The sequence below is a fragment of the Gavia stellata genome, chromosome 9 (assembly GCF_030936135.1).
Source record: "Gavia stellata isolate bGavSte3 chromosome 9, bGavSte3.hap2, whole genome shotgun sequence".
In the NCBI taxonomy this organism is placed as follows: domain Eukaryota; kingdom Metazoa; phylum Chordata; class Aves; order Gaviiformes; family Gaviidae; genus Gavia; species Gavia stellata.
The window spans coordinates 23,634,070-23,854,794 of NC_082602.1; the positions used below are offsets into that span (position 1 = coordinate 23,634,070).

Sequence of the window (220,725 nt, forward strand, 5' to 3'; positions counted from 1 at the left end):
AGTAATCTTTTGATACACATAAGAATAAAATAGTTTTATGTTCTTTAAAACAAAAAGCAACACCCTACAACCTCCCCCAAAACTCAATTTGAAGCTGAAAGATTATGACATAGTTCCATGTAGAAAGGCAAGTCTTAACTAAATCCATTTGATGTGTGCAGGAAAACAGTTCTTCAGTACCTGATCATGCCTTCAATGAGGCATGATCAGCTTAACCAAGCAACTATGCATACAGAAGTTTTCTGTGAGAGTAGTCTTGTTTATTCTCTTTGCTGAAGTGCTGTCTGAACCACCTGTGCAGTTTATTCTGAGAGAATTGGGGGCAGCTGTTCCGTGGTATTTCATCACTTGACTTTGTGCACTACAATTTCATGATATTGTAGCAGTTGGCTCACAAGCACCCTGAAGCATTCACTATAGAGTGGAGTTGGCCATAGGGTGCCTTCTCTGCTTCTATAGAAAAGTGTGATGTAGGAAAATGGATTCAACTGTTTCTGTGAAGACGTTTGTGTTGTAACTGCACTGCAAAAAAGTAGTGTACTGAAGAGGTTATTGACTCTCTATCTACTAAGAGTAAAATGGTGTTTTCTAGAAAATTAAATTGGCATTGTACCTTTTATTTAGTTGGAGAGTTTGTTGTGTAAAGCATTTGTTTGTTAGAGATAACTATGATTAGCATGCCTACCACAACACAATTGTGGAAAAGTTTACTGTTGTGAAATCTAACCACAGGAGTACGAGAGGTTTTCTTCTTAAGTTATTTGTTTGTATTTTTGAGTATAGAACTTACTTACAGTCTGAGAATAGTAAAATGCAGACTGTATCTTGGGTTTTCTTCAGGCTTGTGAGTGTTGTGAAAGTTACTCATATTTTAGCCATCCAGTATAACATAGCCATTGATGTTTCATAGCAGTATTTTCTAGAGTTTATGCAAGGATAGTGCTATGCTGTCTTTTTCACTTCCAGAAACGGACAAAAAAAAATAATCTGTGTCTTCAAAAAAGAAAACATAAAACCTGTAGTTCTAAAAAATTTAATCTGAGGGAAAGCCAAAGACCACAGTGTAATTCACAATTGTTTAGAAGAATCTTGTGGAATCATAAGGTGCTCTTGTTGAGAGAGGGCCATAAATTCTTGAAATTCTCGTAACACTTCATCTTTGAAGAATAGTTGAATTTGACTTTCTTACACTTCACTATAAAGTATTTCTTTTGAAAGCTAATACTTTAAATGATAACTTGTGTCAGTTGTTTAGTGTCCTCTTTATTTTGCTAGAAAACATGCTTATCAGTAAGGTCCTTCTAAGCAAGGTGTGATGTAGTGAATGCAATCACTTCATTGCCTAATAAGTTACAAAGCCAACATAAGAGGAAGAAGTTTTAGAACTGATAGTAAGATTTAAGTAAAATAATCTTAATAGCCCTAGAGTAAGAAGGCTAATATATTTGGTCTGATATGTAATTTCTGACAAAGAAAATGCCTGTTTTCTCATTTCTGTCTCTTCTGAATATTTTGTGTAGGATACTTCCAGAGGTTGCCACATCAAGTTACAGAGAGTACAGCAAGCAAACAGGTAATTAGCAGTCAGTCAGCAAGGTAGTGCAAACAAGGAAAAGCAGACAGTAATCAACTCCTCAGCTCCACAGTTTAAGTAGGATGTTAAGGCACTAATTGATTTCAGGGACTTCTGAGCTGTTGCCTTGTGTGTTGTAGCAATTTATTATTGACTTTACTGTAGTTTTCTACTAGTGATGTGTATTCTATAAACAGTAAACATATAATCTATCTCTACAACACTATTCTTAATTAGCCAGAAAGAATAAAGAATCTTGAAAAAAAAATTTATAATTTAAGGACAGTTAAAAAAAGTGCTTTGTTAATGTTACCTTTTAATATAGTATAATTGAATGTCACTGTACTGAAAGGCAAAAATACTTCATCATTTTAATTTCTCAGGTAATTAAGATGCTGTGATTCCTGTATGCAGTTTTGGAATGCCTTACTATGTGTCAGTATAAATGACAGCAGTTACATAAACAGTACAAATAACCAGTGATATTCTTTTCTAGTAGTTATGCAGTTTTAACACATCTGGAGAAAAAAATTATCTATTAGGGGTCTTATAATTCAAAGTTGTCGTTATGTATAATTTACTAAGACAATAATATGGCTATTTTCTCAACAAAATGTATTTATTACTGTTAGCAGAACTATCCTCTAAGGAACCGAAGTTTTAAAAATTATATTTTGTAAAAAAAAAAAAGCCTTTGTACCATTTTAAAATAACTTTTTCTTCAAAGTGAAGTTCATTGGATTCTTGTTTTGAACAAGCTTTGTTTAGTTGTTAATAATAAATTTTCTGTTTCTTCTGAATTTGAGTCTTATTTGGATTATAGTAACATTTTTTTGTTTGGAAATTTGTAAAATGGCATTATTTTAGACAACAACAAGAATATTTTTAGTCCAAACTTTGAACAGCTTTGATTACTGTCTGAACATGGAGAAATGGTTGCTAAACTCTGTTGTGTTGAATTATTTTTCAGTTTATTTCATAGGTGCCTGCAGTGAGGTGGGGAAAAAGCATGTTATTTTTCACCGTGAGTCCCTTTATGTCTCAGGTTGCTCAATTGAAATTATTTACATCTATATTAAAAGTTACAATACGAGCAAGCATCCTGCTTTATTTGCATCTCTCTAGAGATGGAGAATCCACTTCCTTCTCTTAGTTTATACGCATATTTAATCACTAACATATTTTACTTACAGTTTCTTGGCTCTTATTTCTCTTTCTCTACGAGAGTAGTCATTGTGGACATGGTAAGTTCTTTCTGTGTGCTTAAGACGATTGAAATATGATTTGAATACTACATAATTTATTACAATTCTCATATCCCTCTATAAGAAGCTTTTCCAGCCTTCTAATAATTATTTTGCAGCTTTTTACTGTATTGTTTTTTGTTTTCCTCTGTCGTGTTTTAAAATATGGACCCCTAAGTTGTGTTAGTGTTGGCTAGGTCAATACTGTATAGATGTGCAATTCCTCTGTACTCTTACATTGTTACTGTTCCTACAACCAAAGATGATACGTGCTCTTTTTGCTTTATGTTTACATGGAATTTTATCTGCAGTTTGATTTTTTTTTTTGCTAACTTCTGGTTAATTTTTTACAGTGATTGCTTTTTCATGATACCTTTTGTAGGTGTAATGTACATTCCTTGCATAGTGCAGCTTTGTGATTAAAACATACCTTGTATGAGTGTACATGGCTTGAAGAATATGCATTGCTTTAGCTCTGTCAGAATTTACTATTCTTTCATCAGTTTTGTTCAGTCATCTGTACAGTTTTCTTTGAGATTTTATATTTTCTCTATTTGATTGAAAAAAGTAAAAGGTGCTGGTCTGTGCAGTAAGCCTTTTCATCTGTAGCTCACAAGGGATTCTAGGTTCAAGTCAAGCTCTCATTATCACTCAACCCTATTTAGACACAGTTTTCTGGTAGTAGCACTAAATGTCCTTTGAAATTATGGCACTTTTCCAAAGCTTGTGCTTTTCTTCACTGTCACTTGAGTGTAGTGTCAGATGCAATAGCGGCATGGATTAAATAGTGTATCTCCTTCACAGCTAGAGCTAATGCCAAATTCTTTTCTAACTAGACATTTCAAAATAGACCATCTCCTTAGTCAAGGATGTGCAAGTAAGGCAGATTCAAAAAACAGCTAATCATCTTCCTTAAGCAACTTTATTTTTTGTTTTGGTATCCTTGAAATTTCATTGGGTGGTGCTGTTTGGTTTGCTTAATTATTGCCATGTACTCCCACAACGCTGGTCTGAGTTGTCATCAGTGGATGACAGCCAGAACAGCTGTCAGGGCTGGAAGCATGTTCTGAAAATTTAAACCATGATTTGCAGCGAAACAGCCGTTGTAATGTTGGTCCTCATAATTTATTAATGCGTTTTAACATCTACCTGATACTGTGTCATTTAACATGGATCATGGAGCATATACATTAAATATTTTCCGCAAATATTTTGAGTTTGTTCTTTTCTCTGTTGTATCTTATTTCATCAAAGCCTTTCTTCATTCTTATCCTAGAGTAAGTGCTTTCATACAGCAGTTTTGAGATGCCTCATTTATGAAACTTACAAATATACTTTCTATATACTGTTTCTGATGCTTTTCATACTGGATTATTCCTCTTGGCTTTCAATACAAACTGATAATTCATACCTGCTCATTTTATTTTGCATATTTCTTTTAGTATAACGTCACTTTTTTGATCTTCTGTATAGTTACTAAACATCAGACAGGCACTTAAATTTTTAAGTGAATCATTCTTTGAATTTGTGGAGTCTTTATTCTTTTTAATCACAGAAGAGTCTTTGGTATGTAAATGGAAATTGAAAAGTACAAAATACAAAATTGTGTTAATAGCAATGCTGGTATAAATCTGTAACAGCTTTTGTTTTGCTTCTTGAGTAAGTAGTGTGCATTTGCATCAGTGTAGCTGATGAGACTGGAGTCCCTTTTGAAATGGGAAAGCTTGCATCCAGTGATTTGGCTTGGATTTTTTCAAAGAAATATTTGTGCATTTTTGAGGGATGTTTGTATGCAGTTTGATTATGTTGTTAGATTGAGGGAAGATCACCTACTCACAGCTGAGCTATGCTGTAACCCAAATATCTTCAAGAGGTAGCTTTGACATTCCGAAAAAATTTAAAACAGCCCTCTGAACAATAGCTGTGTTCTCTTTTTAATGGTGCAGTGTGATACTACCTAATATTCCTGATTAATTTCATGTTAAATACTAGTCTGAATGCGATAGGTTCTTTATAGCAGTTTACTGTTTATTACTTTCTCTTCCTTTCCTGTATTATGACACAAGAAGCCTGCACTTCAGTCTGAAATTTTTTTAGGATATAATAATAAATCGGAAACAATGCAGATCAAAAAAAGTAATTATTTTTATTTTCAATGTGTAAAGTGCTAGTCTCGATTCGGAAACACCCTACCCCACCCCTCCACCCTCCCCCTTGCAATCTTCTCTGAAACACGGATTTGAGCTGTAACCACCAGAGGGAGTAAATTGCTTTTCACTAAAAGTGTCTTCAGTTCTCAAGAATCGTAAGGCTAGGAACTAGCCCATGACTAATGCACACTCCTGATTTTTGCGTCAGAAAATAATCCATTTGGAAATTAACAATAACTGTTACATCTCAAATACCAGAAACATTGGGCATTTTTAGTTTATTAATATTTATACTCACTAATAAAAATGCGACAGCTGTTGGTCAAATAGTTAACATGTAGGGAAAAATTATATGGGATTTACATTTTATTTAAAACATTGAAAGCTTTTCCTGATCTGTTTTTCATAGTTTACTGAAGACATTGAGTATGTTGGTAGATGACAAATAGAAAAACTTGTAAGTCAGAACCTACAGGAAGGTAGTACAATAAAAATATTTATTTACATATTTCCTGCTATTGTGCAGCAAAACTTAGCCAGTCAACTAGAAGTCTATCAATTTTTATTTTTACATTTTTACATTGAATAGTCCCATTGAACTTGGTGGCAATTCCCATGGTTTAAGGCTGACGTTTCTGAATTTAATTTCCTCTTATTCGGTCGTCAGCAGTAATACCAGCTCCAGAGGGTGTATGTGGCCTAATTTCTGAGGAGGGATGCCCCCAAACCTCTGTAAATACTTTCTGTCCCTTAAATGAGAAACCCATGCTCCTGTCTTTCCCATCCCCATCACCTCAGCCTCAACTTTGCACCAGCTGAACAGTGTCAGTACAGTGGCTGGAAAATAGAGGGTGTACACAAGGTCTATTACCATGTACAGAAGGAAGCTGCCATGAAGCATGATGAACATGACATTCTTAGTCATATGATTTTAGTTTTAGGTAGTCCTGTGAGGAGCAGGGATTTGGACTTGGTGATCCTTATGGGTCCCTTCCAACTTGAGATATTCTGTGAACAGAAGTGGCCCATGTGGAGATACTCTTTGGGTTAAGTTTGTATCTTCCTACAAGCAGGGTTATGAGCTGCACAGGCATGCCACTTTGAAATGGTTTGTATGTCATACATGCAACTGTTGCAGAAAGACTAAAAATGATTTCTTTCTGTACTGTGTGGCCAGCAGTTCTGAGTACATGCGTACAGAGGCCAGTAGCACTTGCTTGGAGAGACACTAAAACCACGTACTGCTTTAAGGATGCATTGATTTAGTATACATTATTGTCGTTTAAAAAGGGCTACTAATTTGGCATTTCTAAGTGTACTTTTGTGTTTCAAGAATTCTTGAGATACAACATTGACCAGAGGGAACTGGAAAAAACTTGGGAGGGTGAGGGGGAAGGGAAGTATTTATATACACTGCAGATATCTTCACTGTCGAAGCACAGAACAAAATACTGGTTTAAATTAAAAAAATTGAGATACAGCTGTTGTTTTTTCATCGCAATTCACCTAGCATCAGTTCTGTGAATATAATAGGTTTGAGGATGTGTATTGTTCTGCTTCTTTAGTCTTGCTTCAGTATGAAATTATTTGAAAAGTGTAACCTCAATATCTGTGGTTGTTCAACACTAGCTCGTGTAAAAAGTATTTAAGTCTTGTCAAACCTGAATTCCAAACTATGTTGTAGATATTTAAGATTTATATTGGCCTTGCTAGTTAACAGGCCGTGCTTTTTAGACATTTGAAAGTTGTTAATTGTGAATTTCATTCAAATCTGAAGTTCACACTATAGAATCTAAACTGGAGAGGTGTTTCAGTGATACAAATCCTGCTTGCTTTGAAGTGGATGATTCTTCCAGATGTATGAAAATCATATGTTAATTTAGCTGCTTTAAATGGTATCTCCTTGTTTAGATTATAGCAGGTTATAATAAAAGAAGGGCAAGAAAGATACCTTTTTGACTAGTGCTTGAAACCAACTGATCAGCCCTGCAGCTGTCTATTTCTCCCCCAGATAGAGTATTTTGTAAGCAGTAGTACAATGATAGAGAATAATTGATGTCATGTTGGACAGAGTGGTTTTTAAGTTATTAAACAGGGGAGGACTCCCTGTTTTGTAAAGGAAAGTTTAAGGTAACTTTTCTAATACTTTCTGATGTTGTGTTGAATTTTGTGTGAATGTGGTGAGGGGGAGTTGCTCCTTCCCTTTTCTTATAGTTATAAATCTATCAGACAAGGTCTGCCAAATTGAAATCTCAGCAGGAGGAATAGAGAACATCTTCCACTGCACTGAGTTCCATGCTGTCATGGTTAGACTTCTGTCTTTTGGCAGTTTAAAACTGATAAAGCATTTATGCTACTGTCTAGCCCCTACTGTGACTGCATTTAAACATACTTAATAGATTTGTCATTAAAAAAAAATATATCTAAATGACAGATGTGCTCCGTTGTCTTACAGCTGTCTTAAATGAAAGTAATTTTTCAAGGTGAATGGTCTAACAAAACCTGACCCGATGTATGCTAAACCTTAAGAAAAAAGTTAAAACTGCAGTTAAAAAAAATACGAGGTTTTACTTGGATTGTGTAATGTACTTTAAGTTAGAGTTCTCTAGAGTCGTCTTGTCAGTTACTTCATAGTATTTGTATTCCAGGTTAAAACACTGAGTGCTACAAAAAATAGGAGATTTGGAAACAAGCAGAGTAAGCAGAAAAAATCTAGATGACTACAAATGGAAAATAGGATAGTATATCTTTGAAAATAATCAAGCTTACCATTTCTAAATATATTACTTTTAGCTTCAATTTTTCTTTTAAGACCATATGTACATTTTCAGTCTGGTTTTTGTAAACACTTAACGGATAAAAACACTGAGAGGTTATAAAAGATTGCAGATTTTCTTTGCCTAATTTAAAATAAAAAATAATTCTTTATGAAATTGCTAAACTTTGTGTGACATTCTCCATGTATCTCTCCTTTCATTTTACAAGCATTTACTGTACGTACAGTATAGTACTACTTTTTTCCCCAGTAAAGGAAGAGGGCAAGGGGGAGTAAGGACTCCCACAATTGCCTGACCATTTTGCTTGGATATTGTACCTCATAGTGTAATGGATTATTTGTTTTAATTTCTTGCTGGATGCTGATAATTTGCTCAGTATGAAACTGGAGAAAATATTCAACCACCCCAAAAAAGTAATTTCTTAACTGATCAAATGGTACAATTCAAACATATACAGCTATACAACAGATAATCATGTGAGTTTGCAGAGAAGTGTTCTAGCATGGAAGCAATCTCTTTCAAGTATGTATTTCAGAAATATACACTCAAAGCACAAATCTTCTATGAAATGGAAATTCATTGTACAATATACATTTATTAAAACAGTTATTTGCATGAGCATCTATAGATGCTTATGACAGATCAGAATCAATGTCTTTTGCAAATGGACTTCTGAGAAGTGTTATCACGTGTTCAAATATTTGTAGTTTCAGGTGCATGTGTTTATATAACTTCGAGTACAGATGTATCACTTCTAAAAAGTAAAAGTAGTTGATATGTGTATTGATTAGAAATGTTTCTTTTCTTTGGAATGTTTTTTCCCTCAGATGAATTTGAAATTCAGAAGAAGCATCATTCCTATCATTGTTACTACAGCTGGTGAGTGCGAGCTGGGGAATATTGCAGTGACTGGTGAGAAGGTGAATAAGAACACGAAGCAAAGTTTGTGTACAGTCTAAGCTATGCAGAGTGATAAAAGTCAAAAAACAAATGTGAAGATCGCAGAAGATGTATGTGACTAAGCAAGAAAATTGCAGATGGCATAGACAAATGCATGTGAGGAAACTGCAATTCCAGCTCCTTGTGCACAGTGATAGCTTATGACCTAGTAAAAGTTTCTCAAGTTTTGAAACTTCACAGTAAAGTTAGATGTGACATCATGAGATCAGTGCTCAGCGGTGGTCAGAAAAATGAATTACTAGGAACGGAATAGGGAATAGAAGAGGATATTGTTATGCCACTTTATAAACCTAGATTGCCCTGCCTTTTCAAATAGTATTGGAGTTCTGCCCCCCATCTCAAAGATGGAAAACTTTCCTCAAAAATGAAAGAGAAGGGTGGTGAGATGAATTTAAAGGTATGCTCTTATATAAGGAATTAGTTGAATGTGCCAGTATATACTAACATGGAAAGGAGATGGCTTAGGAGGGGAAAGACATGATGAATGTCTACAAAATCGTGAATTGACTGCAGAAGATGAACAGTGTACAACTGTTCCCTTTCTTTTCAAACAGAAAGATTAGACAGGCATTGTCAGATGAACTGTCAGGGCCTAGTTAGTACCAAACAAAAAGAGAGTCCTTCCTGGATTAGAAGACCATATTCCAGAATATTGTTAGGGCTAAAAATGTATACAGGTTCAAAAGGGGGCAGGATAAACTAATGGAAGAAATCTGTTACGAACTGTTGCACGTAAAGGTACTAAACTTTAACAGATGTGTGAAATAGAGACTACCTAATGCTGAAAGAGTACCTAAAGTATCGTTTACTTGCTCTGCAGATGTATTTTATTGTCTTTATTGGACATCGAATAGGGCCCAGATCTGTAGTCTGACCCATTATAGTTTTTATTAATTTTTTTTTGCACCTACTCTGCCCCTTATGCTGTGTTGTAAGACACAAAATGTCACTGCTATTAACTGGAAAATCTAGTCTAGCATACATGATGTGCATTTAGAGTGACATTTCTATACATCACTGTATACTTACTGATACCACTCTGACTGTAACATCTGGAAGAACAAGTTTTCCTTAGGATATATAAATATTTATTTTACCGAGATCAGTAAGGAAACTTGTCTGTTTAGGTGTATTGTCAAATATATTATGGAAAAAAAAGTACATGAATGGTTACTCACTTGTATTGTGCCAGTAGTTGAAGTAAGTTTGTGGAATCTACTAGGACAACTAGATGTCCTGGTCCTGCTGTAGCTGCACTGTGACCCCGTTTTAGTTTCTCTAAGTGCATGTTAACATACAATCTCTTGTCTTCACAATTCCTTTACTCTTAGAGCAAGTCAGGGATTACAGTGCTCCCTATGGCAACTGTGCTTTTTTTAACCAGGTCAAGCTAGGTACAGATACTTACCAAGTATCCTACCTGAAAGCTGAGACCAATAATAAACAGTGGTTCAGAAAAGCTTCTAAAGATGGTGGGCTTCTAGGTAGGCCTACTTCTAAATTCAGTCTTCAGCAATTTCTAGCTGACTTTCTTCCCTGCTTCTCAGATACTCTTCGTCCGTCCTGCAGCTATTTGTTTCTGTTTCCTGACTAAATCTCTTCTTCTGTCTTCCAGCATTTGGGTACCAAATTGACCTGAATCTTAAGATACAGTTATCTAATTTACTTTCACTGTGAATATCTCTGCCATGCATGGTCCCGATATAACTCTCTTCAAGGTTCAGAGAAATGCTGTTGCTTTTAGGGAGGCTGACATCAATCCTTAAGAATTGAAAACATTAGAGATTCTATCAATAACTGAATGACAAGAGTGTGATTAGTTCAACTGATATAAATCACTTAAAAAAAAAAATCACTTGAAAAAAATCACTTAAATTACAAACCTAATTGTTAAAATTCATTAGGTATATTTTTAAGAATACTAATGTGTTAGATAATAGTTTGGTAAAAATTATCATGTACAGTATCAGTAATCATATATTAAATTTATTAAGATTTGGATAAAAATTAGACCTTAAAATAACTGTCACTAAATGGATAAATTGTTATCACACAGAAGCACTCTTATTAAAATCAATAATAAGCCTGAATATTTTTCAATAATCTGAAAATTCAGGTTTTTTTCTCAGTTAATCTGAAAGTGATCTAAAATCATTGCTGAGAAAAAACTGCTGCTGGGTAATGGCACTCATACATAATGGTGCAGCTCTTTTCATGATTCAGTTATGAAAATGTGTATTTGCAGACATTGAAAAGTCATTAATGCTTAAAAAACGGGAGGTATATCTACAAAAGATAACTGTGTTCTGGACAGTGACTTTGAAAAGAATTTAGAGGTCAAATAACTATAATGCCAGAGTAAAATGCTGTTACAGGTATGTCCTTCTGCTCTTTTGTACTGAAATGGTTTAGTACTATGTTGTTAACTTACGAGGTATTATTGGAAGAATCACATGTAAGGTTGTGAAGTGCCCAGATACTATGAAAATTGACACCAGACAAGGTGGGCCATAATTCTTAGTCCTTACCAATAATGATGTTAAAAGCCTAGATGCATGGAAACAGGCAGAGTTTAGCTGTGATCTGCTAGTTAAAACTACAAACTGAGACATGGAAAGTATTAAGTTACTAATAGGCGTGTTGTGCAAATTCATGGTGTTTGCTTATGTCGTAATTTAAAGATATAATCTGCAGTTTAGATAGGCCTATTAAACTATTTTTGAACTTCATAGCCCCAGTATTGAAAGCAGTATCATTTGCAGTATCGGATGCCATGAATGTTATCTGCCTCAGTGTTTACTAGGTGACTTTATCCTTTGAGATCATGCTGAAGCCCAAGTTAATAGGACTACACTTTTATAAGTATCCAATGGAATTATGTTAAGTTAGCTTGTCTGTATTCCTACAAATCACTTCATAGCTTTGGATTGCATTGTAGACAGGAAAGACTTGATGGATTCATTTGTAATACATGTGTAGCCTTGTTTGATTTACTTCTTACAAACTTCTGAACCAAATCCAAGGGAATACTAAATGTTATCCAGCCCTGTGTTAGGAACAGTTAGATATTTAGACCACTAATCTGTATTAGTGTAAGGATTTTGCTTGGAAATTCCTTTTCGTTAGCTCAGTCTATTAGAATCACAGACACTTTGTGGTTTCTCTTGTTTGTTCAGGCCATAGAGGATTTTTCTCCTCTTGAGTTTCTTCAATTGTAACGGGGGTAGATAAGGCTTCCCCACCCCCCCCTGCTGTTTCCCCTTTTCTCTCCATTATGAGAGATGCCATTTGAGAACCCCTCTGGAATAATGTGTACAATTCCAGTTGCCTGTGTTCAAGAAAGATGAGCACAGAATAGAACTGGTGCACCAGAACACTGGGAATTGCTGGTTGTGAGAACAGATAGCTCTTCTGAGCAGAAACTAAGATCTTGGAGCAGTTGTGGTTAGAGAAAGATTTACTGAGGAGGTTGAGGAGGCTGCAACTTCCCCTTCCCATCTTTAGTATTGCTTATTGAAGCACATGCTCCTAGACATGTGATGGGGGGAACAGCTATGTAGCTCTTCTATAGTTGCTTTATTTAAGTGGAGCAGGAAGAGAAACCCAGAAAGGGAAAGACTGATCTAAATTAAAAGACAGCATTGGTGTAAGAACAACTGTCCATGAATATGTTTAAATTCACAGACACGACTTGTGGGCTTTAAACCTTGTCAGACCAAGGTTTCAGAGTGATTTGATGAAAGGGTTTATATGACATATTTGCTTATGATAATAAGGTATCGGACTCAATGACCTGGGGAACTCCTCCATCACAATGTTTTTATGAAAGCTTCCATCTATGAGAAGTTGTTTCAAGATTTTTATAACAGATTTTAGTCCAAGTCATTTCCCTTGCCACATAGAGTTCTGTAGTAGTCCATGGTTGTTAAGGCTCTGCTTTTTCCCCTGGGGATTCTTACAAAGATGTGGGAGGACTGTGGAGATTGCTATTTTTTTTTCTTAACGTTTTTAAGAAAATTATTGAAGTGAAAGTAGAAGTGCCCAAGTCTGTAACTGTACCATTTCTGTAGTAAGTTTTGTTACAACTATAATAGGTGGTGGCTTAAAAGAAGCAGATGAAGTCTGAGGTGGATTCTGAACGCCTCTCTCTTTATCCTGAGACACCAAGGGCTATGTCTTTTTCCTAAAAAAAAAATCCTCCCTAAACTCTGATCTGACAGGCTGCCAATACTGGCCTCCACCTGTTCTTGTTAAGTATTTGTTTGTGAATTAAATGTTTTCTGGAGGTTTTAGAGAATTGAGTTTTCCCCCCTCCATTAACTCTAAATTCAAGAAAGCACCCTCCTTCAGGAAAATACTTAAGCACATACTTATCATTCAAATGTTAAAATGCAGGTGAGGTGCTATGCTTGTGAGGTAATGAAGTATAAATTTTGTTTGAAAGTCATGTAGTTGCTATGGTCAATTAAAATTAAGTGGAAGTTTCTCTTCATTGGGGGGGTTGTGACCTTTCAAATATATTAAAAATATATATACATGCACAGTTTTATTGAATGGCTTTTTCTCGTCTGTCAACAAATTTTGACTTAGATGTACCTTTCTTTCGAGATGAAAAAGAGAAACTACATCCTTTGATGTCAGGCAGACTCATGCATGCTTTATCATGGGCATGAGTTTGATGAAGGAAGTGCTTTCCTGTAGCACCTGTTTCTCAGCTGATAAATTCTGCTTGATGCAGGTGGTAATGAATCATACATTTTTAAGTTTTATCAGGATTCTCATCTGTTAGGATTTCATGTTCAGAACTGTGGGAAGTGTTTGTATGATGGTTTAGGGTTTATTTGTGCTTCCTAGTTAATTTTTTAATAGCTATAACATTAAGTCGGATAACCTGATCAATATGTCAGAATTGGAAATGTGTTCTTAAAATTGTATACATTGTAAGAAATTTCTTATGCAATAAACACTTGTTTCTTTAAATGTTCTGCAACCATCTGCTAGAGGGTTTTATTTTAATGTGCCAAGAAATACAAATGCAGAAATAGCTACTGGAATTTGATGGCTGAGTAACACACAAATTTATCGAATGGGCCAAAGCAGTTCAGCTAATCCCAAATATCCTGAGTATTCGTGTATGATGGAATTGATTATGGTAATGTTTAGCAGATCTTGATAGCACATTTTCACATGTTTTCTAGAAGAAAATACATATTGTCTGTATTGTGTTAGGACATGGGGCATTTGTAGATACTATTGCGTTAGGACATGGGGTACTTGTAGGTACTATTAATATTTTTCATGCAAGTTCTTTGGCTTCAAGATTACATATGACAGGGACTGAGTTAAGGCTAATTATGTTTTTAAAAAGTTTAATAGGGAAGAGCAAAGCATGGGAACAAACTTAAGTAGATATCATAGTTATTTAAAACCCCAGTGCAGAACTGTTGCCTGAGATAAGGTCTTGTACCAGAATAATAAAACCAAATTGAGAGGGCTGTATCTTTTGCTGCAGTTACACAAAGGTCACTTCTGTGACTGGGATAAAGGTCCTGTCCTTTCCAGGATGCACAGATGTCTTTTGCATGCTCAGTAACTCTGGGATTTTCTGGACGAATTAGATTTATTACGAGTACACATTAACTCTGGAGAATACAGGCTGTAATTCTGATGTGGAGGCGTTGTGTTGGATTTACGCTGCATATCCTGTATGGTTCATCTAATTGTGCTCCATACATCTGATGCATCTAGTAACTCTAACGGGGACAGCAGGTATCTGATAATCCAGTGAAAAGAAAAAAAAGTGACATTATTTTGCAAGAAACATATTTAATTTACAGTACTACTCATTAAAAAAGGGCAGCTGGTAATTTCTTGGATGATTTTGTGATGCAGAAAAAAATATGTATGTACATTTTAAAGTAAAACTACAACAAAGGAACTAGAACAAGCATTAATGAATCCCTTTACTTTTAAATATTCACTCCAGAAAAAGAAGTGAGGATTTGTTCACAAGCAAAAGCCATTACAGTTTGGCCTGACAAGTGACTTCTGCTCAGATAAGCCACAAAATAGCATATGCTTATGCTATTGGTGCTAGTCAGAAAGATAATACTGTCAGAAATCTTGAGGAAATTTGTGTAAAGGCTGTGAAGGTTAATTTAAAAAAAGAAAGTAATTTTTAAGTTGGGACAACTTGTAAAGTCCTCCAGCCTTGCTCTTGCATTCTCTCACAGTATGCAGCATCCAAGGAATAAACTATTCCAAAGTCCTTTTGTCTTGAACAGCTGCAAGAGGAATTTAACTTCATTACTGAAGAAGAGATTAAAAACTGTAAATGCTTCCAGCTGTTGCAATTTACAACTTTAAGTAGTTAAACTATTTTCAACAAGTACCTCTGTTTGTAGGGATACACCACATAAAATATTTCAGGATTTTAGTATTTCAGATACAGTCTTTGTTTTAACTTGTATGTGACAAATTGTATTAACTTTAATCTCTGACTTTGTTTTCTGAATCCAGCTTTCCTGTTCCTTTATATGGTTATGTAGCAGAGAATTTAGTTAATTATCAACTTAGGTCCTGATTCATATCTATGTATGCTTTATTTCCTATTTTTAACACACTTGAATTAACTGTAATTAGAAGCATATTAGAAATATTAGTTAACAGTACAAATAATGTGATCCAAATCCAGTACAAAATTTATTATAGCTTGCAAAATTTTGCTCACAGGTTTTAGGGCTAGAGATTATGATACTTTGAACAAAATAAACTGGTTTTCCCTCAACTTAAATGTCCTCAAAGTGAAGCTCTGGGGAAAAACTTTAAAATGTAGTTGAAAACTAACATTTTGATTAGATACTGCATCTAGCATGCTGATTTTTGTGGACTGGAAGCCTTCTCTCACATTCTTTATGGATGGGACGGTATATCCCATGAAACATTGTGAGCCCTCACACTGAGCTGCTACAATTTATCATGAGATGAAGTTCTGAGGAAGATAGAGAGTCAGAAAAGGCAATGGCACTGCAGAAGTACGGACATTATTCCATTTAAATGTTGCTGGTTTTGGAAAAATTCTGGGTTCTTCAAAGTGTTCAACTTTTCAGGTACAATCAGAAATTTCCCAAGTAACCTGACATTCTCTGAAATACTTTTGCTGTTGAAATTCTGGGTTGACTTTTTTCAACAAGCCAACTGATACGAACTTCTGTCTTTTCCTTTGTTAAAAAGTCTTATAGCTGCTCTTTCAGTTAGTCATTTTAAGAATTGGATAGCATGATGGAGTATCTATCACACCCCTAGAAGAGCTGTCCTAATATTTAGTTATTCACAGTGTTTTATTTCTGCCATGTACGTCCAGTTTAAATTTATCAAGATTCAACTTCCTGGAATTGTTTTTTGTTAGGCCCATATCTGCTAGTTTAGGACCCCATACCAGATACGTTCTTGTTGTGCAGACACTGATAGGCTGTTGTTAACTCTCTCTGTACTTATAATGTTAAATTGAGTTCCTAGAGTCTGTCTCTAGAATGCAAGTTTTCTTGTTAATTTTTCTTGCAAATTTTTCTTGCAACGCTTTCTGAAGCTTTCCCATTCATTAAATTCATAAATTAGGGATTTTTTTGTAATAAATATTTTCATAGCACTCTGTATTTATGCCAAGATGAAATTCTTGGTTCTTAAACTCTTTCATGCAGGGAATGGGTGTATTCTGGGAGTGATTAGCTTTTGAGGTCCATTTTTATGGAGATTTTCTGTAGAGTTTCCTGCCAGTGTTTGTTTTTCTTTATTGTTGCCCTTAGGGTCAGAAAAAAATTGTGTGGATTCCTGAGTCATACAGTGAATGTATATGGAAATAGAGCCTGTGATAATGATTGGTATAAACAACTGACATAAATATTGATAATGAGGTATAAACAACTGACATAAAATATATTGATAATATGAACTGTCTGCTATCTCAGTTCTCAAAACCTTGAATAGCATGGTGACCTTTTGAAAAATCACTTCCTGAGTAACTACTTCCAGCTATTATCATTACAGGCATTATAAAATTATTTTAGACCTTTCTTGTAAGCATATGTATCAACATATGTGCTGTACTATCAGTGACAGCTGTGCCCAGGGCTAGTCATTGGATGTTTACTTGAAGAGCTGTAGATTTATAAAATTTTGGTAATTTCAGTGAAATACGTAAGTCCATGTGCAGATGCCAGAAGAAGCAGCTAGCTAAGTTGCCTACTCATCTATTGAATATCTTAGGAGTAAACTGCCAGGTAAAAGAGGGAGCTGAAAGGTATGAGCAAGTGGCAGAAAAACACTAGTATCATAATGAAGAAAAGTGTTGCTTTACCTGTGTAACCAGAACCTGACATGTCTGCCTTTATAATATTATAGAGTTTTGAGCTTCTTTCTTTTCTTTGAGCTCTAGACCCCTTGTCAAGACTTTTGTCTTGATGTTTTCTGTCTTGACAACAACCTTTTCCTATATTGCCTTATTACTGTTCTCTAGTTAGTTCAAAATCTGCCATCAGAGGGGAACTTCTCAGATGCTTTGATGCAAAGGAGACAGCTTCTCTTTTCCCGTTGCTCAGGGAAAGATTGAGATCTGGTGAAATGAGAGAGTGTTCACAACACTGAGAACCCTTCATCTGATACAGGAGTTCCTCTAGGATACTGCAACTAGAATTTGGAGTAGTTGTTTTGCTGTTCTGTGGAGTTTTTCGCTAGAGGTAATTTTTGTATCAGTTTGAAAAGGTGAACTCTGAGCTTGGGACTCTTGGGTCTTTGATCTGCACAGCATCGTCTTGCATCCAGCAGCACTTACTAGTTCAAAGCACAGTCCTGTATGAAAATGATGTGTCTGACTTCCATGGGCTTTGGAAATGATATGATTGCATTGACACTGTGCTGCATCTTGAGCTAAGAAAACTGGCTAGAGCCAAGCTAGCACATGAGGAACCAGTTCTGGTATCTATACCTGCAGCATTGTTAGCTGTTACTTGTTTCATCTGCCAACAAACAGTTTTAGCTTTGTGTTCTCAATTATGTCATCTTTGCATTTTGATAGGATGTGTTGTTAAGTGTTGCAATGGCCACTCAGATGAGAAAGAGCTGGCTTGGATCAGTTACAATTCTGTTCTCAGCTCCTCTGGAGCAATTGAAAGTGATATAAAATTAAATATGAAATATTCCTATGGTATTCACAAAACTCCGTAGGAGGTTTGGTTGTTACAAAAGCAAGGTGATAAGATTTTAAAGTTTTCAGAGTGATGATATTCTACAGTGTCCAGTAGTACATATTACAACTACTGCAGTGGGTATTATTGTGAGTATTCTTTGTGTCTCTGTACGTCTTGGAGCTGATGTGAAGACAACCCCCTACTTTGCTACTGTGTTTCCAAAATAGCCTTTTCCCAAAACCTTTTAAGGAAGCTTTTTTGTTTTTGTCTGATTTGTGACCACAATGAAAGGCGGGGGCATGTTTCCCTCATGGTGAGGAGAGCATGAAGGCCTGAAGGAGGAACTGAAATGAAGTTTGTCTGAGCAACACAAAGAGTTCAGAGAAGAATAGAAAGTTCAGTCACAATATTTGGATTATTCTATTCAAGCTCCAGACTCTGTATTCAGCCATAGCTGATGCCTCTCATGAGAGCATACACAGTAGGAAGTTTGGGAGAAAAGAGTGAATTAAGGGGTATTTAGAATATAGCTATGTTTGCAATAAAATTTTTAATTGGCTATTTTAACAGATTCCTTTTATTTAAATTACCTTTGTCAATTTGAATAGGATCATGGAAAGTGAATTGCAGGATATTGGAGGTCTTAACATCATAGAATAGAATAGAATCATAGAATCATTTAGGTTGGAATTAAGATCGAGTCCAACCGTAAACCTAACGCTGCCAAGTCAATTTCATTTTACAAGTTCCTTAGATTTTAATGTTTAAGTGCATCATTCCAAGATTTCTCTTCCCATTCTCTGAGACTAGAAGAAGAGCAAAAGACTGTTTCCCAAGAGAATGTGTCACAGGATGTGTCCTCCTGGGAGAAGCCCACTACTGTTCTCTTCAAGTGTTGGTGTCTTTTCCGGAACTTAGTGAGTAGAATCCTTTGAGGAAGATATAAACAATTATTATTTCCTTTTATTTCATATTATATAATTCGAATCAAATAGATTTAATACCTTAAATACCATCTCTTCTACTGTATTAAAGTGATTTTATGTAATACAGACCTATGAGCAAAAATACATAATTGTAGTGCATTTCATGTGACTGTACCACAAGTTTTAGTTGGATACACCTTGAATAAGACATTTCCTACAGAAGGGTGTGATGGGCAGAATTTTAAAGATAATACAATTTTTAGCCATTGTTGCAACAATCAAACCTCAACTATCATCCACTGAAAATAGTTCAAAATAATTTGAATATCAGTTTAGTAGGTATGTTTATTCATTAAGAGTTACAAAATAGGATGTATTAATGCCTTGGAGCACACAATATTATTTACTTACATGATTTTCCTCTGTAGTCAGGCTTTGAAGTTACAAATCAAGGTAATTTGTATGCTCTAGTTTGTAGGAACTATAAAGGAACAGTTCTAAAAAGGAACAGTTCTTCAAAGAGCATGTATTTTTAAAAGAAATGTAAAGCACAATTTCCAAACAGAAGAAATAGTAACTTGTGGTTTTTAACAGCAAAGGAAGAAGAGTTTTAGTAATGAACTGTATTAAAGGTGCTGAATCTGCCACAAGAGCTATTGGATGTTTATCCTAACTTACGTAAGTATGAGTTTATTTTTTAGCATCCAGTAAAAAAACTCCAGAACTTGTGAAATTAGTCTTTGACTCACAATTTAACACTGTAATTGATAACTTGCTGGTAGTGGCTATGGAAACTAATCCAGTAGTGTGTAATTTTTATCATAATTCCTATAGATGTTTTTTTTAAATAATGTGAATTGTGGTTCATTCACTACTATTTATTACCTGCATACTCTGTTTACATATATTTTAATTTTTGTAGTTCCTTTTTTCTTGACTTGTATCTTTAATACCTTATGGATCAAACACACTGGATGAAAATGGTGTTGATATTTAGAGGACATGAGAAGTAAAAATTGCATAATAAATAATAAATGTAAATGAGGTGGGAGATTACTGAAATAATCTGTTTTAAGTTCATTTAAATTATAAAGCAAATAATTATTCTGCAAGAGAGAGGAAAAAAGTAAAATCTTTAATTGCTAGCTAAATACAGACTATATGATTTGCTATGATAGTCAAACCTGTGTATGGAAATAATCATATAACGATACCAGTTCCAGGAGAGTTTTCAAGCTGAATTACGCAAATCCTGGCAACTTTTTCCTCAGAGAGCTCTAGAGGTGTGTGGGGCAGAGGAATAAAAGGATTCTCTTAAAAACATATACATTTTTTGTATCTAGGAGAGAAACAGTATTATGGAGAGGGGACACAATTTCTGCTAAGGTTTATTCCTTATACTTTTGCATATATTATTGCATCGGTTTGGCTGTGGGAAATAAGAACTACATGCAGTACTCTTGTGTAAATACTTGCTGTATTTTTTGGGGAAAAAGCATGGGTGCTTTTGGCAACATCTGTTTTAGAAGCAAGTCTTTAATTCAAGAAATGTTTGCACATTTTTACTTCTGTGCCTAAGAAAAGCATACAGCATATGAAGTGCTTAGCAAAACCAAATATATCTATTATACCACAAAAATTTATTTAAAAGTAACTGCTTTACTGTATCAAGTCTAGGAAAGTTCTCTGCCGTCTGCAGTTAGTCAGATCTGTTAAGTGGAAGGTGCAAGAAATCCTGTCATAGACACTTAGTGACTAATTTGCATTAAGAGATATTTCTTCCTTACCTCCATTAGTATTTGGTTAAATCCTGAATGATTTTGTTAGCTACGTAAATGCTTAATCTCTTGAAAATCCTGCTGAGCTCTTGCCCTCATTGAAAGCTGTGATAATTTGTTCTGGCTAATTTTGTATTTAAATACATTGTCTTTCAGATCCACTAAATGTTCCTTGTTTTGTTTTTTTTCTTTCGATAATGGAGAGATGACCAAGAACACCAACTTTACCCTGTCTGTCCTATTATTTTGCACCCCTCTGCTGTTTGCTCTTACCAGATTCTTCTTTAAGCAGTATCAATTTTTTCAGTTTGTCAGTACAGTCACTGCAATTGTATGTGAGGTAAAATTAAATACTTACGGAAGTTGATGTCTTTAATCCTGTTTTTTTCAACATACAGTAGTATTTATGAGACAGCTGTAATTTGTGCTGTAATTATTCTTTTGATATATGAAAGACTTTGATGTATTCAGAGTTGTCCTGCACCTTTTTCAGAGGAAAGAGAACAATTTGTAAAAGGTCGCAGAAGAAAGTGCTGCTTTATGTGTTATAGTTTTACTGCAAGTGTGTAAGAAAGCTAAATAGCCTTTTTAATTTCTTTTCCACTGGAAGTATACATCATTGCTGATACCTATTTTGGTTTGATATAGGGGAAAAAATGGCATTTGTAGTAAGTCTGGAAAAATTATTTTGGAATCTCTTAATGGGGCTGTATTGCAAGGGGATATGTTACAAGCAGTTCAATACATTTTTATCCCCTCCAGAATGTTGACTGCTTTGTCAATGGGGAGAATGTAAGAATGTGGAGTTACATCAGCAGGGAGATAGAATGGTTTCCTGTTAAATATAAACCAATGCATATACTAACCTAAGTGTAAACAGGAATATATAAACAGGGAATGGCTTATGGAAACAAACAAAACAGGCAGCATTCTCAAAGAGAAAGTGGTGATGGCAGTGCTTCCAAAATGTTCTCAAAATCTAGATGATTGAGGAAGTGGAAAAAATTCTTGATGTATCTTAGCCTTTGTGGTCTCTTCTAGGTGTAGTGCTGCATGCTTGCTGCCTTTTTACCAACTAGTTCTCTAAGTCTTAGGAGACTTTAAAAGAAATTCTCAAAATGGACTTACAACCATCTCTGTGTCGAGGGAGGATCCCTTTAGAGCACGTAATCTGAACCTGGGTATAGAAGCCTGATAGGGACTTCTCTACTAGCAGAGAACTTGTTTCCCAGTAGGATCTTATCCTATTTTCACATCTGTCATTCAACAGTCTTTTGGATGCATGGCTACACACCCACTCCTTCATCTGTCAATGAAGATAGTGTTCTAGGTATTCATAATCTCTGCTAGAAGGGTATGGAATATCCAAGTCTTTGGAGATTGTCCTTATTGTGCCACAGTGAACAACCACTAAGATAAGATACGAGCCCTGAGATGCGATGTAAGGCCAGAAGCATAGAACTGCTTTCCAAAATACAGGCATTTTCCCTGGAAACTCAGTCTCTGTGGCATTTCTGAAGAGTTTCTCCATCTCTGGAGATCTGCAGCGATGCCATTTATCCTCCTGCAAAACCTATGCATCTGAACGTATTGCAACACTTAGCAAAACACTACTGTCCTCAGTGTTTTAAAAACAAACAAAACAACTAGAAAACTCTTCTCTAGGTAACGTAGTTGATAGGTGGTTGGAATGCAAATGTGCATATAGTTGACCTCTGTAGAAAAGGGTGAATCAGAACACCATTTGGCAAAATCTTTCATAACCGTTGTGCTGACAATAGGCAGATTCACGATCTGCCCTTCTCTTCTGCTGTGGAGTTGCATTAATAAATCTGTAGGTCAAACTGAAAGGAGGGTAAGTCTTAAAAGTACCCGGTCTGATGGGCTCGAGTATTGGAACATCCATAGCGTAACTGTGCCAGTCTGTCAGTACACATACAATAAATTTCAGTTACTTCTGTTCAATTTTCTGTTTTAATTTTCTGAAGATTTCTAAGTAATGGTTTACATATCTTTCTTTGTTTTCTTAAAGATACCTAGATACCTGAAGATGCATAGAAAAAGGTGTTTAAGGAGAAGATAATTCTTGACAAGTCAGAGCTTGGTTACCAGATAAACTGATTGGAGTCCATAAAAAGTAACTGTAAAATGCTTCATTTAAACTACAAGCATTGCACATATAATAGAGCATTTTTTATATATTAGAAGGTTTTAGCTAGAGAGAGGTTATTCATAAAGATATGTAACAATTCTTTTTTTTCTTAAATAATCCTTCCAAGCTGCAGTTTCAGCTGTAGTATTTTTTTTTTCCTCCCCAGTTACCACATATCATATCCAGATGCCATAACTGCATTTGCAGTTAGTAACTGAAGCTGTATATCAAACCGGCACTCGTTTTTCAGAAATTCCCAGCAAAGAATTTTCTTTTGACATGTATTTTCACCCATATCTAAACACTGTTTTGTTTTTGTGGGTCTGCTTAGTTTCTCTCATCAATCATGAATAAGTATCCTTTAGTTAAATTACAATGTTTAAAACCAAAGTTACTGTTGCTTACCTCTCATGGAATAAGATAATAGACTAGAATATTTCAGTTGGAAGTGACCTACAACAACCACCTAGGTAAGGAATGAAAACTAGGAAATGAACCTTTTTTTGCAGACTGTAGCAAGACCATAACATGTCTCTTCAGTACCACAAGAAATAAGCCAGTGTGTTATGTTATAGGAAGATACTAACTATACATTACCTGTGCAATAAACTATAAATTAGCATTCTAATGGCTGTAAATCTCCTAGTAATTAATGACTGATTAGCATGAAAAAATTCCTACAGAATATATAGCCTTAGAGTGGTCTTTTAAATGATTCATAGAAATGGAAAATGCATACTTTCTTTTAAGAGAGCTTTAATGGGTTGTTCTATGGAAGTGTTCTTTTATCTTGCTGTACCAGGAGAGTAAATTCAAGTGTTTAAAGAATAGCAAGTAGTATTTCTAAACAGTTTTAGAATGCATATTCCAGTGGTAACAATTTAACTGACTTGCATTGGTGAACATGAGCATTATATACTGAATCTCAGGTTTATGGTTTTAACACCTGTAAGTCTTCCTTAAGTCTCCCTTCTTCTCTTGGTAGGACTAGCAGCAGAAGCCCACATCCTTGGTTGTATGGAGAATTTTTAAAACCTGGAGCTACTTTCTATACAGTTACTCTTTAATTATTCAGTTATAAGTAAGTTGAGGGGTTTTTTTGAATGTTCAGTAGCAAATGCATTCTGACAAAGAAAAGCATGTCTTGTTTATTGAAGTTATATAAATTTACTACATAACATTTAATTACAGGGAAAGAGCAAAATGTGTAATGCACACTTCACAACTATGTGCTTGTGCCATAACTTCTAAAATATCATTGTAATGGGAACTAAAAATAACAGTGTGTATTTTGTCATTGCTGCTTTACTTGGTGTTTTAAAAAAATTGCTGTTGACAACCTTGTAAAAAATAAGACTAATTGGGCATTTGTGTTCAGTCAGATAAGGCCTTATCTACTTAAGAGACTTGTTCCTGTGAACATTCAGAATGTAGAGCTAATAAATTTTTAAAGGAGGATGCTACATTACATTCTTCACAGCAGTATTACAGTTGCAAAAAATCTTTATTTCTGGTGATGTGCTAGTCACTAAAATGTTAACTTGAAATGTCATCTTTTAAGCTAAATTTGCAATTCTGGAAGAATATAAATATCTTCATATTTAATGTAGATAATGAACCTGGGTCATGGGAAGCAGAGATAAAGCTTTTTTTGTTATGTACAAACACAAAATGCCTCAGACTTGCAATTTAAAATCTGAAGTTGAGACTTCTACTGAAATATTGAAGTGAAAAGTAGTTGGCAGTCCTTTTACTTGTTAAGAGACTCATGAAGGTCATGGGTAGTTCCTATTTTGCAATTATACTAAAAAATATAAAAATTTAAGATTTTAAGGATATAGTCTAGGGTGAAGACTAAACTTTCCAGATTGAAGTATCCATGTAATATGCATGCCACCCACCTTAGTGGGACAGTAGAGCTTGCTCTCCCTCTGTCTCTAGGCCCTCTAGAAGGGTTTTCACAATCAGAGTTTATTCCTAAATGGATGGGTGCAAGCTAACAGAGACATCACAATTTCATTTTCTAACTTTAAAGGAATTAAATTCAATGCAACCTACTTAATTTTTGGAGCTCTAGCCATAATCACATAGCCTTGTTACAAATGTGAAATGTGTACATTATTAGGAAGAACTAGAATTTCTTTTAGTAAGGAGAAGTTATCAGAAATTGTATGCATCCAAAAAATATTTCTGCTAGGCTGCATCATGATTTTATGCTGCCTTTGCCACTATTGAGCCTTCACAGTTATGGTAAATAACTTAAGCAGTTGTTGTTCTTGACAAAAGGCTATTCCTGCATCTTCTCCTAAATGATTTCTAGTATTAGAAGTATGAGAGTGCCAGAATCACTGCTTTTTTTTTTTAAGAGAACAAAATGAATTCACCCCCCTGCTCTTGAACTACTGCAGTTCTTTTGTTCTTGATTTCTTTGTTACAGCTGTGCACTAGACACACTGTTGAAGTGTACAATGTTTAGCATATGCTGTGGGTGCAATTAGTTTTAAAGCCCCTTCCTGTGTGATTTCCTTCCTGGTTTTTTTTAATTGTAAAGTCAGTGTTCCTGAAGCTTATTATAGTGTCACAGAAAGAGTAGTGAGAAAGAAAGTCCTTACATCTTCAGCCTGTACACAGGGATGATATAAGACAGATTAGGGTCAGTTTACATATTAAAAAAAAAACAACCCACACACAAAAGTATAATACACACTGAAGCCTTCTTACACAAAACTAGTTTTATTTTTAAAAATAAGTTGAATGCATAGCACTCACAAAGATTCCATTGTTTTGGACATTTTGCATTTAGGAGCACCATTCTTATTTATGCCATAAAAAACACATTTGGTTCTAATAGTAAGAACAGTGTATTTTTAATGTACACTGGTAAAGCCCTTTTAAATAATGTATTGAAACTGTTCAGTGTACATTTTCTCTGTACTCATTATGCAGCTGTAGTGTCAGAAAAAATTCAGACTAAGTAATAAATTAAAAACAAACAGCATGTAGTGGATCTTTTTACAGTTTACCTAATGTCTTAAAATAGTCAAATAAAAAATACCCTATTAAATGTAAATTTGCAGTATTAACTAACTGAATAAGCCCCCCGCCCATTATAATTCCAGTGTTAAGTATTAGTTAAATTTTTATATATCAAATGCCTATGGGATAAATTTACTAATACCCCCAAAAAGAAGAGTCTATACTGCTGTGTCACAAATAAAGATGACAAGTTAGCTGACTTAAAGATTTTACAGAAAAAATTGCTACAGGCATCTGCTGTTACTTCAAGTCATGGTCTATTACAAGACTGTACATTCATAGCATCAGAGGTAGTTAGAGCACTGAGGACTTAGATATAGCATTGCAACAAAATGAAACCAGCAGAAGGAAGTCCATTTCCATCTTAAAATGGGTAACAATGCTGAATAAAAAGCATGGCATGGAAAGTCTCTACTTAACACTACTCTCAAACGTGGGGAAATATTCATTAAGACATGAAGAGAGGAGGGGTAAAAACAAAAAACAAAACCAAATCAACTTGCACTTTAAGAATTGACCACACTATGCCTATTTCAAAGTTGATTCTCTAGCATAAAGCAAAGAGGGTCATCTCTTTCATTCACCCTCCTATCCCTCTTGACTTGCACATATATGCTACAAAAGCCCACCAAAGAAAAAAAGGGATTTACCCAAAGAAACAAAACAAGAGAAACAGGATTTCTTCTCCTCAACAATAAATAGTTTTTTGTAGCATGTTACCATTCAGCCCCAGAAAGACTGAACATAGCTGTCCTCCCTCCATTCTGAACATAAGGCCCCCTCTCCTTGATAATATACCTTAATTGCCCGTACTTTCAAAACAGTCTCTGTAAGATTCACAATTCTTCAGTGTCATTAGATGGTACACAATTTTAAAGTGCTGCCACTAAGACAGACAGGGGAGAAGAAGGTGGTAAAAGAACAAATAAACAACCAAAGCCTTAAGCCCACATACTATAAAGGTATTTTAAAGTAGTAAGAATCCTGTCACCCATGCCTCTTCCTCCCATACTCTACCACAGGAGAAAGTCAGGTATCTTCTTGTATTAAAAAAAAAATATCCTCCATTAATATCTCTACCACCATTTTCATCCAAGAGTTGGATTAGTGAAGCTTTCTACCCTCAGACTATCCACTCCACAGGAGATAGTGTAATTCCATAAAGTTATGTAATTAGCACCTTAATTGTGATAAAGCAGTTCACTCTGCAATATATTTTTGATCCACCCATTTAGAAGAGTAAATCTCTGCCTTTTCTTCTGGAACTCCCAAATAGTAGAAGAAAAAGTTGCCCCACTATTACCTGAGAATTTCCCTCCACTATAGGCCTGACAGAACTGGATTTCTATAAGCATTTAACTGTACTTTTTTTGTACAAGTGATACTGTCAGTACAACTGGAGGATGCTTTCTGTTGATTAATAATACCTGTGTGTTTGTGTGTGTGTACACAGAGGAATCACAGCCACAGTGGTAGTTCTGGTACAGTACAAGTTCAACTGAAACCTTCTCTTTTCTTCCGTTACTCAATACCACACTGCTGGGCAGAAGTTCATATCTACATGCTGTGAACACTTAACATATCCCTTTGGTACTCTGCATATAGATGCCCTGAAGAAAAGCCAGTCCACTTTCTATAGTCTCTTCCCTCTCTACCTTCCTCCCTCAAGTTACACCCAATGAAGCATACAAACCAGCAGCACAGAGTAACAAGTAGGAAATTCCCTGAGTTAGTATGAAAGAGTTACTTTAAACATAAAAAGGATAGGGAGAAAAAAGAAGCAAAATCATAGTGTCTAGCCTGTGAGGTATAAAACTTAAAAACTAGCCAAAATACCAGTTAACTCAAATGCCTTAGCCTAAAGCAAATACCCAACACAAGTGCTGAAAAAGGGGCAAGAGTATGGAGTTAGCCAGATGAGATTTGTTTCTTCCTGTGGTCCCCATGTATCTGGAGAAGTCTGGCATTCAATGGATTCTTAAGTTTCAGTAAATTTAAAGTTAGTGTTAATACTGTATGGTGGTATTACATAAATGTTTTCAAAATAATACTGCATATCTCCTTCATTAAAAGGTAAGTCTGTAGTTAGTCCACAGCTATTTTTCTTTTGACTAGTATTTCAAAGATGTGCATTAGAAGCACAGAGTATTCCGAGTGTCAGAGTAAGAACTTACTATCCCCAGGTATACACATTCTTTTTACAGGGTGTTCTGTATGCTTATTTCTTGCAGTCTGTATTTGAGCTATGGTACTAGTTGCCAATCCAGTTGCTTTTTTCTGGAGAGACACTTTTTTTATTCAATTTGTTGCCCTCAAACTTATTTGAGGTTTAACAAAAAACCAAAACAGTTCCCCTCAACACAACTTCCCACCCCAAACAAACAAGCACAAAACCATTTTATACTTATCACCTCTCAAAGCAGGGAGTAATACAGGAATATCGTCCATTCACTTGGTAACTCCGGTTGTAGGAGACACTTATGCATGGCTTCACTTCTAGCGGAACAGCCAGTGACATTGCAGCACCAGTCTGTACATGGCCTCGAGCCTGAACGCTAGACTGTAAGGCAGCAGGGCAAGTCTGAAGTGGGTAAGATGCTGTATGATTAGATGATAATATCTGCTGACAGTTTTGCTGCTGTGATGTCTGATGGTGATACTGTAATGAAGACTGATGAGCTTGGAGATAGTGTGGTATGTGCTGTTGAGCATTAGCCTGCTGGGGAGTTGAAGCTGGGGTCTGAAATACAGTATGTTGAGCAGACTGAGCATGTTGTCCTTTTTGTTTGTTTGCTTCCTTCACATCATTATCATGCGCACTAAAACAAATTGAGAAGATAGAATACATAAAAATAGGTATCAAAATAATTTAAACTCTTTTGGGTTAACTTTTAAGAGCACTTTAACAAATGGTGCAATTATCTGAAAGCTTCCAAAGCTTTTAAAAAAAGAGAAAATAATTTTAGCCTACTGTTCAAAATCATCTGAGGTTTTAAATTTTTTCTTTAGGATACAGTTTCTTTTCAGCATTTCACTTCATAGGAATATGAAATGCAGATAAAAGCCAAGTACAATACAAATAATACAGCAGTATCTAAAATTACCAGTGCAATAAGGTCTACTAGTCTACTGCAATAAAGTGCCACATTACTAGAACCTGAAATTAAAACTTCCTTGCTGCTTCTGCCTCATTTAAATTGGGTAATAGAGTGTATGGTTTTTAAAAACATGGTATCGGAGGGCTTTTAAAGATCTGCATTGCAGTACTTAAAAGATCATGTGTATATATATTTATATTGAAACCTGCTTTGAGGAGTGGAAATGCATTTTTTTTTTTCTTCCTCTCACCTTTTTTCTAGCCCACCTAGTACTTAAGTTAGACAGCTCAGTTCACCTGAATTGCCTTTGATTTATACCTGTCTCAAATGTATTTAGACATACTCTTGCTCTTATGCTGAGGTTAAGCAGGTGCCACCTATATGCTTCAGTCAGGCCTAAAATCATGTAAGTTTTCTGGTACTGCCTATACAGGGCAGATCTCTTGAAGACAGTTGGAGTTCAACCCCTCACTAGTCTTTCCTAAAAGATTGCTAACTTTTTATGGTGCACTGCAAAGATGACTGAAAGGCTTTGCCCCTACCCCGAGTGTTCCAGAGCAATATTGAAAACACTTCTGCAATAGCACTTGCATACTTTAGGTACTATCCCTTTCATGACACATACTAGCGAAGCCAAAAGAGGCCATCAGGGGTGATAATGTCACACTTATAAGGAAGACATGATTCTTCCAGGTACAGCTGTTTCTGTGCTTCTACAGACAACAACTATAATTAGATCTGGGCAACAGCAAACTTTTGTAGGAGGAAAGCAATTATGGTAGGCATAGGTTTTGATCGTAAGGTTTAGAATGAAAGAACCGATTGTGTAACATCCCTTCCCAGTAAGGTTCACTTGGCATTCGTTGGCATTTTTATCTCATGTCAGCTGTATTTCTCTACTGCAGTGAAAAATGGATACAGCAAAAATGGATACAACCTCCTGGTCATTTCCTCCCCCCAAAGCTGGCCACTCAAACAGTCTGTATGTTTGATTCATAACCTGTTTGGAGCATCCTTTGAACTTCCAAGGCATAGAGCCTTCAGTATCTTTTTCCTCTCTGAGGAGACTACAGAGATTGGGAATAAGTTATTTAACAGATTCACAAAGGATGCCCAAAGATGTTCAGTGGAAATGCAAGCCTGAGGTTTGTTTGTTGAAAGAACAGGAAAGAGGTTAGATCTGATAACTGTTTTGTTCTTTCCAAAAAAGAAAACCTTATTACCTAATGATACTAGCTAGTACCTAAGTATTTTTAGAATAGAAAAATTGAAATTCAAAAATAAATTTACTTTTAGTGCTAACAGCAACTAAGCATACCAACAGATGCGGAAATGGGCTTAAAAAAAGCTGCTGCTGTTAACTTACATTAATAGTCGCTCAATACACGGCACTAGGAAATCCCAGGAGTATGCAGTAAGGTGATGCAGTCGGGTAGGCCATGTTGGTGAGAGACGCAAAATAATCCTCGAAGAAGCTACACAAGCAGTAGCAACTAAAGAAGGGGCATAATTTAAAAATGCATGATCTAGAAAAAAGGAATAAGAAAAAGATTCATTTAAGTTGGACATTGTTTGTCAAGACAACAAAGGAATCATTACCTGAAATATGTAACTCACCTTGCAGTGATACTTCCAGAAAGTAATCAGCATATTTTGCCATATATAACTTAGTCTTCTCTAAGCAAACCATTGGCCAGCCATCATGAAGATCAGTCTCATGGACAGCAATAGAAAGATAATAGTCGATGAAATGAGCAGCAGTTGGGAGGCACAAATTCCACTGAAATGTTTCTAGCAACAACAACTCCATATGAAGCAAATTCTGTTTTGTTAGTACCAAATTCATGTTAGTCATACAACCCAAGCTGTTCAACTGTTCAAGTTTGGGAACACTGTCTTCCTTTTCTTCAAATTTACCTTCAGGTGAACAGAAAGAGGAGGGAAAAAAAAACGTTCAGCACAAGCGAACTATAAAAGATTGTATCTAACTTCTGCATTGGTCATATTTCAGTTCTATTATGTCAAAAAAGCTTGAGACTTACCTACAGATGCAAAGCTCAAATGGAAGATTTCAGAGACAAAAAGGGGTATGTACTATAAAGGGCTAAATTTCAGCATATAATGTCAAACACCATGTAGGGTACTGTGCAGTGCCATGTTCCTGTTGGTTTTCCCACCCCGTCACACAGAAGGCAGTTGCCAAGAGCAGAAGTAAGCTGTATTAGGACATCGTTGGCACTGCAGACGCAAGTTTTTGTCACCAAATTATTGTATAACGTGCCCCCATCATCAATGAAATACCACTGTGATGTGACTTGGCATACACAACACCACAGCGTTTGGCTTTAATCACCCTCCCACCCCCACATACCCTTTTTGTTTCTAAAACTCATTAGAGTATAGCTAGAGCTCTAGCCAACGTGGCTGCTTTTAATGCCTATTATGGTAGGTACATTTGTGTATTTGATAGCTGACAAGATGCTCCAGCATTTCAAACAAGTGGATTTCAGCAATTTGTATCTGAAAACCCACACTGCCATATATACTGTTACAACTTTAATACTGCTGGTAGCTTCAGCTTTCCTTGGACTTCAGCTTGTCAGGCCTGTATGTTTTTAGCCTAAAGCAAAATTGTGTATGTAGAAAACCCATTAATAAGAGAAACAAGTGTCACATTTCCATACAGTTTGCCATATGGCTGTGCTATTTCAATTTCATTGCAAATTCTTTCCATCTTACAACTCTCTATTCAGTACTACACAATATGTTGTAAATGCACATTTTTAGAGAGTTTTGCAGGACTGAACATACTGATCGTTTGCCCCCGCCCCCAACAGTGGAGGTACTTATACAGGACTTAATCCAACACCAGTCCCAGTCTGATAGTTTGTTTCCCATACTCTAGTAAGTACAGAATTAAAAGCTTCAGGAGTCACATCATAATTTCTCTTACTACTTCTATAACCTTACTGGATATATCACAGTGTGACTTGTCCGACTTATTGCACTGCTGATTAAACTGCTTGTTTAAGCCACACAGGGCAAAAGTTTAAAATAGCATTCTGGTTTGTGCTTTCTGAACCAATTCATACACTGCTTCTCAGAAGAGTGAGTACTCCAAGCTTCCAGAGCTCTACTTGCAGCTTGTTATGAAAGATGGCAGAGGTGATTTAAAAAAAAAAAAAAAAAAAAATCGTAATTCTCTTCAGAACATGAATTTCATTTGAAAATCTGGCATTAGTTCAAAGCCAATCCATTTTCCTAAATGGATTATGCTGGTTTCTGAGGCAAGGTTTTCATACTCAGCAGCTCGTCCTTTGCCAAGGGAAGATGGCTGGCTGGTGGCATCCAGTCAAAGTTTACCTCCAGAAGAATCTGAAATAACCCTTTTCTTGTTTAATTGTTCTGCTGATCGCTGTATTGGTGGAGACAGGGGATGCAATGAAAGCAAGCAGTATACCAAAAATAGCCAACACCTCAGTGCTCTGGTTTTCTAGCGAAGCAGGCCTAGAGCCACAGTGCTATGTATCTTATTTGAGAAAGTGAAAATAGATTCAGAGAAACAGATCAGCAGAAACTGAACCAACAGTTAGTTCTGCTGCCAGGACCTGCTTCTCTGAATCTATTGGTTTATGAACAAGTGCCAGCAGGTATCCCAGCAAACTACACCCATATCTCTTTGAGGACATCTAAAAGGGGTCCACAAATGTCAAAAGATGGATACACACCGCAAGAATCTAGCCGAGGTCAATATAAGCAGCACTGTTCATAGGAGTGTTTGTAATTAATTCTGTCTTGAGAGTACTGTCCATTCACCAATGTACTTCACCAGTATTACATTTTATATATGACAATACAGGCTGTATGTTAGCCTTAGCTTGCTTAAAGAACATCGCAGTTTATGAAATCTGAAGTATTCCAGAACCACACAGCACCATCAGCAAGGTGCAGTGGAGTCTACATATGGTTTATTTAATTTCTTCCTTTATCACTGGTACGCAAATTTCTCATTTCCAGCACTGGATCTGCCTATTTTGAGATGTCCTCAGAAAGACAGTCTTTCTATTCCTACAATGCAGGTCTGAAACTTCACCTTAGAACAATTTGTTTCCAAGCATAAACATTGGGTTTTAATGTTTTTTCTCTCCTCAATTCCATCAGGTGCCACAGAAGTCAAAACAAGAGTCTAAGGACAGGCTCCACCAATTGGGCCAAATTGATATACACAAATCTGCCTGTCATTATAACCACTGTGTTTCCCCTGCCTGCTATATCCCATCAAGACACGCCTTGTATTTGGCAGTAGAACCTATATTGCTCTAATTAAAGTTTGGTGCTACATACTTACTTGCTAAAAGTAAACAGGAAAGAGCAACCACATGCAGCTGCTGTATAGATATGTCATAACGATCCATAAAGAGGTCCAACAGATAGACAGCTAGATGTCGTGCAGCAGGACAGAGTCTGAACCGATTGCTCACAATGGCTATCAGATCTGCAAAGTATCTTCTCAGATGTAACTGGGGAGATTGACCTTTGTAGGAGGGCAGCTTCAGCTCCTAGATGGACAGCAGCATGTAATTTTATTAAAACCATCATTTAGTTTGAATTGGTATCAGATTAATATAGCTGATATTCTCAAATTTATCATGGAATTTTCAAAGGATTTCTCCCCTCTTCCTTCTGTTCCCATCATTTCAGCATCCCTTTTCACAGAACAAAATCTATTTGTTGTATTACAGAAGAACTAAGAAATAATTTGGTTCTGCATTAGGATAATAATTTAAAATTTAACATATTTTCATTGGGCAATTGGCTAGAGTGACTTTAGCTTTTACCACTTCTGTTGTATTACCTCTACTGCAAAGGCTGTACCTCCCAGCAGGGAAACAGCAAGGGTACGCGAGTACTCCTCAGCTGCTTCAATGCAAAGTCCAATAGCTTAACTCAACCCCCTCCTCCTACAGCTCGATCTGAGCAATCAGACTTTGTACTGAAGTGTTTGCATGTTCCAATGCTGCCAGTTCTCCTGCAGGTCCCTCCAGGAGAAGGGCACTAACAGCTAGCTGAAGGTAGCAACATTAGGAAGAGGAATGGGGTGCGCATGTGTCAATGTTTGCTGCATGCACGTTTAAACCCTGACTTAATCTGATCTGATTGATGTTGCACTGACACTGATTACAGTGTGCTCTCAGGCATTTAGTTAAGCATCCAGAAACTTCACATGGTCTCAGATTTGGGGGGGTGACCCCACATAACAAAAGTCCTACCAACACCACAGATGAGAAAAAAAATCTATGGCACGATCTATTTTGAATAGATAATTTGGACTGGTAGAAAGAACGTTCCTGAGGCTCCTGCCTAGTAGCTGGTATCTCCTCTTGTATACAGCAGAACAGCAGTGCTATCTTCTGTTACCATGAATAAATTTATGAGTTAGACTGTGCAGCCCAGATTAAGTAGGATTTTGAGTACAATTAAACTTCCAGAAGGACAATCTGATGACATCAAGTTGGAATGGAGTCGCCCAAAATTTTCAAAGTTTTATGGTCAATTCAAAGTTCTGAAACATGCTATTGAAGTGAAAAAAGAAACCAAACAAACCAATAAAAAACCCACCCATACCTACTAAGCTTTAGAATTCACCTTTCACAAGACTAACTTAGTTTTAGTAATGGGAACTTTGGTAGCAAATATATTATCCTGTCCTTATGTTCCCCCCCACCCCTGCGAACAAAAAAGTTGCTTTAGCAGTCACACCTTCAAGAAGGATAATCCACTCATCAAGCACTATCAGGCAGCAAAAGCACATTTTTAGCAGGTTCAGTCACTGTAAACTAATTTTCAAGTCTGAGCATAAGGTGTGCTTTATTATGAAAGTAGCCCCGAAGAGCAACTTTGAGTCAGTCGAAGCAACTTCAAAGCAGTATTGCCTAAACCCTCTACTATTCTTAGTGCACCTAGTGTTTGGTTGGTGGTTTTTTTGTGTTGTTTTTTTTTTTTGTTACAATAGCATCATAATGCTTTCTGCAGAGTTTAAACTTGGACCCACTTACACATCCAAACCGAAGAACCAAGCGCACCGTGACCCCTTTGCTTTTTTAAAGTGCAGAGCGAGAACAGTCCGGTCAGTCAGATAAAGTGTCAAGACTGCGGACAGTCTGAGCATGAACTGAGGGGAAGACACCGTGTTTTCCAAGGTTTAGAAAAGCCAACTCCACCAAAACCCCGGCGGGCCGAGCCCGCCGAGCGGCGGCCGCCTCACAGGCGCTTTCCACCCCGCTTCAAGCCGCCGCGCTGGCTCCTCTCCGGAGAGCCGGCTCCGATTGTTGAGCCCTCACAAAGGCGCCGAGGCCGCCAGCCCTCCGCTTGCCCCGCGGCGCGGGGCCGGGAGCGCCCTCCACCCGCCGCCGCCCCCCCAGGCTCCCCGCCGCCCCCCGCAGACCAACCACCGCCGCCGCGACGGGCTACCTTGTAGCGAAGCGCTTGGTGGATGTCGGCAGCCAGTTGTCCTGTCCACCACTGCGCCTCCAGCTCCATCGGCGGGGCGGCGCGGCAGCCGGGGCCTGGGCAAAGCGGAGGAAGCGGCGCTCGCTGAGCGCGAGCGGGGCGGGACGGGACGGGCAGCACCACCCTCGCCCCTTCCTCGCTCCCTCCCGGTTAAACGCGATCAGCTGCCGCCCGCGCCGCGGGGCGCCCCCGGCCCCAAGGCCCAGCTGACCGCCATGCGGGGCACAAGTGAGGCTCGTTAAGCGCCCCCCTCCCGCCGCAGGGCACAGCCGGGCGAGGCGGGCGTGGAGGAGCCGGCGGCCGCGGCCCCGGAGGAGGGCGATCGCGCCCCGACAAAGGCCGGCAGCGCTTCCCCTGCTGAAGCCACCACTCACCCTACGCAGCGGCGCGGCTGGCGGCCGCGGTGGGGCCTGGCCCAGGGCACCTGAGGGCGGCGCGGCGTCCCGAGGGCTCCCCCGCCATCACGCGGCGCCGCCCGCCTCGCCCATTGTTAAAGGGCCGAACGGGCCGGTGTGTGTACAAAGCCAAGCAGCGCCCGCACGCGGCCGCCCGCCCGCCAATCGCCTGCCGCCTTACAGCACAGCCCGCCCGCCGGGCGCCAATCAGGGCGCAGCGCTCACAGAGCACGCCGAACCCCGCGCTCCATGGCCACGCGCGGGACGGCTTTGGGCCCGCGGAGCTGCCGTAGCCGCCCCGATAAAGGCCTGGGGAGGAGGGGGTGGGGCGCCGCGGGAGGGGGCGGTGTCGCCTGGACACGCCGCTGGAAGCGGCCCCACGCACCCGGAGAGGGCTCGGGGCCTTGGCCTCACCCTTTCGCAGGGACCCTTGGCGTGGTGTAACCCTTACTGGGGGCTGCGGGGCCCTTGGGGCCTTCCCGCTGGGTGTCTCGGGAGAGCCGGGTTAGCGGGGCTCTCCCCGGCCGGAGCATGGTGGTGCCTAGGTCCCTGAGCACCTGATAGCATCTTTTTCCTTTCTGTTTTCTCTTTTCCCCTGGCTCTTTCCCTTTTCGATTCAGCTGTGAGGTTTTTAACACGTGGAGTGATTGTGTCAGGAGCTGCGTCTCATTTAGCTCTCTTACACTTGAGATGCGTTTTCCCTTCAGCAGTAAAGGACATACACCTCTTGGGCTGCAAAAGCTGTGTGGCTCAAGTGTGCGATTTAGTTGTGGGTGAGCTCTTGTTCACTGCTAGTTAAGTTCCAGGGAGCATGTTTGTAATAGCACGCATCCTCCTTTTAAATAGCCTGTGCTATTCACCTGAGTGAAGGGGCCTCCGCGCCCTGACAGGCGATTACCAAAAGGAGCTCCCACTTGTGCTGCTGGTTTAGCAGTAGGTGCTGGGCACCTGTTTTGTATTCAGGAGGCCTTTTTCTAGATGCTCTCCACTTGTTCGGAACTCCCTGCTACACAGATGTTACGAAATACTTGGTGCTTTATAGTGGTTTACATCTTTGAATTCCCAAATACTCAACCAACTAGCTAATGAGAATGTAAAATCTAGTACAACAAGCAATGCAAAGTGATGAAGAAGAAATGCTTTGGATGCAATTTATGTTGAGGGAGTATATTTAATTTTTCATTTCTGTCCATGCTCAGGCATGATTTTTTTTTTAATTAAGAAAATGGAAATCAACTTTTTGATATAACCAGTTTAATGACTCTGTAGCCAGGGCTATAAAAGCCTGTTACTTTAAACATGCATGTCTAACTTCAGCCCTATGGACTGCAATGGTCCGTTTCATCTGAGGAGGTGTGCTTGTAGGCAGAAACCCTTGTTTTTGAGGACACATTTCTTGGGCAGTTTGCATTTATGACAGATTTAATTATATAATGCTACATAGTTTTCTGAAGAAGAAAACAAGTGGAAAAATGTTAGTATTTTTTGTGCATGAATACATAATTGAGAAAATACTTCAACTATTTAGATCAGCTATCTGAGATCTGTGGACTATTGACAAGCATTTTGCTGTTCTGGTGGCTTTTTGTCTCATTTCTATACATTGTTTTATAGGCAAGTGCATGCTCAAGCTATTTTTGATTTTAAAATTATTTGTTCTTGAAGAAAGGTAATACCAAATTTTGTATTTCAAGGGTAGGATAAATCACAAACGCAGATTCTTAATGGAGTCATGCACAACACTTTTATGGCTTTCAAAAATGTGTTGCCTGCTTGAAGAGGAGAAAGCTAATTAACACCAACATGCTAAAAACCTGTTACAGTGGGCCCAAACAGGGAAGTGACGTTTCTACTCTTACATATTGGGAGAAATTACTATTATCGCTGCTGCATCCCCCTAGAACTTTTTAACCACCATGTGGATTAGCCTGTTGCTGAACTGTTAAGTGAGGAAAAAAGAAAAAAAAGAGTAGATACTTGCTGGCTTATTTCTCAGATGTGTTTATCTGACTTGGATAGGAAGCATCATCCTGATAAAGCTGTGTACTCTGAGAGCTATTTAATTTGTACATAATAATGGAGAAGAACAATGATGCCGTAGTTACTTGCCACACTACAAAGACAACTGAGCTGTGGAACTATCTATTTCAGATCCTTGTAATCCTTCTTCGTTGCCTTTTTCTAAGTCGCTACGCACCCATTACAGCCTGTTTTAACTGAGCTGTTAATCTTGTGAACAGTTACATCTCTGTCTGCTTTTCATGCAATCAACAGATAGGTTTGGAAAAAGCCTCATCTTCCTGCCCAAGGCCAGGATTGCTCCTGGCATGTGTTTTTCTGATCTTGGAGCCACCCAGAAAATCATCCTATTGAAAAAGCCAAAGCACTTCTCTACAGCCATGTTGTTATCTGCAGGAAGCACACATCTCTGTTTGCACCTTAACCCTGACTGGAAGAATTGACAATCTTGAAGCCTTCAAACTGAGGCCAATTTCTTTCAGAGTCCAGAGTTTCCAAGATCAGAGTTTAGGGGTTTAAATGGGAATGGGAATAGCGCAACTGTAATGAAAATAGGTTAATGCAGATTCTTTGCATGTCTTATAATCGCTCCTAAAAGTAATAAGCAGTGGTATTTTTCTAACCAATGCAGATTTTATCTACTTTTGGTGGTCAAGGATGTGTACAGTGCTCTAAGTATTTCCACCTTTGTCCCCTGTGTGTAAGTCAGGGCAGAATCGAAACGAATCCAGTAAGTCCTTAGAAGAAACAGAGGATATTAAAGATTACTTTCAGTGGCAGTAGTTAGGTTTTCATTAGCAAGAAACTGGCAGTGTGAAGTTTTCCACTTACGTGTAGTATATGGAACCTGAGAGAACAGAAAGCAGAACTAAATGTTATGAAACCATTTTGAAATGGGTATCCTCTTTCTGTGGATGGCCGTGAATCACCTAACCAAATACGTGTGTCTCAAGGGGGAAGTGAGATTGGCTGTGAGAGCTGCTGTCTGTGCTTTGAAAAGGTGCCAGATAGCAAGAAGCACCGTTATTCTTGGAATTCCCCAAGAAAAATTATGACCCTGAACTACATCCAAAACAGGCTAGAAGGTAACCTGTGAAATCTGGACTAAAATGCTTGTGACATTTTTGTGGAATCTTCTAAAGAGGATGCTGCCGAAGTCTTACAATTTATGGACCTGTAACTCACAGGTTATAGTCCTAACACAATTTCAGACATGGTGGGTGAGCTGACTTCTCTTTGTAGTTACTGGGAGGTTAGATCTGTATCTCAGGAGTTGATGCATGTATTTATGTGTTTAAGCTGCTGTTTCCTCCCCTAATTTTTTGGTGGTTCTTCTTGGCCTCTGAAAAAAGAAGTGTGGCTTTTAAAATACAAATGAAGAACTTGCAGGTAATTGCCAAGTACAGCAAATACTCTGATCTTGAGAACCGCCATCTCTCTACATTAGAAACCTTTTCCTCCTCCTATACCATTTCTGGTATATTGTTTTAGTGTTAATGGTACATTGACCACAGAGTACAACAGTTCCTGAAGACTGACACATTGTTTTACTTTTGTGCCTATTGTTATAAGATACATCTTTGAAGTTTGGATTTGTCTTGACTGGCAGAATTAGATGAACCAATCACTTCAGCTACGTAAGCAGAGTCCAGGACAGAAACTTAATTCTGGGGTGACATAGCACTGAAAGAAATATTTAAGTAACGACTAAATCCTGTGTTAATTGTTGTTTTGTTTATTGGTTCTTGCTTTTGTTTTGATGCTCCTTGGTCGTTCTCATCTGAATAAAGAGACAGTAGTTCTGTAAAAGGCATTTTTGAAGGACTGCATTTTTTGAGTTATAAGAGAATCTCAGTTTTGTAAACTATTATTTTAAAAAAATCCTTCAAACTGAATTCCTGTGTTTCTTAGGGCTGAGAAAGTTAGCTCTGCTTTTGTTACTGTACTTGTTGATCTTATTTTCAAACAAAGGCTGCATTTGATGACATTCATAGCAGTAATATTTCAAGGGCGTTTAATTAAAGGGAATGAATCACTCTAAAGACAGGACTATAACTGCTCACAGAGCTCTTTTGCAGCATGGTGGTAGATAAAATGCGGTATGTCGGTAAAAATAGTCGTAACACTTCAGAAGCATGAGTGAGGATGGTCTACTGAAAGTACTCCGGGTTGTATTTGTAAATGCCTGTATTGTATGTTAAAGGTACTCTGTTGGTAAGTTTTTCAAAGTTGTCTGGGGATTTGGATTCCCAGAATAGCTACTAAAATGTGATTATTAGTTTTGAACTTAGTTGGTAAATATCCTTTGTAACTGTTGATTTAGTTGTTAATATGGCTATTAAGAGAGAAAGCATCCGAGAATGCTTTGGCCTGAACAATACATGTTTTTCACGAATCATTTTGATAAACAATTTGGCTTTAAGTGTTTTCCCATCCTCTGGGAAGCTATTATAAAAATGTGTGCCCATGAATGTTTTATTTGGCATTAGGATAAATGTATATGTTTTTGATAATGTGTTGGATGAAGGGAACGTTCATATAAGTGGAATAGTGTTGATGGATATAATTTGTACTGAGGGGTTCTTCTTTTCTGTAAGTCACACTCTCAGTTTAGGAAAAAACTTTGTCAGTAACTAAAAAGACTAGAGGAATTTTGCATCTAAAGCATATATACTTCCTGCTTGGAAAGCTTCAGTTCATTTGACTGGAATTTAGGAAAGGTTACTTGTCATGCAGTTAGCTCAGGGATGGAGGGGTAGAGTAGTTAGTGATATGTTGTTCCTGTCAAACATGTTTTATTTTAGTTATATCCACAGAATTTAAGTGGGGAGAAGTGGCCTGTTCCTTTTCATTTCAAATTTAAGGTCCAACAAAGAAGATTTATTTTTTTTAATATAATATCCAGGGCTGCCAAATTAGGAGCCAGCCCAGGCAGGATACTACAAAGTTAATGCTTTTGTCTGCTAATGGTTGCCATGGAGGAGAGCTGCATGCAGACGTGGGCTCACATCCACGCGGGGACTTGGTCTTTGTGGTGCTTCTTGTTGAAGTATTTGGCTAGTAGCTTTTCAGCTCTGTAGCCAGGCAAAAGTGGAAAACTTCACACTTCCAGTTTCTTGCTAATGAAAACCCAACTGCTACTACTGAAAGTAAGCATTAATATCCTCGGTTTGTTCAGAGAACTTACTGAGCTTGTTTCGAGTCTGTCCTGATTTACATGCACAGGGGTAAAGCAGGGATGTGTAGAGCACTGTACTTCCTTTTAGGTAAGGGAAGGCTGCTGTTAAGTCCTTCTGGAGCTGTCTCTTCTCTGGGCTGAGCAAGCCCAGATCACTCAGCCTCTTTTCAAAGGGCAAGTGCTACAGTCCCTAACCATCTTAGTGGCCATCTGATGAATTTGCTCCAGTTAGTCAATGTCTTTGTTGTACTGGGGGGGAGGAGGGGATCCCAAAGCTGGATGCAGCATTCTAGATGTGGTCCAACGAGTGCTAAGTAGAGGGTAATAATCACTTCTTTTGATTCTTTTGCCATGGTCCTATTAATGCAGGCCAGATGCTGTTAGCCTTCTTCAGTGCCAGGGCATACTGTTGGTTCATGTTCACCTTGGTACCGTGGGAGTCTTCAGCTTCCCTGTAGCTCTGGCTGGTCTATGTTGCACTCTCTTCCAGGATGTTTGCCAGGGTCACAGCATGGTTTACTCTGAGTCCACAAGACAAAAAACCAAAAACGAAGAATGATAAATTGCAGCAGACTTGGGGCTGGGGCAAATCCTGCCAAATCCCACAGGGTTTATGGGTGTTTCAAGTACTGTGCTCCTTGATCCATTATTTAGAAGTGACGCACCTTGTTCGGTTGTGTTGGTGGGGATGAGCTTGTGGTTTGGTGTTGCAGTATGTAGGAACAGTGTATCCTAATCTGATCATAGATCACAATGAGATCTGGGACTTGGTTCTGCAACAGTGTCTGATGGATGTGGACAATTCTGCATCTGATGGTCAGAGCCCAGGGGCTCCTAATGTAATCTTTGTCTCCCTATGCTGACAGAATATAAGATTTTTGTATGTCTGGGACATATTTTACTGCCAGGCACATGGTCATGTGTTGAAGGAGTAGATTAACTATATCATATCTGGTTAGTGTGTGGATGTACCTTTCTCAAGCTTTATGGACAAATAGACTCTTCACTTCTGCTTCCTAATATCTTCTTACATGATTCAGTGCATAATTATCTAGTCACAACACATCTAGTTGAGACATGTTTTATTAGACGTGAGTCAGTACTCTATTTTCACTCATTCCATTGTGACTCATTACACCCACTACATTATTAAAAATGCAGAAACATACCTCCATTTGGATATCGTTAAAAGCACTGTGATGACTGGTTTAAAAAGAGTGTTAAATGAACAATCCAGTTGAAAGGATATCTGGATGGAAGTGTAAAATGAACCCAAACTGTTTGGTTTCACAGCTTATTGCCAGTGGTATTCCCATCTGAAACCGTGACCCCCATTTTGTATTAGGGTCTCCACTTGGGACTGTTTGATGAACACATATGCAGACTTGTATAAAGGCTGTGCCCCAAAATGGTAGTTAACACCTCGTGGCAGGAAGGGTTCAGTAGTAAGTATTTTTTTGTTCAAATTAATCAGTACAAACTGTTTCTCTAACAGTAAGGAAAGAAACAGTATTAAGATAGGTTCTGCTCTAGGAAGAAAAGGGCAATCTCCACCAGACTTTGTAAAAGACAAGAGGAACTGGTGACACATTGCTCATTCTGCACCTTAACCAACCTCAGACTTGGAGGAAAAGTGCTGTCAAGAGTCAGTGTGCATCTGTAATCGGACTCTATTTAGTGGCTTTGCATGTTGCATTGCTGTGATCGTGTGTGTAGTTTCTAATAAAGCCGTATGTTTGTTTTCCTGTCCCATTTGGGATTACCTTGAGGACAATGTGGAAGAACCATCTTTTTTGTGCTGTTGGCAAAATGGAGTCACATTTGCTTAGCATTTTGAGTGAGAAATGCTGCGTATGAAGAAACTATATAAATCTCAGTCTGAAATTAGAGATATCAATATGGTAAATAAACAGTATCTGTGAAACACTCATACATTACCATATTTTACATTTGTACAAGATTCTCTTTGGCAAGAAAGCAAACTAGCACTTCATGTTTCTCCTCTCACTAATGGCCTCAGTCTTAGGAAATGCCAGCTTGTGTTTTTTATGTAAGTGGTGGTCCAACAATTTCAAAACAGATGGCAAAAGTCAATCTTTGTGTTTGAGCCATTGCTTTGCTTAGTATGTGACTGTGATTAGAGTAGGTATGGCTTGTAAGAAATAATTTGATTGATACTGCTGGGTGTTTGTTTTGTGGAAGTTTGTTACGTTTCGTAAATTACTCTTTGCTTGAAAATGCCTGTAGAATTCTTTTGAGTTTACCATCTGAAGTTTGCAATTTGCTGTGTTACTTAGCTATAAAAGCCAAGTGGTATTATTTTTGGTTCCTGATTGTTTTTAGTAAATAACCACCAGAATTGAATTGAACTGGGTTCTGATCCTCTCTTACAAGTTTTATGGACATAAACAGTCCCATTTAAAGTTATCCTGTTGCATGCGTCAGTGTGTTTACATGCTCAAGACTGGCTTTTTGTGAGTCTACATAGTGCTGTAGTGGAGCAAGAGCTCTGGACTGCAGAAGGTGAAGGAAAATGCATCTCAGCAATTTTGGGGTGAATGTGTGGCTGCAGGTGATTGATCAGGGATGGAGGCATATGGTGAGATGGGGTTAGAGAAGAGCAGAAGCAGATGATTAATAGGAGTCACCATGAACTGTTAAGTCCTCAGAGACTGACATTCAGAGCAATGCTCAAAACACTGATATACTGGTTTGGGGTCACCATGGAAAAGTTGGCTTTTCAAACAACATCAGATGTTCGTTGCTAGATCAACCTGTGTGTTAGATCACAGGGGCTAAATATGGAAAAAAGCATGTCAGATTAGACTGACTTTTCCAACAGTTAGGTTTTACTGCCTGACCATGTTTATTAAAGATTTCAGATAAGCATTTCCATGGTGATGATCTAGAAGTGAAATGAAAAAAAACCAAAAAACCCACCACATTTTACTTAGATTTAAATTATTAATTTTGTTATGAAAATCAGAGGTATAATGCTACAGATACAGAGACACTGATGCTGGAACCAATTTGGGTTGTGGTTTAATGAAATATCAAGTTCGACTTTGGGACTCCTACAAGTGGTTTAAAAATGTGTTGCTGAATGACCCAAAGCTTTGATCTGGCATAAAGTTTCTCTGATAGTTCAGCTTTGTTTAAAACATTTGATTGGGTTATGCTTGTGCTGGTTATATCAACAATTGTCTCTTAGTGCTGCAGTTACTTTATACAAGAACAGGAATCACCCGTGCTCTGACAGCCAACCTAAGCTCACATAAAATTATAAAGTCAGTATAAGCTCTCTAGTTTATACTCTGTTTTAATCACATCAAAATGTGTTCTGTATCGATCCTGATATAGATCAAATTTCTACTGATGGTTGATCCAACAGCACATAGATCTGGTATTAGTGCCTGTGGAAGTCTGGTCTTACCTATGGATAAGAACATTTGCATCCTCTGTGTTTCTGAGTTTCATTTCCTTGTTCTGTGAAGAAGTTAGCTGTGGCCCAAGTAACTGAGTGACAGTCATGCCATGCAATCACTGGATGTGAATGATCCTGCAAATCTAACTCATCTAAATGCTTCCATTGAGATCAGATGAGTAACATGAAATGAGGTGGCAGACTTTGTCTTAAAGAGTACGTAAAGTGGAGCAACTGTTAACGTAGTTACAAAAAGACAATGAAGGCTTTGATTTTTTACCATCAATGGAAAAGGCTGAAAGCTGAAATTATTTTAAAAAGATAGAATGATGTCCTTCTTGCTCAACTTTGTGGAACTGTAATACAGATTGACTGAATTCAGAGAAAAAACACAGGAAAAGTAATAAAAGAATCTGCTGGTTTTGCTTCTGAGTTCAGATTAGGTCATACTGAATATTAGATCATGGCCTTTCTCTAGTGGTTTGTGAGTACTTCCCAAAGCCAAAATACACGTTTTTGGCTGATTAATGGTCTGCAGTTAGATGAGGGCAAGCAGTGAAATATTCTGAGGTTGCAGGACACAAAGTGGATCAACAGAACTCTCCAGCACAGCTACAACATCCTCCTCATGACAAGAGAAACATTATTTCACTGTCCCCATCCCCTTTGACTAGGATTTTGCATTTCCCATGAGACTACTTCAGTCATGATGTAAAATGTAATAATAGCAATATACATTTCACTTAAGACATACTTTAGGCAAAGAAAATGAGGGAGCAAGCTAGCAACATATGATCAGAGAAACCTCCATGGATCTGTAATACTCCATGGATCATGAAGTAGGGAAAGTGGATACATGGATGTAGGGAAAGTTATACGCAGTGCCTGCATCTGTTTTCAAGTATTTTCAAAGTTGGATTATTTGCAACATAAATCTATATAAGTGTATTGAGGTTAATTTTATAGTGTCATGGAATAATCACTGTTTTATTTAACGGTATCATGAGGAACAGGTAAATGAGCTGAGCAGTACTGCAGAAGAACACAGCGTTTGTCCTTCCTATTTTTAGCTTCTTCCTGAAATAGAGGAATAAATGGCATAATTCTGAACCAGGATTTTCTCGTGAACACCTAAACTACTTAACTAAGAGCCTGACACGGAGAGAAAAAGTCAATTTGAAAAATGCAGTGTAACGTGGGTTATTTTTCAAGTTATTTAAGAAGCGTTCTCAGGAGTAAGATTCCAGGGTAATTACTCATGTCTGTCAGGGGCCTGCCCTGGAAGCATTGCCTAACTTTGACCTGCTTCCAACGGGCTGGGAAGCAGCCAGGTTGCTCAGTGGAATTAATAAAACATTAAAAGGCTGTATTAGCATAATTGAAACATGTATAAGCATATCATCGCCAAGGTTTAATTGAGGGCTCCCCATAATCCAGATGTTTAAATCTGATGCTAGTTAGTGCGACAGCTCGGTTCTGTTCCCACTGAAATCAGTTGGAGTTTTGATACTGAGAAAATATAGTTCTTAAGTTGTCAAAATCTGTACAATCTTTACTGAATAATTTTTTACTTTCAGTGCCACGTGCACCAGAAACAGTTCTGGTACCATTCCTGTTCCCAGCCTTAAGAATAGCTGTAATCTGAGTGAGTAGCTCTCTATCTCACAGAACCTATTTACCTGGGATATTAACAATATAATTGAGGAAAATAAATTCCTTCAGAAGCTGAAGACTGAATGGTTATGTATGTATGCCATTTTGAGGGTCTAGAGACTGTATTAATTGCCGAACAATCGTTGCCCCACCTGACGCAGGAATAGAAGCTATCTTTGGAAGCTCAAAAGGATGCTGCGTGCCTCTGTGGCTTATGGTTTAGCATGGCTTTAGTGCATCTTACATTCTCAGTATGTTCCCAAACACCGTCATACTGTCTGTCTGCAGGCTTTTTGCAATATGAAGCAAAGAGATTTTGGAGAACGTCATGCTCCAGGGTACTCTGAGGAACAGGTAGAGCATAGATATGGCCTGCTGTGAGAACTGCTGTGATTTCTACTTGTGAAACCCTGGCTGAGAATGATGGAGGCACTGGGCTGAAATTTGCTGAACTTGCCATGGCCCTTTTCCTGATAATGAAATGTTTCTGTTTATAGAGCTGTCAGATCTTGTACTGCCACTTGCCTTCTAATTCTCCAATAGTATCTAGTGATGTTGCTCTTTCAGTAGTATTCACAGAACATCCTGGTTTAAACAGAAGAAGAAAACCATTTACTGAAAACAAAAAACAAAACCCAAGCCCTCTTCCTAACTCTCCTTATCCATTGCTACAGGTTTATTCCTACTAACAGAACCTTTTGAGGTCTGTATCTAGAATTATATTCTGTCTCAAAGTCTAGCCATGTTCACATATTTTAAAAGAAGGCATTGAATACTGTTAGCAAAAATATCTGGGTAAATGAATATGTGCATGTAATAGTTTCGAATAAGTAAAGATGTTACATGCAGAAACCAAAGTCACTTGGTGTTAGAGTAATTTTATAATGAGAATAAGGAGAGAGCAGCAAAAGCAGGCAGGTTTTACTTCCAGCAATTTGATGTGACTACCACATGCCCACAAATTGAAGACATAATTTTTGTATGCTTCTTAGGGATTTAAGTTTCAAGTCTTAGCTTGGAGTTGCTGAATAGGAAGCTATGACAGATAACAGATCGTTTGCAATAACAGTCTGTGCAGGCTTTTGATAATACAATGTAATTTGAAACTGCTTGCCCCAGTGTAAAAGAAAAGCCAGGTACCTTCTATGCGCTGTGGACAAAAATATAACGGGGCGGTTGCTGTGAGGACGCCTGTCAGGTTTGCTTGTGTGCAAAGTATTTTGAAGTGCCTCACTTGAAACAGGGTTACAATACACACAGTGCTGTTTTAAAAGAAATGGAAGTGATTAAGTATTCCCAAGGTGAAAGTAATTTCAACTCTGAGAATGCATGAGAGTGCCTTAAATTGAGGATCTCTTCATTTATGAGTGAATTGGTAGATTCTTGAATCTTGTGTCATTCTGGCTACAGAACCTTCCTGACATTCGTGGACATCTTGAGTGTGCCATTGTGATTAATCACTTCAGCTGAAGGGCACTGGAGAATTTCCTATTTTTTTGTCAATTTATCTAGTAGATGCATTCGCCATCTGTAGTCTTGATGCTCCTTCGCCTGTGTTGAAATTGTATCCTGTGTGCATCTTTTAATCCGTGGAAGCCAGGAATACTTTACTGAAGATACCTTTTACAAGTTGTCGGGATTATTTTGAAGTCTTGTTTATTTGGGATTCTTCAAAGCAAATTGAAGGAAGGCAAGAATATATATTCATTGCTGTTATTCTAATATCAAATACTATCCAGAATACCCAGAGCAGTTTTCATCTCCAGGCATTTTAAAGACATGTTTTTTCCTTATTGACAAATTATCATCTTCAATTCCTAGATAAATTAAACCAAGGCAGAAAGTTGAGGCAGCTGCCTGAGACCAGGGAGAACTGGTACCATATTTAGTGTTAGCACTTAGAAATTTCAGTTCTTTTTTTTTTTTTTTTTCCCCAAAAATTATGGGTGACTCAGATACCCACTAAAATAAAAATTGCTGACTCCTGGTCTCAATGGTTTGGCCTCTCCCCAAATAATTGAATGGGCTGGATGAGGATCACTGAATCATGTCTAGTCTGGCAGGAATGACTGTGTAAGAACTGCCAGCATGTAAATGGAGAGGTCATGGGATGCTCTGGAGGCTAACATCTCAGTCACGTTAAAGATTTAATGGTCGCTGGTCAGGGAGATTCCTTTGGAGTTGGGTGAGCCTATTATCAGACCTGAAGGCATGGGGCTGCCACTGAAAACTTGTATTTGGACTCCAGGCAATGTGCAGGGAGCCACCATACTGAACCAGAGAAAGCTGGCAGGCTAGATAAAGAGGCTTTTTTTTTTTTTTTAATGCTTAAGCTATGTGCACAAATATTTGATTTTGCTAGCTAATGAATAATTTCTTGGCTTGAGAAGGCCGGTATCACTGTAAACCTCTGTTGGCTCCAGAACACTTCTTGAAAGTCTCCTGTGATGCTTAGATTGATTGGGATCTAGTGAAGGGCCTTGGTGAGAAACTAGTGCTGATACCAGTGACTCGGGTTTGGAGTGATGCAGCCTGTGACTAAGTAGCTGCATTCCCAGATAGATTGCCGCAACCTTGGGAAACACAGTGCAAGGCACTGCTCTCAGGCTTGCGTCAACTCTGGCTTCCACGTTTGTACATGTATATCTTTTTCTGTACTCTTCACCAAGGATCCAGCTCAGTTCCCCTGAAATGCAATGGCAAAATCCTTTGCAACTCCCCTGGGTGCCCAGCTCATTTGAACCACACAGTTCATCTGGTAACAGTAAGTGACAAGCTGGTGGCTTAGAGCTCCATTGACTGTGTGCATCTGCGGAGCAGAAGGCATACGTATTTATGTGTGTATGTGTGTGTAAAATTGGGTATGTGAAATGTGAAATGCTGCCAATCGGCAGCGGAGCAATTGGACAAAGAGCTTTTGTTGCTATCTCTTCTTTCAAGGATCTTGTGATCAATATATAATCGCCATGAGAAAGAAGCAGAAGATCCAATGCTCCTCGAACATATATATATATATACACACACACATATTTTCATGATTAACAGAGCTGGATATCTTTCCTGAGTGTAATTAAACTTAAGTTGGATGATACATAAAAAATAATTCAATAAACATTGATAACATCAAGTTTTGTTTATTCAGATAACAGTACTTATTTAAGTGGTTTTAGTTTTCCCTTCAGTGCCTGAAAATGAAGACATCAGTTCTGGGGGAGAAAGGGATTAATATATGGAAAAAGAAAAAGGAACCTGTCAAGTATAAGCTTTCTTAGCATACTGAAGTCCTCAGCCTCGGGGCTTAGGGAGCTGGAAACGAGTCAGAGCGGAGTTCAGCACCAGAGCCTATGCTCAGCCGATGGGTATGTTAAATTGGTACAACTCGATGCATACTACAACCTGGTAATTTGTAGTAGATGAATCTCTGCCTGAGACCTGCTTGGATACGTGCCAGCATCTCAGAACTCGCACTCCTATCCTACTTTGCCAACTCGGCAGGGATGTCTGGGAATAAATAGATTTGGAAACAGCACTGCTTTTTTACCTCTAGAGGGACCACCAGGATCAGAGATGAAGCCTGCTACAAGCTGGCAGTCAGCTCAGCACACTCCTTTCTCTTCCTTACCTGCTCTGCCCGAAGACAGAGCGCTCCAGGCTTTACCAGATCAATAATAATGAGATAGTGAAAGGAGAGGAACCGTGGGAAGCGAAATTTTGGCAGGAATGACACCGGCAGTGTGCTGCCTGCAAGTGCTGGGCTGCGTTCAGGGCGGTGAGAAATCTCTCCCTGCACTGCTCGGATGTCTCCTGCAACTGTCCCCTCTTCTTCTGTCTCCTGAGAGGACAGTGTAGACAGAGGATTGTACTCATGCGTTAGGGTTACTACTTTTTATCGTTTGTAGCTGCGGTTCAAACCACTTTAAACCAGTGTCACTCTCCAGTCTGACCTCTTCCACCGCAGCCAGGGCAGAATGAGCCCTCAGAAAATTGTGGGTTACATGATGTCTGAACATCCCTGTAGCGTTTTTGTCTCTGTGTCTCTGCATTAAGCAATCGCACTGTGAAATTTCTGCTATGACCAGTTAGGGTAGGAAACTTAGCACTTTCACTAAAAATGAGAAATCACTCACTGGCTTCTTGTTCAGCATAACTCAAGGGTGAACATGGTCTCCCTGTTTCATATCTCCAAACTAGTCTGAACTTGCTCGTCAGCATGACTACACTCTTTCAAGCAAAATTCTGCATGGTTTCCTCCTACTCATTGCCAAATGCGTCTCCAAGATCTGATTTATTTACTTTTGATAAATACTTAAGTGAAATGCTTTGACTACATTTTCAGCTTTTTGATCTTAAAGCTCCATAAGTGGGGGAAAAAAGCTTTAGGTGTCCAAATATAGTTATATAGATAAATAGAAAACATCCATATGAAAACACTGTGTAGCCAGTTAAAAGATTAAGTTGAATGAATTTGTGATAAGCAGAGTCATTCCTCTTCAGCTCAGAGCTCCCGGTCATGGTTGGATGACCACGCAATGCACATTTTTCTTATGTTGCTCTGTCCTGACTGTTGACATAGCTGCGTTCTACCTAAGATTACAGTGTTGTAGTTACTGGTATTTGGAGAGTTGAAACTTCTATTTTTATATGGAAAGCCTGGACTAGGTATCTTTCTTTAAGTTTACACTGAAATATGTATCTGCAAGCACTCATGATAGTCTGTTGACTGTAGCCTCTCTGCAGCAGACTGGAAAAAAGTAAGGGACGCTCTGGAAAAAATGGAAGAAAAATTTTACAGTTCTTCTACACCAGCTCTTGGGGACAAACTCTTGAAAGAGCTGAAGAAGAATGGCCTTGTTTTTAAGGTGTTAGACTGGTAAGTTGATGATTTGGATATATGTGTAAGCTTTGCAAGATATCACTTATCTGACCATGGGCAGGTCATTTAATCTCTCTGAGGCTCGATTTACCATCACTGCAATGAAAACAGTAATATTTTCTGCTGTCTACTTAGGCAGGCTTTCAGGGTACTGATTATCTAATGCTTTGTAGAGCTCTGAGCACCACTAAACCTTGAGCCGGTGTAACACCGCGGGCACTGCTGTGCTCACTGGTCAGCCCTGGTCTGCTTTATGTGCTATGCCTCTGGTGGAGAATGGAGAGACAGGAGGGAAGGTGACTTTCTGGCATGTTTTTATTCCCATCTCCCCTCACTGGATGTCTAAGTTTGTGGAGCAACAGCCTAATGTAGCAAGTGAGCAGCTGCCTGCAGGGAACCGAATACCACTTGGTGATTGCAAAATGGATGATCAGAAACAAACCAACTGCAAAATATGCCAGACCCATATTAAATTCCGGAGAATTCCCAGCCATAGATTTTGTTGTGTAAGTAACAAGACCAACAGGTGCTCCAACACCTGCGGGTCTAGATAGTGAAGTTCATGTGCGTTCACTGGCTTGGCTCACATCCCTGGGAAAACCCTCTCTTGGGGGTCTTTTAGGGGAATGGGCTGTGTCTACCTGGGGCTTGATCGGACACTTCTCAGCTGTTCTCTAGTGGAAAGTGGCAAAGAGGGAGAGAGGGGACAGTTACATGAAGTAAGGGGATGGCTGCGGTTGCAGAAGAGAGTTGGCATCACCACTGGTTTGCCTACTTTGAGATTTCTGTTTGAGCAAAAAACCTGAACCCTGAAAGAGAGTACTGAATCCAGACTGGCCACAGTGGCAGTTCTTTTTGAGCAAGGAACCTTGCAAGCACTTCACAGGTACCAAAGACCTTCTTTTTCAGAGTGCTAACAGTAGTTATTCTGTGTTCAGGAAAATGAGGCTAATAGTTCATTCCTTCCTTCTCCAATCACCTCATTTAACAGCCATTTTGTTTTTATATGGGTCTTAGGTAATAACAAGGCAGTTTTGTCTCCTTTGCTCCTTCTGCTTGTTGGAGCTCTTCTTGCAGTGGCTACCATGATCATGAAGCACCTGCTTTTCTTCCAGGCAGAAGCTGGAGACCAAAAACCCCTCTCAATGATTATTTGGTGATGGTGGGAGGATTTCATGCAATCCTCTAAGAACAGGAGACTTTAATCTGCAAACAACAACCCACCAAGAATTAAAATATTGCGCTTAGATCTCTGTGTGTTTATCATAATTCACTACAAGATTTTAAAAGTTTCACCTAAATAAAGACACAGGGAGAACTGAAGAAATTAGTCTGTTTTAGAAGTACAGAACAGTAATTGTCTTGCAACAATAAGCCAGTTTCAATCGATAGGGATTATTTATCACAATTTCCTGGGTGTTCAGTAAACAGGAAGAAAAAGGCCATGATGCTTAAGGAAAACATAATAGGTGCATAGATGATTGAAGAGCAGTTAAAGCTTTTTTCTGATAGTGAACTCAGATTATAGGATGAAATACAAAGACTCCAGGAAAGCAAGTGTAAAGCTTCCTTGCACTTCAGGAAGTCTTGGTATTTGTTGTGGTTTAACCCCAGCCGGCGACTAAGCACCACACAGCCACTCACTCGCTCACCCCGCAGGTGGGATGGGGGCAAGAATCAGAAGGATAAAAGTGAGAAAACTCGTGGGTTGAGATAAAGACAGTTTAATAGGTAAAGCAAAACCCACACACACAAGCAAAGCAAAACAAGGAATTCATTCACCACTTCCCATCAGCAGGCAGGTGTTCAGCCATCTCCAGGAAAGCAGGGCTCCATCACGCGTAATGGTTACTTGGGAAAACAAATGCCATCACTCCGAAAGTCCCCCCCTTCCTTCTTCTTCCCCCAGCTTTATATGCTGAGCCTGACATCATATAGTATGGAATATCCCTTTGGTCATTTGTGGTCAGCTGTCTCAGCTGTGTCCGATTCCAACTTCTTGTGCACCCCCAGCCTACTCACTGGTGGGGCGGTGTGAGAAGCAGAAAAGGCTTTAACTCTGTGTAAGCACTGCTCAGCAGTAACTAAAATATCACTGTATTATCAACACTGTTTCCAGCACAAATCCAAAACATAGCCCCATACTACCTACTATGAAGAAAATTAACTCTACCCCAGCCAAAACCAGCACAGTATTGAAGCCCATTGAAAGCTCCATTTGTAGCCCATTTCATAGGGTGCTCATTTTTATTGCTTTTCACAAAAGGGTATTAACGTTTCCATAGTTACTTTCTTCCAATGATTGGCTTTCATCTCCTTCAGTACTGGCTGCTTTCAGTTCATAGTTCCAATGCAAGGTATGCTTCATGGCAAAGTATTTTCTCTAAAAGAGTTATGGTCTCTGTTCATCTGTAAATCCAAACCCTATGTGCAGCAATGAATTGGTCTGCTGTCAGTTAATCTTTAGTATCTCTACTGAATGGGAATCTACCCAGGGTAAAAGCTTGTTTGTCCCCTGCCCATTTGGAGAGAGCCTCCTCTTTCCCACTCTCACCTTGGCTCACTCAGACTGACAGATGCCATTAAAAAAGGATCTGGGGAACAGTCCTTTCTTCTGGCAACATGTTTTGCAGCACTAACAAAGAACAGGAGGTTTAACAAAAGAATCTCTCCTATTTCGTCTCTCTCCAAAACCATTCATTTGGACTCTAGTATTGAATTGCCTGAAATAGTCTTGCAAGGCAACTTGAAGAAAAAGAATTGCACTTAAAGAAATGGGCTCTTGTGTCATGGCACAGGTCTGGTCTTGACCCTCTGGGTATCTGTGCATTACACATGGGGCAGAGAAATACTGAACTCCTGATGTTTTCTGGTTGGTATAGCTGCGTATCCAGTTAGTGGAGAACGGCTAGGAAGTTTCAAGCTGGCCAAAACTTTTTTTGACTTTCCTTTTTTAATAGAAATTCCTCCACAGGACATAGTTTGATTACTCGCCACCCTGCTGGTCTGTCTTGCTGTTTCCAACAGTGAGTGATGCAACTCGGCTTTTCTGTGTGGCCGGGTGCTTGCAGTTGCTTTCCAGCGAGCAATGCCATCATGGAATGAGATTTGTTTTCCAGGAAATCATTGAAATTGGTTAATTCCTTCTGTGAAGTATTCAGCTCTCACTTTAATTTCTTCAGATCATAATGCCCAAGGGACTTATTTTTGCAAGCATCTATGGTCTTCCCCCTGCTAATTTGTAAGAACAGCTCAAGGTTTTCTTTCTTGAAAACTGCCTCATCCCTTCCCCACACTACCTTTTTATGTTCTTACAGCTTGCTTAGTCAGGGTATTGCAGGTTGTCACTCTTAAGAGAAGATAGTGGTGACGAAGGTCGCTGTTTTTTTTTTTCTGGTGCCATCCTGTTCTTGCATCCTGTAGATATATAGTAACCAAACAGCAGGAAGCAGTTTCATGGTAACCATGCTCTCTTTCTGTCTCTTTTTTGAAGATTATACAAAAAGAAAGTAGCAGAAACATTGCAGACAGCCCTGTGTAATGGCTTTGCTGTTCTCTTGGAGTACTCCTTGGGTATTTTTCCTGTTTTTATTGCTCAATCATATCCTGCTATATAACCCAGTCTTTCACCTCTCCCGCCTTTATCAGACCCTTGGAAAACCCCACAGCCAGCATTACTGTCCATTTTCCCTGTGACCTCTTCTGGGGCCAGTGGTTTTCCATTGTTTCAACTATTTTTAAACAAAGGGACGTTACACTCATTTAGCTGAGAGCAATGTGGGTATCACAACCAGCAGCTTCAGCAAGGTGCTGCGACTCCGTCGTTGGCAACACATCAAAATAGAATGGGTTTTAGGGATGCCAAAATAACCTGTTCTACTGCCCAAAAGAGTTGAAGTCTTCATTATCATGCACTGGATTTGTTACCTGCATTGCTGAACATGCAACTCATGCAAGCTTTTACGTGTGTGAGCCAGCTTCTACACTCTTGGAAGCTTCTGCAGAATTATGTTCTAAATCAGTTATATGCTCACAAGATGTAATTTCTCATTGCTGCTGCAAAGGAAAAACATGTAGGCACTTTTAATTGCTTTGAATTTTATTTGCTCTCATATTTAATGTCATAGTCTTGTAATCTTTCAGGCAGCATGCCCAGACAATTTTTTTTTTTTTTTTAAATTTCCTTGTTACAGAACACTGCATAGAGGTTAATTTTCCTGCAATGGTTTCTGAACTCTAAAATGCCAAAATCACTGCTCACAAGAACTGCCTATTTTATATTGATCTTCCTTCTTTAGTGCTTCTGCCACTCTGCTTTGGATACACAGGCCTCTTTAGAGGGAATAGAGAATCCTTAATGAATGCAGTTTTTTGCTATATCTCCTTTTTTTTAATGGTTCACTTAATTTTCCTGTACGTTGAAGTGCTTCTGTTTTTTTTCTCGTTTTTCGTGGGGGGTTTTTTTGTGGTTTTTTTTTTTTTTTTTTTAATTTATAGTACAAATACAAAGGTACCTGAAAAGCTGGTTCCCCCATCCAAGGTAAGAAAACCTGTTACTGCTGTGGAGAAGTCTCGCTGTGTTACATGGGATGAGGTAGCCCATAATTTATTCTTTGTCTAAGAAGGTTGACTTTAACTTCTTGGATAAGGAATGTGATGAACCTTCTACCCACAGGTTGTGTTATAGCTACTTTTTTAACCTTCCAAAAGGATCCTTATTCCCTCTGCCTCTGACACTGGAAGCAACCTCGATCTGGCCGCCCCGTATGTCACATCACCATCCTCAGACCCCTTTTTCTTCTTCCTCTGCAGAGATGTTACAAGAATTAGCATACTTACCTCAACTGTTCCTTGGCTTCTGCTCATAGAAATGTCCATCAGATGTTTAAGCTTATCTGAATGTTGCAAGTCTCAAACACCTGATATACCTATTGCTGATATGCTCTGTTTTCTTAGTGTCTTCCTTTACTTCTGCTCTTCCTGTCCCATCAAACTCAGAGAAGGAAGCAAGACTGATTTCTAGAGGGTTTAGCTGGCAGATTGAGAAATGCAGTACAGACTGCTCCAGAGTGAAGGAAAAATGGTTCTCATGGTTTTGAAGCAGTTTAAGGGGAATGGTAAATATCAATCTCAGCCAACCTGCAGAGCTGTAGTGGCTTGTCTCAGGGATTTGTAGGGCTGAAAGCTATCTGTCTGAGATTCTGAACCACACTCGTAACTCATAAAAATCCACTGTTATGAGCAGTGTTTTGTCTATGGTAAATATGTTTCTGTAATCCTGAGTTTTCACTGCCTTTCACCTTCTACAGTCATTAACACTGGTAATAAAAATGCATGCATCTACATCAACACCCTTAAATTATTTTATACTCTTTATACTTGCTCCAGGATGAATTTAATCCAGTATGTCTATTATCCTGTAAATCAAATGTCTGCTTGATATTAGATTACATTATGGTTTGCTGGTTTTCCTTTTCACAAAAAGGAGATAATTTAGGGGAAGTTACTGTAATTTCATGTCCATTTTTGTCCAGTATGCAAAAGTAGACTGGGACTTAAAACTAGCCCCAGTGACTGTGGCACTGAGATCTTTAGCTGTTAAAGGTATGTAATTGCTTTATTTCCAGTAAAATTAATGTGTCACAGTCTAAAGCACTCTGATAATATTTAATATTCAGACTTCAGGCATAGATACACCTTCACTTATTGCTGTTAACCCTTGGTTACTGCTTCTTCCCTGGAGGGTTTCACCTCCAGAACTGAGGTGCCAGAACGCACTAATACAAATGAGTGTCAATGGTTGGGTCTAGTGGTTCATCCACATGGACAGTAACCCCAGCGGGAGGGGGAGCCTAAAGGCTTCCAGTTAACTTTTCAAGAGGACATCTAACTATACTCCTGAGGTATTTGCTTGCACTGTAAAATTTCACCCTACTTTTTAAATTTAGATTTTGGACAGGTTCACAAGTCACTTTTTTGTTATTTATTGTTTGTGACATGGGAAGCTACATCAAGTCACAGACAAGGACGCTGTTATGCTGGGTACTGTATAGATACAGGCTGAGGAGAGGGTTTGAAGAGTTATAGTACATTTAATTTTCCATTTGTTTGCCATCGATGTAAATTATATAGTTACAAAATGCCTTAAATCTGTATAAGCCAACTTTTCAAGGGAAAGGAAAAGGAACCCTGCAGCCTAAAGATTGCCCTTTCTCTTATACAAGGTTAATGAAGTCAGTGCAAATATATTTTCCATAGAGGAAGCTACGTTTACTTGATGTTTCCTGATGACCCTGTTTTCACATTGTTCCTAGTGCTCTGTGCTTGTTTTCCTTACTGCCTGTAGACTCCCCACTTTACTTAGGTTCCTGGGTCCGCTTTTTTTTCTGCTCTTTTTTTTTTTTTTTTTTTTTTAATTTAACAATTACACTGAAAGCAGTGGTCAAAACTTGAAAGTGAAATCATGTGTTGGGGGATAAAAATGGAAGAAGTGAGCTGTAGTCTGGCTGAGAAACTCCAGAGGCCCAGGTATCTGGATGACAAAGTAACTGGGATAAGGAGAGAATCTTAGTTGTAATTAAAAAGTCTGTTTTCCAGGTTTGAGGGCAGATTTAATATCAGGGGACAACACCCATTTCCATAATAAGTCCTAAAGGCAGCTGGGAACACATCTCCAAGGAGTAACATGTATGCCCCTTTTCTCCAATTATATCAGAGTAAGTGGGGGCTAGGTGGGAATGCCATCAAGCCGATATGGTAGCTTTGACCTGTCCAAGAGTTACACTTCTGAAGCATAAATTCCCACTTTACTAAGTCAGTTTTCTTGTTCTTTTGTGAAACATATCATGGCCCCTCGGAAAACGTATGAGAATTTTTAGAGTAGCTAGGTGGTATTTCCAGTGCTGGAGAAACAGGGTAGAAGAAACGTGGCTGGAAACATGGATCTGGAGAAGGAAAGTCATAATTTGATTATCCTGTTTCTTCCTCCTTTCTCACAGTATCAAGCATAGATCAACCATCACTGATTCGATCTGTATGCCTCACCACTGCCCACTGCTGTCACCCATCAACTATCACTCTCCATTTCTCTTATGATTTTTTTATTTATTCAGTAACTGATTTTCTACAAGTACTTTTTTCCCCTCAGTGTCCTTTATATACTGGTGGAGCCTCTAACAACCCCCTGAAATTCCCACATTGCCTTTCAAACAATGTCTCTGTACCATCTCCAGTCAACAGAGCCAAGCAACTGGCATGTTCTGATTTCAGCTTACTCCCCTTGACTCTTTCACTGTCACATTGCGCTTCCACATACACTATTTTTCCCTGTTACGTTTTGTCACTGACTTAGGCTACATGTTCAGGGACAGGGACCAGCTTTTTGTAAGGTCCACAAGGGCTTATAGGAATGCTTATTGATTCAGTACTGCAATAAAAATAATAAGCATTAAATGACAGAATGGTTGTAATCATAATGGAAAAGTACAGAACTGGACAGCATCCTACAAAACGAGCAAAAAAAAAGTGGAAACTCAAGAAGCAGAATAAATAAAAAAGGACACTGAAACAAAGAAAAAAATCCAAGAGAAAAATGTAAACAGGAACAGATGGGAAGCAGCAAAATAAAAAGGTAGAGAAATTTTGCAGAAAAAGATATGAGAGGGGGAGAAAGAGCAAGAGAAATGCTTGAAGATGGAAACAACAAAAAATACAGAGTTCTGGCACTTCTTATTCAGACAAAATTTTCTGCTACTTTTCCTGTGAAAGGTTAGGAATCTGGCTTTGAACTCTTCACACAGATGAAAATAATGAACTTCAGCTGAAGAAGATAAATGCATGTCATAAGCACTGCTAATCTTTGGGAAACTTTTAGCATTATTATTAGAAAAAAAATCTATTTGTATTAGTATGTGTTTATAGACAGCATATTAATTACTTCAAAATGTATTTGAGGCTGCAAAGTCAAGTTTGCTGGTGATACTGAGTGAAAAACAAATTAATAAAGACCAGAGGTTCTTTTGAAGAGTTGCAGAAGGATCTCATGCTATTATCAGATGATTAAATGGTGAATGAAATTCCTGTAAATATGGGTAAAGGTATTGCACATGGCAAAAAACAATATCTCAGCTTTAAATTCATGCTGATGGATACTGAACTAGCTGGTACTGTGCAGGAACTTCAACAGGCAAGCCCATAAAAATGTAAACTCAATGCTGAATAGCCACTAAAAAGAAGACAGAATTTAGGAATTATTAGGAAAATACTAAAAAAACAAATGAGATAATGTAGTTTTGCTGGTAGATTTTCTTAGTGTGCTTGCATCTTGAATACTGGATGCAGTTCAGTTCTCCCCTCTCAAAGAAGAGCAGAGAATAGTGGTAAGTATGGTTGAATATATGGGATGGTTTGAATATGAAGAACAATTAAATAGACCATGATTTTTCTGCATAGATAAAAGACAGATAGGTGAAGAATATTATAAAAACATGAGTGGTGCAGGAGAAGAACAGAAAATGATTGCTCACTGTGTCTTCTCATCCAACAGCTAGGTGACATCAAGTAAAACTAAAAATAAAACTTTGTTCCATTCAAAACTAGTACATTCAAAACAGACAAAAGGAGTCACTTTTTTCCATAACCCACAGTCAGGCTGGGAAACATGATGTCATGTGAGATGCAAAAAAGTTATCCAGTTTCAAACAGCAACTGGAGAAATTAATGGAATAAAAAAGTTGCCGAGAGTTATAACATGCAAGGATGCCACCATTAGCTAGTGGTAAGCTACAAATCCTTAGATGTTGGAATTTTTGGGGGAAGCATCTTGCTTTGGTCTCCCTGTGAACTTAGCCAGTGTTGGAGATACTGGGTTGGATGATCCTTTAATCTGACTCATTATTACTGTTTTTGTATTCTCGCATTTCCAGCATAGCCTTTAGGATACAGCCTTTACTTATTTACATCATCTCTGTCAAGGGTGTGCAGGCAGATGGACAGTGGTTTGCACTAAGTGATTGGGTGCATTGGGAAGGTAAAGTGAATCAGCTGGAAAAACAACATACCAATGGCCCCAGGAGTGTATAACCCAGAGGGATGTTACAAGATTTGATGGTCAATATAGACCTGCCCGAGGAACAGGTGGTGGAGAGGGACCAGATCTAGTGTCTCCAGCCAGCGAGAGGATTGTATTCCACCTTGCTGCAAACATCCCTATATATTGTGGTAAGGGAAATGTGGCATATGTCACTAGTGCCAAAGCCACCTCTCTACAGGGCTGATTACTGCTGCAGAGCAGCTCGTTGTGTGCAGGCTGTATTGCCTCTCAAGGCTCACAGTGGTGCTGGCAACAGCAGGACTTTGGGCTGCAGCTACGCTCACTCCTCAACTGTAACAGGAAAGTGCTGGCGTTGCAGATGGGGAAAGGGGAAAGCCGTGGGCCAACCCACGGCTAAACTAGCAATACAGTAACAGGAGGAACTATCAGAGAAAAGATGTGAACAAGGAGTGTGGGGAACTCCCCACAGGTGAAAATTTCCAAAGACAGTGGCAGGGATGTGCTGGCTGAGGCTGCAATTCTCAAGTAAGGATGTAGTCAGCAAAATGGAGGCTAGTGGGGAAAGAGTAAAACAGGCTGAGTTGCTTCTTTAGGGTGGTGGTGGGAAGGAATACAAAATAACGCAGACAGGGCTCTTGCGGTGTCCCTGTTGAGGAGCCTTGTGCCTGATCAATGCAGCCTGGAGCAGGATAGAGCACACATCCCCAACAGGTTTGCTCTTTCCCTGCAGGATTCTTGCCTCCCTCAATGCACAGGAGAACAGTGCTTACTTACTGAATAGCTATTCATTATGTTGTTTCTTTCTCATTGTTTTGCGTGAAGCTTGTACCTATACCTTGTTCACTGCAGTCTAGTTAGACCACTTTTGAAAAGGTAAGTAAGTATGAATTTTCTCATGGGTGTGTGTGGTGGTTACAAGGATATCTGTTTCTTCATTAATACTCATCTTCACAAAATCTCTAAGGTAAGTTCTGTCTTCCCCTTACAGAAGCGGTTCTAGGGCACGAGGAGAATAAAATTTGAATTAGTGTTGGGTGCTGGATTTAAGAAAACTGGAAGGTAATACTTCAGAGTATTCAGCATGATACCTCACTGTGCATGATGACAGTGTTGTCCACTGGTGTGGGTAGCAGATCCAACTGCTGTGTACTTCTGCCCATTGGGACCGTAAGTAGTTTTTATTCAGAAAAAGAGGCACTGAAATTCTGAACAGATGTAAAATGGTGTTTCAGTGGCCTGGTCAGCATACCAGGGGACCTCTGGAAAAGGCAGGGATAGAACTGTATTCTCCAGCATACCATGCAGCTACATTAACTGTGAAAAGCTCTTCTTACTATTGCCGTAATCCCTTGTCCTGCCCACTTCACGTTTCCTGGCTCACAGACAATGTTGTCCCTCACTACACAGCCAAACTGAAATCCACAGTGAGTTGTTCTCTGAAACTGGAGCAAGGGCTGCATCACTGGGCATATGCACAGAGAAGCTAAATTAAAGGTTTCAGGGACAATGTTAGTTCTGTTATTCTTTACGTGTTTGACTTAGCAAGTCTTTTAAAAATGTAATTTCCCAGTTTTATTAAAAATTCCCCAGCTGAGTGATTCTGTCAGATAGCAACACACTGACTCACTCGTGTCATCAGCTTATAGTTTCAGTTTCACGCACAAACTCTTGCCTGTGTCTCATACTCCCCCCTCTCCTCATTCCCTCAGTTTGTTCACAATGCCCATTCCAGTTGTCTCTCCACCCTCAGGTTCTTGTCACTGTTTTCCCTCTCTTTCCCATACTCCTTAACTCTTATTCCTTGTCTCAGTACCTTTGCGTCAGTAATTTGGCTAGCCACAATGCCACATCACGTAAACCATCTCTTTTGCCCATGGCAAGATTGTTCAGGCATGATTTCTGCTGACTACTCTCAATCACCCCCTTGTCCATCGTATGTTTCAAATAGTTTTCCAGGATTATTTGCTCTATCACCTTCCCGGGGATTGAGGTGAGGCTGCCTGGCCTGCAGCTCCTCAGATTCTCCTTCTTGCCCTTCTTGGAGATGAGTGACAGGAACCCCCCAGTTGCCATGACTTTCCAAAGATGATTGAAAGTGCCCTCATAATGACTTCAGCCAGCTCCTTCAGCACTCACAGGGTGTATCCTATCAGGTCCCATGGACTGTACGTCCAGTTTGTTTAAATGTTCCCTAACCTGATCCTCATTTCTGACTGAAATTTTGCAAGACATTCAGCCAAAGACTGAAGCCTTCACATCAAACATAGTTTATCAAATTGGAACCAACTGAAATCTGGTGCTTTGGATGGAAGATGGCTTGTAACAAGTGATGCTAAGAGTATGTGATATGTGTGCGTGTGTGCATGTGCATTACAGTGTTTTTAACCCATTAAAGATGGTACTCACCCCATGTACCTTTAGCTATCTAACGGTTAAATCTGTAAATAAGAAATAGTTGTTTACATTCCCTCTATAGTTAATGGAGAAAGACTTCGATTCTATCGAGAACAAGATTTCAGTATACATATATAATTTTTCCAGCTGTATTGTCAAAGGCTCAAATTTTTCCTTGCTTTCATCAGGGATATGGCTTAGGAATACGGCACTAATTCTTTCTGAGGTTTTCTCAGTCAGGTGTAGAACAAGGTGGAAAACTATGAATTTGAAAGGTGGGATAAATGCTATCACAACTTAATAGATAGCAGTTGCACCTTTTCTGACACAGACAGTGTAGTGCCTACCAAACGTCAGAATTTACTGTGAACTAGATCATGACAATGGGAGACTGAAGAGCAGGGCTACCTAGAAGATGGATTAAAGTTTGGTTTATCTGCTTGGATAAACTTCCCAGCTGGGAAGTTCCACAACACTGCAGAAATGTGAGATTTTCCCATGTTCCTGCAGAGATCCTGTGTTTGTAGCTGTTTCCCAAGTCTCTCTGGAAGCAGTGGGAATGCACCAGCACATCTTCCATCTAAGAAGATGCAATGCTGGGTACTGAACCTTGAGGTGACATGTGCTTTCCTGCAGAGCTGATCCTTGCAAAATTTACCAGCAGACCCAACTAACCTGAGTGGTCCTGGCGTAGAGCAAAAATAGATGAGGCATGAGCTGTACCAACTCCAGAAAAAAATCCTATCAGACAGTGGACACCCGGACGTAATTTCTTCCCTACTTTTCCTTTGCTAGTGTAGTATTTTCAGCTGTATTATGTCTGCAGCATATTTAGACCACCCACATGTTGGCTGAACTGACCAACATACTGGGAGGTCTTATATGGTCCTACATGATCCCTTACAGAGTGGACTTGAAATAAGTTATATAGGTGTATTTAGCTTTTTATTTAGCAGACAAATAAGCACTACCAACAAGACCGCACTCAAGGGCGTGTGAGTGTGTCTCCATGGCTCTGCTGGAAAATAAATTGGTTGTAAAATAATAGAACAATAACTGATGGATGGAGAACTTTGCAGCAAATTAGCAGTTATCTGTCAAAAATCCCTACCCTCCCTCCCCCACAAGGCTAAATGGGGCATAGATTGTCACACAGAGGAGTTTCAAAGAAATTTCTGTATGAAAGACACTGCATGTTTCTTTTGGAAACTATAGCTCCATACCCTAGTGAATAAATAAAGAAACAAACAAACATACTGAGGATCACAATAAAAGCAAAGTAATGGATGTTTTACTTAAGCCTGCACATCACAGCTTCTTTGGAATTTGCTAATTCTGAAATACTGCATTAGTTATTATCCTGTGCTATATTAGCTACCATTCTGATTACTTACTGAGAACTATTTTCTGTTGTAGGAAATATGGAAGATTTTGTATGTTAATATGGTGCTTTTTTATTATCTGGGTTTTCAAATTACTTCCATGGTGATGTTGTAGGTATTTAACGTTCTTTCATTGATAGTTGCATGAAACCATGTCTGAACTGTATATAATGGCAGTCATATGTGAGCACACCTTTCTTCTCACTCTCCTCCCTTCAGTGAACTCTCAGGTCTAAGGATTATGTGGCATTGTATCATTTTATTGCCAAAGTGACTAAAGGCTGAGCCTTTCTTCACCATGCCCTGTGTTCTTGCTTTTCTTCTTTTTTTTTTTTTTTTTAATAAATAATACAACAAATGTTGACAGAAGAAAATTTAGGCGTAGTTCAGGAAAATCCCCTAGTTGCATGAAAGGACTTTGAGATACACTTGACATGAGGAATTTCTTTGATGATACAAAGTTACTAGCATAGGACCATTGACAGCTGTGTTTGGGGTGAAGGTGGCCAGAATGATACTTCACTTTAGGGATTACCAACTCTTGGACTTGCCTTTTCCAGTTGCATAGAACTGATCCCATATTAAAGCAGTGCAGCTAGTTCATCATGGATGCAGCTGAGAGTCTGGCCCTATAAATCTAATCTTTCTAATCAGATAATCTGATAAATGTCCTTGCTGGAAGTGCAGGAGAATTCTGGGTGGAAGGGAACAGCTGGAATCCTTTTAAAGTCTAATTGCCTCATGTGCACCATTATTTTCATTTATGATATAGCCAACAATTGGACAGGATGTGTAATGTGTGGGCCACCTTTTAACATCAGTTTAGCCCTGCCAGGAAAGGGAAGGAGGGTCATTAATCCTTAACTGTATTTATGTGCATAGCACCCCACAATCATAATGCAAGCCTGCTCACCATTGTTCTAATAATGCTAATTGGGAGGAGTACAGCAGACGTGTCTGGTATTCTCCGAGGTCCAGCTGGTATCCAATTTCCAGCCGAGATTGCTGAGAAACATGAAGGTCAAGTAACATCCCCAAGGTTACACCATAAGTGGCTCAGCTGGGATTAGGACTCAGATTGTCCTTGCTCCTAATCTTTTGCTTTATTAATCACTGTAGCCTCTTTCTACAAATAGCTAATAAGTTTTTATTTGTAGATTTACAAACACAATGTTATGGGCAAACTCACTTAATTTGGGGGAATAGATTTCATGAGAAGGCAGATAATGAAACAGCATTAGCAAAGCTAACTTGTAACTGAAATGGAAAATAATTAAGACTGGATTTTGCTTATGGGAGCTATTATTTTAATGGCAATGTTGTACTTCTCTTCTTGATCTCTTATTTCTCAAAACTGTGCACATCTGGACATTCTTCCTTATCAACTGTCAATACATATGCTATCAAGGAGCATGGTATTTCCTGAACTTTTTGCAGTCTGTATTTACCTTTATTATATCTCAAAGAAATTGGCTGACGGGCAATGCAGAAACGGTAACAAGATGGCTCTCACATGGTTTATTTGTCCTTTTGTAAAACTCTGTGATGCAAATACTGCAGCATTTAGGATTATAAAACTGCTATAAAGTAGTTTTACTCATCTCTTGTGTGGGATGGGGCACTCCATCTTTAAGAGGAAAACCAGCAACAGAGTTTTTAGTTAGGATGAGGAAACTGCCCGATTTTCCGTATCTCTAACTGAAAACCACGGTCAGTATTATGGAGCATGAAACAGTTTATAGTGCCAGCTGGTTTTAATTAAAGGCTTAGTTTCCCCAATAGAAAGACACTTCATTACAAACCAACAAACATGTTCACACCAGTAGTCTGCTCTGTTTCTGTAAACAGGAATGGGTACAATGCGCATGTCTGGAGAACTGCTTGGAAAGCCTCATGGGGCACAGAACTAAAATAACAACTAACACATCTCACATGGATTAAGGAGCCAGAAAAACAAAAATGCCTTTATTTAGCCTGTTGTTTAACTACGTCAATGTAGCGTAACTGATCTCCTGCCATTAGGCAGTGAAATCCAAAGCCACGGGACACAATTAAAAGGCAACCTGGCACCTGCTGTCTCCAATGCACCTTTTGAAATAGCTAGAAAGAGCTATGAGTCTTATCAAGGGATTGAGCATCGTGTATGAAGGGTTTTCCATCGTAGGTTCCTACTTCAAATTTAGCCCAGTACTATATGGCCTGGACTCCTATATAAAGGGAGTTTGATCTCTAACTCCACTCTTCAAAAGTTACCACTTAATATTAATAATCTCAGAAGAAGTGCCGAAGATGAATGAATATGGAAGTGGGACTCATTTGCAGTGTGATTACAGATGATTAGATGCAATCACATAGTTGTGGGGCTACACAGAGAAACTTCTGTTGTGCTGCTGCCTTTGCCAGACCTGAAGTGCAGTAGAGGATCCGCTAGCTAAAGATTCAAAATGCAAGATGACTCAAAATTTAAGAATTGTTGACTATATTAAACCAACAGATTATTAGATTTTAGTCGAAGAATAATGCTTTAAAATCCATTTGAAACTTCATAGGGAGCCAATGAAACAGATTAAAACTGGATAAAACTGAAGAGATTTCTGTCAATGTCCAACTTGATACCATGATGAGATATTGGATCAGCTGGAGACTTTTCCAGAGCAATTTCTAGAAGACCTAGTTAAAATTCAGCATGTGATGATACAGCAAATGTACAAAAATGTACAAAGGTATCTGAGTAAAAGAAAGGAATTTAGTTTCCCATTAGATTCAAGGTTGGTAGGGATTTGTTAGGAGAGGTTTATCAGCAGTGACTGGAATGGAAGTTATCATGGTTCAAGCAGCAGGGAGGAAACAAGTCGTGTCCAATTCTGCACAGATATTTCCACAATTTCCACAGAATTCAACAGGAAGCAAACACTCATACCTGAACGTTGTTTACTTCTCCGATTAGATTTTGGTTTGAAGTATATGTACATATCTAAGGTTAAAATGCAGGAAGTCACATTGGTATTCATGAGAAAAACATGTCGTATTAGAAATGTCACCCAGTTCTTGAAAAAGAAACTCACTTCCCTAACAGATATCAAAGAAGGTACAAAACTGTTGGTCTGTAGAGTGAGACAAAGAAATACTTTAAGCTAATGTAATAGCATTCATTGCAGAACAAATTAATCTTATAAAGAACTAATTCTTTTAGGATCCTCATGAGTGTACACCTTCACTCCAACTGATGGATAAACTGAGTCAGAGAGGTTAAATGAGCTGACCTGAAGTGTGCAGGTATGGACATATGCACCTAGGTGGTAAAAACATATGAAAGCGCTCTACTGACAGATACTTACAACTATTAGAAATGCAAAAATGGACAGAAGTTATGGTGTTATGGAATATGTAATGGCACGTCTTATGTTATGGCATAGAAGAACTTAGTGATTTTAAATATTTCAGTTTGTGTATCTGTACCTTCCGAAAGGGAAATTAGCACTCGCCTTGCTAAAGAAAACAAGACTAGTACTCAGGATGTATTTTGTAATGTTGCATCAGAAAGACAGTATGTGCAATGGTATGTGGTTTCTAGTTTGTTTGCTGCCAAGAGTACAATCTTCCCCATTTTGAGAAAGGCTTGAGGATTGTCTTGTTTTCTCAGCACCTCTGTGCATTAACAGATTATTGCAATTTGCTTTGATTCAAACTTTTCTGGGTTTGCCAGTCCCTCTCATCTCATGTGGGCAACTGTGTTCCAGCTCATTGCTCACATCTGGCTTCGCTACTGATAAAAAGGGTGTAGGGGTCCTCCATTAGTATCTGCTGATGAGGAAGATGCTTGTGTCACCCAGCACATCCTGCTAGCTCAGCTGTCATGGAAAGCTGCAAAGTCAACGTGTCTCCCACAGTCAGTTCAGGCATCTCTCTCTTAGTCATCTGGCCATAACTAATTTTCCAAAGGGTAATGGCCTCACCTCCGAGCCAGCCAATTGGTGTAACCTGTCTTGATGTATGGGAAATGGGACAGGATGCTCTGGGTCAGTTAATGCCTTTTAGTTGTAATTGTCCTCTGGATTCTTGCTCTTGAGTGTTGGTTCCTGCCTAAAATCCTGATCAAATTTTCTGCTTTCTAGACCTTGTCCTGGTTCCTCTTCCTACTGTGTGCTATCTCCTAATCCTGCCCTTGATCTGTTCAGCCTTGGTTCCTAGCTCTTGCCTCTTTCTTTTCCAGCCCTAGTTTCTGCTTTAAGTTAGCTTGCCTCACCTTGTTTCAGCTATGACTGCTCCCGATGCTGAAGACACTTGCATACATTGAGACTAAAATTACAATGAGCCAAATCTGATCTTCACTTAACCATGCAAACTTTAGTTTTCATGAGACTAAAATATACTCCAAGGACAGTGGCTTTAGTATTGTCTAATCAAGAAATAGATATGTAGAAATTCTAGAAGTTCTGGTACCAAGGCAAGCTCTTATGAAGGTGAATCTCATCGTTGAGCAGATTATTAGAGCAGATTATTAGTAGAGCCATAAATACAGTGATGAACTTTTTAAAAATTTTGTTTACATATTTCTAAGAATGCCTCTTCCATCTCCTGTCTGGAGCACTCCCCATGCCCAAATGATAATAATAAAGAAGTCTCTTACTCACTTCACATAATGGGAAGGCAGAGAGATGCTTTCTCCACAAGTTTCTAAAGAAGACTCAGTAACTTCCTAAGAATGTTTTCTCACTCGTACTACAGACTTTTTGCATGCAAGTGATCAGAAATTGTACTTGAAAAAGCTATGCTGAGAATAAGCGTATGTAGGATATCCAGTTATAACAGGGCCTCTTAACTGGATGCGTCCATCTGGTGGGTGTATTAAAATAATTAACAAGGGGAACTGATGTACGGAGTCTATTTAGCAGAGAATCATCTGGCCAAAAGCAGATTCCAATAGATCTGTAGAAGAGGAGGGCAAATGCTGCTATTTTCCCAGCTTGCTCTCCCAGCGCACAGCAATCTGAACCTCAGGGTCATCTTGATTCAGAGGCTGTACCTTTCATTTTAATGGTTTTTTTTCTTCTGTAGATTTGTCTCATAGCTTGTTAAACTCATGTGAATTCTTGGTATCCTTAATTTCTTGTGAGAATATGTTCCCTGATTTAACCCTTCATTGCACATAGCACCCCATTTATTTCTTTTGAACTGGCCTCTTGACTTAATTTTATATGCCTTCTAATTCCTTTAGTATAAGAAATGGTGAGCAGTCATCCTTTGCTCACCTCCTTCATATCACTTCTATCATATCAGCTCTTAAGTTATCCCTTCTCATGGCTGAAAAGTCTGAGTTTCTTCATTCTTCTACTAAAGTGATTCCATGCATTTCAGTGCCTTCTTTGTAACCCTTCTAGGTTTGTGATATCCAGATTGAGAAAGAGAAGCCAGAACTGCATATAGTGTGGAAGATACATCCATAGCCAGGATTTATGTAGCAGCACCGTGATGTTTACTGTTTGTTCTCCACTCATTTTCAGGAGTAGAGAAGAAAACTTTTTTTGCAGACACTACTACCTTTTTACAGGCACTGTTTTCTTATCAATGTCTATCACATCTCAAAGATACTTTTTCTGGGTGGTATTGGTTATTTTGGAGCCCATAACTTCCTATGCAAAATTACTATTGCTTTTCCATGTATATATTACTTGATATTGTACTGAATTGCATCTTCCAGTTTATTAGAATCATAGAATGGATTCATAGAATCATTTAGGTTGGAAAAGACCTTTAAGATCAAGTCCAACCATTAACCTAGCACTGCCAAGTCCACCACTAACCCATGTCCCTAAGCAACACATCTACACGTCTTTTAAATACCTCCAGGGATGGTGACTCCACCTACTTCCCTGGGCAGCCTCTTCCAATGTTTGACAACCCTTTCGGTGAAGAAATTTTCCTAATATCCAATCTAAACCTCCTCTGGCGCAACTTGATGACGTTTCCTCTTGTCCTGTTGCATGTTACTTGGGAGAAGAGACTGACACCCAGTTCTTCAGCACCATGAACACTGTTCGCAGCTCTTTGCAGAAAATTCTGAATGTAATAACTTGTCATCATCAAATTTTGTCATGGTGCTATTTCACCCTTCCGCTCCATAAATATACTGAGCAGCGCAGGCCTTAACAGAGAATTTTGTGGGACCTTCTGGTAACTTCCAAGAAAATCAACTTTACATTCCAAAATACTATATAATAAATCCATATATTCATGTATTCTATGCTTTTTTTTTTAGATTTTCTAGCAGTTTGCTCTATATGGACATAAGACTTATTAGTTAATAGCTCTTTGCTTCAACTTATAAATCCTGTAAAAACTGGGGTGCCATACGCCGTCTACAGCAGTTCAATTGAAAAGTTACACTTCAGACATAATCGTGCAGCCATTTCATTCTTTATTCCATTATAACTCCTGGTTCTGGTCTTACCAACTTTGTTACCATTCATTTTGTTGTTCTATAACCTTTTCTACTGACACTTTGAGACAATTTAAGACAGTCTCTTACACATATTCCATAAAGAACAGTTCTAATGCAGAAACTTCCACAAGTCTGTTCTTACAGATGTGAATAATTCATTTTGGTTTTCTCTTGCAGTCTGATCTTCTGAGTGCTCATTTTATACCTTGCTCATCAGATTTTCTGGACAGATTTTCCTGTTTCTAATATTTTTCTTATGATGTGGGCTAAATCATTCCTTATTTATAGCAGATAAAATTCGGAATCACTTTGTGGCTTTTAGTAACAGTAAGTAAAACTTAATCTTATGCATTTGTCTATTTCAGCATTTAATATATTTATTAAATATATACTTTATAACATGTAATCCGTTGATATTTCTTTCCTTGCTTGTCTGTAATGAGATTATAAACCATATTCTTATGTACTGCTTGGCAGTACCAGCTACTACTTAGTATCACCAGAACAGCTCCAATGATTATCTGTTCTTCCAGAAAACAGCAAGTTCTGAATATGTTCATGAAAAGTATAGCAAAAAATATGTCTATCTTCATGGTACAACTGGGCGGGCAATATCACAGTTAGCAGAGGCTGGAAATCCGTGGAGGAAGAAACCATGCACTAAACATACTTAGATAAAGGAAAATTAGGGTTAGGAATTGACAGATCTTGCTTGGCATCGGTAGGCCAACTGCTTAGGAGGACAGTCTTTGAAGTAAAAGCAAAAAAGAAGTGAGATGCCTCTGCTATTTCTTTTAAGAATATCTGGTTCATAGGAATCAGGAAAGATCTGTTCTGACACCAACAAAAAGCCTGAGTCAAGTAATCTTACTGCTAGACGGTTGTTTCAAATTCTTGTAATGACCAGTAAATAGAAAGTGTAATCTTACAGATAAACAACATAGTGTAAATGGAGGGTTCAGAGAAAATACATCTATTCTATTCTGTTTGATACCAGTTCACTCATTAGAGGTGCTAACTTGACTTCCTTGTATTATTCTTTTTTACTAATGCATTCTCACATAAAAGCTTTTTGGTGGGGCCTTTTGAGTTCATTCTTCAAATCTATTAGTTCCATACCGATCTGCTTACAAAAAGCTCCAAGCTGTGCTTGTCGCTAAAATAAATAATACATTGGCTAGGCAGAGTTCATTTTTTTCATAAAGTACAGTGCACTTGAAACAATGCTTGTATGAATGAGCTGCTTCATGACTGTAAGAGAAGTTCCATATTTCTTTCTCCAAGATAAAATACCAGAACACTGTGAAAATAAGAAAATTGCCTTTTTAGGGGAAACTGGTTTCTGCTACATTAGATTATTGGCTTTGATGATCAAATATTTTGCAATGTATAGTTGCCTACAGATAACTGTCAGTGAGGTAAAATAAACATCTTAAATTTTTTTAATCTCTGTTTTTTTATGGTAAATAACCTAGTTTTGTTTCATAGGTTAAAACAGTAGGGAAGCCTAATGGCAAGGCTTCCTTTTCACAATACATTGTCTTACAAACATAGCAGTATTAATGCTGACACCTAATGGTATCATTATTAATATCAGAACATCACTGAATCCTCATTATGGATTTATCTGCACACCTACAGTGACATCGCAATAGTGAAAGAAGTAAATAATTCTTTGTGGGTTTCATGGTGCCAATCAGTCTTAGAGCTATCTAAACCATAACTGTTAAAATTGCAGGAATAAAAGTTCAAATGAAAACAATAGCAGCATTGGTAATGTCTGTAGAAAGAGAAACTAATTTAAAATCATGTTAGATTGAACAAAAAATGGGAGAGAACCAAGACTAAAAATTGTCGTAGATAAAAAAACTTTTTGAGATTTGGCTATTTTCCTACACATACCAACAAATGTGAAAATCCGAATGAAATAATGTTTTCACTTTTAGCCAGGTATTTCCACTTTGTAATTCAAATATGGACCACAGTAGCAGTAACACTTCGTTATTGTTACTAACTCTAAAAGAAGCTCTTTCACATCTGTGACCAAATTCAGTGATTTCAGGCAAATGCGTGAGCAACTTTACAGTAAAAAGAAGTGGTTTTCTTTAAAAAATGGAGTTCCTCAGCTTCATTCGGTGATCCGTTCTTGGTATTTGCCTCAGCATAGACTTTTGAAAATTGAAATTTTTTTTTCAGAGTATTTCTGAAGAAATCCTTAAGTCTGCCCCAATTATTTGGTGTGGATTCATTTCTGATATAAGTAATTTCTGGTAGTCCAGCAGAGTATGCAATAAATTGATCCAATCCATCCCTCTATCCATAAATAAGCTGGATATCTAATTGAAATCAGGGATGCAGTACTCCTGTTTTTTGTGAGACTCCCATGTATTTGATGAAAGCATTGAGTTTTCAATTTTAAAACATCACATATACAGAACTAATAGCAACAATAATAAAAAACCACATTATGAAGGCTACTTATTTGCACTTAATTGCCCTACCAATTTTTAACAGACTAATGCTAATGACATATGTAATGGGAAGTCCTATCATTGTTTGCTATTTCAGATGCGCAGAATAATTGTGATGTAATGCGCACTGGGAGAGTACAAATACCTTTAAAGCTTCCAAAATACTACACGGCTTACATGTTCCTGGAGACAATAGCCAACGCTCAGGGGAAAAAACTGAGTGCAGATGTCAGAGCAATTTTTTTTGTGTGAAAAGTAAAAACTGCTGTGGGATATTTCATGTTTCACAAAACATAGGCTGTCTTGCAGTTGAACATCTTCTTCACAGGATCTCATATAGTAAAGTGGACCAAATTAAATTTATCTTCTGAAAAAGAATGAGTGAAATATTATGTGCATTCAGTCCTTGCTTTTTAAGAATTTGGGAATTTAACAGTGATGTGTATATATCATGCCTATCCAGATGCATCATGCGTGATCTCTGTCTTCAGGAAAAAGACTACAAAGATATTCTAGTCCTCATGCAGCATTCATTGATCCTTGAAATAGGACAGTGCCTGATGCTACTTTAAAGAAATCATATTCTAAGGATAGCATAAAAGTACTTAAAAATATCTAAGTTTGCATTCACGCACTCTGTCACAATTCATGCCTGATGCTACGTGAGGTTCAGCTGCCAGCATCAGGATACTCAGAAAATGTGTGTGCTCTCAAGTTCTGTGCACTCGCTTCTGAAACACTGGAGAAGACTTTGGTCTCACTTGGGTTTACTTGATGGCTTTCAGTTTAGTTTCTGCTCTGAGAGTGGTAGGATGGCAGCTTTTGCATTCATTGGTCATCTCTTCAGTGGTGAGCATGTGGATTCAAAAAGATCTTTGAGGCAGCCTCTCATGTCAGTTTATAAAGGGTTCCTAGTACTCCTGCACAATGGGAAGGTTGTAGACAATCACTTAGAAATTTTGTGGAGCATTTTTGCGGATGCTGACTTTCATGACTACAGAGGTCTTTCATTAATTTTTGGGTGAAGCTGTTATACAATGTCAATCTTTTTGATGGGTTTGCCCATTGCTGGCATTTTTAATCCGATTGCCACCTTTCTTTTTTCCATATATTCCTATATAAATCTTAATCCCAATATAAATTTATTGTTACAAGCATGTGTTGTGATGTCATCCGTATTGATTCCACCCATGCTGCAAAGAATCTCAATGTATATGATAAATGAGATGTCAGCCTTTTTTCTTTCTTTCCTTTGTTGGTGTTACCTCACAAGTTTTATTCTTCTCTCTTGTCCTTGACATCCATGTGTTCTGGATTCGAATTATAAAGTGATACACTATAGATAAAATATTTGTTTCTATATTTATATGCGGATTTGTTGGGATGAATAATGACAATATAATGTAGATTTTAATTTCATACTAGGAATACTAGCATTCCAACACAAATCTGATACTGTAGCTGCTTGTTAGGCTGATGACTTCCATGGCTAATTCTTTTCCATTATCTTTTCTGACTTTAGGGCTGCAGCCAGAACTCTGCTGTTTCTCATTTTTTTTCTTCAGTTGTAGTTAGTTTTCAGATCCTCCAAAATACTGTGGGCACATATTTGCAAACTCCATTTCTGACCATTTAGAAAAATGTAATGAATTAGAGGTCAGAAGAAGAATGTGAAGATTTGCATGCAAATCACCAGTATATTTCTCTGCTTGCTTTTGGCACAGATTGTTTCATTTGGGTGTAGTAGAACCATCAATGATAGAATTCTATTCCTGAAGATATTCTTCAGGGCCAAAAACCCCCACCCCAAAATGGGTTCTGTTAATTTTCTTTTACAGTCCAGGACACAAGGGAAATAAGCGATGTCTGTTTGAATGAGGAATTAAAAATATGTTCATGTTAAATGGATCTTTTTTACATGCACATACTCACTCAAAGACAGCAACCTTCCTCCTTGTTCTCAAATTTAATAGTGAGTAAAAAGTGTATTTCTTAAACTTTGTTGCAACTAGTAAGATGTGACAAGATTTATGCAAAAAAATTTAGCCGAATTGCTCAGTTGTATTGCTCAATCGAATTGCTTATGAGTTGGTTTAAGCTTTTTTCCTTTGGGAACCTAAACCTTTCTCCTCTTTGCTTTTGATTTTTGAATGCTGTTTCATAAGTGGAGAGAGGCTTTCCTTGTCAATGACCTCTTCACTCACAATTCATCTTTACAGTCTATTTCTGCCATGGTTGCTTGCCACTTTTTGGCCACAGTGAATCTGAATTGCGTTTCACGTGTGCTTTCACACTCGTTTCTGGTCTTACCTTTGGTAATCTTGCATGTGCATTAAAACTTAGCACAAATGTTTAGAGCTCTTCTAAGGTGCAATGATATTTTGTCTCTAACAAGGCAAACATTTATTTTGTAGTGATTTTCAGCTTTGATTTTTGTGTTATTTTGAGCATATGAAAACATATCAACTCATCTAATCCACATACAATGTTCTGAATGCTTTCACTGCTGCCATCTTCTAAAGATAGCCCCTATATAGTGCATCTACGCAGCTCAGCAAACCCTTCTCCAGGATGGACCACAAACAGACTAGGCAAGGACCTTTCCTTCCGGGTGTTTTATGAGGGGCACCAACTGTCCCTGCCCGGTGCCATTAGCGGCCAGTGACCACCTCACACACCCTTGGGCGGGAGGAAGCGCAAAACCATTGACAGGTAAGGACGGGCCGTGCGGCCAGGCTGTACCCATGTCCACGCCCTGTGGCCAAGGCCCACCGGGGCCGCGCGGCGTGGCCGTCCGGCAGTAGGCCTTCGGCCGGCGGTAGGCCCTCGGCCGGCGCCCGGTCGCGGCGGCTCCGGGGAAGAGCTGCGGGAGGCCTCGGCCCTCCCGCCGGGCGGCCCGGCATTGTGCCTCCCTCCCGCCCCCAGCCCCCGCGGCCACATCCAAGGAGGAGGAGGAGGAAGGCAGGAGGGGCTGCCGGTGCGGCCGCCTCGCCCACACCGGGGGCCCGCCCCGCGGGGCAGCCGCCCGTCCCACCGGGGAGGGGTGGCGCCCCACCCCTCCCCCCACTCCCCCGCCCTGGGCCTCGTCGGCCGCCGTCCGTCTCCCCAGGTGAACGCGTATCCCTCCGCCGCGGCCGCCCCCACCGCCGGGCTCGCCGTTCCACAGTCCCCGGATGGAAACTGTTATGGCCGCCGACAGCGACTCGCCGGGCTATGGAGAGGGGCGAGGTAACTCCGCGAGGGGCGCTGGGCGGGGAAGGGGGGTCCTCGCGCTCCACGGGAGGGGGCGGCCCGACGTGGGCCGCGGCGGCGAGGAGCGGGCAGGAGGTGCGAGCGCCGGTGGGGCAGGAAGCCGCCCCGTGGTAGGGGTGAGCCGTCAAATAGTCCCGCGCCCCCCGCCCCCTCCGGCCGCGGGAAGTTCGCGGGGCGGCCGGGCTGGCGGCGGGGCGGCTGGGGACCGCGGGCAGCGCCCGGCCGTCGGCGGGGAGCGGGCAAGAATGCCTCCTGGCTGGCGCCGCGTCCACTTGTGGTGCCGTATCCCTCCGCCGGGCGACGCGGGGCCAGGCGAGGCGTCGCGGGCAGCGCGGCGCCCCCCGGGGCTGTGTGGGCGCCCCGCGGCGGGCGGCCCGGCGGGGCGGGAGCAGCGTTGCCCGCCGGGGCCGCCCGAGAAGACGGGCGGCTCCCGAGGAGGAGCTGGGGAGGGGAGTCGCCCCCACCCCAATTTCGGTGAGCGCCCGGCGCTGCCGCCGCGGTCGGGTGGAGCCTGTGGCGCGGCCCTGAGGCGGTGGCAGCCCCGGGGGCTCCCCCGACCCCCGCAGGGCTGGCGTCACCGGCCGCCTCGTGTTTTGTCCTTGCTCTTCCCTGCCTCCTCGTTGCGGGGACGAGGGCGCAGCCCAAGCCCTGGTCCTGCTCCTCGGCAAACCCCGGCAGCGCCCTGTGGCACCGCTGCTCGTTAACGGCGCGGCCGGGAGCCCCGAGCGGGGAGACGGGGAGCGTCCCCCCGACATGGCACGTGTGGACTGAGAAAGTGGTTATTTGCAGGTACGTTGGCGGTGGCCGTGTGTCTCTGGAGCGTTGAGCTGCTGTTGTCGTACACGGCAAGTTTGCTGTGTGTCATGGGTGTCTGTGCTTGTTAGCTTTGAGAGGGACTTGGTAAATTATTTTTATTTTATATCTTATTTTTACAAAAGCAGCGTTTTGCTGTGTCGGATAGATTGTATCTGACCGCCAGAAGCTCTAGCTCTATGAGTTCCCGAAGATCTATAAGTTCCTGCATGTGTCCAGATCTTTGTAGAGATGAAGGCGCTACTCTAAATTTGCAGACACATGGAGGATGGGACCAAACATGGAAAATAATTTAGCATAGTCTTGTGGGTTTTTTTAGTGACATTTAGGTGAGTGTAAACAATTTTTTACAGAAATCTTGAAAATACTACCTGCCTGGAAACGTATTTTGAATTTGTATTTTTTTGTTCTAAATGGGAAAACTGTAAAAGGTACCTAACTTAGCTGTGTTTTACTCCTATCTGTAATTTCTCACTAGATTGAAGTATATAGCTAAAACTTTGTTCTCCATGTGTACTTTTTTTAAACAAAATACTGACATATTGGAGCATTTTTGGGGGAAGAAAATTGAGGCTTAGAGCTTCAAGTGGTTACTTATGCTTGTGCTTAGTGGCTTTTTTTTTTCCTGAGAGTTAACTTTGGCACATGCTTATGTATTTTCAGGGTTTGTATTAATTATATCTGCTTTATAATTTACTTACGTGTTTCAAATATTGTGAATGTAATATTCCATCTCTCCACCCAGGCTTTTGCAAAACTTTCTAGAAAATTATAATCAGGTCTTTGCTATACAATTTATTACAGTTTTTACTTAAGATGAGTTTCTTTTGAGTTCAAGTTAAAATTTGATGGACTGAGGTACCAGTTACTGCTTTCTGTCTTGTTTTTAAGTTGTCATATGTTTATACTTACCAGTTACGAATGCCTGAGTAGTAGTGACAAAGCTAAGGTTAAAATAGGCCCTGTTAGGGGGAGTTTGCTAGCGATTTTTAATCCCACTCATTGATTTAGAATTTGTATTATATTTGATGGTGTTCTTTGGGAGAGAACAAAGTACGTATTTACGTTTTTTCTGTCTTCAATGTATTAAAAATGCAGATAATGTAAAATTGTGAAGGATTTGTGCTTTTTGGCTTATTCTTTCAGTTATGTTTGTATTTACACCTTGTAAAATATCTTTCCTTTTGTTTCCAGACCTTTTTTCAGTATTCCTCCTGACTGTGGCCTTTTCTGAGTCTTACATATTTACCTCTTCTGTGTATGTGGAAAAATGTTAAAAAGGCTGTTGAAGACTTGACTTCAAGTCTTTTCTGAATGTGTAAGTCTGACTTCTTTGATAATGTACACTTAAAGATCCCTGGGATTTTTTTTTTACTAGTTTGTTGTTTCTAGTAAATATTTTTATTTATCGTGCTGCAGGTGCTTGTTGATAGTTGCATGCTACCCAATAATAACAAAGTTAAATTGTAATTTGTGTGGTTAATTAGTTAAAGGAGATCTCAAATCAGGTTTGAATATACCCAATTGAGACTCTTTGCCAAACATGAATGTTTTATCCAGTTAGTGAAATGTTGCCCAGCTGGGGACCATACTGGCCTGAGGTTTGCTCTCTGCAGCATGCTGCATCCACTTCTGATTTTTATAGTGTTAATTGCATATGTATTTCAGGTTTCAATATTTGACAGTATAACATTCTAAATCTGAATGATAGGCAGCTACCATCAGGATGGTGTATTGCATCATGCAACCTATAATCTTCATGTGTTGCATCTGTGCATTTAAAAAGTTCTTCAGCAAACAAGTCCAAGTAATTTTTAGTTACTTATTCTTTATGTGGGAGTTCAGCTTGCTCTTGTTCAAATAAGGGATGTACCATTGACAAGAGAAAGCATTACAATACGGTACTCTTTTGGTAAAAATAGAGTGTAATATAGATGAGTTGTTCTCTTCTGAAGGCTCAAAGTAGAGTAATATCCCATGTATTAATCTCCTGTGTGGAAGATGGGAAATGTATTACTGAGTTTAAAAAAAAAATCCTGTACCTAATGTGTTTAAGTTTGGAAAGACTCCCAAGGAGGGAGTGTGTGTGTATGTGTCTGTGGTTTGTGTCTTGTTTTGGGTTTTTGAATGTCACATGTATAGTTGAAATCTTGCAGGTCTCATAGCTGAAGAATACAATTAATTGAATTTATTTGATATTGGAGTCTATATAAAATGTCGAAGTCGGTGCTTATTATTTTCAAGAATTGTGCAGAAATGCTAATACCTTTTCCAAAGGAATGCAATAAAGCATATGCTTAAAAAAAGTGTTTTGCTTTTCTTGCTACGCGATACATGAACGTGGCCTTGAAAATTTTTCGGTCTCCATTTTCTTTGTCAGGTATTTACATGTTTAATGCTAATACTTCCTTCTTGCAGGACTATGGGAAAATATTTGGAAGACCTTAGTGGTTGATGCTTATGATGGCCTGGAGCTCTAGAAGCAGCTTTGCACTTCATCACAATGAGGGAGAGGATGTGATCATTCTTTCAGTTTGAATGCGAATAAATAGGATGATCTAATGAGTTCCAAGTCTGTGTTGCTTCAGGGTGGGCAGGGGAATAGTGGAGAGAGAGCTGCTGATCAGATTTCAGCCACATTTTACTAACTTTTCCTCGTAAAGAAGAAAGTGATGGTATGACTTCTGCTATGGAAAAAGTTTTTGGTGAAAAGTATTATATACTAGTGAAGAAACAGTGCTTCTTCCTTTTAACTTCTTAAAATCCAGATGATTTTCACTGCTGTTCAATTTCTGCTGATTTTATGTTGACATGTGGGAGTGTTGTTCAAGCATAGACTTGAGTTGGTATAAATTGTCAGTGGAGTCTGTTATGGAAACACTGACATTAAGTCTGTAGCAAGACAATGATGCTGACCGTACCTATTTGAGCCTCTTAATCCATAGAGGAGTACTGTTGTCAGTCATGCTCTTGCTCTGAAAAGATTCATCTATACCCAGAAACATATGGTGAGAAACCAAAGTTAACTTTATCTGTGGACTACTTCAGACTTGTGTCGTACTGAAGGTAGGCATGCAAAAAATTCATTGTAGATGAGTGTGGTGGGTTTTTTGGTGTTGATAAAGGTAATGTCTCCATTAGTGAAGTAGATTTTTTGTCAGTTTTTGATTTTTTTTTTTTAATTTTCTTTTCTTTTTAAGCACAATAGTTACCTACTAATAGAGTCATGGGCTTGAGTAATAAACATATCAACTCCTGCTGAATTTGACTTGTTTTTAGTACTTCAGCTAGGTTCAGTTAGTGATCCATGTCACAGAGGAAGTACTGTGTTTATATTTGCTTGAAATACTGAATAAATGATAAATGCTAGTGTCATTTTAAAAAAGCGGCTCTTAGGATTTCTCATGCTTACAGACTGTCCTGGTGGGACAAAACAAAAATTTGATGGCATGAAATGTCAATGTTTTCATCTTTCAGTAGATGTTGTCTTTTAAAGCTTATTTTTCAAGATTTATGTAGTTTTTGTGGAGAAAAAAAAAACAAACCCCAAACAACAAACCAGCAACCCCAAACACAAACAAACAAAGGTTACAGTGTAATGTCTCATTTTTTTCCTCATCCTTTTTTCTCTCAAATGCTATTATAAAAATCAACAACTTCCAAGATTGGCATGTATTTATTAATGAATTGTAATAAGTGTTCTAATTGCATTAGTTTTAAATGTAATATTTGCTTTGTTTGTTTTCTGATTTCAGGAGAATAAAATGGGGAAGTTCTAGAACTTTGAGAATATTCGACACAGCAGTCTTGTTTGCTGCAGGAGCTAAGATTAGTCTCAAGAATTCACCAAAAGAAAAAGAAGACGGAAAATCATGCCATCTGAAAAGGAACAGTTCTTTCCTGATAAAAAGCAAATTAATTTGTTAAAACACAATGCTGCGAAGAATTTTTCTACAGATACTACTTTGGAAAAAGCCCTGGTGAATGATCCCATGAATATGCTGACTCAGCCAGCAATTTTAGATGTCAATCTCTCTTACGAACTAAAAAATGTGAAAATTGATTTACCCAAGGTGAACATTCCAAATGAAGTATTAATGAAACATGAAGTTGATAGATTTAGAAGACTCTTTCAGTGTAAACAGCAAACTGCAAGAAAGTCCTTAAGTCTAGAGAAAATAAATGGAAGCAATCCCAATTGTTCAGAGGGAAGCCACATGCAAAATAAACCAGAAGTGCAATTTGAAGAAGGGTTGAAAACTGCAGCAAAGATACTGAATTTCACTTGTACGAAGTGCAAGGATAACATTAGATACAGCCCAAATGATCTGCAGAAACACTTTCAGCTGTTACACTACGGCGAGTTGCCGTTGTATCCCTGTGAGATGTGTAACTTCTCCGCTAATGACTTTCAGTCATTTAAACAGCATAGACGCACCCATCGTAGCACTTTAGTAAAATGTGAGCTCTGTAATGATGAGCATATGTACACTTTGTTGGATTTGACAAAACACTTCACATCAAAGCATTGTGTCAATGGTCACTTTCAGTGTGAAAAATGTGGGTTTTCTACCCAGGATGTGGGCACATTTGTTCAACACATTCACAGACATAATGAGATTCCATATAAATGTGGAAAATGCCCTCACATAAGCTTTACAAAAGAGGAGTTCCAGAAACATCTTCTTGTTCATACCAGTGTGTTTCCTTTTGGTTGTCAATATTGCAGTTACAGCACACCACGGAAAGATTATCTTTTAAAACACATCATAGCTTTGCATAGAGACCACTTATACGCAAAAGAAAAACTGGAAAAGGATAAATGTGAAAAAAGAATAGTGAAGACTCCAGCAGGACTGAAGCTTGTGTTAAGAAGGTATAAAATGGGATCATCGAAAAAAGCACTCTGGAGACGGAAAAAAATAAGCAGTGGAAGTGACAAAACTGGAGAAAAAAATGCACAAGTGCTAAGAAGTGTGAATAAAACTCAAACAAAAGCTGAGGAGCTGAACCAGTGTATGAAAGATGTGGAAGCAAATGAAGAAAAAGATCAAATTACATATACAGAAAAGCATAATTTCACAGGTGGAATCCTCTCTGCTACTACTGCACAATACCATAAAGCAGATGATGGAACCAGTTATGGCCTGGGATTATTGAAAAATGCTGTTCATGGGCCAACGGTATTGATGGTCAAAAACAATAAAATATCTGTTCCAGCAAATTACAGTGCTAAATTTATGGGATTTAAAATGGTAGATGGAAAACAACATATTGTTATAAAATTATTACCTACAAGTAAGCAAAACTTACATTTGTTGGGTCAGAAAGCTGATCCTATTAAAGATGGTTGTACAACTCCTTTGCTCCAGACTGCTGATCCCTGTGGCTTGTCTTCAGGTGCTATACCACATGTAACTGATCAGTCAACCTTAAAAAACAGTTCTGTTCACCCATTAACCTCCCCTCCATTTTCTTGTTCTGCTCCTCATTCAGGAAAAACAGAAGTGGAAAAACAAAATAACTCCTTATTGTATGGTAGGAGTGTTTCTCAAACTGTAGCACCTTCTAATGTAGCTGTAGGAAAAAGTTCGAATTATTTGCCAATGAAGTTGGGCTCAACTGTACCTCCATGTGATGTGACAAAAGTTGGAACTCGCAGTAATAACTCGTGGGGAAGCTATAGCCCTCCAAGTCATCCTCAGGTATTACCACCCACTATTACAAATACGCTTCACTATGAGCATATGAAAATGCCCTTCTTTCCTGAACTGAAAATACAAAATGGTGGCCTGAATAATAGTAATGGACCTAATAATCTCTATTATTCAACTTCAGTGGATTCTTCTAATGAAGGGTTGCTGTCTTTTCACAACTATTCCAAAATGGACACTTCAGATAATCCATGTAGCATTTGGATGTCAACTGATGACAGATACAAAGAATTAATACCTAGCAAAACTGTTTCTTTTCAAAACAGTAGGAGAAATGAATCTGCATCTTCATATTCAGAGTTGATGAAAGGCTTAAAACCAGAGAAAGTTGTATCAGCCCAATCAAGTATTAATAAAACTTATGGACTCATAAACGCTAAGAATAACTCTGTGTCATCTAAAAGCCAATCTAAATGTGTTGTTGACAGCGAGTGTTTTATGGAGGACCAGCATAATGGCCAGCAGTATTTGGACCCTAACATACATCAAGGCTTTGAGAACGTAGCTGAGAAATTCCAAGAAGATGCCTCTGAATGTGTTAATTCAGTCTTAATGCCTAAAATCACATCTGTTTTCTCATTGCAGAGTGAACAGGCAGCTAATTATTTATCGCCTGAAATAAACCAGTTACTGCAAGATGTGTTAAAAGTGAAAGCAACTACTCAGCAAGAATCCCACAGCAAGTCAAACAACTGCGTAAAACTTCATTCTGACAAGCTGCTTTCTGGTCACGAGACAGGGAATAAAGCCTTTACGCATTTAAAAAGCTCGGCAACTGCATGTGGTTTTCAGAGGCCTCCTTCTAATGTAGGCTTTCATTTATATAAGAGGGAGTTGAACACAAGATGTAGCACAAATGAAGGTACACATTGTGGGAGAGAAAGACAGACACCCAGAACATCATTTGGTTCACAGGGAATGGATAAATTATCCAGAACTATGGGTGTTGGTACGTTGATAAAAACTCATACAGATGCAATCATAACACAGCAGTTAGTAAAAGATAAAATACTGTCTACAACCCCAAATCCTAGCAACTTCTCGCCAGTTCTTCAGGAACAGAAGAAACCCCTTTTAGTTCAGTCCCCTTCATCAGGATTTTTTGTTCCTTTGCACCTTGCTAACCAGCCTGGACTACAGGTGGTTTCAGGAAAATCTCTTCCGTCAACCAGTTCATCAGATGGGCATGTGACTAAAGGTGTACCTGCATCTTTTGTTTTAAATAAAGGATCTGGAATGATACTGACTTTTAGTGGGGCAATTGGAACAGTTGCAAATGTCCCTAGTGATAGTTCTCAGGTTTTAGGGAGAGTTGCATCCAGAGAATATGGTAAAATAACCATACCAGCTTCAAAAGTGGAGGGGAAAAATGATGTTTTCAGAAGTGTAAGAAGTTCCTGTAATAGGAGAGCGTGTAGTACAGCAAATGGCTCATTGAACAGCATGCCATTCAAAGGACCTCTTGTAATTACAAACTCATCCGAGTCATCTGTGAAAGGAATTTCTTCTGTGAAGGTGTTATCAGAGCATCAGGATGCTGTTTTTGGTTCATTGGAGTCAGTAAACCAACAGGAAATTAAACAGAAACAACGTGTTTATGCACTTTTGCCTGATGGACAGCAGGCAGTTTTTCTGAAATGTATGACACCAAACAAGCCTGTAATTCATAAACATAGTGTTTTTCCAGATAATGCTCATTATCAAAATTGTCAACCAAAGAAAACTGGAGCCATGCAACAAAATCTTTTGCTGAAAATTAAGACTTCTACTGCAGATACACTGGCTGATACCACTCAGTCAGTAAGCAACTCAGTGCCCTCACTACAGTTGGATAACTTGCAGTCCCTTACTCCTGCACTAGCACAGAAACAAACTAATCTTACTTCTAATGATGCCTTAATCTTACCAGGTAGGTTAATGCCAGCAAATGCCTCTTTGGCAAGCTCTAATCCAGCATGTTGTGTTCCTCCTGTAGAACCTGTTTATTCTACTAAGTCTGCAGGGACACGGTTGCAAAAAGGTTCTATTGAAAGTACGCAAGTAATAACTCCTAACAACAGGAATAACTTTGGTAGTCAGAAGTCCACATGGAGCACTCGAAACAGAACCACAAAAGTAAAACCTCGTTTAAAACAAACTGGGTCTAAAAGTTCAGAAACTGTGGGTGTGCAAAGAAACAGGAATTTCAAACGGAAAAGTAAGGATAATTGCCCAGAACCTCCAAGAAAGAAGGTAATGTTGCACAGAAAGTGTAAGGAAAAGAATCAAGCTGAAGTTGTTAGTGAATCAGGTGGCCCTTACAAACCAAGGGCATCAAAAGAAACTGTGAGGACTTTGAAATTACTTCCTTTTAATTCTAAACAGCTTGTAAAATGCCCTCGGAGAAATCAACCAGTTGTTGTGCTTAACCATCCTGATGCAGATGTTCCAGAAGTTGTAAATGTAATGAAAACCATTGCTAAATTTAAGGGACATGTTCTTAAGGTTTCATTGTCAAAAAGAACTATTGAAGCGCTTCTGCAGCCAGCCTTCCGCAATTCTTTGGATGTAACTACTGATGATCTTTCTCAAAAGAGGCACAGGACAATAAAACCTATTAGCCCTGTAAAAGAAAGATTTGTCTTAAAGCTGACACTGAAAAAGACTAGCAAAAACAATTATCAGATTGTGAAAACTACCTCTGATAATACCTTGAAAGCTAAGTTTAGCTGCTGGTTTTGCGGTAGAGTATTTGACAATCAGGATAATTGGGTAGGACATGGACAGAGGCATCTGATGGAGGCTACTCGAGATTGGAATTCATTAATGTAATGATGACCAGTGAAGAAAATAAAACTTAAATATCATACATTACAGTTTCTTTTAAAAAAAGAGAATCAATTAAGATACACAAGTAATTTTGTTTTGTATTTCAGTATTGTAACTGAAGTTTAAAAATGATGCAAAGTGCTTGTGTTTTAAAATGAAGAGCAGATTCTCTATTGCCATCAGGCTTTGAGATAGATCAAGGAGCTTTGTGGTTTAGATAACTTGTAACTAACTGCAAATGCAATTCCGTAAAAATATATATTATTTTTTGTTACTACTATCATGTCCTATATTTTTATTCTATAGAATGAGTCTTCAGGGCTTTTGTTCTGTACATATTGAAAAAAACCTAAGCATGTAAATATTTTTATACTTTTCAGTTATTTGGTATAATTCTTGCACAGAAATTACACCCCCCCTATTTTTCAGTTCTGTGCATGCACTACTAAAACCAATTTTAAATATTTTTTCAACTACACACAGCTGTTATCCTGGGATTTTTGTTATTTTCACTTGTTAGCTCTTGATTTTGTTTTTCAGGGATTGAACACTATTGTTAGCAAGTGCCTAAAAGATGTGAAGCAGTTTACATTATGTCAACTGTGTAACCATAGGTCCATATAGGGCCATTTCCCCAATAGTTTCATTTAAACAAAGCCATATGTGAATGCTTTAAGCTATATTGCTATGCACATGACACTTGTACTATTTCTGTGCAGTTTGTCTACTTTCTTAGTGAAGTATTTTTCATATAAATTAATAAAACATGTTACGATTGTGTTAATACGGTGAGCCTGAGAATGGAATCAGTTGAAAATATACAGTATATATATTCATAATGTATATGGTGTTTAAGAATGGTGAACATTCCTAATCTGTATTGACTCTGTCACTATTAAATTTGCTATAACTTGTGTTTACAGAATATGACTGTGAGCATTTACAGAAAATATTTCTGTTTTGTTTTATACTATGTCTGCCATGAGCCCTATAGGAAGACCATGATATGGTGAAGTGCAAAGCACCATTTCAGGCCTGTAACTGCATTATAGTTTTATTCCAGGTGGATGTAATTTGTCCCTATAGTGACTAAATAGTATTTTCTACTATTGCTTGTTCAGATGAACTGCCTTTTAAGGTACCAGGGGTTTGGCAAAACCAAGGCTTGAGTTATTCCTTCCTCATTTTACCGGCCAGTAGGGTAATATTCCTCGGAGCCTGTTTGCTTCCTACTTAAGTTTAAGGCATAATGATGAAGGGAAAATATGTTTCACATTTCTTAATGTTTATGTGAGGGTATGTAAACAAAAGACCTTATCTTATCCATAGTGACTGAGAGTATGCAAATGAATGTCCTTATTAGCCACAGTAATTATTATGTCTAGAGGCTTTGGCCTCCAGAGTCTTAACGAACCAGGAGGCTAGATCCAGTCTTCAGGGGAAGTGCCCTTACCATATGGCACCTTTTGCCCAAGTACTGGAAGATTACATCTTAGGAGTGTAAGTCAGCTTGCCAAAGTATTGATGGAAAAACTGTCAAAATTGAATACTGGCCTTGGAGAGCACTGGGGCATATAAATCTCTGAGGTTTTAAATTGTATGCAAGCCCAGGGCCAGTTCTCTGTGACTGTTTCCATAAGGTGAAAGTGAAGATTGCGGTGCTACCAATGAAACAATTAGAAGTCTTTTATGGATGTCACAGGGATGTCACTGGTAACAGAATTTTACTTATGTTTTAAAAAGTGTTATAATGAAAATAGTTGAAAAAAATTACTTCAGTAGTTAGATACGGTTTTTTTCCTTGATGTGTCTGTTGGCAGGAAGATGCACACTAGCCTTGTAGCTACTGAGTTATGTATGGGAGTCAACTGAGATACCTGAGACAGTCAAGGCAGCATAGTTTGGGTGAATTAATACACAGTTGGTGTGTGTTCTGTATCAAAATCAGATCATTCTGTGCTGCATGATGGGCTTGACCTCTGACATGAATTTGGCTAGGAACTCTGAAGACGACTAGTGTAGTGGTGAGGAAGTGCCTTAGAAAGAAACAGCATTAGGAAAGGACAAAAATATGTTAAGCTTTTTTGACTGGAAGGATCTATTGGCTGTCTCAGCTTGCTCTCCTATAAACCCTGAAATTGAACCCCTGAATTCTGGACATTGCCATTGCTGCCTTTGGCAGAAATATCTGTGAAGTTTCTTGCTAAAACCTACTCAGTGCAACTTCACCAAGGATGACCAATTTTTGTTAACTGTTACTTAGCATTGAGGTGGTAGTTCTGCTGTAAACTTAGGGGTTTTTTTCTCATGAGAGCGACAACTGTCATCGGAGTTTTTTTCCCTCCAGCTTGTTTTCCTATGAATTGGGTAACCTTAAACAATACTGTGAAAAAGAACATTGTAAAGCTAGGAAATGTTGAAATAAGGTTGGTTTATATAATCTTAATTCATTGTCATGTGTCACTTTATCCATGGACATCCATCTCATTCAGTGCAGAGAATTGTTGCTCCCTCTTGAGCAGTGATTTAATATTTTGTTTCCCCACCCTTAATTATGTCCTTGTATTACTTAGCGCATATTGCTCAAGTACTGTTCTGAATATATAATTCTTTTTTTCTTATGAGCTCTTCCATAATGCTTTGTTTGAGGTCCTAAGAGTTTGGCACTTCTGCACATCAGATTTCAAGGAGTCTCAAGTGAGACTTCCATGAAATTAACATCACAGTTAATGATAATCAGGAGAAAGTTTGGCTCAAGCAATCTGACCAGCATCACAGGGGATAGTGCAGTAGAAGGTGCAGGGACAATATACAGTTCTTCAATGAAATGTTCAATTGCTTTAACAATATGAGGCTACCTTTTTACTGGCTGACTCCTGCAATGTTTGTTTGCACATGTCTCAGCATCTTCAGTAAATGGGAAAGGTATCTTACAAATATCCTACAAACAACAGCCTTTCATTACCCAGTTACGATTTATCCCTGAAGTATTCTGTGAACCAAGTGAAATATATAAATCCACATGGAAAAGTAGTCCATGATCATATATTTAATGCTTGAATTGTAATGGATATATCTGATGTGACAAATTGAGGTTGCACAGGTAACCTGATTTGAATGGAGAGTGTCTTGATTTTGAGTGCTTGACTTTGCAACTGTAACATTTTAAGATAGCTTGTAACCTTGCACATATAGTAAGATAAAAAAACCTTAACTTGGTTATAGTGTTTTGGGACATGCAGAAGTAGGTGCAAGTGCAGGGTCAACAAGTGTTTTTCCTCTGAGAAAATGTTTTGTAAATACATACTTGCCCTAAGCCTTATTTGTACAGCATTCATGTGTTTGTGTAAGTGGCCTTAAAGAGGCCTAAAATCTATCCTGTTGTGTATTCTTTGCAAGATGTGTATTCATCAGTAAGTCATGGTTTCTCTTCCTCAGTAATTCCAATATTTTAACAAAAAACTTGTGTTCAATATTTGTTCCAGGGCTGTTGTCATGTGAGATGGCTTTTTTACGACACTTCCTAAGAATCTCTGCCTGCTGTTGGCAGTTCAGATTGAAGGAGGAATGTAGTTTTGTAACTTGCATGTCTGAACACTTGGATATTTGAGAATGCACGTTCTTACTCCTTTCATGGAACAACATTGTCAGGAATGATTTGCAGTAGTCATTGTACTCTCCTTTCTGTATCAGGTAGGCAGACAACACTTCCGCTCCTTTGTACATTAGTAAATATGATACTTTGCCCAGAGTTCTCAGACAAAAAATTTACTTCATTTTAACGCCAATTTTTTAGTTCTAATTTTAGGTCTTCCTTCGTTTTTTTTCCCTAGCTATTCAGTTAATGACAATTATATGGAAGAGAAATTAGCTAACAATATCAAAGAAGGATGGGGGGAGAGGTGTGTTGCTATGTCTGTCGGAGGTCAGGCTTGACATAACCTGCTACCTGGTGGAAACACCTGACAGCATTAACTAGTGGCAGCTGCTGGCACTGCAACAGTTGTAAGCTAAAGTTTCAGGTACAGGATTTCACCAAGTTACCATTTCCTAGATTCTGTATTGGCTGCTGCATCAATAGCATCAGGATTTTTAACATAGCATGCTCTATCCCGAGTGCTAACTTATTTTATATCCTTTCAAAATGCAAGCTTGTATTTTCCCTTGCTCAAACCTTTCGTTTCTCCAGGTAAAATTGTGTTTCAAAATACGTCTACACCACAGTCTGCCCAAGCTATAAACGATCTAGCTTGGGAATGGAAAGCAGAGTAACTAGTCTGCTTCCTGTATAAAACTGTGAGTATAGTAAAATAGGTGATCACATACCTGTGTGTGTGTTTGTGGTTTGTTGTGTCCACTGCCCCCCTCCCCACCTTATTTTGTGCCTAGGGTGTTCTCATCTCAGGATGAATGGATTATTTTGTGGAAGGTGGTGTTGCCTATCAAATCCCTGCCACATTTTGTTGTCGAAACTGTAAGGTAGCCCTGCAATGATGTAGAACATGGCTAAAAAGAAAAGAGGGGTTCAGGGATGAAAGTAGTTCAATGCTTATCTAGAGCATATTTGTTACTTGTAGATCAGCCACAAAGTTACATGTAATGCTGAGCACTTACTTAGAGCTGAGGGGCAGGAGCAGCAGTGCTTTGAGTATGGAAAGGGTTCAGTATTGCAAAGTACCTGAAAAAAGTGATACTTAGTCTCTCACATGGAAGCCTGTACACTTGAGTTTCACTTTTTCATACCTTTTTCTTCCCCAGTTCTAGAATGATGGTGGTACTACACATTTAACTCAGAAAGAAATGTTTGAAGAACCTAGACACTTTTGTGAGGACCAACATATAAAGGTTAACAAGAAACAGTTGTGTTAAGAACGAAGTTTAAATACTGTGCAGTACATGAGTGAATATGGCAAGGACTCTACAAGAATGCAAAGAAAACTAAATATTGAATGGCTGCTTTTGCACCAAGTATTTTCCGTTGTGAGTATTGCTTGAAATAGTAACCTTCTAAAGTGATGTTTCATGTAACTGAATAATAACAGAGTACACATACAGAAGGAGTAAATTAAGCCTGCAGAGACTAATAACTTTTGTTAATTTTCAGGCCTTGACTTGGCAATCCTAATGTTCTAAACATTACACTAGTACTAAGCATAGTATTAGCATAATACTAATTAATACCAACTGAACAATATACTAAACATAGTATTTGTGTAGTACCGTGAACAGTCTGTCGTAGGCAGGCTTGTGTGAAGTCTGTATACATTGTTTCTTACTTGCCAGTGTCTCATTTGCTTCAGATCTGGGGGGTAGGTATTATCTGTGTTGCAGACGGAAGAAACAGACACAGCAAGGTAGGTAGCCATGTACTGAACATCTTCATCATATTAGTAAGCAGTTCTTTCTAGAAGACAGGTGCATTATTTGTAAAGTAACTGATCAAAACCACAAGGAAGTAGTTGCAGAATACGGCTACAACATAGCTCTAAGTGACTTGCTGAGACATTGCAAGTCTTGGCTCAATCTTGCCTTAAATGCCTTGCAGATAATCTTAGAGAACACTGGCTAATCTGGAACAAAAAAAACCCCAAAGCAGGTGTGTATACAGTGTCAGTTTTGGAAAGTACCTTTAAGATGGATGAGTTTTCAGGTCCAGTGAAACCAAACACCTCTAGAACTAATTAACTACTGTTCCTAAAAGTTTTTCACTGGTACAATTTATACATTCATCAATTTAATTTTCACCACTTTAACCTTTGTGGAAATTATTTTGTTCGCAATAATACAATAAGTAAACCGTGGTGATAGAACAGGCTTGAAAAAAGAAAGGGTTTTTTTTGTGTGTGTGTGTCTGTAAACAGTAATTCTGCAAGAATTGAGTGGGTAGTTGGTTTACAAATGAAGCAATGTGCTTAGATCACCAACAGTAAGCAATGTGAAGACAAAACATGAGAGCTATTAAGCCAAATGTATATGCTGAAGCTGTAAAAAGTGATAGTTTTTGTAACAATGGAACTTGTGAAGAAGCACATGCAAATATATACATTAAAACATTAATGATACTGAATTGATGCATTCTTACTGGAAGGATGCTAAGAATTGTGATCCAACTGATGCTTCCAATACACTGTTGACTTTACAGTATTTTCAATTTTATTTGCACATTTGAAAATACAAACAAAAATATTAATGAAACAGAGTAAAGCTGAGGAAAAGGACAACACATGTCCATTAATCTAAAACATTCAGACAGCTTTATTGCCACTATTCACATAAAGTACAGTTCTATTTTCAGCTTGTACACAGTGGTACATTAGGTCAAGTTGCTCTAACTTCTGGGGCTGTGCACTTTACAAAGAAATTGCTGAAAGCAGTGATCTATAGTAAACGTAACAAATGGAAAGAGTAGGTCACTGTGGGTATTCTCATTTTTAAAGTGAAAATGTCCTACAGGAAATCTTTCTTTAAGTAGCTGTCGAAGGACCAGGCTGTGGTACGCAGTTGTTCTTCATGTGACTTTGAATACCGGTGTTGTCACAGATGGAAATCACAGACTGAAGTGTATCTGTTTTGGCTTCTTGTGTTAAATACAAGTGCTTTTCTGATAAAGTTCAATCCCATGTCACTTTTATGAACTGCATCTCTTACTCTTAAAGAGTATTTTCCATCATTTCAGATTTTCTTCTTTTAATATCTGATCCACGTGTTTGGGGATATTGAAAGAAATGATAAAAAAGTCTTCATTTTAGCAGTTTGGTTTGATTAAGAAACTCTTACAATGTGTTTCAGTTTTGTCGAGTCTTTTGTGTTGTTTTGGCTGTCAATTAGAACCAGGGAGGTGTGCTGATGATTCTCTACTATTTCAGCAACACTGTCAAAGCGCTGGATAAAGAAAACAAAGATTAATTGGTGCTGGCTTCCTTTAATGCTCTAGTATTGACAGTAATCACTGCATCATCTTTTTCTCTTTGCTTCTCCCACCATTGAAGAGAGTGGAGCTATGACTGTTACCAGGTTAGATGCTCAGCCTTTTAGTAAGCACTGATCCTGCTCTTAGTCCTGATTCTAGTCATAAACAGATTAAATTTGGACAATGGAAGATACTATGGCCACTAGCTGTCTTATCTCATGCTCCTTTCCACTTGTGACTGCCACCTGCACAAACTGAACCACAGAGGTTGTTACACGGCATATTAAACTGACACTGCTTTCAGTTTACCTTAATATACACCACGCTGCAGACTGTGGCAGTTTGGAAGCTGCTTCATCTGTGATTCAGTGACCTCAGTTAGAGGGAAGGCAATCTCCAGGCATAATACGGTACAGACAGCCATCAATGAGAACTCTTTTAGTTATGCAATTTTAATGTTTGTCACTGTAAATTAATATCCAGAATCTGCTAGGTCTGTTGCTTTTCCTTTTGGTCTTTAGTCAAATACAGATTTTGGACTATCTTTCTCTTTTTCTCCTGAGGTCATTTTTGACCCTTTGTTGAAGGCCAGATGAACTCCAGGCTATTATTTATTCTGTAACCTGAAAACCACTGCCTGTGAGGCAGATAATTAGGCTAAGGCAAGCCTGCTTCCACATCTGTGAAAAGCCTACAACATGCAGTGATAACAGACAGTTTTTATTGGTATTTGGGTTCCAAGTTTCTGTTTTGCTGTGAGAGTAATTATCTGTGTGATATAGTAGCCAAACAGTGATTTTTGCACTCTAGTACTAGAGTTTAACATTTTCTTTTTATGAAAATATGATTAAAAGTAGTCATTCTCATTTTTGATAGAGGGTGGTGGGGTTTTTTAGTGTGGCTGTTCTTCGTTCTTCATTTACAATTTTCCAAGAAACTTAACTAGAGTCTTAGGTAGAAGGTGAATAGAGGACTATAAACAGCTGGAGAACTTACTTAGCAGCTGCAGCTCTGATCCTGATTAATTTTTCAAAACAGTTCTGTGAGTATGTTTTAAACTTGATCTGTGGTTTTAATTAGTCGCAGTATGCAGGAGCTGATGTTACACTAGTTTCTCTAGGTTGGTATTACATAGGGTCAGTCATTATATAGGGTATACTTTTATATTGATACATGGATAATCCTTTTGGTCATACTGCAATATATCTTAATCCTTGGTTATTAAAGGTATACAACTGAAAACTGTTAGGACCACCCCCCCATCATCATCTCACCTCTTCACCACTTTTTTCTCTGCCCAATGCATATTGCCTTGTTGATTCAATAAATCGTATAGGAATGTTGTATACTCTTCTGTTGTAAAACACAACCAGTGTGTATGGTTGCCGTGAATCCTGTCCAGAACTCTTTCTTACTAGAAAAGATCCATCCTAAAGAGAGAAAAGTAGTAAGTGTATTCAGCTTATTTTTTCCAAAAACTTTGTTTTTACCTTAATATTTTCATCTATATTAGCATTAAACCCTTTTCCCCCATAAGAAAAACTGTACAGCAGGAGAAGTAGCATGTATTCCTGCTGTCTAACAGTAGCTTACAAAGGTGTAATTTAAGAGTCACCTTTGCTGCTGCATGTTCTCTCTCAACCAGAGAAAGAAAGAAATAAACACGCAGTGGCAGCAGTCTGTTGGGTCCACAGATTATTAGGAAATGAAGTTACTATCAGTGGCAGTAGGTAGGCAAGAAAGCAATGAGAGGTGGAGGTGTTTCTCCAGAGCTGTAAAAAGCACTCTATTAAAAGATGAGCACCTACAGCTACTGACACTGTAGCCCAGTGCTCACTAGCTAGCAGTAGCCTACACTGGTGATAACCCCAGTGCTCTCCCCCTTTATCCTGCTTTGTGGAGTTAGGCAAGAGTGGAAATGTACCTGATGCTGAGGATGCAATTCTACATGTTACTATTCCCTTCTGTGACATTAGCTTTTGTACGCAGAATAGTTGAGAGAACTCAAATTCTCCAAACACTTAAATACATAGTGTTGCTATTTCAAAATGCATAGCAGCATCAGCCTTTCCAAATAGTAGCTATTTTTACATGAGACGTTGGACAGTGGTGGAGATCATTTAAAAGTCTCAGGGCTTTGCCTTCCATTTTAATGGATGCACGTGAGCTATCAGATCTTCCTCAGCTCTCCAGCTTGCAATAGCTTTCTCTGCAGTGCACCAGTCTGAGTTACACTAATGCAACTTTGTCTTGGGATGGAAACTGTAGTTACATAGTTTCACCACAATAATCTCATGTTTGACAGTATTTGCATGGCACGGTATTCTGACCTGTTCAGAATACAACTGATATTCTTAGACTATTTCTGGTTGTCTTTTGATTTTTTTATTTGAAGTTGGTTTTTTTTTCATAAAATGGACATTCTTTAAAAGTGACCTACCTTGTTTGATCGATACAACGCATCTTCTGCCATTTTCCTATCACAGGTAGCAGCATACCATGCTTTACTATGAACACCAGCATCCTAGAAAGAGAGAAACAGTGTTTCACCTGTAAAATAATAATGATAATAATAAAGAATATGGCCTGTAGGGGAGTTACTACTAAATAATGACAGCTGTGAAGAACTCAAACGCAGAACACTTCAGAGAACACAGAATTTAGAAAATTTGCCAGGAGCTCACTGTTTTTGTCAGCTAGGGGTAGGACAAAGAAAAACTAGTGTGTCAGAACAGTGGTAACAGATGTGTGATAGAAGGCTGATACATGACAGAAGAGAGAAAGATACCTTGAGGAAAGTAGTCAGGTTCAAATGGAGAATAGTTTGGTATTTTTAAAGCGGGAAGCTATTCTAGCAGAATTTAAAGAGGGTACATCCAGGAAATGTTGAGGAATAAATTGACCATTCGCAATTTAAATGCTGCTCAGCTGTGGGCTAGCCAATGAAATGTGCAGATTTAGTAGGTATCTAAGCTTTGGGAATGAAGTTTCCAACATACTTAATGCTATTTGTTGAACATGATCACGATTGCCTCCATCTGGATAGCATGGAGGTTGGGTAAGTGCCTCTTTTGCTCTTTTTCTGGTTATTAAATAAGTACAAATGGATGGAGTCCTACAAAATAGAGGAATAACTGACATCTTTCCTCTACTAATACAGCAGTTCAGCCCCCAGTGCTTTCACCTGAGACATGGATTCAGTTCCGGTTCTCTGTTGGACTGAGTCTGAATAGATCCTTACACTTGAAACAGTGCTCCTACCTAAAAGGCATAAAACCATGTTTACTGTGGAGAAGGATTACATCTGTGACAGAATACAAGAGCAGCTTAGATTTTATAACGTATCTCTTGGGTGCCTCATTTCTGTATATTATGCCCTGTGAACACCTCACCAAGATCCATCCTTCTCTCTGTTCTGTTAAATGCCTGGCAGTGTTCTGTACAGTAAATGAACTTCACCTACTCTTCCAGTGGAAAACATGGGACAAAGGACTTCATGGATGGGGGCATAAGTGCAGACGTGAAGATACAAGGTAGAAAGACTGGCACACTAAAGATAGGTGGATTCTGGTTTAGAAGATAAAAGCTCTTATAGCAAAGGAAGTGCGAAGATAAAAAGATGTGAGGAGGTGATGACAGTTGGGACCAAGTGGTATGAGATTATAATTTGAGTAAGAGAAGAAGTGGTAGAAAACTGGGTAGCAAGGTGATGCAGGATTGAGTGTACATTTGGGAACAGGAGTGGAGTTTAGGGGAAAGGTATGGGGGAGTTTAGAGAAGTATGAAGATAATCGAGGGAAGGACAGGATGAGGGGTTAGAAGCAACACGAGACCTATGCATTATCGGACTTCAATAGCTAGAAGATTATCTAGCAGGTTATAAAACGAGCAATCATGAAGAGTGAGGTCTTGCTGAGGAGGTTGATGCAAAAGCCAACTCGAGTGAGTGGAGAGGCTATAGAAATAGGGCTGAGAGTATTTCCTAATTAATACTTCTGGGTATTAACCTTCCTGGTCACTTGAACAGTTTTGCTCTAACTTTTTAGTAACAAGCTTAATGATAAAATTAATTTTCACACAAGCTTTGTCACCTCTGTACAAAACACATTAAAGATTAAGTTGCACATTATGGCTGACCTGGTCTAGCTGGCTTATCGCTGCCAAAAAGGGAATGTCTTAGCTTCTCCCTTGTGCTCATATTGTTGCTCGTCTGATCCCACGGTGAGATAATTCACTTTAGTAACCTCACAGAAAAAAATCGTTACCTTTTCGTTTTGTCTTGTTTTGTGTTTGACTGCCAGGTTGGTTTTCTGTCAGTTTAATGAATTTGCTTAGCCCACTGCAGGATCAGAGGAACATCAGAGAAGCCTGTGGCTGGGAGGGGAATTGACAGTGAGGAGGGAGCAGAGCCTCCATTTTGGGGGCATTACACTAAATTCTTAGATCGGCTCAAGCCGTAACATATAACTTCACCTCTAAAGTTCTTCCATGTATTTCTCCAGTCACACTATTCATTAGAAAAAGATAGGAGAGGAATTGCAAGTGTGCAAGGTACTCAGCCACTTAGAGAATGAGTCCAGTAAACCAATCTTTGTTCAACAGAACAAGGAATCAACTGCCCCCAGACCTTTCTTCTAGCACTATCTGTGGCCTATAATCTGGAAGCAGAGTGCTCCTACCAAAGTTTGGATGGGAACCAAGCAAATAATGAACCTTAAGGGCATGAATAATGTCTGCGAGCACCTGTATTGTGCAGGATGCTACAGCAAATGATACCAGTGTACATAATTGGTGGGAAAATAACACTAACTAACAGTTAATGTATTTTCTTTTTTTTTTTCCCCCCTTTTTTTTTTTAAACCAAAATGGATGTTTTATTAAGCTCTGGTTTTGCCCATGGCTGTTACATAAAAGTTGCAAATGTAATTGCTACAAGCTGTTTATTTAGTGTCTGCTGGATTGTTTGAAAGCAATTTTTATAATAAATATCCAGTATGACATACTGTTAAAATTTTTCCAGAACTTCAAGTCCTTTGTGTTCTTCACTGTTGTATTATCTTTGTCATTTTGTCACGTCAGGCTTTAGAACATTTAATGTTATTGGCTCTGCATAATAGAGCCTTTGTTTTGCACTCAACAGAACTATTTTTACCTTGTTTGTGACTACTAGGCTAATAAGAAAGGCTTTCTGCATTTTGTAGTCTCCCTTCATCCAAAATGAAAGTAAGGGGAATAGCACCGAAATGAAAATAACTTTGCGTTTGCTTACATTGTTCAAAGCTTAATGTTGCAACGAAACACAGAAAAAGAGTTGGTTGTAAAACCGACACCATTAACTGTAATGAGAAGAGGTCTGTTTAAAGGAACAGAAAGGAGTAGGACTTGGGAGAGACTAAAACATGTAGGGGAAGGCATCACAGCGTCCTCAGAGAGGGGCAGCAGTGACTTTCTTCTCAGCTCTTTAAACTTTGCTGACACCCCAAACCACAATAAATAGGGCAATGTTCATAAAAGTGATTCTACCCTCTGCATCCCGCTGTGTTGGGCCAGACAGCAGAGCATCCCTGTTTCCTCCTACAAATTTCTGGGATTTCTTAGCACATCAACATCAGTGCAGGCTAATGCTAATAGCTGCAGATGGCTTCCTTGTATCTGCTTGGTGCACATTATTTTCTTTTCAGGACACAGTATGTACAGCTATAAGTTAGAAAAAACTAGGCAATTAAAAACTCTTTATAGCCATCTATATCAAAGACTAGACTTAAGTACATCACCACAGATGCCCTTGTTTCAAACAATGTCCAAGTATTATGAACTGGGAGTCAGGAAAATCTGAAACTAAGAAGCTTTTTTGCGTTTTGTTTAAAGTGACTAGTAGTCAAGCACTAGTAGTGCCAAGGTTTGGTATAATGCTATTTACATATTTTTCTACAATTTATTAAAGCTCTCCTTTGCTATATGTTCTAAGCATTTTTTTGTATGAAAGCTAACATTCAGATTATTTGTGCTACAGAAAATCTTCACTGCAAAAGGGGACATGGATGCACTCGACAAAAGGAGTATGATTTTTATTTAGAAAGAGGGTAGGGGCGGAAATACTACTTTAAAGGATAAGAAGATTTCTATAATGTGAATTTAGTTAACGTTATACCTGGTCTGCAGTACTTGAAATAGATGAAATGCTGCTGTGAGGGGAAGTACCCAGAGAACGGTTTGCAGCTTCTGGCACTTCTAGAAAAGAGAAAGAACGACGAGTGTAAGTTTTCAAAGTATGTTTGTTATGCTGCAAGAAATTGATTTATTACAAGGTGTTTGGAAAATCTGGAAATGCGTGACCTTTGGTATCACTCAGGAAAGCTATCTACTGTAAATGGATGTGCCCTATGTAAGTGCCTGGGATGATTGCCTGTTCAGAAGAGCAGCCTTGCTTATAAAGAGAGAAACAGTTTGATTAATAACTGTTTGGTTAATAGCCAGAGCCAGACTTAAAATGCAAGAAAAAAACCACCACCACCACTAAAGTGAATCAATGTAGCAATAGATAAAGAAAATGCTAGAACACAATGCAAAAAGCACTCAGTCCAGTGTGGGAAGTAGTCATATAGGTGCAGGAGTCAGGGTCACAAGTGTAGCTCAGAGATAATTTTTCATTAATTTAGTCCAACTGAACTGTTTGTATATGTGTGCAAGAAGTCTAGGCAGCTAGAGAAGCAGAACTATCAGGAAAGATTATGAAGCTTAATTATAATTGTAATAACAAAGCATAGTAGAAAATAGCTATTAGGGCTGAAATACAGATGTTGAGGAGTTTAAGAAATTAGAAGGGAAATGGTTGAATAGTGTTGCATAGTAATGATATGATAGAAATATGGGAAGTAAGTGTAGATAATTATTTTCTGTTAAAACAGAATCTTGGTCAAAGATAGTATAGGTGTCTGCTATAGGTACTTGTGATCAGAGTTGGGTACAGATCAATATCATTATACTAGAGAAGATGATTGTAGAAAGTTGAGTCTTACTTATTCTATTATTATGGGAGGTTTTATTTCCTGTTTGTTTTACTTATTTGGGAAAAATGCTACTAGGATTCTTAGCATTCACCAATTCCTGGACATGATACTTTGCAGACTGCTTTATGAAATGTTCACTAATACAATTCTGATTTAGATTTTGGTTTCAGAAAGTGATAAGAATGTTATAGAGGAGGTCATACAGTGACTCAGAATTTAAAAATTCAGTTGGACTGGAGAGCTCAAAAACACCTGTGTGAAGTAGGTTTAGAACTTCTTTTGTAATAAAGATGCAACTGTTAGAAGCTGCATTCCAAGTGCAGGGGAGACATTGCAAGGAGCAGTTCCAGCTCTCAGTGAATGACTAATCACCTGAAGAAGGCTATTCGATATTAAGAATTGTATGAATAAAGTAAGAACTGCCAGAAGTTAGGGTGAATTAGACTTTACAAAAGGAAATTAAAATAAGTAGTAAGAGATTCCTTAGCTGTGTTAAAAGGAAAGAGAAATGGGGCTGTCTGCAGTAAGAATTTTGATTTTAAAGGTAATGTAGGTACTAAACCTATAGTAGTTCTGATACAGAAATGAAAATTTCCACAACCAAATTGGAAGCAAAGCTCAAATAGCTTAGTACAATTGAACTGGTGGGCCTAGATAATCTTCATCCCAGAAATTTTAAAAACTGGTGCATGGAATTACAAGGCTGGTTACAATTATTTTAAATAAATTTCAAGTCAGGGTGGTACCATATGATTAAAGAATACCAAAAGATAATTGCTATACTTAAATTGGAAAAAGCGACCTGAGCAACTACTGGCCTTTTTGTCTGACTCCGCAGAACACAAGGCCCTAGGAGAGAATTTGAAGGAAAGAACATTAAGATTTGGAGGTAAAGGTACAACTAGCAAGAGAAAATATGAAATTTACCCAAGTAGATAAAATGTTATAGCTCTTTCATAAAATAACAGGAGTTCTACAAAGAGGGAATGTGGTTCTGTACTTACTCTGGACTTCAGTAGAGCATTTGATACTGAGCCATATGGGAAATTAGTACTTTTTATGAAGAAGATGAAAGTTAGCACTAGGCTTGTATGGTGACAAGGAAGACATGGCAGATTATGCTGAAGGGACATTAGTGAATAGGTCCAATTGTATCTGTGATTAAGTTGTTATCAGACCTGGCACAGAATACGAATGTGTTAAAGTTTACTAATCAGAGCATCATTTAGCACCAGATGACCTTGAAGATTAGTTACACTTTAGGAATTAGTAAGTATTTATGCTACAATTTGAAGCACATCAGTTGTGCGAAAGGAGCAGATAAACTTGAAAGCATCAGTCTATTGCATGAATATGAACCATTATTATACTTCTACAGCATAGGAGATGTAATTGCAACATAAAACAAGCAAACATTTCCAGGAAATAGACAGAAGTACTAATAACAGCATATAAATTTAAGCTACATCACATGCAGATTTCTATGTGCAATTCTCATCCATTTGCAGTGTGAAAGATATGTTCAGACTGAAATATGTGCAGAAAAGGGCTTTTAGGAAGGTCAGACAAGTATCTGCTAACAAGAGACTAGAAAAATGTTAGATCTAATTTACACTTCTGTGCAAAGAGAGTTCATATACATATGACCTAATTTGTTTTTAGCTGTGAACTGAAACGAAGCCCCTCTTTGAAAGTATAACTTACAGAAGAGCTTTAGCATTTGCCATTATAAAAATAACTTCTTTTTTACCCCCCTGTAGAGAAAGAATAAATTGCTGGATGCAATAATAATCTGTCTGGCTTCTAAGCAACAGAAGTCTGGAACAGCCCAAAAATGCCATATTTAGGGTTCTTCTGTGGCAAGGAAGATTGATGGAATCTTTATTATGATGGGAACTGACACAAACTGTCTTTGGTAGAAATTTCCAGTAGTCACAAATGGGAACGAAGCACCCAATTTCCATCGATTTATACAATAACCCTGACATACTCCCTTAATTTTACCAGCTGAGCTAAGCCCCTGGATACTTGATCTCCTCTTTGTATGCATTACAGAGGCAAATGTTAATTCCAAACTAATGAATATACATGGCATCTTGAAATAATCTTAATTCAAAGATTAATTTGAAATTACAAGTTAATCACATTTTAATTCAAAATCTGAATTATACTTACTTGGCAGAATTGACGACTTTTGGAGCATTGGCCTGAAATAAATATCAAGAGATTACAGAAAGGTCTGAGGAGATCTACACGATATTAAAATTGTGTATTTGAAGCATGCAGTAGTAGAATATGTTCCATCCCACCCATTTGTCAATTGAGAAATAAGGGCCAGATACAGGTATTTAAAAAAATCATATCCCACTAGTACTGACAATTAGGAATTGAAACATCTGGTTTAAATGTTCATCACCTAATTAGAGATTATATCCTCCCATACTTTTTTGGTGGTGGTTTAGTATTTGGATGCATTTGCCAGGTTTTATTTTGTGCTACTGTGAGGCTTCAAGAAACATGACTTTCAAAAAGCAACAGAAGGCTACAGAGAAAACAGTGCTTCCCTTTGAACTTCTCACAGCTGTGTTCAGACTGAGCAGTAGGAGCTGGTGCATTGCAATATTCAAAAGACGATGAAAAGAGATTTTACTTTTGGGGACCACTTGGAAGGGGTGGGAGCGGAATCTCTTGGCTGGAACCTCGTCGTCGTTCTGCTGCTGTAGGTTTTTCTGTAGTTTGGGAAAACAAATTGTAGAGTCAAGATTTCTTCAGAAATACATTGTCCCAGATAAGACTGTCCCAGTAGTTGAAGGAAGGTTTCTTTTATTATTATAACTTTTGGGATTTTTCCTTACATGGCAGCTTGCCATCCTGCTGCTTTCTTTATTAACTAATGGCATACCACCAAATTTCTAGGCAAATAGCTGTGCTGTGAATGCCTGCAGGAGCTCAGTGGGACACTTGCCTTCTGAGAGGCGAGCTGTGTGACACGGGGGAGGACACTGGGGCAGGCTGCCTACAAGAGCTCAGCCGGAGGCGGTGCGGCTGGCTGGCTGCATCTTAGCCTTGTGTTAGACGGCAGCTCCTGCTGAGTTTTTGCCTGGAGAAGCTGCCTCCTTGCACGGAGTGAGACACATTTTCTGCCTGTGCAAGGGACTGGCTCTTGCCAGGAGCCAGCTCCACGTGAGGTGGTTCTTGCTGAGTTCAGAATGATGTGCTCGCACTTCTCTTTCCTTCCCTCTTCTCCACTTCGAGGACTATATAGCACATTGCTAGTCCATTATGTTATATGTTATCCTGCCAGTAACCTCAATAGTTTTACTGTGACTGCTTTTAGAGAACAATGATACTCAGCAACTAAGGCTGGCCAGATCCAGTTCAAAACTGCTAAAACCAAACCCCCCTTAAAAACCTAGAATAAATTGAATGTGGTGGTGTTTGTTTCATGTTTTTAGTAAAAAAAAAAATTAAATTCTGATATATGTCAACTTTTTCACAGTGGTGGAGATCATTTACCTTCATTTGCAGTTAAGGTCTCTCTGGAAGGTAAACATGGTTTCTGCAATAAAACAGAAGGAAACCAAATATTAAATGGTATGTCACTTGTACAGCAAATGTTTATCTTTTTATACTCTTTGTGAACTAGTTTACATTTAGAATTGACAGCATCCTGGAGGGATTAGGAGATAGGGACGTGTCCATTCTGTGAAGAGCTTCTAGTTGTATGACCTTGAAGCTTGGGATTTTGCAAAGTAGATTTGGAAGGAATCCCAGTTTGTGTGTATAAATAGATGGACAAAAGTAAAATCTAGAGATGCGTTCTTTTTTTTTTTTAGCTCCCATCAGTAAGTTTATGGTGTAAAAAATGTTTCGTTTCTTACCAAGTCGAAAAGTGAAGAGTCCATCCCAAATACTTTTGAATCAAAATGTGAATATCTTTGTCAAGCTGTGCTCACAAATGTCTGCTGAACATGCTTCTTTTTACTGATAAACTGTCAGTTTAGCTCACAGTAAAGACTCGCCCAACCTTCCAGTTTCAATTTTTTTTATCATTTTGAATCATTGATAATAAACTGTCAGTTTTGAAACATTTTTCAAATTAATTTCTTCAAAAATTTCAACCAGTTCTCTCACTTTCTCCCACAAGAGGTTTTGGGATGTTTTCCTAGTGTGAAATACTTACTGAAAAACCTCTGACAAATTCTGGTAAAATCCCGCATCTTTCTTGAGCTATCACTCTTACAATAAATCCACGTTCCCCATATACAGCCCTGTATATTTCAAGGAATACTTCTGAATGGCCTGTGTTTCCATTTATTTCTCATTTTATTCAGTTCTTGCACTGTGTTTATTGTTACATCCTAGAGTATTGAATCCAAACATCCCTTTAATCAAAATATTTTTCTACTTGAGCTTTCCCACTGCTTCTTAGTTCATATAACTGCACCCAGATATTTCCTTTCTTTATAACTCTTTTCCCCTATTCATTTTATGCATTTATGTTACACCCAAACTCATGATAAAATTAAGTTTTACAATAAATTAAAAGTCACCTGTAAAATTATAATTTGATTATGCAATTACAAGTCAACTTACTGCTGAATTTACTGCATTAGAAGTTTTCTTTCTGCAGATTGGAGGAAAAAGAAGAAAAAAATATGGTTACTTAGCAGATACATGAATTCATTTAGCAACTAAGCATCATGTTCTTTGATTCCCAAGATATTTCTGGGCAAGATGGGATGCATCTCCTTATTGGATAGCTGTAGCAGTTAGAAAAAAAAGAGAATAAAAAAGAATAAGGGTATCAGATGTAATGTGGGTACTCAGGAAAGGTAGTTATGATATGCAAGGAAGCTACACTCTGTCCAATGTTTAAGATGACAACTTGGGTGGGGCAGAAGAGTTTTAATGAAAACCACAACTTTCTGCATTTATAGGCATGCACATGCTATTGCTGCAGTATGTGACTAAATTAAGCATGCCAGCCAGCATCTGCCATCAGTGGCAGGCAGTGGCACTTGCATGCAAGCAGTATTCCTCCAGAAATAACAAAAGAATAGCTTGCCTTTACTTAGTCAGGATGTCTTTCATGAACAGCAATAAAAATTACTCCTGAATTCTGATTGCCATAGGCAAGGATAGGAGTTAGCTCCTAATACACCTAGTAATTAACCCCATCCCTATTAAAAAAGTAGTTTTATTATTTTTCACTCACAGGCCCCTCGGTAATGGAGACGGAGCTGCTCCAGTGGGAAATCTGGATTCTTGTGTGTTATTGAAGCTATGATCTAGAGATGCAAATGACATATTTAGTATGCAATATGAGCTGTATCTGAACAGAGGGCTTTCCTCACTGCCATTTCAGTGTTAATGTAATCAAAGTAAAAAATATCCATTGGTTTAATATTTGTCTTGACATGTTTTCACTCTGATTATACTAGAAAACAGTTCAGTACGATTTCTTGCTTATTGCTGACTGCTACACATAAAATTTACTCTGACACACTCCACTACATGCTATACTAAGGTCACCAGTGACATACTGACAACATATTGCCATGTTTTGGTAGAGAATACTTACTGTCATCATTATTGTTTGCTTCATGGTCCTGTAATGGAAAAATATGTTAGATTTGATGAGGAATTATTATTATTAGATGGGAAGCACATAAATAATCTGGTCTTGGTTATCTGTAGTAATGTTTAAAGAAATATTTGTAGAAAATGCATATAATACCCAGGATACTTTTCATCAGTTTTTTTTACAGCATTTTAAAAATTTTAGCAAGCATCAATCTAATTTTGAACATTCTAATAACCTTGAGATTGCTTGCAGTATTGAGAAAATTGGCCCTGAATTTTGCAGCAAGACCTTTTGGTGCATGTTTCATTTCTCAGCTGGAAAGCAGAAATTTTGCAGCAGATTTGAATATATTAAAATCACATTTTCCACTGAATGGAGGATACCAAGTAGATTGTCTTTCCCAGCTTCTTTTGGAGATGCTTTCTTTTGGCTCCCACTTCTTGTCTTTTACGGAATCAGACTTCCATATGATAAGTACCTTTCAAAGAGGCACCAGTTATTAATTTGACCATCTCCTTCCACCAGGTTAACGACTTTTCACTGATCTTGGTTACAAATGCATCCATTCTCTGTTTGGAGAAGTGTCATCCATCATCCAACAGTTGAGGGAGTGAGACGTGGAGAAATTTTTCTCCCAGTCAGCCCAGGCCTTTGAGAGGAACAAGCGCTACGGTTCTGTTAACATGATTGGTGCTGGTTAGTGTTGAGAGTGGATTGAATGGGAGCAGTTAACAGATGTTTCCATTATTGTTTTGCTTTGTCAGTGTGCATAGTCAGGGATGGAACGGCACAGCACTGGACAAACATCATGCTCATTACCACATCTTTCTTTACAACTGTAAGGGCTGGCCACTTATGCAACAAGCAAAGACCCCAAAATTTGGACTACAGTAGGTAATTCTTTCCTAGGCTGACTCTTGTGCCAAACTGGGTAACTGCAAGAACCTAGGAGCTGAATACACCCATTGTACAGATGAGTGTGTGTTTGGGAGCTCCATCCTTGGTGCTGTAACTAACTTAATGTCTGGCCCCCAGCAAAACGATAGTCTTCCTAGCTTTGCAGAGAATCAAGAACGATATCCATCTTAGAGGTAAGCTCTGAAAATGAATTAATGGAGAGGTTTCAGCTGCAATAGGGCACTCAAGTATGTTCTGAAGCAGGAGTATTCTTGTTAGTGCTGATTAGAGAGTGGAATTTCTTTCCAGCATTCTTCCTTCAGAAGGACTTTTTTTCCTAATCTTATAGTAGTAAGAAAAGCTGAGAAATCAAACCATTTCATAAAGGAGAAATCCTGCACTTGGCACCACTCAGGAATTGTTCAGCATCTTACAGGATACAGATCTAAATTGGAAGAATGTTGTGATGAGGTGGAAGGGGAACTAAAATGCTGCTGCTGTTGTATGTAGAGGTGTGCAAAACCCCTCTCCCCAGAAATATTTAAGGATTGAAAGTAGGACTATAAGATGTTCTTATACCACCTGCATTACATTACTATAGCATCTAATGCTATGGTGTGACCCCAAATTCCTGATTTTCAACATCTAATTTCTCTATGTAGTTATTGGTAGACTGATTATTTCTTAAGGATGATTCAGAGCACTGGGGTGGGACAGTTTGACGCACCTAGCTTTGGGCACAGATGCTGACGCCGTTACTCTCACCCTGTTTCGTTTCTTGGTAGTTTGCCCCTCACGCGCACCCTCTCTTGTGCTAGCACAACTATTAGTAGAGCTATGGTGCAGAACAATTTGTGTAAGTACTCTGGCTGAAAAAGCACCTTTTATGCATTTGTTTTTGCTTATTTGCTGCACTTAGACAAGTTTCCAAGTAGTTTGCTTCAGAAAACCTTTTTGTTCCAGCACAGTGGAAGGGACAGACTGGGGACAAGAGTAGAGGAAGAAGAGGAATGACTTAAACACAGCCTTAGGAACACAAAGCTTGTAATTACTCCTTCATGGACTGCGTTTTCTAGTGATACTGGTTACTCAGACTACCCAGTCTGACGTTTTAGAAGGATTCCATTTTCAGAAAGTATTAGTTGTTTATCATCTGAAAAGAATGAGGCTCAAGGAAGGTGCTCAAATGGGGCAAAATCGCCCATTGCTACTGAAAGTAAAGTTCCTGGAGTTCAACTGGTATTTTTTTTAGTGCAAGAAATTATTTTCGTGGACTGAAAGGATATATCCCTTAAAACATTTGAAGTTTTTCTTGGATCAATACAGATGTCCAATGTACCTCTTTTGTCCAAAAGATTAATAGCCACAATTACAATATTAGGTCAATCTGACATTCAGAGTTATGTGTTTCTGTTATTTAATCCAGATAATAAAAAGCATCCATCCATTTCTATGTATATATATAAAACACAGAACAGCCTAAGTTTAACACATTCTTTTATAGTGGCACATTAATTACTCACTGCTTTTGGATGAAGACGACTTCTGGGAAGAGGCAAAATATTTCTGGAAAATATACACAATAAGATGAGTAGGATCTACTTATTTAATTGCTTGGCTCAGATATGCGTTTCAAGATCTAGAGGGGAGGAGGTCTGCAGTAAATTGATTTAATTGCAAGCTATGCACTGCTGCAGTGGTTGTGGTGATGCTGTGCCCTTAGTGTGGAACTATTCTAGAAGAGCTTCTGTCCTGGACCTCGGGTCCCCTGCAGCTGTGTACAGGACCTCACCAAACACTGTAACACACACAATGTTGTGGATGCCACCTGCTCTTCCTGGGGCATACGGCCTATTTTGTAGAGCGATGTCCTAGAGATGAGACAGTGGTTAGAAGCAACTTCCTACACTTCTAGGGACACTGGCGTGAAATAGGCTGCGTACTAAAGTTTCCTTTGCCTGTTTTCCTCCAGACACTTGGAATATAAATAATGGATTTACTGTGTCCAGCTTCTTTACAAGCAATCCTGTACCCCATCCCCTGCAAAAATATCTCATTTGCAAGGGTGCAGAGATGGGTAATAGGACTTTAAACTGGCTTGCAGATACGTTTTATCTCTGCACTGGATCCCTAAAGGGATATTCAAGAAAATAAATAGTACCAATTTGGCAAACTGGCTTGAATACAGAAGTTTACAAGGAAATGAGAACTTTCATTCTTACCTTGTCCCAACATCCCTAGCTATTTGATGTCCTGACAATCACTCATTTCTGAAGGCTACACAATAGAGAGGAGAAAATTTTGTCTCTGCTAGTATTTCCTATTGATATAAGCTGTTGTTGACTTACCTGGAAGTATCCAGCTTAGGTGACTCTCTGGTCATATTGTGCATGTGGGAGTGCTCCATATTCTGAGCAGGCATTGACGGAAGTGGCTTAGTGAACCTAGTAATAAAACATAGATTAAGAAAGGAAAATTATATTTAACAACAGTGAATACAAAGGCAAACTCTCTTTCTCCTCTCCTACCCCCTCAAAATTCTAAAAAAGTACCCTTAAGAGGTATTTCTTTTTAATATGTGTTATGTTTGGGTTATTTAAATTAACATAGAAATGGATGACAATCTTTGTGTAGATAATCTAAAAGAGAGAGAATTACTGTATGTATATCTTCTAGAGAGAGAGTTCTCAAACATACAGTATCTAGATGAAAAAAATGTATTTTCTGACAAGTTTTAAATAATGCACGAACATTCGTAGTAATGGGTTACCTGGTTACCGGTGGTGGTGATGGTTTTTCCTGTAAGAGAAAATGCACTGAATTTTTTGGTCACTTTTTGATTTAATAAAATACATTTGTATGATCCTATTTACATTATCACAGCAATATCTTATTTTTGCATTATGGTATAGATTTCTAGTAGAACTCTGCCTGGTAATCTGCACCAGGATGGGAGAGACAAGAAGTTACCGCCAGTAAATCTGTGAAGCCCTGAGCAACACTGCTTTGGCCATATGTCATGCCAGTACCAGCAAGTGGGAAGAATATTACTGTGTCAGAACTGTCACTGCTCCTTTGCTGCAGTTCTGCTTCTGGAAAGCACTCCCTTAGGCTGCTGCTTCCCAGACCAGATCACTGTCACACAGGACTGGGAAACTTCAGCCCCTTCCCATTTACTCTGTTCTGCAGACCTTTTGAATTGGTTTGCCAGCATTTCTGTGAAGGAAGTGTCAGAAAGTTTTAAGTGCAGACAGAGATTTGTTCCCATTTTTCCCCTTTGAAAGACTGATCATCTTTTTTTACAATCACATTTGTGCCCTGCCTGAAGGCAATGTGAGTCATAAACTATAGAAAGGCCTTACCTCTTCTTCAGGAACCTCGTAGACTTCTGTGGGAGAGGGAAGAAAAAACATGTTCTTTGGTTAGCAAAACCTGCATGTTCTGATCAGAAAAAATGATCAGAATTTGTATCAATTGTACTTCTGCCTCTGGAAAAGTAACCTGGAGAATCTGCTCAGAGCTTGTTTCTGCCTCCAAAACCCTGGGGTAGCTACACCCCTGGTCTTCTAGTGGGAACTTCAGGAAAAGTCCCAGAAAGTCTGATAAACAGTCACTGTATTAATGAATCTTCCCCCCACCCCACAACCTTTTTTTTGTTGTTTTTCTTTTTTCTTTTTTTCCTCCCAAAGCAAGATGAATGCTTGTGTTGTGCAAACCTGGGACAGTTTGGAAAATGTGTTATCACACCTGTGGTAGCATTTAGCCTTTCCTTGACTCTCAGGGAGGAAGAGATCGGGTGAATCATAAATACAAGCTGGCTCATTTGTGTGGCCAGTGTCCATCCCTGAGCTCTGTCCTATAGGTGTATTTTAATTCACAGATACTAAAAGCAAAAAACACCAGCATCCTTATCTATGTTCAATTTCTTCAATGAAAATTTAATTATATTTCAGCAAATTTCATGTTAGGCTTTGTTGCTTTTATTGCGCTGAAAAATGTTCGAGTTCCCACCAGGGGGAGATGTTTTATTTTTTTTTTTTAGTAACATCCGTCAGGAGCTGGTTGTTGCTTGACACTGATTTACAGAAAGGCTAAGATTGAAAAGGGCATTTTAAAATGTCTGAAAAGTAAGTCACAAAATCTTAAGTCATTCAGGAAAAAATCTTTTGTAGTTTATGACTTGAAAGCTAAACACATTGCTAATGAATATGCAAAGACTTAAGAACTGTGTGATCATTCTGTAAACGTTACATTCCGAACAATTAATGACACGATGAGGACGCAAACAAACTTGGGAGTTAGCACAGCTAAAATATTAAGCAAGCATATCTGCACTTACAAAAGCAAGTATGATTCTTCTTAATTGCTTCTGCTTTTCTTTCTTCTTCCAAATAAATTGCTCTTTATAGAACTTTAAATGGGAGCACTGTTATCACAGGACATGCAAAACATCAGCCTATATGGAATTTCTTTAAGGTTGAATCTTGATGTGTTTTTAAAGTATTGAGTCTTGATTCCTATAGTGAAATCGGATCTACCTCTAACATACCGAGTCCTATAATTGTTTTTGTTGTATTGATCCATATGCATTCCGCTGCCAGAGCAAAAGACTAAAAATAAATTGGTTTGGGGCAAATGACTTGTCCTAGTTTTATTCATGCTTAAAACAGATATACTATTCAAGCTAGGCAAAACAACTACTACAACATAGAAAAACCTAAAGAGGAACATATTTTTGTTTTACTGAAGTATGTCGTATGGTTTGTGTTGTGAATACATCAAGCGTAATTTAATATTCCTCAGTCTTAGATTTTATTATTTTAACAGTGATACAAACTCTACATACCTTGCATATCAGAAGTAAGAGAAGGCTTTGGAGAAGTAGGGGGGGGCGACTTTGTTGTCTTCATAAATCTGTTCACAGGAGCTAAAAACATATTTTATTCATATGCATATATACTTGCGCATGTGCGCGTATATATACACACACATTTTTTTATATATACACATATGTAATAAATATATACACATATGTATTAAAATATACATATATACATTATATATACACATATGTATTAAAAAATTAACAATGTAACATTTATACAATAAGAATATTAAGTAGGTCCAAGTGATAGCCTTTTTGTGTAACCTTGAACAAATCAACTGAGGCAGAAAGCAGCTCTCATTTTAAAAGGGAAACATTATTCAATGTTCATGCCTTGCTGAATAGGTTTGATACTGTCAGTAATATCAGAGAGCAGAACTACATACTCTTCTCTGTTTACTTTTCACCTTTGGACTGTAATAATTTCACTTTCCAGCTAAATATACTTCAAATAGTGAGGTAAAAAAAATGAATCAAAGTCTGTCTTTATTTACTGAAAATTTCAAAAGGCTTGTTCTTCTCCCGAGGCACTTCAGCAAACAGAGAATTTTAATGCTGTGGCTCCCTTGGATAAAGAGGGAGATCACATACCATGAAAAGCTTCCTGGTTGTACAAGGGCTGGACTTTGAAACAGCTAAGCGAGAGAGGCAGGAATTAAACATGGCTGCCAACAAAGTTAAAAATAGTTTTCTTTGGCCTTGTCATGGGCCAAAGGAGCCAATTGCCTTTTTGCAGGCTGCAACTCTACTCTTTGGACCCTAGAAATAGACATGAATTTGATCCATTTTTTCCACTGCTGTTCCTAATAAGGTAATATTTATTAGCTTAAATGACCAAAACTCACGTTTTGTAGGTAGTGACATGCTGCTTTCTGTGGGTTCAATATAGTTATCGTCATCATTGTCCACCGGCACAATGTAATTATCCTGTGAGAAATGCAGGACAAAAATCTACCAGTTAAACCTCCATCATAACAACAAACTGTTGGGATTGAAGCCCTGGCAGCAGCTTATAATAGTTGCTATTTCACAGGGACGGCTATTTCAGACATTTATCATCCTATGCAGATGGGATTCTCCAAGACTGAAAACTCTACCAAATTACTCCAATTCTGGACTAGTGGATAAAAGTCCTCCCTCCCCTTTGGTCCTGGGGTAGTCTTTGAGGTTGCGCTCTCCCCATTGCCTGCAGCTTGTTACAGATGAGCAGAAACTATTCTGTGGTTTAAAGAGCCTCCTGAAGTAGGCAGATATCCCCTAGGAATCAGCATGGTACTTGCAGGTCACTGCTTGTGATGTACAAAATGATTTGTACCATAGAGGCTAAGAAAGAAACTAGGCCATGGCATTGCCGTGTAGCCTATCTAATGATTGGTGCGGGGTCATCAGTCATTTAAACTGTCAAAACAAGTATATCTATAAACTTTACCTCATCATCACTACACTCCTTAGGCTTCGGTGGTACTTTTGGTTTTGCAGCAGGAGATGGCAAAGGTAGGGATGGCATGGATGGTTTCTTTGGTCTGGACATGGCTGGACTGGGTGTACTTGGAAGAGGTTTGTTGATGGGAGGAAGCTGCTGGTGACTGGTGCGATTGTCTTTTAATATGGAAGAAAACAATAATTTTAGTGAAAATGACACATTAGCCTCTGGACCGTCTTCTACTACCTGTGCAAACAAGTCTTTGCTGTGGCTGCAGCTCAGGTCAAAAGGCAGACCTGAGCGTATGCTGGCCCTGATGTTGAGACTTGTATGCAAACTGGTCCTATTTCATCACTCAAGGTAGCAACCTCACCCTCTGTATCAAGCTGCAGGGGGTGCTTAGACACTGACTGTTGTATGAACAACTGTTTAACTCCTTGGGGAAAAGGTGGTGGCTGGGTGGTATAGTCCATTAGTTAGTATGTCCTGTGCCAGTATGAACTTTGGTGATAGGAAGTGAGAAAGAATATATCTGACACATGAGAAAAACAACTGTTACAGTACAAAGGGTGGGACCAAAACATAAATTATGCCTGGTCCTCTGGGGTGTATTTTTAAAAATTCCTCCCCTTCTCAAAGAACATGTAGGTGAAGTGCTGATAAACTTCTACGAGTACATATGTGTCATCTTAGCACTTTGATGATTATTCTATAAGTAGTAACAGTCTTGTATCATACAAAAACGAAAGCAGGCATCACGCCAACATCGCTTTTCCCAATGGCCCAAATCTTCATCTAACTGAAGCTACCTTTCATTCACTTCAGTGCAATCTGCCTATGGCTGAAAAGATTCAAACAGGAAGAAGAAAACGCCTTTACGCTGGATTGATGTAAATAAAATCTTGATCCTGTCCTGTTTTCCAGGATATTTAATCTCCTCAGTACCAATCTTGAAGGACAATATGAAGTGAATATTTGGGCTGCTTTGTCCTCTGTTTTACTGCTTTTAGAATAATGATTTGAGATACAGAAAAGATTAAGAAGGGACCTGTCTAGTCTTCTGTGCTTCATCTTCAATACTAATTCCTGCATTAAATTATGCAGATGAATGTGGAGCCAAGTTAGCGATATCTCCCATACCTTTGCTTGAATTTTGTAGTTAGTAGATGTCTATAATAATCTCTAGGACACATTATATTAAAATTCTAAACATTGCTAGCAGCAATACTAACCTGTTTCATGCTGTAATAACAAATCATACCCCTGAAAGCTGAAGACTTGATTGTCAGAATTAAAAGCGAACTCTTGAGGAAGGCACAGGTTAGTCCACCATTTGAGGCCACTTCTCTTTCAGTACTGATAAATAAGCAATTATCAAGCTGACATAGCCAACTAGTCCATAATTACCTGCGTATTCACCCCTAGAAATAGCGAATGTGGAGGGAATCTTCTTTTTCTCCTGCTCGCTTGGAGGCGGCTCATAGCTGTCATCAGGATTCTCTTCACTGGGGACCACATACATCTCAGAGTCAGAGTGGTCATCTGGATTTTCATAATCACTGTCCTAGAAAGACACAACTTTCTCATCTCATAACATACTTACGGCTTCATAGCAGTGTATGACACAAATATCCTTGCAGGAGTACAATTAACTAAATTACTAGAATGGATCCTTGAAATGACACATTGAACTCCCTTTTAGTGCTCCTTCTCTAAAGAAATAGGCACTCCCACCCGCCTCCCCTTTTGCTCCTCCCAGGAGCTTCCTGCTCCCTGTCTCCTTGTTATCTCCGAGGATTCTTTTCACACCAAGAATTCAGTCTTCAAATTATGGACCAACAGCTCGTTGCCCTTCACAGGACAGTTTCTTCCTAGTTCCAACTGTGACTCCTGATGTGTCCTGTCACTTCCTCTCCATTTCCTATTAGAAGGGTACTCGGGAGCTAGCTCCAGAAGGAAACTAGTCACTTGAGGCTGGCGGTTATACACTATGGCAATTACTTTACATGGCTGATGACCATGACTCGCTTCATTTTAATGTTCTCTAAAATCTTATCGGAAATTTTTCATTTTTAGGAAGAAGTGGCTTTCCCCTCCTCACCCCTGCCACCCTCCCTCCCCAAATAGAAGATCTTACTGGTTTCTGAAATTACTGTTCAGTTTGAGAAGTCCCTCAAATTGATGCCATGCAGTTACTTATCCAAAAAACTTAGCATCCATGGCTACCACTGACAGCGCTTCTGAGCGTACTTCTAAGTTGAATGTAAAAAAATTGAGGTAGCTAAAAATCAGTGGCTACTTGTAAATAATGGTGATGTAACAAATAAGATAACATTTCAGTACTATTAAGTTCAACCACAAGTAGATGATTCAAAAATAAACTTTTATTATTGCTTGTGCTGAACTTGTTGCTACAGTAACCTCCTACTACCACAAAATATGTACTTACAAAATCATCTGACCATTGTTCCTCTTCATTGTCTGCATGTTCTAAACCAAACATTAGAGTTATTTATGGAGATGGAATAGTGAACATAAATGTTTATCTTAAGTATAGATTGAAAAAAACCCCTATAATACTCAGTTAAAGAGCGGTGAAAATTTCCTAAACAGTTCAGAGCAACACAACTGGTTTGGACTGAATAGTAAATTAAATGCCTACTTGCTTGCTTTTGATAAATTGTTTCAGAGCTGTTGGAAAAGCATTTGAAAATGGCAAACTGCACATGGTCTGAACAGCAGAGCATGCACTTTACCAAGAGCGTCCTGCTAATGCATCTAATTTTTAAGTAGGAGTAACAATTTCTACACAACAGATCTATCGCTGACCTCTGGGCCTTGCACTTTCTTGTTTCTTGGTTAAAGCTCCAAGACAGCACGCACATTACAAGTGTTTACATCAAACACGGAACCATTATCTGATAACTTCCAAACTCTGTCCTCTTTGCTTCAGTTTTCGTATCGTTGTTTCCTTAACAAGATAGCTGTTAACTTGTAAAAATAGGCATGAACTAGTTTGTGGGAAGTGCTGTATGATAAGAAAATATAGTTCTACCTCTAAGATAATTCATGACATCATCATTGTCACGCTAATAGTATTAAGATTCTGAATTGGTGATGATCCATTTGTTCAATTTTTTCCCTATTTACTTTCACATCACAATTTCTGGCAGAGAGGACTGGATACGAATTCTCCATTTTTAGAGCAGCTTACATGCAGAACCCTGGTAAATACTGATTTTGAAAGAGTAGCTACTTTCTACTCCTTCATACTGGGACAACTTGCCATGTTTTGCTTGCCTCTCATTTGAGAGGTATGAACCATCTTCAAAGTTGTTGATAATGGTATATTGTTCTCTCATTAAAAACAAATTATAAGGAAAAGTATAGCTGAAATACTGTTAGGCATATAGGTATCAAATATACACAGACATGGAGTTTAAACTTACATTAATACAGCCTTACCTGAAGCGTAATCCCTTTGCGGAAGGCTTGGTGGAGGTTTTTTTTTTAGCCTGTAAACAATAATTGTTACATTTATGATCTAATAAGTAACATTCACTAGAAGGAGCATTAGCCAGACATGAAAAAGCTGATAACAAAAGATACCTGCAGCTGAAGAGATACAGGTTACCATCACAGATGCTTAGCAAATAGCTGCAGGAGAATGCTTTGAAAAGCTAGAAACAGGTAAGAAATTAGAATCTAGTCTGAGACTTTTTTTTTTTTTGCTAAGAACATATTTTGAAAGAACAGCTTCCTTGCCGACCCACCCTCCTCTTAATTTCCAATGCAGAAACAGATAACATAGGGGTCAGAGATAAATGCACATCTATTTGAAGATGAACATCTGCTCAGGCTCACAGAGACTTTGCTAAGACTATGGCATAAGAAAGTGGTGCAGCACTCCCCAGTTGTATTTTTATAACTATCATTTTGCATGCACTTTATTTTCTGATTAATGCTTAAATGTATACCAGGTCTCTCAGGACCAGATTCTGTTTCCGCTTACTAATATTTTATGGTGTTATGCCCCTTTTTTGGTAAATACTTTTATAATGGCATTTGTAATACCAAGTGAATCAAAAGCTAATTTGCAGAAATACTAAAAGGATCTTTGTGGCTATACATATGTGTGTATATATATGTGCATATATATATATTTGGCAAACAGGAGTGTATATATATGTAATACCTGTGTATACACATATGTATGTGTGTACTCCTGTTCTTACATATACGTGTATATATATACACACACACTCCTGTTGGCTAAATTGCAGCTGTCCAGATAAGACACTGAATTACAGTCAGTTGATATATCAATTATTTCATTACCCTGTTTAAAAAAGAGAATTTGGGTTTAAAGTCAAAATGAATGGTGCATGTGTGACATCAGAGGCCAGACTGATGGATCTGAAGAGAAAAAAAACCTTTGCTTTTTGTAGCCATATAAAACATTAACACAATTTACATTAAAATGACTCTTCAAAGTGACTTTTGAACATTGTCTGACAGCTTCGCTGTAGCACTGATGGGACCTCATCATGGACCTGAACTTTTGTCCACTGAATTGATGGCTCCACTCATTCTTCAATCAGGTCCTAACAAATTAATTTGCAAAAATAAGCAAATTATTGACACAAGAATTGCCCACAAAGAATTTAAAATGTTTTCTTGTGATCTCTGAGCAATAGTGATGTCTAAAAATTTTGCTTTACCACAAGAATTTGACACTTGTGGTCCTGAGTATGCTGCTTAGGTGTCATTGTTCACGTACCAATGTAAGTCAGGGTGGTGGCATGCTGGCACTAACACATCAATTTACAAACTTTCTCTCATCTGTTTTGAGAAATGCTTTGGCTACTTTTGAATTGAATTAATGGAATTCTGTTGTTCAGATAGTCACAAAAAATGCACATGCAGCAATCAATGAATAAATGGTGCAGGCATTACTAAAGCTCAAAAAAAACCCCGAACCCCACAACCAAACCAAAAACAACCTAGGCACGTTATTTTTGAAGCGTTTGCCTGCTTTGTTCATTACTAACAACACTAACGATGGATAGCTGCCTTCTCTGAGTCTTTAACTTCCTGCAGCATAATATAACTTCGTGTACAAACAGTAAATTAAAAAGCATTCTCAACAGCCCTGCTGTTGTCTTCTGTCCAGGTTAGCACAGGCACGTTAGAAAGAAAAACCCAGGGCCACTGCCAGGGCACATATAAGGTCTTAGGGAGGGTAGACGAAAAGCTATTAATGTACTTTGCAACATGTCTATCGTGAGTTGTTCAGAGACTGTGGAGACTTAGAAAATAGTGGAACTTAGGCAATAATAAGAGGCTGTCTGGGTCACAGTGTAAAGTATGTGGCTTAAGCCACATTATACATTTCCAAGCTGCTAAGCAGAAAACTTCAACACTTTGTCCCAGGCCCTGTAAATCCTGGCAGTGGCCCCGACAGAAAGTGTAAATATGTTATAACAAAAGCATACGAAGCACAGAACAGAGGTCTGTGTCTAAGCAGCCTATCATGCCATTGTGCAGCTCTGAAATAGCATACCGATCCCAAGTATCTTTCCCAGTTTTGCAAATTAAGGCCACTTGTTCATTTTGGAACCTGAATATCAATAGAAGAAAAGAAATAATGTTTCTGTCACAGAGCTGAAGCAGTTCACTGCCACATCTATATTTGCTAGAATCATATCAAATGTGTTACTTATTCTAAAATCTAAATCTACTTAAAAAAGTAATTCTCACTGTACTGGTATGATTTACTGAGTGCCAGAACTGAAATCCAGGCTCTTTTGAAGTCAATTGGAGCTTCACTTTGCAAGAGCCAGAACTTTACCCAAAGTGCAAACCACAATGCAAGCTCAAAAGATGTAACCTCTATGCCAAGGAGTGGTTACCTAGCTATTTCAGATTCTGCCGTAATTATCCACATAGATACTTGCAGAGCGACAGAGTGGGATTAGTATTTTTCTAAGATTTAATAGAAAAATAAGTAATTTTCTGGAGATTTTGAAATATCCCTGAGAAATTTCAGTTCTAAAGGACTCAATAAAATCCAAGTACGTTTTTGAGAGTATGTTTACAGGTTTTAAAAGCAACATAACACATCTTACTATATACATTTTAGCTTCAACAAATAACCAGGTAGCGTTTGAGACATTTCATGTAATGGGGTCTACATGCTGCTCACACAAGAACAGAATGCAATGTACAGAAATTCACAGTAACTCTTGGGAGAATAAACTATTTCATTTTAAGAAACAATGTATTCTGAAATTTTTCCCTCTATAGCATGCTGAGGTTGATCCAACAAAGCATTTAGGCATGTGCTTAACTTCTCACGCAAGAAGTCCTGTAGGAATTGCAAATATTAAATCACATGCTTCGAGTTCATAGCACATTTTTGTGTTTTCCTGCACTAAATAGAGACTTTTTAAATAAACTGCAGGAGAGGTCTGGGTTTTCTGCTCTAGCAACACTTGATTTTACAGGCTACACCCAGGAAAGTAACCAAATGTACATAGTAGTAGCCCTTTATGTGTAGCACTTAATTCTCTTACAAATGCATTTCCTCTCTAGTGTTTCTGCTCACTCTCCCAGCATTTAAGATGTGCCTAAAACCTTTTTGTTTTCAAGAGTCTAACTTTTTCTGTTGTTAATTCTGTACAAAGTCCACTCCCTTCTTGGGAACCATTTTAACTACTGAGGTGAATATTTATAGTATGTATTAGTCCTGAGTGCACTAGATCATCACACTTGTGATTAAAAGATAAATTAATTGAACTTTGCTGAAAAGCTTTTCAGAGTTCCAGACAGGTGCAATCCAGCTGACACAGACTTTTCCTGAGCTGTATTCTCATGACCTAGTAGAGTAGTTTGTTATAGCTTTGGAAGTATCTGGCGATTGTACAAAAAATTAAACCGAACTTTTCTTTTTTGAAGTGTTAGTACTACTCTTTTGCACATTTTCTTTATAATGTGCTGTGGCAGTGAAATGGCATACCATTGTGACTTATTAATCTTTACGTGGATGAAATATTGTTATATTAATAAAAATCCTGGCACTCAAAACATTCTATTCAGCTACATGTTGAAATGCATGTTTCTTCATAATACAGTTAAAATTAGGTATTATACTTTTCCCTGGTACAGTTTGATTTTAGTACTTTTCTCTCATTGTTTAGTCCATAAAATAGCACTTTTCCCTCTGCCAAGGGTTTTACCATGGATGTCTTCTAATTGCAGCTATGCAGGTTGAAGAGACATTTAGTGGCACAACTCCATTCTTCTGTCTGAAGTTATCGCCTAAGTTTTAAATGGTATAGGAAAATGGACCAGACAAATCTGAAGTAAAAACTTACCCAACTAAAAAGCTGGGTAAAGCAGATGAGAGGAAGATGCATTTTCTTTCCTTATTTCAGGTCACGTGGCAAATGTGATTTCAAGAAACGCACATATTTGGATTGTGCGCAGTTAGACGAAAAACTACAAGTGCATGATTTCTGACGTCTTTGCAAAGGAAGTTTTGATAGGATGTGATATTGCAACAAGGTGAGCAACCTGAACTTCTAGTTTCTTATTCAACAACAGTAGGTCAGCACGTACCAAACCGTTAGGGTGAAATCTTGACTTTGCTGTATACACAGTATGACTTCTAGCATCGACTTCAATGGAGCTAGGATTCCACTGAACAAAGCCTAGAGGCTTAGATCTTACGATTTACAGATGACTGCTATGCCTTTACAGTGTGTTTCAAGCACAGGCAATGATTCTGCATAATGAAACCTATGATTTCTCTCTTACTTCCCTGTTCTGTATTACCAAGGATGTGAATATGAAAAAATGCTGCCAGCTCTCATTGTTTATACAACTTTGGCTATACCTATTGCTTTCACACCTGAGTAGATAATCCTCTTTGACATCATGATCGGCACAGCAGCTGGGACTCCAGTATTGTAAACAGTGATTAAGGGCAAGCGGGTGAATGGTAGTTTGCAGTGGGCAATATTTTTACTGTCAGAAAATTTTGAGTCAGGATGGGGAATAAACAACAGGAACTTTTAAGCAATGAAGAAGCAATCTGTAGTTTTCTTTCCTGTTATCACCACTATTCAGATTGCTTTCTGCAGACCTTTAAGACACACATGAATGGTAGAAGTACCCCTCCCCACCTGCACCCTGCAGCTGAACTAGACTGGAGAGCAAGACACTTGATGCAAGAACTTCTCTTTCTTTTCTGCATAATCAAAAGCCCATCCAGATTTTAGAAGTGTCTTAACAAATACTGGTAATAAGTCAAATGTATTTCATAAGTACTTGATCATTCTTTCAATTTCAGTAGCAGAGGCTTATAGTACACGTGTGACAACTTTAGGCATGGGATAAGCAAGTACACTATTTGACTCCTCCAAAATTATTTCCACTTCTAATAGGTTTGAATTTGAGCCAAAACTATGGTTTTTTCCAGCATATAGACAAATTCCAAATCTCTGCTACCTAAAGCCAATTTTTTAATACGATTTTTCCTGCTTCAGTCATGTTCAAATCCTTGACATTTTATAAAATAATCCTATAACTGAAATGGAGGAAGTGATCAACTGGGTAACCACATTTTTTAGAAAAAGCCCCCAAAGGGCACATTCAGAGGAATACAGCCAGTTCTAATTCTGCAACGCTTGGCATCTCTTGTACATATCCTTATCAGTGTTGTCAAGTCATGCTTTTATTGCAAGTCTCATTATGTGCTGGGTTCAAGATTTGGGTTCTGAAGTCACATGCAAATGTGAGACTTTTTTCTTCAATTTTTAAAAAAATAAGAGTAAGTATCTGATCTTCATAATTGCAGAAGAGATTAATATGACTCAGATGAACCATAGAAATATCAGAAAGATTATTAGATATGTATTTTTTACATCTCAATTTGTATTCTTATAGCTGGGGAAGGTGAAATGTGAGCTTTGTGCTGCAGTCATGCATTAAGAGAGTTTTTATGAGCCTGCTCTTTTTTCTGGATTTTTTTTTTTTTAATCTTGAGAGAATCAAAGAATTGCAGTGTTATAGCAGCAATCTTGTATCTGACATTTAATGATGGCACCTCTGACCTTCCCAGCTTCAGCTACATTTAGTTCTTGTTATTTTTCCCTTGTCTGTCCTTCCCCTCTTACTCTCAGGGAAGGACACACAATCAGAGCAATACTGATTAACAGCAGAATTCGTGTCCAGGCAACTATGGGAGACAATTTGTTGCCTCAAATTATAAATTTGAGATGCTTCTATTGTTTCTGCCATCTGCATTCCTCTCTGAGGCATTTGAACTGGACCCACTGCAACATTATTAACGTTAACTACATTTAAACTACTACTGTGAAGTTGGAAGCCACCTTTTATTACAAAGCAACAAAAAAACCCCAAACCCAATCCCTCTCACCCCCTTCCCCTCCAAAAACCAACCAAAAGCCTTCACAGCCTAGAAGCTCTTCCCTGTGAGCAGGTCCCAAGTGAAATTGAGGTTTTTTTCAGATCGATCTCTGAATACAGTGGTCTATTTAAATAGACACTGTGTTTAAAACAAAAACACGCTTAGATTAAATTAAAAATCCAAGTAGTTGAAAGAGGGTCATTTTAAGGGAAAATTTGCTTTTGTGCTTGTGTGGAAATAACAAGTACATATACCGTGTGACTGTGATTTACTGTGAATTGCAGCAGTGCTAGAGTGAAAGAGGATGAATAAAGCAAAAAAGTGATCTCGGGAATCTATCTGATATATCAGGTGTTACCATCAGAGCCTGCTCACAGTTTGTGGACAGAAACACAGCTGTGATAAAGAGGCCACAAAGGAAGGCTTGCAACCTAAGGTTACTACTCCTGCCTGGGGAATGGGTGAGCCAGGTGGTCACTGCTCCTCCTACAAGTGTATTCCCCTCCTCTGCCAGGGACAGCAGCTACCCCACAAACACCAGCCCCACCTGGGCTGGCAGCAGGGGCAGTTGCTGTAGCCAGCCCAAGAGCTTTCCGGAGCTCTTGCAGAGCCAAACCATGCAGAGCCCTACTGCTTCTCCCACCAGCCTACTGACCACTTCATATATACCTAGAATTAGCTCTTGTTAAAACCATACTTTTTCCTTTTCCTTGAACTGAACCATCATGGTCAGTCTTTAAGAACAACTTTAAACAATGTTTGTATGTGCCTTTTATGTACGAGAGCTCGATTTCTAGAATTTAATATGGTTGTCCTGGAAACACTGCAGATACTGTGTACTAATTAACAGTACTTAGTACTTTTGTTGTCAATGACCCATGTAAAGAAAGACATCTGAATGAGAAAATTGCGTCCAAATGCAAATGAGCTATCGCATAAAGAAAAAGTGTGCTAAATAGCTAATTGGTTTAAATAGATGTTTGACTGGAAACAGTGAATGGTGTATTCATTTGACAAGGATGCAGAATTACTGGAATTTCTTTCTGTGTATAAATACACATGAATATTTTATGGTACTCACATGCACGTGACATCAATATGCATGCTGTTTAGCACTTCTTACTGGAATAAGGATGTTAGGTAATGCTGGGGTTTGTTTTATTGGACTGAAGCACAGGGGGACTTAGCATTTTTATGGGAATTCTAACTATGATGTCTGACCAGTTGGTTCAAGGTGGAGCATAAATTAAAACTTAATTGCAGCAGGTAGCCTAAACAGTGGCCTGAGGAGAAAGGCACGCACCCAAACAACAAGCAATGATCATTGCCGAAGAATATGTAAGAAACATGCATTTTACCCAAATACTGTTTTTCAGGGCTACAAACACAACCCCCCGTTGGAGGCCAGTTCTGCAACTACTTTGTTATGCTCTTAATACTGATGACAAGTCTGTGTGTTGCAGTCTGGACTGAAGCTCTTTACATACACTGAAGTACATCCCTCTAGAATAACGTGGTACCACCACTGAAGTACTATACACTATGCTAGCAATCTGAACTTCCCCAAATTGATAAAACTAGGATTGGCATTTCAAACTTACTTTTTGAACTTGTTTATTATCCCACTTTCATTTTTCTTGATGTCATGCACCATCTTTTGAAGCTTCCTGTAAGATATTAAACAAAGCCAGCATTAAAATGACTATGTGGTTGAACACTCAGCTATATAAATTATTGGAAATGCATTTCCTGTCTTTTTCTTAATATTTCACACATCAAAAATGCTTAAGGTATATTCAATAAGTAGTTCAGTTGCTAGATCATTTGTGTATGAAGTTTCCCTCGCTTTTTAACAGAGCTCTTTGGCATGATTTGTGTTATCCCTCTCCTTAATACAATTAAGTGCAGTTTAAACAATCAATTTAAGAGTAAGTGCATCAGGAAAGAACATCATTGCCTAAATTAATAGTTTAGAGTATTTAAATGTTAATATTTTGTTCAGAACCGACTTTACAACACTCCACAGCTATGATGGGAATGCCCTCCGATTTCTGATGTTACATGAGTCATTTTATCAGCGGACAGTTTACCTCATTCCCATAGTGTTTGCAGCTATAATAGGAGGGGGGAAAATGATACATGCCCAGGCCCAGGCCATCTAAGAAACCATTAGAGTATACGTGACTCTGAGCTGTAAAAACTTGTGATCTCAGTTACATGGACGGATATCTGAAATCAAAGATTGTTTTTATTCATCAGCTGCACTGACCTCATTAAAATTTTACTTGTAATCAAGGCAATTTAAGTTAAATATCTCATTTTCCACTCAGCAAATATAATTTAGAGTCCCACCACCCTTCTCATTTAAAAAACCCACACCACTAAAATCAAGTCAATATAAGGTGAAACCTGCTGGAAGTCTGGTCATAGCAGAAACTTTTATAGAATGCACGTATTTAGTTTAGGGGAACAGGAAGAACATATACTGTGTGAAGAAACTAAAAAATATATCTTTTATTAGACCTGAGCTGAAGATTTTATCACAACCAATAAAGGAAAACAATGATTTTTTCCAAAAAGGGCTTAGAAAATTTTTGCCTTCCATTCTTCATTATAAGTTGTCTATGTCATTCTACCTTTTAGTCTTGCCTACCTCATCTCTGATGCATGATTAGGCTACTAAAAGACTCTTGGAAGCTTTGCTTACAAAGACAAGTACAAAGAAAGTAGTCTTTCCCTTTTTTAAAGCTTTCTTTAGAATTCAAATCTGATTATGCAGAAGGTTGAGTAACATAAAGCTTTGCTAGAAAGAAACTATCTTCCAGCTTCATCATTAGTAATTACAACTGCCTCTTAAAAATTAAAATAACTTTTTCAAAGGAAATTGGACTTAAATGAGAATTAGCTAAACAAAAAACAGGAAATAACTGCACTAACAGTATGTGATTATTTGTCTGCAGACCATGGTTCAGGCTGAGCAGACATGCAGCCACTCAAGGCATCAGGTAGCGGTAGAGTATTAGGCTTATGCTGAGACCTTCCTACCTCTGCTACTGATTTTGGAGCAATTGTGGTAGTTAGTGACAACTAATCCCACTTTATAAGACTCACTTAAAAAGGACAGTTAAATAACTGAGTACTTGTCAGTTTTTGGAATCCTGAAAAAAAAAGTTTAATTTTAGTCTTAACAATGTTTATTAACAGAACAGAAAAATCTGATCCTTTCATCACGTTGGCTGGAATTGAAGGATATTTCACATTTTCAGCAGCCTTGTAATACAACATTGAGTATCCTGCTCTGACAGGCTAGAGGTCATGGGTCTGATACTTAATGAATATTCCTAGAGCCTAAATCTTTGCCCAATTTTACTTAAAAAACAATTCAATCTACTCTTTTTAGGTTCTCAATTCAACAAAAAAAAGAATAATGAGAATAACTGGCAAAGAATTCACAAGCACATCTTGAACTTCTGCTCAAAACTCATACTATTAATTTACAGCAGGATATAGTGTTACCTACTGATAGAAAAAAAATTACTTATAAATGTGAGAAACAGGTGCACAGCAAAATGCCTTGATATTTCCTGCAACAATGCAGTACATCTATGAAAATGGCTTGGATTATTACCTAAACTAACCAGATACATTAAATCTACAAATCTGGGGTGAAGATCTCAGAAGAACTGCTGCTTTTCTGTGGGGTTTGGTTTTTTTTTTTTCCCCTCTCTAATAGATTCAGCTTCTGGTTATGCTTGAAACATCACAAATAGCCATCTTCTGCAGTTTACTGTTTCTGTCTTGTGCCCCAGCTGGCACCTGCCAGTGTCTATAAATGAAAAGTAATGAGGAATGAAAAGAATGAGAGGAGATTTAAATGGTTTACTTCTAGTTTTGGGGAGAATGGTTGTTTGCAAGTGTTTTTGTCTTTTTCAAAAAGGCTTGCCAGCCTTTAATTAGAAATGCATGTAAGCATCAGTTATTTTTCTTCCAGTATTTATTGTTTGTTAGAGATAGGACCAAAAAACAACAAAATCTAACTGTAGATTTAGATCTGAATATTGCTTATTGCTTATCTCTGACATTCATATATCTTTACAACAGTAAAATTATGGCTTTATTTTGAAAAAAGAGTGTTTCATTTTTCACATTACTGATGTTATTTTATACTGTCACTTTGGTCTCTAAATCTCCTCCTCCCTCCCCAATATTTATAACTACGAGTACCCAGAGCAGTTTGCTTTTCATTCGATCATATTTAGGTGAGCTGATTAGACTGTCATGGGTGTTCCACGTGCACTGAATAAGGCTATAGTTTAAAAGAGCATTTTAATAGATATTTCCATTTTTTAAAAAAATGCATTTAAATTAGAGTTAAATGCATGTGCCTCTACTGGTGCAATCAAATATTTTTCCCATGCAGATGGACTGAAATCAAAACATTCCCATTTTTGCATAATCAAATTTCCTAAAGATCTCTGCCTCTTTTATTCCTCATTCTTTCTCTGGAGCCATTTAATTTTCTAATTACAAATTGTGATAAATTAGGGAGTCTCTAATATGTATTTGTGTAAATTTTTTGATTTTTAAAATTAGATAGCTCTTGTAGGAGTTGCTAGAATAGTTGCTGGTTTGTTGCCTCCAAACAACTTAATTTGTATCAAGCCTGTGAGAGTAAGCAGATAACCAGTGCACTGTATAGTTCTAAGTGTAGGAAGTCATCAAGCGTGAATGACCTCCAGGTCAAGTGGAATCCCCTTTAACCCATGAAGTTGAACAAGCTGCAAAAACCAGTCTGTCCAGTTAGCTAGAGGCTGAGATTTCTTGAGATGCCAGCTGATATAATAGGCTACAACTGACAAGTTTTACAAAGAGCTGACTATCTGACTTTTGATTTGAGAGACAGTAGAAAAGATGAGAGGCAGATAGCAAAGCCTATAGCAAGAGGATTCTCCAAATCTTAGGGGTCTCAAACCCAAGCCCAAAGGCCGCTCCAGAGCAATGAGGAAAGTGAAGCTAAGAAGAGCATTTATATACTTAACATTTTGCCTGGATCTGCATCTTTGACTAGCTCTCAAATAATTTTTGTCTGGCTCTCAAATACTTTTCTTTACTTAAGACAATACTCCAAGTAAAGAGGTTAATTGTGGGAGGAACTTATCAGAGCAGCAGCTGTGAGAGCATCTAGGAAATGGAGGCTACTGTAGCCCAAATTAGACAGCCTTTGCTTCAGGTATATAACTACAACCTTCTTTCTTCACAACATGTCTGAGTCAGGACCTCGTTACCAATTAATGTTTATTCTCTAGTTGGTCTCTTGGGATGAACAGATACTACAAACATTCAAGGACCTCAATCAGCTAATACTGTAAATGAAAATAATAAGTAATGCTCATTTTACCTTGCATTGCAGTTAAAGAGAATTAAGAGGTCAAACTTAAGAGTTGTTTCTTAACTATAAGCACCAACTCTTCATTCAACTTGGCTGAGAGCTTTTTACATAAAATCAAGCTCGCAGATAAAGGTGCAGCCTGAAAACACTTTCCAGCAATAGGTAGCTGTTTTGAGATCCAGTTTAATTGTGACAGGTATAGACTGGATGGGACCCTTTGATCAGGAACTCACTGCACACACAATAGATTTTCAAACTCCTGCAGATGAGAAGTTTGGAAGTCTTGGCTCTAGGTGCTTCTAAAAAGTTTTAGGTTTCTAACAAATACATTAGAAATTCTACATGTTGGGGGGAATAACAAAAAAGACTGTTCAGTGAATCCTAAAAGGAAACACTTTTTAGCCCTGTGTTGCTATTTTTCATAGCTTATCAATTTTGACCTCCAACAAATCAGGATTATCAGATGTATTGTCAAATGGGTCACTAGCTGCGATACATGTGTAAAGGAAGGCGGAAAGGTTTACCATTGCAAATACAGTATACTCTGAAAGAAGGATTTGGTGTGTCACAGAACACCTAGCTGTGCTTCAAGGACTGGCAGAGCTGCCTTGAGATAAAACAAAATGAAACAAAACCACCCTCTCTTTGATCTGGTTACAGCTCAGCATATGAGGAATGTATGTCAAGCGAAGGGCGATAGGTGGGCCTGGCCCGTGGCACATCCACACTCTCAGACACTCTCTCTTGCATACAAGCCATCCCACAAAAAGCTTTCCAAAGTTAAAATAATTAAAAAAGAGAAAAATATAAGTAACATGAAGAAGAATAAAGTGTGTAATATGCTTTCAACTCAGATGTCAGATGAGGTACAGAGTCCCCAGACTCGAGGAGTCTGTCTTACTTTCAGACAGATCTGTGTAATAAGGAGTTATCCCACCATTTAGACTAATTTTTGAGAAATTGTATTTATCAGTATTATAAATCTATGAAGATATTTACAAATATGTATTATGTAAATATGTACATTATGGCTCAGAGCAGTCGGCATGAATGGCTCCTCAGTGGCCATGGCCTCCTGCTGCCCCTGGGAACGCAGAGGGATCTCCTGCGTGCACGAACGGCACGGTTCGCCAGCTTCCGCACAGCAAATCCAGTACTTTGGACCTTCAGCACACACTCTGCTTGCCAGTATTTTAGCTGTACAGCTGCCTACGTCACATGGCGAGGGACAGCCCGTAGCAAGTGACACCGCTCTGCTGTAAGAATACATTACGTGGTCTCTGGGGTGGGAAGACCGGCCACAATTGCTTCAGTGCATGTGGCTGTGAGCACAGATGTGTGCGCTCGCAGCTGGGAGTGGTGCTGATAATGTTTTTGGAAACAGGGCTGACTGCAGCGTCAGTAGGGAGTGGTGGCAAAACAGAAACCAGTTTTAAATGAATCACAGGAAGTTTTCTATATTGCAAGCATGCTTATTTCTGTTTATCTGGAGGACTAGAATTATACCTCCTTAGATTTCCAGCACTTACAGGACTCTCCGAATTATCTGTTGTGCCTCTAAAAATCCCCATCTGCACTCACGGACCAGTTTCTTTAGTTGAAAAAGAGCAGAATTTTGAACATGATCTATTCAGACAGAAGGTCTGCAAGGGAAGCTTTGTAATATTGAATGTGTCAATATTGCTTAAGTGAACTGCATGTTCCTCCTCCTCACATCAGTTAGATCTTTAACTGATGAAGTTGAATTAGTTTCAAAATAGTAATAATAATAAAAAAAAAATCATCACACTGTAAATCAGTCAGTTTGCACTCCAGTTTCAGTTCTTATACCTTTTTGGGTACATCTGTTTCTCACTGACAGGGCACCCTGTAAGTTCCGTGTCTAGAAAGCCCCATTTTCTGAAGATCATTAGTACCTCCATTCACTTAAAGTAAGACTGTAGGTAGGTGTAGCCCTCATTTTTGTCTTGAGAAAGGCAGCATAACAGGTCACGTAAAAACAAAAAGCAGTTATTTCTTGTTTTTCAGGCACATTCAAATATTTAGCATTGGAAACCTATAATGGTATTTAGTAAGTACAAATTTAGTCTTAAAACAAAAACACCCCCAAAAAACCCCACCTGCTTCAGCTATGAAGTTTTACAGAAAAGAGCCACAAAAAAGAGAGGAAGAGTATGATGGAATTTTGAGAATAAAAGCTAAGCTATTAGAAGATGAAAAACAAAAATTAAAAATTACTACAGCTAGCTCTGTTACTTAAACCCCCCCACATTAAAACATGAAACTAAAGAAGGAACAGCATGCCCAGCCCCCTCCTTTACTGCTTCTCACAGCACAATTATTCCACTGCCTTCTCCCCAGCTGGTCTTTATTTTGTGTTTCTATTAGCTTTTAGTTTTATAAACAGGTGTGCAGGTGACCAAATTAAGACAGCTATTGTTTCTGGACAAAGAGGAAGAATCCTGCTTGCTGGGGGCAGAAACCTGCTCACCTAGAAGGCAGTTTGTAAAAGTACCACTTGAGATTTTGAAAAGCTTGAAGCTCTTATCTTGGACTATGTTCTCAAAGTAAATTTACGAACAAGAAAAGTACCACCTTTCTTACAACAGGCTCGCATTAACACAGTGCTCCTGACACAGTCTTTGTGCAAGAACATGGATCCCAGTGAACTGGGTGAGCGTCTTAATAAGATATAATTTTGTATTCCTTGCCAGTTTTCTGCATCTGAAAAAAACCCAATTAATTATATACAACAACTCCCCCCACCTTCCACCACTCTAATTGCGCAGTAGAAAGCAAAAGGAAATTCCCAAATACAGAAAGCTCCTAATTCCTCTCGTTAGCCCTCCTGCAGGTTCTTCAGATCTCCACATGCATGCACCCCTAAATCACATGCTACCTGGGACATCGAGAGTGGAATTCCCTTGCAAGGACACGCAGGCTGGCATCAGCTGGCTGCGTTGGAGCTGGTGTTTTCTATGGCTGTTATGTGTGTATAATGCATAAAGACATAGCTGAATTCTTGAGGTGCAGTCAGATAACTGCTTCAGTTGCCGCTGGTCTAGGATAGGGGGTTTCTGCCCCTCATCCAGTCTGGGGGCTTATTCCAGCCCACCCCCTGCAATGCCTTTCATGATGGGAGAGGAAGAAGTTTGGAGCTGGAGGTGGTAATGTGCGGCACCAAACCACCAGTTCAAGGCACTGAGCCTTTGATCTTTATCTGTAAAGCTATCTCAAAGCTGTGAAGAAAGTTGAAAGAGGCTTGTTTATGGGGCAAAGTCAATTACAGACACCTATCCGAGAGGAAGAAGGAACAACAAATTGTCTTCTGCTGTGTTCATGAGATGCACAAAAGGAAATGACTATAAATAGTTTAATTTTGTCAAGAGTGTAGATTTTTTTTTTTAAAGTCTGAATAACATCCTATTCTGCTCTCTTTTTAAATCATCCACTATTTTGTCTAAAGGCAAACCCCATAATTAGAGCAGGTGTGTGTTTACATGATACACACAGAAGCACAGAAAGGCTAAGTATTGATTATAGTTTTCATCTTCATATGCCCTCTACGTAATTTTCAAAGAAGCTGTCAATCTCTCTTGTACTAGTAAATACTAACATAGACTGAGTAAATGAAAATATGTAGCATGTAAAGGCATAATACATCTTTGACACAAATCAGTCCTAACGTGAAATTAAATAGTATAATTACTTTGAGGTGACTGGGCATTCTGCACATTGAAAGAACCTATGCAGATTAATCAGTGGGGCTGAGACAATTAAAGTCCCATCAGTGACGCCAACTGCTTGGTGCAACTGCTTCCTCATTTTAGATCAAGGCTGAGGCTTGTTCTGAGTATGTATGGACAGTATATTACTACCAAAGCTTTCATGTGTTTAAGTTGTACAGTATTTTTTGCAATTACTTTTTTCTTTTATTTAGCAGAGAACAGTAGTAGACCTGGTTCCTGTTATCTTTCTGTACTACTATTGGGGACTTCACAGTTGTTTTTGAGTATCAGAAAGCAGTGATGGCCAGACATTTTTTAGTACAACTTTAAGAAATATAGATATTTAATAACAGCTGAAGGCATTTCAGGTTTGGACACCTCTTCCCTCTTACCCAGCCTGCTCTCCCCTTTATGCCAACTGAGTAATAGGGATGCTGTAAGTAGTACAGAAAATAATTCTCTATTATGATATGGTGAGTATTGCACATCACTTCTTGACACAAAAAGTTAAAAGATATTTTCTGTTCTGTAACTGACCTGCTCTGTTCTAAGTCTTTTTGGTTAACTGATCCCTTTTATGCACCAGCTGTCTGGATACGAGCTGAAGCATTAAAAAACAAAAAAACCCACACAGAAGCTACATTCACAAGGCTTACCCCATTTTTCGGCCAGGTTTGCAAGCAGCAGAAGGAAACTAAATGCGTTAGGTTACTCTAAAATACAGTTCCAGTTAAAACTAATGGAGTGCTGTACCTCCCTGAAGGACTAGTACCCTACAGCCTGGTAGGTAAAGGAGAGCAAGGACAGAAATTTTAAAAATGGTCATTATATTTCATCAAAAAGAGGAAGCACAAAGTCATTGCAGGGAAGTGAATAAAGACAGGACTTGGTGTAGACCCCGAAAATTACCACCCGTCCGTCAGTGGTAACATTACTTTTAGTCACAGTTCTAGAAACATTTCTTGACAGGCGAGGTAACATTTCTGTCATTCCTGCAGGCATGTAGATTGAAAGACTGCTACAGGCACATGAAGGACATGAAAGTGAATGAAAAACTAAGAAAGCTGAGTGAATTGAACAGAGAAAGATGAAAGCTTAATTTTGATTTGGTGTTTCAACACAGTGAGGAGTTCTGTTTTTCCTCCTCTTTTACCTCTTCCACAAATTTCAGATTTTAGTTCTGGTCACCTATTGAAGGACATCGAAAAAGTCTATGTCTAACTATGTAATGGGCTTGACCAAGATTTAGCCAGATGTTTAAGCACAGGTGTAACTTCAACTACCTTAAAGTTTGGTAAGTACTTAAATTTTGTGTTAAGGTCTTGCTAAAGTGGGCACATAAGCACTGACACGAGATGAATAAGTTTACTTCATGATCTGAGTGCAGTCTTCATCAGTGTCTTTGTGTCATTTAAGATTGCTACTAAAATACATTTCTAATGTAGTGATTTTAATCCAGTAAGTTCATAGACTGTGAAAGGATAAAAAAAAGGTGTGCTTTTTCAATGGGCTGGAAAACTTTGTGGGCTCAATAGTTTGAAGGCAAGGTGCTGTGTGCCCTAGAGAAAAGGGAGGCTTTTCTAAACAGCCTCTTAACTCTTCTGCTTAAACCAAAAGTGCATTTATATGCATAATGGTCTGCATTTGCTCCACCAAATAGTGCTCTGACAGCCAAATAAAACAGAGCAGAGCTTCTAGATATGGCATTAAACTTTAAACACTCCCATTAGCCTACTCCTAGAGACAAAATATCCCCAGATATCTTAATGCTGCCCAATATTCGCAAGTCACCAAGACTGGTTCCAAGACAGCAGCTTTTATGTATATAGGTTCTAGATACACTGAGTAGATGTAAGAAGAGAATCACTAATTTTAAGATTTTTATAAATTCGCATTGCCTTTTGTAGAGCCAAAATTTGTCACTAAAAAGTATTGCATTATTAGTTCTGTTCATACTTGCTCAGCATTAATAAGAGTAGAGGAAAAACCCCCATAACGGGGCTTTCAGCATGTTTTTTTAAACTGTCCTTTATGGCCCAGTACTTCCTCTTCCACTCTCTGACAAGATTTTTCCCTCTCCCAGGCAGTTTCTCTACAGAAATGCCTGAGTTGGAAGGAGACGGGAACTCTCTCTTGCTCCTCTCTAAAGCATAACTTTTTTTTGACTTTCAATTTTTTTCTTGCCCATTAGCAACTGCAGTGTAGCAGCTAATTTCCTCTGTGTATTTTTGCTAAAGTCATGTAATGCTTATAGCAAAAAATTGCAGATGTTGTATTTTATGCCTTTAGCATTAAATTATTACAAATTACTATACTGAATGCCTTTAGCATTAAATTCCCTTTAGCTGAAGTGATTTTACCACCTGTTTGGAATCAAAATTATGGGGTACAGGAATAATGGACACATTTTTTGACATATCTGATGAAGACTAACAAACACTGCTGTACTTGGGCTGAAGGTGTTTTTGCTCAAGCTACAAAAGCATTATATCCACCATAGATGTGGGGTGACACTGGCAGGGATCTAATACAGGCTACTCAGGATCTGTCTGTTTTATTTTGTACTGAAGTCTATCAAATTTTATTAGAACTTTGGAGAAGTATTTCGGTCCCTAGGGTTATACGGCCACTTTAATGGAGCCCACATGGGCTACCACTGAAAGGGGAAATTCAGCTCTTCTCTGCCCTCAGTGCTTACCCAGCTATGATGAATCACGGAACTTCCAGCTGGGAAACTAACTTCTTTTCTTCTTTTGCCAATTTAGATATCAGCAGGATCAGATCCAGCTCCATCACATCATCATGGGAACCCTAGTGCCAGTGTGAGGGTTGAGATGAGTGGCCGGGGAAGCAGGGGCATTGGGAGAGTGGAAGAAAAGTACCTACTCTTTTGGCAGCAACTCAGACTTATGCTAAGTTAAATTGGCTGTGTAACTACAGCTTCAGTAGCACTTAGCTGCCTCTGTGCTTCTTGCAGAGATGCCTACAGTGTCTATATTTGAAGACATGACGGAATCATTTACCCATATAGTATAGCTGCTTGTATTAATAGCCTACTTCACCCAGTTACCCTTGCATTAAGCTTGAAAAATATATACTCACGTTTTTCATATTATTGCCTCAGGATGCGTTATTTTAATTCTTTCTGAAGTATTTAGTGTGTAGTATATAATTTATGTTGAGGTCATAAACCTGTAGCATTGCATGTCTGGCTTTGCTTATGTCTGGAAAATGAACTTGTCCAAAATGTATATACTAACAGATTAGGATAAAGATGCTGACAGAATTTCCAAGCTTCTTTTACCCCTCAGTCATTTACTATGGCTGTCCCAAAACAAGCTTATTTACACAGTATGTGAAGTCCTTTCACTGAGTACCAAAAATCTAAGATGGTACCTTACAGCCAAATGAGAAAATACTGTCACTTTCAGCCATTGTTTTCCCTCAGTTTTCCAGTTCTCCTGTCTGCTGAGCACATAAAACCAGTGATATTTGCTTTCTAAAAGAAATATTTGCTCATCTATCATATTGTAACATGCTTTAGGGTACTTAGACTATAAAAGATGTTATATAAAACTAAACTCAGTTCTCTAATGCAGCAATCATTTTAAAAACCACATAAAACAAAGAAAAAAACCTACGTAGTGAGCAGATACGTTCTTTCTTTTCTAATGATCAGGGACTTATAAATCATCTGCAAAAGATGGCTAAAAATGACTGCAGGAATCAGTTAAAAGTAAAACTCCACCTATGAAAGAAGTAGCGTTGAGGCATTTCCATTAAATATATCAAATGGAGCAGGTCACAAATTTCCCTCATTGCAGTGTGTGTACAGTAATGTGCTACAGTGGAGAAGCACAGTTTAATCCTGAACTATACTGGTCCAATAAGCTGAAAGGAAACATTCAAACTTTTTAAATGTCAAAAATTTCAGTTAACGTAACATAGTGAACATTAAGTAAAATGATCTGAACTCTACAAGTTGTCATTTTTTCAGTTTCTGTTCTACAGATAATTGAAATCTTCTTTTTCCCCTCTAGATTTGGTCACAATGCTGGAACTGCCTGCAGTGTTGAAACTCCAGATTTCACTCATCCTTCAAACAGAAAGCAAAACCAATGGAATTCTTAGGATATTTAAAAATGTTCCAGTTACATCTTTTCTGTCCTGTTACAACCCTGAAGATGGTTAGTCAGGATTTTTGGTCAGGTTAAATGGTTTTCCAAAATTAAATTCACCAAAAGCAGAACAAAAACTTGATTCCATTACTCTTGATTAACTTCAACTGTTGACTTACAAGAGCTTTGCTTCCAAAGACTATCAGACAGCTCTCGGAGAGCTAATCATATAGCAGAGGCATTTTCCTAGGTGAGAAAGGATGCCACTAAAAAACAATATTTATTTTCAAATAAAGAGGTATTTATAGCAATTTCTACCAATGTGGGAACTCTTTTTTTCCCCCCTCTTGATAACCTAAGGTTGTTTTCCAACACTGTTATGGCTGAGACAAGCCATAACAGTGTGGAGGGCTTTTTTGCAACATTTTATGATTGTCATATTTGCCTTCCAAAAGAAAAGCATCTACCACATTATAATGTAGCGTGCAGTATGTAGGTTTCGAATGATTCTGTAAAACACTAAACTGTTTTGTTCTGGGATCAACATGTCACTGGGTACTCACAATGTCATATTATGATTTAATATCTAGCACTCTGCACAGCTGTATGGGGTATAGTTTTAAACTAATGGTGAAAAATGGTTATGCCAAGTTTGCTGCAATGTTTTATTTTTTCCATGGCCATGAAAATTAATTTATTGCGTTATTTGCTTGGCTATTGGCCATTTATTATTTGACTTAAAAAAAGGCAAACCTTTAGATCCAATCTATATTATTAGCTTTTGCTGAATAACTGAGTCACAGGCCTAAGACGATGTCCTATGTGATTGCTATAGTTGCTCCTATTGTGGACAGCTATTTTGGCAAAACTACAGTGTCACTAGAAGGCCTAATTTTATTTGGAAGAGTGGGCATATGAGGTAGTGATGGAATAAGCTATGTCAGTGACTGAACAAGTAGAATGAAACTATAGGTACTAGATAAGCATAGCTGATCTCGTGAACAGGCTATACTCTTACACTGCTACCTACATACAGAGATTAAACCAGGGCTTTTCACCAGATTTTCAATATTACACCACATCATTTTGTCCACATTGCCATATTTTAATTTAAAACATAGGTAGATCACAGTCACACTTAAACACACTTTTTTTTTTTTATAAACAGCATCATAGGCAGGAAATCCTGTGTGAGAATAATGTACTATGTTGCGATTTAGGTTTAAAAAGTAGTGGGTTTGGGGGTCTTTTTTTTGGTTGTTTTGGTTTTTTTTTAGGGCAGCTTGGAGATTGGTCCAGGCAGGATGACATAGCTGGAAAGCACAATGATAAGCAAGAGGAAAAAAAAAAAAAAAGAAACTTTAAAGGGATTGTTAGAATGAAATGCTTGTGCAGAGAGAAAGAAAGAAAGGAGGACAAATATAGATGGGGTGGAGGCTATACTATGCTGAAGCAAGGTCAGAGGGAGAAGCAACAGGAAGATTTGACTGGAGAAGTCGCACTGGGGGTGAAAGAAGGGATTTTTACAGTGGTATTTGGGGAGGTTTGCATTTCGTATCTCATTCCATTCCAAAGTCCAGAGGTAAGAGATATTCATGAACTGTTTAAGCTGACAGAAAGCTAGAGAAAATATAGATTATACAGTTTTGTAATTTAATCACAATCCCATGCTTTGTATGGGAAACTGGACCTAACAATCCTACAGAAAGAACTTTTGTTTGTACTCATCAGCATGGCATACGTAGCTGGTGACCTGTGAAATTCAACTTTAAAGACTGCATACTGTTGACACTGTGATTTCATGTGACCTTACATTCAGCTTACATTTTGTTGGGCTAAAATGCGGGCGCACCACAAAAGTTGTTGTCGTGACAAAGTGTTGCTGCCCAATGGAAAGTTGTCAGGAGAAACTGGAAGCTGAGACAGAAGGCTGCTGGAGGTGGCAATAGCTAGTGGCCCAGAAGACCTTCACAGCTGTTACGTCCTTATGGCCTGAGGATGGAGGCAGATTAGACTTTTGCTAGAAAGAGAAGAACAGAGCAGGTAGAAGAGCAGAAGCGAGGGGGCCATGACTTGTGAAGAAGAGACAGCGATTAGCAACTAGAAGGGGTTGGTCTGGAAAAATCTCATATATGGAACAGTTCTGATTTGGGCCTTTAGACCACTGAGCAGTGTACAAGTAACTGGGCATTTGCATAGCCTTCCTCCAAAGGCTATATAACTAAAAAGGGGAAAAGATGTTAAAGTTGGATGTGGACTTTGGTGCTCAGTTCTTTCATGGGAGGCATTCTCTAGCTTACTTTGAAACTCCAGTTTCTTTCCTGCTTGAGTTTATTTTTGTTCTTTTGTCTTGTCCAAGTCCATTGATGCAATAAACTACATTAAAGTTTGACTTGAAAAAACAGCTTAAGCTTCTAAGTCTGTTAGCTACAATTAACTATTAACAGAAATTAGTAGAACTACTGTAATAAAATATTTTCTTACAGTGCAAAACTAATGTTCAGATATTCCCCACTCATTTTCTCAAAAAGTGATTATTTCCTATGATAAAACATCCTATACATAGAAACTATCCGTTTACAGTTAAATATAGTTTCACTCACAGATGAATTAATTTTCTGCTTATACACTTTCAAGAGGAAACAGCATCAGAAAAATCTTCTGGTAAAGGCCTAGTAGTTACAGTCAAACTATCTCTATCAGTAGAAAATCAGTGAAGACCATAAACGCCTTCGAATTTGATAGACAACTAACAGACATTCAGGCCTTAAGGAAACTCCTCTTGATTTTAATAGAATTAGGACTTAAACCCTCCTAATTAGCAAGGGATGTTAAAACAAAATATTGCAAATAAACTGACACACTTGTCCAACCTGAGGAAAAAAAAAGTCAGTTGCCTTTTTTTTTTTTACTTGCTTTTCATTTGGGAGTTATGGTTGGAGATAGTGATTTTAAGGGGTTTTTTTGGGGGGAAGAACTGCTGCAAATTAATGAAGTCCTCTGAAATGGACACGAAACTGAGCTCTTGGAAAAGTCTGTTTGCAATCTGGAAGTTGCTGGCTGCATGACCTTAGGCAAGTGAAAGTATGTGGTACACTTCTGGTTCATGCCATGGTTTGCCTGTCACTGCAGTGGTGACGGTAATGATGCCTTTGAAAAGGACTTTGTGATACACAGCTGAAGACAGCTATGAGCAGAGGGTCATTATTAAGGTTTGTGGTCATCATAAAAAAATGCAGCAAGTCTGAAGAGATGCTCTAACAGAGTCATATATAGCAGCTATTTAAAGAACAGGAATCATAGGCTCATAGTCTAAGGAAGCTGAACCACAAAAGAATCTGCAAGTTTAGTGCTGTATCTTTTGACTTACTAACTTCCTGTTACCTTTGCCGCCTACCGTCCCTAATTATGAGTGCATCTATTTATGTATGCATTTGCAGCATGAATTTTTTTTTTTTCTGAAGTTCAGGCTGAAGTCAAGGCACACTAGAGCCTGCCATGGCAGCATGGCTATCACTCGTATATTCACTCCAGACTTTAGAAAACCATTCAAAATACCAAATTATTTGTACGCACCACATAATTTATCTCACGATAAATAACCAAGCCTTGGAATTAATTTCTCCTGACTATATGAAAGCAATTAGAACACACAATATACTCTGAGGGAATACTTGCATAATAATGTGCATACCTTTTAAAAAACACTATATAAAAATAATAATGGAATCCATTAAGTGCCAGCATTCCTATCCAACTGATACGAAAGCTAATTGAATGACTTAACTGCAAACAACATCCATACCACAACATGGTAGTTAAAGAGGCACATAAGGACACTTACAGTTCTTATTGTTGCAATAAACAAACAAATGGAATATGTTAAGAATTCAGATCTGACATAAGACTTTCTAATGCAACAAAAAGCTAGATCTGGCAGGCTCAAATATAGCCATGGAGAATAGATGAGCTTAGCAAAACCACATAATATCTAGTTTTTCAGGTCTACATTTAAAAAAAAAAAAAAAATCAAAAGCCCTACTCTCAGACACTCACTCAACAGCAGTGCTACTTCAGTTTTTGCTGCTACAAAGCAGAAATTTTAAGAAAGCTGTCTTCAGAAAAATGTGAACTATAATTACCCCAACTGAAACTATGTTGGTAGGAATATTTCTTGGCATTGCATCGTGGCGTATGGAAGAAGGTAGGTTTTTAATGTAACCATATTTTCCATGTAACATTCAGCACAAACTCTGAACCATCTATGCATCTTCCATGCAGATAGGAGGCTATATTAGGAAGTCAACTGCACTGTCAACAAGTCACATAGCGCAAGCGGGTATTCGACTGTTTCAAAGAAGGAAGAAAAGGCTGCTGCCATGTTATGCTGATCTCTTCCTATACTTGCACATCTCTTCTAAATTTATACTATGAATATGTACTTATGGAAATTTCTGCCTTAAGTTTTTAAAATCCTCATACTGTAGTAAAACCATGTAGCCAAATACCCAGGTTTCTGTCTAAGGAGGTATTTCGACATGCTCAAATCGAAGCATGCAGGCACTTCCACTGCATGTAGTGAGAACGCTCACACGTTTGAGAGAGGTGTGCTCCTACGTTCCTTGCACAGCTAGGGTGAATTGGCCACGAGGAGGAGAGAAAAAGTAGCTTTTAATACTTCAAGATAATACAGGAAAGTAGGGCTAGCTCGTCCTCACTTTACAACAATACCAAACTTTGGACAAGGTGAAGAGTGTCAGCCAGTGTAAAGATACAGCAGGGGTGTCATGGCTGCCTTTCTGGTTTAGGGCTTTTGAATCAGTTCACAAACAAGTTGTGGACCATTATAAGCCTCACATGTAGACTTGAAAGCGTACAGTGATAAATCACAAACAATGAGGAAATTCACTGTCTTCTTCCTCCCGTCCATTGAACCTTCCATAGAGTTCTTCCCCCGGCTGTAGGACGCAGTCTGCTAGGCTTTTATTAGGGGCGCCTGGCTGAGGAACATAAGGGTCATTGCAGCTCTTCAAGTACATCGCCCCCTGCCAATATTTCAACAGTATGGAGAAAGTAGATATCAAGAAATGCCATTCCATCAAAATTAGCTTTACAGGGGATTATTCTGATTTGCATGAAGGCTTCCGGGGAGAGGGAGAGAGACTTGAGAATGGTTTATAAATTAAAATTAGTATTAAGTGCTTAAGTATGAGTTAATTTAGGAAAAAATATTCTTCAGTATTTCATTCTTATTTGTCAGGGAAAGAAATAGTTAGTTTCTATGCTACTTTAATCTGAAACAAGACTTCTTTTAACTATTCAGGAAAAAAAAAAGTCACAATGAAAGAGCCTTGAGGTGCCAACTCCACCGGCACATCAATCGAGTCACACTAAAAGTACTTCAGTAATAGTCAGCTTCTACTTTTCTCCTCTCAAAGCCTATATTTAACATTGTTCTCCTTCGCTCAGGAACATTTCCCGTTTTCCAGTTCCCTCTATTTCACCCATTCTTTCGAAGATTAGGAAATATTACAGAATTTAACTGCAAAAGCCATCTTCATAGGACACTCTGATTAAACCATTAAGCAATTAATTAAATTTTTCTAATTTGCATAAGGCTCATACATCTTAGTCAAAGACTGTTTTCTTACAGCTTTGAAAACAGACGCTTTAAAAATCTTCTTCTTTTCACTCCAAATGAAGACGACACACATTTTGCTTTGAAATCTGCGTCCGATTAATTGCTCCAGACCGGTATTTACCTTCCGCACTTCCCCGTACGGCCCTGGCGACCAGCAGTAACTCCGCTTTACTCCACAACTTCTGCCAACTTCCTTGTGCCTCAGAGTCTCCCAGTCCCCCCAACTCCAGCGCGGAAAGCTGCTCCCTGTCACCCCTCCGCACCCCGCTCCGTGCCCGCAGGAGCCCCCGCGCGGCCCCGCTCCCCACTCGCGGAGGAGACCGGGAGCGGACCAGACCCTACCTGAACTTCTCCCCGGCCGGCACGGTCAGCTTGTTCAGCCTGTCCATGCTCCGCGCTGCGCCGGGACGCGCCGCGCTCGTCCCGACCCGGCACCTGCCGACGCGGCCGCTTCCTCCCGCCGGGCGCGGCTCAGCCCGGCTCCCTCCCGGTGCCCTCAGTCGGAGCAAGACGGAAACTTCGTCTGCCAGTAATGCCTCCGCTGGGTTAAATCGCGGGCTGTGAAGCCTCTCTCCGTCCTACCCACAGGCGCTGGCAGAGGAGGGAGCCGGTGCTCGGGGCGCCCGGCCCGGCCCCGCCCCGTCCCTCACCCCCGCCCCGTCCCGCCCGGCGGCGCGCACAGGTGGCTGCGGAACCGGGAGCCGAGGTGGAGCCTGTGGAAATGGAAACGCGAGGCCTCGCTAATCCGCTCCTCCCTTTAGACCTTTCGGAGTGCCTCAGGGAAGCGCTGGCTTGGCCTTGGAGGAAGGTGAGCCGGCCGTTCGGATCCCCTGGCTTTACAGCGGGTGAGGTTTAGGTGAGCTCCAGTGGGCTTTGGCAGGGCCAGTAACCCGCCCGCAGCTGCGCGTCCAGCCCCGGGTGGCTTCGCAGGCGGCAGGGACCGATGCGGGTGCTCGGCTCCCTTCGCCCCGCTCCTCTGCACTTCCCAGGGAAGATGTGCCAGGTAGCAATGCGCTGCTGTGGGAACTTTCCCATTCCCAGAGGTGCTCCAGCAAAAGCACAGAAAATCACCCTGCTATCTCCATCCTTTTGAATATCACTGTCAGAAAAAAAAAAAAAAGTAAAAAATCCTCACCCTGTTAAACTAAGGCAGGAGCAAACCCAGATCCTTCCAGGGGCACAGGGCCAGGCTGTTCCCACCCAAGATGCAGGCAGCTGATCTGTGTTTAATGGCTCTGATATATCTGAGCCTGGGATTTTTTTGCTTAGTCTTGGGGTCAACTATTTTTCCTCTTTAAAGACGAACTTTATAGGCAGCTGGTTGCTTCTGAAAGGCAATGTAAGCAGATATTCATGTTCAGCATTTTTCCTGAAGTGTTGATTAATTTGAATCCTGCACCATTGGAGGATGACTCTTGTCGCTTTCTGTATCTTTGGCCTGTCTGCAGATTAGTTTATAAGCTAAAGCTGCTCTAGGCAGGAAACCTACTCGTTCTTTTTTGAAAAATGTACATCTGCATCATGTTAATATGTTTTGGTAAGTACAATATGTTTTGAGGACACCCAGAGTTATTTCTTGGGGAGATTCTTATTGCCTCTTAGGCTAGATTTTCATGTGGATGTGGCCCCTCCCCAGATTGTACTGACTATAGTTTTGTCTTGTGAAAATGTAGCAGCAAACCAGACTTTCCTGGTTAGTGCAGATGACTCTGGGGAAATGAGATTTGTGTCTTTGATAACAGTATTGCTCTGATCTTGGCATAGCTGACGTTTTTGGTCTCTGAGCTTTCAGCATAGAAATCACTCAATATTTGCATACAGTATTTCCCATAGTGAACAAATTGCCCTCTTTGGGCTATCTTATAAAGTTTTTGGGCTTTAAGGAATAACATAATGACGTCGAATGTCATTTACTACACAAAACTTTGGAATTCCACCCTGCATTGTATCTGGTTATGACCTGGACATCTTTGCAATTTTACTCCCTAAAAGTTATTTTGAAAATTAAATTAATTTTGAATTAGTTGAAATTACCACTCTGGCAATGTGAAGAAGTGGGTATAAATAAATTGTAGCGTCGCTTTACTTTTTGCTTATATAATCTTCCCGCTATATCTAAACATGTATCAGAATAGGGGATTTGCCTCAGTAGGCTCATGCAGTGATTTCTCTTACACATCTGCCTCTTGCCTGACTGTCGCAGAAATCCCAGACCGTTTCCCTCCGAGGTCTTTGGTGGCAGCCTGTCATTTGCACTGCTGTGCTGGTTTCGGCTTGTTTCTTCCTGACTCAGCAGTTTGCAGGGTTAGTTTTAATGCTCTGAAATGCCCGCTGCGGAGGACTTTCATCCTGTCCTCGCAGCGCTGTCACCTCGCTGCTCCCAGGAAGGGGCCACTGCTGATGCCTTGTGCTCAGGGCAGTCCCTGAGCCCCCTGCGCTCAGGGCTTGGTGACAGTGCGGCTCATGCAGGATCTTTCATCCCTGTGATCTGCTGGCCCACATGTTTCTGTAGCTGTGCAGTGAAACAGACTGGGGAAGGAGTCCGCAACAAATGACGTAGCAAAAAGTCACAAAAAAGGGGGTTTTAACTGCATCGGTTCCTTGATTTGATTCGGTGCACAGATGTTTGTGAGCGTGCAGCACGGGGTGGGAGGAATAGGGTGTGTGACTGCTTAGACTGGCACTGCTGCCAAGAAGTTACTCCTTAGAAAGTCTCCATTGCACAAGACTTGTTCATGAGATTTTGTGGCATCTGCTGCGGGGCCTCTCCACTGGTCATACCTCAGCCTGCTTGCTTCTTCCATGCGCATACATGGCCCAATACACAGCCCTGCTTCACTTTAATATCTACAAGAAGTCTGTAGCCAAAAAAACCCAAACCCTTTCCTACTACTCCAGCAGGGCTTGTTTTTACCTGTCTGGAAAGCAGTATGGGGAAAGGAGGTAGATGTTTGTCCTCACAGCCCTGGCCCTCTGAATGCTTACACAGGGCATATCTTACTTCTCTTTATACCCACTCCTACCAAGACACACTGGCACTGGGGATTGTTCTTGGGGAGAAAAGAGTCCTGGCCTAGAATTAGTGAAGGTCACTAGTAGCAGGGCATGTGGCCTAGGCTGGCTCTCTTTGCTCATGCAGAACATGGGCAAAGAATGAATTAGTCCCTCTCCCCAAAAAACCACATACAGGACCCAGTATCCCACAGTTATCTTAAACTCAAGGCATCTGAGAGAGTGGTTTCTCCTGGCCACCTTGGAATAAGCTGTTCCTGGGAAACCAATGGAGAGTCAAGCGCAGGCAAAGTCCTGAAATTAAGAGAAGGAAGCCACCCGCCCCCAAATGTCAAACAAAGCCTTTCTAGTTACAGTGAAATTCATCCTCTTCCCCATTTTAAATGTGTACGTGTGTCAAAACCATCTGGATCTAAACAGTGTAGCCTCGCCAGAAAATGACTACAGCCCACTTAGCTCTTTCTGGTCTGCCTCCAAATCAGCCTATCTGGCCATCTACCCTGGTGTTGAGAAAGCTTGGTTGGGTGCAACAAGGTAGGACAACAACTAGAGAAAAACCTTCTTAAATAAAGAAGAACATGCCTAAGCCCCTCTGAACAGCCCTAGGCCTCTTCTTTTTGCCCAGCAGGTGGTTTCAGAGTCCAAACTTCTGGCCCATATTGGGACTGACCCTGTCTGTGGTCAAGAGCGTGGTTGTATAGTCCATATGGAGAGGAGCAAAAAGCAGTTCGCAGCTGGCGAGGAGGGTCCTGCAGACCTGCACCAGGGACGGGGCAGGTGAGCGGCAGCAGTTCCTCCATCCTTCCAGCGTTACTCATCACCCCAAAACAGTGTCTATGGGGGCCCAGGCTGGAGGGGGGCCAGGGCCTCACTAACCCCACTCTAGGAAACACCCTGCCTTCCTCTTCCGGAGCCCTGAGAGGGCCTGGAGGCGGTGGCAGGTTTGAGCCACGCAGCGAACATAACGTCCTGCTATTTTTGTAGTTGCAACGCCAGCAACTGTCCCTCTTTGACCTAATATGCTCATTTGGCGAATGCCAAAGAGGAACTGGGATTTGTTTTACCATGTGGGTGGCATCTTGACCACAGTGATGGTTAATGTGAAACGCTCCTCCCCAGCCACAAGTGCCGTTCTTGGCAGAGGGGGATTTGTTTCGAGGGATGCCTGTGCCGCTTCCATGCTCCCCGGCATATCTGGGGCCAATGGGGACGGTGTGGGATGCACTGTCACCAGCTGGCAAGTGCTGCTGCCTGCTGAGAGGTGGCCTGGCAGCCTGGACCAGCCTGCGCTGTCCTGCTGAGGGACAGGTCCCAGGGGTGTGGGGCATAATGGTGCCCCAGGAGAATATATCTTGATGTCTTGGATGAGGCTTTTTGCAGAGGTGTTCCCACAGTACTGGTCTTCTGGAGCATCATCATTCAAGCCCTTTACCTAAATGGTATTTTCTTATCTAATGTTTTAAAAATCCGCATTCACACAGACTCTCCCATTTTTGTGATTACGTAGATAGCCACTAACTTTATTTTCCTGTATGTGGCTAGAAAAGATACCAGATAAATTCCTGGTACCATTACTTCACACAGGTAATGCAGGATTTGCCAGTAAATTCCCTTGGCAGGATGGTCCACAGAATATGTATGGTTTTTTACTTTTATTTTTGATGCTCAAAATGCCATTGAAATTTTGGAAAAGACCTTCTAAATGCTTGGACAGATTTTCTAAATGCCACTGACTGTTGCAACATAATTTCCTCATCACTGCAAGTGTTGTGGCTTAGTCTGGGTTTGTCTCTCTGATCCTCTCCCAGTATGACTGTGTAATTCTCCATTTAAGCTCGTAAATAAAAAGATTTTAAAAAGCAACTTCTTTATCTTGTATGTTCAGAAACTAAAATTATTTTTTACCCCCTCTGCTATTTTCTGCTGTTTATTTCCCGCAGGCTCATTCCTTGTACATGCTGCCTCACTCTGGTAGTGTGTTCTGGTTCCTATTTAAGAGCTGTGAGGTCATCGAGGCATGGTCAAAACCAGACTCGGTGGAACAGTCTGTGTCTGAGACTGTGAGTATCCTACCTTCATTTGGTTGAGAGTTGCTGTGAATTGCCAGATATTTCCTGTTTACTCAGGGCTCCAGTTTTCTACACCCTATTGTTAAGATCATTTATGGTTTGACTTTGCTTCTCTGAGTAGATAGAAAACTCCTGTAGCACAGAAGCAAGGGATTGGAAGACTTGTCTGAAGCATTTTAGTCCTTCATTTTAGGTGTTCCTAGATCAGAACAAGCATCTTCATACACAGCCAACCATTGTAGAGAAACCATTAGGCAAAATCCAGAGTTTGACTGCTATCACTGACAAGACTGATGGTTTTTCTTGGCTCAAGGTTTCTCTCTGACTCCTTTGATGACTGCTTTTTCTGATTTCCACTGAAATGAATGCTCTCTAGTTTAATACCTTCCAGTACATGGTTTGTATGATGATTCTGGGTTTGTCAGGAATTCCTGCTGAAGCTACTAATATCACTAATATTCATATCACTAATATTCATATTACAATGTTAAATATTATATAAAATATCAGCTATACATATCTTCCTTTTAAATTCATAAGCTTTGATGCTAACACCTTTTTACGGAGACCATTCATGCCGTTGTCTTAATGTGGCTTACAGATTATGACTATGTTTAGCCTAGGGAACATAGGGGTCTGTTTGAGTTCCTGATCGGGGTTGGCAGCCGAAGCCACATCCTGACTGCATAGCGGGGTGAGGCTCAGTGATGCAACAGCATCTGCCATAGCCTTCTCTGCCTGACAAGAAACCCTAGGAATGTGTCCCAGGAAGGAGCTGTGGTACACAGGAGAGATGGGCAATCAAGCTGCAGGGAAGAGCGTGAAAAATCCAAGCCAGTGTATAGGTACAGCCTTGGCTCTCAGTTGCCATTTCTGAACTTCTAGGATTTCACATAGTTGAAATAAAAAGCAGAGAATTGTAAACTGTATCATGTAGCATAAAAAATTAGCAATGAGAAGGTGAATAAAAAGAACTGCAAATAGCTTAGTTTAAAACACCAGTTTACAGTAAATCTTTTTAATGTTTATTTTTAATGCTTTGAGGAGACAGTGCTGCATCAAAGGATCTCAATGAACTATGCATGACTATGTCAAGAGGAAGCTGTTTTTTACAGATTACATTAATGCTCATAGATACAGTCTAGTGCCTTCAATGTATATAAAACAGCTGAGAAACATGATTTGAAGTAAGCGATCGGTTTGATAACAAGGTTTCAATTTTATCCATAAAATGACCATATAAGACTTACTTTTTCTCTCAGTCATGTTAGAAAACCCATTTCTTAACCGCTTCTCAATTAGCAAAATTTTGTCTGCAACATTAATAGAGAAGATCGTGCCAAAATTTTTTCTTAGAAGTACTTAGGAGTTAAGGATGCAACTGTTCTTTATAGGAAAGAATTCTTCAAGTGGATTTCATGTACAACCTGTCTTACCAAGTAGCTAGTGTATTTTCTCATTTTGACTTCCTGACTTCTGGGGAATGTGGGGAACCACAAGGTTTTGCACATTTTACTCTTTGAAAGACAGCTTCGTGAGCTTTTGCTTGGCTTTTCCTTCAGGAAGTCCTGACAAAAGAGCAGCAATGTAAGCTCTCCTGAGCAATATGTAAAATGATTGAAAATTTACTTCAAAATATCTGTCTGATTTTACTGTCTTGAGGTCATAGGATTTCACCTAGCTCAGAGGTACTTCTCCCTGCCTATATCTACATGCTGTCTTAAATCTCTCTCAGACTCTGATAATTGCTTCAAAGAAAGTATTTATTCATACGTAAAGGTCTCCCTTTAAAATTTGAGTCTACTGCGTGAGCTCTGACTTTGTGCTACTACTGGGATAGCACTAAAGGTGAGCGCTCCAACTATGGAATCAGTGTAATGTAAATGTAAATGTAGCTGGTCAGTAGCAGGAACTTGGCTTGATCACTCTGCGTTCACATGAAAGTACGTAAATGATTGCTACAGTTCTGTTTTTCAAGGCTGTGGAAGTTTAGTGAAAATAGCCCAGATTGATACCACCTACATCTGAATTGGAAAACAGCCCAAATTCATACCACCTACATCTGAACTGAAATCTGTAGCCATGTTGCAGGCTTGAATTTTTCCTAAACGCCTGCTATTTTAAAGTATTTTGTACATATTTGATCTCTCCTGCTTTCAGAATATCTGTAGGAAGACGTGCTAACAATACGCTGTGGGGATGAAGAGCAGAGGGGAAATGGAAGGTTAGCAGGGGACTGTCACATGCTGCCTTGGGAGGGTTTTGTGCTTGATCATACGGGTCTGAATGCAAATTTGTGGGACTTGGTACCAGGCCAAAAGAGCACTCAAACTCTATTGTTTAAAACTATGCCAATTTAGACATAGTTTTGTTTCCCCTCGATTTCTATTTCGGTTGATACACTGCCTACTTAATTTACCGTTCGATGTCCCATAGCTGGTATTTGGAAACCATGAGTTTATGGAACATGATTTCTCATGACGTTCTCTGTCAATGTCATGACATGACTACTTACTGATTGCTATAAACAGGTGAAACACTGCTGCTTCATGATTAAAATAATACATCTCTCTTTTTTCCAGGCATTGATCTCAGACTCTCATTTATTAGTCTATTTGAATGGATTTTTTCCATTTCCAGGATGCTTATAAGCTGTGTTAAAAACTAGAAAACACTGCTTGTACAGGAAAAGTTACATGTGGGCATTCAGTTGTGTCTTAGCAGATGAGAGGAAGGTACTTTTCTGTCCCAACTGTTTTTAAATAATACTAATTTTCAGAAGTTTTAGTCTCCTCACTGTGGGTCAAATGGTTCAATGCCACAGTGCTAATTTTGGAAGACTCCTAGCAACTGCCCTAGAAATCTTAAAGCTTTAATCTGTTCTCACTTTGGATACTAAATGGCATTTGCAAAGTTGTTCATATAGTAATAGTAATAGTAGATGCATTTGAAAACGCAGCTCTAAATTTAATTGAACAGGATTTGGGTTTGTCTTTAGGCTCACTGGAGGAAACAGGCCGTACGTGTAGGCATGCACTGCAGGGTAGGCAAAGATGTGGAAACAGTAAATTTAGTAGGATTTTCTCATGAAGGGGCTTCTGAGCAAACTCATTTTAGCACCTGTGGAGAAAATGTGTTTTATTTCTCTGGGGACAAACCCACTGTGTAAAAAGCTGCACTTCTGCTTTTCAGTTTTACTGTCACCTGTTTCACATGCACACAGAAACACAAAATTTGCTCCTTCAGACAGACTAATTATTTAATGTTAAACTGAAAGTGTTTGAGGTCAGATTGCCTTGGAGGCAGTGACCTGTGTTGGAGTCAACTGCCAGCTACTGTGACTGAAGAATAGTGCTGCTGCTTGGTCTGCAAACCTTATCCCCTTCCAGCAGTCAAGAGTGACTGCAATGAAGGTCCTCGTAACTGGCCAGCTTTAATCTAGCTCTGATCCTAACCACGTAAGGGAGGGCATAGGGGCACGGGCTTCTTTGCAGACTGGCAAGCCACTCTTGTTTCTGACTTTCTCTGGGGCTTGTACACCCTGCTCTCCTTCCTCATCTCTTGCTGCAACCAGATTAAATCTTGGACAAGTTTGCTTCCCTGTCCATCCTCCTGTTTGGGGTATGGATTTACCCAGGAGGGTACCCACGAGGCCGCAGTGGGAGTGCTTAGCGGAGTGGGTTATTTGGCCCTGGCACTGAGAATGAGACTTGCATGGGGCAGAGGAGGGTGGGGAGGAGAAGCGTTTTGTGTCCCTCCTTTCTGCGTGTGCCTGCTGAGCGTCAGTCAGAATTCAGACATAGATAGTAAACGGTCTAAATATGTTTGTGTCCCTGCTGACAAAATTGCTGTGTATACTCACACAGACAAAAGGTTGCACAAAGTTTTCAAATTTCAAAATGAAAAGGATGTCTTAGAATGAGGTTATTTTTGTTTAGCGCTGGTATTGTTTACACGTATCATGATGCCTTCAGTACCTGGAAAATGCTGAAAACCCAATAGTTTTTAAACCACTTCTTTCCTGCACTGGCCTGTAATAAATACAGTCAAGGAAAATGGTTGGTGCATCTTTTCTCTGGCACAATTTGGTAATCTGCACTGCTTCACCGACCATAATAATTGCTGTCTGAGGATTTTCCTGTTACTGCTTAGGAACAGGAAAAATACTTTTGTCTGTATTTTCTGTTTTCAGAAAACAATCTTTTCTGTTTTCAGGTGTTTCCATCTTCTTAATACTGCTCTCTTCTGTTTCTTGGATAACTGGAATTGCCTAACGCTATGTTCAGGGAGCAGAAAATGTTCACCATTCGCTATGTTCACCAAACAGAAAAAGATCCAAAAGTCCTTCTGACCCAAAAGTATAGTGGATTTGGAATACCACCTCCAAAAAATGACAATGAAATGATCAAGGAGATGGGAGACTTGCTAAAGAAAGAAGTTATTATCTTATTAATTAAAAAAGTAGCAAACTACTATTTGAAATAATAACAAGATAACATTTTATGACCAAAGGTGCTATATGGCCGTGAAATGAAATAAAGTTTCATGGAATACTCTCTTCTGTGGAGAAAAATTGCTCAGACTTGTAACTATAGCCATGAAATTTTTCTGTTGTCTAAGACTGCAAATTTTGTGAATTGTTGCAAAGAATATGTTTATGCAGTTGGTAAGTTTCATTGCATTAAGACTACAAAACTGTAGCAGATGAATAGGAGTGCCACACTATATCAGAGTGGCTTATTATTTTTTTATATATCCTATTTTGAAGCATTTATTGTTGTAGTACAGCATTTAAAAGAGTTATTTCATAAGTTTGTGGTCATAAGAGCCTGCTTCTTTCTACTCTGAGTATATTGGGAGAAAAATTTCTACATTTAGTATCAAACACTGGGTTTCAGAATAACTGTTTCTACTTTTTTTTGTCATCCCTTCAGATTTAAAATATAAGGGGAACTCTGGGAGAAGTGAAAGAAGAAGATAGCAGTCTACATGTAAAGAAACACATATGGGTAAATTTGAATATTCATTGTATTGCAGTAGCACATAGTCGTCTTATTCATAAACAATTATCCCTTTTCATTTTATGTTGTTCTAACAGAGAACAAGAAGAATGTCACTGAATTGAGGAAACGACAATCAAATATTTTGGGATTAAAGAAAGTTTCTGACTGGTAGTTTAGAAATAATATACCTAGATGATAGTCTTATGAGATTTTTAATTTCTGGACACTAGTGGATTTTACCAACATCTGCAGCATGGACTTGGGTACTTAAACCTTCTCTGTGTTGTAGAGATTTGCCTGGGCTTACGTTATACATTTGAAATTGTCCTGTTTGTTATTGCCACAATAATGTTGAGTCATGAATATGTTTATAAACAGACTGATGAGTGAAGACTAGATTGATACGTACTATTTGTAATTTGAAACTGTTGACAAGTTATGTATCATTTGTATAGCATTTGCTATAAAATGTCTGTATTAGTTAGCAAATAGGAAGACAATAGTGATACAATAGAGTCTTCCAGGCAGAAATTATTGGTTTTTAAGGTATCTCTTCCTTAAGGGTTGTGATTTCTTTCAAGCTTAAGCCTTCCTCGAGGTCGGTTAACTTTCATCATTCTATTCATGGGAGAATTTCGCCTTTTATGAAAAAGACTCCTCAAAGTACCATGAGCTTCTAAAAAAATCATAGATTTCTATTATTATTCTTATTCCTGGTGGAACTGCTACCACCAACACTTTCCTGAATCAAAGTTCACAGCGTAAATTTATTTGTTTCAGCATGATCCATTGGGATGTTATACCAACTCAGTGGGTGACGTACTGTTCATACGCATGCATACGGAGGCACCCACCCAGACCCATTTGCTCATTCTTATCTTCCTTAGGTGCCCGATGCAGGCTAATGTCACAAATGTCATATGAATTAGACCTTTGATCTGATCCAGGATTGCTTTACTATAAGTAAGCCAATACTCAAGAATATTAGAGTAGAAAGAAGTGCCATAATAAAGGAGCAAAATTTTGATCTTGGTATAGAGTAAATTCTAAGCCTGCCCAGGTATCTGCTGGAGCTACGCCATGGGGCTGCATTTCAAAATGTTCTTGGTGCTTTGGTTGTGAATGAACAACATTTCAAATCTGTACAGAAAGTGGGGCTTTCCCAGAAACTGGTGTTCCATCCTGTGGACTCTGCAAGGTACATGATAGGAATAGACATACGCTGATATGTTGGTTCTGACTTAGGCTGGTTCTGGACCATTTACATAGAATCATAGAATCGTTTAGGTTGAAAAAGACCTTCAAGATCATCAAGTCCAACCGTAAACCTAACCCTGCCAAGTCCACCACCAAACCATGTCCCTAAGCGCCTCATCCACACGTCTTTTAAACACCTCCAGGGGTGGTGACTCAGCCACCTCCCTGGGCAGCCTGTTCCAGTGTCTGACAACCCTTTCAGTGAAGAATTTTTTCCTAATATCCAATCTAAACCTCCCCTGGTGCAACTTGAGGCCATTTCCTCTTGTCCTATCACTTGTCACTTGGGAGAAGAGACCAGCACCCACCTCTCTGCAACCCCCTTTCAGGTAGTTGTAGAGGGCGATAAGGTCCCCCTCAGCCTCCTCTTCTCCAGACTAAACAGTCCGAGCTCACTCAGCCGTTCCTCATAGGACTTGTGCTCCAGACCCCTCACCAGCTTTGTTGCCCTTCTCTGGACACGCTCCAGCACCTCTATGTCCTTCTTGTAGTGAGGGGCCCAAAACTGAACACAGTATTTAAGGTGTGGCTTTAATACTGAAGAATTTATTCCCATTATTCACTGTGTTTAACAGAGGATCTGATACTATATTCACCTTGATGATGGTAGAGAAGTGTTGCTGTGAAGACATCATCTGTAAGAGCTCTCGTCTGTGATCTGAAATTAGCTACATTTGTTATTTTTCAGTGTTTTCTTAGGGCCACTTTTTTTTTTAAGCTAAAAACCAATAAAGTACCAATGTGATGGAGGTATATTATACATGTTTAGTACTGCTTTTGGTTAAAAGCTGAAATTGTTGAAATTTTGGTTTTATCTGTAATTTTCAATAAATCCCCAGAAAGGGATTAGCAAGCAGAGAATACCTGTAAAACTGTACATGTGAATCATACTTCCATTTTTTAAAAAGACAAAATAATGACAGGAAATATTTGACTTGGGAATTTTTTTCAGAGTATATTTAAATCTATCTATTTGTGGGCTATATGTGGACAAAAAACATCTAGTTATTAATAACTTCTTAAACATTTTTTGTACCAGTAATATAAAAGGAATATAGCTGGTAGTTCATGCTGACATTTCAAGCAATACAAACAGTCCTTTTACTTCTGTGATCTTGAACTGTAATATCTATTCATTAAAGCAACAGCATGGATATGCCTTATATTCCTGTGTATTTCTTCAGAATATTGCTTGAGCCAGAGGAATGAGATAAGGAAGATACATACTGATAAAGGTAATTATGTCAGCCAGATCAGGGATTTATAAGAGGATCTTACTACTTTCATGAAATGTATGGTAAGGCAAATTAACCAAAATGGTAAGATATTTTTAGCTTATTGTCTGTATTCTGAGAGCTTTGTAACATAATAAAAAGCCATGAAACTGGGCAGTGAGGAACTAAATAGGAGAAATGACAGGGCTGTGGTAGCAGGTGTCTGGGGAAGCTGAAGTGCCAGAATTGTGAAGAAGAAACTGAGACTTAATGCTCTGTCAAGGATATCATTGGAGAGTACCTAAAATGTGCAATGGCAGTGGGTGGAGGAGAATGGAAAACAGGAAAGCTAGTATAAGAACTGCAAAATACATAAAATCTCTTTTTTTCCCCTCAGAATGCTTGACAGTTAGCAACAGAAGGAGATTGTCAGACTTTGAAAAATCAGGCATGGTTTGTGGAACAATAAAATATTTTTAAAAAAAGATCAGGCAATACTGTTCCATTACAATTTTTAACAGCAGTCTCAGGCCAGACCAAGACAGCTTTGGGCAGGGAGACTGAACTGCCTCCCTACTCTGGAGAATGTCCTTTCATCCCTCTGTCCTCTAGAAGGTTGATAAAATAACCCGTGAGAGGTGGTCTGAGTAGTCCTAAACTGTAACATGCTGCAGGGAAGCTGCATACACTGCTGTTAGTGTGCCAAGAGATTGGCCATAGTCTGGCCTGAAAATACTTCACCTCTTCAAGAATTCACAGCATATCTGAATTTTACTTCTAAGAATTATAAACAAACATCAAGATTGTAAAGTCAAAGTGTGTTTACACTGTGCGGTGGAGCACGGTGCCAGAGCTGCTGACAACTGAGCAGTCTCTGGAACAAGACGTAGCAGAGCTGCTGCTTGAGACAAGGCATTTCAGATCACGTGCAGCATGCAGTAGTGCAGCTTTCCTGCTTCTGGCACCTGAGCAGCTCCTGTTCTTGGTGCTAGCCCCTCAGTCCCTACGCTGCACCCACTGCAAGTGTACAGATGCTCTGAAGCACTGAAAATTAGAGAAAGCTAGTATGGAGGTTGCCTGTGACTCTTAATTTCATAAATATGTGCATTATGTACTGTCTGTATTTAGGTGGTTACAGATCATGTATCCAGAGAGGCTCTCTGATGCTCTGAATCACATGTTGACAAGTGTTAATACCATCTGTCATACAGATATGCATGGGTACCATCATGCCAGTGTCTGTGGTGTTGCTAAGGTAGTTTCTACATTCCTCACACTGGTGTTGCTCTTGGAAAGGGAGTTTACGAGGAAGGTGCTAGTAAAGAGGTATTTATTTGCATGCTGAATGCAATTTCTGTGTTTGTTTGGGGCAAATCTTTGAAATATATATTTTTGGCAAATTTATTAATTCTGTGGGTTGCCACCTGTAGCTGTGCAGGCTGTTGGGTTTCAGGTCTTGGAGTCTGTTGCACAAAGGGCTGCTGTGGCATTCCTACAAACTGCACTTCGTCTTTTGCCAGGCCAGCTGTGCTGATCAGCCTCTCCTGAAGCCGTTTCAAGTGACTGGTTGCTACAGCACCGTCTGGCTTGCAGCTGCAACAGGCCCTCCTGCCACAGTCCCTTAACTTCTCCTTGCAGCTCATCTTGTAACTTCTCTCCCCTGCTTGTCTCGCTGACCCCGTTTTTAAGCACTGCAGTTTTCATGGCTTAGTATCTTATCTCAACCGTTTACCTGTTCTCTTCTCATTTCTGAATTCCAGACAGTCTGAATGAAAGGGTTTAATGCTTTCCTTCATTATCTTAGAAATACTGCACAGGCTGCCTGCGATCACAGCACAAACGTATGAACTAATGAATAAAGCTCTGCATGCTTATACAAAAGCAAGAAGAGGTTATGATTTCACTCATTTTCACAGAGGCTAGTCTAAAGCGAGAAGAATGAAATGTCTCTCCTGCAGAGAGCCTAAATATGTGTTGATAACATGCTGTAAATTAAATATTGTATTTCTTTCAAAAACTGAGAGGACTCCAGTTTGGAAACTTGGAGCGAAACGAGCCAAGACATCTGCTCTGTTTTCTGCCCAGTGTGTAGCTGAGCTGGGGCACATGTGGAATTCTGCTAAAATGAGATTATAAATTAATAGTCCTTCACACTTCATTGCTTGAATGAGCCAGAAGTTATTTTCTTCTGAGTTTTGAGTCCCAGGTGCAGCACTTTCTGACTACCAAATACGATTTTCTAAAAGGGAAGAAAGACCAGTGAATCGAAACTACAACAACCTCTTCTCTGTGGTCTGAGTACAGCCATGTAATAGAGAAAAGGAAAGCACATCAACTGACAGGGTGGAGGAAAAAGATCTTGTCCAGACATATGACAATGGTGAAGAACCGGTTTGTGATTTGGGCAACAGCTTCCATTTCTGGTTCTGCTTCTGGCTTTGTGTACAAACATAAGCAGGTCATTTGGGTGTGTGTCTTAAAAAGGTGACTTGTTTCTTCGATTTTTGGTACCCAACTTGAGTTGCTCTGCGACTGATACTCTATTGCTATTCAGGCTGGTCTAGAGTACTAACAAAGATAAATGTTTCTACTTTCACTAAAACTTAGTGAGATTAAGTTGACTGTCACAGACCTGTCTCTCCTTACAGCTGGACCAGCATATGCTTTTTTCTCAGAGGCTGATGCACTCTTGATCTTCAAAGAGGGTTAAGAGACATCTAGCATTATTTAGCATTAGTCTGTCACACTGTTATCAAAATTCTGTGGTTTATCTTGCTTGACGTCCCTAAAAATGAGCATAGTGTTTCCAATATTAAAGAAACACTTCTATAATTATACTGTGAACCCCACACCAAATGGCATTCCATAGATGGCTGAGCACATACCATGAAAGGAGACTGGGCAAGGTTGACTAATTCTAAAATTTTCTAATTTAGAAGTTGTCCTGAACAGGCTCCAGAACAGAGAGTAATGTAAAATCATGGGGCTGAAGGAGGAGACTCTGGAGACAGTTCTAGGCTTGTATTGATTTATATATTATATATGCAGACATAAGCCAGCTAAGACTGCAACCTCTGCACCTCTTTCTGTATTTTCCTAACTGGGATAGGGAGGATAAAATGTGCCATAGTAGATACTCAGACAACTTGAAACTGGTGTCCATTGCAGGCATCAAGGGTGTTGGGAGGAAAAATTGGGATTTCCTCTGACATCTTCATATGCTATCAGTTCTTTGGTGACCTCCAGATAATATCAACTGGTGTTTCAACTGTTTGAGAATGGGATTATTTTCAGTAAGAAAGGATGGGAAAAAAGGACACAATTCTTTAGTTTCATTGGAATTTCTGGATGCAGTTTTCATTAAAATGGAAAAAACCCTCCAACTCTGACACTACATCTGTAACCCTGACGCATTCCTCATCATTGCAATGGTGATAATTCAGTCTGACAGTAGTATGTGCATAAAGCAAGCCTTTTGTTGTGTATTTTTGCTGCTCAGCCAAGGGGCAGGAATATAGTCCACAGAACCACAAGAACTAAAACATTGCCAAGTTAGTTTCCACTTTAACCACAGCTGCAATACTGTAGCATGGTAACATCTGAACTGCCACCATTGCTATTCAGAAAGTAGTAAGACCCCAGCAAATATCTGGATATAGGGACTTGATCAGAAAATACAAACTTGTATGTTTTCTGTATTTTTGTATATTTTCAACTTTTGAAAGAACTGTATTGCTACTATTTGTAGTATCTTTTTCAAAGATTGAATGCTGTTTTATTTACCATCTCTAATGACTTCCAGTGATTCTTGTATATAGGTGTCTGCTTTCTCTCTATAAGCTCTGCCAAATGTAGTTTCTAGCTACCTCTTTATTTTTGGTAACAAAGACAGGCTTGTAATCACGGTTATTTCCTGTCAACTTCAACTGCAGTTGAAGAAATTGTTTAGTGAGAAAGGCCACTGAGGTAGGGGTGTTTTAGACATTGTGTTTGCTTAAAATAGCCTTCATTTAAAATTTTAAGGGATGATGCAAGACAGGTAAGGCTGTTGCCTGAGTACTGCATCTCTGAGTTTGTCTTAATTGTGAACTATAAGCAGATGGTGGGCTGACAGGAGGCGAGTTGCTCATGATCTAAAAGCCAAACTGCACAGGACTGAACATAAGGTGATATACATTGGCCTTAAGCTGAACATATTGCTAGCCTGAATGGCTTCTATATTGGGTTTGGTTTTCATCCCACCTGGAACACCATTAAGGTAATTCCACCTTGCATCTCCGTGTCCAGTTTAGAAAGATAGTTTGTTTGAAAATGCCTTCTGTGTGGTTGCAGGCGTAGGAGAATGCGATGTACAGAAATAGTTTCTCCCTTGTACAATTTTCTTTATGCATTATTTTCAATATAAAACAATGCATAACATACAAATCCACTGTTTATCTGTGGAAAAGTATCAAATGTTATTTGACTTAAATAGTGGACAGCATATTTTGCCAAGATAGACTGTCGTAAATTTTTGGCAAATTGCAAAAATATGGCAAAGCTTGGTTGGAAGATTGGATTGAATTTCCTTAGTACTAAGAAAAATGCTCATTTTCAGATTCATAGTATTGGAATGTGTCTGTGTTCACCTGACAAGGTACTTCTTTTGACATGGAGCTTAGATGGGAAAGATGCTATGATTAAACTCTGGTCTCAGGTTCAAATCCGTGCGGTCTGTGGTGGTGCCACAAGGCTTTTAATGCTGTGATCTTTCCATTCTTTCATTGTTTAGCTTTGGCAAAACACTTCAAAAATTACTTCAGAATACCAGTTTTGCCTGACTTTAGATCCAAGTTAGCACGATGAACAGTCTAGTTACAAGAGCAGAAGTAAGCTTCCTAGAAGAACTTGGAACACAATATGCTCCTGAGCTGTGAGGGGGGGTCTTTCCTCCTTCTCAAGTAACTGGTGTCATTGCAGAAGTCTCGATTTGTCATGGCAGGATGGAAGAGAAACTGCTGTAATGCAAGTGTCTGTTGCCCCCTTTCTGCTGCAGGAGTGTCTGCTGCTGTAACAGGAGGCAAGATGATGTTGCTTTGCTGAGCAAATATTTCCTAGATCCTCCTGTGAACAGGAGAATATCCAGAATTAATTCTAATCAGCAGGAAATGGCTGCCTTTGTAAATATTTGATGCCTGAATAGACTTTTGTCATAGCCCTTCTATGCTAAAAATGAGTAAATAATATATAAAGATGTGATTTGAAGTCAAATTCAGACACTTTTTTTTTTTGTTTGGAGTGTATATAGCTACCAAGAAAGTGTCCTGTAGTATGTTTCTGTGACACTAGAGTGGTTATGTACTGGAAACCTCTTCTGGTGTCTTTTAGCTATCATTTTTATTGGGAACTCACTGTATCAAGAGGTATCTTCTGAATTTGCAGCCCTGTCCTTTTCCAGTTTTGGGAGTAAGTGGAGATTTTTAAAGTGGCATTTAAGCTACATCAAAAACTAAGGAAAGCAAGGAACTAAATCTACATATTTAGACAAAAAACCAACCTCAGTCAGCACTGGTATTTAAAGGGTATAGGGTAATTAAAAATCCATTATGGTATATCCCAAGGAGAAGGGAAAACCTTTCCTGCTTACTAAGTATTAGGCTAGAAGTCATCTACCACCTTTGCTTTTTCATCTTGGAGCTTTCTCTGGAGTGGGGAAAGTCCAAATGCAGATTCTCACAAGATTTCTGTACTGCTGCATCTTGCTTAAAGAGACAGTAAAAGCTCTTTGTCTTTATTATTTCCTAAGGAAACAGTCTAATTCTTACAGAAATCTCATTGATTTTATTAGTATTTTTATTAGGATTTGTCTTTGGTTAGGCAAAGTAATCCACTGAAATAAAAATAGAGGAGAAAGAAATCGAAATATTTCAAAGTGAAACTGAAAGTATCATGTTACACACCCTACATTTATTAATTAAGACTAAATCTAATAATAATGCCTATGTAATCCTCCCCTCCAAAAAGGATTAGCAAATTCTCTGCATGTGAAATTTGAATGTCATTGTAGTCTGTTAGAAGTCTGCTATTTTATTTCTTGACTTGTCTTTTGTTTTATTCTTAACTATTGTCTTGATGTTTATGCCTTCAATCTTCTTGTCATTTTAAAGAGAAGTAAAAATGTAATGGAAGAAAATGCATTATGCATGCAAGTGTTTGAGACAATGATTCTCGCTAGAAGCATGGACAATGAGTTAAAAATGCACTGAAGTGTCTGACTAAGTTGTCCAGAAAGGCTGTGTGTAAATCTCCAAGAGCAGACTAGAATTAATTTTGCCAACGGAGGCTTGTTTGTCCTTTGAACCATCATCATCTTTTGTTGCCCACAAGCCTGGGGTGGCCCCTGACAGCACAGAGGTCTGTCTGCCAGCTGCGGTGATGGCAGTATAGGCCACTGCTTGGTTAGTAATCCCCACGATATTCAGATGTCCCCAATGCATGTAACTCCCACAGCCCTGTGGCATCACAGCTGGTGAATGGGACCTTGGGAAGCAACTTACAGCCTTCACCTGCAGTGCAGTTGTACAGTTTTCCTTACTATTTTAAGTAAGGACATCACAATTCCTGATACTTTTCCATTATAGCACCCCTGTGAGATAGGGAAATGCTATTATTTCCACTCTGCAGGTGGGAAAGGAAGCAGGGAATGCTGAAATAATTTGGCTGAGTTTACTTAGGAAGTCTGTGGCAAAGCAAGGTCTCAAATCCACAGTTATCAAATCCAGGTTTAGTGATTATTGGACACCATCACTCCAGAAGATTTTGTCTTACGAACTCTCTCCTGACCCGGCTACAAAGGGGCTAAGAGGGGATCCAGGTCTTTGCACCTGGTGTATAGAGAACTTGTCCATGGATTTCAATGTTGATAGCTGTGAAAAAGCTGAAAAGTGAATTTTCCACATAAGGTTGTTTGCCTTCCTTAATGAAGAAATAAAAGAGAAAAGGCAGGTGGAAGAGGGAGGACAAAAAAGGAGTTAATGTGTAATGTTTCTGGTTCTTGCAGTTTGAATTGTGCAAATGCAGACATTTCAAGTGGAACATCTCAGCATTACAAAGGCACTTCCCTGATACGAAAAATCTCTTACAATTGAGAATTTATTCATATGTCTCAGGAAAAGAGATCGTCTTTGCTTGGAAGGCAAGGATGAAAAATTTCAGTCTGGAGTTGTTAAAAATTATGAACAAATGAAAAATAGATGTTAGAAAGTAATCTAGAAATCAGTCTTGACTACAGAACACTTACTTGATTTATGAATAGCAATTTTTTCTGCATATACTATAAATTCCTGGTATAATAAACTAGTAAGATTTTTCACAGAAGTGAAAAATTGATAGATGTTTATTTCAAGAAAAGGACTTCAAATGCTGCCTGCACAATAATTACACAAAGCTTGTAATTATGTGTTCCTTATCACAGCTCACTTTTTATCCAGGATCTTCCATAACTGCATGTTACTATATACAAATGGTAAACTCAAGACTTGACATCTCATACCTGATTTGCAGGTGAAGATTTCTCATTTACCTAGCAATCTGACACAGCCAGAACAGGCTTCTGAATTTGCACGTGTGATAGAGAGCACTGATTTGTGATGAAAGATTCCAGACCTGATTTTGGAAAACAGTCCCCAGAACTCATGACTTGAGAGCAAACTTTATTCTGAGTTTGATTTGGGATGAATTTCTAATCACCTTAGCTATAAAGAAGGCCTTTTAATTTCACAGTCCCTGGGAAAGTGAAACTTGAGTAAGCTGAAAGCATTGCGAAACAACTTCTGCTTAAACATCTGATACTGTAAGTCTTGGACTATCTACACTGAGGTGATTGAGCTGTAATTATATTTGTTTCTCAAGATGTGCTTCCAAATTATGGATGTTTATGATTGAGTTATAGCTTATATGCCAGTTTCGCTGAATACAGTTATAAATACCAATCTTATTTGCACTGCTTATTAAAATGTTAAGTAAAGATAGCAAGACAGCATGTTTGGAAAGCACTTAAGTTCCAGTATTCTGAAATATCTGTGGTATGAGGTTGATTTTGATATCTGCGCTCTCTTAAAGGGTGCTCCTGAATATAGTGTGATGTTCTGTATAGTGTTCTTCCTGGCATAAATTTTACCACTGAATAAATGAGCCCATGACTGTAGTCAGTGGGATGTTTGAGGCTTCTCCGATGGGAAGTATCTGGAAAGTGCTGTTCTACAGCCATTCTTGAGAGCAAACTTGTTCAGTGTTTTGGTCGACCCCAGGCTTTCAGGGTGAGAGCGTATCAACTGAGTCTGCTGTGTGGAGTGAAAAATACAATGCTGCTTCTGCAGGAGGAAGGGCTTTAAGCAAAGCTCAAGATTTCAACATGGTGTCAGGACTGTTGAAAACATAGCCTGTGAGAGTAGTTTGTTGCACAACCCTGGCAGCCAGCTCCAGAGAGCGTTGGACTCAGTACTCTGCTGTCCTGTGTTTGAAAGCAGCACCTCTCTTCTCTTACTGTTTTGGGAAGTGGGGAAGGAATCTTTCATTATGGCATTTCATGGACAGGATAGGACACCAGTAGAGGTTGCACCTTGATAATTTCACTACTATATTGAGTAGCTGCTCAGAAGCAATCTAGGTAGACCTGTGGCTTTAAGTGTTGATGAGAAGTAGTTTACATCAGGAGGTCATTAGGCTGTCAAAGGCAATGCTAACTGAAATAACAGAATATAATAAGAGTCTTCACAAAAAGTGTAGTGCGAAAAAAGTTTATCTCAGAGTATCAAAACAGAATTACTACGATAAACTCCTCCTAGAGAAAACATTTTGTCTTTTTTGCCTCTGTTATCTTTTCGCCCTTAGAAAACAGGTATAGTATTGACTAGAGAGAAAAGAGCCTTCCATTGAGTTAGTGGAGGTATTTGGTGCACAAGTCAGGGCAGTATACCCCTGCATGGCTGCAGACTGTTCCTGGTACATCTGTGATGGGATTTCCTACCAGAATGTAGAGTAACTGTGTGGTTTAGTTCACAGAGCATTTATAGCTCAAAATCTTTCTTATGGAAAAGAAGAACACCAAGTGTTGCACTAGTGAGATCTACAGTGGGAAAGGTAAAGAGCTTTTGATGGTCTCACATCAGGGGAGCTAGCTTTTGTGTAATGAAGCCCCATGAAGAAACTTTCGTAACAGGCAGAGACCTGAAGCACTGGCCACTGTCTGGAGAAACACAGGATTTTGGTCTCACCTTATCTGGTGATTACTATTTTTCCGTTTATCTCTCAGTGTTTTGATCCATTGGGGATTACCGGCTGTATGAACAGGCTTGAACAGGCCTGTTCATCTGGCTTAGGTGGATCACGGTAGACCTTTCCCAGTTAAAACATGCAAACTATTTGAGTGCTAGAAACTCGGGCAATTTTTGCAATAGTAAGTAGTAAGATGTAAGAGCAACAGATTTTAGAGGGAAAGTTGGTACTAGGGACGTGGCATCCACACAGTGCATTTCAGGAGTTTTATTACTTTGGACGTGATCTACTCTGGTCTTCTGTTTTATACTTGACAACAGAATTCATATTACAAAACACCTCTGTTATTCCAATATACAGTTTGAGGATCCAAAGCTTGAATGCCCACATCAGGAGAAGTGCAGCTCTTGGTCTCAGTTCAGTAGATTTCTGTTTGCCTCAATATTGTAGTAGGTCAGATTAATGTATATCACAGAAACAGAGGTCACACCCTTGGTTAACTTTATATTCATGCTCTCTACATTTTCTCTCAAAGTGGTGTCCCGTTAGACTTAATTACTTTGCAAGAAAGTCCTTTGATATTTTCCTTATTCATCTAGTTAATTATTAAAACAAACCCAGAAGAACATTAACTTATGCTCTCATCAAATTCTTACCAATAGGAATAGGATTTTCATGGGTAAAAATGCCTCCAAGTTCCTCCAGTTTCTTACCAACAGAGTGGAATTTGAAAAACAATTCTGGTTTTATAAATGGATATAATGTTTTCCCAGCTAGGGGAAAAAAAAAAAAGCTACATGCAATAATAACAACCATAAGGTGAAGTAGAGCAACTCACTCCATTTTAAACTGAACTCTTCTTGGTTTCATTGGGTCATATAGAAAACTCCCTGATATTATTTTTGTGCAGTAATACAAGAGAAATAATATACTTGAACATTAAGGATATCCTTCTAAATTAACTTGATTTGTCACAAATTACATGAAGGCATTTCCTAACTTATTCAGTATTCTATGTAACTTCTATTAGAATTGCTTTCAACATAGCACTTCGTTAATCTGATCACTTAAATTGATCCCTAAGTAGCAGATGAACCAATTCTGAAAATTTAGCCTCATACTCTATACAAGTAAAGAGCTTCTATATTCTGGAAGAAGTTGAACTTGTACTTTTCCTAATATTAAGGTTGCCCCTGTCTGTTCTGAGGATGACTATCACCCAGCAGCTGGTGCAGAAGAGACTTTCTTGTCAGCTGATCTGAACCACAGTTCTTCTAAACCTTCCAGGGTCCTAATCCCGAGGAAGTTCCACCCCCATCAACTAATGCCCTTCACATGAGCAGGACGTTTCAATTCTCATTTTTCCTTATTTATTAACAGAGGAGCTGTCAGAGTACAACAGAGTATTAGTCATTTAACGGGGAAGCAGAAAGTAATGAGAAACTTACGGCTGGTGCATTATTTTGAATCGGCTCAGCTCATAGTCTGATACATTCTGAAAAGAGAGAAAACAGGTTTTGTATTTTAAATAAAGATCAATTTAATCAAGACCCATCCATTACGTGAACTAAGCAAAGACCTAAAAAATAATTTTTAGTTTTGTAGCTACATGGTTGTCTCATCTTGGTTAATGCTTAACTTTTTATTACTGGCCTGTTGTAACAACTCTGGAAAGCTGGTAGCACACACTACATGGTTAAACTGGAATTTAACCGGGCATGTGGCAGATTAAATTATGCTGGTTAATGAATCATTCAAAAAGCGATAAGCAAGCCATTTTATATGGTCTCTTTCCAGCTCCACCACAGAATCTATTTGTTGTTTTTTTTTTTTTTTTTAAATCAGCAGATTAGTATAACAATGGCTGCATGGAAGATTAATTTAATAATGGTTGGGAGACTATTAACTCCCAGTTTTGTCTGTTCTTGTGCTAGACTTCTGCCTGACTCCTCAACCCATGAAAAACTGGGGATGAAAAAGAAATAGAATTTTTAGTGTGCCACCTTGGCACATACAGTGCCCATTCTAGTGCTGCACAAGCTAATTTGGGTACTGGAAACAGTTTAGCCAAATAATTTCAATAGTTTGTGTAGCTCTATATACCTTTTATCTCAAGGTGCCAAAGAGTCCATGCACCACACTAAAGCCGCAGAAATACTTCTAATGTTTGAGCTAGTGCACCGCTTGCAGCCAAACTTCTTAAGTCAGAGTTTTAAGCTAGTCTAAATGAAACCATTTTATCTATGGATTTTCTTTTAGTGCAAAATTTTCAGTAAAATCTCTGGATTGTACCCAGAGCAAGTGTGTGATTGCACGGTTTCAGACCAGAAACCTGCTAATGCTAAAATGCCCTTTCTCAGCATAGATTTCGACAGGGAATAGGTCAGGCTGAAAACATGTCCATTTAATAGATGCAATTCTAACCCTCCTTCTATTTTTGTGTCAGGAAGAAGAAATTAATTTGCTTGTTTCCTGAGACCTCCTAGGCACACCTATAATGGATATGAAATCTCTGAAATGGTGAAATGGATACTTTCCAGTGGCTTCAGTGATACTGAGTTCATTATAATATGATTGATGTCTGCCCTGCTCTACCTGGTTTTCTGAATAACCCCCCAGCCATCAATCCCATTCCAAACTGTTTTGCCTTTTCTCTCATCATGTCATCAGCATGATTGATGAGTTTGTATCAGGCATACAAAATGAGACACTAATAACAAGTGTATGAGACAAGGAGATCAAGTGGAGAACATGCAAGATCTCAGAGAAAACATATTTTCTCAGTCTGTATTTAAAGTCAAGTGAATCTCTGCATTTCTTTAAGTTCTTTGATATATTTGTTGTGAAAATATGCCATTTCAGACACTGGAGAACCCCCTACATTTAATACTTAGCCTGTAATTATACTGTAACAAAAAGCAGCTGCATATCTACATGTAGTGCGTATGGTAAATAGCAGATGATCTAGCAGATCTAGAAACCACCAAATTCCTGAGGAAATTTAAAACTATATTGAGCTGTCTGATTGACATACAGGCCCATCTGGGCTGTTCAGACTTCGTCAGCTGTAATGATGACTCACCAAATTGCCTCTGCAGATCAATGACCAGCAATATTAGGGCTATTTCCTCCCCTATTATTGCACCTTCTAAATAAGAGGAGGAAGCAGCTATGCTTTTTGTGGTAAGGCTTTGATTTTTGTTTGCTCCTTTCTCTTTGCAAAATAGACTATTTAAACCTTTTCTTGAGTATATTGAGATTGCTGAGGTATAATTGCAGCCAAAGAGCTTGTGTAATTCTCATTGCTCTTCTAAGCTGATGTTTGCTGGAATGTGCTCCTTAAGCAGCACCCTGCTGTAAGGAGCTCTATTCCACATAGGCAAGTGGTGTGTGTGTGGTCAGATCGAGCGCTTTTTTTAACTAGCCATTGAGCTTTGTCGAGGAGGAAGCTATGGATCTAAGCACTTTCTATACTGGTGAATATTTTGTATAGAGGGTTTTAACTCCCCCCCGCCCCGAGATAGTCTTCAATAAGGGGATTAAGCTATAAGCCTCCCTTAAGTTTCATGGCATTGGCATCTTTGGGTCCAGTGAAAGCTATCTTTTCTTATTTTGTATGCTTGGGGTTGGTTATTTGCTTGGTTTTTGTCAGTAAATTGCAGCATTGATTGCAACTAAGAGCTGCTACTGCATTTTAGCAACAAAATTCTGGTTTTAGGAAAGAGTACAAAAATATCATGCAAACTCAACATTTTTGAAATTATATGGTAGATTCTGTATGAAGATGACTAATTCTTCCAGGTTTGAACCATCCATTGCTCCTGTTGTTGCTTATGATAGATGTTGTTAGTGATTTATATTGACAAGAATGGTATATATTGCAAATGAATATGTGTGATAAAGAAGTTGTTGAAGTAGTTTCTTTCCCAGAGGGATACGAGTTGCCAAATATACAATGAGGAACTAAAGGGACAGATTGGAGTGTTTGAGTTTTTTGTATTTACAGTTTCATGTTAGAATGCAATTTAGAAAGCATATAAAAATTATGTTCTCTTCAAACCCGCTATTGATTTCTTCTTTTCTACTGGCTGCTTCATTCACCTGTCATCAACTTTCTCAGTAGCTCGCTTAATAGCTCAGAGTAACCAAAACTCTTAGCTTGCAAATCAAGCCAGCCAGCTTTGTTCTGCAGATAGCATCATGGAAGGGGAGAAATGCTGTAGTGGTGCAAATGTTTGAGGTGTGTCTCTCACTCCTTTACTTGCAGAGGCATGTCTTGGATCTGAGCCTATCCTGCTGTAGCTTCTTGCCAGCATGGGTGCTGAGGAAGGGTAAGCCTTGCATCAGAAGCAAAGAGAAGCTGAATTTCTGTACAATCTGGAGCTGCAGACCTGTAAGTAAGTCTTATGCCTTTTTGTCTGGAAAAGTTTAGACTGGCTCATGCGTGCGGACCGTGCAGCGCACGCACGGTGAACTAGCACGTCTGAGGTGCTGTGGTTCTGTGTGTGTGCTTCGCAAATGGCCAGCGTGTGTGTGCGGCTTATGTGCCTCGACAGGGTGGGACTTGGGGTATTTTGCAGACCTGGGGACATGCAGAGGATGACTGGTAGGTGGATAAAGGGTAGTCAGCATGCAGATGGAGTCCTGGTTTGAGGAAACTGAGTCAGTGTGGTAGGAAGGTAAAGGGAATGGGGCTTTTACGTGGTATAAAACACGGTAACGTAGTGTGTAGCACATATGGCACCTTCACCTGCCCCAGGTTTAGCACTTCTCTAAGGAAGGCTTCTAAGTCACAAACATGGCTGTCAGATGTCATGGGACCTGATGTGTTTTGGCCTCCAGGTTTGCTTTGGAATTTTTTTGTCATGCTTTCACGCTTCCTGGCTGAGGTTGTGCTAAGGGATAACGTAATAGAGTTATTGCCTCAAAAAATTTTTTTAGATGTCTTTGAAGAAGGTTGTTGATACAGTTGATTGTATGATACAGTCTTTTCAACTATATTTTGAAGTTCATAGAAGCACATCTCTTTCCCCTTCCTTACTTTTAACCCCCACCTGTAGGTGAGCACCTGTCTAAGATGGTTATGGCTGCAGGTGCAAATAATACCTTGAACAACCCAGGAGAGCCCTGAAGGATCAGTAGGAGTCTGAAAAAGTTGAATTTTGATGTGAATGAGGATGGGGGGATTCCTTTGACTTTATAATAAACAAATATACTGTGTTGCTAGGTAAGCTGTCACTATCTGGGCAGTAAAGCTGCATGTAAGGTGACAGTCTTGTCATTACCTTACAATAATGCTGAGTTACATTCTGTAACATTGCCAGGTCAAAGCATGGACCAGTTTGGAGAGGTTTGCTGTGAAATGAGTTTGTTGCTTTCTTTTTGTGTGTATATATAAAGATATATATATTTGTATATGATGAGTTTTACTTCCTCCTAATCTTCTTCAATTTTTTTGGGGGTGAGTAAAGACCCAGATTTATTTATTGTAAAGCAATTTTGTGTTGTTATGGCAAAGTAAATGCATAATATATTATAAAAGCTCTGTATTCAGTATGATCAACATTCTTTATGTTAAGACTTATTTATGTTTATGGAATATGTTTGGTGTTGACAAAAAGACCTGCCAGAAGCCATTATTAGGAGGAATCTACAGCTACTTTTCTCACTTTTGAGAGACACAAATTTGGAGTGTAAATAAAAATTATCTACATTCAGGTAGTCAATATGAGTAAAAATATGAACAATCATAGAATTGTAATAAGCCATGTTAACGATATTTCCTATTAACTGGCATAGTAGACTATATGTGATTGGTCAGAGACGCTATGGCATTTCTTAGTGAAAATGTCATAATGGAATATAAAAATATCATTATGGAATAAAAATTAAGAACTCAGTGCTGTCCTCTAGAAGTACAACCTGAGCTGTAGACTTTTGCCAGTGCTATCTGGCAAAATCTGTCAGAGTGTCTCAGACTGAGTAAATAATGGAATAAATACATAGTGGAAAATTTTTAGGCCTTTTTTTCTTAGATAAAGGAGAACCGTGTCCCATGGGGGGGGGGGGGGGGGGGAGCAGAAGAGAAGGTAAATAAAATGTGGAATCCTTAAAATTAAAGGTCAGTCCAGAAAGAATGGCGTAATAAATACCTTAAAATAGTAATTCTCACTTCACAATAGAAACATATTTCTTTATCTATTTTAAAGTGTATAAAACTGACATCTAGTGGTAGCAAGAGTACTTTGTGTGTGGAGCGTGCATAGCAGATTAACAGGTTGTAAAGATATTGCATACTAAAATTGCAATTCTCGGGACTTTAGCCTAATTGAAATCCTGTTTCTTTGTGTTGGGGAGCCTTTCAAATTAAATCTTGCTCCATTTAGTAATATCTCACTTACGTGAAGCAAGGTGGTGGTGTACATTCATCTTTATGAATGCATGGACTCCTACTACAGAAATGTCATCCTGATGATGAATTTCATTAGTGAGGAGAAGGTTGGAAGGGGCGTTAGGATTAAAATATTCCCATCCAAAATGCTGAGGATAAGGGTTAAAGAATCTCAGCAGGGTCACTGAGGAAATTGTTGGGCAGCTACCAATTTTAGACCTGTTAAAAATAAACAGGAGAAGTCAGGCTTCGGAGCTGTGATGCTGTTCTCAGGTGTGGCTTTACTCACGAGTGTAAGCCTCTCTGGGAGGGGCAGCAGGGCTTCGTGGCCAAGACTCAGAGCTCACATGAATTCAGGCAAGACATGTGGGGTCTGAATCACATAGGCACATGCTTAAATCATTCTCACTGAAGTCAAGGGAATGTGTTCACTTGCTGGGGTCTGTGCTTAAGTGTTTTCCTGAGTCATAGCTGATATCCTTGTTTCTCATTCATAATTTTATTCAAATAGCATTTAAAAATATTTTTCTTTCCTATTTTCTTCCACATTTTGTCTAGCTTATTCAGGTTTTAGTGTCTTTGAAGAAAAACCCCTTGCTAAAACTCGGTGCGATACCTACCCCAATGAGGCTTTAATTTAGCTTTGCCTCCGGTGCTATTGTATACGTAATGGATAAATACTAATAAAGAGGGGAAAAAAGAGCAAAAGTGAAATATTAATTATTTAAAAAAATATTTTAAAGTATGGAGCATGGCTTAGGGGTGCCATATCTGCAGTCAAATGATGCAATTTAAAATTAACATAGATTTGAATGGTTCTTTTAAATTTTTCTGTCTTCCAGATAATAAAATGGAAGAGATCAGTAACAGAAGGCTGAGTGAAGGCAGAGACAAATCAGAAGGAAGAAGGAAAGGAAATGTGCTTCAGTAAAAGTGTAATTAGAAGTGGGCAAAAATAAGAAAATAAAAATATAAAAAAATTCATAGTTTAATTTTTCAGGGTTGACAGTTTGGCAAGAATTGTCAAAATATTTCAGTTAATTTTAGGTTGTAAATGTTTATTTTTCAGTCATCTCAGTTAATAATAACTGTTGCAAATATCTCAGAAGTAAAAAGTGTTGGTAGCATAATTCTAGTGAAACAGCTCCATGCAGTTTCAAGGCTGAGGTGAATCATGCTATGCTGCCTCTGTTATTCCATCTCTGTTACTTTCAAAACACGGTGAATCATATTTGTTGAACACAAATGTTGATATTCTGCAATGAAACTAAAGTCACAGTCATAGAAGCGGTATAAGAAACAGCTGCTGTCATTTCAGCTAGGTGAGCCTACTGCTCTAATGTGAAAGCAGACATGAGCAGCAATCCTGTTTGTTGTAGAGCTGCTCTGTAAGGACAAGATTAGTTGTTAACAGCTGTGCCAGCCAGAGCTGGGCAATGCCGTCTTATCTATCCTGAGCTGGTAATCCAGCTCAGGTGCTTAACAGTTTTTAATATACTTCTGACCTTTCAGGGTTGAGTGTGGGAGAGGTTGCAAACACGAAGCCAATCGCTATGTGCAGAGTCACGCTGGCTTTGCCTGCACTCACTGGGGCTTCTCCTTACTGCGTGGACACTGATGCTTTTCCAACGTAGTGAAAGCATAAGGAGAGGTCATGCTAGTAGCACCAGTATTGTTGCTATACATGATAAATGCCAAGATTTCACAGCAGCCATCTCTGCATTTGGCTTATATAAAACTTCACATAGTAGGAATGAAGTTGTGTTGGTAGCAGCATAGTATCAAGAGAATATATTCAGGAAATGCTTGGTTTAAATAGTACTGTTGGGGATGGGTTTCTTGGTCCCCTGTGGATTTGTCAGCCATTGGGAAGTGTCCTCAGGCATGGTTTTAGATGAACAAAGATGATCATCTAAGGTTATGTTACTAAAAGCTGTGCTCAACAAGTTACGGGGGTTTGAAGTCTACATGTCTATTGTGCTGGATGGAACAGGGTGATCAGTATTACTTTAGCACTGTTGATGGAGATGTTTGTAGTATTGCTGCTTTATAATTTTAAGCGAAAACCAAGCTTTTCTAGGAATGATTTGATGTAGGTTTAATATGCATTGAACTACTGTATGGTTTTGCTAGAACTCCAAGGCTGAGGAGCCTGTACTGCCACATTCATTTGACTGTCGAGATGTTAAAACTTGTTTTTTTTTTTTTCCTCTCTGAGAGAAAGATATTTTCCTGCAATAGTAGCTCAGTGAATCCCTGTGCTTTACATTATTTTGAGGGAACTGCCTTCTGCAATAGTACCTGAAGTGCAGACATTTAAGGTTAACCATTTTTACTTTGAAAGAGCTCCAACAAAAGATTGAACTAGTTGATTCTTTGTTCTCTTGTATGCTATGAGTGGATTTGCCTATGATTTATTTGTTTATGACCTAGGGTTTCCAGCCCATTCTATACCCCAAGAGCTACTAGTTCACACTCGGGTATCCAAGACTTCTTTGAAACTGTCATATTCAGCCTCACATGCTGAATGAATGGTCTCCCCCCTGAAAGCTGGCTGCAGAAGTAGCCTTGGTCTAAGACAGTAAAGCTTGATCTGCAACATAAATCTGCCTTTTTAGTGTATGAAATAGGAAAGTTCATGTTATTTTCTCTGGAACATGGGTGTCCCCATTAGTCTCGGGCTGATCTGATGGAGAAATGAGAGGTTTCCAAGGTTCTTTCAAAAATTATACTGTCTTCCCCACTGACAGTGTGATGCTCTGTGAGCTGAGCTCTGTATTTGCATGTCCTTACTGAAAGGACACTTACTGGAACACAGAAAATAAAACCACTTCCCATATATTTATAGTCATGCACTGCTATATGCTTAAGCAAATTAAAATGGGTTTTAGTGTTTGAAAAAGGAAGCAAGTTGCCACATACAGAAATAACAACTATGACCACTAGAAATTTAGCCTCAGCAAAAACCAGCAGAGCCTGCTGCTGATGTGGGCTGCTAGATTACGACATCTGTTCTTTTTGAAAAAGATAATTCAGAAGAGCCAGCTGAAAGCCTTCTAGCCATTTATCTCTAAAAATGATGCATCGATTAAAACAGATTGTTTTGCAGGACTTCTTTAACTTCATCAATGATTAAGAATGTATAAAAAATTTTGACAAAGTAGAATCAATTTGTTTTGATGTTTTTAATATAAGGTAAAAGGCCCAGATGAGGCATGTCCGTGCTACTGCTTATAGTGGTTCCAAAGCATTTTATTTTTACTTTTATGGGAAATTTGCAACTATTCATTCTGATTCAGAACAAAGGGAAATACTGAAGTGTCAGAAATTCCATTTTTGGCCAGCTCTAAGAATTAATGGCCTGGAAAGCACTTCTGGTCTGTAGTCAAAATACCAGTGACCTGAGATCTCCAAGAAACAGGACATGCTGCAGAAGTGTCCTCAGCATGGGGCTCTGCTGGAAGCAGAACTGGTGCTTTAGGAATTGACCTTTGCCCAGGACTCAGCCCAAGGTGGGAATGCAGTAGGTGGCTGACCAATTGTGGATGCACTTTAATAGTGACATCTGACAGGATTTACAGTCAGTTTCTTTTAACAATCTTGCCCTTCAACAGGGCTGAACCATGTCTGAGGCCAGCTGCTGCTTCCAGCTACCTGAGTCCCCTTCCAATAACCGTGTGCAGGTGACTTGAGCCAAGTGGCGCCCTTCTGCGTCTAGTGTATTAGAACAGTACTGTTGTGAAAAAAAATTACTTTCCCTTGGCCGTGTGGTTATGTGCAGTTTCTTTCTAGCTCATCTTTTCCTACTTAACCAACCTGTTTTTGCTGCCTGGTATTTCCTGAAAGTGAGCAGAACTCTCCACCATGGTCAGTCTACCAGGCTCTTGCTGAGGTGAGTACAGGGGCTCTTCCAGGATCGCCCCTACCTCTGACAGAGTGTCTTGCCCCTAGATAACCTGAGCAAGTTTTATTTTAATTACCTTATATCCCATTTCTGCAGGGGTGTTTGATAAAACACCTTCTGGTGCTCGCTCCCCCATACCAGCTAGGTGCCACCAGGCAGGGCTGGGGGGAAGCTGTACGAGGCACCTCAATGTCCCAGTGCCCTGTGGCTGCCAAAGGGCCAGTCCTGCTCCCTCCCTTCTCCCTCGACTACTGTCATGGAGGAATCTTTCCCATCCCTGTGCTGACTCTGGTGCTTCTCTGACCCTTTTGTGCGTTGAACCAGCTGCAAATGAAACAAGGGAATTCTCTTGAACTGAGGGAAGCTTCTGGGTGGGGCAGGGGGTGTGTGTGGAGAAAATTGTTGGTGAGGAGTCGCACCCCTGTCCCTGGCAGCAGCCTCTCCAGTTGTCTGAGTTTGTGTGAAATCTCTCACTGAAGATGTGTTCTTCACAGCTGCTTTAAACCTCCTGGAGAGGTGTATTCACTGCGCTGCTTCTTGCCTCCTCCATGCTGTTACCAGCAGTTGCGCAGCGAGCTGGATTAGGGAAGTGATCTCGCTGAAAAATAGCCATACCATCTGGATAAAACCTTGATGCCATACTATCTGGATAAAACCTTGATGCACCACCTTCGTGGCCAAGAGAGAGCTAGTGCTAGCAAAAGTGTGTGTGTGTAATGGGAACATGTGGCAAAGGTGGAAGGGGGAGCATTGCCCCTTTAACCAGGTATGAAACTGTCCCTTTGGTTAATCTAATTTGCTTACCGAGGAAACTGAGGGGGGCAAGAGCTAAAATGGTTGTGGTGGTGGCATTTTCAGTATTTGAATATTGACTTAGAAGGAAGAGTACTGTCTTGGAATGATGGCAGAGGCTGTGTCGGTGGAAGACGGTCTGTGGACTGCATTGAAAAACAAAAGTTCACTCTATTTTCTGGCTATTAAGAGTTTCCATCCTGCTCTCATGAGGGAGGGGGAAAATGACAACAGGAAGTAGCACAGCAGGAATCAATTCTCAGGTCATTGGTAGGTGAGACTGGCAAGGACCCTTGTTACTTAGGGAACGTTAAGTCATAATCCTACTTAAATGCTGCTATATAGGACAAATAATTGAATAGAGACACTCAGCAGGTGTCTCAGGCTGTTAATGGAATCAGTCTTGGAGAATCCCAGAAAGTGGGGGACTTCAGGTCTTCAGCTCTCCCCTGCTGGCCAAGGGCCTGGGAACTGTGCAGACGTGCTCCCTGCTGACACTGCCTGCAGAAGCAGCTGCCTTCCACTTTCCTACATCTGGACAAACCCAATAATTATAACAAGAATTGCTGGGAAATAGCTGAGCCTTAAAAGGCTATACAGAAGAGGTATGAGAATTGCCTTGCCTCTCAGAACAAATACTGTGGCAAAAGCAGTCAACAGTCTTAAAACTGGAACAGCAGTCTTTAAAAGCAAATCCTATGTGAGAGTATTCTTGAAAAATTAACTAAGATCATATGCATAATTGTAAGCACATTAAATTTCATGAAGGGAACTAGAAGTAGCTAATCTTAATGATAGGTATAGATGCCCTTCCTGAATCAGAAAGCAAATGTGACTTTGTACATGCCTGGCAGCTCCAAATGCTGAGATGGTTGGCCACCTTCTGTTTGGAAATAAACAACGTCATAAGCTCCTTGCACGTTTACATTGCAGTAACAATTTTATATGGTCACCCAGAAATCTGCTAAGCTACTTAACTTTGAAAGTACCCGCTGGATAGTGGGATAGATTTGCTGTACCTTCTTTGATACTGGTTTATAGTCTTGAGGTAGTGCTTTAGTTCCACTGTTTAGCTTAATTTTAATGATCACAATGGTTATAGCTATCTGGTATAGATACTCTTTAATTCATACAGTCACAAAAATGTTGGGCATGCGTATCTGTAGGTGTCTTGAAAATGAGCAGTTGATTTGCTTGAATCATGTTACCTCAGCCATAGTCAACAACATCACTAATAGAGGGTAATCACTGAGTCCATCAGCAAGATCACAACTGCTGCATATCAATGACTGAAATAACTTTGTGAAAAGATAGACTTTAAGGTGCTGGCAAGTTGGAGAAGGAACACAATATACAGTTGTGGTAATTTAGGTAAGTAGCAGTATTATTAAGATTCCATACAATGAAGATCACTTACTGTAAAGCATACACGCTAGATCTAAGTTGTGGTAAGAACTCAGCCTTCATGACTGTTTTGTGTTGAAGAGACCAGCTGCCAGTACTGCATGCAACATGTGGCAGTGGCTCAAACAGAAGAAGCTATTTCTGCCACTGGAGAAAGACATGCATAGTTGTTTATGTCAGTAGATGTCTTCATTCAAAGCATGAACCTCATCTGTGTTGGGTCACAGCATGGTGAGTGTGGATGAGTACTTCTAAGATGGGGTGGAAGACACATATAGCATGGAGTGGCAACCTCTCTCCTGCTCTGTGACCTTGTGCAGAGTGCTGCTTAGTGGTTTATGGCCAGGCCAGCCCCAAATTGTGATAGCCACCTCTTGAAGGGGCAAAGCCAAAGACTAGTACAGTATTAATCAATGCTTACCAGTGACGCAAAGAGCTTTAGAAATTTTCTTGGTAAAGTACTTGGCTACAAAGAGGTTAAGGATATTTGTTTTAAACATCTGCTTTATGTTTCCCAATTTGGAAACTTGAAGGACAGCCTGTAAATATAACACTCCCTCCCCCACACCTCAACATCCCCTGATGGGGGATGCCATTAGATTTGTTAGTGTGCTTAAACGGTTTAATTAAAATCTTTTCTGATCCAATGCAATAAACAATGTCTTCTGTCAGTGCAACGTGTCTGATGCCAACAGTGCTTCTGGATGATAGATTGTTGTCAGGACAGCTATAACAGTAAAGAGTAACTTAATTTGAGAGGTTTGATTTCCTTTGACTTCAGCTATCATGAGCTGAACAGATAATGCCAGTTAGAAAGAAGCAAAGGAAAAGGTGCTTTGAAAGTTTCTCATCTCCGTTGTTCTTATATGGAGATTTAACGGTATAATGATCTATTTGTCAAGTGATGTATATCTATCTAGTACATGTTAAACTATTAGTTGCATTTCAGTAGGGAAAAGGAGATCTTGCTTTGGATACAGGACTCATATTAGGCTAAACAGCTTCTGGTGTTTGTGTGCATATATATGTCTCTGCAGAATATTGGTTCATAAATGATATAGTATTTGGGGTTTTTTTCTACTTTTGTATTGCTGCTTGGTCTTTATACACAAACATTTATTTATTTGGATTTCATGCTGGATCTGAGTACTTATTCAGGGTCCTGGGGCACCCGGTGTGTAGCTCATTCCCTTCTCTCTCAGCACTGTGAATCTTCAAAAATGTAAATAGTCTTTCTCTTTTACACTTGATGTTAGCCAATGAAGTCCATATCTACATCTGAAGTTCTCAAAGCTTCTAAATATTCAGACTGTATAATCCTGCTGTTTAGTATGTTCTGCATTGATTTTATAGCATTAGATACTGTTCAGGAATAGATATGAAACAGTCTTACTTCCGGCTCTTTCTTGAAGTGACCCAAGTTATTTGTGAACAAGGCAATTAAAAAGTGGGTGATAAAAATTATGCCAGATGTCATTGAAATTACTGTTCCGCTATGTATAAGCGTACATGAATCTCTTAGAAAAAAACTGTTTCTACCAATATTTAAAATTTAAATTACAGTAGTTAGCAAGTGTGGTTCTTGCAGTGAAAGAAATAATAGTGTATATATATTTAAAATGTCTAAAAAGAAATATCTTTGTTTCAAGGCTTTACAAGTCAATGACCCAATATGTTGCTGACAGCCAAGATTAAATGCTTACAAGAAATCCCAAATTTCCACTGAGATACAGACACTGTTTCCTTTCCTGGCAGCTCATGAAACATTAGCGTTTGAATTTTAGTCTGGTACCACCTGACCATTTTGGAGCTGTGTATCTTTAAATCTATTAGCAAGCTTGCACAGAGTTTAGAGTGGGAGGAGAAAGAAAAAGCAGCATGTTCTTTGAGAAAAGTTGAGCTTTGAAAACTACTGAAAGTTTTGGAATGTTAAAAGACAAACCAGCTGAGATACATCAATGGGCAAAGAGCAAGAGGTCAAAACTGTATGTGCAAATGTCCTTTCACATCCTAGTAATTTCTGAAGATTCATATGGCTTCAAAAATAAGCTAATTCCATGGATACAATACACATATTTGCAACCAGTTCTAGTATTATAATGGTTTCTGAAAGCCAGTGACACTTATGCTAGCACAAAGAGAGTAATGTGTTAATTTTAAATTAGTCTCCCAACCCCAGCTGTCTTTGTGTGGGAGTAGTTTCTTTTTGGGAAAAAGTCACTGTTGGTTGACTTTTTTCTCTCCCTTTCTCACTCTCCAACCATTGACTAATACTGAAATTTAACTTGAAGTGAATATTTCTGTTTTTGCTTAAATGCCATTTAAAATGCTTTAATCAAGGTTTTAAACCAATTTGTAGTGCAGAGTGACTGTCACATACTATTGTCTACATGCAGAAGCAAACTAGAAATAAAATGGACATTGAGCACTAATATAAAAATCATGTGCTGCTGTCTAAATAATTTGATGGATTTGTGAAAGTCAAGAGGCAATAATGGACAATGATCATATATATAATAGCCGTCCTTACAACTGGGCACATACACTTGTAAACCAAGAAAAAAACACAAAAAGAGAAAAACAAGTGAATTTCAATATGGGTCAATTAAATATCATATGTTGACAAATTTTGCATGTATATTAGAAGTTAATCCACCACTGTGTTAAAAGGTTTGTAATGAGTTACATATCAATCTGAATCTAGTCCTTTTTTAAGTGACAACAGGCAAAATAAAATGACTGTATTGGATAAAACCAACCAATTTTGATTACATAAGTTTCCGTCATATTTCAATAAATATTGTATTATTTTTTCAGCATGGCTTTCCACATTCATTTCAGTGACTAAAGCTACTAGTAATGATCATATCACTTCAATTATAGGATACAACTACTTGTAGCTATTTCTGGTGCAATAAAAATGTAAAAAACCTATCTCCTTAATAAATTAAGATGGCCACAGAATGAGTGGTGTTGCTAAATCTATATTTATCTTCACTTACTTTTCTCAGTATTGGAGGGGAGGAAAGAACAGGTTTTAAACTTCAGACATGCAGACTTAGAAAACAAAATCCATTTAGAAATTTCTCCTTATAAATTAATGAAATAACCCGTAATCGTGTGTACCTCCTACACAAACCTAAACAAAAGTATTGCATTTCTACTCCAGAAAAATAATGCATTAAGTAATAAAAGTCCATTCTATTTTCCTTTAGTACTCTCTAATGCTACTGCTTTTTACATGTGACTGTAATTACCCAGTCATGTAATATACCTGCATAGTATGACCAGATGCCTTCTAAAGTACTTACAAATATTATTTGGTTTTCCTCATTTTCTTCTATTGCATCACCTGCCATTCTAACATGTTTGTAAAATGAATACTGCTTCCCACTATTTTCTGTATGTGAGAGAGTTGAATCTGCAGCTCGTTCAGATGTGTATGGAAAATCAGGTTTTTACGCTATCAGGGTCATACCAAGACAAAGCAACCCCGGGCATTTGTAAGGTTTTAATAGTTCTCAGTCTTATGCTTTTCAAGGACTATGTTGCAATGGATGCAGACAGTAACAGCTTTTAAAAATGTAGATTGCATTCAAGTAGCAAGGGGCAAAATAGTTAAACTGTTAAGCAGAAAAAAACCCAGCTACATAGAACAGTGGAGGAAATAAAAAGCATAGAAACATAATAAAAGCATTCTACAGCCGGTCTCAAGAATATTAATTAACAACTTAAAATATCTTTCATAGGAATTTTGTGCCTGTTTGTTTACTAATGCAAACTCAAATACTGCAAGTAATAGTACCTACAGGAAACTAAGTACCCTACGAGTAGAAGCTGTGCTTCTGCATTTGCCAGAGTAACGTGAATTTTGGATAGATTTTACTCTTCAGTATTCCAGAGGCCTAAAATACATGAAATGATTGAAATTCTTATTCTTCTAAGCACTGGTTTTGTGGGACCTCTGGGAATTCTAATTTCTTTCCAGCACGCCTCTTTCTGAGTGCTAGTGTGTGATGTGGTTTTCCAGCAATGCAACCCAAACTTTAAGCCAGATTCCCTAATGCTAAACTCTGTGCTTATGCACAGAATTGACACTGGGAAAACTCACAAATGAAAGATCTCTGCAATTGTATTTGTATGTTTGTGTTTTTTTTAATGTGGGCAAATTCCATGAGTTTTTTTAGATATGGAAAGATTGATAAATATTTAATAGTGTCCTCTGAGCCATTCTAGGAATGGCTGCAAGCTTTCGTTGCTCTTAACAGTATGTTGATAACTGACAGGTTGTGCAAGCCATCTGCTGATCTTTTTAAATTAAAGACAATATTGAATTGAAATTTAGCAGTCACTACATCTGTAGCAATCTACAGATTTACTGTTCCTGTTTTGCTTGGCCCGCCCCAGCATCTTGCTTATTCAGGGCAGATGGCATCATGTAAAAGAAAACAGGATGGCTTCATTTTACTAAGGGAAACCCCCTGACACTTGGTAACTTGGTCTTTATCTGCCTCTGTTTCTTGTTTCTATAAATTTGCATTGCAGACTTCATGGATTTTACTTCAGCTGTGTTAAGCCTTTTAATACAGCCGTAACAGCTCAGTCAGCATTAGCAAAATGTGCTCAGGTTATTGTGGGTTATATCTAGGTCTTAGGCTACAAGCACATCTGCATGGAAAAATTTACCAGCAGAACAGTCCTGGCATAATCATCCTCATGCAACACCCCTGTGGATGTCTTTTTGGGAATAACAGTGTACTTTTTTGCTTTAGTTCATGTCACTTTACATTTAGTACTTTATAGTAGCAGTATCCAGACAGGTTTAGAAGTTGTTTCAACGAAAGTGTACTTCTTTCTCTGCTCTTTTGGCAAATTAAAGTTGGATTAATTTATTTATTTTTAAATCATTATTTCTAGCCATCTTTCATAGCTGCAATAAGGACTCCAATTAGTTCTGCTTTGATTCATCAGGAATAGCAGCCTGAAATGTACCTCCTTGGAAATTTATCTCATTTTGGCACTAGCATCACCCACTGGCCCAAGCAGCATGTTAGTATTTGGGGCCTTTCCAGGTTCCCTCTGTTTGGAATAGAAACTTATGCTAAAGCCAGCTATATTATTTAATGCAATACTGCATTTACATAGAAAATCAATGAAGTTCTCCCTTCCTGAACCCAGTGGAAATAAACTGCTTAAAACTTGGCCTGTTCCCAAGGAGCCCTTTCGCCCTGCTATATTGTTTGGTTCTCATAGGATTTCCTTATTTTCAGTGGAACTGTATATATTCACATTTCCAAACCAACAGAGCCCTAAGAGTTGTCCATTTCTTAGAAAAACTCCTTTACAACATTGATTTTTAACCTTGTTCATGCTTTTTCATGAGAATCGATAATATTCAGCTGGTTTTAGTCTTTGCTGCAGAAATAAGTATTTTGCCAGAAACCTTCAAAAATATATTCCAGGCTAAGAGCACTATGGTCCCTAACATCAACAAAACAGTTAAATCAGTGTGAGTGCATTATGCTTAGGATCTCCTGGTTTAATTAGATTGAGATTGTGTCTACTTTGAATTTATTGTCAACTTCTTTTCATTTTCATGATGTTAAGGAACAATAGTTATGAGTTTAGTCTGGTCAGTGAGTTCCAGACATGTATAACCGATTGTCCTGACTGCTGCATTTCTATTACATGATTACTAGATTTCCAGTATTTCTTTTTACTCTTAAAAAAGATGCTACCTAGGGTAACTCTATAGCCATTATATAATTGATGTTGTTAATTTTATTATAAATTAAAATTTCTAATAATAAAGATTCCTCAGAAAGAAATTGGAGCCAAAAATGATCATAAATTCTTTACTGTTTCCCTCATTGTATTAAAGATGTATGTGAGATGTCATATAGATGTGAGACCAGGAAAATCAAATGGGCTTAGGCTTTCCTTTCCTGTGGACACCCTTACCTCCTGATTAATTTTTGGCTTTGCTTTTATGTCTCTTGTACCTGCAGTTTTTAATGTAACATACCCTTTCACAGAACCAGCATAGGATCTGTTGTTGATAAAAAGGCTTGTATACGTAAGTGCTGTGGATGTACCGTAGGACAGAGCAAAAGAGATTTTTTTTCTTCTTTAATTCTCTAATCTCTTGCAGTCATTTTGGGTTCATAAGAAACAATATTTACAAAAGGAAATGCTACTTGCAAATTGATTAGTGTTCCCACCAGTTAGTTCAGGTCTTTCTCATTCTTCTGTGAAAACAGTCTCTTAATTTTTAAAAGCCAAGTGCTCCTGTGAAGCTTGCATTCCTGAGTTTTATTTTCTTCCACTCTGCTAGAAGGGTAGAGTACATGTCTTACAAATGTGGCCTTGTCTAAATCTGTATCTCTGGGAAATTCTCACTGATTATTGCAGTTTAGTTCTTCGTTAATAGAAGAACATGAAGTATAACTTCCTCAAATGCTTCTACAAGCCGCAGTCAGCTAATGCTTTCCAACTGCTGTGTGTCTTGAGTGACATTCGGTCAAACATAGACAAAAATGTCTATAATTGTCTAGTTTGGTGGCTTTGCATTGCTGGAGCTGCAGCTATCAGTACGTAATGACACGTTTGGTCCACTTTTACATATGCATATGTATGTGTAAGTAATTTTAATGAGAAAAGTATGTATTGGGAGAAGAGAAAACCTGTTGTCTTCTCTGCTTGAGATATTTTGCTGACTTCCTGTGGGACTTGCTCACCAAAACTTGTAATTACTTCATTAAATAATCTTTATGTAACTTACAAAAAAAAAAAAAGACAGAAAAATCATTAGTAGGCAAAGGCATATTGTAAGATCAGTCTTGTACAAAAGAGAAACAATGAAAAAATTAACTTGGCATTTTAGTATCAGTTTCCCACATTCACCTGCCTCTTCAAGGATAAAGTAGAGTGGGGAATTAGGAATTTATAGCCCTGTATTGGAAACAGCTAATATGAAAGCAGAAGGACTAAACTGTGACATTTTGGGGACTCTAGAAGATTTCTGAAATGGTTAGCAGCTGGTATTTAACAATGGGAGAGGGATTATAGTTTCTGGCTAGATTTTTAAAAATGACTAATGATTTTAGGCATTAGTGTTGTGAAGTTCCAACTTGCATGCATTGTAAAAGCTCCTGATTTTTCAGGAAGGAAAGAGTACAAAACCACCCAAAATGAAGATTCTTCAAATCTCAAACTGTCTCTAAAGACAATTTCCTAAAACTGGCTCAGAGGGGGTACATTTATATAACCGGGATGTTTGAATAAAGCAGAAACAGGAGGAAGTTCAAAATCGGAAAGCCTGAGGCTGTGTGGAGTTTTCTTATTTTTCAGCTCAACAAAGTCAATGTTGGAAACTATGACACAATGGCTTAAAAATTTCCACAACTTCTCACATTCGTTTTTCATATTCCTTGAATTTGAAAGGTTCACAAAACTTGAAGGGTATTTTTAATAACATTTAAAATTATCAGTAAACTTTAAGAACAAAGAGTTCTGTATCAAAAGATATTCCTTTAATCCATATTTAATGTAATTATGACTAATTTGACATTTAGAATTTGATTGGATTGTTGTGTGCCAGAGCTTAAAGACTGGAAAGCAGACAAGCACTTCCCACCATTCGCAGCTACTGCATAAAACAAACAAATTTATGTTCAAATCATTTCTGGCAGCAGCATTTGGAATATGAATAGAAATATTCTTCTGTCACAGAAAAAATTAAGGGGCCGCTCCTGCAATGAATGCTTTTGCACTGGCTCAGGATTTCTTACTATAGGATTACATTGCTAGATCATGGCATTAGACAGTTTTATTAAATTGCTTTTGAGATATTTGAAAATACTTAGCAGGAAAATAATTCAAAATGATTGGGTACAAATTCAGTTCCTAAGCTTATGTTCATGGGAATCTGGTGATAATGATGTTTGACTTTGTATCTTAGTCTAACATTTTCTTTTGAGTGTTTTCTTTACTAATATTAATGTATTTTGAAATTAATAAATTGATAGCTAAAATACCACTCACAGTATTGGGAAACACTCTCTTAGCTGAAACTGGGGAAGTGATTTAGGTCTTCTGGGACTCTGGAGCATTCACATAGCAACAGAGGAGCTCTAGGTGTGGTGTGTTCAGTCGTTGTGGTCACTAGAGAAAGCAGATGTGGTTCCTGTCCTTTCCTGTCTGCTGCTTCTGCATGGCAGGGATGGGAAGGAGCATCCAAGTGAGATGACAGTTGCTTTTTCTCAGTAGCAGTGCTGACATAAATGGGTGTCAAAGTACAGCCTCGGCGAGTTGAACCTGGCAAGCTCTGGCAGTGTTTTGCACTGGCAGGGAGGCATGAATCTCCCACAGGAGGACACAGGTTCCATTCTCTAAATATTACTCAAAAAAACCCTGCTAGTGTATTGGTGAAGAAAATGGGACTGGTTTTCTCCGAGGCACTCGTATTCCAGCCATGCGATTCAAAACACATTTTGCAATAGGAAGAAAGAGCAGATATACATGAAAGTTGTTTAGAATCAATGTCTGACCATTTTGCTATGTTTCAGATTTCTTTTAGTAGATTGCTATATACAAATCAAATAAGGAAGTCTACCTTTTTACAGTTCTGAAGTTCAAGTCAAAATTCACTGTTTTTTATATCTTTTTCAGTCTGTCACTGGGAATTCAAAACAGAATTTTAAAAAAATCTAACAAGCAACCTACTCTTAGAGGGAACTGAAAAGCAGAGAACAGTGTAGCAAGTTCAGATATTAAAAAGCAACGGAGAATATAATATGCTCTGTGCAACACAGCTGTGGCTAAATGCTGATTTGTGCATTAGGACTAGATTAGCATCATTCAGATGTGACCTGCATATTGAATAACTATCACAAATATAGTACTATTGATAAAAAATGAAACTGCACGGTACACTTGAGTTCTAATATACCACCCTTTTGTGTTCTTAGATTCCACAGAAGTGTAAAGGAAGAGCTATTACTTCTACATTTTTATAAAATGCGTGTAATTTTGTTTCCTATAAAAGATCAGTTTGATACTCGGGATGTTTATGAAACAGAATATAATATTGCTTATAAAAGTGATTCTCTTTTTAGCTACTCAAAGACAAGAAATATTCAAAGAAACGACCATATAAATGTTGATTACTCTATTTCTATTCTGAAACCAGTCAAAATTGATTTAAGGTGGTGTGGCCAACTTACACAAATTATGTGGCTGCAGTGCCTGTATGACTGGACTTTGAACATTTTAAACTTCAAAAAGACTTTAGTATTGATAAATCCATCTGATTTGCTTTCAAATAAAGTGTAATTTGCATTTGACATGAAGGACGTTGTGCAGGAAGGCCCCCTAAGAAGCTTTGTGTTAGTTAAGTGGTGAGCTTTAGGAAAATTATTTTCTGCAGCATTTCCCCAACTTTTGACAACATTCTTCCTTTGGAAAAATTAAAAAGATGAATGTCCTCACTGAAACCACACAGGAAACAGAGGCACATCTGGTGTGTTGGTGGTTATATCCTGTGATAAACATGCAGCACGCTGACTGCAGATGTTGCTTTCCAGGAAAGGTACCTGCCAGCGAGACCCGCCAGCGGGCCAGCACGCTCTCCACCCCAGAGGGGCGTTGCCCCTCTGAATTTTGGCATATCTCGCTAATACAAAAAGCCTGTACTGAATATGCTTAAGTTGTCAGTGCAATGGCAGGGAAGCAGAGGTTTGGGGAAGGCTGGAGGAGTTTTATGGTGAGGAGGACAGACCTGCCTTTAAATACCTATCTAACATTGGGTAGACTCATGGAAATGCTGCACATACATCATGAGATCTACAGATGTGCATAGTGTCTCTATGCACACATGTATTGTGGTAAACTTGTATTTGCTTTTTAGAAATTATTAATATGAGGAGGTAAACCCACCAGTCTTACCTAGCAGATGGCATCGGGCTTGCTCAAGTGTTTTCTGGTTTGGGGGTAGGTTTTGGGGTGTTTTTTTTTTGTTGGGTTTTTTTGTTTGTTTTTTTGTTCACTACTATCTAGTCATAGATGTCCAGCTTTTCTCTAGTGACTTTTAGCTCAATGTCTAAAGGTGATATTGAACTTCGGTTAAGACTTTGCAGAGTGTAGTGAAGTAAATCATATGCCCCTTATAGCTGAATGATAAAGTGAGGTGCAAAACCTAAGGGTCTTGCCAAAGGTAATAAAGAAACACAGTGAGAGAATCAGGATTTTTGAATTTTGGATTTCTAGACACCTCCACACAAACCAGTAGATCCAGTTAGGGAATCATGCTTTCAGTGGTGTAGACAGAAACTCAGACTTTCTGAGTGGAAGTGTGTACCTTAGCCATGCGGTTACTCCGTCATACATTGTTAAGGTGGATCTACTAAGGGTGTGCTTTCTAAACCAGACACCCTGTAACAGAGAAGGAACTTTTCATTCCTGGAATAGTATAGATTTCTTGTATACTAGGCTAGGAGGGTGGAATAAAAAAGTGGGCTATTGATTTTATAACTTACAAGCTAATATACATATTAGCTTTGTACATAGGAGAACAGCATCTCATAGTTACTTAAATATTGCTATTAATGATAGCAAAATATAGGTTCTTGAATCATTATTTTTTTAGTATTGTGATAATTAATTCTGTTTCAAGCATACCTTATTACAGATTTATCATGTTGACAACGCTATTGAACAATTCAATTAAAGAACACACAAAAGCTGTAGGAAGGTTACTACCAGTGTGCAAGACCTGTCTCATTTTCTCTACAATGCCATCAAAAATGGATGTTGCTCATTGTATCACACATACACTGCCAAGTTTTCTGCAGTGCAAAATAATCTTTAAAGATGTATTAAAGAGAATACGTAGTTTAGAGAACATGCAAACAAATGCTTTAATTATATTGCTTTTTAAAAAATTTTGTATCACAGACCGTCACCAAAGATCACCCATTGTTCCCCTTGCCTTTGTCACTTGTGTTTTGATTAGGTTACCACTAATGTCTGAAAATATTTCTCATATCCTTTTCCACTGCTGCTGTACAGTTTTACTTGGAACAGGCACAAGAAGCCAACACATTCACCCTTAGCTTGAACTTCTCTCCCTCTCATCCAGCAGTGGAGATTACAGCACTGTTAGTGATTCAGTCTATGATGCATGAACAGGACAGGAATCAGTCTGTATTTGAGAGCTTTGTTAGCCCTACTATGCTAGCATGAATTGTTTGTACAACCCAATTTTACTCTGTGGCCATGCAGTGTTAAACAAAGAGAACCTGCATACACCTGGGTAGCTGTGATCTAATGAACCACTTTGCAGGATTGGAGCCCTTGTTAACATAAACAGCAGATACAACTCCTGATGCATTCAGGAAACAGTCTTGCTGACTAATAACGTGCTAAGCAAACATAATTTGTCTGCAGTGCATAAATACATTATAACAATTATTTTACCTTTAAAATAGATCTTAAATATCTTTTACTTCAATAGCGACACAAATGGAATTAGTGGTAGAGGAATCACCCCAGTTCAAGCAGTTATTCTATTCCTCTCTTCCAATTAGTTACAATAAATTAACCACACTCGTATGCAAAAAATTCTGCAGAGGTCAACAAAGGAAGTTACTACATTTCTTCAGACATTGTTCCTGGTATTTGTAAAATTTTATTGTAAAATTTATATAGAATTCTGTTCTAAAAAATGTTCTTAATCATGCAAGTTTTATGAAAAAGCTTTTACATAAACAATGGATTTAAAATGTATATTTCTTTAAAAAAAACCCCAAACCCCTCTAAATCATATTTCATGAGACGTTCCCTGCCATAGTTGTGTGCTAATGGCTGATTCTACATATCTGCATGTTTTCTGGAGGAGAAGGAGGGCTGGCTGGGATTTGTGTTGTGTAGGGGGGTTCCTTGAGCCAGAGGTGTAAATTGACCCACTAAAATGGGAAATCTGAGCAACTGATGAAGTGTGTACAAAGAAGGAAAATATCAGATTATTTCCTGGCACTGTAAGGAATACAAGCCTTATGCTGAAGTATGCTTGCATGGTACCTCTTATGAAATACTTGCTTACCAAGAAATGAGATCCATTCATGCCCAGTTTTTCTACAATCACAGCAGATTCAGGCATTCCAAACTGAGGTGAGAAAAAATAGAATTATTACAATAGTGTGAAACTTGATATTTGTAAACAAACTAATTGATATTTCCACGCTCAAATACTTGGTGTTGTGGAAGTCTTTATACTATTTTACATGCATAATTAGAAAAAGAACATTGGACAGAATAACAGTAATGTTTAGAAATAGGTAGTGACTTCCACATAAGAGATAAGACATAGTATTACCTCTTTCTCGGGAAGAAAGATTACAGGGGATAAGGGCTGATAAAATCATGGAGTAGACAAGATGAAATTATGAAGCATCAAATGTAATATAAATGGAACAAGGGCCTCAACAGAAATAAACTCTGGAACTTTAATTGCTATGGGATAAGAGGAGGCCAGCATTAGAAACAGGTTAAAAGGGCTTATGTCAGAAGCGACCTTCAGTAGCCGTGCCATCCCCTCAGGAAATGGTTATATCACTGACTGCTGGAAAATGAAGGCTATATAAGAGAAAGCTCTGTTGTTACATGCCCGTTTACCAACCCTCTGTATGCACTGGCTGCTGCTTGGCTTCAGCAGCAAATATTTGGGCTAAGCATGTCTTGCAGTTCCCATGATAGACGGGCATTGCTGGAAGGAATTCAGGTTCAGGAACAGGATTTCTTTTCTGGGACATGGTTGTGGTGGTGGTGTTTTTTAAGAAAGTTGGTGTTGACTATAAATTAAAATGAAACCGGAATGTCCAGAAGTAGTATCTCTTTATGACAGAAACTAAATATTAATTTGGAAATAAAATGGACACATTGGAGTTCCTTTATTAAAAAGCAATAAGGAATGGAGCAGGGCTGAAGATGTCCTAAAAGTTTCACTGATGTTTTAGCCTGGCTTTTCAAAGAAATTGCACTGTTACGCATGGAAAGTGGGAAAAAATCTAGAAATCATATGGTTTAGTTTTAGGTAGTCCTGCGAGGAGCAAGGAGTTAGACTCAGTGATTCTTACAGGTCCCTTCCAATCTGAGATATTCTATGAAAACTTTTCTTTAAGAATGTACCACTCTTGAAATGAGTTTTAATATTTGTAATCCTTAGCTGTAAATTTCTGTAGCAGTAATGACCAACTCAGACACTAACAGAGGAATATTACTGAAAATAAATTATTTTCAGATGAATATTTGTGTGGATTTTCTAATGTAATTATTTCCAGAATACTTAAAACTGATCACACTTAAAAATGTCAAAAGTGTATTTTATCTACTTTTTGATATGAAAATTTCATACTTAGACATATATTCAGACAGTTTGGTTGCCCTATAAGCCAATATTTCTATGTTTGAGTTTATAAATTGTTCTTTTGTACTATGACTGGGAGAGTGCTGCTTGTTTGCAATACAGAATAGGTCACAATTCAAAGGAGAGGATTGCTGTAGGTGTTGGACCGATGGTTGGTTGTGGGATGTGTTAATTTGCCATCAGTTGCACTGATGTTGCTGGAGAGGCAAAGAATCGGGGTAATGCATGGTTTCTACTCTTGGCATTTGCCTATCTGTTTCTAGTTATTGGCTCTATCTCCAGTTATTGGCTCTGATGAGCTGCTTTTGTACTTTGCCTTATGCTATTAATCAAGCATGTAACTTTTGTGTAAGGGAAAATGTGATCCTTTTACATCATTAGCTCATCAGACAAGCAGACGACAAGCAGATGTCTCCCTACTGGTGTTTAGTGATGACCACTGAACCTTTCATTTTCTTACAAATATATTAACTCCACATCATTAAGATCAGTACTGAGGAGAGGGACTAGGCTACATGGCAAATGGAGACCAAGTAGATAAACTCTGCACCACAGAATGTCTTAGTGTTGTCGCATTTGTAGCGTAGATGCAAGATAACAGGGGAGTAAGTATAGCAGGTTTCCAATATTATCTTCACTTATTCATGAGGAAAAAAGCAAAATCAATAGGGTTAATTATTTTTTAGTAGTGAAGTTATGGGGTTTATACAAAATGCCTTTTGTGAGGCTGGAAACACTTTGCAGAATGGCTAGTTGATAACTTTTGTACTTGACACACAAATCTGTTTTGGAAACATCATTAAGTCTGCAAAGTTAAGGAAATGCCAAAATTGTACTCTACATATGTATCTGCACCTTGTGCATATATATTATGGCACCAACCTATCAACCTCAGTGTACCTCTTCTAGAAGACCCAGCCTCAGTCACAGCACATAAAAGCTGATGTGAATTTCCTGAACTGCTGTTCAATGTATCACATTCTGTCCAGCGCTCACTGCTTGTCTGCTCTCTTGTACACCTGAACTGCACAGTATTCGAACCTTCTCTGAACCCAGAATGATTTATTTTTTTTTTTTTTTGTTCAGAGCTGTTCTACAGCACTCTTTTTATTGTCCTAGTGCTTCAGAAACATTAATTAACTGCAATTTCTAAGACCACCCTGTGAGATGAAAACTCTATTAGTAAGGGGAGTTGAGGCGCATGGGAAATAAAACTCATACCTCATGGTTTTGAATGCCTAACTAGAGCTATTTAGGATCTGTGAGATATACATGTGTATTTACATATTCAATATTTTGGCATTTTTACCTTCTGAGCAGAGCTGCCACTGTGGGTACAACTCTCACCTCTCAGCACTTCTGCAAATCAGAGCCTGAAATTTCAAGTCAAGCACTTGGAAAATGTCATGTTTTTTTCTGGGTGACTTACATGGCTTCAGGTAAAAATGCTGAGCTGGGACAGGGACACAATCTGATATTTCAAGGCAGAATTGAATCGACATAACCATGAATTCATTCTGTCTCTTTCAGCAAGCCCCGGCGTTGCGTACCTTACAATTTCTGTAACAGCTGAGAGTAGTGCACAAAACATACAGGTTTCTCTGCGTTAGAAGAGGCAGTTTTTTGTGAATGGAAAAGGTAGCACGCAAAGAAGCAATTACAGACTATCATAATGTGTATGTAAAAGGGGGCAAATTCAGGTTATAAAGGTAATCCCACTTCTGGCACTTTTAACACTGAGTGTTTGTTTCTGCAACCTTAACAGCATTATTTTAGGGTTCATGTACGTGTATGCCCCGTCTCTGGAGAGGGATCCAGCACAGCCCCCAGCGTGTTGGCTTGCTGTGGAAAGGACGGCAGTACCTGGTGCTCAGGCTCTGGTAGCAGGAGCTGAACAGCTCTGTACATGGCAGCCGCAGGCAAATGGCTGCTACTCCCCACTGCTAGTCTTTGATACGCAGAATGGCCAAGCACTTAATGCTGTAGTAACTAGATCACTTAGCTGCTTTAATCAGTGATGTGAGGGTAAGCATAGACATTAACAGCTTTTTATAAAGTTGGAAGGGTCTCTCTTAACAAGCATGAAGCCAGTAGTTATGGCGTGCCTGCTGAAATTTCCCCGGAAGCCTCTGAGTTGTTGAACAATTGTTATTAATTCTCTGTCTTGTATTCTGCTGTGGAATTACAGGGTACTCTAAAATCATTATATCTTCAATTAATTAGTCTGATTTCCTTGAAGCTGAAAGGCTTTGAGCTAATTAATCCTCTGAGTAGCTATTCACAGTAATAAGTTCGCAGTTTAGCTGATATATTGTCATTATGGTATGAATTAATTCCATGGAACAGGTTAGCTTTTTCAGTGTGGGGACAATGGTCCACCTGTGGTACATCTGCATGGTAAAACTGTTGTGGTGGTTTTTGGTTGTTTTTTTTTTTAAAAATTGTACGTGCATGAGCATATGTATTTATGCACAAGGCAAAACAGAAAAATAATAAAAAAAATGAACATTTTAAACTTTGGTCTACTTTTTATGTGGCTACAAATGGAACTCCTGTAGAAACACTTCTTAACACTGTATTATTTTCCCTGGAAAAGATTATATGCTCTTTCAATTGAAAAGGATGAGAAACTAATGACAATAAATTCTCATTGTTGGTGTAAAGCAGGTACTGGAAAAGATTGGTGCTTCTGCAGTTAGAAGTAGGATAAATACAAGACAGAAAAATCCTATATATAAAATTATATAGAGAAACTTGCATTAAAAAACCCAAAAGGAATGTAAAATGAGACTATATATCAAAATGCAGCAAATGGATTTTATTGTGTAAGTTACAGGTAGAAGTCTAAAACCTGAGTCATAGTATTCAGCAAGTTACAAGGAAAAATCTGATATTAAAAAAAGATATATCATGGAGGGTATATTTTATATATCTTGGAGATTATTCAAGTAGCGAAAGGATGACTGAAAACAAGCTTGGAATATTTTTTGCAATCCAGGCTATTTTACATATACTAGAAAGGACATTGCAGAACTAGGAAAGGTACAGGCAGACAAAGGAATGATAAAAAAAGAGCTCAAGTACCTTAAACTTAGAGCAACATCTAGCAGCTACTGTGGGTATACATGCATTGAGAAGAGAAGACGAACAGTAGATTCTTATTGACAAGCTCTACATTTTAAAGTGATATTAAAATATAAAATCTAGACACACTTTCAGTGAAATGGTTATTTCTTCCCAGCAGGAAATAAATTGGGGCATGAAATACCTTTTCTATTATAAGAAATATCCCTGTGAGCAAACATTTTTATATGATTTGCCATGTAGATCTTAGCTAGCAGCTTCTACTATGAATTAAATTTCTATAAAAAACAGGAGAGCACCAAGAAACTCACATAATATTAATATGAATAAGTTCTTGGGGGTGACAATTGCTGACTAATGTATTTTCAGTACTTTTGAATATTTGTGCTAGATTTAGGATAAGATATCTGTTTTTCAAAGATAAATCCAGTAAGAGTTTCTGCTAGCTGAATATAGACTGGACTGTCTAAAGTGTTACATATACGTTCAGTACCTGTCTTAGGAGATCTGCAACTTGAAAAGCTGTCCAGTTCTCAAATTCCTCTTGAGATGGTAGTTTTGTGGCCATGTTGCTATCCAGTGAGAAAGACTTGATCTATATGAGTAACACTGAACTGTTGCTTCACTGGTTTTTACTGAGCTGCTGTAGAAATCCTAGGAGGAAGTCCTTTTTGCAAGTATTTTCCTGTTTGCTCACTTAAAGTGAACGCCTATAAAAGGTGATTTAGGAAGTACCAATATTCTTCTCTGAGTGACTCTTTCCAGTATAAGGAAACTGTAAGTTATTATATCAACATATGCAAATATCTGTCATTACTGAAGTCAGTTAAACAAAAATGCTGAAAATCAGTGTATAAAATATTTCTGAGTCATCAGCATCTTCGAGGTTTAAATATGGAAACTATTTTTCATGTCTATTACAAAAACAATTAGTGATAGCTTTCTCTTGCCTACCTTGAACTCCTTGATCCAGTTGCTTGGGTCTGCCTTCAGATTGCATTTGACTTGCTTGTGAGTTTTGACATATTGTGCTGTGGTGTTTAGACAGAAAAAATAGAGCTCAGTTGTAGAACTTTTACTTCCATATTGTCACATTGTATAATCTTATTCTTTATGCCAAGTCTGGGCATCATACTTTTGGACTTTAATTACTCAATTACTCTAAGATGATGTATGATCTGAAGTTTTTGGGTTGTTTTTTTGTTTGTTTGTTTGTTTTGAGTTTTTTTCCCCTGTCATTATTATTACTGCTAAAGAGCAAACTGTCAGCAAATTCATTCCAGTGCTACATTATCTTTTCAAAAGGTAGGGCTAACATAAAATGCTTGTACTGAGTAAAACCATAAGCTCATCCAGCCCAGCATCTTCTTTCCTGATTGTGGTCAGAAGTGAGCTACCTAGGAAACTGTATAGAAACAGGGCAAGCATGTAAGACTTCCATAGTATTCTCCCAGTCTCCAACCATTTTGAACTCAGGGACTTACCGGTCTGGATATGGTTTCTACATGTGCTGCATGTATATGCATCACATACGTTACACCAACGATTCCCAAATTTGGAGCCATGACTGTTATCCTTTAAGGAGGGAGGTGCGCAATGGACTGGGCAGGCACAGCCAGGAGTCGCTCCTGGGCTGCAGGAGGAGGAGGACAGATGTTTTTAGTGGAGGCTGGGGCTCAGATGGACTTGAGAGGGAGCAGAGCCGAGGAGGCTCAGGATGGGCACTTCTGCCCCTTCTCACCCCTGTCCCACCATCTCCTCTGAGCTGCATCCCTGCCCCACTCACAGGCCTTTTCTGCCTCTTCACCTCGAACACGGAATACACTTCCAGTTTGAGAGGAGCAGCATACGCAATTCTTAAACTGGAGAAGGGGGCGGGATGCATATTCTAAAACAGGGCAAAGGGGAAAAGTTTGAGAGCCATTGCTTTGTAGAATGGGCAATAAAATTGCAAAGATGCAGCTGCTGAAACAAACCCAGATTATTTTCCTCAGCAGTTCTGAGTCACCACAATAGGAGAAATATGAAAGCTTCCATAAAAGGCCGGAGCCCAAGGAATGCTATATTCAGCTTTCCAATTACTCTTCCTGTTTTATTTCCCAGTGCAAAAGGGATTTGGGGCACATGTTCAAAGATTAAAATGGATTTCAGCTAAGTTGAAATGTCTAATCTGCTATCCTTCTTCAAATTTTCCTGCGTGTATTTTTGCTGTTAGAATGACTGACAGGTCAGTGGTTGCCAGTGAATACTCTTAACTCTTGACTATCTTGTGACTTTGCAGAGCACTGAATCTGGCAAAACTCAGCTCCTGGATTTCAGAAATTCAGAATTGAGATAGAAGCCTTTGCAACTGAAACTTTACCTCCTCAGAGTAATCTCCAAGTGCCTGGCTGTGTACACTATAAGAAAAGTTACGTTGACTTTCATAGTGTTTTGGCTGTGAGTTGTTCCAAGGGGGGCAACATCTTCCTGGATGACGAGAGGGAGCGATACTCTTTTCCACTGTGTGCAGGACCGGAAGAGAGAGGTGCATGTATTCCTTAAGAAATTTTGCTTGCCTAGTTTGGGTGCAGGAGGAATTGTGTCAGTAGTAAGGTCTTCATGTATGGTGGAGGTAGGAAGCAGCTGGGTGGGAGATATGTGTGAGTTACAGGTTTAATGGTTGCTTAGGGGAAACGATAAAATAACAGATGGCATCAGGTGTGAAACATGAATAAAGTGAAGCACAGCAATGCTCTTTTTTCTGCAGTACATGCTGAGTTTGGTTACTGAGTAGGTGTAAGCTGTTCAGATTCAGAACACCTCAAAGGCAGATTTAAAACAGTGTTTTAAGGATTTTGCAGTTCAGTGCATGCTGCCAGCAATACCTGCTGCTCTTCTCACCATGGCCCAGTAGGCCACCAGCATTTTCAGAAATACTGGCATGCAAGGAACTGCTCCTTGCCGCCTGCTGCTGTCCACTGTTATGTCCCTACACGTGGGGTGGTCTGCAGTGGGAGCTGAAGCTCTGCCCTGCCAGCTTACCCACCTTGCTGTGCCCAGGCCTCCCTCTTCTCCCACCTGGCTTCTCTCTTACTGCTCTCCCCCAACACTAACTTTTGGCTAGTTTTCCTATCATTGCCTGTGTTGACATTGCCTTCATTTTGTATTCTGGGTTCTCAGGAGAGTACTCTCAAGAGGCCAATGTTTATGCAGTTCACCTCTCTCTGCTGAGTGAGACAAAAATCTATTTGCGAAGGTCATGTTCAGCTTTGTGTTCCCAAAGGGGCTGTAGCAGAGGTGGTTGAACCGCAGGGACTGTACCTTGCAAGAAATATTTTGTGGTTTTTGTTTTAGTCAGATTAAAAATGATGACAACAACAACAAAAAAAGCCCAAAACAAACCAGGGACATGGGGAGGCGCATCTGGGATCCTGCAGCTTGTCTCTTGATGTTGGCTTGATCAATACTGTGGTTTTCTTTCCTCAAGTGTGTGCAACAATAAATGGAGAATATTGTCATGCACTTGTGCAACAAAAATGGAGAATATTGTCATGCACTTCCGCTTTCTTTCCACTACCCTCAAGGGGATTATTTCAAGAGTTGTTGGCTAGGAGGACCCCAGGTTTCATTTGTTGGCTAGGAGGACCCCAGGTTTCACTACCAGTTGTACTTAGTACCCTCATACTCTTAGTTACTCTATGCAGTATGTCACCCTTTCATGGCAATTCAAGCAAATAGGTGCACTTGAACATGTTGGCTGTGCAGGCTGTGGTGGGGGCATCCTTGAGCGGGATGTTGAGGCTTCCAGAATCCACCAGATAAAGACAGACCACAGACGCTCTTTCTTTGCAAACGGTCAGGTGCCTACACATAACTTTAAAGCAGATTGTAGAGACTTCAGTGATGACCAGTACTAGCCCTGTGCAGGTCATGCTAACTCTCTATTGAATATTCCCTGGAGCCTGGGAAGGCTGGCAAGGACGCTGTCAGACTTAAAAACGTGTTTGGGTATATGTGCAGAGTGTAATCTGTTATTTTAAACTTGTATCTAACTGCAGACATTAACACTTTTCATCTGTACTGTTTACAATTTCATTCCTCAAAAAAAGGCAGAAATCTGATTCTGTATATTAAGAAATTTCATTTTTCTGGACCGCTTAGCAAAAATGATATCTAGTACTTGAGAACTACCAAATTTTCAGAGGTATCTTAGTTAATGTGTGCATTTTATGCACCAGGTAATTTGACCTGTAAACAGAAAGTCATTCTCATACATAACTCTTCTTTATGTACAAGTTAACACATCATTACAGTATATATTTGAATGATTTTTTTTTCCCTACAGTCTGGAATGTGCAAGCCACACAAGAGGCATGTTTTTACAGGCTACAGCTCCTTGGAGTGTCATAAAGTAAGTTCTCAATTTTTGATTTTGTAGGAATTGTTAATAAACAGTATAAAAACTGATACCTAGATCATATCACTGGCATTTCTTACTAAATACAACTATATATCGTCATGAACATAGGCACTAAATGTGTTAAATTATTTCAAAACTTTCAAAGTCAAGTTCTGCTTTACAAAAACCCATAGCAGCTACATGCAACTTATTTTACTGGATATAACACTGGAATACTGCTCTCAGAAAAATGTACTTGAGCAAAATAGCTCAAGGAAGTATTACTGTATATAAAATATGAGCCATTGTCACTGTTTTTTTTTCCCTTTTTATACAAAAATAATGAAAGGAACATGACTTACCATATACTAATTTTTCTTCTCCCAGGCACACATGTTGGAGTTGATTCCAAGTAAGTTAAAGGAGCAGTTTCTCATGTCTGCTCTTCCCCCTTAAACTGTCCCAGATGTATTTTGTTGTTCTTAGTATGATTGACAGGCCTTGGCATTCATGGTGGGTGGGAGAAAAACATTCTTAAAGTGAAAAGCTGAGTAAGTTCACAGAGAACATCGGAAAATGAAGGCTTACTTTTACAGCTGTCTGTCTAGAAGTTTGATAAAATTTTGCTAATTGGTTTTGTCTCTTTTTTATTTAACAGGAAATAAAAATAACAGAATCACCAGAAATCATAGGGTCTGGAAGGGACCCTGGGAGATCTAGGCAGGGCTTCAGCAGAGAGGCAGGATCAAATACAAATACAGCAAATTGGCTCAGTCTTGGAAATCAGTTTGGTAACCCCTTTTTCTAACTGTGAGTTCTTGGGGTAGCATCAGGTTCACCTCATCCTTGGGAGGCACAGCAGGAGGAAGAACTCTACTAATTCTGTGCTATACTGATGGAGGGTGCAAGAGAATGTGCCCGTTGGCGAGGATAATTGCTGTCTAAGCACCAGAGGGGCTGAACCTAGACCTCCTCTCTTTCCTGAGGAAGCAAACCCAGTTTCCTTAGCATTTCTTCATAAGTAATGATTGTCTTGGTTAGTCTTTTTGTTCTCAGCACTCTCTTCGGTTTGGCTCCATCTTAATTGAAAAACAGTGTGGCCAAACTGGTACCAGTATACTCTTCTTTATGCTGTGGTAGCTGCTTCTGTCTCAGCGATATCCCAATGTACTTTAGAAGTGTGTTTGTTATTCAACATCCATGTTATTAACAAAATACTGAATACAATTAAGGCCAGAACAAATTCCTATGGTACCCTACTTGAAATACCCACTGAGTTTGAAAGTGATTCACAGATATCTTCTCAATGGGAGTCAGATGAGCGCTTTCAATATACAGTACTTTCATCACACTTCTCTAGTTTGCATGTGATGATTTTTGTATGGGACCACATCAAAAGCTTTAGTGATAATATGTACTTTGGGCCCTTATCTACTAGGTAGCTATTGTATCAAGGAAGGAAATGAGACTGATTTGACACAGTTTATTCCTGACAAGCCAGTTTTTACTGCAGTATTAAAGAAACACTTTATAAGTATATTGAGGCCCAATGTTTGCCTTAGCATATTTGTGAGAATTGAAGTTGGGCTGAAGTTCCCTGTCCTCCTTCCCCCCATCTTAAAGGATAGATGTTTGCCCTTCTTTAGCTACTGTCATTTCACTAACTTACATTGTGTGCTGAATTCATAGCAGCCAGAGTTCAAGGATAATGTTTTGGCTAGTTCTTTACATAATCTGTATTGAGAATACTGTTATGCCATTCCTATTTAAGTTTCTAATCCACCTTAATATCGGTAATAAATATTCTGATCCTGCTGTGTCTGCTATCAAAATTAAGCATCTGATCACAATCTTTTCTGTGAAGACTAATTAAATATTTCAGTTTTCTCTCATATTTGTTATTTATTCTCTTTTCCCCCACTAAGGTGTAGATCTGTAATTCCCTCTGTTTTTCTCTTACTAATATTTCAGGAGCCACAGTGACTTTAATGGACTTTGGGTGAACCTGTGAGTGTCACAGCATTTTCCAGTGGTGCCACAGGTAAGTAGTAAGGGAAGGAGTTTCTTACAAAATTACTTTCTGTGGAAACATTTTTGTACTTAAGATGGTTTAGCTTAATTGCATCCTGGCATGTGCCTTTATCATTAAATTGGTTTTTGGTTTTCAACATCTGTTTTTTGGAAGTTCTTATTGAAATTCTAAAAATCAGGCAAATAAAGGTATTTGAAATCACTTCTTTTTATACAGCAATGCTGTACTGCTTAAAACTAACATCTGTTTTTACAACAATAAAACTGTAATGCCAAATTCATAACAACTTTTGTAATGGTGTGACCTATCTCAGAGCTGGATTGTAACTCAGAACAAGGCAGACTCAACAAAATTTTCCTGGTTCTGCAGAAGTAGTGGGGTTTAGGAGCTATAAGTAGTTCCATATGACAACATATACTCCAACAGTGGCAACATATAGTATTGTTTTTTGAGTTGTAATTGCATTTTTAATTTTTTTTTCCTACTATGCCATGCCAGCCAATTATATGAGGCATGGAAAATGGAGTTGGAGAGTCTTGGGTTCCCTTTGTGACTGATGTAGATTATTTTTTATGTTTTAGATAAGTCAATTAGGGAGTCTTTCAGAGGCTGAAGGGAACTCTACCTGCCTAAATGCTTCCTGGATCTTTGCAAATCTCCTTATTTTCTGCCCTGGTGTTTTCTTCCATCCTTGTTTCTGTGAGAGGGTTTAGTACTGTAGCAGGGAGAACCACAGGGAGCCTTAATATACCAATGATTTCACAAATGTTATGAAAGCTTTCATGTTATAAAATGAGCCTGTGGGTTTTGTAGATGTCTCTTCTTCTGTTTTGGGTCGGTTGTTTGGTTTTTTTTCACAGTATATGGTATCTTTTCAGTTTTACCAACTGCATGTTGTATTAATTTTGTGTACTGTTTGTTTTAAGTTATAATGCAGAGCAATAATCTGTAGAACTTCTTTGAGCAGCTATCTCACAAGTCCACATAAAATTTATTGGAGGATTCTGGCATCTAGACTGTGTTACTGAAAAATAATTAACTGTTCATGGTAAAGAACAAAAAACATCTATTTGCATTACTTAATTGAAGTATCTCTCTGTGTAGCCCTAAACAGTAACTCTAAAATGCATTTTCTTCTTGTGATCACAAAAGACCCAGACCCAAAGAAGCCTCAAATGGAATAGAACAAAAACCACAAAAACCAAACCCCAGACCTAAAAAACTTTGCTAAGAAGGGTTAGCACCATTGCTATACCAAGGAGACTATGTTTGTATGCTGATTTGAAACCTGCCACCTTTAAATCACTTCCTCTATATCCAGTTTGCTGCATAAATATGCTCTCTTTCTTTATTTCACTTGTTCTTCAGCCCATTCCTGGAGCATGTTGTTTCAGCTGGATTTTAATTATTGCCAAATACTAGGGTTTTTTGTTTGCTTGTTTTGTGTCACAGAGGCTGGATACATGGCATAAAACCCATTGTCTTAAGGACAGTTGCTCTTTGTGTTACCGCTCAGCCTTCTAAAATCTTTTTATATGGCTTTTGATTGTTAGTTTGACCTTCTTTTTGAATCTAGAAACAGATTCAGCCATTAGTCTAGAGAGATTTTCCTACATCTAACCATGCATTAAAAATGTACTTGTACATATTTGTTTGTAACCTGAATTTTGCACCTAGTTTTCTTTATCTTTTCAAAAATTCATGATTTTAACTAGTACAATGAAATATAACAGTAATAAAAACCCAACCTACTACAAAAGCAACATTGTTCATTAGAAATTCTCTTTGATTTTTTTTGAAGGCTGGAATGGATGCTGTAGTGCTTGGTTGTGATATCCTTCACAAGTACTCAGTATTCTTTGCAGTTTAACTGAGCCACTTCTTTGATTTTTATTCATTTGAACATCTTGGTAGAACTTGCTGTCTATTCCTCTAGACTCATATGCTGGCTTGTATAGTTTGCACTTACATTTTATATCATTTCTTTACAGAACTTCTCCTTTGAAATTCATCTGTGTGTTGACTATTCTGATAAAATATAGGAAAATGTGTGTGAACAGATTTCTGTCTGGCAACACTTATAAACGTTAATATCTAGTGAGTAAATTTCAAAACAGAAAAATAATAATATTTCAGTGTCTTACCTTATCATTTAAATAGCATTCCTAGGCAGTTTAAATTTGAAAAGCTGTGACTGATGCTTCTTTTAAATTATTTTCTTTATGTTCTTTTGATGGATTTTGTTAGTATAATGAATTCTTAGTTAAACACTATTGATTTCTTTGAGGCTTGTACATTGATATGTGTAGAAGGTCTTTCACCATGCACGTGACTCTTGATATGAGATAAATGGAAAAATGTTAAATTAGTACTTCAACTCAAAGTGGGCATACTAATGCATCATTGCATGGTATTTTACAGTGGAAGATCTCAACCAAAGGTTGACCCTGTAGGTGTGGAAGGCTGCCATGAAGTTAATATAAGAACCAGAGTGGTGGTGGTTTTTTGCTGCATCTACTTCCCAGGTCCAGAGTTCTCTGTCATTGCAATGAACTTGGCCAACTCCAGCTAATGGTAGTTAGATAAAATTCCAAATGATGTTTCTAAGAAATCTGCCTCAGTATGACTTCCAAAAGAGGGCTAGATTTAAATAAAAATACACAAAATGTGCATTTATTTCAAGTGTTATGGATACCACTTATTTCTTTGAGGTACAGGCACAGAGGTATGTCTCCATTTCCCACTTGCCCCACACTTCCACTGTACTCCTTACAGTGCTGGTAACCTTTGGAACAGCCTTTGATATTTCAGCACATTCAGCTACAAAGCAGCAGTTATGTTGATTTCCACAGTGAACTAGTATTACTCAAGTTCAGTTGAAGTGATAAAAGGCTTGAACCAGAACTTCATTCCCAACAGACTTTGGAGTTATGACTGAAGTATTTGTTGTTAGGATGCGTTGTTAGCAAGATAGATAAGGTACATCATGAAAAACAGAGTTGCTTCTGTTTTGAAGAGTTATTTCTTCCTGCTTAACATACAGGTTCGGCGAAGAAGGATGGCATTTCTCCCATGCTCTTTCTGAGCTGGGGAACTTAGAAGCATCAAAACAATAGTGAAGCATTAGTGTACCATTGTTACAGTATCATCAGCATTATAGTGCATACATAGTCTATAGTATATATACTGCATATATATGAAATAGTATAGTACTATAGCATAGTATTATAGCACTGTAGTATACTATTATGATACAGTGTTTCTGTGCTACTGACATGCAGGTTTCATTCAAAAACATGTACCAAGTGAATTCACAAAGGTCATAGCTTTAGTTCTTCTATTTACTTAGAATGACTGAGATAAAACTGGACAGGGAAAATAATTGGATGGGGGAACAGGACACTGCAAAATCTAGAACCTTTCTGTAGGACAGGAGTAGGTCTGAGGAAAACTGTGGTCAATTCTTATATGAAGGAGGGAAGATCTGGGAACAGAATCTGAGATAGAGATGTTTGGACAAGGTTTATTGCTTATTGTTGTAAAGAGAGCATATGGAAGGAAGGAAACAAAAAGTGATGGTTCTGGGGAGCCCGGAGTTGAGGGAAGCATGTTATTCACTTTTACGGATAGGAGGAGTTGGGTGGAGCATATGTGTCACTGGCCAGCATCCTGGTGTTGTTGGGACCAAAAATAAGCAGACCTCCTCCCTACTTCCATCAACAGAGCCCTGAAAATGAAGTTGGAAAAACTTCTGAGCCTGTTAAAAAAAGACAGAAGAAAGGAAGGAATTCAAAAGGTGAAGGTGGGCTTAGAAAATGCATAGAGAAATTCAATAGATTGACAAAGGGAGGGGGTGTAGAAGTAGAAGGGTACAAAAAGTAAAGAAAATGAAAGGAGGTGATGGGGAGACAAGCTGTATAAACACAGAATGTTTCTCAAGGTTTTTGGGCTCATAAATAGAGCTTTTACATGTCTTGTGTCCTTAGCCTGCTGACATACATAAAATTTTACAAGCAGAGTTTATTTGATGGTCAACAGACAGAGAATATGATAAAATCTCGATAAATAAGAAAGACCTTAAGAGCTGAGAGATCTATAGGTTTGGGGTTTTTTTTGTTTTGAGTGTGGTATTTGGGGAGATCTCAAAAAGATATTTCAAGAAATATTATGTTTATGATAATAAATGTTAAATGAAAGAACTATCAAGAAAAAAATGACAAAAAGTACTTTTTCATTGTTCTGTTTTGAGTCACACAACCTAAACTCAATAATTTCATAACCTTTTAATCTAGCTCCTTTTTATTAGTTTGTTTTTGTTTATCATTTAGGTAATGGTAATGTCATCAAACCTCTCTATCACCATGGTATTAAGTGAAATTAGATCCAGGTAAAATGATCTTATGATAACAAGAAAGGTATGGAAGGAACATTCAGTGACAGATTCTTCCCCACACCAAATCTGGAGGAGCCTTCTATTGTTATATGCTGAATACAGTCAGAATTTAGTATGGTTATGTCCAGTCTCTTTCAATTTTTCTTGTGAACTAGCTTTTGCTTTTGTCAACCTTTCTTCCATAGCTTTAGCATCTCCAGTTCAATTGTCATAGAGATACTAAAGGAAAGCCGTGAATATTCTCACAGGTATTTTCTTCGCACACTGCCAAAGTCGCCTGTTGCAGTATGAATTGATGACAGTACAGAGTTGTTTCAGGCTATTCTTCTCTCCTCTCTTCCAAAGGCTAAAGCCACCCTCATCATGTTAGTTTATTTCTAAAGAAATACGTGTTGCATATTAGAAAAGTGCTGGGGCTTCTAAATATAATTAGGTAGAGGGTGAACAATGACATGGGGTGTACCAAAGGGCAGTTTTGTGGTACCAGTTGGAATTTGTGGGAATGAGGGTAGTAGCTAACTGCTGCTTATGTGTGTCTTGCATGACAAACAGTACAATTAAAGTATATCTCAAGATTTTTGCTCTTTCTAGGGAATATACTAGGGAATGCTGGGCTCAATATCCATGCATATTGCAACCTAATGGAGAAAACTCCAGTAACAGCTGCTCTTATGTGTTGTGAACATTCCTCTGATAAGCTTTTTAAGGATCTAGATATAAGGGGTTCAGTATGCATCCATCTACTGACAGTATTATAAATACTGTATTTCTGACCTTCAGATTTTCCCTCTTGATCTCTGGTTAAATGATATATTTGCCAGTTTGACACTGCTGACATTCTGTCTGCCTGGTCTAACACTGTTATACCATGATTCCTTGTGATCCTATTGTCATGGGAATGATATTTCAAATGATGAATATACTTTGAAGCAACGTGGGAAATAAATACACTGGCTAAACTTCATTTACAACAAGACTTTTTGTTGCAAAATGCCTTCTTCAGTGTCCAGTATAATTAATTTATGTAATGTTGATGTATTCAAGAACACCGCTGTTTTATCAGATAATACAAAGGAGAATGAGCTACTATTCAGGTGGATACTGAATATCTCAATTATGGTTTTAGTCAGATTTTTCCCTTGCTTTTGTTTTCCCATGCACTGTGTTACTGAGCTTTGCAAGACAATAAACTGAACAGTTGTGGAAATACAAGCTGCCTGTTTTCCTTCAGTGGTGAATGCTTCACTTCTCTAGAAATGTTCTGTTTTCTAGAACTGGTGAAAGTTAACTTCTGTTCACTTCTCTAGAAGTGAAACATAAACCATATGAGATGAGAAAGACAAGAAATGAACATACAAAAATTTTGCACTCTGGTATAATGTTTTTCATATGCTTGTTTTATGTTTTTGAACACACCTCAAAAGCAGCCCTACCTTAGAATTCCATGCCTGTTTTCAAAAGTTAATTGGATGTATGATGTGAATGAGACCTTGCTAATGTTACCTACATTCCTGATAAATTGAGGTCTATTTTGATTCAAGTATTTTATGAAAAGTCAGAGTTGTTTATGCATAACCTTCATGTCTTCATTCTTTTGTTACTAAAAAGAAATGAAATGAGAACTTAAAAAAAAAAAATTGTTGACAATGAATGTCAGGCTGATAAAAATCTCACCATTGACCTTCAGAACAGTGAGATTTGACTATGATGTGATTATCTTCTCAGGTCAGAAGTTACAAATCAGCTGAAGCAGTGATGACTTCAGTCCTCTGCAACCTACACATTCTGCATAACATCCCATGCCTCATTTGCCACATCTTTTCCCCTGTCCAAATGATGATCTATTATTTCAGTTTGCAATTTTGCATCTCTCTGTTATTGGCGGACTGCAGCAGACAATTGAATTCTCTGGCAATTCTCACCTCTTGGTCAGCTGTGCCCCCGTTCATAACCAAAGCTCTTAATGTGCTGTATGTGTTACTGGCACAAGTGAGTGCAAAAGCTATGGGAGCATACACTTGCGCTGATATACCTGTATCAGCCAAATGAAATGGAATGGACCATAGCTTATAACTGCCTACAGACTATTTAATGTCACTGTAAAATTGCTCTTAACTGTAGTTTATCTCTCTTTCCTGTTGACTTGGGTGGCTGACCTTAGTTTCATTTGATTTACAGGCACAGAAATGATTTTATCATTTAGAGTTAACACTATCACAGTGTGCTGGAGGCATTCTGATCCAGCGTACCTATCACATCACTGAGATGATGCCATCAACGTTGCTTACCCTGCCAGCCCAGCTTTTGAGTTTCTACTGACTGTTTGCAATGTGCTTACATCAGCTTCTAGAGTCATGTTTTTGTTTCTGGTTTTAAAGAAAGCTCAATAACATGTAAGGTCCAATAACTACCAAGTAGTTTTGAGATTACATCTGGAAAGCTACATGATCACGTACTCATTAAATAGTTTCTTTCCTTACTGGGGCTCTTACTCACTTTTTTCCCTCATAACTTTGTCTAGCAAGACTTGATAAATAAATGCAGGTCCAAGCAATGCTTAAATTGAGGTATTGGAAGACTAAATGCTGAAAACTGCTTTGCATCGAGAAGGAGTCAATAGAGGTTCTGCTCTGGATGGACTGAACTTGGGAAGTTCATGATGCTATAAATAACTCTTTTCATTTTTCTTCTCATTCTCACAATAGATGAGTTGCACTCAGCTCTCTTACCTCTTGCTGTCTCTCTCACAGCATGCAAAACCCTGTGAGTCAACACTCTGTAAGAGCAGAACAGCAGGAGAGTGAGGCTAGAAAGAATGCAATATTTTTGTGGGGGTTTTCTTAGATTAGTCTCCTTCAGATTTCTTATCTGTATCCCAGGAAACTTGAGAGCACAGATACTTGCTTGTCAAGAGGCTCTCTGAAATAAAAGTGGGCTGAAACACATCACTCCTGCACAAGTGTGGTTATGAATCTCTGAGAGGGCGAGGAACATCCTAGGAGCCACGTGGTCGCCAGCTTTGGCTGGTTCTCTGAAAAACTGCCTTCCACCCTGCTACTGATAGAAAGCTGGCTGAAAAAGAGAGATCCCTTTGTTTGATGTGAGGCAATATATTCGTAAGGATTGCCTTTCTGCTTCCCTTTTTTTCTGAGTTTCTGTCAATGTGTCTGCCTTCAGATTGCATACTGCCTCTGGGAGTTGGGGGTTGTCCTCCTCTTGAAAGATTAGAACCATCTCAACAATAAGGTGATTCTACTGTGGACAAGCTGCTAAGGAGAGGAGGGAGGGAAAAGGTGGTTTCTGTGTTTGCTCACCCTGTCTGAAAGACAGAGCCTTTGTATTTATGGCATTTAATCCTCTAACACAACCATCCTTGCCAGTACTACCTATAACTAGTAAGAAAATATTTTTACAATTAGTTTCTACTATTAACCCCAGTTTTAGAAATTCTTAAAAGTATTTCTGTGCAACTGCATATAGAAGAATTCTAGAGCATCCATCCTAGAAAAGTGGACTCTGTCCAAATACAATCTATCTCAGAGAGAGCAAAGCTGAAATGTAGCATTTCATATAAAATGTCTCCATGATATATGATAGCTTCATAACAGTAGAATAATTTAGGAGAAATGTTGACAGGAATAGCCATCCCTGCTTCAGAAGGTAGCCACCTTCTTTAAGACCTAGTTGTAAAATTTTTACCTAATAGAAGAATTTGTTTTGTGTGTATGACTTTGTTTGGAAACTTGGAAAGCAAAATCAAGTGGTGGTCTTGAATGGGGCTGACCCCCCACTGTTGGATTTTTGTACATCCTTTAATGCGCTTGTAGAGAATGGATCTTTAGTCTCTCTCTTATGCTCCCAGAGGAGATTAAAATAGTAGTGGGAACTATTTATCAAATGTTATATGGGAATGTCAGTATTGAGGCTTAATTTTTGGTGAGGGGATTTTAGTAGGCTTTTGCCCAATTCCCCAGTGGATTGTATCTATTGGGCTCTTTGCACACTTTGAGTGTTCCAATGAATGTTCTAAATCTTTTTTTTTACATTCACTCTCACAAAATATACTGCAGAAAATTGTTAATCTGGTTATTTTGTTTAGAGATCTAAATTGCAAATCCATCACAGATAAACCCACTCATTTTTATGAACTGAGTAAGCAAAGATAAAAGCGCTATCAGAAAGGATGTCTTTTAAGCAAACTGTTTTATCAAAATGACCCCAGAACTGTTCAGTTAAAGTTCAGGGAGAAGAACTTGAATCAAATGGAGTGCTGTTTATTTCCAGAGAGGATTTTAATCCGTAATGTGCTTTGCTTAATATTACAGGGTCTTCTGGGAGAAGTTAGTGCTTGGCCTTTCTTTGAAGTTACCAACTGAATTCTGAAGACTTTGCAAGAGAGAGAGCACTTTGCTGGACTGACACAGCATGAAGGTGGTGAAATCACATCACTGTTAATTAATGTTTTTCAGTATATTTTGAGAAGGTGAGTTGGAGCTAAAAAGAAGTGCAGTGGATTGATGGTAACTATGCATTTCACTGTTTGAATAATGTTTCAGATAAGGATATCAACACACTTTTTTTTTTTTTCCTTTTTCCCCCTCCTGAAACATGATGGGGATGTAGTAGAACCGGGAATGTACAGTAGTACAAACTGCACAGAGGAATAAGATTATGGCAGGTGAGATACCCTGTGTGTTTTCAGTCAGCACTGGGGTGAAGATAGGAACAGCAGAACACTTTTTGAATGGTGAAAGGCATTTTATGTTGAACAGATTTTAATCTAGTGCAGCTAATCTTATATAATATCTAACTAGTAGAGCTTTCTTCTAAAAGAGTAGTACAGTGAAGTTGCAAATCCATTCTGTATGTTATGAAATGAGTATTTTGAAATAGACTGCTTGATTTGAAGAAAGTAGTGAACTCAGAGGTGGAAATTACTCTAATCAAATACACTCTTTCCTGTAGCAGAGTGAAAGTGGTAGTGGCCACATACATACTGGGTGTTTTTTTCCACTTCAGGAAAATTTATTGAATACCGTTTTAATGATATTTCATTTCACTGTGATACATTTGTTTCTTACGGGATTAACAAATGCAATTTCAAATAATTCACTACAGCAACAAATAATTCACTCCTATCAACAATGCATAGATGTATTTATAGTCCAGAGTAAATCCCAGTAACAGCAAGACACTAGTCAGCCAACCCTGATTTAATCCGTTATTGTTCTATATATTTGTTCTATATATTTATTCTGAAATTTAATAATGGTGATCAAAAACACATTTCAAAGCAAAATGATGAACAATCATCCCACAGTTGCAGACAATCTGCAATTGCAAGTATCTGTTATCACAGGTTTATTCAATGAAACATTTTCTAAGGTGAGTGTCAATGCTATAGGCCTAGCTTAACTCTGATGATATATGTACAGTGCGTATGTGAGATGCTAGCATTTAATCCAGAGAAATACAAAGCATTATAATGCCATGTTATAACAGACCATAAGGGGGAGTACTTAACAACTACATCAAATCGTTACAGCTCGGGAATAGAGAGACTGAAAGGAGGAGTTTTAATGCAAGGCAGCTGAACATAGGTAATCTTTTCAAGTCTTGTTGACAATGAAAATTAATTTGCTAAAAGAAGACTTCTTCAGATCTTTAGACTCAAAATAATTGTCACTCCGTGTATATATACAATCAAATAGTAAATGCCTTACTGAACCAGAATCATTATAATTAGTTTTTAAAAATGGAGTGGTGTTTTTTGGTCACTTGGAAAGGAGTTTGAAAGTTTCTGCATTTGTTTGACTGGATGGTTAATTTATTAAGTATAAAATTGGGGATAGTTATGTTTACAAAATTAGTGTTTCACTTTCTTTCGCATATTAATGCACTAAACACAGGTTCTATCTGTAATTTTACCATAGATAGTTGATGCACTTCTTTTATGTTGGTGTTTTTTACTAAGAGACCTTTTATTGCCACTATTGTAACTGAGATAGGAATCTAGCCCACAGTATACATTCATGCGGGAGACATTCGCAGCTGTCAGATAGTTGGCAGCTCATTGGCTTGTTTTGAGATCTGTGGATAAAAAAAACAGTGCAGATTAAAGACAAGATAGAGGATTGTATTTTTTTTTGCTAACTGACACTTGGTATCAAGGGGGCTTAACATGATTGTTGACAGTTTATCCTGGCAAATTCAATGTGGAAGACAAAGTAGAGTAATGCCACACTATTGAAAGAAAATTTTATACTTTGCCTTTTTTTTTTTTTTCCTTTTTGAGAATCTTCATGTTCTTAAATGTTATTCATACAATTTAAGCAAGTCATAATTACTGGTTAGACAGAATTCTTAACGTTCCCCAATTTGTCAGCAGTGGAAATACAACAAATACAGTGTCAGAGCCTTGCTCTGTACAGGTGTGCAATAGCCTCTCACTGTACCTTCATAAGCAAAATATTGTGGTAACTGTAGAAGATATTTTCAAAATCTGCTCTTTATTGTGACCAGCGTATGAAAGGGAGAGAAGCATTAAAATGCTCAGTTTCACCTTCTCATTTGTCTGCCAGGGCTGATAGTCCTAGTGTGGGTATATCACCTTGTAAATAAAAACAATATTGATATGCTAGATTCTGGCTTTGATACACTTTCTGGTGAATAGATGTTTGCTGATGATATCATTTCAGGACATAATGTTTGCTCGATTTGAAATGAGGTCTTAAATGAAGGCTTTGTTTGAAGATGATATACAACCATTGATTGTAAGCCTAATGGACTCTCTTTCTGCTTTTGGATTGATTGAACAGTGATTTCTGAGTTAGAGAATTGGGAATACGTGATATCGAACACGGACATTCCATGTACATTTTCATGCTTCAGTAAGTCAAATTCAAATACGTGTGTCAACAGGATATTGGAAACAATACCTTAATCTCCATCAAACCATCTCTGAAAATGACCAAAACCTTGAAAGAAATTTCTTTCTTAACAATGAGCCAAAGACAATTGTTGCTTTTTTTTTTTTTTTTTAAAAGGATTACTTTTTCTTGCCAGTGAGTTTGTGTTTAGGGGAAACAGGGAGTGTGTTCTCAGTCAGGGGCAGTAGTTAACACTCCTTTCTCAGGGGAACTATTTGAGTATTTGATATTCCTTCCCTTTCCCACCAAAACTAGTGATCATAAAAATGTGGGAACTTAGCTGTGTTGTTCTTAGCACAGAATTGTCCTCATGTAGGAGCATCATCCCTTTGTGCTGAAGTAATTGATCCAAATCATTCACTGAACAATTCTTCCTCCATTGCAGTTTACTGTTCAAACATTTGCTGGATAAGATATTGCTAGATCTAAAACTGGAATCTGGTTTACAAAAAAAAGTCTCTTGCTTGATTTATTTCCATCTTATGGACCGAATGACTTGGCTTACAAGCTTCAAGATACACAAAAGGTATGAGATTAGTTGCAGAAGAATTTACATCTAGAACAAATCCCATGAAGAAAGAAATTAAACATACATGAATAGTACCAACGTTTCTGTGATGCATGTAAGGGTCATATGAGTAACCAGACTGGAATTTAATTAAGTGTCATGCCTTAAAAAAGCGTGGAACATGTTCAGGCATTATGCAAGATATTATGGTATAATATTCTTGCCTGGGTAATATTGTAATAAATAGTTGGATAGAAAGCAAAATGTGCCCCAGATTAACGTACCCCTTCAATCTCTAAATCTTTCAGGAAAAAGTTGCTGTCCTGAATCTTTGGCGATATAGGACTGCTGTCTCCAATGAAGTGGTACCAACTGAATCATGAATGTTTTCAACTTCAAGCATTTGACCTACCCAATACAGATGAAATGTTTTTAACACTCAGGGAAGTGAAATGTGTGTATACATGAGTACACATCAGTGTGCAGGTACAAAGCACATTTGTGCTGCAGCAGTTGCAGAGTAAAGGGCACCACTCTTCCCCAGCTCTTACTGAACTCTTATTTAAGATTTTCAGAAGTCTAAATAAGTAAATGAATCCCTTATTGAAACACAAGTTTTTTTGCCATCTATTCGAGTTATAGTTATACTAGCTGAAGCAGAAATAATCCAGAAGCTGGCCTTAAACCAGGAGTGAAAATGGAAACTACTCAGTGTAGAAATCATGGTACTCATCTTTGTCTTCTTTTTCACGAAGTCTTCAACTAGAGATTCATAAATTCATAGGTGTTAAGGTTACAAGTGACTAACAGTCATTATAGAGTGTGACCTTTTGCATAACAGAAATTACGATTTGTGTAAATAAATTCTTGCTTTATAGCCTATGACTGTGATTGAACTAAAGCATATAAAAATATCCAGCTTTGATAAAAAGAGTTTCCAGTGTTTGAAAACTTGCTACAGTCCAGCTGCACAGAAATTGATGAAGGTGAATGGATCACATCTGCCACGTATTTCTGCTGAGAGCTTGAATATATCAAGATAGCTACATATTACACCATATTGGTATAAATACATCTAAGTCTAAGTATATCCCATTTGGGCTAGTCTTGATACACCAAAATATGAGTATTAAAAATCAAGATCATAGTTAAAGGTCTGGTTGCAACTTCTTTAAACAGTAGCTTATGTTAAAAAAAACCCACACAAACAAACCCACAAACAACCCCCACCGCAAACACTGTTCAGTGCTGTTACAAAAATCTAACAAAAGCCAGAGATCCGACATGTACTATATGTGGATATCTTCTGGTTGCTTCCCCAACTTCCCAGTGCTTCTTTCTGACTCACTGGTTGTTCTGAGGTTCATGCTGCTTTATGCCCATTTGGGACTCAGTGTTTACAAAAGTTAAATAAACCAGTTAACGTCACCAGCAGAATGAGGTGAAATAGAGTAGTGGAGGGATGTCTTTATTGGCATGGCATCTAACTAATGTTTCTCCAACGGTGCTACTGTTCTTCTAAATTCAGCAGGGTTATCTCTGAGATGTTTAATTAAAGACAGGGACTTCTATGTTGACTTAAGTCTTTTAATAACCCTTTGAAGAATGGAGGCATTTCTTTTTAGTGAATTCTAACGACATAATAATATCAGCTGCTGCAGAGCAGAGAAACCAGTGCTGCATTACAGAAAAATCTGGAAAATGGTTCTGGGAGAGGAAAAAAATGGAAATAGATTAAATCCTTTGTTTGAAGATTAGTGATTTTTTTTTTTTTTTCTCCTCATTTAAAAATGTTAAAGAAAATAACCCGACATTTACAATTAAAATAAGGAATTAGGAAAACAAGTATTCTGAAATAATTTTAGGTTCCCTGGCTTCACATCAAACTAAACACTGTTCAATCTAAACTGAATGCAGATATTTTTCGATAATCGATACAAGGAATTTCATTTTCAGTTGAACAGACACTTTCAATGACAGAGAAACATTTTGTTTTCATTTCATGGAAAATGTTCTGCCTTTTCTAATCAAACAAATATTTCTTTCAACAATCGTTCAGCAAATGAACTGAAAACATTTTCTTTATCTGCTTGCATTCCCAGACCACATGTGCTCCTCTGCATTCAGTGTAAAGCACTTGCCAACATGAATGTGCTAATTTGCCCAAGAACTATATTAAATTTGGGGCCTAATAGGGTCACTTTACAGGGTGAAGAAAGAGTTAGAGTTAGATTAAATAGAAAAGAGGTGCAAAGGCTCAGCAGAGAGTTCTGCAGAGGGAAATTATTGCTTGTAAGACCACAAACCAAGCCAGGTGGCTTCTTCTGAGTCAGGTCTGACTCTGTCAGATACTGTTAGCCCAAACACAGCTGTTACGTTCCCACATCTCACACACTTATACAAACAGAAAAGTTTCTTTATTTGCACAGGAATTAATTAACCATAAACCCATTTGGCAATGTGGATAAATGATCCCGGCAATCCAGACCCCTGCTACCCTAATATTGTCCACATGCCCAGAATTGCTAGCCCAACAGTCCTTTTAGACATAGGCCGTGGGATCCTATTTAATTCAACTCTTAACTCTACTGAACTCTATAGATTTAACTGGCTCATTAATAGTGAAAAATTATTCCTTTTAGCCAAAATCCAAGCACAGGTTTCAGACCCTTGCTCATGTCAGTGCTCAATCAATTTTCTCATTTCTAGACTTAGTCTAAAGCACAGGCAAATGAGCTCTGTTTTCCCAAAACCTAATAATTATCCTCACCTGATTGTTGATATGGATATATTGCATCACCTATAGTAAGTGGAAGCTGCTGGTCCAGATTAAATCTAGTCTGGTGGTGGCCCCTTTCATGCTGATATCTAAGTATACTATCTGACTTTGTTGACCTGGCCCCTAGCCCGTATCCCACATTTAGGCTTTCTTATCTTAGCTACCCTAAGTCCAAGATTATTCTTACTACCCTTGTTTGTAGCCACGTTGAACGCCTCTTCTGGGTAAGTACAAACTACACTGAAACCCTAATATATGCTTCTGAACCTACCTCAACTCCTTTTTATTCTCTCTTGTGTCTTTCAGCTATAGCTATAATCTTTATCCAAAACATCATCCCATTCTACTAACATGCAAAAGCAATATTTATTATCCAAAATACCATGGCCCAGGGGGTAAAATCATGTTAAGAGCACTAAATTTGGCCTAAGTACAGTCCTAACCTTACCTTATCAGATCCTGTAGAAACCATTGCCCTTGATTTCAGGTTGACACTGCTTTGGTCATTCCCCTGTATTTAGAGTGGGAATGAAAGCGGTTCCTCAGTTCAAGGTTTGTATATGGATGGGCTGAGGTTTATGCTTCAGGCATAGCGTTAAGACAGTATCTCAAAAGATTGTGTGGCCAGATACTTATATCCGGAGGTAACAATATTTCTGCTTAATAATTTGCAGCATAGGCTTTCTTAAATGTGTAGGGTTTAAGCTTGCTATATTTGAGTCCTAGGATTGCACTGGAAAACTGTTATGTGTTGTCACAGCTGAAAAAGATTAAGAAGCAGTAATCTAAATGGAAGGTGAATGACTTTGGAGGTTCTAGTTACTTGTGAAAATAAAAAATCTGAAGAGCGCTGAGTATGCCACTTAAATTTACATATGTGCGTATTTTGAAATGTGAGGAATGGGGAGAGTGTCGACTACTTTTCAGGCATATTCAGCATGAATTAGTGTGAAAAGTGATATATAACTGCTTAGATGTAGCCAGTTTGTTTATAGTGCTGAAGCAATCTTAACGAGAGTGAGCATTTTTTAATGTATCTATTTAAATGGATACCTGTAAAATGTGGCTTCTCAGGAAAGAACGCAAAAGGACAGACCTACAATCATTGCTGTAATGAGAAAATATTCTCAAATCTAACAAGAAAAGAAAACCTGAGCAATCACTGTTTTAATGTATTGCTAAGATCTTTCTTGCTTGCTCTGGAGATGATTGAGGTGGCTGTATAGCCTATTCTAAAAAGTAAGTCATAAAGCAACTGGTTCTACCATCATATTCAGTAAATGCCTTCTCAGCTGATTCTTCTGACCTCAGATTGCTCAAGCTTTGCAAGGGCAAGGTTTTACAAGTTTTCCTTGGTGGTTTACAGTGAGGTGAAGTGGTCGACTTCTTTTGGCTCAGATGTTTTACAGAGGGGCTGAGTTGTAAGTTTTCATGTCAAATGTACAGTATTGGGTTGTGAGTGACAGGGTGGTAACAAATTGTAACTCCATCTGTTGTATGTACTACATACTTAAAGTAGTTTAATTTTATGAGTTTAATGCTCCATTGTTTTCCTAATCATTTTTACTCAATGAATCTGCTAAACTGCTGTGCCAAGCAATGTAAAATAGCCTTGAGAACATCTTATGAATCCAAACCTATATAGTAGGATGGAGTATGACTGAAGAAGTACTGTCAGCTACTTTTTCTTTCCCACTTAGTCCTTTAAAACAAACAGTTATCCTCAATTTCTGGCCCTCACGTTCAACCTTCTGCGTTGTACTGCTGTTTGTTTACACTGTTATTTGTGCTGTACCATGCTTGTGGGTAGCACAGCTGTGGAGGTAGCATGAGGTGATCCTGACGGTGGTTTGCTGTGGAGCAGCAGGGAGTGCGCACCACAACTTTGTATCTCACCGCAAAGGTTGGTGGGGTTTGTGTTTTTTTGTCTGTTGGTTTTGACCTGTGATTTGTGAAGAAAATATGTATAAATGGTTGCTAGAGTTAAAGAATGTTTGCCCCAACAATTACTACATCTAACTGTTAGAACTGTAACTTTAATACTTTGGCAAAATAATTTTATATGGAACTAAGGGATAAGAAATTATGTGTGTGTCTATACAGTACATATGTATACATACATAATTTACAATTAAATGCAAATGCTCTAAAGATATTTTTGACACCTTTCAGCTTTTATTTGAAAACGTCTACCAGAGAATAGCCATTTAGGGTATTTGTTAATGGCCTATATCATATGTCCTTGGTATATGCCTACATCCTTGCCCTCATCAAATCCTTCCTATTCAGAAACTGTTCCTCTGGACAGAGCCATCTTTTTCCACTCACTGCAGCAGAGTGAAGAGTATTATTTTCTCTAATATTATCTCCCTCAAATGTGAAAATTTTTTATTCCCTCCTAGAAACACCCACTGTTACAGTTCTATTTAGGTAGTTCCTTTAACCTCCCTCTATTAGTATTCATGAAGAAATATTTATGTTTGGGTTCCTTTCATTATGCTGTATGGAACAGAACAGTAAGAGCTGTTGCAAAGTTGGTCTGAACCTTGTCTTCCAGTCCTCTAAGCTGAGCTCTATCACCCACAGTCGTTCCCCCCACACTTTGAGTTTTCAACACCTGCACAATGTGGAAGAAAGGATCAAGAAGGTATTTTAACTCACATAACCTACATATCTGTGAAATAAGTAACCAGGAAGCCATTGAGCCTGCATAAAGAGGGAGACATACACTATGTATAATTACTTGTGACAGAGAATTTTCTGGATTTACCGATGTATGAAAAGATACATGGATTTTTCCCTATGCAGCTTGTGCAATATGATGCATTTTGTACCTTATTAGATGCTTACACAACATAATGGACTGATGTAACAAATTTTCTGTAGATACAGAAACATGTTGTTAGCAAATTAATTTTATCGGTTAACTGCATGGTTCAGTGATTATGACATTTGCATACAACACTTATTATTCTTCAGTCAAGTCTGTATGTATGGTTTCTATATCGTCTCCTGTTTTGCTTACATAAGTAAGATTTTTTTACTCGTAACATCAGAGACATCTTGGACTACTTTCCCATACATTTAAAAGCATGACTACATTTTCTGTCATTATTTTCATCTTAGTAGTTCACTACTATTGATACTATTGAAGTATCTTCCTCTGCAGACCTTTTCTTCTTGACACGATTTTGATGTGCATTCACTTATAGCTGTCAAGGCGGTAGTCTGTGTATGTTGTTATACCCGTGACTTCCTCATTCTTTGAAGGCCATTGTGCCATTGCCATGCACGTTATGTTGAGATATTCAGGTGTTCTATGCAACGAGTCTGTACAGCACAGACCAGTGGGTAAGACTACACGAGAGAAAAAGCACTATTTTCCTTAGTGCCTCATGCAAGTAAATCAATGGCCTGGCCTAACTACCGAAATCTACAGGACATTTTTACTGAATTCTCCTACTTGACTCATTTGGTTTGGACAGTGAAAGCAGGGTGATAGATTGGTATCACTTCTATGGGGCTTGAATCAAGCTTGTGGAAGAGCAGCCTAGAATAGCTGGAAATGAGCTGTCTGGGTTTTGAAAACACATATGTAGTAATATTGTCAAAATAATTGTTCTTGCCTATGTGTTAACTTTGGAGTCTACTGGTACCTGCTCTCCAGTTAGCACAGTCTCCAGATTTAGGCCTTTCTCTTCCCTAACTTGGCTTGGTTTTACATCTTTGTATTTCCACATATTTCAACGCAGTTAAACAAAACAGAGGCTAAATTTGTCTGTGATGATGCTTGTATTCATGACATTTTGAATTCCAGTGCATTGTAAGCCTCATAATGATCTGCCAACAGCAAAAGAAAACTGTGATATTGAAACATGTCTTCAATAACATCAGAAAGTGCAAAGTGACTAAATTTAAAATGTCTTTAAATTATAAACTGTGTGTATCTTTAGTAAAATTTTGAGTAAACTGTTGTAACAGAACAGCATTCACAAATAGATTTACCTGCTTTATATCCTTCCTGCTGTCATGCTTCATAATATGTGGTAATAATTAGTTTAGCATAGGAATAGAAACCTAGAAGAATATAGGAAATCTTAGTGGAAGAAAGAGGTTGAATCTTGTTGACAGAAAGTTCTTCAGTATGATGTGGTCTTCTGATTTGTCACTTGACTATTGAATTACCAGCTCCATTCATAGTTCTGTGATAGCATGTAGCAGAAAATTAGCTTTCATTTCTTAAAACTGAATCCTCTTTACAGCAATAAACATGGGAAAGAGGAGTGATGCTCATAATACAAGTACTTCAGTTAAATGGAATTACACTGTCTCTTTGAATAGTATAAAAATATGTCAAAACTTGTGATGGAATTTCCTAATAAGCAGGTGTGCATCATAAAATAATGGCATGAGATTTACATCTGTGATTTAAGGAGTCAGAAAGATGGCTCCAAAGTTTGTGTTCTCAAATATCTCTAGGGACAGCATGGTTTTCTTATAAAGAACGATCAACATACGTGCACAGCTATGTAAGTATGCAATGCTACACTGGGACAGGGCTTGCAGGGGCTATTGTAACTTTGAATTGACTTAGTAATACTGAATTTTCTGCAAGATGAAACGAGGGAGCAAATTTTGAATTAGCCTGGGAAAGGAATTGCTAGTGGCTTTGAGAAGTAAATTTTTACGCAGCTGAAAAAAATTAGCTTTCATTGTAGTGAAAGGTAGAGCCATCAAATCCACACTGCAAAATAGAAAAAGTTTAAGTATTTTGTGATATTCTAGGCAGCTGCCAAATTATAGGTAAAGTCAGTAAGAAATGGAAAGAATGCTTTTGTGGAAACTGTGTCAAGAGTGGTTTTGGATTAAAAAAATCCAGCTGGATAAAGCAAACTCTTTCCTGCTATGAATTAATCACCCAGCTAGGTTACTTCTGCTGTAATTAGTTCTGCATTAGTGGAACTCGGAACCTCAATAAATCAACAAGGTGAGAATTCTGCCCCATTCCACTGTGCCTTTCTAGCTTCCTTCAGCTCAAATTTCTAGAATAAAAAAGGCTTCTAACTGATTTTTCCTTCACCTGCAAAATTCACAACATGTCACTCAGATGAGCATCTGTTTTGTTTTCTCTCTGGAGATAACACAAAGATATGTGTAGTCCTCATCAGCAATTCTTTCAGCTTCTCTGATGCTGGCTCTGACTTTTTTCTACAGCTTATTTTGGCAGAGTGTGCAGGAAGAGTGCTGTCAGAACTCAGAGTACTGCTAGCCGTTGCCTGTTGCTTTTGCTTAATAGCCAGAAAGGGAGATAAACTTTCTTACCTTGGTGTGATTTGCATAAACTTTTGAGAGGACAAGGGGACATACTACATAATATTATTCATAAATTTTTCTTCCCTGTGCAACAACATTATCTATAGTACTTACTCTTATTTACTCCTCTCTTTTATATTACCTGGTCTGATTATCTTCTCAGCTTGATGATGTGGGAGCTGCAAGATAAATAAGCTTTCCTGTACTACTGAAAATTGAGTATATAGTTGAAAACTTTATGTGAAACACAGCAATACCCTTTTTCTGTTTTTCATTATTTTGGCTTAACTGCATCTATCTTTATTAAATGCATCATGCTTTACTGACTGTGAGTGTAGAAGACATAAATCTCACACATACTGCTTTTTGTATATTCTGTAATGTAAATTGGTCTAGAACGGCATTTGCAGTGTTACTGCAAGGTGCATCAATTCTACCATCTAGTAGTATAGTAACTATCATAACTAATTAAAAGAAGAGATGTGGTCAATTTAGCTGTTATATTAGCAGTGTCCTACTAGAGGAACGGGGGAGGAAATAAGGATTCCTTATGAGAGAATGAAGGTGGCAGGACAAGAATTTTTATATAACAGTGTATTCATTTCTAGTATTATCTTTTTATATAAGAAGTTTCTGAAATGTCCCCAGGAATGTTATTTGGTCAGCATTGAGAGAAATAATCTTTTTAGCTGCCTAAATATAGGTCACGCAACACCTTTTGTGTAGGCCCTCATCTCTGAAAAGTTTTTTGGTATTTGTTAATTAACAGAAATGTCCTTAATACTGGTAATGAGATGAGTGTGAGAGTCTGAATAAATGATACTCAATATCTAGAGACCTTTACCTCTGTAAACTGTGTTCAGAAGAGATGTGTAACTGCCAAAGGACCTGCCTGACCATGTATATTGATGGGATTATGCAGATATGTCTCTGCTTGTTGCTGAGAGGTTCACAAAGCTCTCTTGAGACTACAGTATAAAGAAAACCATTGATGCACCAGCACAAAAAAATCAAAGAATAGTCCAATAGCAATCACAACAAGGAGCAGCAGCTATCATTAGCGGAGTAACCAAAAAGAGCAATTGTAAGCCTTGTTACTGAACAGAGAGACTGAAGGAAGAATGAAAATAATAGTTTCCAGGGAATATAGGCATATTGATGTGGGTAGGAAGTAGCTCCTGCCAGGATTTGTCACCAATTACTTTAACCTATGCTGTAAGGGGGAGCCCTATTGTTCTATTTTATTATTCAGCACTGTGATACCGCTCTTCCCTAGTTTCCTCAGAAAGGGCTTAGAAGAACAAACCCTTTCTATAATAGCTGTGTATACAATCAGTTAAAGAAGCTGTCAGCTCTTGGTATGATTTCTACATGGGCAGTTTTCGAGAGATGTTGCTAAATACATTATTCTTATTGAGGTTTTCATCTTCAATTTGAGGGGAAAAAACAAAAGAAAAAGATAATAAGCAGCTATTCTGATCATATACACCAGAAATGTTGTACGTTTGATGACAGCAAGTACAAGATTTCGTGTCCTCTCTAAGCCTGCTTTATCTTACACGCCAAATACCATGATACAGCTAAGTAAGCACATTCAAAGCATACTATCAATTCATCAGGTTTTCAAAATTCTTGGTCATCTGAGTATTTTATGGAGTTTATCATCTTTGATGTGAATCACTCAAGCATGTGTACTTCAAAGCTGCCCTCTGAAAATGTTCTAGTAGTTCAAAGAATATAAACACCAAAGGGCATGGGGGAGAATTGATTTTTAAATGTATCTGAACATTTCCAGAATATAGTTTTCAACATTTCCTAACCTTGAATAATAGTACATTTATTCAAAACACTGGAATCAAATGTAACAGCATGATGTTCTGTTTCTTTAGTTTGTAGGCTAGCCAGATTGGTTTACTATGCTTATTTTGTAAGAATTTATATATTAGTATATGGGGAAAAAAGTAGGAACTAAAGAAATAGATTCATGCAACATATGTTCAAACAAGGTTTGCTGGTGCATGTAGCAGTGTCCAGGAATTCCAGGTACTGACCCCCTTTGTCTGATGGAATTGTAAGATATTCTTAAGCTTGTTGATTACCTACTAAACAATAATGAAAATTTTCCACATAATGTGGAATTAAGGACAGAAACTTGAGGACTTCATGAGTCCATATAGCCCCCTGGTGACAAGTGAAGCAGAAGATTGAAGTAAATCAAATAAATAAAAAGATTAAAACAAAGCCTGTACTTGTCTGTGGGTGATAAAACTTCACAGAAAAAAAGTTCTTAAATATTTTATATTTTGGCATATGTACATCCTTCAAGTTTGTGCATTGGCTAAGTCTAAGTGGTACAAATATAGAAAAGTTCTATGTAATAACCTCATTGGATTCCATAATATAATTGGATTCCATAAAATTTTTACTAAAACCAGGAAAAACACCTGCCATATTATTTTTAGGCATTGAGAGATTGGTAGAACAGGTATCAACAGCAAAGGGAATGCTTAGCAGCCAAGAAGGCCAGAATTTAAACAAAAGCGAAGTCATGGCAGTATTTGGACAAAAACAAATATCAGAAGGATTTTAAAATTTCCATGAAAGTTTTCATTGGAAAATGCTAAACTGCCAAAAACTTTAAAATGAAAAAGCTGAGAAAAATTAATCCCTGTGAAACAACACAGTGTGAAAAGCTGTTAAGCCTATGTGAAGTCGAAAAAAGGTATCTGAACAATCACTTCTCTAGTTTTTATTGATGGTGCTTGAGAGATGCTTTCTCTGAAGGTTAGCATACTGCAGCTGTGTATTAAAAGCACCTTTCACCACTTTTGACTCTTCACAGGAAAGCTATATAAAATGGGCAAGTAACATTTTATAAAATATTTACAATGCAGTTCACATGAAAGCGGGGCACTGAAAGACCATCTGACAATAATCAAGAAGGTGCAGTGAAGGCATGTGCGAATACTGAAGTTCAGAGGGGCTGAACTGCGCTTTCCAGAAATTGTGTGTTCCTGCACTTTTCCTCCTGAGGAAACCTCCTTTGAAGCCAGATCAGTACTCTGGGGTTCAGGCTGAGGTCTATACAGGCTTGAGGACTGCTTGGGATGCTGTTGTTGGCACAGACATCGAAAGTGATGAAAGATGTTTACTTAAATGCCCATCAGTGTTTGTGCACATCTCGTTCTTAATCCGTGCCTTTGACAGTGTACAAAACTCATCCACAGCAAGAACATCAGAATGTGGAAATTTGTTCTAGATTTCCCTCCAGGCATGTGAGCTGCTCTGAACTCCAGGAGACT

The 220,725-nt window shown here is 38.6% G+C and overlaps 3 protein-coding genes across 4 annotated transcripts; 1 reads left to right on the forward strand and 2 right to left on the reverse strand.

Moving 5' to 3' along the window:
• Window positions 1-27,956: 27,956 nt before the first annotated feature.
• CCNJ (cyclin J) lies at window positions 27,957-35,419 on the reverse strand. 2 transcript variants are annotated; one of them, XM_059821128.1, is made up of 5 exons: window positions 35,351-35,419; window positions 33,228-33,438; window positions 30,497-30,796; window positions 30,246-30,372; window positions 27,957-28,600 (listed from the first exon to the last, which is right to left on the reverse strand). In XM_059821128.1, exons 1-5 carry the CDS (start codon window positions 35,417-35,419, stop codon window positions 28,189-28,191), a joined length of 1,119 nt encoding a protein of 372 aa, XP_059677111.1. In that variant the 3' UTR covers window positions 27,957-28,188. The 2 variants fall into 2 exon arrangements, with proteins under 2 accessions (XP_059677111.1, XP_059677110.1); XM_059821127.1 differs by having other exon boundaries at window positions 30,246-30,405.
• A 42,610-nt stretch (window positions 35,420-78,029) lies between these two features.
• ZNF518A (zinc finger protein 518A) lies at window positions 78,030-85,327 on the forward strand. The gene is made up of 2 exons (XM_009818991.2): window positions 78,030-78,055; window positions 80,493-85,327. Exon 2 carries the CDS (start codon window positions 80,610-80,612, stop codon window positions 85,260-85,262), a length of 4,653 nt encoding a protein of 1,550 aa, XP_009817293.2. The 5' UTR covers window positions 78,030-78,055; window positions 80,493-80,609; the 3' UTR covers window positions 85,263-85,327.
• Window positions 85,328-91,984: 6,657 nt separating this feature from the next.
• BLNK (B cell linker) lies at window positions 91,985-191,683 on the reverse strand. The gene is made up of 25 exons (XM_059821284.1): window positions 191,582-191,683; window positions 186,682-186,744; window positions 163,539-163,585; window positions 123,006-123,071; window positions 117,535-117,591; window positions 115,437-115,486; window positions 114,421-114,461; window positions 113,379-113,535; window positions 111,978-112,147; window positions 111,394-111,475; window positions 110,510-110,590; window positions 109,026-109,051; window positions 108,434-108,462; window positions 108,012-108,107; window positions 107,187-107,229; window positions 104,764-104,791; window positions 104,398-104,470; window positions 103,776-103,806; window positions 102,696-102,738; window positions 101,830-101,908; window positions 101,355-101,386; window positions 98,321-98,400; window positions 94,610-94,693; window positions 93,444-93,599; window positions 91,985-92,141 (listed from the first exon to the last, which is right to left on the reverse strand). The coding sequence occupies exons 1-25, from the start codon at window positions 191,654-191,656 to the stop codon at window positions 92,022-92,024; spliced, it is 1,809 nt and encodes a 602-aa protein (XP_059677267.1). The 5' UTR covers window positions 191,657-191,683; the 3' UTR covers window positions 91,985-92,021.
• Window positions 191,684-220,725: the final 29,042 nt, after the last annotated feature.

Coding starts and splice junctions, on each gene's coding strand:
- BLNK (XM_059821284.1), bottom strand. CDS start 191,656: ATGGCCACAAAACTACCATCTCAAGAGGAATTTGAGAACTGGACAGCT. Junction 163,586..186,681: donor TGAATGGATCTCATTTCTTG/GTAAGCAAGTAT, acceptor CTCTCTTTTCAG/AATGTATCAGACTATGAGCT. Junction 109,052..110,509: donor TCTTACTTCTGATATGCAAG/GTATGTAGAGTT, acceptor CCTCTCCCACAG/AAGTCTACGAGGTTCCTGAA.
- CCNJ (XM_059821127.1), bottom strand. CDS start 35,419: ATGGAGCTGGAGGCGCAGTGGTGGACAGGACAACTGGCTGCCGACATC. Junction 30,797..33,227: donor TTCCTGTTTACTTTTAGCAA/GTAAGTATGTAG, acceptor GTTCACCTGAAG/GTAAATTTGAAGAAAAGGAA. Junction 30,406..30,496: donor TCTGGAAGTATCACTGCAAG/GTGAGTTACATA, acceptor CCTTTTTTCTAG/ATCATGCATTTTTAAATTAT.
- ZNF518A (XM_009818991.2), top strand. CDS start 80,610: ATGCCATCTGAAAAGGAACAGTTCTTTCCTGATAAAAAGCAAATTAAT.